The sequence below is a fragment of the Eretmochelys imbricata genome, chromosome 1 (genome assembly GCF_965152235.1).
Source record: "Eretmochelys imbricata isolate rEreImb1 chromosome 1, rEreImb1.hap1, whole genome shotgun sequence".
Taxonomy (NCBI): Eukaryota; Metazoa; Chordata; order Testudines; family Cheloniidae; genus Eretmochelys; species Eretmochelys imbricata.
In genome coordinates, this window is record NC_135572.1 from 111,757,522 (window position 1) to 112,003,153 (window position 245,632).

A 245,632-nucleotide genomic window follows, 5' to 3' on the forward strand; every position below is an offset into this window, starting at 1 on the left:
ACACCTGAGCTCTTTCAAACACAGTGTGCTGGGTAATTGCAGCTGCCATGGTGGCCCTGGAACAAGAGGTTGTCACTGAGATAATGTGGGGATATCAAGGTAAGGGCTTGGCATATCCATATCAGAACTTAGAATTGGATCTGGTAATGCACTGGCTCTCCATACAAGTTGTGACTGCCAATGAAATATACTCTCTTCAGCTCGCTCCGTTTAGAGGATGGACTGCTGTGTTGTGTACCAGCTGCAGTGTCCTTGTCTAGGCTGAGGAAGAGTGAGTTACAGACAGTCCAGCCTGGAGGAGATTAAAGCGTGAATTACTATGGCTAGGCTATGATACAAGTGGAAGAGGTGGAATTGTCTTGCTAACCATAGATGAAATCAGAGCTTTATGATGCAGGATCACTGAGTCCAGCAAAACCTGTGGAGAGCAGATGCCGCCCAGTTGAGGATAAGGTGTTGGCTCTTGTTGATTCCTCAAGTCAGTGTGAAGAGAGAAGCAAAACCTTGTATAAAAACACAGAACTTATCCATCCCATTGCTTAGCTGCTAGTGCTGTAGGGCATGCAACTGTTCCTATTCTTTATTCTATTATCTTTTTGTCAGTGAGAAATCTTGGTGTTCTGAATGCATAGCAAAAAAAAATTGGTATTTCCTACGTTTCCTCTGACAATCTAAATATAAGGATGGGAACATGGGATTGTAGCTAAATATCTTAATTATGATTTAGGAAATCTGGTTTCTGTTCCCTGCTCTGCCATATTCTTCCTGCGTGACCTGGGGCAAGCCACCTACACTCTGTACCTCTATTCACCATCTGCAAAATGAGGATGATAGTACTTCTCTACCTCACAGAGATTTTGCTGCTTGTATAAATGAATGCTTGTGAAGAATCAAGATACTGTTGTGATAGGGGTCATATAAGTACCTAGATACGGTCAGATGTGAGAGAGCTTACCTACAGAGCAGATGGAGGGTGAAATTCTGTCCTTATTAGAGTTAGGGCAAAACTCCTATTGACTTCATGGGCACCAGGATTTTACCTAAGTCTTTAGATATATTGTGGTTTATGATTTTATTCCTATTCAAAGCTCTTTATTCATGAACAGCTGGGTTCACAGTCATAGTACCTTGTGTGACCCGAGGTGCCTAGGGTAGCCCACGCTAAAAATGTCAAGGTCAGGGAAGGCTGCAAAAAGGAGAGCCGGTTTCCCCCAAATACTGGTGGTTAACACTGTAGTTAGATTCACCAACCAGACACAAACTGTACTCCTGATCCCTCATGTTTGTTATCTAGAAGCTAAATTTAAAAAAGAAGAGAAAAGAAATCACACAGCCCCCTTATTTCATTCCATTCTCAGGCTCCCAATCAGCAAATAGGTCCAATAAAATGAGAAGTTACTTAAAGCTCTATTCATTGTACAAAATGTTCTTCTGAACCCCAAAAGGCCAGCACCATTACCAGATCAATACTAGTTTGGATTTTACCCGAAATACCACCCTGTCAGCGAATCCTTTAGTATCTAAATCCAAAGGTTTATAAGAAAAGAATGAGAATTGTTACATGGTCAAAACAATCCTGATATGTAACTTCAGAATACATATATCAGGTTATTAACAGCATTGGTGAGTTTGCTGGCTTGTAAAAATCCCTCTGGAATACATCCGTAGCTTTAATGGGTCATTAGGCCCTTTGTTTAAAGCTTCAGTTTGTAGAGAAGTTGCTCCAGAGGTGAGAAGCAGGACTGAAGACAAAATGGAGGTGATGCCGCTGCCTTTCTATATTCAGTCATGTGGCTTGTACATCCTTTGTGCCAAACACAAGCTCACAGCACATGCACATGGAAAATTATTTGGAGTCCCCTGTCCATAGGCATGTCACTACATTGTCCTGCTGACTCGGGGGTAGCCCCTGGCTTCTCTCAAAGGGTTAATTATACAACTGATGGTCTTTGATGGGCCATCAAGCAGGCTGGATAGTGCTAATGCCAATATGCCTGGGGGTGTTATCGAGATGCACAGCACAAGTTTGAGATCAATATAACATATACATGTATAACTCATGATACAAAGATAATAGATACATATACACAAGCTTATCATATTTAGCCAATCATAACTTTTCCACTGATACCTTACATGACGTATCTTGTATAAGATTCATTGTAATTTTGTAATATTGGTATTGATAATATAAATGGTCGCTCATACTCTATACAGTGTCACTCCTTTCCTCCCACCAAGGAAGCATGGCTGTACAGTCTTTCTGAAACTGTTGATGCCATGCTGTGAATTATTTGGTAGGGGCCACTAAAAGATCAGTGTGTCTAGCACTATCAACATGGATGCCAAGGACATCTGCTACAGTGTATTCCAAGTTCATCAGCCCAAAGTGCTGGAATAGATTGTTTATTCTTCAGTGGTCTCCCAAAAAAACCAGTGGTCTCCCAAAAAAACCAGTATCTGTTAAGTGACCAAGCTGATGTGCTTTTAAAGATAAAGATTGAAGTGTAAAACCTTTGAGGGATCCATATAATACAGCTATAGATGTTCTGATGTACATAATGGTGGCCAAACATTTTACAGGTTTTCCATGTTCTACCTGAATTCAGGTGAAGGCTTCTTATTAGTAGAAAACTTCAGGTATTCCTGATTGTGCAAGAGTCTTTGAAACAGATGTCACTCATTGCCTGGAACCATGTGAAAATTAGGAAAAGGTAACTGTCATAAAAATAAAGGGAAGGGTAACCACCTTTCTGTATACAGTGCTATAAAATCCCTCCTGGCCAGAGACAAAACCCTTTCACCTGTGAAGGGTTAAGAAGCTAAGATAACCTCGCTGGTACCTGACCAAAATGACCAATCAGGAGACAAGATACTTTCAAAGCTGGAAGGGGGGAAACAGAGGGTCTGTCTGTCTGTGTGACGCTTTTGCTGGGAACAAATCAGGAATGCAGTCTCAGAAACTCTGTTAAGTTAGTAAGTAATCTAGCTAGAAAATGTGTTCGATTTCCTTTTGTTTAATGGCTGGTAAAATACACTGTGCTGAAGGGAATGTATATTCATTTTTTTGTCTTTTTGTAACATAAGGTTTTGCCTAGAGGGATTCTCTGTTTTGAATCTGATTACCCTGTAAGGTATTTACCATCCTGATTTTACAGAGGTGGTTCTTTTACCTTTTCTTTAATTAAAATTCTTCTTTTAAGAGCCAGATTGATTTTTCATTGTTCTTAAGATCCAAGGGTTTGGGTCTGTGTTCACCTGTACCAATTGGTGAGGATTTTTATCAAGCCTTCCCCAGGAAAGGGGGTGTATAGGGCTTGGGGGGATATTTTGGGGGGAAGACATCTCCAAGTGGGCTCTTTCCCTGTTCTTTGTTTAACACGCTTGGTGGTGGCAGCATAGGGTTCCAGGACAAGGCAAAGTTTGTACTTTGGGGAAGTTTTTAACCTAAGCTGGTAAGAATAAGCTTAGGGGGTCTTTCATGTAGGTCCCCACATCTGTACCCTAGAGTTCAGAGTGGGGAAGGAACCTTGATAGTAACACGCCTGCATTTGCACATGATCTACAGACACGTAAGCAAAGCTATAATTACAAATTGAATTAAATAGTGTATGGGTGTAACAGGAAAGAACAGTAGTAAAGAAAAGTTTATAAGACTAATCTATCGCTGACGGGGCTCTTGAAAATGTACCAATACTACTAAATTTCTATAAATTATGCGAGCTACTGTGCTGCTTCTTGAGTAAGCCGTGCAAAGCCAGATGAAAAACTAGTTAACCAAACTGAATTGTTTGTTCCCCTCAGCCCATTTTCAGCTCTAAGGAGTAAAACTGCATTATAATGGATGCCGAATCGTGTTTTTATGAACAAAATGTGAACCAAAATACGAAGTAGGTGGTGGTAGGAAAAACGAATTCTCTTGCTGCTTTGAAGCTCAACATAGCTTTAAGAAAAGTCAGTGCAGACCTGCAGAAATTGGGTCAGGTGTTGCATTCATGTAGCCCTCTAAGATGACTGATCTCATTAAGATCAGCAATATTTTTTTTATTCCTTGCTTATTTTGTTGTTTTCCCTGAGCGTGTAGGAAATGGGAATGTAGACTAGATAACAATGTTTTCTATCCACGCTTACCAGCTAACAGCAAATGAAGGGCATATACTGCAGTGCACTTCATGTAACTGGCATTTTCTTGTGTAGCACGGCAGTTTGAGCTCAATCTCCCTGCTGTAATATAGTCTTGCATAGGAATTGTTGAACCTTTCTTACTAGTGATGATGTATAGGCTGGAAAGGATCCCGCTAAGCTCTCATAGTCTGGGCCGAGTTTGCAAAGCTGTCTGTTTTTTAAAATAATAATTTTAAACTTGAAAACAGTACATTTGATCTGAAATCATTGAGAAAGTGGAATCCCCCAGTGCCACTTTTCAAAGTAGAACTGCTCATTAAGCTTTCCTACACAGACCCCCAAATTTTGATTTAAAATGAGACCCGCTGAAGAATGCGAGTAAAAAATGCTAATGAATCAATATTCTCTACTACTCATTTTGCACAAGTGGAAACAATTTCACAGGATGCATGGCAGCAGTGGAGCATCAGGCCCATTATGTTTACTGACTCCGTAGAGAGTTAAAAAATAACTTGTAAGCTGAGGGCAGACAACATAAGCGAGAGCCACTGCTGAAACAGCACACTCCGCGCCTCTAAATGGTTGTGAAATCGTGTGGGTATCTTGCATTTCTTGCTGCCCAGGAAATGGTGTAATCTCTGGGTGGCCTTCACTGTTCAGTACAAACTATGATTTCTTATTCCTTTTTGTATTTTACTAGCAGGAGTCAACAAGTCCATCTGATCTCCTGAAATCTGGAAATCCTCACAGAGGATTTCTTGGACATCGTGTTCCATGACACATTCTGTTTCAAAACAAACTTCAGATGTTAACAGACAAGCTGCGGGTGTGTTGTGCTCTAACTCATAACCCAATAAACTCAGAAATAGAACTGTTACAGAATCATCCTATTACTATGGATCTTCTTTCCCTTGCCAGGTTACGTTCTTAAATGGATGTCAGATATATGAAATATATATCATACGACAAGCTTTATACACAGTATTTATCATATAAAATCTTGCTACAAAAACTCGATAAAGGGAATAAAGTTAATCTGTTTGAATAAATAAACCCAAAGAATACAAAACAAATTGAGATGTTGTAGGCCTATTTAAACTTGGAATTACTATATGCTGTTAAACTTTGCAGAAATTAATATCTAAATAAGGAAAAATCCATATGACTGCAGAGAAAGACCTGATACATTGAGGAGTATCTCTTTTCAATTCATTTTATTACTCCGTGCCCTACTCACCTTTGTACTGATTAGTCACCACAGGGATCCATGTCTTTTTCTAGAAAGGACCATTTTCTTTTAGCCAGCTGCATGGTGGTGTTGAAATTAAGTTTATTTAGCACTTTGCTTGTGCTAAATAAAACAGTCCTTTACAAAAATGAATGTTTGTTCTTTACTTATTATTTTAGAAGCAGAAATTTGAGAGAAAACAAATCATTAAAAAAAGTAGTTAAAATTACATGAAGGTTTTGAGATACAGAAAAAAGCTGGACATTTGCACTCTTGTGAGAATAAGGTCACTGTTTGTTCTACTTCTTACGGTTTATAGAGGATCACATGAATGGCAATATCCAGGCAGTCGGTTGAGTTCAAGGAGGATGCATTAACAGCTTTAATTCTGGATGTCCTTGCTGTATGTATAGTTAAGCCAGATCTTTACCACTTTAATTATTGAAAGCCTTATATTTAATATTTCATGTTTTTACATACGCAAATATTAGAATCTAATAATATTTTGCTCTTGCATAGCACTTTTGAGCCATACATCTCACACTTTATAAAAAGAAGGTATTATTGTTTCCTTTTCCTAGGTGGGTAAACTAAGGCACAGGGCGGTGAAGTAACTCCCCCTAAGGTGTCCCGTGTCAAAGTATGCCAAGGAACTAGACTAGTACAATGGGGCTGATCCTGGCCCCATGAAAAGCAAAGCTCCCTTTGACGTCAATAAAAGCAGGATTGGTTTCAGTGGAAAAAAAATAATATGGAAATGATATTCTATTTTTTTTCTTTATATAAATCCATCCTAAAAAATGGATATCCAGCTGAGAGTGCATTAAGCATGATGTATTAGTTCAAAAATCTGGTATGACAGTCACCTGCTTTTTCTTCAAGAACCAATACAATTATACAGACTTTCTTTAAACTGCAGGCATGTGTGAATGTGAAAGAAGCAACATAGCTCTGGTAAAGCACGTCCTATTATTACAAAGCAAACTTCCATTGAAATGTATCAGAAAAATTGGGAGAAGTGCTAGTAGGTAATCTAGCATTTCTCATTGTCAATGCAGAATTGCTCACTTCAGGATATTCTCCAGCACTTTTGCCCCAGTTTTAAAAAGTTCAGGTGATCAGGCATCTCTCGCTTCCCTTGGGAGACCATTTCAGTTTAGTAGATTTCACCATAAGGACACCTAAAATAGGTGTTTGTAGACTGAAAAACTTGCTGTGCAATATAAATTGTAATGTTGACTTGATGCACGCTAAGGGCCTTATTTTGCATTCCTTGTGCAACCCAGACTCCTATTAGCTTAAGAGGAAAGCTGCCAGAAGCTGAGAGCAGACAACTGGGGATGGATCCCTCACCTGTTCTGTTCATTCCTTCTGAAGCACCTGGCATTGGCCACTGTCAAAAGACAGGATACTGGGCTGGATGGACCATTGGTCTGACCCAGTATGGCCATTCTTATGTTCTTAGGAGTCGGTGCTCTAAGAATGTGCTGTCTCATCCTTACATTTTATAAAGTAAAGTAGTGGCTGCATATGTTCAATTGGTTTTTTTTGTTTTCTCAATAGTAGATTGAATCCCATTATACACAACCTAGTCTTTTTACAGTTAAGGTTGAAATCCTGTTATATTATAAGCATTAGTTTTAGCTATTCCGTACCCAGCCAAATTACCTCGGTTAGCAATATTGTTTTCGACTGAAAAATGCCAGATTTGCTCCAACTGCTAAAGAGAAATCTCTGCACAATTTAAAAAAAAAAAATCAAATTTTGGGTGTCTTCTGGGTAAGTAGATCTGACCTTCCCATACTATAAAGCTGTCCTCGCACCTTTGAATAGCATCAGGGTATGCTCTGGGCAAAATTTCAGAGGAGAAAGATGCCCCTTGGTGGCATATTGGGGTTTAGAAGAAACAGGCTAATTTCATGATCAGAATTGGGGACGGTTTCTTACAGATCTACCTATCATTTCTAGAATAGATCAAAGATAAGAAAGACCAGGGTAATACAGAAGTTTTATTGTAAAACCAGTACAGTATATTGTAACTTGAAATGAAATGGAATATCTTTTCTCTGTCAGGAAAATATAAGTCTATAAACACAATTTTGAGATATGTCATGATTGTAGTCTTATTGTCTGTAGCTCAAAAGTTGCTTATTACTATTTCTTCAAATTTTCCACACAGCTACATCTCCTTTTATAATTATTGTAGCTGCTTGTAGTTAATCTTTTTAAAAAGCTTATTTTCCAAGTATCTAAAGTTTTAGGTCCCCCTACCCTTTAAAGAAATAAGCTTGATTGTAAAACTTCAAACTTTACATATTTTAAATAACATTAAAATCTAGGACATAAGTTTATTGTTTTTAAAATACTTATTTACAAAATTTGGTTATAATTTGGCACACTGACATATCTTAAGTATCCTTAGGGCTTTATATGCAGGGCAAGAAGAAGTGGAGGAGAAATGTTTCTATTGCAACCTTTATGCAAGTCGATCTTTATCCGGCTAGCTGGAAGAAAAGGGGCATTGCCCCTTTAAGGGCTCCCTGACAGCTGGTAGGAGAAAATGCAAAGTTTATGGGGATGGACAGGAAGGGAGGAAGAACTTGGAGCCAGGTCAGGACAGGGTCACTGCATTGCCCTTCCTGTTGACCAGAAGAGTGGAGAGGTATTTATACCCTATGCAGCCACAAAGAGGCTCTCTTGAGCAGGATCAGGATTTGGCACACTGACAGGTATCTTACAACACCCGAGGGCTTTATAATGCTTATGCAGGGCAAGGAGAAATGGGAGCCTTGCAAACAATTCCGATGTGTCACAGAGCAGTGACAAGGCAATAGGAACTGGAGGTCCCAGGACTAGAGAGAAAGATCAAGCCAGGAACTCCCTGGAGATCTTAAGTTCTACATTGGGCCAGTAGTTTTAATAATAATTTATAAAAGGCAATAGACTGAAAAATATGAGTAAAAGTTAAGGTTGCTACAGTGTGTGTGCATATGCTGAGGAATGTACAATTTGGGAGTGGAAACAGCAGTTGGTTGGAAATGAACAGTTAAGAAAAGGCTGATAAATATTCAAATGCACCATTAGATCAGCAATCTCTTTAAGAAATGTACATATGTGAAACACTGTGCTGCACATTCCGAAAGCAACCTTGCTCTAGCACTTTATAGCTACCCATTATCCATTTATTAAGTTCAGTTACATCATAACTGAACACATGTTGACTCCTTTCATCTTCCTGTGGTAAATAAGTAACTTGATTAGACAAGCACCAAAGAAAAGCATCAAATACTTGGGGTGGCACAAGGCAGTATAACTGCAATTAATAGGATGAAAGTAAGGAGCCAGTTTAGCTGAATATCAGCAAAAGCAAGCATCCTGACAGTGAGATTTATTAGACTGTGGAATAGTCTCCCAAGGGAAGTAGTGGAAGTCCTTGCTTATGACTTTAAAAAGAAGATTGAATACAAGCACTGAAAATTAACTTCAGGGAACAACCATATGGAGATAGTGTAATGGACTAGGTGACTTAGATCTTGTCCATATCTAATGTCTATGAATCCAGTGCCATAAAGTCAGACATTTTGGATTCTTGAAAACAGAGATGTAGAGGATAAATGGGCTGTTATTGGACAGGATTTTAACAGCTAAGCTCCTCCAAACTATCTTGAAAATGGTTCTGATATCATTGGGGATTTTTTTTAAAGCAAACACTGAGGATATCGGGCACAAACGCAAAAAGTAATGTGTTAAATACAACTAGAAGAATGTAAATCTGTTGTGGAGGATAGTAAAATTGTATTGCCCCTCTGTCTGCAATGAGTGAATTTTCCTATGTAGCAGTTGAATTGGCAAGAGGGTAAAATAAAGACTAATGCTCTCCTAAGAAAGAGGATACTGCTTTGTTCAGGTTTGCTGAATTGCTTAAGCTCGTACAGCTTGCTGTTACCAAAATATGCTGTTGCTTCAATGCAGCTCTCCCCAGTGCTTGCTTCAGTCTGATATAGAGATTTGTGCTACTGTCTCATCAGTGCTTCATATTAATTTTCACATGTAATAGTGATGCTGCAGACAAACCAGTGCACAGAGGAGAGAAGTTTGTGATCCTGAGGTAATTAACATTCATGACTCTGGCTTGGAGCAGCATCCGCCAAGCCTATGCATTGCAGGGGGGGAATGTGCACTCACACCTCCTTTTGTGCTGATAGGGGATCTGTGTGGAGTAATTGAAATGCAGGGCTGTGAAGCACTGCTGTAGTTTTTTTATTTCTGGAGCAGAGGGAAACATGTTTGCTGTGGATCTCTTTTGTTTTACCAGAGAATATGTTTGCTGAGAATTGAAGAAATGGCCCTAGAAGAATTGGTGCAGAGATTAAATGCGGTTTTCCAGTGCACTGGTAGGAGGAGCTGCTGGTCTGAAATAATGTTTTGTTGATGCTGTCAATGAATTTATAGGTGTGGGGGTTTTTTGTGTGTGGGTTTTTTAGTAAATCCCTGTGACTTGAATAGCTTTCTTTATGTTCAGCTGTGTTAGAGAGAGAAAATCTTTTGTTATTCACATAAGAGTATCTCGCGTTTACATTGACACTCACTATTTTTAGTAACATTTCATTATGTTTAGAAAGGTTTTAGTTATTGGAAATTAATGAAGCCAGGTTTAGAAAGATCCTGTTGAATTGATTCTTAAATAACTTATTTAAGTTATTCTTAAATAACTGCTAGCACAGTCAATTAGTATAAACCAGTCTGGAGTCTTTTGCGGTTCAGACCCAGCTGCAGCTACAGAGTTGGGGGGAGCTGTGAAGCAGGCTTTAAAAAAGCAGATATGTGAATTAATGAAAATCTAAGGCACAGCAACCTCTATTTTAGGTAGTTCTAAGTTGCACTTCCAGGAGGATGAAGTCATGACTCCACTAGTCATAGGAAATTCAGTGGTGCATCTAAATAGGAATAAAACCTGCAGCAAATATCTGTAAATGGTTTTAGGATTATAAAAAGATTAGTATGATTTCTGACAATTGCTTAGTTTTTAAAGGTTTCTGAAAATTTAAATATTTTAGAACTGAGTAGCAGCATATAATGTTTTTATCTGTGGTTGGATTGAGGTCCAGGAGAACTTTCATGGGCAATTGTTTATGCAGAAATGTGAACACATTATAGAATCTACAGCATACACCTTTGCATAACGGATCTAATGCTTATCTTGACAGTGCAGGGAAATATTTTTTACATCCTTTGAAAATATTTTCTTTTGCTAGTTATTCTTAGGCAGATTTTGCAAGTTTTGCATCTCCTTGTTGTCCAAAGTGTACTGGTGGGTTCTTAGTACAGAAATTTCAAAGTATCATTCCTTGCAGATATTGAAATTTGAAGGATTTATTTTCTTGGGATGAACAACACTCTCATTCCCAAAGCATGAATATAGTATTTTTCATTCTTGCATACTGTCCTTTTCATTTTTAATCTGATAGTAGGAGATAATTTTCAAGATGGCTGATGCCATTTTCCAATGAAGAGATTAAATACCAAATTTGAAACATACAGATGAGCTGCATCAATGTTGTTGACTAGAGGGAGTGCTCGTTTAATAAAAGGTATTTTAAGGGAAAAAGAGTTTAAGATGAGCACAAAACATTACATTATAAGAAAAGGTCACTGTACTCATTGTTTTCTACTTACATTGCTTCTCACATGCCTGTTTCCACCAGATATCTTTATCATTTCTCTGTTCAGAAACATTGGGGTCTCTCTCAAATTCACAGGTATTTCTTTTTTTAATGCCTCTCTTAATTTAGTGTGGTTTTTTATAAAACACAAAGCCGGTGACCTTATTTTTGTGTACTAGTCATCTAATCGCATAAGATGCTATGCAGTAACCAAACTGTTAGCTTAAATAATTCCTATATTAAAAATGTTTCTTTCCCTCTCAGTTGTGGCTGTACTTTGTCTCGGGTATGACCAGCTATAAAGCACACCTTAGATCAGTGATGCCCAATGTGTATCAATATAGGTAATAGACTTGTGACTTGTGTGGGAGGTTTTTCTTCCTGAACTTTATTATGAGTCTGCAGGCTGGGTGCTGGGCAGCCTGGGCACATTGTCCGGCACATCTCCCAACCATCCAGCTGTGTGCATCCTAACCCACAAGAGTGCAAACAGCTCCCAGCCCTAATTTCTCCCACTGGGGCAGGCAGTGACTTGTATTGCTAATAATTTATGCAAATGTATATCTATCTCAAAATGGGGTGATACTTTAAATAGAGTGACATCTGCATGGTTATATGATTTAGCTGTACTTGTGTGCGCTGTCTGTGTCTGTCTTCTCTCTCTCTCTTTCCATTTCTAAAGTGCCAATCACTAGTATCTAGGAACAACAGTCTTAGCAAAAAATACCCCTGCGTCCTCTTTTCTGCCTTCCATGAGATTGCATTTATAGGTAACCTTACTTCAGTTGTAGTACTATTTAAACTGAGCTTTAATTTTTTTTTCCCATCCCCTTTTTATTTTTTTCCTTAAGACTGATTTATTGTAGTCTTCTCAAAGGGCTCTGTTGGCCACCTCCTATTTTCGCATCGTGCTCCTTGAGTAAAGCCGTCTACTCACATGACTTCCACTACCACCTCTCTTCACTGACCAAAAAAAACTTCATTACTGCAGAGTTAAGGTTGCACAGTGGTGTCTCACACCCTTTCAGGAAGTCAAGTTCAGCAAAACTCAAACTTCTGTAAACCAGGAAATCTAAAGTTATGGTGCACACCCACGTAACTGTAACTCTGCCCCCTGGAGCTGGAAGTAGTCACTGGGAATTTGTGTGTCCACTCCAGCTGCATTCACCATGATAAGTGCAAGTGTATTGAATAGTGGAGGGATTAGCTGGAGCAGCTTGGAAGAGCTGTAACTGTGATATGAAGCAATCGGCGGGGGGAATGTAAGGCCCTCTGTCTGACCCCCTATGTGTGATCAAAAGAAAGAGATAGAAGTGTATCTTGAGAGATCCAGTATGCCTTATTTCAGCACTGTGTGGTGTAGGTTGTGTCAGTAGCAGGGCACAGGGGTCTTCTTTCCCTGGGGATTGTCAGCAGTGAGGTGGGAGATGAATGTAATCTGTGGGTTTAATGAAGGGCAAGTGAAAGTATCGTGTTAGATGGCATCATGTCCCAAAGGGTGAGGGAGTTGTGAAATTTTGCAGATATGGGGTGGTCTTTTTGTGGTGTAAGGTAAGGGAACGTCTACACTTCAAGCTGGAGGTGTAATTTCGAGCATGGGGAGACATACGATGCTAGCTTTGGTTGAGGTAAAATGCTAAAATTACTAGTGTTGCTGCAGTAGTGCAGGTGGTAGGATTGGCTAGCCACCCCGAGTACAGTCCTGCCCAGGACCCTAGGTACTCACTCAGGTGGCTACCCCAGCCAGCCGCCTGTACCCGCAACAGCTACACTTCTGTTTTTAGCAAGTTAGCTCTACCCACCCAGTGCGCATACATTTATCCAAGCTGAAATTTATACCTCCAGCTCACAGTGTTAAACATACCTTAAGAATTGCTTGCACTTGTGGGGGTGCCCTGCCAGGCATCCTGACCCTGGAGACTTCCACAGAGGCCAGGTCTGACTTGCTGGGAATGCGGCCTGCATATCCCTGTCAATGAAAGCTAGGCAGGGGAAACCACCAGGTGTGAGAAGTGCCTGGTTGGTGGAAGCAGGCAAGAGAGCTGCAGGAAGAGGTGGCTCATCTATGTGGCATCTGGGAGCCCGAGGACTTCATAAACAGGACACACATGGAGACATGTGGGATGGAGAGTACTAGCTGACTATGGATAACTACAGCAGCACCAGAGGAGGAAGGAGAACTGTCTGCTTTGCGAGGAGGAAATCAGCTGCGGTTCACCTCAAGCAATAGACAGTTCTCCACCCCCACTCGGGTCCCCTCTCCATCAAGGTGAAGAATCGTATGCCATACTGGCAACAGGAGGTGAGGAGCAGACCCAGTAGCTGAGGAGGAGGAGCCATTTGCCCCCATAACTGAGAGGCTGATGGCAGCTGCACCCAAGGGGAGGAGACAGAGTGCTGGTGATTGGTGACTCCTTCTGAGGAGAATGGAGGCATCCATCTGCCAGCCTGATGTGATGTCCCAGGAAGTGCGCTGCATGCCTGGAGCCTGCATCCAAGACATTACAGAAAGGTTGCCATGGCTCATCCATCCTTATGATCACTACCCCATGCTGCTCACTCATGTGGGCACTAATGCCAGGTCTGACCCTGAGCAGATCAGCAGTAACTACTGGCTTCTGAGTGCAAGGGTGAAGGGGTCGGAGTGCAATTTGTGTTCTCATCCAGGCCCCCGGCAGAGAGTCAGGGCCCAGGCAGGGATGTGCTCATCCTGGAGATGAATGCATGGCTGCACAGATGGTGTCTATGGGAGGGTTTCAGCTTCCTCAACCATGGGATGCTATTCCAGGAAGAAGGTCTGCTGAGAAGAAATGGGGTCACAAGACCAAGAGGGAAAAGAGCATCTTCATGCACAGACTTGCCAACCTAGTGAAGAGGGCTTTGAACCCTCTTTTAGCCCTTCAGATTGGGCAGGTGACAAAAGTCCACTGGTAGATATATAAAAAAGGCTACCTTAAGAGCGGAATCTGATGATAAAGAGAATATGCATATCAGATAACAGAGAATATCCATAGGAAAGCGTAATCTTCAAGCCCTGGGCAAAAAGTGTAAGTTACACTAGCAACATTCTCTTAAAGGCGTCATTAGCTTAAACTGACAAGCCAAAGAGAGCTAAAGGTAGGAAGAGTTCAGAATGGGACATGTGACATAGTGCGATGGAATAGACACATACAATTTTGTTGTTGCTGAATCAGACTGAAGACTTTTCTATACAAGATTTTCAGGTATCTGAAACCAGACATTTTAATGGGAGATTTGAGCCTGCTTCATAGAATCTGTCTGGCAAGTGTGTTTTTTTATTTGTTTTTAGTTCATGATTTCTTTTGTCTCATCCTATTGTGCCAATAAAATCTGTTTTTAAGACAACTTGGATGCTGTTAAGTGGATCCGTCATTGGTGGGTCTTGTGGAAAGTGACTGAATTTAGACTTTGGGAAAGACAGAATCAGGAATGAGTTTTGGCCTGAGTACAAAGTCAGGAACAAGGGTTTTGTGATATCCAACATCAACTGTGTTATTGTATATGGAGGCTGGCACTAGCCAGTGTGAGTATGGAGAGATCCGAATAATCCAAATAACCTAGGCCAGACTGTAATATTTCTAAGGTGCAGGGAGAGAGTGATAGACCGCTTCCTAGCAGAATGTCTTCCTCAAATAATTACATGATAACATTTAATGTAAGAGTACACACTTTTGAGGATCACTGTCTAACTCTTTTTTCTGTCAGTAGCCTGATTTCTTATTTAAATGTTGTACCTGGAGTAAAATAAGATTTGAAGAGTACAAAAGTAAAACATGCTAAGATGATTGGTGTCACTGAACAGCGTTGTTACCATAGAGCACCTAAACACAATCACCTTTTAGTTTTGGGGCTTTCACTGTGCTCCATTCTTGTTGCAGTCACTGTATTACAGCACTTCTTGTAGTGAGCCTTGCGTCCACACCTATGACTGACAGTGCAAGTTGGTGCCTTTTTATTCCTCACCCACCTCTCATCAGCAATTTTTCTCTCCCTCCACCCAACAACTGTTCATATCCCGATTAATTTAAAGGGAGGATTATTTACAGTAGAAATTAGAGAGAGAATCAAACTAAACTGAAATGAAGCAGAGTAATAAACTTGTCTGATTCTAGAAATAACACTCACCAAGCTAAATTCTTTACATTTAAAAGCATTAAATTACTGTAAACAGCCCTGTCTGACTTCCGGAGTGGGCGAAGTCCCTTATTTTGATTAGTATCTTATCCCAGCCAGTGTCATGTCTTCTCCATGTAGTACAATCCTTTAACCCATGCCACACACTCTCTCGCTGGCTGCTTTTCAAATCCAATTTCAAACTATATTCTGGGCAGTGTAACACTCTTGCAAAACCTGTTTGGTAGGTAACTCCTCTCTCTCTCTTTTCTTGGTACTTCTACTGTACTCAGCACTATAGTGCCTGAGCGCCCTGCTGCTATGGCGGGAAAGCTGTGCCAAACATAAGGCTCTTGTGTCTTGTCAGGAAGACAACAAGTTTTAGTGACCCTTCTTAGCGTTTACATGAGGGAGTTCCATAGCCAAGCAGAGACTGCTTCCATTAATCTTGTTGGTGTCATAGTCATTTCTCTACTTAACTCTCAACGCTTGTGCACCAGCAACCTGGCCAACCATTTTCTGTTAATGTCAGTGTTGAGATTAGCAAGATAGAAAGGTATTTATGCTACTTAAAATCCATTGACAATGTTTTTCCATTTTCCTTTGGAAGAATTATGGGTTTCCATTATTTCAGTCTGCTCAATCACAGGTTTTAAATAAAAAAAAAAAAAAAAAGTAAACCAACACATAATGATTCCTAAGAGCTTAATATCTGGGCCCATTGAATTAAATGTTCAGTGTTAAGCTTCAACTCTAGAATCTCCCTGTCCTTCCCCCCCCTTCCCCCAAATTATACTGTGCTTGATTTCCACTTTGATCTAAAAGATAATCCTATCTATTTCTCTGCTTCAGTAACATCGTTTTCTCTTAAATCAGTTTATTTGAAAACACTAGACTTTGAGCTGCTCTGACAACAGACAAGACAGGAAGCAAGATGGTTATTTTTAAGAATAGTTCCTATCGTGTGCTGCTGGGAGGGTGGGGGGGAGAAAGGAAGAGTTGTCTCAATGTGATGGGTGAAGGTCTTTAAATAGACTGATTTTTTTTTTTTTAATTTTATTGAGCGGTATGACAGGAAAGTAAGAAGGTTGTGTAAGGAATGCAGCTCAAAGGAGAGCACCATTATTTTCACATTAGGGAAGTGGAAACGTTTACCAATTTCTATGTTGTTAATTTTGCACAGTGTGCTTTGCAGAGTTCCAATTTATTATATCAGTGAGAGATCCCTTCCTGTTCTTAAGAACTGACTGGACAGGGAACAAACATTTCCACATCCTCCTCCTCTGATCTAGTATTTGGACACAAGAATGATTACTTTAGGTTTAGATTGACATATTTAACTTCCTCCTTTATTTTTCTTTTAGTTAGCCATTATAAGGTGCTGATCTAGTGCTGAATTAAATACACACTCCAGCTGTCATGTGTGGATTTCTTTTATTTTTTAATTTTTTTAAATTTTTTTTAGGCCCTGAAAAATTGTTGCTGGGGGCTTATGTAAGCTCTGTGTTGTAGAACAGAATTCATTTAATCATAACTGCTAAGTTTTATGCAACTTCATGTGTCGCGTATTATGCAAGTTACTTAATTAGCTAATTTGCACACTTAGTCAAATTTAACCACAAACATCAGTGTTGAAAACACAGTGGATTTAGTGGTGGTGAGAGGGTGTTCAAGACTACGGTTCCCTTACAGGGTTTCTCCCAAGTGATAGAAGCCGGTGTGGGGAGGCAGGACCTTTATTCGTTGCCCCCCTATGTTCGGGCCAGGATTTATGGAGACCCAGAAGCACTTTGCATAATGAATCCAAAGCTCGCTGTGCTACTGATATATATTGGAGTATGCGTTAGTAAGGAAAAAGTTATTAAAAGGGTCAAGGTTTGTTCTCTGACACCATTACTGCCAAAACAGAAGGCTGTGAACACTATCATTAAATCTATGGCTTCCTAATTGAAACACCTTAGTTTTAACCCTAGGCATTAGTTAAAAAAAAAAAAAAGATAGTGATTAAAGGATGTTCTCAGGATAACATCCTATTTGAAAAAATATGAACATGTCACAAATAACATTAAGTGAATTTTTAAAAAAATCTTAATTTGCTTTTCACTCTTTGCTTGCTGTTAGTTTGCATTTTGTATTTTGTACAGACTGTAAACGGGGCTGACCTGTTTCTAATTATTTTTGCTTTGATTCTGTCAGTGCTAGAGAATATGGGCATTGCCAGCATCGTTGCAACTGCCTAGGTTGCTGTTAACGTACTGTCTGTCCACATGCTGGTGTGTGCATTTGACTGAAGTGGAAGGAAGTGGTAGGGAGCAAATGATTGAATTCACGGAAGTAGTAATAATAAAAGATAATTGTTCTAAAATTAAATGTGCATATGATACGTAAGAGTGCTGGGACTAGAGCTTCCTGAGGCACAAGCTCTTTTTCTATCCCTCTCCCCTCAAAGAGGGTACATGGGAGGTGTGGGGCCATAGCTCTCCATCTCTCACACCAGCCAGTGGAGTTAATTACCATGGAGAGGACTGCTCACTGCATCCTTCTTTAAAGGTTGCACAGCAGGCATGAATTACGTGCTGGGGAGATTTGCAAGACATTTTGACTAGAGCTGGTCAAAAAGTGGAAAAACTTCACACAAAAATGTTTTCCTTTTCATTTTTATTGTCAAAAAAATTCCAAATTAACTTATTTTATTTTGGACCAGCTGTAATTGTGATCTGAATGCAGATCAGAGTATACGTGGCACAATCCAGCTTGTAAATAAATCTTTAGTATAGGAAATGCTTGACTAACTTACTGAACATATGATATACTACCTGTCCTCCGCAATTTGTTAACTTTTCCCTACCATGACTGTCCATTATGACCTGGGCGCCTCAAGATAGATGTCCCTGTTAGGTTAACAATTTAAATAACCAGGATTTTCAGGCAAATTGAGAGACAAATAAAAAATAATGGTGTTATCATTCCATGTTGGGCAGGACTTCCATAATCACTCACTTGTGACATAACTCTGGTCCCACAGAAGTTACTGGGAGTTTCATCATTGAGCTCATTGAGAACAGAGTTACACAAAACTGGAGCACTTTGAAAATCTCATGCATTGTGTAATAGTATGTTGTACATCATTTGTGTAATATTTACTCAGAAAACTTATCACTGCTGAGTGCAATCATCCACAGCACTACGATTGAGTATGGGGACTGTGTTTTTATATATAATATATAAAATAAACACACACACACACACACACACACACCCAGAAATGTGCGTGGTACTTTGTAGATGAGCCATACTTGACAGGAAGGAAATTGAAATCTAAATTAGACTCAACAAAAGATGAAAATGTCAGACAAGGATGTACAGTCTGGAAACGTACGATAGTCATCACATAAAATAAGGTCACAGGCATTTGATTTTACATAATATGCACTGTGATTTTGGTTTTAGTGTTTTATTTTTGTGAGGGTTGGAGATAGAAGGCTTCCTGAGTGAAGTGGGTTTCAAATAGGTATTTGAAAGACAAAAGAGAAACCAAGTGACACACGGGATTAGGGAGGTCTACAAATTGCAGTGGGCCACAGGGGATTAAATATAGCAGTACCTGAGGAAGGAGGACCCAAACGGACCATGAAAGAAAGGAGGCATGGTGAATGTGTGTGTCAAAAGATGGGAGGGGAAGGAGTTAAGGTAGCCCCACTTGACATGTTGGAAGTGGGAAATATAAGGGACATCTGTCTAGAAGCACAGGATGGAGGGTTGGGAGAAGGATGGGGGGGAAAAAGAATTTGTCAGATAGTTTGTTCCCCATACCACCATAAAGGCCAGGTCTAGACTACTGTGGTAAATCGATCTGAGCTATGCTACTTCATTCTGTGAATAACATAACTAAAGTTGATGTAGATAGATCCATTTACCGCGGTGTCTACAGCACGCTATGTTGACGGGAGACGCTCTCACGCCAACTTCCCTTACGCTTCTCAGGGAAGTGGAGTACAGAAATAGATGGGAGAGCGCTCTGCCATCAACTTAGTGGGTCTTCACCAGATCCGCTAAATCGATGCCACTGCATCGATTGCATTAGAGCCGATTTAGCTCCATAGTGAAGACCTGCCAAAAGAAGCTGACACGCTTTTAGCCCAAGGAGGGGAGGGTACAAGTGAATGAATAGTTTCAGCATTTCATGCTTTTTGCAGTAGTTCCTTTTTGGCTCTGTATAAAGCTGAGTAAAATAAAATTAAAGAGTTTGTCAATATTGTCACTGTTGTGTCATGCCCCTTTAGGTTCCTCTTTGTACCCTCATTAGTCTTTCCATGACACCATTTTGATGAAGATCACCTGTCACATGGATACCCAGGCAGTGGCCTAAACTATTCTCTGCCTCACTCAGGGTTAGCTTGGTCTTACTCTGACAGCTTTAATAAGTCATGAAATAGAACTTTTGTTCCAATATTGCTACACTATTCACCTTTGTGACACCTTTTTTATTAAACTGAATGGAAAATGGCATAAAATAACACCTTTGAAATTGCTCATTGTGATTTTAGTACAATGTAGAACTGCAGGGTACAACATGCTTCTGAAAATCTGGCCACTTCATTTAGGTTTGTAAATATGAACTGTGCTTTTTTTGAAAGTCTGGGCCTTGTAATCTACTTGCGATAGTGTGCTTATGTGATGTACTGAATTTTCTTTATCTAGCAATTAGTAAACCTAGAGAACTTTGAGGGTGGTGGGGAAGAAACTTGTATTGCATTCAGTCTCCATGGTCTATAATGTTGCCTCTATAATCATAGAATCATAAAAATGTAGTCAGCCTCCTGCTCTGAGACCAGGCCAAGTGAACCTAGACTGTCCCTGACAAGTGTTTGTCTGTGTTCTTAATAACCTCCAATCATGGGGATTTCCCAGCCTCCCTTGGAAGCCTGTTCTTGTACTTAACTATCCTTATAGTTAGAAAGTTTTTTCTAATATCTAATCTAAATATCTTTTGCTGTAGATTAAGCCTATTACTACTTGTTCTACCTTTAGAGGACATGGAGAACAATTGATCACCATTCTCTTTAGAACAGCATTTAAGATACTTGTATACTATTATCAGGTCCATCCTCAGACATCTTTTCTCAAGACTAATCATGTCCGCTTTTTTTAAACTTTTCCTCATAGGCCAGGTTTCCTAAACATTATCACTTTTGTTGCTCTCTCCAATTTGTCCATGTCTTTCCTAAAGTGTGGAGCCCAAAACTGGACACACAATCCAACAGAGCCTCACTAGTATCAGAGTGGGACAGTTATCTCCTGTATCTTACCTTCAACACTCCTGTTAATACACCCTAGAATTATATTACCCTTGTTTAGCAAGTGCATCACATTGTTGACTCATAATCAATTTGTGATGCACTATAATCCCTTCCCACCCCCATCCTTTTCTGGAGTATTACTGGTTGTCCAGTTGTTCCCCATTTTGTAGCTGGGCATTTGATTTTTATTTTCTTCTAAAGTGTAGTACTTTGAACTTGTCTTTATTGAATTTAATCTTGGTCTACCTGGGACTGAGATTGCATGAAAGACTATTATGTCAAAAGATGTACAATTAAAAGAAAAGACAATGTAGATGGTTCATTTTCTTAAGCACTTGGAGAGGAAGGTGATCAGGAACAGTAAACATGGATTCACCAAGGGAAAGTCATGCCTGACCAACCTGATAGCCTTCTATGATGAGATAACTGGCTCTGTGGACACAGGCACCAACTTCTTCTGGCGCCAGTGAGTGCTTGACCCCTCTCTGCCCCTGGCCCCACCCCGATTCCACCCCTGCCCCGTCCCTTCCCGCCCCCATTCGACTTCTACAAATCCTTGCCCCATCCCTGCCTCTTCCCCGCCTCCTCCCCTGAGCACGCCACATTCCTGCTCCTCCCCCCGCCCTCCTAGCACTTGCTACAGCTGTTTGGCGGCATCAAGATCTGGGAGGGAGGGAGGAGCAGAGATGTGGTGTGCTGGGAGGAGGTGGAGGAGGGGGCGGGGCGGGGAGCTTGGCTGCCAGTAGGTGCAGAGCACCCACGAACTTTTCTCCGTGGGTGCTCCAGCCCCGAAGCACCCACGGAGTTGGCACTTATGTCTGTGGACATGGGGAAAGTGGTGGACATGATATATCTTAACTTTAGCAAAGCTTTTGATACAGTCTCCAACAGTATTCTTGCCAGCAAGTTTAAAGTATGGATTGGATGAATGGACTATAAGGTGGATAGAGAGCTGGCTAGATTGTCAGGCTCAACAGGTAGTGATCAACGGCTCTATGTCTAGTTGGCAGCTGGTATCAAACGGAGTACCCCAGGGGTCAGTCCTGGGGCTGTTTTTGTTCAGCATCTTTATTAATGATCTGGATGATGGGATGAATTGCACCGTCAGCAAGTTTGCAGATGACACTAAACTAGGGGGAGAGGTAGATATGCTGGAGGGTAGCGATAGGGTCCAGAGTGACATAGACAAATTGGAGGATTGGACCAGAAGACATGTGATGAGGTTCAACAAGGACAAGTGCAGAGTTCTGCACTTAGGAAAGAAGAATCCCATGCACTGCTACAGGCTGGGGACCAACTGGCTAAGCAGCAGTTCTGCAGAAAAGGGCCTGGGGATTACAGTGGATGAGAAGCTGGATAAGAGTCAGCAGTGTGCCCTAGTTGCCAAGAAGGTTAATGGCATATTGGGCTGCATTAGTAGGAGCATTGCCAGTGGATGGAGGAAAGTGATGATTATTCCCCTCTACTTGGCACTGGTGAGGGCACACCTGGAGTACTGCATCTAGTTTTGGGCCCTGCACTGCAGAAAGAATGTGGACAAATTGGAAAAAGTCCAGCGGAGGGCAACGAAAATGATCCGGGGAGTGGGGCACGAGACTTACGAGGAGAGGCTGAGGGAACTGGGATTATTTAGAAGAGAAGAGTGAGGGGCGATTTGATAGCAGCCTTCAGCTACCTGAAGGGGGGTTCCAAAGAGGATGGAGCTCGGTGTAAGATGACAGAACAAGGAGCAATGGTCACAAGTTGCAGTGGGGGTGGTTTAGGTTGGATATTAGGAAAATTATTTCACTAGGAGGGTGGTGAAGCACTAGAATGGGTTACCTAGGGAGGTGGTGGAATCTCCGTTCTTAAGAGGTTTTAAGGCCTGGCTTGACAAAGCCCTGGATGGGATGATTTAGTTGGGGTTCGTCCTGACTTGAGGAGGGGGTTGGACTAGATGACCTCCTGAGGTCTCTTCCAACCCTAATCTTCTATGATTCTATGAACCCTTCCCGTATTTAATTGGCAGGCTGAGTTGTTTGTATGGTTAACTGGATTTTTGTATGGCTTGTAATATAGTTTTTATTTTCTATGGAAGCTGTTCAACTCTGGCTGTTTCAGAAGAGGCTTTTTTTCCCTTGGTTTACATTAAAACCTACACCTTGTTGTGTGATGGTGTTTTTGGTTTTTTTAGAGCCTATCTCATTTTCTTATTGCATTTAATATAGTGATTTTAGACCCCAATACTGCAACAGGCTCCGTGCAAATGGACTCCTGTGCCCACATGAAGCCAGTTATGAGATCAGGGCCTTAGGCTTCTTTACAGTGCCAATCACTGGAAGGGTCCAATTCAACTCTCATTGAGTGTCTGATCAACTTTGTGGGGAGTTGGATCAGGTCCTAAGTGTTTCCCTGGAAAATAGTTCTGCAATATGTGGATTTTGTGTTGTCTTGTTCTCTGCCTAACCTTTACAATTGAAGGAGAATTTAATTTTATAAGAAAAAAGATGTCATTTATAAAATATAAAATCACAGTGCAAATCATTTTAAATCAGATTTAACTTTAGTGTTACTGTATAAATTAATAATAGCTTGTATTTTGTATAGTACCATTTATCCAGCATCTTCCCACAGTTCTTTACGTACCTTATACAAATATACAAGGTCAGTGCACCATTTAACATCTCTGGCAACACTCTAAAGCTGGCAGTGAAGGTGAGTAACTTAATTCAGTGAAATTACAGGGAGAATTTAAATAGAATGTGGTTATCCAATTTGGAATTTGTTTATTTCCAGTTTTGTACTCTGTGTGAGTAAATAGTGTGTGGGTGTAACGAGCAAGCTGCCTAGTCTGGGTATTGTTCTTTAGCATCAGTATTCTGACAATCACAGAGAATCTTAAATGACCTTCGATAAGGCACATATAAAATCTTGTCTGAAGGAATAAGTCTGTGACAAGATGGTGATCCATGAAGACATGGCTGAAAGCTTATGTACAGTAAATGCTTTATTTTAGTAAGCATTTATTTATTTATTTTTGTTCCGAGCCAGTAAGTTTTGCTCTCATTCTCATGCAGGAGTGATATGGTATACGTCAACGATGGTTGTACAGATAGTTACATTAATCCAAAACACAGATATTAAATGGGAGAGAGAAAGCATTAATGCCTAAAGAAACAGAGGTATAATTTAGAGTGGACATTAAAGTGTTTAAATATTAATTAGATATAACTTGGAAATTTGTTTGTGGAGCGGGGCAATTACCCCGCTTCTGGGATAAAAGGAGTGAGAGCAGCTGAGAGAGGCTGAGTGGGGAGCTGGCCCTGATAAGAGGGCTGCGAGTAAGAAGCCGGGAGAGTTTCACTTCAGCCCTGGAATGAGAAGGACCTAGCCACCTGGGAGAGTCAGGGTACCTTCGACAGAGCAGTGCTGGGGAAGGCCTGGCAGGAAGGCCTAAAGAGGTAATGGGGCTGCAGGAAGACAGCTGGGGCTAGAAAGGCAGCAGGTCCAACCCCCTTGCCAATGATGAGTGACCATTACAGACTGCAGTTTGCCCCAGAGAAAGGGGGCTAGATGACGACTGGCAGTAGCCACAGAGGCAAGGTGGGCATAACGGGAGGGGGTTCCCCTGGGAGGGGAGACCCAGAGTGTGGGGGCGCTGATGTGGGGCAGCACCCCAAGATAAGGGGCACCAGGATCCAGGAGGGACACAGAGCCTGAAGTACAGTGGTGGAGATGAGGAAGCAGGTACTGGTAAGGAGATACCAGCCAGCAGGAGGTGCTCCGAGGCAGGACTGAGCTAATTCCCAGAGTGACCAGCAGGAGGTGCTGCAGTGGTGAGTGTGCGCAATGCTACAGTTTCAGCAAAAATGAACATTGTGGTTTGAGGTAAAATGAAGAGATATGTTATGGAGCAAGGTGGTGGTAGTTATTGTTTCTATATGACTCTGGTGCAGTCACACCTGCCATCGCAATTCCAAAATGCACTGCTGTTCTGTCTGTCTCCGACATGGGTGCAGAGAAAAGGCTTTCTGCGCCTTCTCTTGATTCTAACACCCTTGCACATCGGTGTCCAAGCAGCCACAATATAGCTCTAGTTATCTTCTGTTTTACTTTGATAATTTGCTAACTATTTATATAGTTCCTTATAAAGGTAGTTCCAATAACTGTCCTTTACGTGCAATATATGCAGTTTTCTGAGGCGTGCAAAATATTTTATTGCATTTTACTGGTGAGGGACCCTATTTTAGGTTTGAGCCATACATTGGCACCTATAGATATCCTAGTTATAGGTTTACCATCTGTCCTGGTAGGACCAAGACCATCCTGATTATGTCGTGGTTGCATTGGAGTCCATCAGACACATGCTGTGCTTTTTTTTATTACCCTGCATAAAAAGCCATGGAGTTGGGGACAATTTTTTAAACTGTGAAATATTCTACACACACTGATTTGATTACTAATTGTCTTTTGGAACTGTAGTACACCTCTACGCTGATATAACGCAGTCCACGGGAGACAAAAAATCTCACTGGGTATAGGTGATACCGCATTATATCGAACTTGCTTTGGCCCCTGTGTTCCTTGTTCCCTGACCGCCCCCTCCAGAGACCCCTGTCCCTAATCACCCCCAGGACCCCACCCTCTTCCCAATCCCCTTGCTTCCTGTCCTCTGACTGCTCCGACCCTTATCTGCACCCCCTCCCCCTGACAGGCACTCACTGGCAGTGGAGGGAAGCAGAGCAACATGGCCCCAACCCGCTCCACTCCACCACCTCCCAGCCATGGTGCTCTGCTTCCTGTTGCTGGTGAGTGCGGGGAGGTTGGGAAAAGGACGCCCCCTGTACTCACCGGCGGCAGGAAGCGTAGCACTGCGCCTGGGAGTAGAGGGCGGAGTAGAGGGCGGAGTAGAGCGGGCTGGGGCCGGGCTGCTCCGCTTCCACTGCTGCTGGTGAGTGCAGGGGGGATCGCTTCCCCCAAGCCCCCTCCCCCAAGCGACACAGCTGGGGCTAGGGAAGTGGAGCGAGTTGGTCCTGGCCCCGCGCTAATCCCCCGAGCCACTCTGGGACTGCGGGGCCCCCAAAAGTGCCCACCCCCCAGCTTCTGCTTCCCAGACCCTGGAGGTGGGGGAGCCCCTGACCGCTCCCGAGACCCTCTGCCCTTATCCAACGCCCCGGCCTGACCCAGCACCCTTAACACGCTGCTCAGAGCAGCGTGTTGGAGCTTTACTGCGTTGTATGCGAACCCACGTTATACTGGGTCACGTTATATCGGGGTAGAGGTAACATGCACGGTTATTTCAATTTGAAAATTCTAAATCACATTATACTATGATTGGTCTACTGTTGATACCAAAATCCGTATAAGATCCAAGAATATATTGTTTTGTATTTACTTCACAAATAACTTCTTGCTGTACAGTCATTGATATGCAGAATCTGTGTTTGGTCTGAAATACTAAACTCTTAGGATAGAATGTAGCTTCAGCAAGAAGTATTTTAAAGGAATGCAGTCATGCATGTTAAACATAACATGTGACTTGTGTTAAGTTTACAGTTTGTTAGAAACCATTTTGGATTATCATCCTGATTCTACCCCCTCTCTGCCCCCTTTGTTTACAAAAATAAATCAATACATCTCCAACAGATTGAGGAGAAAACGCTCAGACCTTGCTCTTGCTGCAAGGTTTTGAATCTGGATTCCAAAAGACATTTTTCAACATTTTGGGATGTTCAGGTCCAGAGTTCTACTTTGGGTCAGCCTTTTTAATTTTTTTTTTTTTTAAATCTTCAAAAAGAACATAAAAAAATTCTTCAATTTTGCAGAGCATCTTCCATCTGATTACTTTATAGCACTTCTAACCATTAATGAATTAATGCTACAGTAATTCACACCTTATGTGTGCTTGGTTGGACATTAGCATGGTTGTGCAATATTTTGGAGCTGTGCTGTTGAGTAATATATCAATTACCTTTATTAAAATATTTAATAATCTGACAAACAGTTTTGTGGCGTTTCTGACAGTACCGTTGTTTGCATTTCACTCAGATAGAAACTGCACAGATATTTTTACTAAATTGTATCCTTAAATATTTTTTTTAAAGGTAAGACAGCACTGTTGCAGGTAAAACTCTGTCAAAGCTGTACTAAAATATATGCTTTAGTTCAACCAGAAGTTATGGCCTCAATATAGGAATTACTGGGTGAAATTATTTGACCTGTGTTATGCAGGAGGTCAGACTAGATGATCATAATGGCCCCTTCTGGTCTTAGCATTTATGAAAAGCCTTGATTGTTTATGATGGCCAGGGAATAGCTAAGAGCTAACATCATGTACATCAGACATGTGGATGTTTGACAGCAAGACATGGAAATTAAAGGGGTTTTGTATCTTTACAGGTTTAATAGATTTTGCCACTGAGTTTCTAAGAATGAACGCTACTCTGATGCACTCTGCTACAGAGGGGTTCACTTTAGAAGAGAAAGGGGAGCTTGTTCAGATGATCCTTTAATGGAAATGGGGGTGGAGGTACTAGATAGCCAATGGATTGTTCACAGAAAGGCCTTTGTGTGGAGATTACAACAGTATATATTCTGAAGATGAACAGACACTGAGGAAGAAACCTTTCTTTAAAGAAATTTTTAAGAAAATTTCAACTTATAAACCAGCAAATTTATGTTAAGGTTTATCTTGTTCTACACCAGAGTTATTTTATGTTTTCGAATAAGAATTCTTTACTGTTTCAGATCTGTTCCTGGTTCTTAAACTTATTTTTGGTTTAATTATATATGAGAATAAGCTTGTTGAACTGCATGAATAAAAAAAGATTAGCTTCCTCAATATCCAGCCCCTTATAATGCTTTATGAAGTCTGTTCCCAGCACTTGTCTGCATCATTTGTAGAGGTTCTTTGACTTTGTATAGAAGTTCAACAATTGCCTATTTCCTAAACTTTTGTTTCCAGAAAACTGAAAGAAGAATACATAATCTGATGTTCAAGCAAGCTGAATGGAGTTGGTAAATTTGAGAGTGAGAGAGCGGACTTCACATCTGTTCAGTATTTTATAGCATTATCCATCCATTACAAATGAACTTAGTATTTACTCCATTTGTCTTTGACCTAATCAGCTGCTTGTGCTTGATAGTACTGAGCACCAGTGACTTGTTCAATTATGTTCCATGAAGATACTGGATAGAATCTTAATTGACTATAGTAGAAAATTCTTTCAATAGAATTGCAAAATCCCATTACTTTACTTCCAGCCAGAAGTGTATTTATAGACTAGTACTGTTGAAGTTGGCTGTATAGGTGCACTATCCTAAATGTATTTTTCCAGCTCTTGCTAGTACAAATAATAAGCTAATACAAATCTGAAGACCGATTTTGTGTCTTTTGAAGAAGGAGTTTGGCTGCCATGCTTAGAAATTGCTTGTGACCAGCGGGTAAATATTTCATGATATTTCTACAGTGTATGTAAATAATTTAAATATTTTTTCTCTATTCTTTCCCATCACATCACTCTCAAGTAAACAAGATATAATTTTATAAAATTGTTCAGGGAGAAACTGAAACAGCCAAATAGCTAAGGGCCAAAAGTTGCTCTCATCCTTCTCTGTGGATGCACAAAGCCCTGAATTCCGCTGGGCCATAGTGGTACTTCTACATATGTGAGGCAGACTGCACACATGGACTCTACATCTTCTATCAGCTTAAAGTGTAGCGATCCACAGCAACTTTTTCCAAGGCAGTCTGATGGGGAAGTGGGTGTGACCAGTGGGCTGACCGTTACACAGATCCACTGCCTGAAACCCCCATGCTGGGAAATTACAATAGCTTTTCATAGGTGTATGCTCTTCTAAAGTCAGCAGACAGTGGCAGAGCTAGTGCTCTGAATTCCAGGGTGGATTGATTGAAATCACCAAACCTCAATTTAAATAATAAGTTTTAATCAACTTTTCCATTTTTACTTTATTTTCTAAAGAAAGATGCATTCTCATCGGCTGATCTAACCATTAGAACATGTTGATTTACAAATAAATAGAACTTTGCATTAGATTTAGTACATCTTACTGATACCTTGAAGGGTAAAACACTATATATACATTTATTAAATAAAGAATCTGAAAATATTAAGCAATATAATTGCTTAATGGTACATTTTTGAATATGTTAGAAAATGGTGAATTACATATTGCTTATTTACTAGATAATTTAACTTTTTGCTCATGATTTGTATCAAGCTGCATTAGGATGGTAACTGGAATTTAAAAACAAAACAATATATCAAATTTATTTTTCTTAAACAAAACAAGCCCTTAATACAGTACATAACTATTGTGCCATATTTATAACTAGGGCCCTACCAAATTTATGGTCATGAAAAAAGCTTCATGGACCGTGAAATCTGGTCTTCTGTGTACTTTTACCCTACTATACAGATTTCTTGGGGGAGCCAGCATTTCTCAAACTGATAGTCTTGACCCAAAAGAGGGTCTCAGTGGGGGAGGTCACAAGGCTATTGTAGGTGGGTTGCAGTATTGCCACCCTTACTTCTGCACTGCCTTCAGAGCTAGGTGCCCAGAGACCAATGGCTGCTGGCCAGGTGCCCAGCTCTGAAGGCAGCGCCCTGCCAGCAGCAGCACAGACATAAGGGTGGCAATGCCATACCGTGCCACCCTTACTTCTGCGATGCTGCTGGTGGCGGCGCAGAAGTAAGGGTGTTAATACTGCAATCCCTCTACCATAACCTTGTGACCCACCCCCCCCCCACCCCCTTTTGGGTCAGGACCCCTACGGTTACAACACTGTGAAATTTCAGATTTAAATGTCTGAAATCATGAAATATATTATTATTTTTTTTAAATCCTAAAACTGTTAAATTGACCAAAATGAACCATGAATTTGGTAGGGCCCTATTTATAAAACATGACCTCAGAAGTTAGATATTCCCCCCATCCCCCAATTCTTTCTTTATATAGAAAGCAGCCTTTAACTCAGTGTGTGATAGATTCTGTGTGTGTAGGATATATACTTATAATCTCTTAAAACATTTAAATTTTATATATATAATATATAATTATTTTTAAGAGATTATAATCTTAGTATTTGGTATTCAGATTTCATTTTAAACAAATTTTATTTTATTTTTTTAAACTTGTTATTTAAATAAAATCTGATTTAAATAAAAAATCAATTTTTATTCACTCTGCTGAATTCTGGAGAAGGATTCTGTTCCTCTCCCTAGTGATGACTTTACCGATCTTCTAATCAAAGCACCTTTACACTGCCTTTATTCAATGTTCCAGGACTTTGACTGTTTACAAAATAAGTTGGTCTTTTCTTTTTGTTGCAGTCAGTTGTTTCTTTTCTTTTTTTGTTTTGTTTTATGTGGGTTTTTTAAAGCAGCGATTGTTTCTGCAGTGTCCAAGTATTATGGATTTTAGCAATTTTCATCATCCTAGTTCAAGTGTTTGAAGAAGGGAAAAGACATAATTTGATTGTGGTAGAAGTTGCTACTATAAATCTTTAGAAATGTCCAGTACAGCAGCAGTGTCTGTGTAAACTGATAGTTAGAGCTAAAATGGGCCTGAACTGAACCCCCATTTCTTTGTTCCTGGATTTTGGAAAAGTTTTTATCTAGATCTGCATTCTGCAGGCAAATTATCAATAAATCAGCATTCTGTGATTTTTCTCTGATTGTGTATTAGCCACAAAACTTTTCCCAGAATTATTTTTGTTTGATTGGGTTCACTATACTGTATGTTCAAAACATACTTTGTGTCTGTGTGTATGTGCATGTGCGCTTATGATTATTGGGTATCTGTCATGGGAATTGCAGTTTCTATGACTTTCCCATTTCCCTTCCCTGCTTGGATGCATCCCTCAGGATGCATCAGGAAATCCAATCTAATTTTGTAATAGGGGCAGGTCAATAGGTGTAGTGCTCGCCACTTCTATTTTCCCTCTCTCTCAGGTATAGAGCAGAGTTATTCAATGCAGTAATGCTCAGAGCTAACGGAGGATCCCCATGGTCCCTGTCTCCATTTGTTACAAATAGGAGCAGAGACAGCTGATATGGCCAAGTCTGACTTGGGCTTTCTGATTGCACAATGCAGAGGAGCACTATATTGGCCATCTCTACTTCTCACATGATGTTTACAGCACAGCAGGGATGGCTGACACGGATGTAACTTTGACTTGCAAATGGGAAGCACCAGTTATAATATTGGAAAAACAGTCTGGACACAGCAAATGTGGCAACTCCTTTATAAGGCCTGATTTTTGCGGTCAGGGAGATACTCATTGGGATGGACCCTTAGTTTATGGAGATCTTGGGCATGGAGGTTCCCAATTTCCATACCATTTGTTTGAAGGCATTACTCTAATGTAAGATCTTTCATGTGAGTGTAGAATATCTTAGATGTAGGATAAGTGGGTTGTTTTTTTTTTTTTGGTAGGGATTCATTTGTTGTGCCCTTTCTTTATTGTTGCTCCCATCTTGTCTGCAAGGCTTCTTCCATAGTGAGGTCATGTCATTTCATATCTGTGCGTTGAATGTGTGTAGTTTATTGGTGGTTTTTCAACATCCTTTGACTGACTGAGTAGTACAGCAAATCACTTAAGTGCTCTGTACATTTGGGTTCTGGAAATGCCCTGGCACAGTCGTAGACAGTGCTTAAACCTGATTCAGTAAATCTCTGAAGAAGTCTCTCTCTAAAAAGAGTCAAAAATCCAAAAGCAAGAAGAATTACTGAATACAAGAAAAAATTATATATTCAGCTGTGGGAAATCAGTAGGTCTCCTTTTGTATCAAAAAGCTTGGCATGTAACACATTTCAGTCAGCTTCAGTGTCATGTTTGCTTACTGAATTAAAAACAGCACATTCAGGCAAATCCACTAAGGATAGAATGAGCTGCTCACTTTCTCCAAGAATTGTAACCATGGTAACTGCATCATCATATCACATTTGTGCCAGGCTTTGAGAGATAGAAAGATGGCTATTGATTCCCAACTGTCAGAGAGGTTTTCCTTTTTACACCTTGACTCTTCTTAGTGACAATTCCAGATGACCTAAAAAGGCCTAGTCTCTTACTCTGTTCATTACCTGTGGTTTTTAAGAAGTGACTGGGATAGTTCTCTAACTGATAAGCAGGCTGGAAAAAGAATTCCGATCAGGCAGTTTAGAATTAAAGTTTGCGTTTCTGTTTTGGAAACTGGCAGACCTCACACTGACAACTCCCTCCTTTCCAGTTTAATGTTTCTCACAATTTTGTTTAAATATATATTAATTTGCGTAAAGACCCTGTTGGAGGCTCACTTGGGTGATGTTTAAAATAAGCAGTTCAAAATGAGTTCTGTGTGTTCATTATATTATGAAAATCTCAGCCTTTATTCAATGTTTTACATAGCCCTTTAGCTGATTTGTCAATCTTGCATCCCTATGGGCTTTGTCCAATGGAAGGAAAACACACTGCTGCATTATAGCAATGATCTAAGAAAAATTCTTTTGCCTTCTGTCAGTTCAGGGATTTTCTTAGTATTTCTTAAAGATCGCTAAAAGATATTATTTATAACATGCCATCTTTATAAGATATTAGAAGTAATACTATTTCTGTGAAAATGAAATATAGCTAATATTACACATTTACAATCAATGTAATACTACAAAAATATGAAGAATTTCTAAACATATACTTTAATCTAAAACAGTCGTACCTAACAATATGCCAGATAAAACAAGAAAAAAAGAGGATTATTAAAAGCAGGAAAAGGATTAGGACAAATAGTGGAAGAGGTATGAATGGAATTCAGGCTCACTTGACTCCTAGGTCAGTGTATATTGTCCTACCCATAACCAGGGGGAACATTTTTTTTTCCGAGGAAAGCAGTGGTAGCAGCAGAAGCATCCTTTTTAATACTCCCTGCATTTAGCTGTGAGTCCTGGCCTGATTGGAGTAATACAGCTGACTGAGAGGGAGAAACTAAATCGTCTATGTACATAGCCACAAAGCAGCCATCCTCCATGGCACGCTTTATTTGTGTAGATTTATATAAACAAAACCTATCCCCAGTAGGGTTGCCAGGCACCTGGTTTTCGACTGGAATGCCTGGTCGAAAAGGGACCCTGGTGGCTCCAGTCAGCACTGCTGACCGGGCAGTTAAACGTCCAATTGGCCGTGCGGTGGGGCTGAGTCAGGCTCCCTGCAATTGCCGTAAGCAGCAGCATGTCCCACTCTGCCTCCTAGGTCTAGGGGCAGCCAGGTGGCTCTGTGCGCTGCCACTGTCCCAAGCTCCCACTCCGCAGCTTCCATTGGCTAGGAACCGCGGCCAGTGGGAGCTGCAGGGGCAGCGCCTGTGGATGGGGTAGTGTGCAGATCCACTTGGCCGCACCTCCGCCTAAGAGCCAGAGTGGGGGACATGCTGCTGCTTCTGGGAGCCGCCTGAGGTAAGCACCACCTGGAGCCTGCTCCCCTCCTGCGCCCCAGCCCTGTTCCCCCTCCCGCCCTCGAACCCCTCGGTCCCAGCCCAGAGTGCCCTCCTACACCCCAAACCCATCATCCCCAGCTCCACCCCAGAGTTTGCACCCCCAGCTGGACCCCCCCCCACTCCCCAGCCTCCTGCCTCAGCCCAGAGTCCTCTCCAGTACTCAAACCCCTCATTTCTGGCCCCACCCCAGAGCCCATACCCCCTCCCGCACCCCAACCCCCTGCCTCAGCCTGGAGTCCCTTCCCATACTCCAAACCCCTCAGCTCTACCCCCCAGCTCAGAGTCCTCGCCTGCACCCCCAGCCAGAGCCCTCACCCACTGCCTCAGCCCCTTCCTGCCCCCTGAACTCCTTATTTCTGGCCCCACCCCAGAGCCTGCACCCCATCCTGGACCCCAACGTGCTGAGTCAGCCCAATAAAAATGAGCGAATGAATGAGGGTGGGGAAGAGCAAGCGAGCGGGGGGGGGGGGGGGGATGGAGTAAGTGGGGGCAGGGCAAGGGTGTTCGGTTTTGTGTGAGTAGAAAGTTGGTAACCCTAATCCCAGGCTCTAGGAGCCCCTGCCAACTATTTAAAAGTACTGATCCAACAGCAATCTGCAGCATATACAGCAATAACTTGCTAAACCTTACAGCAAAATAATTCTCTCCCTTCATAGTTTTTACTCTCAAGCAGCATCCCTCTCCTGAAACCCCTCATATAATGATGGGCTTTGCAGTGTCCTTGAAGCCCATGAAGTTTAGGCCTTTTAGAATAACTGGGAAATGAATTCTAAACTTGCCCTCATGGAGAATGCTTCGCCTCTTTTTAAATGAAAGAAGTGCCAGCTTGACTTCCCTCACTAATCTCAGTTGTGACAGAACAGCATGAGGAGAGAGGCTTATCAGGTTTTAGGAGCTTAGCAACAAAACTCGCTAAAGGTGTACTGTGCACCTGTTAAAAGCTTATAACTGGAACCTGTTTACTTCAGAACACTCAAAGCCCCTTCTCTCCTGCTGTTTGTGTCAAAATTTGGCTTTTTGCACCCATCTTGTCCTGCATAGTGCTGTTTTGGGTGGGAATGGGGAGGGTCAGAGAGAGTTGTTAAACAACCTTCTCTAGAGTGGCTTGTGACCAGTGCCCCCATTATAGTTTGTGTAATAAATAATCCCCCTTCAGCCCATCTCATTACCTGTGTGACCAGTACAAACGGCTGCCCATATGCCATCTCCAATCATAGCATCAGCACACAGGTCATAACTTTCTTTTTTTAATCCAATACAATGCTAGAACTGGGAAGTTCAGACCTACAATATGGGACAACGTCCAAAAAAGGCAAATTTTAGGCTTGACAGCCTTTGCCTTTTAGGTATTATTTCAAGAAATATAAATATTGCCAAGTTTCTCTAGGATACTGGAATCCTTTTATGGATAGAAGGGAAGATACATGATGGAATTTCTTAAGTTGTGAAATGTTTTGCTTCGGTTTTAAACTGAAGTCATTAAACTAATCTTTACTGTTTAGCCATGCCTTAAAAATCACTATTGTGGTTAAAAAAGTTAGGTTTTTTGAGAGAGGTTACTATTTAAATGCCTGAGAGTGAGGGATTGGCAGCTGTGCTATAGTGACACAATATGCATATGTAAATAGACAAGTGTAGAAGTTGTGAAGTTACCTCAGTCCTGAACAGCTTATATTCACCTGCTATTACGGTCGTAGTCCACTTTTGGGGATAGGCTATCAGGACTAAGATTGGACAACTAACCTAATTTTCACATGTAAGCTAATTCAGGGTTTGTGTCTGGATTTCTAATGAAGTCAGGTAGTGCTTTAATAATATATTTGCTAACCTCCAATATTTACTGGCAGTGTATTGGGGATTTGTGATACATGAAGGGATGGGGGGTAGCTCCCTTTTATGCAGCCAGCCAGCCAGTTAGCTATAAAATTCCTCTTAGTAGTTTTCTCTACTTGCTCCGCCTGTAAAGGGTTAAAATGTCTCCCTGCATAGGTAAAAGGAAGGGAGTGGGCACCTGACCAAAAGAGCCAATGGGAAGGCTAGAGCTTCTTGAAATTGGGGAAAAACTTCCCCCTTTGTCTGTGTTGTTCTCCAGGAAAGAAGGGCCAGAGCAGCTATGCTGTAAGTTTGGGCCAGGATTGAAAAATCGTATCTAGAAACTACTCATTTTAAAACCCCACATATGTAAGTAGATCAGGAAACGTCTAGGAAAACGCGATTAGGTTTATCTCTGTTTATTTCTTTATGGCTTGTGGACTTCTCTGTGCTAACCCCAAATGCTTTCGTTTTGCTTGTAACCTTTAAGCTAGACCTCAAGGTTATTCTTGATACTTAATTCTTGTAAGTGGGTTTTTTAAATCTAGCAATAGCCTAAGTTTTCAAATGTATTTTGTTTCTTTTTGTTAATAAAATTTACATTTTTTAAGAACAAGATTGGATTTTGTGTCCTAAGAGGTTTGTGTGTGTGTTGTTTAATTAGCTGGTGGCAACAGCTGATTTCCTTTGTTTTCTTTCTCAGCTCTTCCTTGTGGGGGGGGAGGTGAAAGGGCTTGAGGGTACCCCACAGGAAGGAATTGCCAAGTGTGCCTTTCTGGGTTCTCAAAGGGGTTTTTGCACTTGAGTGATGGCAGCATCTACCCATCCAAGTTCAGAGAAAAGCTGCAACCTTGGAAGGCCTCACTCTCTCAGCTAATGCAAAGCCAATCTCTTTTGCCTAGGGTATGTGTTCATCTTGTGAGTTTATTTAAAATATATATATGTATGTACAATCACATCATCCTTTGAAAGAGCTATCACGCGTGTTTATAAAACAAATACAGTACAGTGCAAGATAATATACAGGTTCTATAGTTAGCATACCTCTGTTCAGATACCTGAAACAAGTAAAATTACAAAATAGGAATCACTTTATGCTAAACTTCTTATCTGCATGTAATGGAACCAGTTTATTGGACAATATAATATAATTCCAGTTGAGATGATTTTGTTTGTATGTCGGTTTTTCAGCAAGATCAATCATCATTCGTGTGCTGTGAGCTAATTAACAGCTTGAGCTTTTTTTAATAAACATCTCTGTTGTGCTTTCTCCTCCAGTTCACTGGATTCTTGATCTCATTGAGCATGTGCTGCTGTTGAAGGACACACACAGCACCTTAACATTTTTTCCCCCCCAAATATACAAAATGTAAACTGGCGTACACCCTTTGATTTAGAGTGATTGCAAAGCTGTGCTTGCAGCTCTGTCTGCAGAAGCAGCTGTAGGTTTACGGTATCCCTCCTGCAGGATGAGTGGGCGAGAAGATGGACTCCTCCACAGAGCAGCGGATCCTTCAGCCCACCCCACCACCTGTGTGCTGGGAGCTGGAGGGCATATAGGGTATGTTTGCCTCCTGCATGCCTTGCATCCTCTTGTGCACCAGAACTGCACTGGTGCTGATACCAGAACCTTTTGCACTCATGGAAGAGGGTCATTTTGTGCTACATCTGAACTTTTCAGAGCTGTATGGTTAATACAAGGTTGTAGGAAATAACTTACTCATCAGTGTTGGGAAAATGACATCAGGGATTTCAAGATGTTCAGCAAAGATAAGACACCTGTATACACACAGGTGAAAGAAATAACAAGAGTGTCAAACAGCAAATTAATTTCATGAGCTCAAAGAAAAACCAAAATTATTTTACTGTGTGTGTGGGGGGGGGGGGAGAATGTTTGGACAGTCATAAATTCTCAAAAGAAGAGTCAATGATAACTTATAAAATGCAAGTTAATGGAATGATATTCTTGTGTGCAGCTGAAATTAGAAATTATTCAAATAAGTAAGTGGAAAAATTAAACCTGCTCCATTCCATGATTTTTCTGATTCCACCACTCTGTTCATAGTCATTAACTGTAGTCACAGCGGTGTTCCCCTGTGCGTATTACTGTTTACAAAGCAGAAAGAGGGGATCAGGTGCAGTTTAGTTAGTAGTTCCAATTAATGTTCAAAGAATATAGCTATCTTTTCAAAACTGCTAATTAGCCTGTTGATGCAGTATAGAGCACAGAAGAAATCCTGTCCATGTACTTTTTTGTTATAGTAACCAAACAGCAAGGAAAATACTCAGATTATTTTTCTGGTGATATGAGAACGGCTGCTGTTTGGGAAATGCTGCATCACACCATCTGTTTCCTTCTGATTGTGCATTGCCCTGGCCATTGTTGTGATTAATTTCTTTGCTGCGAAGAACAAATTTTGAATGCATGAACGAAAATTTAAAAGCTACTTGTAGCAACGTGATTGTGGCTTAATGCCCTGATTTGATTGGGATTTTGCGTCCTTGGTACTTTTGCAGTGTGAGTCATAAACCTTTAATCTTCAACAAGAAGGGGTACAATCCATCCTTTGTGGCACAGGGTACATAGGAGGTAGGTGGAGAGAGCATAGAGAAATTTTGCTCCTGCTTAAGCGTAATGATTCCCCACATGGGTCCTCAGCAGAATTTGAACCAAGAGCCTTCAGTCCCACAGCACAATCCAGCACCCTTTGAACTAAGAGTAATTTATTAGTTGGTAGCAGTAGACAGCTGTTGGTCTCCAGGGAGTCGGATGCTATGGGGGAACATTGACACACATGATTTGGCAGTATTCCGCATAAGCATCCGGCAGCTCAGGAGAATGCTCAGCTAGCACGCACCAGCAAGCACACAGCCCAAAAACGAGCAGTGGACTGCCAGCTATGGGGAATGTCAAGTTGGCTGGCATATACTGTCTGCAGCAAGTGCTAGCTGATCATGCATAGTGATTCTACTCAGAAGCTGAGTAGCAAGCTGTGAGGTGCACTTGCTCTCCCTAAGCCACCCTGCTGTGTAACTGCATGTGACCAGCAACATCTTACTGCCCCTTCTAAGTCATTTACACAAGAAAAGGTGGAACTTTGATCAAAGTGTTTTGTTTTTTATCTGTCACAAAAGTTAAATTCCATTCTCACGCTTTCTGATATTGCTTAGGCATTGAACAGCTAATACAATGAACATGTACAAAACAATTGTTTTGTACATGTTTAAACTGATTTTCCCCTCGCCCCATTTTCTGTTTGTGTGTAATGAGTCTTTGGTTGAGGGTGATCAACCTAGCCCCACCAGTTTTGTACTGGTCCAAGTATTGTAGCAAATTAATAATCAACATGGAAAGGAATGAAATTTGCATAAAGTAATTCAGTGTGTTAGTTTTTCTGTGTCTCTTCTTAATTACCAGATTTTGCAATTGTCATATTTGTCAGTGGTTTTTTTTAGTGAAAGTTTAGCATTCGACAGGCCACAACTGTAACAATTCATCTTTCTCAACGAGGCAGGTTCAGCCTGTCCTTTCTTTTGTGCAGCAAAGATGCAATAAAAAGTTTATGCACAGCACTTCATCTGTGGGGTTCCTGATTTCCCTGTGCAAGTGTGGGTTTGTCAGCACAAGTAATTTGATATGAATCCTTCTTGCTCTATTTCTTGCCACCCAGCCTTCAGCAGCTCTCAGGGCTCAAACTGCGACTACAGGTGAAAAGGATGTAACCATTAAGAATGCCCTTTTCAGCCACCCCTAAGAGTTCCATTGTGCCATAAATTGCATTTAAAGTAAGGATTGCAGAGGGGTTTTTATCACTAGTGAACAAGATTTTACTGTTTGTGACAGGTTTGGGCCAGATGGCTACAGGAGAGTGATGGAAGGCAGATATATTAGCCCCAGGTTAAGTAGGTCCCTTTTCCCTGGGTAAGGTAACAGGGAAGGTTCCAGAACAATCAGGAACTTTCTGGAAACAATTAAGTTAGACAGGCTGATTAGAACACCTGCAGCCAATCAAGAAGCTGCTAAAATCAATTAAGACAGGCAGGCTAATCAGGGCACCTGGGTTTAAAAAGGAGCTCACTTCAGTTTGTGTTGTGCATGTGAGGAGCTGGGAGCAAGAGGAGCAAGAAGCTGAGAGTGAGAAGCGTACTACTGGAAGACTGAAGTACAAGCATTATCAGACATCAGGAGGAAGGCCCTGTGGTGAGAATAAAGGTGGTGCTGGGAGGAGGCCATGGGGAAGTAGCCCAGGGAGTTCTAGCTGTTGCAGGAGCCCCTGTAGACAGTTGTAATCCACAGGGCCCTGGGCTGGAACCCAGAGTAGAGGATGGGCCCGGGTTCCCTCCATCCCCCCCAACTCCCTACTTTATATCGGAGGAGTTGACCTGCACTGTGGGTTCCACCAGAGGGGAAGGTCTCTGTCCTGTTCCCCGATCCACTAGGTGGATCAGCAGAGACTGTGGGGATTGTTCTTCTTCCTTTTCCCCATGCTGGCCAGTGATGAGGCTAACTGAGTGAACGGCAGATTTGAGCCACGAAAGTGGCCAAACTGAGGGCTGCCGTGAACCTCGGAGGTGAGCAAATCCGCCAATAAGCGCAGGACCCACCAAGGCAGAGGAGGAACTTTGTCACATGGTCTATTAGTATATATGATAGAATTAAAATAATCCCCACCAAGAGCAGAAACAGGTTTGCTGAGAGGCTGCCGTTGGAGTGGAATACACTTTCCAACAGAAATTGGATTTAAAATAAAAATGCCTCACCTGCCTTGTATCTCTACAAATATTCTAGGAAGTTAGTGATATTCAGTATAATGGGACTTGAAACAAGGATTCAACCTTCAGTTCGCTTACAAAATTTCATAGAGGGATTCCTTTTAAAAAGAGAGAGCTAGTTGATATGCTGTATCTCAGAATATTTTTTCTGATATATATAAAATGGGATTGTGTTAAATCTGTTACCACACAAGGTATAGTTAAACATAAGTCAGTGGAAAGAACTGACTGCCAAGTAAAGCAGTGTTATCAATTTCCTCTTTCTCCCACACTGAAAGAGACACAGGAGTGGACAGTGCAGAATTTCCTGGTATGTTTTAAGAAAGCAGGGATCCATTTCCCCCTTCCTTCCTTCCCATTGTTAACTGTTCATTAAAGTCGCAGGAAGATTCAAGTTTCTTTTTTAAGACCTTTCAGCTTGCTTAGTATGAAAACTCACTTTGACTTTGAAAGGCTCAGGTGCGTTCTATGCAGATTTTCTGTGTTTTAGGGGGGATGGAAATCCCAGTCAGACTAAATTGGTGAAAAAATACACCATTTCCAGCATACAGCATTGTATTGTCATCAATATTTTCTTCTGATTTGCTGATATCAGCACAGTGCTGGCCTCAGGGGCATACAGGTTGGTGCAGACGCAGGCACAGAAAGTGTAGTGCGTGTCAGCATTCGATTTCTGCCTGGCTGAATGCTGATTTGTGAATGCATGAAAAGGACCTCCAAGTGCCCTTCTTCACTGAAAACCTAAGATGTCACTTTGCAACAGTGGAACATTCCTGCACTTCAGCGAAAAGGATGCGAACATAGAGGCGGTGTTACTTGGAAATGGAAGAACAACTCTTTGATACTGTGGGACAGTGCATGCTGCGGTAAAGAATTATCTAACTGGATGTGTCTCTTGATTTAATCAAAAACAGCATGAAATTATTTTAAAAAGTTGCAGCTCAATATCTCATTGAAAAATAGGTATTGTTGAACACTTTTTTTTCTGTTTGTTTTTCTGCTAGTCTCACCTGCCTAAGTGAGAAACTTTTTTTATCTGCTCCCACTGAAGATGAGAAAGCTGTGAATGTATTATGTATTTATTCTCTATCAAGATATCATATGTTCAGTATTAAGGTGTTAAACACACTTGAAATTGAAAGAATCTTGTAGCTTCATCTAGAAATTATCTTGGCATTTTCTGTTAGTGAGAAACAACTGCAGTAGTTTATTATACTCTATTTGGTAAGGAACATGCTTTGTTTTCTGAGGAACAGCATGAACAGTACAAATTAACCTGCACCTATTTCTAGTTCTTAACCTCTGTCACTTTTTCACACACACCCCTTTCTATAGCATTTGAATGCCTCCCCCCTTCCCCCCCCCCACACACACTGGGATTACTGGAGGAGAAATTTTTGGTGGTGCCACTGGCATAAACTTCTTTTGGATGTGTCATCAGAACACAGGTCTGAAGAGTTAACTTCTTCCCCTTGTTGAATAACTTCGTGAAAATAGAAGAATACATCCATGTCTCTACACGGGTTTTTAAGGGAAGGACGAGAAGGTCATTACAGATTACTAACAAGAGTCAGCCAAACCCTTCGCAATGTCTCATCCACAGTACTTCGTTCCCTTCCAAAGAGACACTCGCGAAATAACACACGTCGAGCATGGTCTGGTGAGATGTTTTCATGTTTGGGGGGTTTTTTTAGTTACAATATTGTATCTCTTATGTCATTGAATATTGAATTCTAAACTCCTAGTCCTAAATTATGGTGACAAGTTACTAGGTTTTGCATTTTTCTTTTTCTTAAATATTTTTTAAAAATGCATTAAAAGTTGGAAGTCAGAATGAAGAAAAACCATGTTTCTCTTCAGTCTGGAAGGACTGTCAAAATAAAGTTGCATTGAGACATCGCAAGTCATACACTTGTTTAATTGTATTGATAATACAAGAACCACCTTGTGAAAGAAAAGAGGGAAATTATTTTATTTTTATATTATGCCTATGCCAGTTAAAAAGTATGAAGTGACAAATGCAGCTGGATTTCATGTGGGTTATTTTGCTTTTTGTTTTGTTTTTAAGATCAGTAAGTGGTATGATACAGTATTTTGGTTACGGTTTTCATAGCTACCGTGATTCCTCCATTACTGATGTTTTTTCTTAAATATCAGAATATTGAGGAACAGGTATTTTCTAAATTCAGAATATATACATCTGTTAGAATCCAACAGCTGTTCAGAAATTTGGGATTTCTTGTGTATTATTATTATACTATTTATTGAACAGTGTTTTGCCTCCTCTCTCCCCACTTCCCTTTTTTTTTCTTTCACTTTTTAGTATTTACTGGGATTAGTCCATCTCTTCGGAGACGTACAGGAACAAACACACTGGAACATATCTCTGATTTTGTTTTTCCTTATAGTCCTGGGTGTATTATACAATTGATATCCAGATAACACGGCTTCTTAATAGGGCTGCTGATTAATCGCAGTTAATTCACGCGATTAACTCAAAAAAACTAATCGCAATTAAAAAAATTAATCATGATTAATTGAATTTTAATTGCATTGTTAAATAATAGAATACCGATTGAAATTTATTAAATATTTTAGATGTTTTTCTACGTTTTGAAATATATTTATTTCAATTACAACACAGAATACAAAGTGTACACTACTCACTTTATCATTTTTACAGTGCAAATATTTGTAATAAAAATAATATAAACAAAAGAAACAATGTTTTTCAATTCACCTCCTACAAGTACTGTAGTGCAATCTCTTTATGGTGAAAGTACAGCTTACAAATGTAGAGTTTTGTTTTGTTACAGAACTGCACTCAAAAACAAAACACAAAATTTTAGAGCCTACAAATCCACTCAGTACTACTTCTCATTCAGCCAATCCTAAAACAAACAAGTTTGTTTACATTTACAGGAGATAATGCTGCCCACTTCTTATTTACAATGTCATCAGAAAGTGAAAACCGGTGTTAGCATGGGACTCTTGTAGCCAGCATTACAAGGTATTTACGTGCCAGATATGCTAAACATGCATATGCCCCTTCATGCTTCGGCCACCATTCTAGAGGACATGCTTCTATGCTGATGACATTGTTTAAAAAAAAATGTGTTGATTAAATTTGTGACTGAACTCCTTGGGAGAGAATTATATGTCCCTAGCTCTATTTTATGCACATTCTGCCGTATATTTCATGTTATAGTAGTCTCAGATGATGACTCAGCACGTTGTTCATTTTAAGAACACTTTTTCACAACAGATTTAACAAAATGCAAAGACGTTACAATGTGAGATTTCTAAAGCTAGCTACAGCACTTGATCCAAGGTTTAAGAATCTGAAGTGCCTTCCAAAATCTGAGAGGGATGAGGTGTGGAGCATGCTTTCAGAAGTCTTAAAAGAGCAACACTCCAATGTGGAAACTACAGAACCCGCACCACCAAAAAAGAAAATACCTGCTGCTGGTGGCATCAGACTCAGATGGTGAAAATGAACATGCATCAGTCTGCCCTGCTTTGGATTGTCATCAGCATGGACGCATGTTCTCTGGAATGTTGGTTGCAGCATGAAGGGACATATGAATCTTTAGCGCACCTGGCATATAAATATCTTGCAACACCGGCTACAACAGTACCATGAGAATACCTGTTCTCACTTTCAGGTGACACTGTGTACAAGAAGCAGGCAGCATTATCTCCTGCAAATGTAAACAAATTTGTTAGAGCAATGGGCTGAACAAGAAGTAGGACTGAATGGACTTATAGGCTCTAAAGTTTTACATTGTTTTGTTTTTTAATTCAGTTATATTTTTGGTACATAATTCTACATTTGTAAGTTCAACTTCCATGATAAAGAGATTGCACTACAGTATTAGGTGAATTGAAAAATACTATTTCTTTTGTTTTTTACAGTGTTAACATTTGTTTTATAAATAAATATGAAGTGAGCACTGTACATTTTGTATTCTGTTATAATTGTAATCCTGAGCCCTGAGGTAAGTGGGGAAGCGGGATACCGGGAGGAAGCACGAGCAGGAGCATATGAGAGGGGAGGGCTCCTGCCTCATACTGAGAATGAGGGCGATCAGTGGGTTATCTCAAGTACCTATATACAAATGCACAAAGCCTGGGAAACAAGCAGGGAGAACTGGAGGTCCTGGCAAAGTCAGGGAATTATGATGTGATTGGAATAACAGAGACTTGGTGGGATAACTCACATGACTGGAGTACTGTCATGGATGGGTATAAACTGTTCAGGAAGGACAGGGAGGCCAGAAAAGGTGGGGGAGTAGCACTGTATGTAAGGGAGCAGTATGACTGCTCAGAGCTCAAGTATGAAACTGCAGAAAAACCTGAGAGTCTCTGGATTAAGTTTAGAAGTGTGAGCAACAAGGATGATGTCGTCGTGGGAGTCTGCTATAGACCACTGGACCAGGGGATGAGGTGGACGAGGCTTTCTTCCGGCAAGTTGCAGAAGCTACTAGATCGCACGCCCTGGTTCTCATGGGCGACTTGAATCATCCTGATATCTGCTAGGAGAGCAATACAGCGGTGCACAGACAATCCAGGGAGTTTTTGGAAAGCGTAGGGGACAATTTCCTGGTGCAAGTGCTGGAGGAACCAACTAGGTGCGGAGCTCTTCTTGACCTGCTACTCACAAACCGGGAAGAATTAGTAGGGGAAGCAAAAGTGGATGGGAACCTGGGAGGCAGTGACCATGAGATGGTCGAGTTCAGGATCCTGACACATGGAAGAAAGAAAAGCAGCAGAATACGGACCCTGGACTTCAGAAAAGCAGACTTTGACTCCCTCCGGGAACTGATGGGCAGGATCCCCTGGGAGAATAATATGAGGGGGGAAGGAGTCCAGGAGAGCTGGCTGTATTTTAAAGAATCCTTATTGTGGTTACAGGGACAAACCATCCCGATGTGTAGAAAGAATAGTAAATATGGTAGGCGACCAGCTTGGCTTAACAGTGAAATCCTTGCTGATCTTAAACACAAAAAAGAGGCTTACAAGAAGTGGAAGATGGGACAAATGACCAGGGACGAGTATATAAATATTGCTGGGCATCTAGGAATGAAATCAGGAAGGCTAAATCACACCTAGAGTTGCAGCTAGCAAGGGATGTTAAGAGTAACAAGAAGAGTTTCTTCAGGTATGTTATAGATTCATAGATATTTAGGTCAGAAGGGACCCTTATGATCATCTAGTCTGACCTCCTGCACAACACAGGCCACAGAATTACACCCACCACTCCTACAAAAAATCCTCCCACGTATATCTGTGCTATTGAAGTCCTCAAATCGTAGTTTAAAGACTTCAAGGAGCAGAGAATCCTCCAGCAAGTGACCCGTGCCCCATGCTACAGAGGAAGGCGAAAAACCTCCAGGGCCTCTTCCAATCTGCCCTGGAGGAAAATTCCTTCCCGACCCCAAATATGGCGATCAGCTAAACCCTAAGCATATGGGCAAGATTCACCAGCCAGGTACTACAGAAAATTCTTTCTTGGGTAAACAAGAAGAAAGCCAAGTAAAGTGTGGGCCGCTTACTGAATGAGGGAGGCAACCTTGTGACAGAGGATGTGGAAAAAGCTAATGTACTCATGCTTTTTTTGCCTCTGTCTTCATGAACAAGGTCAGCTCCCAGACTACTGCACTGGGCAGCACAGCATGGGGAGGAGGTGGCCAGCCCTCTGTGAAGGAAGAAGTGGTTCGGGACTATTTAGAAAAACTGGATGTGCACAAGTCCCTGGGGCCGGATGCGTTGCATCTGAGAGTGCTAAAGAAATTGGCGAATGTGATTGCAGAGCCATTGTCCATTATCTTTGAAAACTCATGGCGATCGGGGGAAGTCCCAGAAGACTGGAAAAAGGTTAATGTAGTGCCAATCTTTAAAAAAGGGAAGAAGGAGGATCCTGGGAACTACAGGCTGGTCAGCCTCACCTCAGTCCCCAGAAAAATCATGGAGTATGTCCTCAAGGAATCAATTCTGAAGCACTTAGAAGAGAGGAAAGTGATCAGGAATAGTCTGCATGGATTCACCAAGGGAAAGTCATGCCTGACTAATCTAATTGCTTTCTATGATGAGATAACTGGTTCTGTGGATGAAGGGAAAGCAGTGGACGTGTTATTCCTCGACTTTAGCAAAGCTTTTGACACGGTCTCCCACAGTATTCTTGTCAGCAAGTTAAAGTAGTATGGGCTGGATGGATGCGCTACAAGGTGGGTAGAAAGTTGGCTAGGTTGTCGGGCTCAACGGGTAGTGATCAATGGCTCCATGTCTAGTTGGCAGCTGGTATCTAGCGGAGTGCCCCAGGGGTCGGTCCTGGGGCCGGTCTTGTTCAATATCTTCATTAATGATCTGGAGGATGGTGTGGATTGCACCCTCAGCAAGTTTGCGGATGACACTAAACTGGGAGGAGTGGTAGATAGGCTAGAGGGTAGGGATAGGATACAGAGGGACCTAAACAAATTGGAGGATTGGGCCAAAAGAAATCTGATGAGGTTCAATAAGGACAAGTGCAGGTTCCTGCACTTAGTATGGAAGAATCCCATGCACTGCTACAGACTAGGGACTGAATGGCTAGGCAGCAGTTCTGCAGAGAAGGACCTAGGGGTGACAGTGGACGAGAAGCTGGATATGAGTCAACAGTGTGCCCTTGTTGCCAAGAAGGCCAATGGCATTTTGGGATGTATAAGTAGGGGCATTGCCAGCCGATCGAGGGACGTGATTGTTCCCCTCTATTCGACATTGGTGAGGCCTCACCTGGGGTACTGTGTCCAGTTTTGGGCCCCACTCCACAAGAAGGATGTGGACAAATTGGAGCGAGTCCAGCAAAGGGCAACAAAAATGATTAGGGGTCTGGACCACATGACTTGAGAGAGGCTGAGGGAACTGGGTTTGTTTAGTCTACGGAAGAGAAGAATGAGGAGGGATTTGATAGCTGCTTTTAACTACCTGAAAGGTGGATCCAAAGAGAATGGATTTAGACTATTCTCAGTGGTAACAGATGACAGGACAAGGAGTAATGGTCTCAAGTTTCAGTGGGGGAGATTTAGGTTGGATATTAGGAAAAACTTTTTCACTAGGAGGGTGGTGAAACACTGGAATGCGTTGCCTAGGGAGGTGGTGGAATCTCCTTCCTTAGAAGTTTTTAAGGTCAGGCTTGACAAAGCCCTGTCTGGGATGATTTAGTTGGGATTGGTCCTGCTCTGGGCAGGAGGTTGGACTAGATGACCTCCTGAGGTCCCTTCCAACTCTGATATTCTATGATTCTAATCAATATATTTGAAAATGTAGAAAACATCCAAAAATATTTAAATAAATGGTATTCTATTGTTGTTTGTTTAATAGCACAATTAATCATGATTACTTTTTTAATCGCTTGACGAAGCCTAAGAAGTAGGGCTGTGCCTGGTTTGCCTATAGTGCTCATTTTCTTAAAGACCTTCATTGATTGCTTCAGTCATAAAAATGCAACTAAAGCCACTAAGAAGAGTTTGTATAGAACAATAATCTGAATAAGAGAACATATGTGTGTGTGTGTGTGTTCACACAAAATGAAGGTTTTGTAGTATATGGAACATGCCGAATTTACGTGCTAGCCAGTAAATGACCTAGATTTAACTGTCAAACGACTCAGTTTAGCTCAGATTAAACAAGAGTTATGTTTATTGGCAATTTACAGCAATATAAGGAAAAGTCTAAAATCTCATTTAGCTACATTTTAAACATGTAAGATTGGACAGTTTGGATTAAAAAACAACCACCTTTCCTCAAATTTAGATCTTGTCTGTACTTGGAATTCAGCCATCAGTGGCCAGCAACTAGCATAGCTGTACTGAGGCAACCTGAAACATAGACAGAAAAGCAGCCATTTGCATCAGTCAGCCTTCTTCCAGTTTCAAGTAGTTGTAAGCTCTGCTAGTATAGAAAGCTACACGTTCTAGGATAGTAAAATTGTCTCTTGATTTTTGGCTTGTCTGAATCTCAAAGATATTCATACTATCCCTGAGAGAAATTTTGTAATGTTGTATAATCCTCTTTTAGTTACAGAATCCTTTTGTTATATGACGTGCAGGAGTTGTCATCCTGAAACGTGTCAGTTTCCTTAACAGAGTGTCCCTCTTCTGTCCTACCCAAACGTTGTTGTTGTTGTTCCAAAATACTTTAGATTTTTGTTAGAGCAGTCTTTCTGTTTAAAGTCTTCCCTTATACAAAAGTTCAGTTTCCTTTTCTTTTCCCCAATTTATGCTGACTGTGGAGCAACAATAATTCCTTTTTTATGTTATCTGGATGTATTTGAAAGCTTTTATACCATTGCTCTTTTGTCAAACAAGCCACGTGTCTTGTTAAAGATTCCCATACTTTTCTCGTAACAGACGTGAATTAGCATGTTAGCCGCAATTCCAGAGGAAGACATCAGCTATGTATTGTAAAAGGAAAGTCTTGGATTATGGATTGAGAGAATATCAATCAAATCATATATATCTTGTAACTACATCAGGTAAAATTCATATTGAACAAATGGGCGCTTGTCAGAGTAACAGACTTAACATGGTTTCAATGAAAACACCATGCCACTGTTTGTGAAATGCAGATGTCTGACAAAAAAGCCTCAGTTGCATCTTAACAATAATTTATATCAACTTTTACTTTTTTATCTTGTGGGCTCTTGTTGGTTAGCTGCTTTCAACCTTTTCTTTGTCACAAAATTAAACCACTCTTTCCCATCCCAGAATCCTTTGTGCTGCAGTACTTCAAAGAATTTGAAATGAAGGTAGGTATCCACTCACTTTCACTCCCATGTTGGCTACTGGGAATGGGGGAACTCCACTCTTACTCCATACCCATTGAGGCAAACGGTCCAGAAATCTGGAGATTTTATGCTAGCGAGTTATGCCGTGGTTTGTATATTTGATCTGAATGTCTCAAATTATCTTCAATTCCTTTTCTATTCACATTAATGAAGAAGAGCAAGACCAGCTACCCCATCTCTTCTGTCCTCCCTGGAAGGTGGGTCTCTCCCCTTAGCCCAGGTCCTAGCTACTCCCTTCCCTCTGTCAATGGTGGATTGGAAGAGTCATTCCCTGGGCCTTGACCATTTTTCCTTCTCCCCCTTGCCTTGGCGGGGGTCACACTGCTACTGGGTCGGTCCCCTGGAACGCAGAGACCCAGCCTTGAGTGCCATTCTGCCCTACACACAGCTCTTTTCCAACTGTAGAGCTAGGGCCTAGATCACTATCCCCAGCCATTGTCTCAGATATACAGAAGTCACAAGTGTTGCCTTAGATAGTACTCCTCTCTGTAATTCTGATTATGGGTGGGTGATGGCAGCTGTCAAAGTGAGGGTTCTGGAGGACTCCAGCCATGGAGATGTGTGGCCTAAAGCAACTCTCCACAGGTCTGTGGCTCTCCCATCTCTATGGCAAGCGTCCCCTGCACACTGACCTGCCTCTACCCTGATATGGGTGACTTCCTCAAGTGGTGCCAGGGGTAGATCAGTCTCCATGGCCCATGCAGTGTTCTCTGAGCCTGGCAATAATGGAAAGCATGGTAGCAAGTTTGTGATGGGGGAGCTGAATGGAGAACCTCAAAACCTCTCTCATATAGGGGCCCACAAACATCCATTGGATGGGAACAACCATCAGTTCCTAAGGAATTTTACGTATATTCAAGCTGAAAGACCATAGCTAATTAGCAATATTAACACGGCCTCCAAGCCACTTATTTATTAGTTTATTGATGATGATTGATACAGTGGTGGTGCTTAGAGGCACCTATTGTGCAATGCAGTGTATAAACACATAATGAAGGCAGTCCGTGCCCTGACAAGCTTACAGTGAAAGTAAATAAGTGCTAACTTAAGTTATAAATAAGCACTATTGTAATACAGATATTTATTAACAATAGTAATATACCTATATTAAAATAACACTAAATTTGCAAATACAACCACTTAAAAATTAGGAAAGGCCAGAATTAAGGTTGCCCTTTCTGTCTATGTGCACATGCATTATACTAGTATTTAATTACATGATTCCTTTTTCTTTCCATCCCTCTGTGGATTGTAAACAGGATTTGAACTCAAGACCTTCAGGCCCACAATACAGACCTCTGCCACTTGAGCTGAAGGAGTATAACTGACAGCAACAGAAAGCTGTTATAGCCGCTATTTAAACTGGCCACTAGATGGCGGTGTGACACATGCTTTGCCAGCAGGTTACACAGCTATTTGCTAGACAGCAGTAGAATGTTGGGAATGGACTGTGGCCTATTGTTTGGAAACAGAATAGCCAAATACTTAGATTTGGCAGCGTGCTTGAGATTTGGGTCTGCCAGATTAGAGATTTGGGTTCTATTACCAGCTCTGCTAGAAGTGCCATAACTGTTAACTTACATGTAAAATAGTGGGAAAGTATAGAAAACCTTGCTCAGTAACGGTTATGAAGTGTACAAGAAACATTAACAGCTGTCAATGGACAAAAAGAGACCTGAAGAAGAGCTTGGTGTTGCTTGCAATCTTGTCTCTTTCACAAACAGGTTGGTCTAATAAAAGATATTACCTCGTCCACCTTGTCACTTGAACTCATGGTCCTCTGACTTCAATGCATCTTCTGCAAGAGTACAAAGTGTTTTGTGGGTCTCACTTGCAGACTACCAGCATCTGCTCAGTCCTGTCAATGCTTAAAATAGTAAACAAAACCCAAACCCAAAATATTTTCCTGAAACAAGTACTAAGACTTCAAGGCTTAAGTCTATTGCCAACATGTCAGATGTTGTGTATATCTACAGTATATCTGAATATCCGGGGTGGAGGTAGAGAATATTGTGATTTAAAGAGATAATTACAAGAAGCAGTGGAATTACTGCAGGAAAATGTATGAGTAAAGTCGTCTTGTCCCTCCTCTTGCATTTAAGGAACAAAGTTCAGTCGATAAGGAAACTGTATGCACAGCAGGATAGTGTGATAGGAGCCCAAGCAGGGTAAAGTGGAGGTTTATTCCCTTTATGATTTTGCATCATCCTAGAGATGAACGATCTAAGAATTTCTGTCTCTGAAATGAAGAGCTATTATTTTTTCTCCGAGTGGTGTTCTTTGTTGGGTGCTCTGGTTCAGGGTAAGTCATAATAACTTTAAAATAAGTCCCTGATCTTGTAACAGTAAAAGTACAATCTGTTTAGTAGGGCTGTGGGACGTATGTGTCGTGTGTGTGCAGGAAGAATTTTGAGGTAAACAGCCTGGTTTATATAAGCCATAAAAATACATGTTTAAATAATCCTTCCTATAGATTTTTCTAGTTCATTCTTTGAATCTTGAAAACACATCTCTTCATAGAATGCGTTGTTTGAGGAATCTAGACAGCTTATGGTATTGATCAGAGCTTTAAAAATCCACTCCTCTAGGAAGAGTAGCGACTCTTCCTGGGCAAGTACCATCAAATTCTGCAGGATCTAAACTTTCGTTTAAAAAAACCAAACCAAAAAAAAAAAAACCCACAAGTTTCTAACACTTGTATTTGGAAAAGACTGGCTAGGTTTCGCTGTTGCTATTTAGATTCTTGTGGGCAGCAGTAAACCTAACAAGAATCACAGCTTGAGAAAGCTATGAACAACTGCAGAGGTAGGAGGAATTGGAACTAATCACTGACGAGGGGGACCAAAAATAAAGGCTGCAGGAGAGGTGGAGTATCAGAGACCCCTGGCCCCACCCACCCATCTCTGTGGTAGGAGTGTGGGGCACACCCAGAGCTCCTTCTCCCGGTGATTGTAAAAGTCTTCACGTTTATCAGACCTGTTAGCCAGAGGCTTCTGCAAAATATGAACCCCCAGAGCAAGGTCCAGGGACAGCACCCTGATAGAATCCCTCCCTTTCTGAATAGCTGTGAGAGGAGCTCGTGCATTCTTACCTGAGCATTGCTCTTGGACAGTGGAAGATACCTGGACTGGAGGATGTCTTCCCTGTCAATGTGAGTTTATTAGTGTTTGGTAAAATGTCCAGGCTCTGAATGGATGTGTGGATTAGTGTGAGGGTAAGCATGTGATGGGAAGGGAGATACTGATGGGGTCAATTATTAAAGAGAAGCATAGCGAGAGATGTGAGGACACCAAAATGCTGTCATTTCCTGACTTCTGAGTGCTGGACTTCGTAACTCTTAACATTCTTTTAACGTAGATTTGTATATATAACTAAATTGAGAATTGATCAATAATATGCTTCAGTTAAACACAGTGTATAGTTAACTATTTTACTCATTTTTAATAGATGAGGCATGACTTTGGGGAGGCATGGGCTGCTGATGGAGGTACAGAACTTTCCTTATCTCTAGGTCACTAGAAGTGAGAAAAAAGTTGTTAGCGTTTTGGTAACTGAGTGTTTATGTGAAATGATACATCGGTCTCAGTCAAGTTCTTCGTCAGAAAGCGGATACATAAAACCAGCACCACAACTGGCATCCTTCTGGCAGTCAGCAAAGAGGCTAAGGGCCATGGATACTGATCTGTTCTCTCACCCAAAGTCAGCATTTAAGCATATTGACAGAATTTTCTCCGGCAGATTAGCTTGCTGCAATCTGTTTAGTCCTTGTTACGTGATGAACTGGCACCTTCGTTCTCCAGAGCTGCCAATCCAGCAACTAACATGGGCAGCACCAACTCTGCATTAGATCTTTCCTTGTAAGTCTATACTGACTGACTTTGCAGTATTGGAGGGATCAGACTTTAAAAAAAAAATTAATTTTTTCCAGGCTTTGTTGTAGATTTCACTTTTTTAAACATAAAAAGGATATAAAGATTTTGAATGAGAAAAACACGTGATTTGGAGTTTTATGATACTTGAAAGACAATCTTAGGCTCATACTGTGATAGAAAATAGAAATATCTGGAATGGGTGAAGTAAACCATAGGTGGGTTTTGGGGTGGTTTTTTTTTTTTCCCCTGACTGGCCTTGCATATAATGAACAAACCTCTGACATTGCCTTTAATAAAATATAGGGGGCACCTAAAATGCATAAAATAGAAATTGTAATCTATGAAAGCATTTTGCATTGCTTTAGTAAATGTCTACCTTGAAAAGGTGGTGATGTAATTTTGTTTGCGCTTGCAGACTAATTCTAGATATGCACATTTTCAGTTGTGGGTCAAAAGATACGTGGTAAAATCCTGGCCCCTTGGAGGTCAGTGGCAGTTTTGCCATTTACTTATTGGGGCCAGAATTTTACCCTAGATCTTTGAAAACTAATTTTTATATGATGAGAAATTGGAAGTATGATGGCTTTAGTGGTTGGCAGCTTGGAGGGCTACCCAGAGTACTGAAAATTTAGGGGCTGGAATCTGAGTGATTGAGTATTTATGTCCAATTGCTCACATTTTGTCTTGCCAAGCCACTTCTTGACAAATAACCAGCCTTGATTGGACATTTTTTCCACTGCTGACAATTCTGTTAAAATTATATGATTCATATAGTCCTGTAATCTCCTTTTCTTAAACAACTAGTAAATTCCAGTTTGAATGGAGAGTTTATAAACTATTTCAGAAAAGTTAAAAGATCTCTAGATAAACTATGCAAAAGAGATGTCATACAATATCTGGTAAGTGACTGGGATTGATTTAACACATTATCAGTAGAAACAAGAACCGAACCCTACTTATTCGGGACTGAAGAACTTTAAGAGGTTTGGTGCGTATATATGAACAGTTATCATGTGAAACTTAATTTCAGTTCACAATTAAAATGTTCTTTTACCATAACAGTTATGATGTTTCATTAATTATTCAGTGTGCTTTAAATATTCCAAGAGTTTGTAAAATGGTTTGATATTGTCTTTTAAATGATAGAAATGTAGCTTTTAGTGCTATAGCATTGTGTGTGATGTCTAAGTAATTGTAACTGTGTTTTGCAAAGCATGTATGGTATTTGTTTTGTAATTAAGTGTAACCATTGAGATACTAACCTATGAGGCTACCATTTTTATCCAGTCTGATGATGATCCATCCAAGAAAACTGATGGATTCAGTGGAGTGCTAGACCTGATACTGCTTGTTCACTGAAATTTCTTTATAGTGATGGCTTAATGGGCTATTCTAAGAAGCTGTCATCTAAATGTTTTACTGTAGAAAACTGAAATCAGTTGCCATTTCCTTAGTTTTCTCTACAGTGTAATGTTGAAATCTGAGGAAGCGGAAATCCATTGACTGTATCTGCATTCTGTGTATCAGGGCTTTCTTTATAGTTAAAAAAACCCCTAAACAACAACAAAAAAAACACCACCACAACAAAACACTTTTTAAAACACCTTATTTAAAATTAACATTTAACTTAAAATATTTATTTGCTTTTACTACAAACATTTTGAAAAATGTTTTGTTGTACACTTTTCAAATGCATCCTTGGTAAACAAAATCACACTGTACTTATATCTGGGTTTGTCCTGAAACTCTTGAAATTGAAGATAGAGACATCCTGTTTGATGAATCTGGATTACTGCACTTTTAAACTCTCATCCTAATGAATGGCAATAATGTACAGTGTCTAGCTAATTTAAGTAATAGGAAATTCGTTCTTGTACATTTAGTTACTGAAAAAATTGAGCTTGTATGAAGAAGGGAAATGGAATTGCAGAAAATGACACTTTTATTCAATTACAAGAGAGATGTTTCATTTCTTTAGAATGTAGAGCAAAAGTGACTTTCCGATAAGCTTTGGAAAGATTTTTTTTTTCTGTTCGCCAACAAGCAAAATCACTATTTACATTGTGGGCAGGGCTATTCCCAGACCTGGAGTATAATTTTACTGGTACTCTTTATCTCTTGTTATTTTTACATGTTTCCAATCTTTTATGCTTGTTGCAAGCTGTTTAAGTTACTCTCCCTATCCTAAAGCAATGGTTTGCGTGGTGGCTGTACCTACTTCCTCCTACTATATATATACTTGTTATGCGTAACAAAACCCCATGTGTTCATGAAATACGTTGCACAGATCTCAAAAGGTTCTCAGGTTCAGTACACCCACACCACCTTGTTTGAGGGAAAGTGGGCTGGAAACTGTAATCTTTTCGGTGAGATTCCTAACATTTTGACTGGCCAAATTACCACAAGAACAGCCTGTCTTCTATTTTAGTATTTCTACCTCTGTTCCAAGCCAAAATCAGGAAGTACAAAGCCACACAACTTTCATCAGTTTGTTTGGTGTTTATTAAGTGGCATTTGTAAAATCCCTAAAAATATTATGCTTCGGATAGTTTTGTGTATATATTATACACGACTTAACTTTCTTGCAGTCTGGTTTTTGAATTGGCTATGGCATGGAGGCTCCATTAGTCTTCTAGGCTGGCTAATATTTTTTCTGAAAGCAATAGACAAAGGTCTATTGTCCATGGGGGATGTGGGGGGGAGGGGTGGTTTTGTGTAGTTCTTTTTTTAACATCTGTTACCAATCGGGTTGCCAACTTTCTAATGGCACAAAACTGAACACCCTTGCCCCACCCCTTCTCTGAGGCCCTGCCCCCACTCCATTCTCCCTTCCTCTGTTGCTCGCTCTCCACCAACCTACTCTCACGCTTATTTTCACGCAGCTGGGGCAGGGGTTGGGGGTAGGAGGGGGTGAGGGCTCCAGAGTGGGGCCAGAAATTAGAGGTTCAGGGTACAGGAGGGGCTCCCAGCTGGGGCAGGATGTTGGAGCATCCCTGGCCAGTCCTACATCAACAAGACGAGGGATGTATCGCCGCTTCTGGGGAGCCACGCAGAGCCAGGTAGCGATCCTGCCAGCCATGCGCCAGCCAGACTTTAAACAGCCTGGTCAGCGGTGCTGACCAGAACTGCTAGGGTCCCTTTTCAACTGAGTGTTCCGGCTGAAAACCAGATGTGATGGGTTGGACCCCCTGTCGGGTATTCCATCTGATATTCTGGGGTCAAACTGAGACCACCCGTTCCACTAGCCTGTGCCAGACCCTCAAGCCTTCTCTAGCACACACACAGATAAAGCCATACCCAGCTCCAGACACAGACTGAAATCAGTTCTGTGTGGGAGGATTCAGATCAGGGATTTACCCAGCACTCACGTGCACACCTCCTTTGGGGTGTAAACTCAAAATTATATTGTCTTGCACTGTTTAGAGAGATCTGTACAGCAAAGCTCATAAAAATTGCCCCTTCCCTCAATATGGAGGGAGATATGCACAGTTTTTTGCCCCCCTCCCCCAGATATGAATTGTACAGACTGGTTTATAGAAAACAAATTGAAGTTTATTAAGTACAAAAGACAGATTCTAAGTGATTATAAGGGATAGCAAACCGATCAAAGCAGATTACCAAATAAATAAAACAAAACACGCAAACTAGGTTTAATACATTAAAGAAATTGGTTACAAATAGTAAGTTCTCACCCTAAATGTTGTTTTATGCAGGTTGCAGAGTTTCTTGAAAGTAAACACTGCTTGCAGCTTAAATCTTCAGGTATACCCTTCACAGGCTGACCTTTCTCAACCTGGGTCCCAGTCCTTCTCCCCAGATCAGTCTTAGGTATTTCCAGCAGTCATTCTGAGCAGGGGTTCAGTGAAGTACCAGTGACCGTGATTAACACACTCTCCAGCCTTAAATAGAATTTACATATGGCGGGAATCTTTTGTTTCGCAGTCTGACTCCCCACCCCCTCTTAATTGAAAAACACTGAAAGCCCAAGATGGGGGTCTAGTTCCAGGTGACATGATCATCTGAGCCTGTAGTGTTAAAGCAGCAACCCAGGAAGCTTCTCAGGTAGGCGGGAGATTAGTATCTTCGAAGTCTAATTGTTCTTCCTAACCCATTCAGGCTGATTGCCTACTGTCTGGTGGGCATTTCCCAGATGCAAACACTTTTGCAATTGATACAGAGCTTATCTTCCTAACTTCAGATACAGCAATGATACATGCATATAAATAGGATTATCATATTCTGTAAATCATAACCTTTCCAATGATATGTCACGGGACTCATCTTGCATCAAATACAACTTAATTATGACCTATTTATATCATAAAAATATTTCCATGAAGAATATGGGCATGATGTGATACTGGACACCTCGCAACACTCATTATCAACCTTTTATCTCATTGACCACAAGGTTTTATTAACTTGCCTGCAGCCCTTAACTGGGTGAATGCTGTTGCTTTTGTGTGTTTCAGCTCTTCCTTCTAAAGGGTGATTTTAGGCCGGTGATTACCTGCCTCTAGGAATCTATTATATGGAGTTCTACAAAGTTTTTATTCTCCTCCTTCTTCTTTACATGTGAGTGTGAGATTTTGTTTGTTTTGATCTGAGGTGTCATCAGCATGAAGTGACACTCATCTGTCTAACTTTTAAAATCAGATGCGGATTTGTCTGTGGTTTCCTAGTGTTTGGCTGAGATTAGGATTTGAAGGAAGGTAAAATGACTGAGCCTGAGTCCAGAGAGGATGGAAGTGATGCTAGGAAGGCAATGTCTACATGGGACACCTTACAATGGCGCAGCTGTGCTGCTGCAGCCATACCATTGTAAGTTGTGTTGTGTGGCCTCTCTTTATCACTGGGAGAGAGCTCTCCTGGCGACAAAATAAAACCATCTGCAATGAGGCGCGGTAGCTTCGTCACCGGGAAAGCATCTTCCACTGACAAAGCGCTGTCCGCACCGGTTCTTTTGGGCGCTAAAACTTTTGTCTCTCAGCAGGATGTTATTTCACACCTCTGAGCAACAAAAGTGACAGTGTCAACAGCCTAAGTTAGGAAAGGAGTCTGGAGGATATAGTGTGAGTAATTATAATTTTCTGTTAAATAATCTTGTACACCCTTTCTCTGAGATGTTCAGAATTTGCCATTGCTTTTTAGATTCCCGAATGTCCTTGCTAGAGGCCAAAATCACATTTAAAAAAATAAAAACAAAAAACTGTGACTGGTAAGAGGATTGTGAGGATTTCTCTCCGAATTGGCCCTTGTCACAATAAGTGTTCCCAGTGGTACTTGTAGATCACATTGCAATATTTTAAGCTACACTTGAAGGGTATTCAGAAGCTTCAGCTGGTATGTAAAATTGGTGTCATCCAGCTTACTGGTGTTAGTCCCAAAGAATTCTCTAACAATTGCTCTAGCTTCAGATTTAATTCTGGCTATGTACAGTTAGGATTAGGAATTTCCCTACACCATCCCTGAACTCCCCCATCCTTCCGTAGTAGTCAATTAGTTACATGAAGTGTTGCCAATTTAGTCATTTTTCAACCATCCCTATAAATTTGACCACCCCCTCTAATTTCAGTTTCCGGGAAAGACTCTGATTATGGCTGCCTGAGAAATCACCCCCTGAAGTCTCCAACAGTTGAGAGACACACCATGGAAATAAATATTAGAGGACTGGTTGAAGGGCTTGTGCTCTGAAATGTGCATCAGATGTTGGTCCATTACAGTCTGACTGTTGCCCCTTTTTGACCCAAGCAGCTAGCAAACTTTGGGACCCAGGAGATATTCCAGATGGAAGCAGAAATTAATGGATTATGATATTTAATTTGAGGCAGTCTTGTTTGTTTACAAGAAATGTACATAATTTTGCTTCTCCGAACACAGGAGGAACCAAGAACAAAAGAAGCAGTTTCTCAGCATACAGCCCCTTGTCTCTTTAGCCAAAACCAGACTCAAAAGCGCTCTCTTTCTAGCTTTTTCTGTGGTCACACCATATTCGCAAGCTGCTGCTTGGCTGTTTTGCTCCCACCTCCTTTTGTTCTTCTCTGTTCTTGGTTTCTGTGTGTTCCCCCCCCCCCCCCCACCCCCTCCCAGACACACACAGTGGAGTAACAAGAACATTACTCTGGTAATAAAAATGTTATATATTAACATTTCCATTATCACAAATTTTATTTATACCACATTTGTTATATCTAATAATTCTTCTTTGCCCTTTTTGGTCCCCTACCTTTTTTTATTCTTTGAAGTACATTGCTTATTTTGGAAACAATGACATTTGTATTTTAGCCTCCCCTCAGAAGAGGATTCACATCCAGTAATATGGGGTTTAAAGAGAAGTTTTAGCTTTTTTGCAATTCCAGCAATTCATAAGCACATTTGGTACAGGGATTGGTACTTTTGAGCAAGCATCTGACATTAAAATAAAATTGTAACAATAGTATGTTTTGGAGACTCTTCTATATGAATTTAAATATTCTTTTAAATATACTTTGAAAATCTCTTTTTCACATGATGAAAAAACACACTGCAAAGCTTTTTAATGCTTTGTGTATGTTTAGAATAGATCGTTATTTCAAGATTGGAGAGTAAAATCCTATAACATTATGTAAGCAAAATCTTAAACTGTGTTTTCCCTTCAGAAATATAAAGTGATTTCTTTCCTGAATCAGACTGGACAAAAGAAGCACTTCAGATGCATGGACTGAATAATGATAAAGGACATTGTTCTATTATTTCATGCAAATGTAGTCAGTTCAACTAGATGAAATGTGTGTCTTTTTAATGAAATCTTGTCATGCTTCAGATTAGACGATTTGTAGGTACAACAGAATGCCTTGTGGCAGAAAAACAGTCAGTTGGAAGAGAACTTAGATCTAGTCATCTTCGTTTAACTCAACCAGTGAGACAGCACATTTTATCTTACAAATAGCCTAAGGGGTTGTGCCCCCCCGCCCCCCACGATTTCAATCATAAGGGTGACATTGTCATGCTGAAAACAGTGTCTTATTGCCATCAGAAAGGAGCCAGACTGGTTTGGTCAACATACCCAATGCCTCAGTCGTACAGTACTGTAAGTCACTAATTTACTACCTGAACTACTGGAATTTGTCTAGGGTATTGGGATTAAAACTCCGTCTCTTGTGAATAGAGCCATGGAATCTTTAATACTCACAAGAGGTCAGGATCTTGGTTTTATATCTTCTCCATCAGAAGCACCTCTGATAACCCAGCACCTATTCATGGCATTCTGGACAATTGTGATGTAGGACTGACTCAGATAAAACAAGGACATTATCTGAATCACCAGTACTACTTCCACAGCATCCAGTGATATGTTTGGGGGTTTAGGATTTATTTTATTTATTTTTTTGGAAAGCAGTGGAGTCATGGAGGAGGCATTCTTTGTTAAAATTCTGCTACCAAATGGAAGGCAGGGTTGGAGTGATTTCCTTGCCTAAAGTTCATCTGGTCTTTCTGTATAACACTAAAACATCCCTGCTGAAAATTACTTATCTTGGGGACATAAAAATGATTCTGAAAAGCAATAGTGTTGCCTTCTGGAATTCCAGAATGCATTAACTGGCAGATAACTTTTTGAAAATATTTCCCTGGGGAGGATACTCCTGAAATCCCCAACATGATTTTCAATTATCTGCCCCCAGTTTCCAATTTCACAGGTTGAACCCTGTGTTTTACTATTAATATATTCAGCATATTTTTCAGGAGGCAAGAGCTATAAACATTTCCACTACAGTGAATGCAATATAAACTTTGTTGTTTTTCCTTGCCTCCCTCCTCGGTTATATATATATATATATATGTGTGTGTGTGTGTATTCATTTTTTCGCTATTTAAACAATCAGATTCCCCAGTCCACCCCTCCCCATGTGAGCATACTCGGACTTTATGAACAGTATTTATCACAAGCTAATGCAGTGAAGTTAATAGTACCTTACTGCTTTGAAGTGTCCCATACAAAAAGTGGCCATGCCCAATCCTGGTTAGTTTGAGGGGTTTTTTGGCACAGTTCCCCTCCACGCTCCCCAAAATTGTATAGTTGTTACATGTTCTAAAAATAGTAGTAGTATTTGCTAGATTCAAATGGTTACTTATACCTAGGCTCCGTAGAACAAGAACTTTAAATACAGGCAGATGCACTTTATAATATTTTGTTATTGCCACCAGCTAAACAATTGGAGTAAAGACTTGTGATGGCAAATGAAGTAAAATGACTAAAACAAGAACAAAGCATACCTGAATTACAGTTTGCCAGGTTTTGGAGTACACCAGGAGTATATTGACTAGGTTCTGTTTTTGGTTACTGGTGCAAATTTAGGATAATTCCTTTTGAAGGCCAGGACTTCAGTGGAATTGTCCTGGATTTGACCTTGTTTAACTTAGATCAGAATCTCTGTTCCTTGGTGTTTTTAAGGTTCCAGTAGAAATCTCAGCAGTTGGTTTTACATTCTTTGGGGAATCTGCCTGAAGATCAGGGTTCTGCTGTAGAAGAGAATGCTGATATCCCTCATTACCTGCTAAATGATTATTCCTGCACCTTTGCCTCTTTTAAATTAGTCACAGCTGGGCTGTCTGAAGCCTAAAGATAGTCAGTTGTCAGGAAGTAGATGACCGATTCAGACTTCTCTCTGGACAAGCTGAAGAGGGAACTACTACTGGGTTTTTTTTCCTCACTGCCTCCCCCTCAGGGATGGTAAGAGCTTCTACCTTCATGAGCGGAGGAAGCACAAGAGACACAAGCTAAATTAACAAAGGCTTTCTCTACAGGAAAGGAGGTGTGCGTAGACACAGGGCTGCAGGAGAACATCTTCAGAATCTTAAGAGGGGAAAGAGTGGAATCCTCTTGGGCCCCTCCTGCATCCTTTTCCCCCAATGCATGTTAGGAGCTCTGTTCTCGGGATTTCTTCATGAGAAACCCTGCAACTTGCCATGGAGTTCCTTGAGAAATCACCTTCCCTGGGCTCCAAATTAGTCAAAAGCAGAAAAAACGCTCTTGAGGAGACTGCTTTGCCACCTTTTTCCTTTCCCAATGTTTCTCTGCTCTACTCTCTGTGTCACACATTTTGGATCCTGGTTATGCTTTACAAATTAGATACATGCAGCAGCAAGGACATACAGTGAACTCAAGAGTGATGGTGGTAGTCAGGTGAACCAGACACTACTGAACACTTTGGAAGATGGATTTTAGTCAATGATACTATACACCGTCTCTTGGATTTTCACTGTCTGTGAAGAAGAGACAGGACTTTAGTTATCAAGGTCATGTCTGAGTGATCCAGGCACAGAACTGGAAGGAGTTCAGTTTTACTTATCTTTGTTGAATTAAAAGCTTCCATATTGGAAGGAGGTATGCTAGTACGAACGCTGCCATATTTTGAACCCGTAGTTTCAAGGATTCTTTCATAGATGGCAAATCCATCCCTTTTTGTCTTCAATATAAATGTATTCAACCAAAGTGAACAAGCCTCAGCACCCTGATGACCATCACCACTGATGAATAGATGACTTATTTTCTATCTAACTAGGTTCTTTCTTTGGATCCATCACCAAAGTAAAGGAGAACCTTAACGTTTTTTTTCAGTTCTAAAGCAAGACTATAACTATGCCACTATTCCCGTACCCCATCCCCGATTGGCTTACCCAGTCTGTCTTACTGCAGATGCAGGAGTAGAAAGTGATTTAAATGCACTGTAACTGATCAGTGATGCACCCTATAAGTAAGTTTACATCTCTGTGAGGAGAGTTGTAGAAAAGATTTTGCTGGTGGTGGGTGGAGTCTGTGGGACTGAGAAACTTCTGTAAATGGCTGGTGGTTCAAATGCAAATTCTGGTATAGGAAAGAAGTTGCAGTATCAGAGGATTGTTTCTTTTACTTTTCTGCTAGCACACACTCTAAAGAAATAAAAATTCACCATAACTAGCAAAATAACTCTTCATAGAATTTAATTTTCCATTTTAATTTTCATTTGAACTTGAAAAAAAATTTAGGCACATGTGTCTGTTATCTTTCTGAGAGTCTGAAGCCCTGTGATAATGATCATGACACAAATAAAATGGAAGAAAAATGTGGTAGTGGTGGGAAACAGAGGATAGAAATAAAATATCCCCCCTTTACTAGCACCAATAAAGCATGTTAGGTTTTTCAGTTTGTTTTAAAAAAAAAAAAAAGTGGGAGGGGAGCCAGAAACAGGAAAAGATGGGTGCAAATGCTTAGAATCTTTGCAGAGTAAACAACAAGAAGAAGAAGAAAGTGTGGGGGAGAGAGATTTGAGGGCTGTCATATTAGTCACGTGTATTGGCTCAACTGATGAGCATGTGTCAGAGCTCCTAGAATTCATTTTGGAATCTTCAACTCATCCTGATTGTGGCAGTCAAATATTTTTTGCTTTCCATTCTAGAGAAACACAGCAGCACAAAACCAATTCAGTGGACTTTTTGGTGGTGGGGAAGGAGTATTCAAAGTCTGAAAGGGGCAAACTGCCAGTTTTGCTTTATGTACAAAAAGTTTATTACAAATCTATGATTGAGGTTAGGGGATTTTATGGTAGTTTGCAAAATCTTATTTCCTTCCTCTACCATCCCAACAGATTTGCACTTTGATTTTTTTTTTCCCTATTGGTAGTATGTTATACTAATTACTGCTTAGCTGGACAAGCTGAACTATAAGGATTTTGATGCATATGCTGGAATGTAGGGTTGTGAAATTAAAGCTTTTGACTAACTAGACTGCTCCTCAGCTGAGGTGGTTCTGCTGCCTGAATCAGAGCAAGAGTCCCACCCATTCTGTCACACCTAGTGTAAAAGTAAACAGTGTAACCGTGCAAATAGCAGTTCTTAAAGTGGTAAGTGATAGCTTGTGCTTCTGTGGAGAAAGCTTTTAGTCTCCATGCTTTTACCTTGGACTGGCCAGGAAACACCACAGGAAAAGAAAGAAAATGACCATTGTTTTAGGGTAATTACATTTTGTGGACTGGCTGCTTTTTCAATCAGGTAAAGGTATATGCTTCCTGTTTGCTTCACGGAGAATAGGCATGGGACACAGTGACAGCTGCTGTGTGTCTTTGTTATAATGTCCATAAACAATCCAAACTCTCTGCAGGTTTTTTAGTTTTTTAAATTGTATGCAGCAACCTATACTTGTAGGATTTTATAGCTTATTAAAGAGGTTCTTTACAAAGACGGTGTCTATAAAGAAGAAGAGGGGTAAGTATTGTAGCTGATTTTTTAGCTGCCATAAGCAGCATCAGTTTGGTTTCTCCTTATACTAAATACATGTAATAACTGAGATGCGAATTGTGTTTCAAAAGCAGAAAAAAACATTTGGGACTAGGATTTTAATTAATTTGTTATACTGGGATTTTTCTTCAAGGAAGAAACCTAAGCTTTGGCCTCAGAATCTGAAGAGAGTCGTCCTAAAATCTTCTGGAGGACAGAATTATCTGTGCTCATTTGCCACTCCCTCCTCTACTTCCTGCTCCCTGGCAATACTGCTCCAAATGAGCCCTCCACTGGCCTTTCGCTGATTCTGGACTCCCTCTCCCTCGTTTGGGGACTGTGGAACCTACTGAAGCCCTGGAGAGGGAGGGCAGGTCAATGAGAGGAATTCAGACCTGGCTTTTGAAAATGTTAGCTGGTGCATGGTGAGTTTTGGGGGCTACGTGGGGCTTGTGATGCCCTTTTCAGCCTTGTCTACTGCTGGACTGGTTAGGTGTGTGGTTCTGCCAGCCTCTAAGGTTCCAAAGCGTGAGTCAGGCCCTAACGTTATGGCGATTGGCTTAGGAGAAAGAAATGTGGGGTTCTTTTTATTTGCCTGCTGGTTTTTGAGCCTTTATTGCTCATGTTTTTTTTCAAGCTTTTCTAAGCAACTGAGAGCTAGAAACATAATCTTTTTTTTAATTTCTGAGATTCAGCAGGAGATGGAGCATTTAAGAAAAACTCCAGATATCATGAGTTTTGTGATTAATGTTGACAACATAGCAGTGACTGTGGTGGGGAATCTTGGACTCTGGGTGCAGGGGTGAGTGGCCTCAGAGCAGCTCCACAGCTGAAAGGAAGTTCCCTGTTCTGGATGTGACTAGCATATCATGGACAGGAAGCCTAGTAAGGCTGGAGAGCTCTGGCGGCACCCACTACCCACTAACAGACTCAGAATTTGGCCCATGATCCCCATCTTACAGATGGCCAGGTAACTGAGGCAGAGAAGTTAATGGGCTGATTTTTCAGGTCCTTTTACCCCCTGACTACATAGTTATTCTGTAAACACTGTGAAGGGTGTAATCTTGCATCCCAAGGAAGGCTCCATTAGTCAAAGGTTTGTTTCTGATTGATTTGATTCATTGAAGTGTGGGGGAGGGTGGGTAGAGAGAGAGGACCTGCACTTCCTCTATTTTAACAGGTCTGTGTTTTTTACTGTTGTACATGTCAAATACGTACATAAATATTTTTGAAAACAACACGGCTTTATTAACCTCTTACAAAAACAAAACATGTCAACTGTTCTTTCGGTCTTAGGTTCCCTCCTGTTACCGTTCTGACCTGAGACCTTTCTCTCTCCCATTTCAGTTTCCATTCAACTTTCTTTCTACTGCAGATCCATATCAAAGCCAAATCTTTTTCTGGTCCCTCTCAGTGGCTCCCAGCCTTTTGCCACTGTAATAAAGGATCCCATCTGTCTCCACTTTATTTGAACTTCTGGCTCCCACCTAAGACATTTGGTGACCCTGCTGCCATCCAGACTGCCTCCCTCTCATGAAAGTATCCAGTTCCTGCTATCACTTCTTCTCCTGCTCCTTCGTGTTAAATGACCCATATAACCCTGCAAGACTGGCATCCTTTATCCTTGGGCGAGAGATGCATGCCAGAAGGATGTTGAGTGTACAAGTGGAGGAAGAATATTCGCTTAATGATGATCTCAAAGGAGTTTGGGCTTGAATCAAAATATTCAAAGATAAGTGAAGATTCAGATAACCAACTCAGCTTTTGTATGCTTAATCATACTGAACCTGTGAACCTATTAAGCTTCACACATCACTACTGATAATTTCAGCATAGCCCTAGGAGTCTTCTCATGTGATTTCTTCCAGTGGAGTTTCAATGGCCAACTTTGGTAGTAAACATTTCCTTATGCTGTTATTCGTAGCCATGAAACATAATTCCGAGTAGTACAATATATGGACCAAATTAAGTTAGAAGTGATAAAGGCAGGTTATCAATTTGGCTGCTGGGATGAAATAACTGTGACCAAATGTCACCTGATAACATGTCATATGATCAAATGTTGCATGATAAATTTGGAATGAAGAAATATCCCATTCTGAGAGCTCTTTGTGGAAAAACCCACAGTGAAAATCCTGCAGCAAACAGAGGTAGATCTAGGCCTAATTATATATAGTTCTAGGCTTAAATACTTAACCTGTTCAGTGGGGGACATAAACAGGATCCTTTGACTCTCTCTTGCTTTTAATTTTAAGCATTTCTTATCTAAAAACTAGAACTGGATTTGGAAATGTACTTAATGAATCTTGAACCAACTATACCTTTTATATCATAAAAGCTAGAGACTGCTTGTGCTTTATTTTGTGGGGGAGAGGAAGTGGTGCAGTGTAATCCCTGAGGGTGGCTTTCTTCTTCTGTGAACCTGGAACAGGGAAGTCCAGTCCCTAAAATAGTGTCTTGCCTCATTCTTTAGTTATCTGCTAGCAATGATAGAGTTTGTGCCTTTTCTTGAGAAACACCTTTTTTGCTGCTATAATTATTTGCAAGGACTTCTTGTTTTTATCCAGCAAACTATCAATTAACAGTCAAAATGTGATTGCTTAGTAGCTTCCTCTGCAATGGTAGCCTGTCTCATTAGTGGGGTCTAGATTATTTCAGGATTCACCGTACTATTTTAACAGTGATCTTCATATTTTGAAGTGGTGAAATAAGTATTGATAATATCAGCACCATCGTTCAATCTTCACGTGATAACACTACTCTTTTGAGGTTTTTCCCCCTCATAGTTTTATCAAAATTTCTGACTGAATTAAAACTAGGTACAACAATCAACACTTTCAAACGTCAGTGCAGTGAAGGACTTTATTTAGATGTTTAGCTTTAAACAACCCAGTTTGAAAATTGCTATTGCTGTGTCAAGGTCTGGCAAACAGCTGATACAGGTTGGCAAATAATTATTTGGACAGTGGACTTGTATTAAAAGGAACATGAAAGTAAAAACTGATTTTCTTAAAGTGCTTTGGGATCCCTTGTAAACCATATAAAATAAATGCAAATTATTGTTTGGTGGTATGAAAAAGAATAAATACCTTTTTCTAGTTTTCATTCTTTTAAATACCATCACAGAAGGTTTCAGATGTTTTAAAACCCCTATTAATTTTGTCTTTTTAAATCAACCATTGCATTCAATTACAGTTTGCAAGAGGTGGCACACTAAATCTTTTCGTCACTTTAAGAATCAACCCTATTATATCTCCTCCTGAGACATTCATTGTCAGGGAGGTGTGCCGGAATGTATTTTGCTGATTTTTATACAGTCTGCCAAGAATACAGTATACTTCCTCCAATGTGTTCTATAAATGACTCTGTGGAGAGATGTGTCATGTCAAATCAGGAAATTAAACTGGTGGTTATTATTATTTTATTTTTTAGGTTAATTGCTCTTTTAACAGACGCTTTCTTCTGTGTACCCATTGTGGGAGGAAACACATCTTTAATTGTAACATTTTAATGTTAAAGTTTCATTAATATTAAGGCCCTCATTTTGCAAACAAACATGCTTAACTTTACTCACATGAATAGTCTCGTTGTCTTCAATGAGACCACTCACCTGAATGCTGTTAAGCAAGTCATTTTTTGTAGGATCGGGCCATAAATTAGTATTTTCATGGCTGACCTTGACCCCTGGGGTTGGTTACCTCTGTCAAGTGCTCCTTCAGTGTGTCAAGAGCATGAGTACCGATCTCAGCACACATGGTTATAGAGCAGGGCAGAAACCCGAAATTGGCTGATAGTTCTATACTTAAATTTCACCAACCTAGTATCAAGAGTAAATTCTTCAGGCACTGTAGCAGCCTAACCATAGAGTCACAGACTGTCCCCTTGGGCACTCTGATCTGTCTTGTCACCTAGGCAAGCTTACATTTGTGATTGATGGTCCTTTACACCAAAAAACAGGATATTCAGGTTACTCCCAGTCCCCAAAAAACAGTTACTTACCCCAGGTCAATTGCATCTCAGATCCCACACCAAAGACAATGCTTGCAGCCAATCCTGTAATAATCTAAAGATTTATTAACTAACACAAGGAACTAAGAGTTATTTACAAGGTAAAATCAGGTAAACGTACACATACCGGTATGAGTTAGTATTAAGTTTCAAAAGGTAATAGAAGCTTTTATACTAAGCAAGCTTTATGCATCCTTTAGGGCTCACCCAGGGCAAGCAGTGGGGATCTTTTGCTTATGCTTAGTAATCCTTGTCTCTCAGAGCCCAAGAAGCAAAAAAGATACAGTTCCTCCTTGTTAGGGCTTTTTATTCCTTTCTCCCTCCTGCTTCCAGTTACGAATTCAGTTGCAAGTCTCCTCTTCATGGTGGGAGGAAGGGGAGAGGGAAGAAATCCATGAAGTTTTTTTTGTCTTCTGATGTTCCACAATGGTTCATCTGTATTGATGTAGCTGTAGATGTCTGTCTTTTGTTAGGCAAGAGATGATATCTCCTGTTGGAAAACGCTTCTCTCCTGTCTGGTGATTTACAGTTACAGAGCAAACATTCACATATTTCCTTATAACATGGAGGTAATATAAGTGAGGTTAATGCATGCAGCAACTTACAAGCATTTCATCAAGTCTAAACATGAAACTGATTTTTGTATTTAATACCTATTTTAACAACATTAATATTACAAGTGAGTCTGACTAGTTCCAGCTATGTGTTTGTCAGTGTTCAGTTGAGACCTCGGGGCCTTGGCATAAACTAGCACCTGGTCTGCCAGCATCACAACTTGTTTGGGCTTCTTGTTGGACTACTTTAAAAATAACAAAACCGCAAAACCTTCTCCCGCCCTTGACAGTCGACACATCTTTATTAAACCCCTTTTCCCTTTCTTCAGTAGAGTGACTGTGATGAACTTTGAACCCTTCACTTTCAGGACATGCCGAGGTGTAAGGGTGAGCTTTATCTGGGTTTTGCATCAATCTGCATTAGGTTTTGTTTCAGAGTAGCAGCCGTGTTAGCCTGTATCTGCAAAAAGAAAGAGTACTTGTGGCACCTTAGGGACTAACAAATTTATTTGAGCATAAAATTTGTTAGTCTCTAAGGTGCCACAAGTCCTCCTTTTCTTACTAGGTTTTGCATCAATCTGATCTTTTTTTTTCCCTGAAGCACACAATAGGAAGCCAAGTCAAAAATAACATTTTTAAAGGTAACTGCTTCTCTTAGTGCCCCCTTATCTCTTGCTCTTGGCTGTCTCCCTCCCACAACAATTTTACATGTAACTGAAGACTTCTACAGAACTAAAGATTCTGAAATTTACAAGGAACCTAATTACCATCATACTGATATTCTGCTTTCACCCGAGATATTGGTTAGCTCTACAACCTCCTCTGCATGGGAATCCCTGTGCTCTGAAATCCTTGTCCATGATGAGGTTTGTGTCTGCCTTTCTCACAATCTGAAAGATTAATAAAAAAGCAGTTTTAATCTACACAAACGTTGACACTTCATCTTTGCTTTTAGTTTTACGGTCAAGGTAATCAACACCATGCAAGTTTGTTTTAAAAAAAAAAAAAAAGAGACCCAGAGAGAGAGACAGATGCAGATTCAACTATGCCAAAGTGTCAGGTTATTGTGTATTTATAAATGTTTGTTTGTTGACAAGATACATATTTCTGTTTTTGTGACAGTGGTTTAGCCCCCTCTTTCACTTTACTTCTGCCGTTTTTCCACAGATGCCATTAAAGGTAGTCCGTGTCTTTCCTCCACGTAATCTAAAAGGAATGTCATCACTTCTGTGTAGTTAAGTATATTTTATGAGGACTCAATTTTCAGCGTGCTGTGCAGCAGGTTAGACCAGTGGTCCCCAAACTTTTCACATTGCGCCCCCCCTTACCTCCGTCTGTCTGTGCCCACCCATGGGAGATGGGGCCAGGAGTAGGACCATGGCTCTGCGTGGGGAGTGTGTGGACAGGGTAAAGAGACAAAGGCTGGGGCTGCAGCTGGGTGGGGTAGGCCTGGGACCAGGAGTGGAGCAGCTGCCGGGGGCCAAATCTGGGAGCAGGGCTGGGAACAGAGCTGAGGCAGGGGGCAGAGCTGGAGTAGGGCCCCCGGCTGGGAGCCAGAAATTTTCTGTTGTGGATGGATCCACTGACTTCCTTGTTGAAAGATCCAGTGTGGATAGCTTTGAGAAGGTCTTGGATGAAGTGAAAGCTGTTAAGAAAGTTAAACAGTCCTATAACCAAGTGGCTGTGTTTGGCCAGCTTGTTGAGGAGACAAGGTTATTGAGAAAGGAATGTCTCCATGCTAGTTCTGTAAGTGAACATTATGTGGCCCAGGTCAAGATGGGGGCTCTTAGCCAAGAGAGCCCCAATTGAGCGCTGGGAGAAGACCCGATCCCAGTTTGACCCCCGGGGCTTTTGGGGTGGCAAAAGGGCACGGGCTGCATAAACATACCCATATGCAGCAGGTAAGTGCCATCGACCACCCCCGACCTAAGGGAGGGCATGAAACTGGAAGGGCCTGGTGTAACTCCCACCAAGGAATGGGAGAGATGCTGGGGCATCCATGGGACGTTGGTGGCTTCGAACTTCCCCAGGTCACCGGCTAAAGTGACCCGACTCAGTTCGATCTCGAAGGGGGGAGAGATGTGACGAAGCAGGACTGTTCTTAATGTTTCCTCTGAATATTGTGGGGGTGCCTCAGTTTCCCCTATGCAGTTCTTAAGTATCTAGGTGGTGGGATAAGGGTATATGATTGTTGCAGAGCCATAGAGGGCAAGTGTGTGCAGGGGTCTGGACACAGAGAATGGCCAACACCCTGTTTCCTGGCAACTGATGGCCTGGGCCCTTTTTCCCTCCCCGCAAGGTGAGAGCTAAAGGGTTGGAGAACAAAGGAATCGGGTGACCTCCTGGCCTGGGAAAGGGACAAAGCCCAGAGGAGGAGGGGCGGAAGAGAGTTTCATTTTGGGACTGGCTGGGGACGAGGAGTGAAGTGCAGACGTGGTTGTCTGGCTCACTGCCCCCCCCAGAATGGACTCTGCTGAGGGGTCCTGTTCTCTGCATCAGCAAACTCTGTTTTAGACCATGTTCCTGTCGTCTAATAAACCTCTGTTTTACTGGTTGGCTGAGAGTCACATCTGACTGCGGAGTTGGGGTGCAGGACCTTCTGGCTTCCCCAGGACCCCGCCTGGGCAGACTCACTGTGGGAAGCGCACACAGGGGCAGAGGATGCTGAATGCTCCGAGGTCAGACCCAGGAAGGTGGAAGTTGTGTGAGCTGTGTGTCCTGAAGACAGTCTGCTCACAGAAAGGAGACTTCCCCAGAGTCCTGACTGGTTTCGTAGGGAGCAGTTCCAGAGCATCACCCAGGGACTCAGTGACAACTGGTGGCAGAGGTGGGATGTACTGCACCCCGTGGATGGCACTTCCTGCAGTAAGTGACGGGGGAGCAGTAAAACGAAGGGGGATTGACGAGGACCAGGCGTGCTGAAGGCTCAGAGGAGTGGTTTCGGGGGGTGGTTAACCCCTGGGAGTGTGTGACCAGTGAGAAGGACTGTGCAGTAGTGGGGTCCCCCTAGGGACTGCGGTGAGCAGTCTCGGGGCGGAGGAGCCTGCGACTTGGCCCTTGGAGAGAGAAGGACTTTTGCAGTAACAGGGTTCTCCTGGGGATTGCAGCGAGCGGTCCTGGGGTGGAGAAGTCTGCAGCTCGACCCTGGCAAAGAGGTGGTGACCTCGGGAAGGCTGGCACACTAGGGGTTCTCCCTGGAGACCGTGGGGAGCTGAGAGCACACAGGCCTGAGAGTCCACAACAACTTGGGAACAGCAGAGTGATGGCCTATCACCATCTCCTTAAGAAGGACATTGTAACATTGTGCAAAAAGAGAGGGTTGAGCATTGGAAAGTTCACCAAAGCACAGTTAATCGTGCAGCTGGAGGAGGATGACCGCTCTAAGGAGCAGATTCCTGACCCCAATGGGGCTATAGCACCACCCTTTGTGAGGGCTGGCCCAGGCCCTGCCATGCCCTCCTGAACATTCCCCTGTGCCTCCTTAGGGGGTGTGTATCCCACAGTTTGGGGATCACTAGGTTAGACTGTTGACTCTCATAGCTGTTAGTAATTGTCTAATCAGCCAAATATAGTGCTGAGTTCACACTAGCTGTTGCATCTGAGTGACTTTGTGCTGCTAAATAAGAAAGAAACAGCAGCATGCGCCCATGCATATATTTTAAGAGTAATAGAATTTCTGATTTACAAAATACTGTGTTGATAATGCTCTAATAGGGAAGAGGAGTAGCTCTGCCTGGGACCATTTTGTACTGCAAAAACTATAAATAAGGTAATTTTAATTACAATTGCTGTCTGAGGATTGGAATTCAAGGTCTTGATCCAATGTACAGACTCCTCTCTACATGCCTTCCAGGTGGTATCAGGTGATAATCTGTGTGCCAATCTGTTAAACTTCAAGAGGGAATGGGTATGGGCGGTGCATAAACGGTTGGCTGGGGGAGGCTAGCCCCCCAGCCCCACCCCTTCTGTGCCCCCTGCTGGAGCTCAGAGCCCCCCCCCACCATGGCCACCAGCCCCCACCCCAGGCTAGAAGCTGGAGCGCTGGGAGGGAGGGCGGCACGGCCACAGTCCCCTCAGCACCAGAGTGCCTTGGGGGGAGGGGCACGGCATGGCTTGAGCCTGAGCCGGGGCCCCTGTACAGGAGGAGACACAGGGCAGGAAGCTGGGAGGGTCTGGGGGAGGAGAGTGGCTAGGACCATGCCTGGCTGTTAGGGGAGACTGTCACGCCCCAAGCCTCTGATACTCACCGCCCATGGGAGTAGGGTCTTATGGTTGAGGCAGAGGACTGAGAGTCAAGAGATCTGGGTTCTGTTCCTGACTTTGTCATAGATGTATTGTGTGACATAGAACAACTCACTTCAATCTCATTGGTTCAGCTTCCACATTTGTAAAATTGAGGTAGTATTTAACGATTTCACAGGTGTGATGTGAAAATTAATTCACTAATGTTTGTAAGTCGCTGTCCTGGGGATTGTAGTGAGCGGTCGAGTCTGCAGCTCGACCCTGGCAAAGAGGGGGTGACCTCGAGAAGGCTGGCACCGTAGGGGTTCTCCCTGGAAACTGTGGGGAGCTGAGAGCACACAGGCCTGTGAGTCCACAACTTGGGAACAGTGGAGTGATGGCCTATCACCATCTCCTTAAGAAGGACATGGTAACCCTGTGCAAAAAAGAGAGGGTTGCGCATTGGAACGTTCACCAAGGCACAGGTAATCATGCAGCTGGAGGAGGATGATCTCTCTAAGGAGCAGATTCCTGACACAAATGAGGTTACAAGAGGATCTGGGAGCAGCTGGAGTGGTAGCCAGGCATCCCCAAGATTCCTGTCCCCAACCAGACAGGGGTCTTCACGATCAGGTTCCCCATCAGGGGATCAGAGATGGACGGGATTGGAGCTGAGTCCAAGTGAGCAAGAGGGCTGTGAAAACAGCGAGAGTCCAAGAAAGAGAGAGAGACAGCGAGAGTCCAAGAAAGAGCTGCAGAAGCAGCAGCAGCATGAACTGGCAATGGTGGAGCGGAGAGGCATAGGGGACCTCCCAGAGGTGAGTGGAGATAGACCCCGGGGTGCCAGTTCCGCAGGGAACCTCGATACTAAATTGCTGCCCCTGGTTAAGGGGATGTGGATACCCACCTCACTGCCTTTGAGCAGGCTGGAGATTTGAACGAGAGGGATCCTGCGGAAAAGCCCCAGTGTCTACCTCCCTTGCTGGGTCCCAAGGCCATAGACTCAGTCAGCCAGATGGGTGGGATGGTGGACAGGCTCCCACTCCTGACCCCAACCTATATGTCTGTGTGGAGTTTCCTGGGGTCAGGCCCCTCGGACCCCCAGTGGGAGTGGAAGGTGGTGGTCAATGGGGAGACATTCCTGGGGTGGCGAGATCCTGGGACAGAGAAAACTGTTGTCAGGACCTGGATGGTGCAGCCCCACCAGATGCTGAAGGGCTGTGTGACCTGCGTGAAGGTCCCAGGGATGAAGCCCATCGCCCTGCCTATGGCCCAGATCCCTGTGCAGACACAGGAGGCGTCGGGCTGGCTGGTTGTTGGGGTTCTCCAGAATATCAGCTGTGAAGTCCTGTTGGGGGGTGATGGTGTCTCTTTGTGACAGGATCCAGGCCCTGCTCCTCTAATGGCTGAGGATTTGAACTTGAAGCCAGGGAACCAATCGGCAGAGAGGGAAATGGTCAGTGAAAATGCAGATGACCTGGCTGGCAGGGGGGAGGAGCTGCTAGGCTTAGGCTACCTGCCTGTCTGTAACCAGACCCCTGGGGCTGGGTGGGACAAAGAGACGTTCCCTGCCCCCCTGCACACCGGAAAGGGGGCTCACGCTGGCTCTGATGCTATAAGGAGAGCAAAGAGCTCATTGCCTGCCCCCACTGGAACAGCAAGGGCAGCGCTGAGCAAGGAGGGAGATAAGACCCCCAGCTGAATGGGAGGGACCCACAGGCAGGGCAGGATGGCTGCCAACCAGGTTTGCCTTGTCCAGAGGTGCTGCTGGGAAGTGAGTCCATGGCAACGATGGAGCTACCAGGGACAGGGCTCAGTGGGGCTGTGACCCAGGCCCAGCCAGCGAGAGGGAAGACTGGGTAGCTGAGCAGAACAGCTGGGTAGTTAATCTCTTGAGAACGCAGGGGATGGCAGGTCTACTCTCATCTCTAGACGCTTTGGGTAGGACTTGTAGTCTCTCAGGAATTTAACATCTCATTCCTTGTGGAAGTAGAGGTTGGTAAGGGAAAGACAACAGAACTTTGAGAGTACAGCTTGTAAAAATGAACCTGAGAAGGGTAGTTAACCTCCTGCAGGGAAATTCACAAGTCTTCACGGACCTGAAGTTGTTTTTTTAGCTAAGAGCAACTAGAGGGGTTTTCTGTCTATTTGCCTGGAGACAAAGGTGTTAGTTTTTTGTTTGTTTTTTTTAAGGATTTTTCTGTAGGCTGACAATCACTATCAGAGAACATAGGTATCCGATTACAGCACAACCTATATATATATTTGACAAGCCAAGTTTTTTTGTTTTGTTTTTATTTTTAACTCTCAGGTGTAAAGTTAGTTAAAAACAGAGGTTAACATGACAGAAACCCAGGCACAACACAAATTGGAGTTAACCAGACTGGAGGCAGTGAAAGAGGTAGAAAAAACCCTAGAGGCTGCCCACAGGAGAGCTATGGAGGCAAAACGTATAAAAGAATCACCTCTGTACACTCAGGATGGTAAATACCTTACAGGGTAATCAGATTCAAAACATAGAGAATCCCTCTAGGCAAAACTTTAAGTTACAAAAAGACACAAAAACAGGAATATACATTCCATTCAGCACAACTTATTTTATCAGCCATTTAAACAAAACAGAATCTAACGCATATCTAACTAGATTGCTTATTAGCCCTTTACAGGAGTTCTGACCTGCATTCCTGCTCTGGTCCTGGCAAAAGCATCACACAGACCGAGAGAACCTTTGTTTCTTCCCCCTTCCCCCCCAGCCTTCAAAGTATCTTGTCTCCTCATTGGTCATTTTGAGTCAGGTGCCAGCAAGGTTATCCTAGCTTCTTAACCCTTTACAGGTGAAAGGGTTTTTCCTCTGGCCAGGAGGGATTTAAAGGTGTTTACCCTTCCCTTTATATTTATGACAGATGCTTTGAGTTTTTCAGATGGAAGGCACTATGGAAGTTCAAAGAGTTATATGTAAGATCTGGAGCAGTTAAAATATTTTCTATAGGGTGGCCGGTTTTTTAGTCCAACTCTAATTTTTCAGAGAATTCTTTAGGATCCAGCCACATTTGTGATTCCTTACAGATCCTGGAAGCATAATAGTGAATGCTAAGAATGAAATAGCTGAATTTCTTTAGTTGTGGTTTAGTTGCACTCTCAAGCTGTATTTTAATGCAGTGTACTGTAGCAGCTTGTTTGATATTTATATTTAAGGCCAATGGCATTTTGGGCTGTATAAGTAGGGGCATTGCCAACAGATCGAGGGAAGTGCACTTAATCTTGTACTTAGGACGGAAGAATCCCATGCACTGCTACAGACTAGGAACCAGGTGGCTAGGCAGCAGTTCTGCAGAAAATGACCTGGGGTTACAGTGGATGAGAAGCTGGATATGAGTCAACAGTGTGCCCTTGTTGCCAAGAAGGCTAATGTCATTTCGGGCTGTATAAGTAGAAGCATTGCTAGCAGATTGAGGGACGTGATCATTCCCCTCTATTCGGCATTGGTGAGGCCTCATCTGGAGGAGTGTGTCCAGTTTTGGGCCCCAGACTACAAGAAGGATGTGGAAAAATTGGAAAGAGTCCAGCAGAGGGCAACAAAAATGATTAGGGGGCTGGAGCACATGATTTATGAGGAGAGGCTGAGGGAATTGGGATTATTTAGTCTGCGGAAGAGAAGAATGAGGGGGGATTTGATAGCTGCTTTCAACTACCTGAAAGGGGTTCCAAAGAGGATGGATCTAGACTGTTCTCAGTGGTAGCAGATGACAGAACAAGGAGTAATGGTCTCAAGTTGCAGTGGGGGAGGTTTAGGTTGGATATTAGGAAAAACTTTTTCACTAGGAGGGTGGTGAAGCACTGGAATGGGTTACCTAGGGAGGTGGTGGAATCTCCTTCCTTTGAGGTTTTTAAAGTCAGGCTTGACAAAATGTTAAGTGGGTTTGAGATTATAGGCATTTCTGCCTCACTGAGGATGGATGTGTGGAAGGCAGACTAGTAAAACTTTTGCAGGTAAGCAGTTAAAATATTCCATGCACTCCATTGGTCACTTGTTTTCCGCTGGTTCTGCGTGTATAAAATTGGTTGATAGCCTGGATTGCTGAATATAGAACTGAACTTTTTCCCCATGTAAATGGATTGTTGTGAACAGATATAAGCATCAATCAAATCTCTTTATTGCTGCTGTTCTATTTTCTTGGCCTCTCTTGTTGGAAAAGAGCTCTTATAACAACTAAGGGGGAGGGAACCCAGGAATTTTCATAGAGGACATCTAATTGCTGCTGCTGCCATTCTCATTTATCTTCATGCTCTTCATATTAGTGAGTCTGGATTGCTGCTAAATAATCTTGAGACCATTAATTAACAGATAATCTATCCTTCAGCAATTACTTTAAAGGATCAAGTAAAGCAAGACTGCTAAATATTAGTGTGTGAAAGGTCGTACAAAAATAGTTGGTCATAATGGATTTTCTAAAGATTGCCTTTTTTTTTGAAAGCCTGATGTAGGTTTTCACCAATGTGACTTTGTAAGTAAAATAGGGTTCTTTTTTAGAGAAGGGAGCTGTCTGTAGCACATTTGGTGGATTTATACATCTTCATAAGGAACAGATGCTTTATGGATTTTCTACGAGGCAAAATATTCTGATCTATTTCAGTCGAAGATGCAAGGGTGAGATTTCCCTACTAAATATGAAATGCCCAGTTAAATTCCAAGGGATTTGCTAATCAGAATGGTCTTTGGGGAAGACAGCTGTCTGTTGGACAATATATTTCATTGTGTTGGGAGGAAAAAAAGATAGTTTTACTTGAGAGGTTACCATTTGTTAAATGTAGGGCTCCTAAAGGAAGGTTTGTGACATGCAACATTGAGAGCTTTAATTAATTTTTTAACACATTCTTGTTCTGACAGTATTTGAACAGTGAATGTGTTCACACTCTAAGTAAATAAACTGAGTGTAATACATGCCAGTTCTTTATACAATAAGACTGAAACTGATAAATATTCAGTAAACAGCTAACCCTTTGCCAGACCTCTGATCATGTTGAAAGGCACACTTGCTTTGCATGTAATTTGAGGAAAGGTATTGTATCCTGCAGAGCTTGGCTTTGACTGAAAGATGGAATTTTCTGCCTGCTTTGTGTTCTGAAGGCAGGCTTACAGATAAATAGGTCACTGTCTATGGAACTGCTTTTCACTAAATTGATTTGTGGCAATATGACCTTAAATCTGATCTCTTTGCTGTACAAGGATATTGCAGAACTGTGGCTCCTTCTGAAGAAAAGCACAGGTGTGTCCAGCTTTATATTTGTTTTCCGCTTTTTCCTAGTGACTTAATTGCACTGAAATTGCGTGTTACCTGGTAACTCTGGCAAATAACACTATCCTATTGAGGAACATGTGAGGTGGGGTAAAGTGTAAGGGCACAAGAAATTGAACTCTTATGTTTTCAGCATTTGCAATATTGTATATACTGTCAGGGGTGGGGAGGGGGTTATGTATATGTAAATCTGCAATGTATCCTTCTATTCTTAGATGTATTACACAGTATATCACACTTATCAACTATATTGCTTTGCAGTTGTTGCAAGAAACCAGTTTTGTTAGAGGTACTGTACATTAGTAAATCATTATAAAAATTAGAACCACTGTTACAGCTAGTGGGAAGAGGGTGCTATCGTGGAGAACTACTCTGCTCTACTTAGCCTACACTGCTTGAGATGTAATTCTCACTCTGACAAATATTTATTTTTGTACTGACCTCCGTGAGAAGCCCTGTGCAAGAAGAGGAGCATGGGGAAGACCGTTGCTTTTTCAGAGCGCATTTGTCATTCTAACACTGTTAGCATTGGAGGCACAAACAAAAGTAAATTTATTTTTTAAATTCCTTAATTAAAGATTTCCACAGAAATCTTGTTTCACTTGGGAGGGAAATGAAACATTGAGATATTACTTCCTATAAATAGTGCAGCTGCAGTCCATTCAAAACTGAAAAGCATGTTTTGTGGCAATAGTGACATCCAAAAATTACTTCCTTATTCTCCTTCCTCAATTCACATTTCCAGTTCTGTTTTCTATTATTTGGTATGCATGATTGTTGGTGAGGAATACCAGAGGAAGGACTGTAACTTGCTGGGATGGCATTTTACATTCCAATGTTGCTGCTTTTCAAACGTCATATTTAAATGAAACTGGTATGCGTAAGGAGTGGCTTTTCTGTTTAGAATAATTAATTAAATTATCTGTGTGTTAGCCTTTACTGCACTCTGTGTTCATCAGTAGCCGTTCCTATTACTGCACTTGGTATGGAGGAGCATGCTACAAGGCATGCTGCATATGAATGAAGAAAGGAATAATTAAAGGTAAGGCTAGAAAGATTAGAAGGCTGGGAGGGTTAATCATTAGATGAAACTTTTAGTGTTTGTGTGTGTTGGGGGGAGGTGTCTATATTTAAGAACATGCTGTATATTTAGAATATATTTTATCTTGTAGGATCAGTGAATATTCTAGGTAGAATAAGATCATTTTATGAACTGTAGCTATCCAGCCTAGCAGTGACAGTGGTGTAGAATTTAAATGTATAGGTCTGAGTTAAGTGCTAAACAATGGTGAGAGTTTCTGCATATCATCACTGAGCTCCCTCTTTCAGTAAGGTTTGATTAAAGTTGGACAACATGTAAACACATTAGGAGGCAGCTTTGACTAGCAACTTCCAGGGCTCAGTTCTGATCTCAGATATGTAGCTGCATATTGTGATCCTGTTCATTGTGGCCCAGATCATCCCTCCCTGGGATGCATGTATGATAGGGGTCATTCCAGAGACAGATGGAAGGGTCAGCTGTCATCATGGCACTGTTACCCCCCTCCTCCAGACCCCATGAGAGGAGCTATAGGGTCCATGAAAGGGAGAGAATGAAGACTAGCAGGCTGGGGCAGGACTGGGGAAAGGAGCGGAGAGAGACACTGTCCTCTTTCACCTTATGAGGATTCTCCGGAAAGTAAAATACAGAGGTGGGGCCATGTTATTTTCCCTGCTGAGCTTCCCTGGTGGGGGCAGCCCTGGTACCAAGGCTCCAGTGGAGCGGGCAGAATGATCGGGGCAAACAGAGAAGGATTGTCTGGAGGATAGGGCACTATTGCTGGGACTCAGGAAAGTGGGGTGTAATTCTCTGCAGCTTTCTTGTGTGGCTTTGGGTAAGTCTCTGTTCCTCAGTCCCCACTCTGTAAAATAGAGCAGTAATAGTTCAGTATTTCAGGGGGGATGTTGTGAGGACAACAGTAAAGATTGTGAAGTGCTCAGATACTACAATAATGGGGGCCATTATCAGCCCCTTCGATAGGATCAAGGGGCAGGCTGCCTGGGATTACAGTTGGTGCCTCCTGCATCTCCCAGGGGAGCCAGGCAGATAACTGGCTATGGAGGAGGGCCCCCTAATGGGACCATGTGAAGGGATCATTCTGCAGGTTTTCTCCCCAATGGTGGGGATCTAGGCCAGGAGAGAGGCTACATTCCTGAGTATTTGAAATCAGTATAAAGCCCTACAAACTGTAGGTAAGGGCAAAGCCAATGGCAAGGGCTAATTTGGAATAAAAATAGATATGTTCCAGTTACTGATACATGCCACAGAACACAGGAAGGTCACATGTTTGGGAGCAGAGTGGAGGCTGAATCATCCACTTCTGCTATAGCTCAGCATTTAGAGTGAACTAAGGCCCTTCTCGTAAAGGAAGAAAACAAAACGGAGCCATTTCTCTGTCTTAGAGGGAGAGATTCAATGGAGTGTGGGGTGGCCTGGCCATGGTCAGAGCCCTCCTCCTGTAGCTATGTGGGATCTGCCATCCCTCCGGGAGGGGCTGCATCCTGCTAAGCCATGAGTTCTTAATGTGAGGACATAACCCCAGAGAGTCATGAACAGGCTTCAGAAAGCAATCTGTTTACAAGCTTTCTTTCAGAAATACTTTCCGAAGTTACCTGATTGTGGCATTTGAATATTTTTCTCTTTCCTTGCTTTTTGGAAATATCAAATCTTCATTTGTTTTGTCTTTTTATCCCAGGCCTATACCAGACCCTTCAGTTTTTGTTGCAGTTGTCATATGGATTTTGTTAATCTTTAAGGTAATTAAGGCAGATGGACCTAGATAACTGAATTTTCTGTATCCTATTTTGAATGGATTTTTACATTATTTTCACAGTTTTGCAGGCCAAACACCTGTAGTTTAGGTTGCACATGTTTCATGTCAGTTGCTTGGTATTTATCATAACACTGCTTTTGCATGTTTTTTCTGAACCCAAGAACATGAGTGGTGGTGTGTTTGTTTTAATGAGTTAAAATGGTTTAGCCATTTTAGTAAGGAAAGAGAATAGAAAACAAATACGTCTGCTGTCGTAAATAAATGTTTGTCCTTTTTTGAATCTCTTGTACCTGAGCTGGGAGGCCATTGGAGCTTGACATCTGGCAGGGAACTAGTCCCTAGGGAGCAAATATGCCTTTTGATGATCCAGTGAGTCTAATAATCATATTTAATTACAAATATAGCTCAGACAAAATCCCAAATCTGAACACCCCTTAACAACTGAGGAAGTTCAAATCTAAAGTTTGCTGTTACACCTCTTTACTGCATTTGATCTATTAAAGGTTCTGCCTCTCGTCATGTAATCTTATCTGGAAAGAAGGGGACTCCTGGATAATGTGTCTCTTTTTAAATGAGTTTTTCAGGGAGCTCTGAGATGGGCCTTTGGGATGTTGAAGTTGTCATCTTTTGCTCTCTGACACTTTTTAAAATTTGAACTGGCTTGAGCAACCTACATGATCTTCTGGGAGCATTTCCTCTTCAAAGCACGGTCCCAGTGCAGTGTCTTGGGTGTTCTGTTCTGTGCAGAGAGCCAGGAGCCTTTGAAACTTAGGGTATGTCTCCACAGCAGCTAGACACCTACAGCTGGAATAATAATAATATAATAATAATCTGCTATTGGTTTGTTTTCAAGCTTTGCTCTTTAGGTTTCTCTCACACACACATGCTTGGAATAATCAAATGTAATTTCAACTTCCTTCCTATTACATGTGGAAGGAAAACTTTGCATCTTTCCGATCCTGGGTGAAGAGAAGAGTCAGAGAGAACTGAGAAAAAATTTTCCCCGTTAATTTGCTTTTCACAGTCAGCCTTCAACAAAAGTAACTTGGAATCCTTGCTCAGAAGTGTGGAGTTTATGGCTGAATTCCATACAATACAGTGTACCTTCCATAGAATTTTTTTTTTAAAGTTTCATAAAAGGCCATATGCCAGATCAGATCAGACACTGAGCAGGTGCTCATCTTGGAACTCAAGGGAAGGGGGAGAAAAGATAAATCCTGCCGTGCCTAATGTGCCAGCCCATCTCCAACATGCCATCTGTGCTGAAGAACAGGAAAAACTTGGAGTATGTGAGATAGAGCCAGCGTGGTTGGTTACTTCAGCCCCTGGGAATTCTCTTACATCGGGAATCCTTAGGTGCTTCATTAGAGAAGCTAGACTAGGGATCCTGTATCTGCCTCTATTTCTTTAACCTATAACTGTTAAACATGGGCAGTACTTTACAAATACATTCAGATGGGTCAGGTAGAGCTCATGTATTTATATTTTACTTGGATTTTCACAGGCTCAGAAATGCCAGAAAAGCTTGCCGTACTAACTATAGCAAGTAAATGCTAAGGAATGACTAAGTTACTTAGTAACTGCTTAGTAAATGTTTATCTCTTCTTTCACGCATCCACGCGGCTCTTTATAAATGAATCGGCTATTCAGCTGGACAGTTTATAGTGGTGTTTTTGTAGATAGGCGCACTCTGAAGCGCAAGTACCACAAAATATATTGATCAGCAGTGTTGTTTTCATCCATTGATTGAAACTGCTAAGCTTGCGAGTGTACAGGAACATATCCTGTGATCAACTTTCAGTGAGGTAAATACCCCACATCTGCTTCCCCAAATGGAATACAGCACAAGTTCATACTGGGGCAGTGTCTGAAAATCAGCTCAAATTGTAGTGAAAAAAATATAGCAATTTTGCACTTTGGCTCAATGTGTTTTTGTAACCACGTAAGATTAAAAGTTTAAGGCAGACTGCCAGGTGGAGAACTAGGTGGCTGTGGTGCTAGGGCTTCCAGGCTGCAGGGGAGCCTGAAAGTACGGGAAACCCCCCAACTCTGAGACAGTCCTCCTGGCGGACTGTCCGGGAACCAGCAAGCCTGTAAGCCTGGGCTCCCCAGCAGCCTGTCAGATGGCCTGCCAAAGAGCAGGGGATCCCCAGAGCTGGGAATGATTTTCCAAATAAACATCACAATTTTCAAGTAAAACTGAAATTTTCTTCCAGAAAGTGCATTTTCTATCAAGAAATCATTCCAACAGAAAATTGGAACTGATCAGGAATTATCTATGCTGTCACTGATGTACAGTGTTTTGTTCAGCTTCTGTGGCCACCTTGATGGTACATGATACATTGCAGCTGAGATCCTCTTAGGCACCCAACCCAGCCGTTTCCTTGAGGAAACTGGAGAAGGAATTTTGGAACTTGCTCCCCCAGCTGGTCCCGCAAAGCCAGATGCTGTCTCTCAGGGTATGCTGCAAGGAATGTGCTTTCCCATTGTTTTTCTTAGGGGGAGGACTGTTGATGGATGGTGGATTTAATGGGGAAATAGTGTTAGGGTATTAGGCTGGAAAAGACCATTTTGAACATATTTTTAATGTAATTGTGCAATTGCCTCAAGTTTTAAAGGAAGATGTATTTTTTTAAAAATCCTGGTAAAAACGACCCCCTATCATTTTGATAGGGCTCTTATCACTTTTTCTTAATACAGTAGGTCTCTCCAAAATCAGTAGCTGAGGTACTAAGAATTTTCTTTCCTCTTAATTCTCATTTTAGACTTTAATATTCAGAAAACTGTATTAACTTTGAGTCTTAAATCTGACTACAGTCAGTCAGTTAGAAAAGTGTAATATTCCATTCAATCCACAGAGGCCTGTTTGATAAAGTACTAAATTAGACACATTTGGGTCGAGTTCCATTTTTGTTCCATTAGCAAGTGCTTAAATGAGAATCTTATGTTCAGTCTATCATGCTTTTTTTGTGAACATGTTTTCTCTTGCTTCTTCAGAAATATATGTCATATGTGATTATAAAGACACTCGTATTTAGAATAAGCTGAAATAGCTAAAATTAAAAAATGAACATTCCAGAAATGATTTTATTATACACTGTGTGCACACATATACACAATAGTAATTGTTTAAAATATTGTCTATTTCAGAAATGTTCCAGCTTTTATTAAATTTAATTTTGTGGTGGAGGTCCTGAGGAATCTGAAGTTGTAGTACTGATGTAGATAACCGACTTTGAGATAGACACAATCAGTGCTCCCTCTTCTCCAACTGCTCAAGGAGAATTAATTATTTCTGAATTATTTCTAATCTCTTGATATGCAGTTTCTTTTTGCTTCAAACCTGGGTCTTCCATGCATCAGCCTCACTATGCTGGGTCATTGTGAAGGTCTTGAGCACAGGTCTGTCTGCTGCTGACGACTTACTGTAGCTACCATACACGATAATGTATATGTGACTTAGTTCATGATAGTCTATGAAGTAATCAAGAATTCCTGCTGTCACCTCACATTGGCAGTAACTACCATTACTTGGAACAGCACAGGGCATCTAAAAGTGCCATCAAGACAGTGTTGGGACACTAGAGAGCAGGATAAAAACCAAAGAGCATTGAAGCACATTATGATCCAAACCAAGATGATTAGACTCTGTATATATGAAAACTGGAAATCTTGAGGTGGTTCTGACACATCTGCAATTCTGTGAAAAGAATTCCCTTTTTTCCCCTCATTTTCTATCTTTTTTTTTTTTCCCCTTTTTATCTTAACACAAAACAAAAAAGTATCTTAAAAGTGTTTGGGATAGTAGAAGCCATGCTGAATTTCCTCAGTACAGGGAAAACAATAAAGGAGTTTTTGTTTCTGATCTCTAAATTGATGTGTACTTATTTCTTCGAGACTTTCCTTAAACTAGAGATGATTAGTGTTTGGACATGTCCGCTTGAATGACCCCATTTTAAGTTTGTTCTGAATTACTCAAGAGCTTCAGCTTGTTCTGCTGGGTGGACATGGGTGAAGTAGTAGAACTGACATGGTTTCTTCTGCCAGGATGTGTGGTGTGCTGTTACACGCGGAGTATCTTGCAAATGCAGTTAAGCTAGACTGTAGATCCTAAGGAAAGGAGCAACCCTGAATCAAAAAGTGCCTCAAAGATGCAAAGCCCACATCTGCCTGGAGATGGAAGTACTTAGACAAGGTGAAGCTAAGGCACCAGTATCTGGGGCTCGGTATTGCAAAGAAAAATAGTAAAACATAGACAAGCATTTCTAAAATGATTTTAATACTGATTTTAGGTGTTTGGATTAGAGGTCCTTAGAGAAGCATTTGGAAGAATCCAAAAACCAAGTTGGCTACTGACACTATCAAAACATGTAAGTGACTATTTCATCACCGGAAATACCGGAACAGTGAGTGTCTCACGTTCTGCGTTGGGTCCTGCTGTGCTAGTGCACCGCTATCAATAGGCGCTTCAGCAAATTGTTTGCAAGAATGATCAGTGAGTAATCTCCGTGTACGAAAGGTGACCGTGATCATGCTGTGAATGATTCCTTGCCGAAGCCTCAATTTATGATTTTAATGAAGAACCAGATGGAGACTTTTTTTAAAAAATGCCTTGTGCTCACGGTAATAGGAAGCCCTAGTTAGTGTGAGCAGAGCAGGTGGTAATCTGCATCTGTGCACTGTCTTTTTTTTTTTTTTTTTTTTTTTTTTATCACATGCATTGCAAGTGCCTGCCCTGGAATGTATTTTTATTACTGGTACAGTTGTCTCTAGGAATTAAGCTATGTGTTTAACATATAGTCTCAACAAGTTCTCCTGCTCTTCTCTCAGTGAGAACAAATTAACAAGAATTTAAAACTCGCATTTGATGGGGATTGTTTAAATGATAGCACTGAAGCTTAGTGTCTCCACATTGGCTGCTGAGTCTGTAATGGAAGGGTAACTGTCTGGTTCATTTTAGTTTCTATTCACTTATAGCATTAACATTTACCTTTTAATCTTCATATCCTCCTTGCTTGAGCGGTGTGCTGAAGTTTACTGCTGGTGCTGTTCAGCATAACTGCTGACAGTGCTTTCAAAATGAGCCTTCAGCAGGTGTTCCATGATCAGAATCCTCAGTTAGCAAAAATATCCCTCTTGGTATAGTTGAGCCCACTACAAGGTTCTTCACCATGCCTGCCATTAATCTCTTTCCACTGTTTAACCACACCAAAAATACTCTGTTTTTAATAGAACACTGGTGTCAAGCAACGCAAAATACATTTTTACTGTGTAATTTTCATGTGTGCTCTTTGAACATTCAAAGTGCTGTGTAAGTGCTAAGTGTGAGTGAGGAAAAAAGTGGTGGGGTTCTACTCATGACGCCACATGCTTTCCCCACTCCCCGGATGACTGCTCCCTTTTTTCCTTCTTGGGTCAGCTGCGCTCTTTCGCAGATGGTTGCTATTTACTTCCCCTTTCACCATTAGCTGCTGACTCTCTTCCGCACTACCCCCCAGGCTCCAGCCTACCACCTTCTCTTCCCTAAGGACTCTCTTCCTGCCCTCAAACACTGGGGACCTCCATAGCTAAAAACATGAACTGCTACATCTTTAGCTAAAGAGCTGAGCTCCATTTAAAAAAAACAAAAATTAGAAGTACATGTAAGGGAAGGGAATCTCATAGGTGCAGCCCCTATGCTGATCTGCAGGGGATATGATCCTGTTGAAGCCTCATTTATAAACTATATCAAAACAAACATGAATAAATTATAACTTTATTAATATTGATCTTATATGGATTCAAAATGATCTTGAATACCATAAATAACATACATGTATCATTATTTAAAAAAATCTCACTAATCCTTTCACCACCCTCATTGAAATGCAGACATCTCTAAAGGGAAGACTGAATGACTGCACATAGCAAGAGCAACAGTATGTCGCAGTTTCAGAAATGAAGATAAGGGGACTTCCATATCCCGTTGACAATGGGAACTCAGAACTTAAGAGGCCAGAAGGTAGTTGCCCAAATTAGAATTCCTCCAAGATGCAAAGACTAGCATCTCTCTTCTTGAGAAGTGTCATGGAACCTTTTAATGACCAAAAGTGGTCCTGTAAAACCTGTTCAAGCAATAAAGTGCCTCATATCAGCATGCTCTGGCTTATGAGGGAAGGAATGCCACTTACTGAATTCCCAGGACCACTTCCTCTAGCAACCTGGGTTTACTTTCTTTCCGAGTATTGACAAGGCAAGACCTTGATTAGCTTGTACAATTTTACATTACTACCCCAGGTAGCATGGCAGCAGGCTGTTTCAGCCCTTCAGAAAGTACATCCATCCCTCCTGTGATGAGGCCCTTAACTGTATACTTCCCAACACTTCAAGTGGCTAAAGCAGGGGTAGGACCTGCTGCTGGGGGTTGGGAGGTCTGTGAGCTCATCCTGTAGTGGTGGCTCCTGTCCCAGAAGGCTGGCTGGGCTTGGCTTCCTGCTCTGGGTGTTGCGACCTGACCTCTGGCACACAGTTGCAGCGCTGCTCAAGTTTGAATGAGTGCTGCTGTGACCCTGTGCATCAGGTTGCACTCACTTGTATTTGGCTCTGCCTCCCTGCATCAGGAGCCAAGTTGTAACGCCCAAAGCAGGGAGCCGAGCCCAGCCAGCTCGGTGGGACATGATCTGCTTCAACCACGATGGGATTTGGGGGGTCAAAGCAGGACAGTCCTGTGAACCCTAGGCTGTTGGGAGGTATGAAATCGTGATGTTTCTTAATGTGAAGTAAATTAGAAACTATGTATCAAATAAACTGATATTGGTAGGATTAATACCATGGAAGTGGAGTTTCTGTAGAACATCATTCTATTTAAAAAACTCGGAATGTGAAGTTCTGTTTTATTCATCGTGGCTCTAAAGAGGAACCTGTCTCTCCTGAATGGGTGGAGAAATATGAGCTGTCTCCTAACTGTAAGCGTCAATCAATTGTCTAGTTTTAAAAATAAGACTTTAAATATTTAAATGATTCAGCTATGCATCAGACACCTAATGCTGAATCTGAACTGACAGTGCTATTTGTTTTCCTTAGTAGCTGGAGTTTAAAGATACTTCTTTTCAGGTATATAACCTTGCTAATTTGTTGGAATGTTGAGGAAGATGAAGCTTTAGTGTTTTTAAGTTTACATGCCCTAGCCTGACTTCAGTGTAGCAGAAACAAGCTATTTCTGATGGAGCTGTTTTATATAACTTACAGCTTTCCTTCTCGTGGCACTTCATAAATTATTTTAAATGGAAAGAGTCCTATTGTGTGTAAAAATCTTGGGGGATTGGTCACTTAGTTTCTGATCCAATAATAGAAATTTAGGTTGCAGTGGAGCTAGAGTTGGGTGAATAATTGATTTGTTGGTTCGGTGGCAGTTCTGAAAAATTGGGTGGGGGAAGTGGTTTGTGTTGAACCCAATCCAAAATATTTAGCAGTTTTTGTTGAATCAGAAAAGTTAATTTTGGGTCTCTTCCAGAGCGGGGGTTTGAACATGGGTCTCCCATATCCTCAATGTGTGCCCTAACCACTGGGCTAAATGTTATAAGGGGTTTGGGAAGTGGCAGTCACCACTCCTCCTCTGGCCATTTGGGAATGACCAAAACTATTTATGTCAAATGCAAAATTATCTTTGGGTCAACCAAAATGGCATTTTTCATCAGATAAAATATTCATCCTAAAAGTTTTGCCCAGCTCTAACTGTAGCTGAACGTTAATTCTAGAAAAGTTCATTTCCATTGAATAAATTGTGGACTGCCGGTCAGGCTAATACTTAACTGTGAAACAACTCAACATGGTTACAAACAGCACACAAATCAACCAGGATAATGCACTACACGGTCAGGGATTGAAGCGAGAAACTCCTGTTGCATACTGGCCTAATGGTTCAAAACAACTTCTTAACTTGCTTTATTTGTGGAGCTAACAAATATCAAGACCGCTACAAGCAGCATTTCTAAAAAGAGCTACAGTCCCTGTTTAAGTAAACAAGAGCTTTTAGGAGAGAGTTCGCTCAGTGTCTTAACTGGTTAATTGGACCCAGTCCCCCACTTTCAGGGCTACACAAAGAAATTGACTGTTGGTGATGGGAGAGGCGGAGATGAAGAAAGAATGGAAAATGAAAGCTTTGCCACTGGGCTTATTTTCCCACCTGAGAGAGTTGAAGGGAATGCTCTGCAAGTCATTCTGTTGAATATATAATCACAAGACTGGATGGTGCTTTAATGAAGATTTTCTGTTGTGGAGTTTCCTAGTACAGTACTGTTTGTGTAACTTGGTCCAGAGGGGACACAACAAAAGTGTCCTTTTCCTGACCACATTGGTCCAATTTTGTGTTCTGAAAAAAAAAATTTTTTTTTTTTGTTTAATTTTCTAGTCAGACCATCAAAAGTATCTTACGGGCTAAGCAGCAAAGTTTTGGAGCTTTTATTAAAGAGACAAAACAATCAACCCACAACTATTTACAGTTTGTTTTCAATCATGTTGGACTTGGTTCAGAAGGACCATAATAGTTTCCAAGAGTTGGACAAAAGAACCTGCCTTGAAAGCCAACCTGTTTCTCCCTTTATTTTTATTTAAAGACTGTGTAAAGTAAAATACCACTGCATATTGCAACTGACTCCAAAGAGCCTGATCCAATTCCCATTGATTAAATGGGAATAGGATTATAAAATAGGATTATCTACAGATCCACCTAAATATTATTTTCAGCCTCTCCTCCTTGTTCAGCTGTGTTGTAAGAAAAGATTTTGCTTTCTCATATTAGAAAGCTGAACTTTCTCTTATCTGCAAAGAATTTGAGCTTGAGGTGAAAAAGCACAGAGGCCTTTGTACCAATAGATATAAATTCTAATGTAAGCACCTTCGATCCTTTCTTCAAATTTTTGTTGTTCTAGCTAAAGGTTTTGGCCTTCACAACATCCCCTGGCAATGAGTTCCACAGGTTGACTGTGCATTGTTGAAGTACTTCCTTTTGTCTGTGTTTTGTCACAACTGCACCACTCGGGTGTGGATTTTTCACACTCTGAGCAATGTAGTTAAGCCAATTAGATTTCCTAGTGTAGACCTGGCTTTAGGCTCCAAGCCCCAGATCCTACAGACTTCTGCATAGGGCCTCCGTTCTGGTGCAGGGATCTGCACTATTATGTCTTCTGGCAGGACTGGTGCTCAAGGCACTCTCTGCATATATGCAGCATGGTTTATTTCACCTGAAATAGAATATTAATGATTTTAAGAAGAGTTCACACTGTTTATGTGAGAGGACTTTTGGCACTGTTAGGTAATTTGATTCACCCTTTAAGATGACATCAGATAAAGATGAAGAGCTTTCCAGATGGCAAGCAGCTGTAAATTGCTAGCCATTAATGGGACCCATGGTCAGGACAAACTGAACAAAAGAACCATGCTGATGGAGTTGGAAAAAAAAAAAGTGTGAAGAGAGATACCTTCCCTTGGCAGAGCTTTATCTCCCCAGTCTTTTTCAGTGTACTCGGCCTCTCCAGAGAGGGTTGAGATTTGCTTCTTTTCTTTTTTCCTCTTTTTCTTATACTGTGGCATGAGAAATAAAAGAAAAAAAAACATAAATTGATTAGTAGGTGGTCCCTTATCTCCTGGCGATATATCTTGACCTTTCCAGGTCTCTAACTGATCTGAGGGAAGAGAATTACTTCTATATCCAGCTACAATCCCAGAAGGCCCTGCCAGAAACCCAGATTATAGTCCTAGCTGCCCTGGAGACAACTCCTGTCCTACCTTGCTGTTCTGGTCCTCTGTGTGAGGGAGGCAGCTGGAAGAGACATTTTGATCCACCCCATTGTGGGGGAGGGAGTCTTCAACTCCCCCCCCCCCCCCTCACACCTTTGGAATGTTGGTCCCCAGCCCTAAACCAGAGTCAGCAGTAGGATCACTCTCCTTACAATGTATATTTTTTCATGGTCTGTGTGTATATATATAAAATCTGCTCCCTGTACTTTCCACTTTATGCATCCGATGAAGTGAGCTGTAGCTCACGAAAACTTATGCTCAAATAAATTGGTTAGTCTCTAAGGTGCCACAAGTACTCCTTTTCTTTTTACACACTGTAAACTGAGACTACAGCATCCTTCCCCTCAGTGACTGCATCTTCTGTCCCAAAGGCATTGTTATTAGAATGGCTTGGGAGGGAGTGGCCTAGAAGTCCCCTCTCAAACCTTCAAAGGCCAACACACCCCAAGACAGGACTTCTGGCAGTTACTGTAGACCCCCTACTTTGTGGTAACCAAATGAGGATTCCCAGACTCTGAGGGAGACACCTGTCTCTAGAATTTCTGGAGTAAAGCCTATAGTAAAAGGGGGCTGGGGGAGGGGGGTTTATAGCATTACATTCCCTCTCCAGCACATATAGTCTAACTTGGCGACCTGTGACAAATAAATGCTTGCTTCTCAGTTGGCTCCAGAATTTTTTCTTTGTGTCGACATACTGTAAGTTTCATTGAAAGATTCCTAAGTCTCTTGCGTACTTTTGAGAAGTTTTGAGAAGTTTTTTAAACATCTTTTAACTTTCTTGCTTTACCTTAAGTCAGAACTTGAACATATTGATCACCGATTGTTTTAATGTCCTCTTTTTAATGACAGGCCTAAACACCTAGGGTCAGATTTCCAAATGTGTGCTTAGCAGCTGAAGTGGGGGCTCTTTTTTTCAAGAGGTCAGATCTTGCTTAGGCATCTACTTGAAGTGGTCAGACTTTCAAATGAGCTCTGCACACAACAGGTCCCATTGTACTCAACGTCTGAGTGCCATGGGATCTGTTGGTTGCTTCGCTTATTTGAAACTCTGGTCTCTACCTCGCTACCCCTACCTACCTTTTTCTCAGTGTGGGAAAGACAGGCTGGCCAGAAATCCCTCCTGTGATGTAATTCCCCACTGCCTGCTCCCGTTGCTAAATTTATGTTTATCTAAAGTTAAGCTTTGTGGGGCATTATGGTTTTGAAAATCAGTGGCCACTATTAGAAAGGGCCGTGCTATGACCGAGGCGAGTGCAGTCAGCACTTTAATTCTGTTCAGTCACTGAGTCCCTTATGTATTTATTACATTTAGTACCTTTTCAAATATAGGGTTAGCAGATAAATATCCAGAACTGGGAATCTGATCTACAGCCCAAGGCTACTCTAAAGCTGATTTGTTTTTGGCAATCTCCATCATCATTTTTGTTTCGAGAATTGTACTTTCTTCTAGCTACAATAACTGCATCCCGGAGAGTCCTCCCTGATTTCTGTAAAAATCTGTTAGCTGAACCACAGGATTTGTTTTTACATCCCATCCCATTTTAATTGATTATAAAAATAAGACAAAAGACCTGGGACTTCCCTTTCAGGGCTAGGGTTGATGCTGTATTTGTGGAGGAAAGTACCTGGCCATCTGGATGAGATCTGCCTCTCCTAAGGTGGAATCCTGAACCCATTGATATCTGTGGGAGTTCCCAATGACTTCTGTACATCCAGGTTTTTACCCCAAGCATTTCGTCATTTTTATTGTGTTTGGTCTCCGGCTGGACTACATTACGGAGCTGAGATTTTGTGCTGCTGGGTGAAAAAAATGGATGTTACCGAACAGTACCATAATCTGATTCCTACTCTAATATAGCACAGACTTGATTGTGTTGCTGTACCGAAAACCTGAGGCAGCTTGTGGAGGTAGGATTCTGGCATGTGATGATATTAGTTATTTTATTTTGCACTGCTGAATGTCCTCACTTCAGTTATCGTGTTAATACAGCCAGAGGAGCGTCTGATTTTTGTGGGAAGAAAGTGCTGCAGCATCGTTTATTTGGTATGCTTCTGTTGTGAACTGAGCCGGTTAAACTGAGATTTTCAGGTTGTTTTGTCCTCTGGTACTTTTTAAAAGTAATTTTACCGCTGTTTGATTCTGACTCTGGACTGAAGAACTGTGCAACAGGACTATACTTTCGGATGGCAAATAGAAACCACAGCTCTTTCTATATTTGTTTTCTTTTCCAATGTCACAAATGACACTTTCTATTTTTTTACTCATAATTTTTGTATAATATCTTCTCTGGTGGTCCTCTGATCTATAAGATACTTTGAACCATTCAGCATAGGTTTCTGTCGAGCTTTGCCTTTGCTTTTTACTGCTTTTTGGCCTTTGTTCTGGTGGTTCATTGCAGCATTTTCATGGGAGGGTATGAACACATCAGGAAGATCTGACATAAAACATTTAAAATAACTTCTGTTTACCCATTCAAACAATTGTCTAAACCAGTGGCTGTCAGCTTTTTCCATATTAGGATACCTGTTCCATCCATCAATATGGAATGGACAGGGTGGTCATAACCCCACGTGTCAAACTTAAAAAAAAAAAACATTCTGGTTTTAGAAATTTTCTGTCTTTTTTTGACAACTAATTAGGCTTATGTTGGTAATTCAGAGAACTGTGCTCTAGCACATTTGTACAACACTTGATCAATTTTTTTTAGCCTTATATTTCATTCCATTTGAAGATCTCAATGTGCTTTACAAACATTAATTCCTCTGCATAACATCCATAAGAAGTACAATAGGCAAGTATTATAATCATTTAACAGATGAGGATACTGCGATACAAAGATGTGTGACCTTGGGAAATTCACAGCACTTACGTAGCAGAGGCAAGAATAGAAACCGAACATGCTCATGCAGTCCTATGATTTAACCACAAGACCATCCTTCCTCATATGTCATGGTGGTTCTTGATTCTAAATTGATGTTTATGATGATCACTGTTCCTCTTTATTCTGTATTTGGGCATCTGTATTTGTCTCTCACGTTTCTTTCTTAAGATGGTCTTCTATTTTAAAGGGACTTTTTTCTTCTTGCTTAATTCGTTTGTCACTGAGAATGGCTTCAATATCCACTGTGAGGCTTCTAAATATTGACTTAGGTGAGTTACTAAAAATTGTCTCGATTTATTAACTTTGTTACTAATGAAATAACTTTTTAACCATTTCATCCTTGCCTTACAAATACTGGTCCCAATCCAGCAACCTCTTTCCTGCCTATAGTCCTATTGATGTCAATAGGGCTACTGGCATGAGGATGAACAGAGATGAAGGATTATGCCTACAGTGGCTATTCTATCTATCCTGTATGCTGTGTAACTTGACAGCATCTTTCTAGTGCAGGAGAACCAGAAAAGGAAACTGGCTAGACACAAAACTGAACTTGATTAAAATAAAAACGGTAGTATTTTATCTTACTGTCTGACTTCAGTGAAATTCAAAGCTTAGCGTATATTAAATTTAAAAAAAAATCTTTCAAATAGTCTTAGGTTCAGATTCTGCAAGCCACTTCATGCAGCTGGGCCACTACACCCTCGCTGACATCCCTGCCAGATTGGGGTCGAAGATGTTGTTAGTTACCCTCTAAACAACGTGTTTTTAAATTAAGTAATCTTGATAGTGTCCCTGTTACTTGATAGTGTCCCATCATTTTAAGCCATATATTCACCACAGTCAATCTTTGATCTGCTTGCTTTCTTTGTCAACTCTTTCATTCTCATTTACTAACTGCAGTTCACATGTCATATTTTGATGTATTGGACCATTCATTCAATCACATCTTAAGCACTCTAGAAGTGAGAACTCCCTCGTGCTTCCCTGGTATACAAGACAAAGATGAGGTGACTTTGGATATGTCTACACTGGAGCTGGAAGTGTAATTTCAAGCTTGAATAGACGTACCTGCACTAGCTCTGATTGAGCAAGCATGTTAAAAATAGAAGGTCGGCTGTGGCGGTGTGAGCAGTGGGACGGTCTAGCCACTCCGAGTACAATCCCATCTGAAATCCAAGGCACATACTCAGTTGAGGCCAGTTAGGCTGCCTGTGCATCATTAGAAGCATAAACCCCACATATTCCAGAGGTGAGTTGAGCAAAGAGGTACTTCTCCTTCCCCCAGCATTTCTCATTTAATTCTTCTACAAACAGAATTCGCCCTCAGATCTGTTCGGAAGTACTGAATAATTTACATTCAATGTCATAAATCTATAATGTGATGTCATGAGTTTCGTTGTTACTGCAGATAAAATTAGTCTGAGGCAATTTTGATGACCAGTGATTTGCCTTTGCAGTTTTGATGTTCCCATCTTTGTTTTCTCCTAGCAACCTTATAAAGAGTGATATTTTATTACATTCTGAAGTATATTCACACGATAAAGTGCATGCAGGAAATCATTTTGTAAACCAGGTAGTTATACAAATTATGCATTACTTAAAATATGCTATTGTGCACTGCGTATGTTACTTTAGACCATACTTTTTGAAATTCAGGAACAATAGTAAGAAAAAGAGACATATAGGAAGAAGAGGAGGAGGAGGGAGAAGGAAGAACTATCAGAGTCCAAACTAACATACCTGAGAGAGTTAATCAGCTAACGTATATACAGGTCAGATTGTTCTAAGCAGAGCTGGCTGAAACTTATGTCCATGCTGTGGAAAATTCCAATATTTCACAGCAGATTTTTGTTCTGATTTGGAAATTTCCCACAGAAAGAACATTCCAAAATTTTGGAATTTGGAAAAATCTAATAGTTTTGGGTTGTATTCTTCCCCCACTCCCCCAAAAAAGGAAATGGAACAGCTGGCTGCCCTAAGTCCAGGGGAATCCTCAAGCTGCCCCTGAATCCATGGGGGTCAGAGGAGTGCCCTGCCATGGAGCAGAAAGTCTAGAAGCCCTGAAAGCCCCATCTTGAGCTTGTGCTTCCAGGGTGGCCAGGCTCCTGGCTGTGAGAGTCCTACTTCGAGCCTCTGCTTTTATGGTAGGGAGCCTGGAAGCCTTGGGGTCCCCAATCCTGGGGCAGTCAGCATGGCGGGTCTACTCCAGAGCCACAGATCCTGCATATGTTTCCATAAAATGTTTTGGGTTGTTTGAATCTGCATTTTCTGACACAAATTCCCAACCAGCTTCAGTTATAAGTCTTGTGGTATGCATGACTTAAATGATTAATATATCAATTTGATGATGAAACTGGCCAATCTCATGGTTATAGGCAGTGGTGTTGTAGTCATGTCAGTTCAATGTAATGGCTTTTATTGGACCACACCTGAGGAAGAGCTCGGTGTAGCTCAAAAGATTCTCTCACCAACAGAAGTTGGTCCAATAAAAATTATTACCTACTGCACCTTGTCTCCAATTTTACAATGTAATCTGTTGATCTGTCTGTCTTTTGTCTCTAGGTATGTGTGTTTGCATGTATACATATACATGCGCACACACAACAGGTGACATGACAAAGCAGAGAACAAGATTTGTCGCTCCTAAATATTTGCCTGGACACCAGGATTTACAGGGCTGATGGTCAGAAGAGCAGGCAATAGGAGAAAGCCATGGAGTGATTTATTTCCGCAATGTTCCTATGGAAAAGCTTTTTTGAAAAGATATGCAAAATAGTTTTAGAAGACCTTCATATATCCTCATCCTCACCCTGTGTGTTTGGGCTTGTGGGGGGAGAAGGAGGAACAAGCAAGGAAAGAAGGGCTTCATCTGCTGGTTAAGTAGGATGCAATGGGAAACTGTTCTGAATTTTTTTGGAGTATGTAATTTGGTGGTATTGGTTTAACCAACTAAGGCTCTAATTCAGTGATGGGATTCAACATAGGCACTGATGTTTTGGTCTTGGCATCAGTGAAATTAGGCTGTCTTCTATTTTTTCTTAGGCTTCAAAGGCTGTTGTTTGGATGAGATTAAGAACGAGCAATCAAACTCCTTTATCTAATGCAAACAAGGGCTCTAACAGGATTGGTCACATGTGGTGATCAATGTGCAATTGGGGGCATGAAAACGTTTCCCTGAATTTTATGAAAAATGATATCTTGGATGCTCAGTTGCATGCCTGACTGCTCAATTTGTCAAAAATTGGGCATGCAGAATCTTATTTTCAGTTTTACTAGGAGCTTAAATTTCTGTTATGAAAATATTTGTTTGTTCCTGCAGATGTTGGATACCTTACTGTGTTTGTGTATATTTTTGGAAAATGTAGGCTTTGAACCTGTAATTAGATCTGTATGGGCAAATTGGTTCACCTGTGCACATCTGTTTGCAGGGCCAGAATCCTAGGTTTTAAAGTACGTGTAACACTGTGGATGGAATCTTCATTATGTTTCTGTTGTCCAACAGTAAACTTGCCCTGCTTTTGTTAGACTGGATTTTTCTTCTCTGTGGGAGAGCTGATCATCCCAGACAGATCTTTCAAAAAAAATTAAAGAACTTAATTCAGTTATCTCCTGTACATATCAGACACTTGCATAACAGGAGGCCCCATAGTTAAATCATAGTTAACTGTTAAACATATTTTCTTGTGGATTTGAAAGTAAAATATGCAGAGGTCTTTTGGCCAACTAGAGGTTCACCAGTTACAGAAAGATTGTTTCAATCGCTGTGTGACCTTGAATGAAGTTATCAGTGCTGCTTCTGCCAAGCTGCCAGAAAGAGAACAGTAAAGTTCTGTTTAATAAAATAAATTGCTACTTATCAGGAAGAAATTAAACTGATAATTCTTTGGCTACTCTTAAAAATAGCACTTCTCAGAATTCTGCTCGAGTGAGGTTCACTGAATTAAAATATATTGCGTGGGTGTGCTCACTTGCGCGCGCGCTCTCTCTCTCTCTCTCTCTCTGTTTTAGTCTTCCACAGATTTCAGTCAGTATGTTGTTGCTGTTTTGCCACTTTACTAGTCTTTAGATCCACTTCTTAAGCATTTTTCTTTGGTGGCTGAGATAATTTTAATTTTCTACTCCACATGTGCATGATCCAATTGTAAGAAGTAAATTCCAAGTATCTATACAGGGTTTACTCTTCTGAAGAGAAATGACAAATACCTCAAACGCTTACAGATTTAACCAAAGGGAAATGCCAAGTTAGAACTGAAACTCCATCCTTACTTTGATTGATTAATCTAAGTATTAGGTATAATTAGAAACATGTGCTTTAATAAGGCACAAAGAAGTGCATTTTTGATTAAGTTCTTTAACTTTTTATTATTTCTGTAGGTTTCAAATCTGCAAAAAGCATAGAAATTAATTGAAGGTTTTATGTTTTTGATCCCTTGGAATGATATTTTTAAATGTTCTCTTATGTTGGCATCAGTGCTATTTGAGCTCCAAAAACATCCAGGTGGTTAGCACTCTGTTAATTATGAACAGACAGATGACAATGAGCCATAGCTTTAAATTTTTAATGCAAAATTCCAAGTGTTTTTGGACTGGGATTTTGGTTTGAACCATTTATGTAATGATAAGGGTTAGCTGTGAATTTTGATGCAGCTCAAGACTTGATAAAGGTTGCAGATTCTTCAGATTTGGGGTGTTGGTACAGACCCATTTCTCAGTTCAGATCATAAATCAAAAGAATGTTTAGAAAATCGGATCACTAATTTACATAAGCGGTTATCTCTAAAGTTACACTTAAATACCATCCAATCCACAACAGATGACAGAATAGATGCATACTCAACATGTCTTTTAATTACCAGACTACTTGCAGTATATATAGCTCTTGTGAAAAATATTTCTCATTGTCCTATAGTTTTACAGTGGTAGACTATGCGCCTTTCTCCATTAATGTTAGCTAAATACACCTCTACCCCGGTATAACGCAACCTGATATAACACGAATTCGGATATAATGCGGTAAAGCAGCGCTCTGGGGGGTGGGGCTTCGCGCTCCAGTGGATCAGCATGTCTGGCTCCGACATACTGCTCTGAGCGGCGTGTTAAGGGTGCCGGGCTAGGGCCCAGGGGATGGATAAGGGGGGTCTTGGTGGGCAGTCAGGGGACAGGGAGCAGGGGGGGTTGGATGGTTCGGAGGTTCTGGGGGGAGGGCAGTCGGGATGGGAAATGGGGGGCATTGGATAGGGCGTGGGAGTCCCGAGGGTCCTGTCAGGGGGCGGGGGTGTGGATAGGGGGCGGGGCAGTCAGGGGACAGGGAGCAGGGGGGTTGGGTAGGAGGTGGGGTCCTGGGGAGGGGGTTGGATGGGTCAGGAGTTCTGAGGGGTCAGTCAGGGGGCGGGAAGTAGGTGGGGGTCAGATGGGGCAGGGCCAGGCTGTTTGGGGAGGCACAGCCTTCCCTACCTAGCAAGTTCGATATAAAGTGGTTTCACCTATAACACGGTAAGATTTTTTTGGCTCCCGAGGACCGTGTTCTATCGGGGTAGAGGTGTATGCCCAAATGTTATTTACGTAGCAAAAGCATACTTCAGGACTGGAAGCAGAAACAACAGGACAGTCTGAGTATAACTGTTTTTATCCCCGTTCAACTCTTCTCTCCTGGCTTAGACATATCAAGAACCAAATATATTTGTGGACCCTGTCACAGTGAGCGTTCAATAACTGCAGGTAGTACTAGACTGGCACTATTCTATTTGATCAGGTCTACATTTTAAAATGGATATTATCTATAATATTATTTAGGGATTTTAATTGACAATTCACTGTCACACATTCTCAGTTCTGTCTGTCAGACTCAATCATGTGCTGGCACTAGTATTTCAATGCATATTAATGTGAGGGCAAAATGAAATATAAAAGACCAAGTGGGTGTCAGACACATTTAAAAACAGGTGGATGAAAATGAGGAACGGTGGCACGATGGTCCACAACAATGTATCAGTGAATGTATCAGTCCTGCTCCACATGGAAAACCAAATGAATTGCTCTTGCCAGAAGACTGAATGACTTTCTTCAAACACGTGACAGGTGTTTCAAAATTTGAATGGCTCTGTGTCACTGCTCTAGAACTGAGAGTTTGTGTGGACCGTGATTCTCTGTAAAATGACATAGCATTGTTTTTTGTTTCAGAAGAAATCATGCATCAGGATATCATTCCCCTCTGTGCTGCAGATATTGAAGACCAGTTAAAGAAGCAATTTGCCTATCTGTCAGGTAAAGACTGGAAAGTTCCTACTGTATCGATTGTTCAAATGTGCGGTTTCAGCTGTTGGTTTCTATCCATACTTTCACATAGTCACTGAACACTATTATCAGGGCATCCATCATTTTGCGAACTGTATTTAGAATTATTCATAAAGAGATGCAGTTCTGGAATTTATCAAAAAAAATTAAATATGATTGACACTTGAATTATTTATATCCTCTCTAGTAGTGCTAGCTGGTTGGCTTAGTGGGCAACACCACAATGCTCTATAGATCTGTAGATAAGGAGACCCAGGTCTGAGGCTAACCTCAGTTAATCACACATGGGTCAGCAGGAGATGATAAAGTTGTAAAAAACTGAAGGAGGACATCAGGATTTAGCCTACTGTATAGAGAACTTTGTGAACTGAGACTTGAAAAACTCTGTATTTGATTAGTCTTAACCCAGTTACTAAAAGAGCTTTTTTTAAAAAAAAGAAACAAAATGCTAAATATATATTAGATTATGTTGCAAACTTACTCACCTATCGTGGGTCAAGAAACAAGAAAAAATTAGATTTCTTACCTTTGACATGCAGAGAATGTAATCGTAAGTATACATGTCCCCAACGGATTACATGGAAAAAAATGCCCCATTAGTTTCTCCTTGCCCCACCCAGCTGCTCCCCCAACAGAACTAGACTTCTTCCGCCTTTCTACCCATCTCTCAAACCACCCACACAATGTTGAAAACTAGTCATTCCTTTCCCTCAAAAAAGGCCAATTCATTCCTAATCCCATCCTGTCCCCAAATCTCCCACCTTGTTATTAGCCAGCCATATGATTCTGCTTTCTCTGTGTCCATGAGGGTTCATTCCTAGACACTGCCTTCCCATCCTCCAACTATAAGAACATAAGAATGGCCATACTGGGTCAAACCAGTGGTTCATCTAGCCCAGTATCCTGTCTTCCGGCAGTGGCCACTGCCAGGTGCTTAAGAGGGAATGAACAGAACATGTTTTGCTGAAGCCACGCGATATCAAGTAAGCCTGACCCCTTACTGAAACCACTGAGCAGGTCTCTACACAGAACTGAAATACAAAAGAGCGTTGACAATAGTCAGGACTCTGTTTCTGAGAAACTACTGACAATGCAGTAAAATCATACCATAAATGTGCCATAATGCTTATTGAAAAACATAATTTCAACTACACATACAAAATGATGGGTCTAAATTAGCTGTTACCACTCAAGAAATAGATCTGTGAGTTGTCATCAGACAGTTCTGTGAAAATATCCACTCTGTGTGCAACGGCAGTCAAAAAAGTTAACACTGTTAGGATACATTAGGAAAGGGATAAGATAACAAGACAGTAAATATAATGCCACTATATAAATCCATGGTATACCCATACCTTTAATACTGCGTGCAGTTCTGGTCACCCTATCTCAAAAAAAGATATGTTAGAAACCAAAAAGGTACAGAGAAGGGCAGCAAAAATGATTATGGGTATGGAACAGCTTCCATATGAAAGATTAAAAAGACTGGGATTTTTCAGCAGAGAAGAGACAACTAGAAGGGGATATGATAGAGGTCTACAAAATCATGAATGGTGTGGAGAAAGTGAATAAGAAAATGTTGTTTACTCCTTCTCATAACACAAGAACCAGGGTGTCACTCAATGAAATTACAAGGCAGCAGGTTTAAAACAAACAAATGGAAGTACTTCTTCACATAACACGCAGTCAATTGAACTTGTTGCCAGGGGATGTTGTGAAGGCTACAACTATAGCAGGATTCAAAAAAGAATTAGATAAGTTCAGGGAGGATAGGTCCGTCAATGGCTATTATCCAGGATGGTCAGGAACACTCCGCCTACCCCATGCTCTGGGTAGCCCTAGCCTCTGATTGCCAGAAGCTGGGAGTGGATGACAGGGGTGGTTCACTATCTGATTGCCTGTTCTGTTCATTCCCTCTGGGGCACCTGGCATTGGCCACTGTTGAAAGACACGGTACTGAGCTAGATGGACCATTGGTCTGACCCAATATGACCATTCTTACATTCTTATGCCTATCCCAGTCTCTGTGGGGGTGATGTTAGATAGACCCTGAGGCCCTTGGAAGGGGAGGTGCAGTCTCAACTGCTCCAGACCCTTCCCCCACTAGCCCAGAGCACATGGAGTTTTTGCCGAGGTGGAAAGGGGGACAGGAGAGGCGAGATTTCTCCATCAGTGCCTGCTTCCCAATGGGCAGATTGTGGGGGAAAGGAAAGCCGATTGGCTCCCCGAGTTTCCCCCATCCCCTTTCTGTACGTAAAGCCTTTGTTGGTGTGCAGCAGCCATCTTGCTGGAGTTGCTGCCCTGCCCAATAATGGAGGTATAGTTTGAACTGCAATTAGCACCTCCTCTCCATTAAAATGAATAAAGTTGTGGCCTTTCTGTGCAGAAACAGAGATGGATATGTTTCATTCTCCTGTGTGTCCTGATCAATGCAGTGCATTGCTCAGTACAGGTGCATTAAATCTCATTGTGTTCATTGTTGTTCATTAGTTATAATGACTGTTTCCTTTCTATTGTATGGGCTGAACTTGAGGTTTATTTCTTCTGTGATGCTGATCATTTTTTTTAGGCTTTGTCTACACTGCGCACCTTTTAGCAACCTGGCTGTGTCGCTACAGCCATGCCACTAAAAAGTTGTGCAGTGTAGCCGCTGTTTGTGGGCAGGAGAGAGCTCTCCCACTGACCAAAAAACTTCCATCCCCAATGAGCAGCGGTAGCTTTGTTGGCAGGAAAGTGATCCTGCCAACAAAGCGCTGTTCACACCAGTGCTTTTCGTCACCAAAACTTTTGTCTTTTGGGGGCGGGGGGGTGTTGTTTTGTTGTTGTTTTTTTTAACACCTCTGAATGACAAAAGTTTTGTCGTTCATTTGCCAGCGTAGAGAAAGCCTTAATGTCTGGGGAAAAATAAGCGGAGGTATTTTGTCTTAAAGTAAAGACGTACTCGATATTGGAAGGGCCGGTTGGAAGTGAAGGACCCTCTGGTATTTAATGTAAAATTCTCTTGTCATGTGTGAGGTCTGTGATGCTCCAAGGGCTTGTCCTACACTTAAAACTAAACTACAGTGTCTCCTGTAGCACTTCAGCATAGACCATACCTACGCTGGTGGGAGAGGGTCTCCCATTGCTGTAGTTAGTCCATCTCCCCGAGAGCTGGAGCTCGGACTATAGACAAATTCTTCCATCAGCTTAGTGCTGTCTGTGCGGGGACTTAGGTCTTCTTAATAACACTACTCCAGGTGTGGATTTTTCATGCCCCTTAGCAGCATAGTTAGGGCCCTACCAAATTCATGGTCCATTTTGGTCAATTTCACGGACATAAGATTTTAAAAATCAATAATTTCATGATTTCAGCTATTTAAATCTGGAATTTCATGGTGGTGTAATTGTAGGGGTTATGACCCATAAAGGAGTTGTGGGGGGGCCACAAGGTTATTGTGGGGGTACGTGTGGTACTGCCACCCTTACCACTTTGCTGCTGCTGGAGGCGGTACTGCCTTCAGAGCTGGGATCTCTGCTCTGAAGGCAGCCCCACCAGCAGCAGCCCCCAAGTAAGGGTGGCACGGGATGGTATTGCCACCTTTATTTCTTCACTGCTGCTGGTGGGGCTCTGCCTTCAGATCCGGGTGCCCGGCCATCAGCCACTGCTCTCCAGCCGCCCAGCTCTGAAGGCAGCACAGAAGTAAGGGTGACAATACCACAACTCCCCTAAAATAACCTTGTGCCCCCCACAACTCCCTTTTGGGTCAGGACCCCCAATTTGAGAAATGCTGGTCTCCCCTGTGAAATCTGTACAGTATTGGGTAAAAGCACACACAAGACCAGATTTCACAGGGGGAGACCAGATTTCACTGTCTGTGACACGTTCTTCATGGCCGTGAATTTGGTAGGGCCCTAAACACATTTATGCTGACCTAATTTTCGAGTGTAGACCCAGCCTAAGTTTCTGTTTCCTAACTAGGGGCAAAAAAAAAAAATGCTCGTGATCATGTTATGTAAGAAACAGTCTTACTAGATAACTGCAAGAAGGATTTACTACTTTTTTCCAACTGCCATGAGTTAAACCTATTATGAATAGAATAGATGCAATCCAATTGAATGCAATTTAAGATTCCTTAGCGCCTTCCCTCCCCCCCCAAGATTACTTTTCACACAGCCACAATCATCTTCAGCACTCATTATGTCCACGGTGCAGTGGAGCTGAATAAGAGCAGCCATTTCTCATTCCAGTTTATTGAATTTGTACTTAACCGCTCGATCTGTTATGAGTAGATGTTTTTGTTTTAAAAGCTAGTGCAGCTGTTTAATAATGGGTTGTGAGCATTATTTACCTTTTTTGTCGCAGTTTATCGTTCTAGTGCAATTTGACTTTTTAATGCATTGTGTCTATTTTTGCACTCCATATTTATCCTAGTGTTCATATTAGTGTGCTAATAGTTAACTTTCAGTGCTTTCCGATACAGTGTTGCTATGGGTTCTGGGAACACAAGAGCAGTGTTTAATATTCTGTCACTGAAGTTATGTAACAGCTTACTCACACTTGCATTGTGACTTTGCTGCTATGCTGTGTAGGATATTTTTTTTTGTCTTGGGAGTGCTGGGATTTTTTTTAATACTTGTTTGATCTTGTAATGTAAAATAAATTACAATTGAGGAAAGTATATAGATTTAAGAATATTTTTATTAAATAATTTCCCTTTAAGAGCTTTTAGGGTTGGTGTATTATTTATTGTATTAGGTAGATACACTTAAAATGTAGCAAAAAAAGCAGTGCTGCATATAGTTGAATATGCAGTATTTTCTCTAATAAAATATATTATTTATTTAGCTCGAATGTAGGACTGTAACAGGAAGTCACTGAACCTCAGCACAAAGCCCTATCACCCCTTATGAGTAGAGACCACAGCCTTTTCCAAACCTCTTTTTGTGATCGTGGATACCTCTGGATCAGTTAACTCTGTTGCCTCTTTTTCCCTTAAGGGTAACAATTCTTTCATTTCCTGGGGTTGGCAGACAGCATTTTTCTCCCTATGTCAATAGCCCCAGCCAAGTTATACTTGAAATTAAACAAAATACTTTGTATTTAAGAAATAGAGAAATGAAATAGTAAAACTAAGAAAAGCTTTTAAACGTAACCCTGTTTAGTGACAAGCTTCGAAAAATCATACTAGTACAGACTGAGTTTAAAGACTGTAGCTGTTGCTCTTAGTATGCAGACATTCGTTCCACCTAATCTATGGGTAGCAGTCCGTCCAAACTCCAGTTTAGCTCCAGACGGGTCCAAGTGATCCATTTATGTAGTAAGTTCATGCCCACACCCTCCTTCCCCACAATTAAAATGTTGTTCCTTGACATGTCCCTTTATTTTTCCGTTTACTCATTGTTCTCTCTGCAGAAGAACTTTTCTTGTTTTGGAAAGCATGTAACATTTTCATTAGAATGTTCAGACATTCGACCAGCTGTTCCTCTCAGACATCAGTTTGAATAACTCACTCCCTATAGCGGTATTTTTCTTTTACTTCACTGTCTCTTCTATTTTACTTGGTATTTTACTCTATTTTTTTATCTTTGTTACTCTTTGATACACAATCTTCTAATTTCCTTCTGTGCTTCAAAGAGTTCTCTCAAGCCTTTGTTACCTTTTCCAAGGACATTCTCTCCCTCTGTGGGTGATAAACACCTTGCTAGGGCTTTGTTCATTAGCACTTCATGTTATTTTCTCACTCAGATACTTGCTCAGATTTTTTTTTCTCCCCTGAGTGAGAAGTTGCCATATTTCCTTTATATTCACACTTAAACTTCCTGCAGTTGTTTACGCACAGGTACGTTATAATAGAATATAGATGAGTAAGAATAGACAGACAAGTGTATCTTATCAAAATATTATCTGCACAAATTAATTGTCACAAGCACCTTGAATATCATAAAACATGATAAAATACAAATGACTTCTGGCCACCACAAATAGTGAACCACTCATTCCAGCTGCCTTTTCTATGTCTCGTTCTCTGGTACAACATATAATGTCAAACAAAATGTAGATTAGATAATAATGGTAAGAGATTCACTATCTTCTTTAACATAACTGTTCTATAATACACATTTACACCTGTTTGTAATTCCTGATTACTTGCCTTTTCTGATAATTATGAATACTTTTTGCAATTACAACTTGAAAATTCACCAGCAGAAATTGTAATAAAATATTACTTCCCCACCTTGTCCCGCTAATATCCTGGGACCAACACAGCTACAACAACACTAAACAGATCTCCCCAGTTGAGGATTCCCTTACCATGGTGGAGTTCTGAGCAGATGTACAGCTATGCCACCCCCATTGCAGCCCCAGGATAAGGAGGGGGTGTAAAGCTCTGCTGTGCTCTGGCAGTTCTTGGCTGGTGGACAGTCCCTCGTGGGGCCCTATCCAGCCAGCATAAATTAGTACTCATAGAACTGGCCACCAGATCAGCAGCTGGCTCCTTTGCCCCAACTAGCGGCAGACAGAAGGTGCACTGTAGAGAACCTGTGCCCTTATTTTCATGTTCTTTGTAGTCTCTTATGACTCCCCTGAACAGAAGGAAAAGGTGCTTTACAAATTAAAGGAAATGACCGCAAACTACTTATTAAGCCTCTATCTGGTGGGAGGCATAACTGATTTATAGCTGTAGGGTTCTCTACATTTGATTCTCTTTGATTTTGTTTTTCTTTTGTCTGTTAAAGTAGACAAAACCCCCATTGAACGTGTAACCATGTTGAACCTGTTTTATAGTATATGCTTTCAAGAAAATAAAAAATATAGTATGTTAAACCCTCAGCAAAAGAGAGACTGGAAACTACATGTGTGCAGACTAGCCAGAGCAACCTTAAATTTTGGAATTTTGTGCTTTGATTTAACAGTTTTAATATTGTATTAATGCTAGTGCTTTGTATTAAATTAATCTTGTTTTCAAGGGGGGAATAGAATGAATCTAAAATTTAGAGGTCATCTTGGATATCTTACAGCTTCTGGTGGTTTTCAAAAACCAGACAGATGGTATAAGTTAAGATGAAATTTTGATGAGCAAAGTCAGGAATTAAATCATCTATCTATAGATAGATATAGTATACCAGGTTCTCAGGTGGCGTAAATTGGTATAATTCCTTTGACCAAAATGGAGCTGAAATGCCCAAACTGAGGATCTTAATCAATACGTTGTGGGGCGGGAGGAGGGGGAGGTTAAATCCACATTGTCAGTGGGACAGCTGTTACCACTTTCCTTGAATTGTTCCAGAGTTTTAAAATTTTAAAATAAAAAGTTAAAGTACTAAACTTACTTTTGGTGCCATACCCAATTTTTTTAAATGGATTATTTGGCCAAAAAGCATTAGATTTCAAATACATTTGCAAATTTGGCTAAATTGTAATCCAGTGTAGTTTGTAACTACAGATACTTTTGAATCCCTCTGGATTAAATGCAACCTAAGAAGAAACACAATATGTGTAAAAACTTCTTTCTTGTTCCAAAACAAATGTTTCAACACATTTTTCTTCTCTGATCTTTTTGCTGTCTAAGGAAAGCAATATAATGAATAAGAATAATGAAGATTTTAATCAACTCATACAGTTAAAATTGTTCACGAGTATGTTGAGTACTTCTGTTAATAAGTCAATTTTTTCATTATAGAAAATGGAAATTCCAAATCAGGAGGAAGCTTATTTCCAAACACTGGGTCTTCAGGCTTGCATTGACTTAGGAGTTAATTATATGAGTCCCAAGTGCTTGATTCTTCCATTCCTCTGTATGGAGTGATGCCAATACAGCCAAATTAGGGCTTTTAAACTACTGGTCTAGATTTGGGCCACTTAAGCATGCTAATATTTCTGGGTTTTGTCTACTTATATCAATCAATGGAGGGACACCATCCATTTTTTGAAAATCTGAATCAGTTACAACTTCCCACCATGGATTTAGGTCTGTGGATCCCTGTCCTTACTCTTTTTAACTAATATCATTTGCTTTCTAATTACCCCCTTGCCATATCATGTCCATTACCCTTCCTGACCAAAAGGACTGGAAAAAGTGCTTTTGAGAATCCATTAGTACCATCCCTTACTCAAGTGGAATGGTCACTACTGAACGTTGCACAGCTGCCCTCTATCTTTCTCCTATCATTTCACCAAAAAATCTGAGAAACCTTCTTCACTATTCCCAAACCCTTCTAGCCCTAAGAAGAAGAATCTGTGTGCAGCTTATCTGTTTGGGGGCTTTTTTTCTTTCTGTAAAATGATTTTTGATGCTAGCCTATGCTGCTCTTCTGCTATGACTGAATCGACAAGTGTATTAATCAACGATTTAAGCAGAGAATTCTTCTTTACTTGAAGTCTTTTATTCATTTTACTGGAGTGCAAGTAATTCCGTCACTTTGTGATTTCACGTTAGCACCATACTGAGATGAAAACATTATTAATCATTTCTTGTTTGAGATTGTACATCAGATAATTGATGGCAACATGCTTGGATACCATTGTATAAGAACCTGAATAGAGCAGAGCATCATGAAGTCTTAGTTTGCTATGTCTATATCCACCCTACAAGTCCTTCTGTAATCACGCTTCTTCCATGACATTTGCAAACCCTCATCCTCCTTTCATGAAGTGTTACATTACAGAAAATAAAATAAAAGTAGAACTTCAGTATGTGTAGAAAACACCACCACTTTGTCACCCATATGTTGTCTGTTTGGATTTTAAGTTTTTCAAGGAAAGGACCTTGTCTTTACACTTATCTGAAAGGTGCTCTGCATGGTTTTCGGTAGTATATCAACAATGAGAGAGACTGGGATTTTCAAATGAGTCCAAAGGAATTAGGCACCAAACTCCCATTGGATTTGGGTGTCTAGGTCTTATGGTCTCTGTTAAAATTCCCAGCCCTGGTGTACCGGAGTTCTCTAGTGAAACAGTTATCTATTTATTTTTATTTAAATAATTAAAACATGCCTATACAAAGCTCATGGTGCTTTTGTGCATAATTAATATTAAAACTTAACCCCCCAGTATTATTAAAATGGTCAAACAGGAACTCTGCCTGCCAGCCACCTACAAAAAAAAATCCTTTCTACCCCTTTGTTGTTGCAGGAAATATAAGCTCAATTTTCTCTAAAAAACCTATCAGATAGATGTTGTATGCAGCCGGCCTAGAAGATTATCAAATTCAAGCCACTTCAGACTGAGGAGGAAGAGCAGAGTCCCGAGTCCCAGAGCCCTCGCAGAGAACGCTCTACCGGCAGACCCCTCTCTTTTAAAACAAGAGGGATCCGACTCAAGCACCGCAGCTGGCTGCAGCTGGGTCAGTGTGTCACAAAGAGAGAGGCTGTCCCTCAGATAGGCAGGTCCAGGCAGGCTTGATTAGTAATTGAGGAATTGGTTCCCATTAAAAATTGTTAATAGTTGAAAGAATAGGAGTACTTGTAAAAAAAAAAAAAAGGAGTACTTGTGGCACCTTAGAGACTAACCAATTTATTTGAGCATGAGCTTTCGTGAGCTACAGCTCACTTCATCGGATGCATACCGTGGAAACTGCAGCAGACTTTATATATACACAGAGAATATGAAACAATACCTCCTCCCACCCCACTGTCCTGCTGGTAATAGCTTATCTAAAGTGATCATCAGGTTAGGCCATTTCCAGCACAAATCCAGGTTTTCTCACCCTCCACCCCCCCACACAAATTCTTCTCAGAGAAAACCTGGATTTGTGCTGGAAATGGCCTAACCTGATGATCACTTTAGATAAGCTATTACCAGCAGGACAGTGGGGTGGGAGGAGGTATTGTTTCATATTCTCTGTGTATATATAAAGTCTGCTGCAGTTTCCACGGTATGCATCCGATGAAGTGAGCTGTAGCTCACGAAAGCTCATGCTCAAATAAATTGGTTAGTCTCTAAGGTGCCACAAGTACTCCTTTTCTTTTTGCGAATACAGACTAACACGGCTGTTACTCTGAAAGGAGTACTTGTGGCACCTTAGAGACTAACAAATTTATTTGAGCATAAGCTTTCGTGAGCTACAGCTCACTTCATCGGATGCATAGCTCATGAAAGCTTATGCTCAAATAAATTTGTTAATCTCTAAGGTGCCACAAGTCCTCCTTTTTCTTTTTGCGGATACAGACTAACACGGCTGCTACTCTGAAACCTGTTGAGAAATCTAGGACTTTCAGGCTTATAAATGGAAGGGGGACAAATGTATTCTTATCTTTTTGACATTTTGCTTTTATCCTTCATATACATCAGAAATGAAAAAAATCTCACAAGTCAGCTGCTTGAAAATGTGAGGCTACTTCTACAGAATATTCCTCCGTTGTTTTTTCCCAGTCTGTTAATCCCTTGGGAAACTGTTGTAACATCTCATAGATTTTAGGGAGTTACACTGGCATAAAACTGGAGTTATGCAGCAGTGAATCAGGCCCCAAAGATCTAAATTGTAACTAGCTTCAATAGAATGGGCTGTTTTTATGAATCAAGATTGTTCATGAGAGTAATAACTCCTGCAGATTCAAATCCCAGGGTTGGGAGTTACCTGTAGGTAAATTGAAAAGGTCCGGGAAATGTTATCTGCCTTTCCTTCATATACATAGGATCATGATGTTCTGTACTCACCTAACCTAAATAGGAGATGGTTCATGAGGATGCTTTCAGGCACGTGCAATTAACAAAATATTCATAAACACAAGTTAAGACTTATTAAAAGGTAGATGAATTTATGCCTCATTCATAAGCAGCTTCACTCAAAGAATCAAGATCTATGGAACATCAACATTTTAAAAAAAAAAAACAGATTACCCCAGAAAAATATATGGCATACAAATAATAATTAGAAAAGGAGGACTTGTGGCACCTTAGAGACTAACCAATTTATTTGAGCATAAGCTTTCGTGAGCTACAGCTCGCTTCATCGGATGCATACTGTGGAAAGTGTAGAAGATCTTTTTATACACACAAAGCATGAAAAGATCTTCTACACTTTCCATAGTATGCATCCGATGAAGCGAGCTGTAGCTCACGAAAGCTTATGCTCAAATAAATTGGTTAGTCTCTAAGGTGCCACAAGTACTCCTTTTCTTTTTGCGAACACAGACTAACACAGCTGTTGCTCTGAAACCTGTCAAATAATAATTAGTACTTCAAGTCAAATGACTCCAAAATTGTTTCCTGCAGGAGGGCCCTGAAGCAGAATATCATTTAATCACATGCCTAGCTTTAAGCATGTGGTGATGTGTTGCTAGATTAATATTAGTGTTACAGTAAACTGATAGTTTTAAACTTTAAAACATATATTGCAACCACATTACTCTTTTTTTGTTTGCTTTGCCTCAATTAATTTCTACAAATCAGAAAGCCAGAAACAAGCAAACAGCCAAGAGGAATACCACAGTCTATTTATAGTGGGTATCTGTTTAAAACTGCTACATTTCAGACTTTGGAAAGAAGACCCTCCTATAGTGAAAAAATATATTCTAGAGAAACCCAAACACTTACAGAGTTTAGGATTCTTTGAGATGTAGAAATAAAAATTATTTTGAATAGGAAGAATATTTTTACTAAAACTAATAGAGGAAAATATTTGCTCACTGGGAAGGGAAAAAGGAAAAGAGATTAAGATCATCAAAACTGACCTTGACTTATGTTTGTTTTTGAATATTTATATGGTTAAAATTAACTTTCATATGCTAATGCTTGGCTCAGTCATAAAGGGTATGCTGCGAAGCCATGCTATTTGCACAGTAGTTATCATTTTTCCTCTTGGAATGCATCCTGGATGATTCATTTTTAATACAGTTTACATTCAGGAGTTTTACAGAGATATCACGGTGTTGCATGAAAGTAAGCTGACCATAGTAACACAAAGTAATCAGAGTAACTCAGAGTAGCAATATATACGCTTTTCTGATTACGGATGTTTTGGAGCGAAAAGCTTATTTTTATCAAAATAACTCTATGAATGTAGATATTTCTTTCTGAGTTAATGTCAGGTGCACATAAATTGTTTCTTATATAATCCTAAATTTACAGCGTTATAATTGTTGTTATTATTGTTTATATTAATAATGTTTAGAAATAATATTATAGCTAATTTATTCACAGTTGTCAGCTGTGAGGTTGAGACAGAATTTCCCCAGGATATTGGCAGGGACCTTATTGATTGTTTTGTTCTCTACTCCTTTTGTAGCATTGAGCAGGGATAATCTTTTAGGATTAGGTGGGTCTGTCCCACACTATTAACTTTGTGCAGTTGCAGGGGGTTAGAGAACCTTGGCCATTCTTTTATATATTAATTAATCATATTTGTAACTGCATATAGTGACATATATAAAAATACTTAGCTATAAAACCTGTGGGAAATACATTTTAAACTATTTCACTTCCCCTTTTCTTAATTTAGATTCTTTGTAGTGGTGGACAAATCACAAAAGGTTCAAATAAACACTCAGAAGCTCAGATGTTTAATTATGCTTTTTCTCTTCCACTTCGGTCTGCAGAATTGGACAGGAAATCTCACCAGAAACAGACTCTTGTTGTTCTGCCACTTCTTCCAGACAAGAGTGGAAACTGGAAGTGTAGAAGCCTTGCAAAAATAAAATGCGGCAGGGGGAATTACATGAGCATTTTCAACCCTGTGAAAGGTTTGGCTCAGCTCTGAGTGAAGGTTCCAACTGACTTTAGTTTGGGTGGTTTTGTTTTGAATTGATAGGTTTTATTTTAAATAATTTGTCCATTTCTCATTTTATGTGGAGTATCTTTGCAGTCAGGTAAAGTAAATTGTATGCAAGGCGCAGAGCCATCTGGTGTTAAAACCAGTTCACAAAGGGAACAAAGACACTTTACCCTTTTATTTAAAAAAAAAAAAAAAAAAAAATGTTGGAAGTACTGGATATGGTGGATTATATTTCCTAAATTGTACTTGAAAACTAGATTACTCAGAGTAAATATTCCCATTTCTGAGGACTACATAACAATTATTTTAAAAAAATTAATCAATAATTGGTTTGCCAGGAAATATTAACTACATAAGGTGATTAATCACATATCAATACTTTTGCTTATGCTTTTTAGGTGGTAGAGGGGAAGATGGTTGCCCTGTTATCACATTCCCAGACTACCCAGCTTTCAGCGAGATCCCAGAGAAAGAGTTTCAGAATGTCCTGACATATCTAACTAGCATTCCAAGGTAGGTGCTGCTTGTGCCAGAGAAAACAGCAATGGTTATCAAATATGTTTACGTTCAATCACCTGTGTCATACAGGTTGCAAAGTTCAGACTCTGTGACCAATTATATGGAGAAAAGAAAAAATACAATTTGTCTTATGATGAATTATAGTCATTAAGAGTTTTTATTGGTAATATAGCTCGATACAAGAGTTAAGAGGTAGTGTTTATGCTTCACCGGCACGTCAGAGAAAATAATTCTCTGCTGCAAGCAAATGCAGTTTTTGAGCTATGCCCCTCTATTCTGTGAAAAGAATTGGCTGGGTCCTGTTGTTTCACTGCATTCTCAATTTCATTAAAAATGTACACATGCTTGGGGCAACATCTCATTCTTGTTAACAAAACCAAACCTGGAAAAGCCCGCATTATTCTGTGGGATCATCTGTCTCCCTTCTGGACTTTTGAGGATTCCCTGTTGCACCAGTCACTATTTTACACCCTGTTACCTTGTTGAGGCCCCACAATGGAACAGCAGCCTTCCAGGCAAGGAAACTCTGGGCAGGACACCCCTCAGAGCATGAGAATACTACTTAGTTATTCCCAACTTCTTCTACTGATCAATGTGCATATTCTCTTTTTTCCCCCAGCAGCTGAGCACACTATCTTTGCAGAACTTTCATCTCCTTCTGGTTGTGGTGCACAAAAACTGGCCAAGCAATTTACCATGGTTCTTTTACATAGCAGTGTGGTGCCTTTTATTAAGCCAGTGGGCCAGCCCACAGAAACCACGTTTTACTGTAAGCTTATTGTGGAATCAAGATTATTCCAATTTTTCTGACCTCCAGAATGAGAGAAACGCATTTTATTTTATATTATTCTTTTAAGTTCTAAAATCATCTTTGTTGCCAAATATATCCCCCTATTCTCAACCATTGGTTTTGCAAGGGTCAGATGTAGGAATTGACTCTTTACTTGATCAACCTGAGGTCTCTTAATAATGGATAGGTTCCTTGTGTGCAGAGACTACTGCCTATCATGTTGACCAACATTGTCTTATTGTTGACTTGTACTCCTCCATCTGTCTATGTCCATCTTTCATCTTTTTTCCTATACTTAGATGGCCCTTGCCTGAAGGGGCTTACGATCTTTTTGCTCTGTTTGCAAAGCACAAAACACAATGGGGTCATGGTCTATGACCACGTCCCTAGGCACTACAATAATACAAATTATAAATAACAATAAATCAATAATAGGGTAGAATGCATTTGTCATAAATATAAAGGGAAGGGTAAACACCTTTAAAATCCCTCCTGGCCAGAGGAAAAACTCTTCATCTGTAAAGGGTTAAGAAGCTAGGATAACCTCGCTGGCACCTGACCAAAATGACCAATGGGGAGACAAGATACTTTCAAAACCTGGGGGGAGGGAGAAACAAAGCCTCTCTCTCTCCGTCTGTGTGATGCTTTTGCCGGGAACAGAACAGGAATGGAGTCTTTGAACTTAATAAGTAATCTAGCTAGATATGCGTTAGATTCTGTTTTCTTTAAATGGCTGAGAAAATAAGCTGTGCTGAATGGAATGTAGATTCCTGTTTTTGTGTCTTTTTGTAACTTAAGGTTTTGCCTAGGGGGATTCTCTATGTTTTGAATCTAATTACCTTGTAAGGTATTTACCATCCTGATTTTACAGAGGTGTTTCTTTTACTTTTTCTTCAATTAGAATTCTTCTTTTAAGAATCTGATTGCTTTTTCATTGTTCTTAAGATCCAAGGGTTTGGGTCTGTGTTCACCTGTACCAATTGGTGAGGATTCTTGTCAAGCCTTCCCCAGGAAAGGGCGTGGAGGGCTTGGGAAGATTTTGGGGGGGAAAGACATTTCCAAATGGGCTCTTTCCCAGTTATATAGCTGTTAGACGTTTGGTGGTGGCAGCGATAAAGTCCAAGGGCAAAAGGTAAAATAGTTTGTACCTTGGGGAAGTTTTAACCTAAGCTGGTAAAAAATAAGCTTAGGGGGTTTTCATGCAGGTCCCCACATCTGTACCCTAGAGTTCAGAGTGGGGAAGGAACCTTGACGGCATTACATATATTTGGTCAACATACTGTACTACCCCATGGTGTGTTGTTTTGTTGCATTATTTCAACAATGTAAGAGAAATGTAATTATACTATACATAGCTTTCTGAGTTAGAAACAGCTCACTTATAAAAACATGATTATCTAGCACTGTCCCTTGAGCAGTGTTCTTTCCTCTGTGCATCACAATAATAGCAGTATTTGAGCAGGGGAGACCAAAGTAAATTGTGTATCTGCAGCTACTAGACTATTTTTGAAATAACTGTTGGCGGTAAGTGGCCTCTGTATAAACTGTTTTATTTACCCTGTACTCTTTTTAAGAGAAACATTTGTTTTTGCATATTGTTTAACTTTAGTCTCACCTTTTTTCATACCTTGCTTGCTACTCTGTAAAGAGACACCATAACTGTTATACACACCACAGAGTTACTGGCAGTGGTCTGAGCTGTACTTGGTGACTCTGCAGTGTACCAAACCGTGGGTAGGCCAAGTAAGTTGCCGGAATTGAGAAATCAGTCTGACCAAGTGTGTCTGTAGGGCGCTGGTGCTGTGGAGAGAGAAGAAAATACTAAACAGGATGGAGATGTAAGGAACAGAGCAGGGAGTTGAGGAGGACTCACAGGGAAACACAGGAAGAAGGCTTTTTGGAGGAATGGGAAGCTTTGGGGAAGAGACAAGCATGAGAGGGGAATAGTTGGGCATACTTTCATAGTGGGAAGGGACCTGACTGAGCTGTGGGATCAACCAAGGTTAAAGCAAGCTGACCTGGAGAGAGAGAGAGGGGCACTTCCTGGTTCAAAAGACAAACCAAGTGCTGCAGGATAATAATCCTGGATGTCCTTGTAGGACCCTGGCCTCATCCCAAAGAGTGCTCCGTAGTGGTGAGGAAATGGAGGCAGGGAAATGCACGTGTAGGGTTTACTATTCTGTGCCTATCTTGTGTTAGTAAGTAAAGAGCAATGGCGTGTTAGTGTCCTATGCAAAGTGCATGTGTGCGTGCGCATGGGAGACCAACCGCATACCCCCCAGGAGGTAAACTCTAAAGCCAGAGTGCCCACACAACTGGAGTTCTGACAGAGGGTGTAATTAAGCTACTGGAAGTCTAATGAGTGGGAGGGCAGCACTACTCCTAGGGGCCAGACTGTTGGACCATGGGTCCCAGCTCTTAGGCGGGGGGTGCTAGACAGAGGGTCTGCACCCTGAGCATGTACCGAGAGACTCCAAGCTTTGGGCAGTGCCTGAACTCTGTTCAGACTCTGAAGGCTTAAGGCCCGCTGGATCTGGAGAGAGCCCAGCTAGAAGGAGCTTTACCAGGGCTGTGTGCATGACAGTCCTCTTCATCACAACCCACAAGTCCTGCCTGCCCAAATAGTGGATACAAACCTGGGCCTCCAAGGGAATGGTGAAGATGAGTGAGCTGGCATGATGCTGTGTGTGTAGGTTTATATGTATAGATATTGCAAGCTAACAAAGGAAATGGGTTGGGGGGAGGTCCTCAATCCCTTAGCAGTTTGAAATATTATCTTAATTTTCTACATTGAGTATTTTATTTAATGCAGTGCAACTCCCTCAAGCGGATATGGCTGGAATTACATATTTTATAGATACAAGGATGTAATACAGTGAACAAAATCCTCTTGAGAGCATCATCTAATGTGCTTTGTAATCTTTGTAAATGTTAAATACAAAGCGCTTTTGTGACCAAATTTATCAACCGTATACGTTTAAGTCGTCCTGCTATAGCAGTGCAACTCATGGATTAAGGATGAGTGCTGTAGATCAGTGGTTTTCAACCAGGGGTACGTTACCCCTGGGGGGTACACAGAGCTTTTCCAGGAGGTACATCAGTTCATCTAGATATTTGCCTAGTTTTGCAACAGGCTACATAAAAAGCACTAGCAAAGTCAGTACAAACGAAAATTTCATACGCACAAAATGAGAATGTAAGCAATTTGTCAGTAATAGTGTGGCTGTGACGCTTTTGTATTTTTATGTCTGATTTTGTAAGCAAGTAGTTTTTAAGTGAGGTGAAACTTGGGAGTATGCAAGACAAATCAGATTTCTGAAATGGGTACAGCAGTTTGGAAAGGCTGAGAACCACTGCTGTAGAGTGTAGACTATGAAGGATTGGTAGCTAATCCCTTTACTGCTCCTGTTTTGATAATGAGATGTGGTGTGGGTGCGTATCTGTGTTTTAAGTTTGTCTGTTTAAAGAAGACCTTTAAAACCATTGTCTTCATCGTAGCTACTGATATTTTTGATAGATGATACTGAATAAAGTAGGGTTTTATCTTATGTAAAGGGTGGAGTTTCATGTTTCTGTTTTGCTTTGCTTTTCTTGTAAAGAAAACTAAATTTAATCAAGCCACATCAAGTTTTTTTTTTAAAAGTTTTTACAGTAGTGTAATCCCTCAGCAACAACAATTCAAGCAACAATGCATGGCAGTACCTAACTTACTAGGGAGATGCGTCCTAACAAAAATATTTAAAAACTAAGGGCTTGACACTGCAAACATTTATACAGATGAATAACTTTAGTCACAGGAGTTAGTGCCATTTGAAATTAATGGCACTGTCATTTTAATAAAGTTATGCACATGCTTATGTTTTTGCAGGAATTCGGTTTGATGTTAATAAAGTTACCTTACTGAGATATTAATAAAGTACTAGGAACCAGTACAGAGCAATGACCCTACAGGCTTGTCTTCACAAACAGCACTACAGCAGTGCTGTTACACTGATACAGTTGCGTCACTGTAGCACTTCAGTGAAGATGCTCCTCTACCGACGGAAGAGCTTCTGCCATCAGCATAGTAAATCCACCTCCCCGAGAGGCGGTAGCTATGTTGACGGGAGACTCCCTCCCATCAGCATAGCGCTGTCAACAAAGGGGGTTAGGTCAGTATAACTACATAGCTCAGGAGTGTGGATTTTTTTTCACACCCCTGAGTGACATTGTTATACAGACATAAGACTGTAGTGTAAACCTGACCTTAATCTTATAGCCGTTAGAAATATTCTTGGGTCTTAAAAAGAACTCCCTCCAGGGCTAATCTCCTCGTCTGGTGGAGAAAGCAGAGGAGACTGTGTTTCTTGCTGTCTCACCTCTTTACAGGGTGGGTACTGTGATCATAGCTGCTGCTGAGCTGTAGAGAGGAAGATGAGGTAGTACAGCACAGTGATAGTTCATAATTAATAAGTGGGTGAATGCCAGAGGACCCCAATTTACATTGTCCAATGTCAAGTATCAGTACCCTGAAGTGGTACAGGCACCCTTGGGATGTACTCTTAGGATATGTCTACACTGCAAGTAAAAACCCACAGCTGGCCTGTGCCAGCTGGCTCGGGCTCATGGGGCTGGGCTAAGGAGCTGTTCCATTGCTGTGTAGACCTTTGGGTTTGAGCTGCAGTCTGAGCTCTGGGACCGTCCTACCTTGCAGGGTCCTACAGCACGAGCCCAAACATCTACACCGCAATTAACTGCCCCTTAGCCCAACTCCCAGGAGCACAAGTCAGCTGGCACAGGCCAGCCCTAGGTTTTTAATTGCAGTGTAGACAAACCCTTCATAAGTTTCATCAAGGTGGGGCAGAGTACAAAGAAAGAGGCTTCAAAACACTCAAGGAAGTAATTTCAGAAGGACATACATTGTTCTCTCCTCTTTCACTCTCACTCTCTTTTCAAAACATTTTTTTTCTTTACTGTAAAATGTGCTCTTTTATCTCAGTAAGTTGACTTTTAAGGTGTGGGATACACCCAGAGGCAAATGCTATGTGTATTTATTCTGATCCAACACAGCTGTCATTTAAACATATGTTTTGTTAAATTATTAATGTGGACACATTCTCGGAATATACATTTTAAAAAGATACGGTGTAGCACAAGTCCTTAGTCCAAAGATTATGAATAAATTACCCGTTGTATAGAAATGACAGGAGGTCTCAAGCATATGGTTTTGCTTCTGGGTCCTTAGCAGTTTCTACTGCAGCCAGACTATTAACAATGGTCAGTATATTCTGTGAGAGAAAAAGTGTGCTTTTTTGTTGCTATTTTATGTTCACCTCTTTTTTAACAAATAAATAAAGCTAAAATTTCTATTGATCCAAGAAACTTTGAGATTAAAACCCTAAATACCTAAGGTGGATCCTCCTGGAAACAGGCAATTTCAAAGTTTGTATCATTCAAGAGAAATGGAAAAACTACAGTACAAAAAAATCTACCAAATATGGGAGCCCACCCTGACCTCTACACTAACTATAAATACAATACACAAGATTTTTTTATCTGCACGCAGAAGAAATGATCTTGCACAGCATCTTACTTTTCATAATTAACTTGCTTAGCCATGCACAGGGGTTAGTCCCATTTTTCTTTTCCTTTTCTGTCCTTTTAATTTTTATTTCATTGAGATAGATAAAATAATAAGCAATGAATAAGTTTCAGTTGACTCTACTTTTTCATATGCAGTAGCTACAGCACAGAGAGAGTCGCTGACTTTTCTGGGGGACCCTATGGCCTAGGAGCTTAGGCATTGGCTTCTAGTGTTAAGTCTGATGCTTAACTAGATATAATTTCTTCTTTGAGGGCTTGCTCATGTCCATTCTTCTTAGGTAAGTGCATGCTGTGTGCAGCATTATCAGAGATTATTCCCCCAGTGGTATCCAGAGGGCTGGCTCTAGCAACCTCTGAAGCCACTCACTTATGCACTGGCCTTGCATAAGTTCCTTCTTACAGTCCGTGATGGCTGCTGGAAGGACCCTTCTTGCGGTGGCAAGACTTCTTCCCAGAGGTTTTTGGACTCCCTCCTTCATTCGTAGTTATCCTAGTTTAGTGTATATAGTTATTACAAGTAGTTTTAGTGTATATAGTTAGTGTAAATACATAGTTCCTATTGTTGAGGGACTTCTTTGCCCCACGGGCCAGGCATGCCCTGGTCCCTGGGCTTCAAGCCTTACACCTCCTGTGGCAAACCTGTGTGTGACCCAAACTCCAGTTGCTTAAAGTGCCTGGGGGAAACCCAGGTGAGGCACAAGTGCCAGATCTGTTGGGACTTCAGACCCCACACTGAAAAGGTCAGGGACATGAGGCTGAAGGCTATTCTCATGGAAGCTGCACTCAGACCAATTTCAGAACCGAGCTGCTCGATTTCGGCGCCAAGTACTTCAGCATCGGTGCTAAGTGCTCTCCTGGCACCAAGCTCTTCCTGGCACTGTTCACCCCATCTCCGGTGCTGAGGAAGAAGCAGCGAACCAACAGAGGGCACTTGCCAACACAGAAGAGAGACAAGAGCGGGGAAGGCAGCATAGTGAGATCTATGTGGGCCACTCTTCTGCTGCTGGACCTGTCGGCACCGTTGATGCCTAGGGCATTGAGTCTGGTGTGGGACCCTCTGCATTGGTGGTGGGTGAACCCCCTCTTTGGGAATGCTAGCCCACCAGCCCTGCCCCTTCTGCTCAAGATCCCCCTGTTCCCCGGCCAAAGGAGTCCCGGCCCTCGGGTGCCAGGCTGGTCCAGCCCCAGTGCCGCGCTTGGCTGCCAGTGGGCCCGAGCTCCAGGCTACCAGCTGGAGCTGAGCTCCTATCGGCTTCAGGGTAGAGGGGGAGTGAGAGTGAGAGCGAGGCCTCTGAGCAGAACATGGGGCGGCGGGGAGCCAGTGTCCAGAAGCAAGAGGGAACACAGAGCGTTGGGTGCCTTCCCAGCACCGGGCCCCTCGGCACCTTCTAGAGGTAAACCTTCCCTGCTCCCAGTGTCCCGCTCTCTGATGTGTTGCTGGTCTCCAGAAACCCACTGAATGGAGGCAGAAGCGGGTACCACTCCACCATGCTCGCTGACAATACTTTTCTTTTGAGTCTGAAGGGGAACCTTATGTGCTACTGAAAGCCCACCACCCGTACCCAGTGTATGCACCACTGGACTTCAGTGCCAGTCCCCCGACTGGCACCTGGTCAACAAGTCGCTGGTGGATGCAATGGCCTTTATCGGAACTCCTGGGGTTTTCTCCCAGTACAGGGTCCTCCCTCGCAGTGCTCCAACTCACTGGTTACAGAGAGATGGGCTACTGCTCCTGCCTGCTTGGGACCTGACACTGACTCTGGTACTGACCTCAGTACCAATGTCCACTGGAGCCATCTCCAGGATGTAGTTGAGGAAGACGAAGGAGCCCCTCCTCTGGTGGAAGCCGCCTCCTCCTCCTCCCTAGATGAGGCCATCATGGGTCTCAGTAGCTTGCTTCTACAGGATGATTTCAGGGCCTGTCAGGACCTTTTGAAGCAGGTTGCTGCAAACCTGGGCCTGGAAATTCAGGAGCTCAAAGTGACATTGCACAGCCTTGTTGATATCCTGGCTGCAGCAGCTCCATCCAAGATGGCCCTGCCCATCGATGAGAAGGTGATGGGACCAGTCAAGGCCCTGTGGCAAACTCCTTCTCTGCCCTATTTGAGATGGGAGGTAGAGAAGAAGTATTATGCGCTGGCAAGCGGTTTTGAATACCTGTACTTGCATCCCCTCAGGTCTCTGGTGGTATCTGCAGCTAACGAAAGGGGCAGGCAGGGCCAGTCGAGCACTACCCCAAAACAGAAAGATGTGGAGAGATTAGACCTTTTCAGAAGAAAGGTTTATTTGATGGGTAGCCTCCAACTACATACCTCCAATCAGCAAGCTTTGCTGGTAACATAGGATTTTAATTTATGGGACTCCTTGACTAAATTCAGAGACTCCCTGCCCCAGGAGTCAAGGAGATGGATCACTTGATGATTATCTGTTCTGTTCATTCCCTCTGAGGCATCTGGCATTGGCCACTGTCAGAAGACAGGATATTGGGCTAGATGGACATTTGGTCTGACCCAGTATGGCCGTTTTTATGTTCTTAGGAGTTTGTGACCCTTTTGGAAGAGCCTAAGAACATAGCCGGGACCTCTCTCCAGGTGGTTCTGGATACTGCCAACTTGGCAGCCAGGATTATGTCCTCTGCGGTCACCATGAGGGGCAGTTCTTGGATCCAGTCCCCTCCAGATGTGGCTAGTGTCAGTTTAGTCACTGAGCAGACACCACTTGGACACAGTGCTCACATTTCCTTCTCTGGTCCTCGCCCCACTGGGCTGGTCGAAAGGCCCGAGATTGGTGATGAGGGCATGCCCATTGATAACCTTAATCTCAGACATGTCTGACCTAGGGTAGAATGCTCACCTCAACAGTCTCAGTACTTGGGACCTCTGGTCCAAGAACTCTCCGTGAACATAAAGGTCAGGGAACTCAGGGCGGTACACTTAGCATGCCAAGTGTTCCTCCCCCAGATCTCAGGCAAGGTGGTGCAAGTCCTGACAGACAAAACTATGGCTGTGTTTTACATCAACAAGTAGGGAGGGCTCAATCTTCAGCCTTGTGTCAGGAGGCCATCCGTCTGTGGGACTTCTGCATGAAGTACTCCATTCATCTTGAGGTGTCACTTCTCCTGGGAGCCTGGAATGGAGGATCACCTCAGCAGATCCTTCTCCTCTTACCACGAGTGGTCGCTTCTTCGAGAGTCACCAGATTAATCTTCCAAAGATGGGGGGCCTCCACAGGTGGACCTGTTCACCACCAGGCAGAACAGAAAATGCCATCAGTTTTGTTCTCTGCCCAGACACAGCCTGGGCTCCCTTTCTGACATCATCTTGCTCTCATGGAGAGACCACCTACTTTATGCCTTTACCCCAATCCCCTTGGTTCACAAGATCCTCCTAAAAATCAAATGGGACAAGGCAAGAGTTATTCTGACAGCACCAGTGTGGCCACACCAGCATTGGTTTGGCACACTACTGGATTTCTCGGTGTCAGCTCCCACTCTGGCTCCTGCTCCCGCTCTGCCTCCCTCTTCGTTCAGACCTGATTTCACAAGACCATGGCCAATTACTTCACCCGAACCTTGCCTCCCTGAACCTAACCACATGGATGCTGCATGGGTGAACCCTGAAGAACAAGCCTGCTCAGAACAAGTTCGGCAGATCTTGCTAGGCAGTAGAAAGCCTTCCACCAGGGCTATCTACTTGGCCAAGTGGAAGTGTCTCTCTTGTTCCGCTTCTGAATGTGCTCTCTTTCCATCTCAATCTTCCTTTCAGTCTCTCTTCAACTATTTGCTCCACCTAAAACAGCAGTGCCTGGTCCTCTCGTCCATTAAAGTATGTTTGGCAGCAATCTCAGCCTTCCGCCTTCCAGTTAACAGCAAGTCAGTGTTCTCCCACAAGATGATGGTTTGGTTTCTCAAGGAGTTGGAAAGACTCTACCCTCAGGTCCACAAGCCGACTCCTCCCATGGGACTTGAACCTGGTTCTGTCGAAGCTTACAGGCTCCCCCTTAGAGCTGTTAACATCATGCTCCCTGACACGTCTGTCCTGGAAGGTCGCCTTCCTGGTGGCGATCACCTTGTCCAGAAGGGTCCCTGAGATCAAGGCTCTTATATCAGAGACATCCCACATGCTGTTCTTCCAGGATTTGGTCCAACTGCCAAAGGTGGTGTCACAATTCCATAACAACCAGGTCATTTTATTATCAGTCGTCTTCCCAAAACCTCACAAAAACGTCAAAGAACAATGGCTTCACTCGTTAGACAGGCTCTTGCCTCTTATATTGAGAGGATTAAATGCTGCCACAAATCCACACAATTCTTCGTAGCAATAGCAGAAAGGATGAGAGGGCTACCTGTGTCAACCCAAAATATCTTGTCCTGGATAACTGCCTGTATTTGAGCTTGCTGCGAGCAGGTGAATGTCCTGTTTCCACCCATCTTAACCTCTGCATTCCACAAGAGCCCAGGCTTCGTAAGCAGCGTTCCTTGTGCAGGTCCCAATGCAGGACCCCTGCAGAGCTGCGACCTGGTTATTAGTGCATACCTTTGCATCCCACTACGCCATCACCCAACAGGCCTGAGATGACTCCAGTTTCTTTGGCAGTCAGCATGTCCATGAACTTAAGCCCACCTACTGAGGTACTGCTTTTGAGTCACCTAATGGGGAATGAACATAAGCAAGCACTTGAAGAAAAAATGGTTAAAATCTAGCTATGTATCTACTTACGTGGACCTTATCCCCATAGTTTCTGAGCACCTAATGTGTAAATAAATAATCTTAATTTACCTATGCATGGAAATGATAGCTGTTTTAAAAAAAAAAATCCAACTACCAAACTTAGTTTCAAAAGCTAGTTAAGGTTGTTAAGTAACAACTTGTTCTTCATTTCTACCTCACTTGTATAAACTTTTATGTTAACTTGGTATGTTCTGCTCTTGCCCCTCTTGTAGACCATCCCTTTTGGTCTCCAATTTGGGAGAATGTCATTGTCCCTGGGTCCCAATTGCTTTAACTCTAGAACGCCACTCTTTATTTCAAGAAGCTCTCTTGAGTTCCAGGAACCTCCATTGTCTGTGACATTTTTAAACCAGATATTAGGGAACAATCCTGCACTGGATCTTTTGCATTTCATAGGTTCTGAGGTTCTGTTACTTCAGTTCTCCCAAACTTCAGGGAAACCCTGCTTTATTATTTATTATCTTTTTATATAGCACCACAGATGTACATTACTGTGTGGTGAGTCAATGGCACCAAAAAGCGCACAGACTAACAGCTCAAGTTGATGCAATATGCAACAATTTTGCAGCTTCAGTGTCCACTTCCTTCTGCTATATTTTGGCTGCACTCACTCCTCTCCGTCAGTTTACAACCCAAGGTAAAGATGCAGAACCAGCATCGTTCTGTTACACTCACAATCCCTTTCCCAGAGTCATTGGCTAGTGTCCCAGGTCTTCCAGTTAAATCTATTGTGCTTTGTATCCTATTCCTTTCACATGGCACAGCTGCTGAGCTGTTGGAAATATCATATGTTCCATATGAAAGAGAAAATAATCAAATTTGAAATTTATGTTTCAAATGATTGCATTCAATCATAAAGCTGAATAGAATTCAAAAGTTTTTTGTACCATTCATGTGCCAGTTGTTCAGATGTGATGACATTTTGACAAACATTATTTAGAGCAGTGGCTCTCAACTTTTCCAGACGACTATACCCCTTTCAGGAGTCTGATTTGTCTTGCGTACCCCCAAGTTTCACCTCACTTAAAACTACTTGCTTACAAAATAAGACACAAAAAAATACAGAAGGTGTTGCAGCCACACTATTACTGAAAAAATTGCTGACTTTCTCATTTTTACCATATAATTATAAAATAAATCAATTGCAATGTTAACATTGTACTTACATTTCAGTGTATAGAGCAGTATAAATAAGTCGTCATACATATGAAATTTTAGTTTGTACTGACTTCACTAGTACTTTTTATGTAGCCTGTTATAAAACTAGGCAAATATCTAGATGAGTTGATGTCCCCCTGGAAGACCTCTGTTTACCCCCAAGGTTGAGAACCACTGACTTAGAGAATGTCTCAGTTTAACTAGGTTTGGAATTGTTTTGAGCTTGGTTTGAGTGGGTGAAATTCACTTCTGTGCAGACAAAACCTATGTATCGATTAAATCCCACTTTTATATCTTCAGGGTTCAAGAGGGATTTAAGCGGTAAATGGCTTTTATAAAGGCCCATTGCCCACAGGTAAATTTTTTTCTCTCATTGAAAACAAAGGGCAAAGTGAGCATTGTAAAATGATGAAAGTTAATTATTAAAAATATCAGACATGGTACAGGAACTCTGTCAACCACCATTGTTTCTCTTGTTTGAATCACTCAAGAATTTAACAAATGTTTATTTCCCTTCTTCTTCTTGTCCTTTTCCATTTGACACATGGTGACTGGCTATTTTTCCTCCTCTGTTTCTAATGAAACTTTAACGTAACTTTGTCTTTTGGACCGGCAACACTTATTATTGGATAGATGTAAATATTTCTCGGGTTTTTTGTTTCATTTGTTTGATGTGGGTGCCACACAAGTCACATTCCAAGATTTGTGGATTTTTTTGAATTCCAAAACCAGGAATTTAAAATCTGAACGCAAAATAGGGATTTAGAATCTGGTTGCTATTACTTGCTTATGACTTTTTTTAAAAATTGTCACATTTTGAACCTAAAGTATTAGTTAGTGTCTCCATAAACAGAAACTTTTTTGTTTGTGTAAAACATTCACAATAAGACGTTTGTTTTTAATTCCCTTTGGTTTCTAGGCTTTTTAAGCAAAGATAAGTATAGAAATTCTCCCTAAAACTCCTGGCTATACATTTCAGTAGGAAGAGTACTTGATCCCTGAGTAGTTGCTGTTATGATTGTTTATTTTGCCACACCTAGGAGTAATCTCAAGGAATTCCCTAACATATCCTGTATGTTCAGCTGGAAGATCCTGTGCTTACAGCTTTGTTTTGATACACTCTTTACTATGTAAAGACAGCTGGATGTCAAGGCCAACTCCTTGCCTTTAGTAAACATTCTGTATTGTAAATCAGACTTTGTAAGGGGTGTGGTGCACCAATGAAGCAGACCCATGCTGAGCCTAACCCCATAAATGCAGGCATTCCTTAAAATCCAGAAACATAAGAGAAACAAGCAAAGGGAGTTCCTCACAGCTTTGGAACTATAATAAATGCTACAACCTGAGCAGATCCAGCAGAAGATGAAGAGAAGCGGAATAGGACTACTCATTACTAGTGTAAGGGGATGTTGGCCTGTTACTAAAACTCAATGGGGGTGTTTTGGTTGGCTAACTCCCAGTAGCAAGAGGAAGGGGAAGGGTCAATGGGAAATCAGGACCCTGACAGTACCCAGGAGCAATGGGGAGAGACCAATGCTCCAGGTCAGCGTGATTGTCAGGGCGGGCAGGCTAATGAGGGAGTCAGGAGGCCCGGAGGGTCTACTCCTCCGTGTGAGCTGGAATTGCCTGGAACAGAGTGGGGCCAAGCTAAGGAGAGAGCAGAAGCCCAAGCTGAGCTGGGGAGCCGAGCCACGGTCGCCAGAGAAAACACAAGAAGCAGCCCAGGAAGCAACTCCACGCTGGGAGCAGGGCCGCAGCAACAAAAGCCAGAGAAGCCCAGGGAGCGGGTCAGTTCTGGGAGCAGAGTCACAGAAGCAACTCACAGAGCAGACCTGTGCTGGGAGGAGAGCTGTAGCAACCAGAGCCAGAGAGGCCAGAAAAGCAGCCCAAGAAGTTGTACTGGAGGCAGAGCAGCAGCAGTGCTGAGGCAGAGTGGAGCTGGGGCTGGAGGAGTCCAGAGCCAGGTGCAGTGAGCAGCTGGGAAGAGCAAGGGGGGACCGTGGGCAGCGGACCCAGCGCAGGGAGACGCCCCTGTCCAAGAGGCATTGCAGGCCAGACTTGAAGGGGGATCATAACCCCAGTGGGTGGAGGGGTGGGGGCAGCTGATGCTGGGAAGAAGGGTCCTGTCACCAAGAGCCTGAGAGCATGTGGCCACCACTAGAACAAGTGTCTGACCCGCAGCATCCCTGCAGCACAGCCAGGGCCTGAGAAGGAGGTCTGGGACATGTGAGGAACAGACTGTGAACTGCCCTGACGTTCCAGACGCTGGTCGTGATGTCCCTGTGCCACAGAGCGGGGTTACGTGTTTTCCTTTAACCTTTCCCATTTTTCCTTATTTTTTTTTAATTGGTTGGTGTTAGTGTATTTACCTGAAGTACATGCAACGATCAGTGGGTTACAGCAGTGTCCAGTGCAGAGAGAGCACCCTGGAGTGGGACACCCTAGCCCAGGGGTGGCCAACCTCTGGCTCCGGAGCCACATGCAGCTCTTCAGAAGTTAATATGCAGCTCCTTGTATAGGCACCAACTCCGGGGCTGGAGCTACAGGAGCTAACTTTCCAGTGTACCGGGGGGTGCTCACTGCTCAACCCCTGGTTCTGCCACAGGCCCTGCCCCGACTCCACCCCTTCCCACCCCCTCCCCTGAGCCTGCTGTGCCTTCGCTCCTCCTGCTTCCCCCTCTCCCCCCCCCCCAGAGCTTCCTGCATGCCAGGAAATAGCTGATTGGGAGGTGCAGAGAAGGAGGGGGAGGTGCTGATTGGCAGGGCTGCCGGTGGGCAGGAGGCGCTGGGAGCGGGGGGGGCAGGGAGAGCTGATTCAGGGGCTGCTGGTGTATTACTGTGGCTCTTTGGCAATGTACATTGGTAAATTCTGGCTCCTTCTCAGGCTCAGGTCAGCCACCCCTGCCCTAGCCCCTGTCCTAAGTGACCACAACAGGGTTGGGGGTCAAGCCCCCCAGGAATCCTGGGCCCAGCCTTGTTGGGGTTACCAGGACTCTGCCACACAGGAGAGTGGAAGGGGAGCCCTTGAGGTCAGGCAGGCCTCTGGGTAAAGGAAGTGGGAGAGAGGACTCGGATCCTTTTACTAGCCCATTTCACCAGGGTCATATATAAGCCAGAAAAGTTCCCTAAAATAGCAGGACCATTCCCCCGCTCACACTAAGAAGCTTCACTGCTCCCTCTGACAGGGTTAACGATGGTTTTTTTCCCCCTCTGCACATTTCTTTTCATGGTATGCCAATCTTAATCCTAAACAGGTTAGTCCCAGACAATCACATAACTTTCCAGCTGAATTAGAGCCCTTTAATATCCAAGGTGTACTCCAATTGGGGGCAGGAAAAATATTGCTAAAGAAGTTTAAAGTATCATTGTTTTTATGGATATACTTCTGAAGACTATCAGTCATATTTACAGTAGTGTTTAAGAGGTGCGACAGCTTTGAAGCTGCTCTCAAATTCATGAATTCTGTGTGCTGGCCTACTTATTGGGATGTTTGATTGTTCTCTCCTCTCCACAGAAGAGTTGATAATTCGGTACAGGAGAATAATACCAGTTGGTGTAGGGTAAGAAAATTAACACGGGTCAAATATCATGAAGTCTGGGGGAGGGGGCACAAAACCCACAACAATCACCGCGACCACCTTGGTCAAAGTGTTACCTGAGAAAGTGCTGCAAAGCACTACAACCCATACGGCATAGAAGTTCTTTCCTTTTTTTTTTTTTTTCCGCAAATACTGTGGCAAAACAAGGCAAGGTCTGGAAAACCCTAAATGTGTACTGCTGTTTCTACTTGGGGAACACACTTACATGTGCAGGTGTAACATCTTACAGGCAGAGTTGCCAGCATGTGGGTTCACTGTGGGGGGAACAGTCTCTAAATTGCACAGTTCTATTGCGATGCTGGGACACTGGTAAAATACAAACAGTCTCTGGTGGTGACAAGTATGAGGTGGTAGCTGAAGAGGACCACTCCTGGCATGGACCTAGGGAGTGTTATTTTGATTAGCCTATGTTCTGTTAACCTAAATTTCCTGTGGCAATAAATACTTTACATTTTGTACAAGTTTTTTTTTAATGATGTAATTGAAATAAAAGCAAAGTTAAAATTAGAGAAGGATGCTTTAAAGGCAGAGCCATCTTATACTGTAGAATTATACCCTGGTAGATTGTACCATAGAGGGTGAGCTTGTACCCCCAGTTCATACTTTAAGCCTAGTATTAATGGTGGTTCAAATAATTACAACTACTACGGTCTTGGAAATGTGTTGCTGTGTAATGAACTTAAAAAAATACACAAAAAGACAGAAATATAATGCAAATAAACACATGCGAATGTAGAAAAGAAAAACAAAAGCAGTGGCATGCAGGCCTGGCTTGGCATGAGTAATTGGACATGGGTGAGGCCTCATTTCTTGGGAGACAGAATTAAGAAGGAAAATGGGTCTGCAGGCTGGAGACAGAATGTCTGTAATAGCTAAGATAAGCGGGAACACCTGGGGAATCATTTGCAATGGACAAGATAAGTTGGGAACATAAAGATGAGGTAAAGAGTAAGTCGTACATGGGCAGTGTGTGGGCAGAGCATGCTGTACAGGGATTGGTTCATACAGAATAACCAAGCCAATCCCAAAATGAGTAATGCAATGTATAGTAAGTGCAATATAACTAATAAATGTATATAAAGGAAGAGGTTTGGTTTGTAACTTTTGGTACATCCTATACCCACTCCCTACGCTTGAGTCTGATCAACTCAATGTAGCTTTGCTGTATGCCAAATAAAGGAACCTAAGTGATGAGACGAGTTGAACTGAGTTCTTTGGGAACTGAGCGGAAGAGGTCTCGGGGGAATCCCAACACTGTATTGATTTGACATAAGAGTTTGTCTGGGTAGACAAGCAGGAAGGAAAAGAATGACTCTAGATAGCCCCATCTTGCAAATACTGATTGTTAAGGGACAATGCCAGAACCATTGGCACTAAGGACTCGGCTCAGACTCCTGTTTTGATCAGAAGGGTCAAAGCCTGGGAACACTGAAGAACAAAACTGTAGCAGTGTTGGAAAGGGGCAGCAGCTGTTTGTGGGAACCAGACTGAGACAGGACCCTCTGGGGTGGATTGAAGAAGTTAGGTCTGCCTAAGTTACCATTCAGGGATGGTAAAACTTTCGGTAGGATAGACGTGTGTAGACTGTTTTTAAAAATCCTTTTTCTAATGTTTATTACAACTGATAAAATAAACTTTGGTGGTAAGAAGGCTGTCTGTCTGATCACTGTATACTGCTGGTCACGGTCTTCTGAAGAACAGAAGTGTTGGTGCTGGAACTCAAGCTGAATCTGCAGCTTAGGAGTGGTTGATGTGCGGAGTAGCCCGAGGCCCAGTCTAACAGTGGGAGAATTTCTACATTCCACCCCAGGATCGGTGAAGGCACCAGACTTGACATCTTGGGACAGAAGTGCAGCTAGCTCTGGAACCATGACATGGTGTGTCAACTTAAAGGATCACCCTTACACCTGACAATTGTGTGCCTATTATTGTTAAACTAACACCTAAGATCATTATAATTGAAAGATGAGAAAAGAAACATCCATAGATATATTTTCGGTTGGCTTGCTCTTTACATTTTGACAGTAGTTTATGCACAATCAATTTCACTGTTTCCATGTATTAGTCAGTAATCTCTTTCTTTGTGTACTTTTTACATATCTACAAGGGACATATCTCTCCTATCGGTCGGGATATCTTTCCTATCTGTCGCTAGAAAAATCTTTGCTCATGTCCTCCTGAACCAACTGATTTCATCTGTCTCAGAAGCTAATCTGCCTGAGACTCAGTGCGGACTAAGACCTGGAAGTAGCACCATAGACATGATTTTCAGTTTTGACCAAAATATGAATCTTCAGTTTTCATTGATCTGACAAAAGCATTTGATATCGTCATTAGAGAAGGATTAAGGATGATCCTCAGCAAACTTGGTTGCCCAAAACTGGTAAAGATCATTCATTTATTTCCTGAGGGGATGCAAGGGCAGGCACTTTTTAATGGAGATCTCACTGACTCCTTTCCCATTTCAAATGGAGTCAAGCAAGGCTGTGTCCCTGCCCCGTACTGTTCAACCTCTTCTTCGCCCAAGTTCTCAACCGTGCTACAGATGGGCTTAACAGAGGCGCATACGTCAGACGCAGACATGACAGCTCAGTCTTCAATCTTACAAGGCTTAAAGCAAAAACAAAAGTAACAGAACTACTAATAAAAGCAGCACTCTTTGCGGATGATTGTGCCCACCTAGCGCACACGCAGGGAGATCTCCTGCGCATCGTGGATCACTTCGCTCAAGCATCAAAATTGTTTGGCCTCACAATCAGCCTGGAAAAAACTCTGGTATTGCATCAATCATCTTCATCGCTCTGTGCGATATCCCCTAGCATATCCATTAGTGAAAGCCAAGTAAAGCAAGTTGACAGTTTTACCTATCTCAGCAGCAACATCTCCTCCAGTGATGGATCTCTTGACAGAGATCCCGAACACGATACCGAAAATTTCTCCGTCATTTGGAAAGCTGAAATTCCACAACATAACCCTCTCAACAAAAATAAAACTTTACAATGCTTTTGTACTCACATCTCTCCTCTACAGCTGTGCAACATGGACACAATACAAATGGCATATCAAACAGAGGCCTTCCATATGCAGTCTCTGAGCTCCATTATGGGGATCCGCTGGCAGGACAAAATTACCAACCTGGAGGTTCTCCAAAAGTCAAATGCCACAAGCATCGAGGCCACGGTGATAAAAGGCCAACTACACTGGGTTGGACACATCATTAGGATGCCTGAATATCGACTCCCCAGAAAAATTTTCCATGGAGAATTGGCACAAGGACATTGGAATCAAGGCCACCCCAGAAAGCACTATAATGACAGCATCAAGAACAGCATACACTTTGGTGCAATAGAACCAGATTATGTCAAGACGGCTGTATTAAATAGATCAGCATGGCAACACACAACACTCAGAGCTTTCCAAGCCTTTGAAGAGGACAGATATAATGTTAGTTGCAAGGGAAAAGCATCATACTACTGCTATAGCTACCAAGATGCTCACCAATGACTTTGTCTGCCTGATCTGTTTGCAAGTCATGCTTTGGACTTCAGAGTCACTCCAGAATCCACAAAAAGAGCACGAAAACGTCGTCATTGAGCCGATGGACTAAACACAGAAGGAAAGAATTTTTTTTAAAAAAAAGATAATGTAATTCTAAAAGCACAAAAATGGCAGGGAGACTATAGGACATTTGTAGTACTTGAAACAACTTGTAATTTTTTTTTAAATGGATTAAATTTCAGACTGATCTTGACTAACAAAAATGTGGTAAACTTTTCAAGTTTGACGTATTTGAATAATTATAAAAATGAAGTCTGTGAGTTAACCGCTCTAAACGAAGTGTTGCTTCAGCTCTCTGCAGCTCCTGTTTACATTAGCCAAAAGTGCTCCGTGTTGGTTAAGCTTTAGTGACCTATATATTTGTAGTTCTCCAGAAAAAAGCCCCTCAGGGATAGTATGTCCTGCTTCAACCATCTGTACGTGAGACAAGTCTGTTTCTACTCTTCAAAAACACTGCAGTTCTTGGAATAGTTCTAATAAAGACAAGTTAATTTATGATCTGAAGAATTTATCAATTTTTCATGTACAATATGGAAACATTTTTAATTCCTTTCTTTTAAAGGATTCAGTCCACCAAAAAAACAGCCACAGTTTAAGTAGTAATCTTTTTAAAAGATGCAAGGTCTGTTAAGCATGAGCTCTTTTAATAGCTATTATTTGTTTGTGCAAACACCTGCTTAAATTTAGGCATGTAAGAAATCCTATTGAAAACAATTAAACTATTCACTCGTGTACATGTTTGCAAGCTTGCAAGTTTGCAAGCTGTCTAAAAGGACAGAACTAGATAGTGTGGGAAGAAAATCAATATGCACAATACAAGCAGAATGGTGAGGGGAATGCCTGGTTATGTTTTTTTATTTATAATGTTAGCTTTATATGCTCCACTTTATGGCACCACTGTAAGCTTTTGAGAATGGAAACCATCCCTACATATATGATGGGAAAGCATCTAGTGCTACTGTATAACTAATCAATAATAACAAAGTGAATATTTAGGAGGGATTTGAAAGTGGTTTGGCGAACAACTTGATAAAGGGTGTTCCAAGAATAAAGAGCAACGTGGAAGATGTCAGAGACCAGTGAAAGAAAGACGTACAGGATGCTGATACTATTGGTGTAGCAGAGGGAGCAAGGGGAACAAGCAAAAGAGAAGGTCAGGTCAGAGGTATAGGCAGAGGCTGTGCACTGTTGTGTGTTGCTGATGAATGATATAAGGGATTTATCAGTTAGATTTGAGATAAGGGAAGGAAGTATGTGGTGTGGAATAAGGTTCAGGTATGAGGGCACGGGGAGAGGATGACATGGATTAAGGTTCTTGTTCAAACTCATCCCTAACACAAAAATCTTTTAATGCCAGGTACTTAAATCATTTAAAAAAAATGTAAAACTACTCATCAAACCTAAAATAAATGCCATGTTAAGTAGTTACAGGCATTTAGGAATAAAGTTTCAAAGCAGCTTGCAAAAATATTAACCATGTGACACCTAGTACAGTCCATGGAAACCATATGCCTAAAATGCTGCCTAGCTATTTTGAAAATGTATCCCTTAAATGTTGTTGCCATCAATATGAGTACATTGCTTTATTCAGTTGGATAATATTTAATCAATGAGAAACTTTTTCTCGATCTAGAGCAATGTTACTCCTTTGGCTAATTAAGCCAGGTGGTTGGGTGGAAGTGCATCACACAGTGATGTTGTCAAAATCAATCAATACCAATTTGTGTTGTGGAGCAGTCCGGAGGAGCCTATTTCCCAGCTTAATAAAGAATTTGATCTCTACAGGGATTAAGAATAGCCATCCTCCTTCTCAGGTGTCCTTGCCTTCTGATCTGCAAAATATTGATGATAACCTGTCCTTAGTTGTATGTTGTTGCTGGGGTGGCAAATACAATAAGCTGTTGCTGCTATTGTGGCTGGTACAATAATTAGATGGGGTTCAAAAGGCAAAAAAGGTGGAGACAAATGAACGAACCTTAGGTATGTCCAGGGATGGAATACTGATGGACAAATTTCAAGAGAGTCTGAAAGATCTGGATACATCCCTACAAAGTTTTGCTTTAATTTTTCTTCGCCTCTGCCATATCTGACCTCTAAATTGTCCTGCCACAACACAATCCCAGACTTAGCTAGCCTATCTATAGCCGTCCCATGATCACCTTCCCAAGAACAGTTCTGCCACATTGTTCTTCTTTTCTTCCCATGTCATCACAGCTGTGTGACCTCCCTATTCCTACTTCCCACTGAGGCAAATTACAGCCTCATCCTTTTCTATGCTACACACAATGCAATATTGATGAAAATTCCTCTGTTCTTGTATGCTACTCACACCTATGCTTTGAATGCCTGAACTATAACCGTACACATCCTAATTCAAAGAGATCCTGGAATACTTTATGTGACTCTGAAAAGTACTCATGCAGCATGAGATCACAATGCAGGAGACCAATAGCAAGCACAACAGCAAATGGAGCAGATGACAGTTTTCATCAATGGTGCAATCAGGATAGAATCTAGGAATGGGAGAAGGGGCAGGGAGAAGGAGGAAGGAAATAGTGTTTTAAAGTGTATATGTAACTTCTTATCTGAATCAATGAGAACCTTAAAACAGGTTCATTTTCCTTTAGATAAACAGGAAGGCCAAGGTTAGGGCTGGTTCAGATTTTTTCTGTGCTGTTACATCCATGACTAGTAAGGGAAGGGAGTAGCTACCAAAAACAAAGCAAAGATAAGGCCCCGCAAGGCATATTTTTAATGCACATTTCTAAAAAATACTGATACTTACATGTACAGGATTCTAGTGTAGCATGAAAACAAGAAATTATAGCATGCACACTGCTGTCATAATACTATTCACTCAGACTGATTTTTCTCCAATAGACTACTTTTATAACTTTGATTTTTAATATGACTGGTTCTGAGTTATGTGGATATTATGCTTTCTTTGTTGGCTGCTAGTTCATTAGTTGTTATGGACGAAGTTTAGCATTTATTGCCGGGAGTAGTCACAGAATTTTTTTTCAGAGTAACAGCCGTGTTAGTCTGTATTCGCAAAAAGAAAAGGAGTCCTTGTGGCACCTTAGAGACGAACCAATTTATTTGAGCATGAGCTTTCGTGAGCTACAGCTCACTTCATCAGATGCATGATTTTTTTACTCTGTATTCAGTTTTTAGCACAAACCACTAGAGGCCGCTATTGGACATACAATGCCCTGAATGATATGGTTTTAAATTTCTTTAACAAACTGGAATCTCTTCTCCCCTTTTTCTCTCTCTCCTGTATATTCATTCTAATGGGAGTTTCTCCTTTATTAAGGAGCGCAGATCTCCAGAACTGTTATGTGACCATCATAAATATGCTTTTAGCACAAGTTCATTGTAAATCATTTTTCAGATGGAACATTGCATGCACATGAATTGGCAACTTTAGGCTCGAATAATACTCTAGCTGTGGTTGTAGGTACGTCTACACCTCAAGCTGGGCGTATAATTCCCAGCTCGAGGAGACATAATTGCTCTAGCTCTGATTGAGCTTGCGTGCTAGAAAGAGTATAGCAGAGGCAACAGCAGGGGTTAGCTGCCCTGAGTATGGTCCCGTCTCAGATGCTATGCATGTAGGAGGGGCAGCTGGACGCTCGCACCATTTTGTTGCTGTGGCTACACTCTCTATCTCTTCAAGCTGGAAATCATACACCCAGCTCATTGTAGACATACTCTGTGCAATGTGAGCTAATTTTTTCTTCCTCCCCCTTCCTTTGATGTTCTAGAAGTGCTGCAGAAAGTTCTGAGATGACAATGAGAGAGAATTCAAATGATCTAAGATCCAATAAGTGATTAATTATCATTAACTCACATTTGTATAGTGGTCTACTTGTTCAAAACACTCTATAGGCACTAACTAGTTAAACCTTACAACATACCTATGAGAAAGGTGGATAAGTATTTGTCACAGATTGTCGCAGTTCAGGGGTGCAAATCCAGACCATTAAGGGGTTGTCATCTCAATTCCTGCAACCCTGGGTGCCTCACAATGCTTTGCTGCTGTAGCTCCCAACCTTGGCTGCTCACAGACAGCCTACCAGCATGCGGGCCACATCCTGAGTGTCTGTGTGCTGCTCTGGGCTAACTGCTGTGACCCCAGCAGCCTGGCTGCAGCCCCAGTGCCCCACTCTGGCTTCTGCAAGCCTTGGTTACAACCAGCAGGGTAACCCGAACACACACCGCAGTTCCAAATTTCCCCAGAACTATGTGCCCTGAAGTGTCCAGCCCTCTCCTGGACAGCTCAGAGATATAAGGTTTGTTTGTTGTTCTAAAGGTGCAAAAGTACATCACAGGTAAACCTAACTGGGGTGAATACATCCTTCCCTTTAAACGCAGCACTGAGTTGGTTTATAGTAAAATAAAACAAATGTATTAACAGTAGGACCTAGGTTAAGTGATGCCAGGTAAAAGGAATAAAGTTAAAAGGGTTTACAAACAAATAAAAGTGAAAACTTGCATCTAAAAGTCAAAACCTTAATTTAGCAAGGTACTGGCTTTGTCAGGATGGTTTCTCTCACCAGTTGTTGTTCCCAGCCATGGCTGACTTTCCCTCAGTCAGGACCTTCCACAAAAGTACAAGACACTGGCTTCCCTTGTCATCTTAGGTGAAGATCTTTACCTAAGCAGGTTTTTCACCTATATTCAGTTCCAGGGACTTCAACCCCCCTGTCCTGGGTTGTGTCTGCCTAGTAATGGATGTCAAAGGGGGCTTTTGTCCTTGCTTATATCTCCCAGAGTTCAATGACTTTATTTCAAGAGGTAGGATGAGCTTATTCTGTTCTTCCGTTCCTGTGGGCTTTGCATCCCCTACATGATTTCTTTGTAAATGGGGCTTGCATTGTTTCTGATTCCACCATGCTTAATTTACATAGGAGACAGGTAGATAGCTGTGGCATTCTCTCTTGCTTGGGCAGACTGTAAAGCCTAATATCAATGAGTATGCATCATTCCTCATGTGTTTAATACATACATACATTTCACAATGATATTAATCACCAGCATGTCATTAGCTTTCAGGAAAGACCTCACTCCATACACTTTTATAATCTAGTAATGTAGTATACAGTCGATGCAGCTGCTTAACACTGGAGGTTCATTTCCCCGCCCCCCTTCTCCCCCGCCCCCCTTTTTATAGACCAATAAACCTTTGAAATGGATTCTTCTGAACAGTAAAACCCAGACCAAGCTTCTCGTGCTGGGTGTAGACTCCATGCTGTCTTCTCCCCCACTCGTTACTGTGATGGGCCTTTGTTTACGATAGACCCACCCCTTTAACATTTCCCCCTGACACACCTGGGTTGAACACATTTTAGTTATCATTCCAGCATATCTCTATAACTCTTAATACCCATCATGACACGTAAATACATGATGCAAGAATATTAATGATCAGTAAGTTATTCGTTTTCAAATGATATCTCATAAGCATGGCCCTACCAAATTCACAGCTCATTTTAGTAAATTTCACAGTCATGACATTTTTAAAAACTTGAATTACACGGTTTCAGATATTTAAATCTTAAATTGCATGGTATTGTAACAATTCATGAATATGTATTTTAAGATGGCAAAATATAAACAAGTAAAGCCATCAGGTTAACAAAAGCAGGTGAGGAAAAAAAGTGCTCGTTTCAAGTGTCATTATTTGAATGTGAGCATGGAACATCCTGAAACTATTTTTCTTCATTCCCTGTCTCTGCACTGAAAACACTTATCCGTGTTTAGGCATAGCTCTCTCTGCATCCATGAGTTTGTTGGAATTGTCAGACAGCGCTGAGCTATCCTTGCAAGATGGGAGATACTGCTTCCACTGAGTTCCAAAACTGCAGCACAGACGAAGTACAGTCCACTTCCTTCATGATATTTTTGTAAGCAGGAATCTCCAGCCTACAATTCTCCCCAAAGCCAGGAATTGCATGAAGCGAAGTTAAACTGCAAGCCTCAGGCAGGCAGCCTTGATGTGCAAGAGAGGAGACAGGAGACTGCTCCCAGCTTGTGCCCCTGAGGCAGGGAGTCAGAATTTTGTTTATTAACAGGTGATTAAGATAGGAAAGGTCTGTTAGAATGTTTCCTAAAGCTTATGCTCAAATAAATTGGCTAGTCTCTAAGGTGCCACAAGTACTCCTTTTCTTTTTCCTAAAGTTAAATCATCTGTTCCAAGCTTGGTGAACTGCAAAAAGTAAGTAGCCTAAATGATCTAAAGTAATTGTAGATTTTTCTACAGTTGTTTCAATTGTTGTATTCAAGAGGTAGAAACAAAAAGTTACTCAGGGATCCTCAGGGATCAGTCTTGGGACCAATCTTATTTAACATTTTTATTACTGATCTTGGCACCAAAAGTGGACATCTGCTAATAAAATTTGCAGATGACACAAAGTTGGAAGATATTCCCAACACGGAGCAAAACTGGAATACCATACAAGAAGATCTAGATTATCTTGTAAACTGGAGTAATAGAAATGGGATGACATTTAATAGTGCAAAGTGCAAGGTCCATGCATTTAGGGACTAACAACCAAGAATTTTTCCTGTAAACTGGGGACTTATCAATTGGAAGTGACAGAGGAGGAGAAAGACCTGGGTGTATCGGTTGATCACAGGATGATTGAGCCCTCAATGTGATGCATACATGAAAAAGGCTAAAATGGTCCTGGAATGCATCAGGTGAAGTATTTGCATTAGAGACAGGGAAGCGTTAGTACCATTATACAAGGCACTGGCGAAACCTCATCTACAGTACTGTGTGCAATTTTGGTCTCCCATGTTTAAGAAAGATGAATTCAAACTGGAACAGGTGCAGAGAAGGGCTACTAGGATGATCTGAGGAATGGAAAACCTACCTTATGAGAGGAGACTCAAAGAGCTTGGCTTGTTCAGCCTAACCAAAAGAAGGCTGAGGGGAGATATGGTTGCTCTCTATAAATACATCAGAGGGATAAATAGGAGAGGGAGAGGAGATATTAAAGTTAAGCACCAATGTGAACCCCAGAACAAATGGCTATAAACTGGCCATCAACAAGTTTAGATTTGAAATTAGGCGAAGGTGTCTAACCATCAGAGGAGTGAAGTTCTGGAGCAGCCTCTCAAGAGAAGCAGTGGGGGCAAAACACCTAACTGGCTTCAGAACACCACTTGATAAGTTCATCAAGGAGATGGTATGATAGGACTGCCTACAGTGGTGTATGGCCCATCGCTGTTTGCCTGTAGCAAAAAATCCCCAACAGCAGGAGACAGGACACTAGATGGGGCGATCTCTGAGTTACTACAGAGAATCCTTTCCCAGGTATCTTCCTGGTGGGTCTTGTTCACTTGCTCAGGGTCTAACTGATGACCACATTTGGGGTCAGGAAGAAATTTTCCCTCAGGTCAGATTGGCAGGGACCCTAGGGGTTTTGCCTTCCTCTGCAGCATGGGGCACAGGTCACTTGCAGGTTTAAACTAATGTAAATGATGAATTCGCTGTAACTTGCAGACTTTAAACCATGATTTGAGGACTTCAGTAACTCAGACAGAGCATAGGGGTCTTTACAGGAGTGAATGGGTGAGATTCTGTGGCCTGCAAGGTGCCGAAGATCAGACTAAATTATCATGATGGTCACTTATGACTTCAGTAAGCATATCTGAGTAAGAATATATATTACAATTTTAAACCTAACCAGTGTCCCTTAAATAACTTGCCACAAGATGTCAAAACATGTTAGTATTACAGCTGAGTTGTTTAATATTGAATTTTCTTTCTTGATATAGGAATTAGATACAGTGCTCCTGTCAGATAATTTCTAAGTTATTATCTGCAAAACAAACCATAAAGTTTTCAGTTGCCTAAATATCCCCTGGAATCATGGTTAAAGTCTCCCCTTCCCTCCCCTGCCCACAAAAATCTGAAATGGCGCCCTGGGCAGGCATGGAATTTTGCGTGCGCACACGTGGCTCTGTTGGCCTGACTGAAACCTCCCTCTTCCACCCCCCTCCCCCCTGAATATAGAAGTCAAACTACACTTTGGTTAAATCCACCATCAACAGGTGCATTTGTGCAGGGTCAAAAATATGCACAGCTTTTAGGATCCCTGCTGCAGGTTGTTGAAACTTTTGAGACATTTTTTCTACATCACTTGACTCTTCCCCATAGCAGTAATATTGTCTGAGCTTCTTTGCCATGAAAGAAAACATCTGCTGAGCACTACATTTAACTCAGCAATGTCAGTGATTTTTTGCTTAACTGCACTTCAGCCCAGAATAGTATGTCCATTTCTTTGTTGTAAGCTTGGTGGATTGTGACATGTTGAGATTTGAACCATAGAATCATAGAATCATAGAATCATAGAATATCAGGGTTGGAAGGGACCCCTGAAGGTCATCTAGTCCAACCCCCTGCTTGAAGCAGGACCAATTCCCAGTTAAATCATCCCAGCCAGGGCTTTGTCAAGCCTGACCTTAAAAATTTCCAAGGAAGGAGATTCCACCACCTCCCTAAGCAACGCATTCCAGTGTTTCACCACCCTCTTAGTGAAAAAGTTTTTCCTAATATCCAATCTAAACCTCCCCCACTGCAACTTGAGACCATTACTCCTCGTTCTGTCATCTGCTACCATTGAGAACAGTCTAGAGCCATCCTCTTTGGAACCCCCTTTCAGGTAGTTGAAAGCAGCTATCAAATCCCCCCTCATTCTTCTCTTCTGCAGGCTAAACAATCCCAGCTCCCTCAGCCTCTCCTCATAAGTCATGTGTTCTAGACCCCTAATCATTTTTGTTGCCCTTCGCTGGACTCTCTCCAATTTATCCACATCCTTCTTGTAGTGTGGGGCCCAAAACTGGACACAGTACTCCAGATGAGGCCTCACCAATGTCGAATAGAGGGGGACGATCACGTCCCTCGATCTGCTCGCTATGCCCCTACGTATACATCCCAAAATGCCATTGGCCTTCTTGGCAACAAGGGCACACTGCTGACTCATATCCAGCTTCTCGTCCACTGTCACCCCTAGGTCCTTTTCCGCAGAACTGCTGCCTAGCCATTCGGTCCCTAGTCTGTAGCGGTGCATTGGATTCTTCCGTCCTACGTGCAGGACCCTGCACTTATCCTTATTGAACCTCATCAGATTTCTTTTGGCCCAATCCTCCAATTTGTCTAGGTCCTTCTGTATCCTATCCCTCCCCTCCAGCGTATCTACCACTCCTCCCAGTTTAGTATCGTCCGCAAATTTGCTGAGAGTGCAATCCACACCATCCTCCAGATCATTTATGAAGATATTGAACAAAACCGGCCCCAGGACCGACCCCTGGGGCACTCCACTTGACACCGGCTGCCAACTAGACATGGAGCCATTGATCACTACCCGTTGAGCCCGACAATCTAGCCAACTTTCTACCCACCCTATAGTGCATTCATCCAGCCCATACTTCCTTAACTTGCTGACAAGAATACTGTGGGAGACCGTGTCAAAAGCTTTGCTAAAGTCAAGAAACAATACATCCACTGCTTTCCCTTCATCCACAGAACCAGTAATCTCATCATAAAAGGTGATTAGATTAGTCAGGCATGACCTTCCCTTGGTGAATCCATGCTGGCTGTTCCTAATCACTTTCCTCTCATGCAAGTACTTCAAGATTGATTCTTTGAGGACCTGCTCCATGATTTTTCCAGGGACTGAGGTGAGGCTGACTGGCCTGTAGTTCCCAGGATCCTCCTTCTTCCCTTTTTTAAAGATTGGCACTACATTAGCCTTTTTCCAGTCATCCGGGACTTCCCCGGTTCGCCACGAGTTTTCAAAGATAATGGCCAATGGCTCTGCAATCACAGCCGCCAATTCCTTCAGCACTCTCGGATGCAACTCGTCCGGCCCCATGGACTTGTGCACGTCCAGCTTTTCTAAATAGTCCCTAACCACCTCTATCTCCACAGAGGGCTGGCCATCTCTTCCCCATTTTGTGATGCCCAGCGTAGCAGTCTGGGAGCTGACCTTGTTAGTGAAAACAGAGGCAAAAAAAGCATTGAGTACATTAGCTTTTTCCACATCCTCTGTCACTAGGTTGCCTCCCTCATTCAGTAAGGGGCCCACACTTTCCTTGGCTTTCTTCTTGTTGCCAACATACCTGAAGAAACCCTTCTTGTTACTCTTGACATCTCTCGCTAGCTGCAGCTCCAGGTGCGATTTGGCCCTCCTGATTTCATTCCTACATGCCCGAGCAATATTTTTATACTCTTCCCTGGTCATATGTCCAACCTTCCACTTCTTGTAAGCTTCTTTTTTATGTTTAAGATCCGCTAGGATTTCACCGTTAAGCCAAGCCGGTCGCCTGCCATATTTACTATTCTTTCGACTCATCGGGATGGTTTGTCCCTGTAACCTCAACAGGGATTCCTTGAAATACAGCCAGCTCTCCTGGACTCCTTTCCCCTTCAAGTTAGTCCCCCAGGGGATCCTGGCCATCCGTTCCCTTAACCAAGTGATTAAGTCCACTAGTCCTGTGGCATTCTTGGCAACAAACTGAACTTCCTCATTCAGCTGAGCATCGTTTAGAAGGATTGAAAGTTCTTTTAAAACCTGCATCTTCAGTGTCAGTTCTTCTGAGATGAACTCTGAGTAGTTCTTCAGATGAGTTGCATGATATTGTACAGCCTGAAACCAGGAATTCCAATAAGTAATTACTAGCTTTGGGGGAAGTGCAATGTTTTGTTCCCCGATTTCAGTTATGTTTGCAATGTACTGCCTGGATTGAAGATTGTGGCTAGGGCGGTATTTAAAGATCTTTTTTTAATGTAGCTGACCAGTTTATCAGCTTTACCAAAGAGACCTACAAAAAGTAGAAACTATGTCAAATTACAAAGGATGAATATAAACAACTAACTCAAGTATGTGGGGACAAAATTAGAAAGGCCAAGGCACAAAACGAGATCAAACTAGCTCAAGACATAAAGGGTAAAAAGAAAACATTCTACAAATACATTAGAAACAAGAGGAAGACCAAGGACAGGGTAGACCTGTTACTCAATGAGGGGGGGAAATAATAGAAAATGTGGAAATGGCAGAGGTGCGTAATTACTTTTGTTTCGGTTTTCACCAAGGAGGTTGGTGGTGATTGGATGTCTAATGTAGTGAATGCCTGTGAAAATGAGGTAGGATCAGAAGAGGCTAAAATAGGGAAAGAACAAGTTAAAAATTACTTGGACAAATTTGATGTCTTCAAGTCACCAGGGCCTCATGAAATGCATCCCAGAATACTCAAGGAGCTGACTGAGGAGATATCTGAGTCATTAGCGATTATCTTTGAGAAGTCATGGAACACGGGAGAGATTCCGGAAGACTGGAAAAGGGCAAATATAGTGCCAATATATAAAAAGAGAAATAAGGACAATCCAGGGAATTACAGACCAGTCATTTTAACTTCGGTATAATGGAGCAAATAATTAAGCAATCAGTTTGCAAACATCTATAAGATAATAAGGTGATAAGTAACAATCAGCATGGATTTGTCAAAAACAAACTATGTCAAACCTTGTGGATAGGTAGACATGGTATACCTTGACTTTAGTAAAGCTTTTGATACTGTCTCGCATGACCTTCTCAGAAACAAAATAGGGAAATGCAATCTAGTCTGACCTCCTGCACAAGGCAGGCCACAGAATCTCACCCACCCACTCCTGCGAAAAACCTCTCACCTATGTCTGAGCTATTGAAGTCCTCAAATCGTGGTTTAAAGACTTCAAGGAGCAGAGAATCCTCCAGCAAGTGACCCGTGCCCCATGCTACAGAGAAAGGCGAGAAACCTCCAGGGCCTCTTCCAATCTGCCCTGGAGGAAAATTCCTTCTTGACCCCAAATACGGTGATCAGCTAAACCCTGAGCATATGGGCAAGAGTCACTGTATTAGACAACTAAGTCTAATACATTGAGCGATTTACTGAAAACCTGATTCACCATATATAAGGTTCACCAATCCCAAAGGACCAGACGCTTGTGCCCAAGTCCATATGAATCTCAGATCTTACCCAAATATCACACTGTCAGCCAATCCTTAACTACAGTAGAACCTCAGAGTTACAAACACCTTGGGAGTGGAGGTTATTCATAACTCTAAAATGTTTGTAAATCTGAACAAAATGTTATGGTTCTTTCAAAAGTTTACAACTGAACATTGACTTAATACAGCTTTGAAACTTTACTGTACAGAAGAAAAATGCTGCTTTCCCTTTATTTTTTTAGGAGTTTCTTTAGCACAGTACTGTACTGTATTTGCTTTTTTTATATTTTGGTCTCTGCTGCTCCTTAATTGCGTAATTCCAGTTCCAGATGAGGTGTGTGGTTGACTGGTCGTTTCATAACTCTGAGGTTCTACTGTAAATCTAAGATTTATTAATAAAAGGAAAAAGAAAGAAGAGAGTTATAAATAGTTAAGAGATCAACGGACATACAAGCGTATGTAAAGTTCTTAGGTCAGTTTACTAGAAAAGATAGTGAGGCTGCTGATTTGTAAAAGTTTTTCTGGAATCAATTCAAAGGGTTATAGTCCAATAGATAGTTCATGTGTAGAGTCTGTTAGTTTTCCCATGAGAATTCCAGGGTAATCCAGGTATCTACCTGGAACCCTCGGTCGTATAGTTTAGACCTTTCCTGTTAAAGTTTAAGCAGGCCTGATATGAAAGGATCAGGCCTGAGGTTTGTCTTTTATAGCTCTTCTAGCAAGCTGACAAGCCTCCTCACAGAAATAACTCACAGCAGGGCTTTCCCCAGAGGAAGAATAGGCCATGTAGATAGTTTATGGACCATTTCTTTGAAGTTAATCTTCTATTTCCTATGCATATACAGGTAAACTAGTTATATTTATTTACATAAGGTAATTAACCGGTCCTCCATGATAACAGAGATAGTTAAGCTGAAGGCCATGTAGTTATTATTAGTTTCCTGCAGTATCTCACATCTTTGATTTTAAGGTTAACTGGACATAGATATATATATAATATAAGGCAATTAAGACACAAAAGGGAATTAGCATCTAAAAGCTAATTGGGTTAGATTGGTAAAATTCTAACAAGATACAGGTAAACACAGACCAATACATGTAGCAACTATTCTTTGCCCTGGTCTACACTACGTGGGGGGAGTCAATGTAAGGTACGCAACTACAGCTACGAGAATAGCGTAGCTGAAGTCGATGTACCTAGATCGACTTACCGCGGTGTCTTCATGGTGATGAGTTGACTCCCACCGCTCCCCCGTTGACTCTGCTTGCGCTTCTCGTGGAGCTGGAGTTCCAGAGTTGATGGGAGCATGCTTGGGGGTCAATTTATCGCATCTAGACTAGATGTGATAAATCGACCCCGATATATCGATCGCTACCCGCCAATCCAGCCGGTAGTGTAGACCTACCCTTTGATTCTCATCAATACAAAGTGAATGAGTTGGGGATTCCTAGCCTAATTAATGTTTCTTTGATACCCATACATAAGTGGATTGTCTTGATTACAGGTGCAAAGCCTCTTGTTAAGTTGTTGTGGGTCACATTCTGGTTGGCTGGTCTGCCAATGTCACAAATGCGCTATCTGCAGCCCTTCCTGCTTCGATGACTTTCCAAGTCTAAGTGGCGCTGAGCTGTTGGCTGCCCTGTGTGATCCTACAAAACAATTTGTCACCATTGACATACAGAAAATTTGGCTTCCAAATTCTTTCACGTGATTTGCTGTAGTAATGATAGTAGGGTTTTTTTATTTACTTTGGACACTCATTTTACAATAATTTCACTTGTCTCATGGTAGGCTACCAATTGAGACCACTATGCTGCAAAACCGCCCCAGATGCCCATATCTACCAATCAGTGAGTTGAATCCTAAGTGGTGTTTGCTGCCTTAAAGTATCAGTCAATAAATCCTGACAAGTTTATGACTTTTCTTTTTTTTTATATTGAAACAAGATAGTAATTGTACCTGTAATGGTACGTATAACTGCACTGGATTTTACTATAGGGTAAAAGTACACAAAAGATCAGATCTCATAGTTTGCGATGCGTTTTTCACGACCATGAATTTGGTAGGGCCCTATTCATAAGGCATAGTTTGTACAAAGGTTATTAAAATAGTGTGTGAGGTGTGAATACAGGGGTGCTTAGTGTCAAAGTATTCCCATTTTATAGATGGGGAAGCTGGCAGAAAGGTGAGATGACCTCCCTGTTCCTAGAAACAGCAAGCCAGTGGCAGATAAAGATTAGACTTTAGCAAGACATGAATCCTATATTGCACTTGCCCCTCCACATCACATTCTCTTCTTTTGATGGCTTTCTAGCCTCCAACCAGAGCAGGTACAACTGAGCAAGACCTGGATATGCCAATTCCCATAATTTTGTGCAACATCATCCTTGAATGTATCAAGAAACAAACAGTCCTTCTACTTAGAGAAGAACAAGTAGGTTTTAGACCAATGAGCTCATGTGCAGACCATACTATTGTTCGCAGACATATTATAGAACAAAGTGAGGAGTGGTAAGCACCTCTTGTGATAGATTGACTCTTCTGTCTACATGAACATATTGCTGAATGGATGCAAGGTACAGTTATTAAATAAAAATCTATTTTATTTTCACCTAAAACAGATTATTATTTATCAGTCATTTTTCAGGCAAAATTTGACTTGTATGTGCAACATGTGCCAGAACCTAAAATTAAAATGGAGTTGGCTGTCCTTGTACCTTGTTTCAAGATAACAAACACCCAGAATAGAGATCTGAGAATACTGAAAGTCTCGTGAAATTGTAATTTAGGAATCCTTCATTTGCCGGCTGGTAGTGAGAGCAGGCCTCCAAAAGTTAATGTTCAAGGTTATTTAAATCACATAATGTGAAATTAGATCTGAAACTAGACATTGCTATCAAAAGGATTTTCCATGTTTCTCTGTAGTGGCATCCTTCAATCTTCCCTGTGAAAGAGTTTTTCTCAAATTCGGGATCATAATCTTTTAAAAATACCCTATTGTTCTTCATTCAGGTTTTTGCTTTGCAGTGAGGGGCAGGGTGGAGGGACTTAAACATCTTGCAAGCTGAAAGAATTAACACAAAACTTTTAAAGAAATATTTCTGTTTTTGGGCTTCTCACGTTCTCCATACATTTGCCATATTCAGTATGAAATTATGATGGATTATATACAGTTAAATTTGGGATGATTCACCAAAAGATTAAATTTCTGTTCAAAGATCAGGATGCTGCTATACATTTTTTGGAGTGTAGAGTTTGAGGTGATGGGTCACCAACACGAATCAGATTTGAAATGTGAGGATATAGTTTGCTTAAGGAGACAGCTATACAGATAGCTCTTTGGACCTGCCAGATATTTAAAGAATTTATCTGGATCTTTTAATTTTATGCTGCAGTGACTTCTTCTTCTTCTTATTATTATTTATTATTAGAAACAGTTTTGCCCTCAGATGTGTGACCTCGCTGAGAGTCTCATACATGCATCCATGGAAAGAATTTGGCCCTAAGTTATTTTCTGTCTAACCAGTTAAGTGTCATGATGATATTATACAGTTGTATTTATAGCTATCATTGGGGAAATGGTTTCATTAATTTGCTTTCTACCTATATTATTTCTTTGCTACAAATATTCTGAGATGTATACCAACCTAAAATTCTTGTGTGCCATAAAAACAGTAATACTGGGGTGGGGGGAGGAATTAAAAAGAGATAAATGTTTAAAATGGGTTCAGTAGTATGTCAACATTACAGAGTTTTGGAGGCCAGCAGCAAAATTACCTGTCCAAAAGGATGGATAACTTTCTGCTTTTGTTCTGAGGGTTAAGATAGTGTACCACCCTTAATATATAATCTCCCCCCCCCAAAAAAAAAGGAGTGCTAGAAAATATAAGAGTCTATATTGATGGAAAATGTCCAGAGGCTGAAGATGCTAGCCAAAGAAGTGATCTTATAACCTTGTACAAGACAATCAAACAGCTCACGGGAAACTTTAGCTGTACTAGAGGCCCTGTTAAGGACGCAAATGGAAAGACACTTAGTACAGAAGAATAGCAAAGGAAAAGATGGGCAGAACATTTTCTGGCTATTTTAAATAGACTAAGCCCAAGCAAACTATTAGAAATATGTGATGAAGACCTACCACTCTAGACCTTGATACGTATTGGGAGGTATTACAATGGAAGAAGTTAGAAAAGCCATCAGTAAGCTCAAAAATGGGAAAGCAGCTAAAGAGGATAACATTACTGCAGAGATGCTCAAAGCAAGTGATGAAACAGCCCCCCTGTCTCTTTGGGTAGAATGTGGAATGAAGAAAAGAACCTAACCTAGTGGAAGAGAGGCCTTATAGTAAAATTGCCAAAGAAGGGTGACCTTACCACCTGCAGTCACTGGAAATGAATCACATTACTGTTAGTCCTTCTTAGAGAAGAACAATTAGGTTTTAGACCAGTGAGCTCATGTTCAGACCATATTATTGTTCTCAGATATATTATAGAACAAAGTGAGGAGTGGTAAGCACCTCTTGTGATAAATTTTATAGATTTCCATAAGGCTTGTGACAGTGTACACAGAGACAGTCTTTGGAAAATTAAGGCATACTATGGAATACCAGCAACAATAATTAGAATAATCAAGCATCTATATGATAATGCCAAATGTGCAGTCAGAGATGGTGGCCATATCAACCAATGGTTTTCAGTGACATCTGCTGTATGGCAAGGGTGCATTATGTCCCCATTATTGTTTGCACTGGTCATTGACTATTCTTGAGGAAAGTAACCATAGAAATCAACCAAGAAATTGTATGGACAGATGATAAAGCAGAATTGGATGACCTCCTTTTTGCTGATGGCATTGTCCTGCTTAGTTCAGCACATCACTTAATGGGAGAAAAGACCCACCTTCTGGCTGATACAGCAGAACAAGTTGGTGTGTTCATCAACAACAGAAAGACAAGATATATGGCTATCAAAGATTTGGAAAAGTAGTATGATTGGCACCTCTGTATGACACAAAATTACGGATTTTTAACATCAGCATTGTCTGCCCTCCTTTATAGAGCAGAGTCATGGAAATCTATTAACAAATTCATTTCAAAGTAAATGCCTGTGGAAGAACTTCACAGTCCATTAGAACTTTTAGAACATTAGAACAAAGTTTCTTCTAACATCAGACATTCTGAGTAGACCAAACTAATCTAAAGCATCAAATATGGTAAGACAACAGACATATTTAGGACATGGTTTAAGGATCTCACCAATTTGACTTCCATGGCAAGTGAAAAGGTGAACACTACCTAGAAAGAGAAGCTACAGTTTCCAGAGAGATATTATGCAGAACAATAGGCAAAGAAGCCAAATCCATCAGTATGGTACTTGGAAGCCTGAGAAAACCAGCACAAGACTGAAATATACGGAAGTAACTATTGGATGTCCTATGCACCTGAGTGTGTGCGAGGATAAAGAAAAAAGAATACCGTGTTTTGCTTTTAAATAATTTCATCATTTAGGTATTATTAAAAATTGAGGTGGGATTTCTTTTGTATACTTCTGACATAAAGAAATGTTAATGTAGTTATCAAAACTATTCTAATATTTTGTCTCACAGCCTATTCCTTAAGAAAACTGCTTAAAAACGTTTACCTTGTAAAAACTGTATTAATTTAAGTGTCTAAAATATGTGTACAGCATTACAAAGTTCAGTGCTCAATTTAGACTTCATGTTTTAAAACATGCATAACATATCATCTTAGTAACTGTTGACTCTAGAAAGTTTATGCCTTACCCAGGTGAAAGACCAAACAACATACATCTTCACCGAATAACATTACTTCTTAGTGCTTATTATTTCTAAATTGAACCTAACTAGATGGTTTCCACAGTGAAGCCAGAACTAGTATTATGAGTTATAGAACTACTTTAAAAGTCTAAGTCCTGAAGCATTCAAAGTAGAGCTTTATGGAGAATGGAGAATTATTCCATCATTTACAGAAGGTGCAAGACAATTTCACTCTTTTGAAGCAATAATTTCCCAAGTTAACTGCCCTTGACCTTTGCCTGTTTTAGATGGTTAGCAATCCTCCTTCATTGGTTCAAAACATAAACTCCCAACAGAATGGGGAGGTAAAGAGCTAGATATGAGACATCTTATGGAGTTCAAGTCAGGAAATTTTTTAGGCACTCAAATACCACAGTGGTGGATGCAGTATAAGAACCTAAAAACAGATTTTTAAAAAGCCAATTCTGAAGTGGTGGTAATCTTTGATGGAGAACAAATTAATAGTGAGACCTCTTCAGATACAGTTGTTCAGTGTCTAGCTAGTGGTCTTGATCTTGCAATTTGGGTTGTATAGTGTATTACCTTAAGCTATGAATTTCTTCTAATATTTTTAGTATGCTACATAGCACCCTAATATTTCAAGTAAGTTACATAATACCCTAATGTTTTGCATCTGAAGTTGCTGTAGAGGAGAGTTCTATTTTACCTAATTTACACCATAGTCATCTCCATGTTTTCGAGTGCTTTACAAAGCTTACATAGAGTGGATGAGTAGATTCTTGCTTCTCTTCTAGTTATTACTAGGACATATTAAAGGATTTATTTTAGTGTTGTGGAGCAGCTGTGACAAAAATATGGGGTTTACGTTTTGTGCTGGAAGTAGCCGTTCTCGTCAGCAGTAAAAGGAGAGTTCTAGAGTCGCAAGCTGACTGGTGAGAGGAGGTTTTTCCACTGCTCCCAGGAGTCTCACACTTGTAGCCAATGCTTCCATTGTCTGAGGAATGCAGACATTTTAGCAGATCTTTGAGGTAGCTCAGGCCCTGCCCATTGAACTTTTAAAGATCAGGACTCTTCATTCCCCCTGGAAACAAATCTTGCCAGTTGTTATCTGGTTTCTAAACGCCCATTCCTAAACAAGGTAACTGAGAGTGATGATGTTGGTTACCATTCCCAGTCTTCTAATAAGGAAATGAAGAATCATCTCTGACTTCAGGTGGCCACATCTGCTGGAAATGCCTTTTACCATCAAAGGTGCCAGGAGACACTCTCGTGTCTCTTGACACATGAAGATCTGCCTTGGCAATCTGTTTATCCGTTACCTCCAGGCTTGACCTCTGCAGGGCATTCTGTCTGGGAATGAAACCAGGGGTCCTGAGAGAGCTCCAGCTGGCTCAGAATACAAATACTCACCTGCTTAGGAACACAGATTGCTGTAAACATGTCACCCTGGTGCTCTGGTCACGGTGCTGGTTTCTCACTGAATACCGCTATTATTTATTATTTGTATAACTGTTGCTCCTAGGCACCTATTCAATGACTAGGACCCCATTGTGCTAGGTGCTGGTGAAGCAGAACAAAAGGATGGTCCTCGCTCATTTAAGTCTTACTGCCAAAATATTTGTTCATCTGTTGAAAGTTTTAAATACCTAGCCCATTAGTATAACTAGGCAGAGACTGTAAGGGCAGGGAACAACTGACATGGATTGTCAATTAACTTCCATTTGTTTTTAATTAAAAAAAAATAAGCAACTTGTTAATACTGAAATACACTTTATTAAATCCACATCATTTAGTTAGTTATTTAGGTCAAAAATGATGTAATCCTGTCCTCTGTTTGAAATGTCTGATCTCTGCTTTAGTAAGTTACTGTAGCAAGGCAACCTCTGTGTTGTTGTCAGTGTGGAGAGTAATATATATATAAGCAGTATTCATACAACAGTATAAAAGCAGCGGAAACTTTTGACATCTTATATATGTACCAGTTATTACCACCCATACCTTGGAGAAATGTAAGGATTTTTCAAATGATGAATACAGAATTGCTTCCACACGCCATCTGGGAAAGTTGCTTTCTGAAAGAGCATGTGCTATAAGCTCTCCCACCCTTTCCCCTGGTACATGAGATCATAAATCTTACAACAGAAGACAAAGGCGGGAGATGTCCCCATAGCATAAAGCAGAAGGTTCACTGAATGAAAACTTCATCCATTGCTCTACACTGTCTGAGATATGTGCTTGCAGGGAAGGGAGTAAGGGGTTGTTTCAGTACCCCTCAGCCATCTGGCACTGCATTATGGGATACTGGCCTTGGAAAGGTGAGACCCAGCCTACGGTATATTTTTTTTTTTTGTCCCATTTACTTTCTTCTCCCTCTCTTCACTCTTCCTTCCGCCCTTTCCTGCCTGTAGTCTGGGAGCACTACTAATGTAGCTGATTCAGTGCCTTTTTAGCTACTCTTTTTTTTTTTCTTGGTCCTGTTCTGTTTTGTCTGCTTACAGTTGTGCAGAGGATAGAGAATGACGCTCACCCGTGGTGTGGTATTCTTTATTTTGGGAAGGGTGGGAGATGGAGGCAGCACATTGTCTGCTTGGTGGTTTTTGTTGAGTTTTACACATTTATAAATTGCCTTTCAGAGTACAAATAAAGTACATAAAAGAAACATGTATAAACAAATATCAGGGTATATGTGTATTCACTGAAAACAGGGTCTGACCCGCTCTGCTGCTATTAAGGTTGCCCATAACTTCCTATTCTAATACCAGTTTCCAGTAGCTTATAATTTTCACACATGTTAGTTATTTTGGCTGAAATTTCCCATACTTGCTGTCCAGTCTGTTTGGAAAATTTCAACCCAAATGGATCTGCAGTTTGAGACCTAGATGAGGGGAAAATCAGTTGTTCGATCAACCTTTTATTTGAAAACTCTAGCACCCCCAAGGTTCGGAGCAGTGACTTGGAATCTGGCAGATGGGTGGCCTTTGCCATCCCTGTGAAAGTCCATTCAAATCTGGCCACGTTATTAGCTTTTAAAAAATTGCAGTTCATATCTGCTCAGCGTAGATTTGCTACAGCTTCTCAGCCAATAACTCTGAATATTCTCTGCACTGAGCATTCTCCAGGCTAGGGCTGATTAATTTGTAGGTCTGGTCTGCTACGGGCTGGGGCCAGGCACCAGAAATAAGAGCAAGACTTGTCTCTCCTGTGCTATCAGTGCCTCTCCAGCTTCCTCCTCCAGCCAGTGAGGAGGAAGCGGCCCGATTCAAATGCATAAGGGACAAGATCCAAATGGGGGGACAGGAGTAGAAGACTGGGACACAGAGTTGTGTGGGGAGACTGGGACTGGAGACTGACAGGTGGGGGGAAGAGAGGAATTGGGATGAGGGGAGCCTGGGGTTAGCTGGCCAACGAGACTGGGAGCCAAAAGGGGTGGGGACTGGCTGGGGAAGAAGATGGGACTGCATAGGTGAAGAGAATGGGACTGGGATGATGGGGGAAGAGACAGGACTGGTACGAGGACAAGATGGTGGGGACAGGATAGAAGGGATCAAGCCTGTGCCCACTGGAACACTCTCCTCGCCTGAGCCTGGAATGGAACCCAACATTCCAGTGTCTCACCATTCCTCTGAGGTTAGCAAATACAGGCAAGCTCATGAAGAAATTAATAATTCTGTATTCAGAGCAGGGATTGAATAGAATGCAGCAAATAAATCCTGGTCCACACATTGAGCAATGGGAAGGAAACAACATATTGAATAGCTGCTCCTTAATTGATCACCATCCACCATGTGCACTGCATGAGGCAGGGATGTTGTGGAAAAAATAGCATATGATCATGTAATTAGACTGTAGCATAATGCATATGTATAGGGAGGTGAACAGGAAAAGGTGTGTAGGAAAAGACAGTGCTGCAGAGATTGCTAGCCCCCTCTCCACAATTTGCTGAGTCTCTCTCTCTCTCCAGATGGGTATTTGAGGGAACAATTAAAATCTTAAGAGCAGATCTGCACACAATAGGGCCTTAACAGTATGTTCCCAGTATTACTTGGTAATGAGACTTGAACTTTGACAGCAATTCTCCCTTAACTTTCACTTTTTTTTTTGCACTCTAGCTAACCACACAGCACTAACTTTGTTATCCAGATAGGCATTGTGTGTATTAGCTCAAGTATTTTTCCTGAGGTTTGCCATTTACTTCATTATTATTTTTTATTAATTATATGTATTACTGTAGTGCGTAGGACCCCTGGGTCACAGACCAGGACTCCTTTTTACTAGGTGCTGTGCAAACCCAGAACAAAACAGTGGTCCCTGTCCCAAGAATTAAATCACTGGAGTAGCATACAAAACCATATAGAGAGGCAAGGATAGCAGCAAAAAGAAAAGGAGTACTTGTGTTAGTAAAATAAATTGGTTAGTCTCTAAGGTGCCACAAGTACTCCTTTTCTTTTTGCGGATACAGACTAACACGGCTACTACTCTGAAAAGGATAGTGGCAGAGTACTTTAGATTTGTTGTTAATAAGTACTTTATAGATAAGTTGCAGCAAAAAACTATGTTAAGAGAATGTTAAAGTTGCAAAGCTAAGTGCTCAAAATTAAGAAACCCCTGAATTAAAGTTCCCCTTGCAGCAACTACTAGTCCAGTGCATATTTTGCCAGGAACTTACGTAAATATTTTCTGGACAGCCAAGGAATGTTGGAAATAGAGCATCCTGTATTCCGATTTTGACAGTGCAAAGGTGTAGACAACAGAGCCAAGCACATAGATTTGTCCATTCATTCTGAAAGGCGAATTGGCTAAGTATACTTGGGTGTTCTATGTTAACAGACCTGCTTTCTATTTTCAGCTCTGCAAGATGTGGCTGTGTGAAACTTTTCCACTACCCTATCTGAGAAATGGGGGAAAGATATTTGCCTCCTTCCTGAGATAGGGTTATGAGGTCTTGCTCAGTCATAAGAGCTGTGAAATGCACAGAAGTATTAACACATGTCTGTGAAAGAGCTGGAACTAGAACTCCTCCTGGCTCCCAGCCTACCTCCCCTTCCCCTCAAGATGGGGCTATGCTGGCATCATGTCAGATGCTCTAGTTCTGTGTCTGTGTTGCAGGAAGCTATGCAGAGCCTGGGAGCATGTTAAGTGAAGATGGCACGTGGGGAGCTCTGTGTGGGACTTGGCACCATGCTTAATGCAAATGGAATGTTCAGAAATTTTAGAAGCAAGTTTCTGATAAACTCTACTGAACCTGTGGAAATGGCAATTTTCAGAGGTTTAAAACTTTGTCAAATCTGAATGATTTTTCCTGGGGACAGCAAAGGGGACACCTCACTCCAGGAACATCCCCATTCCAAATTACAAGTCTCTGGAGGCACCCAAGCTCTTCAAAGAATCAATAAAAAGGCATTTCAACATGGTCAAAAACTACTTATTTTCCTATATACCCCCCCCCCCTTTTCTTTTTTCTGAAACATTCAAATAAATTTCAACATGAGGAAGGGAGCAAGCATGGAAAATTTCAGCCCGAATGCTTTGTGTGGCAAAATTACAATCAACTGAAACAGGGAATTCTGAGTGGAAGGTGTTATACAACCTTAACCATAAGGTTCACTACCAGTTTCACCTATAATAAAATCCATGTGGTGGTAGTATTTATTTATTTATTTTATTTGTACTGCTGTCATGCCTAGCAGCCTTAGTCCTGGATCAGGACTCCACTGCACAAACACAGAACAAAAAAAACTGTCCCTGGCCCAAAGTGTTTATAATCGAAGTACAAGACAAATGACAACAGATGGAGTACTACAACGAAACAGTATTGGTCAGTATGAGGGGTTGTGGTCTTAGCACACCAGTGAAACTTGACAGCGGTTGGACCACTAGTGTGCTAAGACCACAGTGAAGGAGAGTTTGAAGGCAGATTTTGAAGGAGGATAATCAGGTGGCTTTGGAGTTGTTTACGGGGAGCTCCTCCCAAGCATGAGAGGAAGCACACAGGCTGCTGCTTGTTTTGAAAACTTAACAAGTAGGTGATGGAGGCTGGCATGATTGGCTGGTAGGAGGCAGAAACTGACTTCCTGATAGTGAATGAGAGATGCTAGGCTGGATAGGAACGGGTCCTGTAGTCATGTGGTAATGCATAGAGCTAGATGAAAACTTGTGTTATCATATACTTTTGACCATCTTACCTGCCCTCTGCCTATTGATCCATCTTTCCCTGGACTTAGTCTAACTTCCAAACCTCTGAGCCATTTCAAACAGCTGCCATTTTTAAAATAAAATTGCTTAAGAAATGTATGTATTTTTCCAGACTATGTGGAATTTCCTCTTCAAAATCACACTGGTAGTATTGAGTCTTGGACCAGTGACGTGTAAGGTCTGATATCTTGAAAATCTTCAGAGCCATTAGGAGGAACATGGTTATGATTATTAGTAGTATTTCCAATTATTGTTTGTTTTTGTTTTAGTGCCCACATATGCTTTCCAAGAAAAAATGGTAAATTTTACACAGCCCTAGCTACTATAGTAATAGACAGTTAATGAAAATTCTCTTATAGTTCAAGTATTAAACCCCGCTACAGTGTTTTGTATCTGAAAGTCTACAGCTGAATGTTCAGCAAAAATAGATGCCCGGCATGGTGTATTGTGGGTAGAATTTTAAGACAAGAAGTTTGATTTCAATAGAAATGTTATTGCTTTGAAAAGCAGGGAAAGTGGGTTTCCTCCAAAACAGAAAAAGAAACAAACTCCAACTGTTACAATACAAAATTGTAAACTGATAGTGGTTTGGAGCCATACTGTTGAGATGGCCAATCTGAAAGCTATGTGTGAATGGTCCCTGTGGCTCCATGCAGGCACATGGATTTGCCTGTGCAGAACAGCTTGCAGGATCAGGGCCTTAGAATGGATGCAGGAGCAACCCTGAGGTTCCTTAACTCTGAGCTATTGGCACACGTTGTGGAGATGACTCCCTTGATCTGCAGCAGTGGAGTGCATCCTGTCATTAGAACACAATCAGGGATCAGTGTGCGAGTTAGGCATGTGTGGGGTCTAGTGAACCACATGGCCTCAGGCATTAACGTTTCCTTATCCATTTAATAATTAAATGATTTAACAATTCGAATCTGACCTAATCGGATATCAGCATTCCCTAGGTGGAGCATATAGGTTAAAAAAGTAAGAAAACTGATCAAAAATATAAAGATGTAAAGCATCATGAATACCAAAATAAGCTATAGCTCACTATTTGAATATTTGCATATTTTGCATAGGTTCATGTACTGGTAAATTTACAGGGCTAGAATCCACCCCAGATGGAGTGGATTGGTCAAGCTTATGAGTTAAATGCTCAAAAGCTGTATGTATCAATGATACAGACGCTCCCCGGGTTACGCGAGACCCGACTCTTATGCAAATTCGCACTTACGGAAAAAGTTCCATAAGCCAGAAATAGGATTTTTGAGTTTTGGAAATCTTTGCGTAACGTATGGGGGTATACGTTTCCAACTTGCACAAAATTTGAGTTACGCAGGACTTTCTAAAATGGAACGATTGCCTAAGTCAGGGGGCGTCTGTACAGTTATCCTAAACCAGAGGTATGAGTTAAAGGCTGCATGTCTTGGTTCTGAGAAGCTCAGGGGAAGCTGAAGCCTTTCTGTGGTAAAAGAAAATAAATGTTCTGTTGATACATATGTTGTGTAGATTTTTTTTTTTATTGTTAGTATTGTTTCTTTCCTTTCTCATTACTTTTGGAAGCCTAGTTTCACTTTTTTGTTCCAGTAAATATTTAGCCAATGCTTTTGGCCAGTTTGCAGTGAGGGGGAAAAAAGGAGGCGGGTACTAAGACCTATAATAGTAAATATTAATTCAGGAGACCACACCTGCCTGGAATTTTCATCCACCATAACACACAATAGTTATCTCTACTGAATGTAGCTAACAATATGTAACTCATTTATGATAAACCATCAGTGCTAAATAAGCAAGAAATATTTCCATACCATTTTACAAACCTGGAATAAAAAAGCACCATCATTACAATGACAATAAACAAACCACGATCATATGTAATATTTACAAGAACAGCATACAGAGCTCCCTACAAACTATATAGTTCTGCATCAATTTGTTTGATTTTTTTAAATTTAATGATTGCTGTGTTCAGCTACAGTGTATATTCTAGCATATACAAGTTGCCAAATATACCAAAAAATTAGCAATTCAAGTCAGTCTGTCTTGTACTTGCCTGTCATTTTTCATTTCTGTTGTGATTGGCTGGCAGTCAAGTGCTGGCTTTACACAATTGGTTTTGATAGGAAATTACAAAAAACGGAGCCGATCTCTTTATTTGTACTCCGTGACTGTAGCACATGAAGCTGAACAGAGCAGAGAAACAAAGCTTATCTTTACACAAGGATTCAAGTGTGATCTTTCTCACAGATGTTTCCATTTCAAAGAAGTGCATCTTATCTTACCTTTCTAGTGTGTGACTTTGAACTCTTAGGTGCCTTTGGGATTTTTTGTCTTGGTGAATATAACAATTGCCCTAAGAGAAGATTTCTAACATGGACGACTATGAGAATTTCAGATGGAAGGACTAATGTAATGCATGGATCACAAAAGCTTGAGTTTTTGAAGGGATTAAGAAACGAGTAAAATAAGAAGCCAGTCCAAAAAAGGAATAAGAAAACAGATGGAAAAAGAAAATGATTTTGTTTTTATCCAGGAATAGTGATACAGAAAACTATATGAAAGATGGATTATACTGGCAACAAAAATCCTGAATAATCAAAGGGGTTTATATTCCACTGAAATAATAATTGTTCAGGGTATGTGAAACCTTGCCTCCTGTGGATAAGCGCAGTTTACGGCTTAACTGACTGACAAGCTGCACAGAATTCTTTTGGGAGTGCTGCATACTCCTAATGGCATATCAGAGATATTCATGTGTATATTTTAAATAAATAACTTGAGGCTCAGCACAAGAAAGGTTAACCTACTATTTTTTAACTGTGAAATATTACTAGAGAATATCAGACCGTTTCATCTGTATGTTTAACTACAGGTTTTTTTGCTCCCCCAAACTTAGTTTACAAGATGCTGGAATTGGATTTATCCTTGTCATAGATCGAAGGCAAGACAAATGGACCTCTGTGAAAGCCTCCATACTGCGAATAGCGGTGAGTTCTTTTTTCAGTTAAGGCCTTTATGGCAGGTCCTTCCAGGTTGAACCTATCTCATATATAAAATGCAGTAAACATTTTTTCTTTTACCAAAGTGTTACAATATAATTTTTTTTAGAGATACATTCGAACTGTTCTTACTTCTGTTCTGATTTAACCCATCAACACCCAGTGGTATGGCGTACAGTATGCTTGTAATGTGGTCTGCAAAGTAGCTTCACCCCTACCTAGGTTCAAATGGAAAATAGCTTTTGCATTGGTAACCCAAAGCTAATAGAGCTGAGCCATGATCATTTCACTGATCAAACAAGCTTTGCTGATTTTATGAGGAGGAGGATTTTTTTTAAAATGCCAGTTTTGGTTTCAATTTAAACCGCCTCAGTATTTGTTTAAATATATGAAACTCTATTTACAAAAGTACATTTATAGGAGGAGTTCTGTGATTTAATATTTCAAAAGGTAGATGCTACGTACATTTAAAATCTGCTAATTCTGGTAACAGTTTTTAAACAGGTTTCAAAGAAAACTCAATAGCAGGTGTTTTAGGTTGTTTCAGCATGCATTTCATACCTTTAAAAAAAAGTTACTGGAGTTTAACTAACATACCGTTCAGTTATTAATTTTTTAAAATTAAATATAAACAGAATTGTTAAACAATGCAAGTTTGTATTACATAAGCTGTAAAAGAGAGTCATATCTAATAATAAAAAATGAATATTCACTTGTATACTGATCGGGTACTAATCATAACCCTTTCTTATATTTTTTGCCTCTTTCAATCTTGTCATGCTGGCATTAATTACCAGTATTTCAGAATGTTTACCAGTACGTGCAAAAGCATAGAGCTGTAACCAGTTTCTGTGTAAGGGGTTCTCCTCGTGGGAGGTAAAAGCAAGTCAGAATCAAAGCTGCAAATTATTTGTCATCTTAGTATTGCTTCCTTGTTCTTGTGGCACTGCCAGAAGGCTTCTTGTCTACTGCAGCTTTGCAATTTGTTTAAATAGGCTTGACAATATGATATTCCCATAATAGGGCTTGGAATTTTCTGGATGTTAAAATATGTTTAATAAATCATCAAAAAATGCTGCAAAAATGAATCCTGATAGTACTTCATGAAAGTTTGAGATCCAGCATTGAGAAGATTCCAGTACTGAGACCTGAAAAGAGTTGAGATCGGAGTGGTTGGGGTGATTAAAGAAATGGGATTCACTCTCACAAAAATCCAGCTTTTCTGCTTGATGTTATAAAATCACAGTTGGTTGCAAAATTGCCTTTGATGTTGGTTTTTTTTAGCAGCCATGATAAAGTTTAGAGCTTTCACTAAGCTCTAATGTTGTGGTTTTAAGCACCAAGTACATATACAGTGCTCCATGTGTTGAAGAAATGGGAGATTTTTGTCTTTCACAGAACATAGAACCTGAATACCTACTCACTACGATACATATGAGACCTGTGATTGCAATGGTCGCTGGAGTCTTTGCTTGAAGAAGGAAGTTAAGTTTTAAAGGCAGAACCTGGCAAATATGTGTAGGCTGTTGCAATGGAATCATAAATGTTTCCTTCTCTCGTTCTGTACTGTTCTGTATGCTACTTTAAAAAATAATTTTAAAAAAATCAGTGATTCCTTAGCTGAAGTTGCACACGTGCTCAGCTTTGGCCTAATGCTGCTTCCATTGATGTCCGTGACAAAACTCTCATTGTCTTCAATGCTGAGCCCTTTTGAAAATTCCATTCTACAATCCCAAATAAAAATGTCATGGCTGGATAGCGATGACATTGTGACTAGACTGGATGTGTATCATGGGAGACATTTATGAATGTTTTAGCAACTGCTAACTAGAAATTCACTTTGCTAACAAGAAATGCACTCACTTATATTTGTTTGTTGGGACTGCTCCTGTATACAAGTTTTGTCTGCGGCCCATAGATTCATTTAATCATGAAACAAAAGTAACTCAATGACACATTGAAATTTTGTTTCAGGTGCAGAGATTCTGCATTAGCAGTGGCAAACAAAGAGCTAATGCCCTTATAACAGGGCACACTCCCCGCTAGGGTGTCCTTTCACGGCTGCGTATGGGGATTAGTTCTGCCCAGTGTGATGCCCCCTTCCTTCTCTCAGCTCATGATGTAGCCCCTCATGCTCTCTAGAAGTTGCAGTGTTTCCTCTTCATGGCTGGACCCTCTGACCAGGCCACTTTACAGTTTTCCCCTTCCAGGGTAACAAAGTCTCACCAGACCAGCTGTCCCGTGCCATTCCAGATAGTGTTCTGATTCAAGACTGTGCCACTTTCCTAATAGCTGGTAGGAGAATTTGAGTCCACTTGCTACTCTGGGTTCCAACCCAGGGACCCTACTATAAGTAGCCAAGGTCTGTACCATCTCAACTTTTGCTGCCATTTCCCTGGGCCTCTTCCTACTCTGCCCTCCACAGGCTTTCTTCTACACCACCCCTCTAGGTAAACCCTTCCCTCAAGGTCAGGATGCCAAGGCTTCTGGTGCACCTCTGGGTTCCTCCTTTTCTCCTCACTAGGCCCAGAGAGTGACTGCAGACCTCCCCACTACAGCCCCCTTCTGCTCTCACTTCCTGGCTTTATACAAGCCCTCTCCTACTTCTGTCCAAATGGCCTCCATCTCCAGTTAGGGCTTGTCAGTCAAGCCTAAATCTCTCCCCAGGTGAAATTAGCAACTCTGGTTAATTAGCAACTCTGAGCCACCTTAACTCCTTCAGGGTAGTGTGGGGTGAACACCCCCATCACAGCCCTGTTTAACTGTACTGCTTTCACAACCTGAGAAGGTGGATAGGATTGTGAAAACGAGGCAAGACTTCTGTCTGAGGATTCAATTAGGAGCAAAATATTTCAGCTGTGGAGTTTTATGTAACACCCCTTGATGGTCAGTGTTGAGAGACGAGATTATCAATGAATCTCAGAAAAGAGAGGCCCTCACACCAGAGTTGAAAAGTGGACCTTTCTTTTCCTATCATATTTTAGAGTTTTATACTGCCATCCATAAGCAGCATATCAGAGGTGTCTTCCTCCAAAAGTCTGTTAGCAGTGGTGAAGTCCCTGATGGACTTTTCAGTGCCTCTGGCTCTCTTTCAGTTTATAAGGATATAACTTGGGGTAGATTTTTTTTAATTTTTGTTGTTTAATGGGTTGGAGGGAGTGACTGATGATGTGTGTGCCCTCTGTTTATGATAGAAAAGCTTTATCAAATAGTAAAGCTTTGCAGCATTTCCTAAAGGTGACCAGACTCTTGATTCATCTAATCTGCTCTGGAAGTTTGCTCCATGGCTGGTTCCCCTTGACTAAGAATGCTTTGTCCCTACTTCTTATGCCCTTCATATCAGGGTTTGTGAGCTGCATTGTCCTGTAGGAGTGCAGCTCCGTTAGTGGTTCATGGCTCAGTCTCTCGTGTAACTGGGGCTTGATCTATTAATTGCTTTGAGGACTAGGACCCAGGCCTTGAACTGGCAGCAGAAGTGGACTGGTGACCAGTGGAGGGATTAGAGCATGGATCCAATGTGCTGACCACAGCCTAAAAAACCCATTGACGAGCCAGGCAGTCACATTTTGTACTATCTAGAACCTTTGCGGTTTTTTTTACAGTCGGCTTCAGATACAGTGAATTAGGTAATCTAGACACTGATCTCTGTGGCCAAGGCCTGGGAGTGAAATTTCCTAGTGAGCTGGAGATAAAAGAATATGTTATTAGTAACCGATGTTACAGTCATACAGGTTTAGTGATGAGTCAAACAAGACTCGTCCTGTTGAATCATTTTGATGAGTGGGGGTTGTATGACTTCATGGGACTGGGAGTTGGGGGGAAGTGTTCCAGCTAGTTCTTCACAGTATGCCCCCAATCAACCACCATCACTTTGGGCTTGCATGGATTGAGTTTATACAAGCTGCTCTTCATTCAGAAGCTGATATTTTATAGGCATTGTGGTATCTTAGGAGTGGTAGTGATTGCGTCAGCAAAGAAGAATACGATTTGTTAATTTTCTATCTGTATATTTTGTTTCTGATTGTATAAAACTTAGGTTTTTTAAAAGATAAAGCTGTTTTATTACACTTGTTTCAATTTAACTATTATTTCCTTGTTTTGTTTGTTTACATTGTGTATTTAACAGCACTTTGTGTATAGACCTTTTCACTATTTCCCTGATATAGTCAGTCAGTTTTCCCTTTTATTACATGGGTTTTTAACACACAAAAAGAGGAGAGAAAAATACATTTTTAAATGGGGTTGTAAAGCCACAAGCATTTACCAGGGAAACTTGAGAACAGACCTAGTGCATAGAACTGCTTTTAATTATGTTTTTTAAGCTGACTAGAATTTCAAATTAAAGATATCCCTCTAAGCTCATCTAATTCAAGCTTCCGGACAATAAGCCCATATGAGAGAGCTCATCTTGTGCAGGATTCTGCCATTAAACCATGTTGGGTGATTCTGGCAATTTACACTGTTAATGTAGTTTCAACAGATATACCTGCTTGCTGCTTTATATACAGGAATTCTGACATACAGTGTCTTCTGACTTGCTGTATACAAGTGAGTGTAGAAGGAATAAAATTGCATAACATTTTCTATTATTACAGGGAAATGTAGATATATTGAGTACTGTACATAAAATGAGATTTCACGACTACTCGTTGTAGTCCAAGTACTGTAAATAACTAAAATATGGATCTGACCTTGTCACGTGAAATGCTTGATACTAGTCCGTTTCTAGCCTTCTCTGTCATTTGGTTCACATATTTGTCATGTATCATCTCTGAATGCAGTTATTTATTCAGCTGAAAAGTAGGAAGTCTTAAAAACTGTCTTTTTGGATTAGCCAATTGTCAGTCAGAATAGAACAAAGTCTCACGGTGCCACTGCTTTTCTTTCTGACCTTGGGCAGAAGATCGAGTTGTACTGTAGTTCCTTGGGGAAAACATGGATTAATGAACTGTGAACTGTCATCTATAGAAAGTGGAAATTCTGCTCTTCCCAGGTGATGTTTACTCTGTTTTTACCCATGTGTTTACCCATTCTACAGTTGCTTATCATCTTAGTATCCAGCATAGTAATGAAGCATGGAATGCTTCTTTATCAATCCTCCGCAGGAGCTTCTTAATCCTAGGGTGAGTTTTGGTGCCATAGGAAGCTTGCATTTCAATAACCTTCCAAGCTATCATTAAGATAATATATAAATTTATCCACTTTAAACTCTGCTTTAAACATAGCTGGATTTTGTTTTTGTAGGTACTTTCGCTTTCCACAAATTGGAGCATAGTGGGAAGCTTCCCGTCACTTCAGAGGAAGGGAGCAGCTCAAAGGCTGTTTCCTCAAGTCTGGCCAGCTGGAGAGGAGCAGCCTACTTCCCAGCACTTAACAGAAGCCTTGGGGAAGCCAGTATGTGGGCTGCTCCTCTTTCATTCAGCCAGCTGGCAGCTCTGTAGTGCTCCAGGTTTGGGACACCCAGAGGACAATAGAAAGCACAGTACAATTCCTGGGGATGTAACTGATCTTCATTTACTGGAAAGCTCCGACTTAGTGAATGCACTGTATGTAAAGAAATTTCCACAAATCTGAAAGGCCATGCTGTTCTCCACTGGACTGACATGGATGGTGTCAAAGCCAGGAATCTGTATGTGTTTAAATGAACAAATGGAATAGATTACCCACTGGGACTAAGAACAGTGTCAAGGGCTGTGCTGACCCCTGAATCCCTCGGCCAGTTTGTGTGGTTTTGCAATATTTTTTTCCCTCTCCCATGTGGTATGAAAAGCTCATACAAACACAAGCTGAAAATGACTAAAGCTCCAATGCTCCATGTGGATGACCCCACCATTGAAGCCAATGGGCTCCATAAGGGCCCACCGCAGTCACCTGCATGGAATCTGCTTGCAAGATTGGGACCCACCTAACTGGCTCTGTACAAAGTGCAGTCAAACAGCAGTAGAGAAAGTATTTTTTTCTCTGCTCTCTTTCCATTTTAATCATCTTAGGGGTTATTTCTGACAATAATAGATGAACATTTCAGCTGGAAGTATGATTTTTTTTAAAGGATTTTACGTAATCTGAAAAACTTATGACCATTGAGGTTATCCAAAGGTGACGTGTGGGCCTTATGAGACCTCTCTATAAATGAGCTTTAACTTGCGTGCACTTATGTTTACATTCTGCGAGTGTCTCTAACTTGTTTATATGGATTCAGTGATCAAATTGCCACTTTTTTAACAGCTTCATAACTGTGGCAGGATCTACGAACATTGACTCAGGCATACAAGAGGAGATTCCCTTCATTTTTTACTTATCAAGAAAATTGGCATCCTTTTCAGTATGAATTCCTTTCAAAACCTTCTTTTTGGCTTCACTGTCCATTTTGACAAAGTTCCTGCTCTACCTTGGTGGGTCTCACGCTAATTGGCGGATTTGCTCGTCTTGGAGCTTCACGGCAGCCCTCAGCTTGGCCATTTCTCTGAATTCACAGTCCAGGTCGACTCCTCCTGTGTCTGACCAGGAGTTGGGAGGATTTGGGGGGAACCCGGGCCCACCCTCTACTCCGGGTTCCAGCCCAGGGCCCTGTGGAATGCAGCTGTCTAGAGTGCCTCCTGGAACAGCTGTGCGACAGCTACAACTCCCTGGGCTACTTCCCCATGGCCTCCTCCTAACACCTTCTTTATCCTCACCATAGGACCTTTCCCCTGGTGTCTGATAATGCTTGTACACCTCAGCCCTCCAACAGTCTGCATTCTCACTCTCAGCTCCTAGTACTTCTTGCCCCTAGCTCCTCACACGCACACTACAAACTGAAGTGAGCTCCTTTTTAAAACCCAGGTGCCCTGATTAGCCTTCCTTAATTGATTCTAGCAGCTTCTTGATTGGGTCCAGGTGTTCTAATCAGCCTGTCTTAATTGTCTCTAGAAGGTTCCTGATTGTTCTGGAACTTTCCCTGTTACTTTGCCCAAGGAAAAGGGACCTACTTAGCCTGGGGCTAATATATCTGCCTTCTGTTACTCTCCTATAGCCATCTTGCCCGACCCTGTCACAGCATATAAATACTACAGGGAGTGGGCTGGTCCAGCGGTGTAGCAGCTATTTACTGTGGTAATAGAGAATATAAGTCATGGAATGGATTCAGGATTCTCCTAGGCCACTATAAGCTGCTTTATTGTAGCCTGTAGGGGTATATCTATACTACAGCTGGGAGTGAGCCTTCCTGCTCTGTTAGACAGACCCACGCTAGCGGGGCTCGAGCTAGCATGCTAAGAATAATAGTATGGATGTTGCAGCTTGGACTGGAGCCCACCTGACCCCCTAAGCTTGAAAGCACAAGCCCCAACATCTACACTGCTATTTTTAGCATGCTAGCTCAAGCCCTGCTAGCACAAATGTGTCTGCCTTGGCTGGGAGGCTTGGTTCTAGCTGCCGTGTAGGCAGACATACCCAAGATAAGATCCACTCAGAATCTTCATTGTTAGCCTACACAATGTAAAGCACAAACATGGATTTTGGAGAAGGAGTCTTAAACAGCATTGCCTTCCTAGACAGAAGTGAGGCACCACTGTGTAAAGATGGTGAATGTTAAACATGAGAGATTAAAGAGATTCTGTCATGATTTAGTCATAGAGCAAGGTAATATCTTTTATTGGACCAGCTTCTGTTGGCGAGAGAGACAAGCCTTCAAGCTACACAGAGCTCTTCCTCATAGGTATTTTATAATGTTAACTTTATACAGAAAAGATTATTAAAGAGAAATAATTTAAAATAGGTATCTTTCTTTTCATGTTCGGTTATTTGTTTAAGTATTTCACTCTGCTTGGACAATAAAATTAGTCTGGTCATTACCACTCATGTTTGTAGGTACTTTCAACTTTTGGTTCGCCTATTCGAGCATAATGGTTCACAACAGTGCAGGGAATGTTTTTAAATTTTAAAAACAAAAACTGTTTTTACTCTGAATTATTTTTAATTTAATGAAATAAAATCAATTATTTGGTTCTGTAATGCACTTCAGAAATTACAAATGCTGAATTTTGATTCTAAACTGCATTGTGTCCCTCTAAAAGGGCTGTGGAGTATACTTCCTGAAATAACATTTTAGGGGAAAATGTTAAACAGGTTAATTCAAGATTTTAGACTTGGAAGATACTGTTTGTGGAAATTATTCCTGGTTATTTAGGGTTTCTTTTTATTTTTCTTATTGATATCTGTGGTAATAGGTGTGAGAATACCTTACAAGAAATTGCAAATTCCCATGGACACTGAAACTGTACTACCTTCAAGAAACAGAACTCAGATCAATAAAACCATCTAATAAAAAAGCCCTGTTCCTATGAAAAGGCCATTGTAGTGTGGGTTAAGCAAAGAGACTATTAGTAATAGTATACATTAGTTACAGAACATTAAGCATCTAATTCAACTGTTTGAAATACTATTCAGTGCATCCTCATTCTGTGGTTTGTAGCATCCTGCTTGAGCGCCACAGAAATGGATATCATAGAGTCAGAATACCATATTGCCTTCTGTGATGTTGAGAAGCTCATACAGTAAATTCTTGGACATTCTGTATATTAACTTGTTTTTACTGCTGCAGAGGTTTGCTTAGTGGTTAGGCATCAGGAGTCAATCCTGCTTCCACTGAAGTCAGTAGTAAAACTCCAGTTGACTTTCAGTCTGATTCTGCTCCCACTGACCTCCAAGGGAGCTTTGCCATTGACCTGAATGGAAACACAATGGGATGGGGTCAGGACCTAGGTTTGGGATACCTATGCTCGCTGGAATTGCTAGTTAAATTCTTAGCAGGTCGAGTCAGCTTTTCAGACATACAAGACAGATAAACTGGGTACCATGCATTTTACTGTGTTTCAAATGAGACCTTGAAAGCAGCGTTCCTGTCCATTTTGTGCAGGCACTAAATATCCCATGGCACTGTTTGTAAGAGTAGAGGTTTGCTCTATTGTCACGTGCCAAATGTCCTCTCCTATTATTGATGTGCAAAGTTGTATGCCCTGAACAAATCTGTAAGGTCACTACGCTCTCTTCATTCAAATCCCTCCATCAGACCCGCTTCTGTTGTAATATCCACAACATATCAGTGATGACTAGGTTGTTCAGCAGGTAATAGCTGATTTTATTTTTATTTATAACTATGGGTAGAAGATGCGTTAGGTGTTGCTCTGTTTGAACTCTGTGTAGCCACATAATCTTATGTTCATTCCCTTTGTCATCCTTCCTTCCGTATTTTATAAGACTTCTTGGTTTCATATTATTTCATATTAGATTGTACATTTTCAGGGCAGGACCTACATCTTCCTATGTATTTGTACAGCACCCCACATAATGGGCCTCCAATTCTTATTGGGGCCTTTGAGATGTACCATAATTTAAATAATAAGAATAGCTGGCTGCTATCTTCCACTCCACAGGTGGCTACATTTCAGATGATGTATATGGTTTGGGAAGCATGGTAGTAGATGCACTGTATAAATTATTATTACTATTACACAAATATTTCTTAACACCATTGTAAATAGTGTGTATGCATAAAAGATGGTTTCAATCACCTGCTCATCGAAGGGGTTCTGGTCATGGAATATACTGTGTGTGGAGGAAGTATTACATCAGTTGTACATGTATGTGAATATTTAGGTCCTCTGGTGAGGTCAAAAGTTTATATATTGTGAATGCTGACTTTTTTGGCAATGTTTACCTTCCATTAGTGCTCTGATATTGACAGCACATCTTGGCTGCAGTAATTTCACTGCATCAATCGCCAAAAAGAGACGTGGTGCCGGGAAATAATGTATCTTCCTAAATGACAGAACTGATGGAAATGTTGAACTGGTGAAATTTCAGGAACCTTCTTTTGACACTTAGTGATGGACAGCAGAGGAAGATACGAGATCTTTCTTTCACACGCCTGGCTATCCTACAAATATCCAACCTATCTATGGGAGGGTAATACTATTCCTGGAATGACTCACTTCATGGATCAGTACTGCCTGTAAGGATGTTAATACGTGATGCTGCTGTTTACTGGTATTGCAGCGAATTGATTGATATGTCTGTGTACCATTGCCATCTACTGGGTGGCATTTGAAATGTTCCACTGTGTCAGTTCCTTTACTGCTAACAACTAATGGCGATTCAGTAGATAGTGAGGTGTGCTTTTAGAGTCAGGTGCTCCAAAGTCTGTCCATGGTGCTGATGTGACGTTCCAAATGGCCACAGCGTGCACCATAGTGATAACAGTGAAGTCCTAGACTGTAAGCTGTTTGGGACACAGACTCTGTCTTAATGTGTGTGGAGAGGACGTACCATGTTGCGGGTACTATCACAACACGAATAATAATAGCTTGGGTGACCAAGGATTTGTTAGTGTTGTATGAAAAAGAACGTACAGTAATTTTTTTCCTGCATATTGTAGGAATCTTTCTACCAATTTTCTCATTTCCTGACCTGGAAATCCATAGCAGTGTCCTCTGAGTATAAAATGTTAACATTTTAAGTAAAATTGTTCTATATTTTTGCTTCCCTCTCTTACATTGTGAAGAATTTGACACTTATACAATAAATGAACATTAACCCATAAAAGTATGACATTAGTAACCACACATTAAATTAATCCATGGTTTATCTTTGTTCTTAATAAGTTGGCATGGAGCACTATTAAGAAAGCACTGCGTGGTTTATGTCTGCTTACTACACATTGGGCTTCATAACATATATGTTGCTGGATTAGAGTGACATGGGTTTTTTTCTGTCTTTTCGTCTTTGCTCGTTCTAAAGTTGGCTAGTTCACAAAGTTAAAATGTGTTCTAGGAATGTCTCTTATGTCATGTCCTTGTCTCTGCAATTCTCCAGGACTTTCTGAAAAAGGCATAAAAAGAATGCAGTTATCTAGATAGTGATGATATGAGCTCAGATAAAGAGGAACAGCAGGCACCTGCCCAACATGGTTTACAGTAGCAGTTCTCCAATGTTACCACTTCACATAGAAAGCTTTACATATTCCTTCAACTACTACCTCTTGACTGATGCCCTCCCTGCTACGCAGAGTGTCCGTTACAGGTGGGAAAGGGAGTGTGCAGATAGGAGAAATGGAGGCAAGTGGAGATGAGAGCAAATATGTAGGCAAAAGTAGAGTTGTATAGAGCTTGCACTTAATGCAGAAGGAGAGGGGAAACTACTGGACAGTTTTGAGTGTGGAGTGACTTAGTCTAAGCAGCAGGAGACAAAAATGATCTTGGTAGCATTGTTTCAGATAGACCGGCTGGGGTGTAGAATAAGTTTATACATCTTTCCTGTATTTCCCTTGGATCAATAATGATAAAAAAAATTAAAAAACCCCTCACTTGATTCAGATTAATGACTACTTAGTTTGACATTTTAAGCTAATGCCTGAGAGAGAGTCAATTATGGTGGTAATAGTTCACATGGCTAGTGATAGGCAAGGTGTGCAAACGGACCAGAAAAGATAATCACAATGCGTTCAAATGGCAATGGGAAAAGATAACTGTAAAAGAACTACAGCTGTAAGTTTTAATGAGCCTCCTTTTTAATCAATCTACTGTCCTTGAACTAGAACATTTATTTCAACTACACAGCAGTAATAATTGCTCTGGACGGTATAATTCATCATTCAAACGCTTCACAGTCCAGGGTGGAAAATAGTTAAATCCTAATTCCCATAGATGAGTGGCTTTTAAAATGTTCTGATTACAGGCCTTGTTGAGTTTTTATTCAGTGAAGCATTTACATAGGCCTTCGGTACACTCAGGATGTGGTTTAGCATGGGTTTCATATAGTCTAAAGATACATTTATAGACCCCAGTGATACAGAAATTAATGGCACAAACCTGTTTAATGATACTTACAGGCATCTTTCCCAGGAAACCTGCAGCTGGTCCTTGTTCTGCGTCCAACAGGATTTATCCACCGAACTCTCTCAGACCTCGCTTTCAAATTCAACAGAGATGAATTTAAAATGAAGGTACCTGTAAGTATTTCTTTGCCTCAACTATACTAGCAGTGAACTGTTAAAGTACTTAATCTGGACAATGTGCACTTCAGCAAATGGAAAAAAATGCTTACATGTTACTTTAACAATTTGTCTATGTTGTTCCATGTTACATTTGTAACATCTTCCAGCATAAACTACTATTGAGTTGATGTGATGTTGTATACACGAAGGGAATAAATCCACCCTATGCTTCTTCCCTTGATTTCAATCTCCTGAGTAAAGACTGCAGGATTTGCCCCAAAATTCCTAATATGAGTCTTGTCATTTATTTGGTCATATTAATTCTACTCCTTTATGGTTGCAGATCATAATGCTGGGCTCGGTAACAGAATTGCATGCTTATATTGACAAAACACAGCTAACAGAAGACCTTGGTGGCACTCTGGATTATTGCCATAACAGATGGCTCTCTCACCGCACTGTAAGTCTTAGTTGTTTTTGTTTTTCGCCGTTTAATGGGCCCTTCTGTGTTATACTCTGTCATTTATAAAACACATTCTAATTAATGGAAGCTGACATCAACTGAGTGAGGAGATGATCTCAGTGGAACTTAGTCATTTTAGAGAAATAACATAAGTAGTAACTTTGGGAGTGGTTTTCTTAGGGTTTTGGAGCAAAGGAATATTGTTGTTTGGGAACTGGGAGGCAGGGCCTGGGTGGGTGGTGGTGTTACAAGAGCAGGGGAAAAGCTCAAGTTAAAAAATGATTCCAGATTATAAAAATGTTCGGAGAATGCATCCGATGTAAGCATAGAGAAAATATGCAGTTAAGAAGCTAATGGTGAAGGTGTTTTATTTACAACTTTTGCTAGCAAAATAGTCTTTAAAACAAACTTTTAAGCCAAACTTTTTAGTTGTAATCTAAAGTTTGCATTTTACTGTGGGGGGGCGGGGTGTGTGTGTGTATTCAGAGCATCAAATGTCTTTAATGGTTTTATATTCCAAAGGCCATAGAAAGTTTTGCCCTAATGGTTAAGCAAACAGCTCAAATGCTTCAGTCCTTTGGGACCGAATTGGCTGAAACAGAACTACCAAATGATGTGCAATCAACCAGCTCCCTTCTTGCAGCACATAGTGAAAAGAAGGACAAAATGAAGGTAGGTATGTCATAGGAAAATACCCTGCTTTTAGTTAGCACATTATTTTAATTATAACTAGCAATAAAAATACAATTGAAAAATTGGAGAGCTTTTGAAAATATTTGGATAATATTAAGAATGTGAGACCTTTGAAATCTTCTTAAAGCTGTCTGGCTATATTTGAAGTTTAATAAGGATCTTTATTCCTTGCAAAAATAATCCTGGAGGCTAAGATACAGCACGTACAAATTATGATGTTATGTTTCTGTAATGGAAATTGTTGTACAACCAAAGATGTAGTAATGGGGATGTTCATTTTTTTTTATTTGTAGTAATGTGTGTGCATATATATGAAATTCTGATTAGGAATGGACAAACCAGTTCAGATAACATTTTTTTTAAACATTAATAATTTGAACCAAAACTAGTTTGCCAGCAGTTTCAGAATACAGCAGCAAAAATTCTCTAGGTAGTTGTGACACAACCAGAAGCACTGGAAATCTTGAGAAAGAGTCTGTCTGTTATCATGAAACTTCCAAAACAGATTTGAGAGGTTGGAACAAGCTTGAAAAATGTTGAGGTTTAACCTTCGGTACCTTTAATTCATTACTTTTAATCATAGAAGATTAGGGTTGGAAGAGACCTCAGGAGGTCATCTAGTCCAACCCCCTGCTCAAAGCAGGACCAACCCCAACTAAATCATCCCAGCCAGGGCTTTGTCAAGCTGGGCCTTAAAAACCCCTAAAGATGGAGATTCCACCACCTCCCTAGGTAACCCATTCCAGTGCTTCACCACCCTCCTAGTGAAATAGTGTTTCCTAATATCCAACCTAGACCTCCCCCACTGCAACTTGAGAGCATTGCTCCTTGTTCTGTCATCTGCCACCACTGAGAACAGCCTAGCTCCATCCTCTTTGGAACCCCCCTTCAGGTAGTTGAAGGTTGCTGTCAAGTCCCCCCTCACTCTTCTCTTCTGCAGACCAAACAATCCCAGTTCCCTCATCCTCTCCTCGTAAGTCATGAGCCCCAGCCCCCTAATCATTTTCGTTGCCCTCCGCTGGACTCTCTCCAGTTTGTCCACATCCTTTCTGTAGTGGGGGTCCCAAAACTGGACACAATACTCCAGATGTGGCCTCACCAGTGCCAAATAGAGGGGAATAATCACTTCCCTCGATCTGCTGGCAATGCTCATACTAATGCAGCCCAATAATCTGTTGGCCTTCTTAGCAACAAGTGCACACTGCTGACTCATATCCAGCTTCTCATCCACTGTAATCCCCAGACCCTTTTCTGCAGAACTGCTGCTTAGCCAAATTACTTTATTAAATTGTTCTTGCTATTCTTCCTATAAAGAACACTTTATCCATGGTACTTTGCAAGATTTCTTTAGAAAGACCACTAAAATGTGTTATTTTTTGTTTTCTGCAGGAGGATTTGAGGTTAGCATTAAAACAGGGACGTGATATCCTTGAAAGTAATAGAAAGCCAGTTACTGAGAACCCAGACTACAAACTCAACCAAGATCAGCTTGACAATCAAACCACTGTGGAAAGGTGAGTTGAATGAAATATGGAGCGTACATTAGTTTTTATTTTACACATTTTTAATTTTATTATCTAGTATTTAATTTTTATACATGTAATTAGCTAATCGGCAAAGTGATTTAAGGTGGTAAATATTTAGAAGGTGTTACTGGGCAGTACCTCGTCTGCTCCAAATCCTCTGTTGAGCAAAGTGCTGCAGGGTTCTATTTTGTCTTCTTTGCGGCTCAGTCTGCATGTGAGGGAGATAAGGCTTCAGTTTGGGTTTCAGTACCGTCAGTATACTGATGACACTTTGCTCTCCATTCCATCTGGCTCAGATGATGCAGTTGATCAGCTGTCCCACTGTCTGGAGAAGATTGCTACTTGTATGAGAGATGGCTGGCTCAAACTCAATCCAGATAAGATGGGTGATATTGTTTTGGGGGAAGCAGTAAGAGGGAGATAGCAGAAGTGATATCTTCTTTTGGGTGTGTTTGTCCACCTTTTATGACTAAGAACCTAGGTCACCAGCTGTTTCTGCATGTCCATATAGCAACTGTAGCAGTGTGTGCTTTTCTTCCATCATCATCTGGTAGAAGGTTGTAGTCTTTCAGATACAGACTTCATCAGACAGATTCATGTCCTTGGTACCTCTAAATCAGTGGTTCTCAACCAAGGGTACGTGTGCCCCTGGGGGTACGCAGAGGTCTTCCAGGGCACATCAACTCATCCAGACATTTCCCTAGTTATGCAACAGGCTACATAAAAAGCAGTAGAGAAGTCAGTACAAACTAAAATTTCATCCTGATAATGACTTGTTTATACTGCTCTATATACTATACACTGAAATGTAAGTACAATATTTATATTCCAATTGACTGATTTATTTTATAATTATATAGTAAAAATGAGAGAGTCAGAAATTTGTCAGTAATAGTGTGGCTGTGACACTCTCTTGTATTTTTATGTCTGATTTTGTAAGGAAGTACTTTTTAAGTGAGGTGAAACCTGGGGGTACGCAAGACAAATCAGACTCCTGAAAGGGGTACAGTAGACTGGAAAGTTTGAGAGCCATTGCTCCAGACTGAGTAGTGCAATGTGGTCTGCTTGGGATAAGTTAAAAGGCCACCCAGAAACTTCAGCTAAAGCAGAACAGAATGTGGTTGTTCCCTGCTTAATAATGTGTGATGCAGGGCACATAACATTGTTCTATAGTCTACTGTGACTGGCAATGCAGTGTGTAGGTTTTGACCATTAAGCCCTTTATTATTTGGTTCCTGGCTAGTTTAGAGACTTCCTCAGACTCATACCAGACAGTTGAGATTGGCTGAGACTATCCAGCTGACAACTGGCAGAGGCAAGAGGGTCTCAGTGAAGGGCTCTTGACTCTGGAACTCTCACCCTTTGGGCTTAAGAGACCCACTTAGCTGACCTTGGGGACATAGAGAGAGTGCTATATATTTACTCAGACCTTGCCTGAGAAGGTGATTGAAATGGAGAGAGTTCTTTTCCCTTAATTACTCCTGGGGGAATTCTGCGCCACTGCGCAATGCAGAATTTTGCAGAATTTAATGTTGTGTGTGCAGAATTTCCTTTCTCCCACAAAAATTGACTGCAGTGCTTCTGGCCGCCAGTGGGGGCCACTGGATCCGGCAGAGCCCAGCTTGCACACAGAAGACACTACTGGGGGGAGAGCGAGCTAGAGGGTTCCTATCAGCTGTGGTTCCCCACACACCGTGAGGGAAGGAGACAGCAGTGTGCAGGAAACTCCACAAAGTCTGGGTCCCCGCATCAGGCTGTTTTTCCCTGAGCTCTGAGGTGTAGAGGGTGTCTAGCTGGGGCGGGAGGCACCGCTGGGCTCTGGGGGTAGGAGGGTGGGTATGTGGGCTGGGCTTTGGTGGGGAGGGGGTGTGGGTATCTGGGAAAGGGGGGGCGGTGGCTGGGCTCTAGGGGGAGGGTGGGTATCTGTGCTAGGCGTTCCCTGCAGCTGGGGTCTGGGGAAGAGGGGGTGCGGATATCTGGGCTGGGGAGGCCCCATGGCTGGGCTCTTGGTGCTGGGGGCGTATCTGTACTCTGGGGGGAGGGGGAGGAGTCCTGGTGTCTGACATCCTGGCTGGGCTCTGGAGAGGGAGGGGTAGAGAAACAGAAACTGGGTTGTCATAGGGGGTTCTTTAGCTCTCTACATCTGGGGGAAATTTTTTTGTGCATATATATATTGTTACAGACATACTTGCTGACAGGTATTTTGAAATAAATTACCAAAATAATTAGGGCTCTCGATTAATCACAGTTAACTCTCGTGATTAACTCAAAAACATTAATCGTGATTTAAAAAATTAATCTCGATCAATGGCAGTTTTAATTGCACTGTTAAACAATAGAATACCAATTGAAATGTATTAAATATTTTGGATGTTTTTCTACATTTTCATATATATTATATTCTGTGTTGTAACTGAAATCAAAGTGTGTATTTTTATTACAAATATTTGCACTGTAAAAATGATAAAGAAATAGCATTTTTCAATTCACCTCATACAAGTATTGTAGTGCAATCTCTTTGTCGTGAGAGTGCAACTTTCAAATGCAGATTTGTTTTGGTTACGTAATTGCACTCAGAAACAAAACAATGTAAAACTACAGCGCCTGCAAGTCCACTCAGGCCTACTTCTTGTTCAGCCAATTGCTAAGACAAACAAGTTTGTTTACATTTACAAGAGATAATGCTGCCCTCTTCTTACTTAGTGTCACCAGAAAGTGAGAACAAGCATTTGCATGGCACTTTTGTAGCTAGCATTGCAAGGTATTTACATGCCAGATATGCTAAACATTCGTATGCCCCTCCATGGTTCGACCATCATTCCAGAGGACATGCTTCCATGCTGATGATGCTTGTTAAAAAAATGTGTTAATTAAATTTCTGACTGAACTACTTGGGCGAGAAATGCATGTGCCCTGCTCTGTTTTACCCACATTCTGCCATATATTTCATGTTATAATAGTCTCGGATGATGACCCAGAACATGTTGTTCATTTTAAGAACAGTTTCACTGCAGATTTGACAAAACGCAAACAAGGTACCAATGTGAGATTTCTAAAAATAGCTACAGCATTTGACCCAAGGTTTAAGAATCTGAAGTGCCTTCCAAAATCTGGAGGTGTGAAGCATGCTTTCAGATGTCTTAAAAAAGCAGCAGTCCGATGCAGAAACTACAGAATCCAAACTACCAAAAAAGAAAATCAACCTTCTGCTGGTGGTATCTGACTCAGAAAATGAAAATGAACATGCATTGGTCTGCGCTGCTTCGGATGGTTATCGAGCAGAACCTGTCATCAGCATGGACACATGTCCCCTGGAATGGTGGTTGAAGCATGAAGGGACATATGAATCTTTAGTGCATCTGGCCTGTAAATATCTTGCGATTCCAGCTACAGCAGTGCCATGAGAATGCTTGTTCTCACTTTCAGGTGGCATTGTAAACAAGAAGCATTATTTCCTGCAAATGTAAACAATTTGTTTGTCTGAGCAATTGGCTGAACAAGAAGTAGGATTGAGTGGACTTCCAGGCTCTAAAAATTTACATTGTTTTATTTTTCAATGCCTTTTTTTTGTACATAATTCTACATTTGTAAGTTCAACTTTCATGATAAAGAGATTGCACTAAAAAAAGAAAAGGAGTACTTGTGGCACCTTAGAGACTAACAAATTTATTTGAGCTGTAGCTCACGAAAGCTTATGCTCAAATAAATTTTAGTCTCTAAGGTGCCACAGATACTCCTTTTCTTTTTGCAGATACAGACTAACACGGCTGCTACTCTGAAAGATTGCACTACGGTACTTGTATTAGGTGAATTGAAAAATACTATTTCTTTTGGGGGTTTTTTACAGTGCAAATACTTGTAACCAAAAATAAATATAAAGTGAGCCCTGGAAATTTCGTATTCTGTGTTGTAATTGAAATCCATATATTTGAAAGTTGTAGTAAACATCCAAAAATATTTAAATAAATGGTATTCTATTTTTGTTTAACAATGCAATTAATTGCGATTAATTTTTTTAATCGCTTGACAACCCTAAAAATTATTGAAACTGGTGTGATCATGTAGTGTTATTTTGACAAATAAAATTTGCAGAATTTTAAAATATAGTGCACAGAATTTTTAATTTTTTGGCAGAGAATGTTTGATTTTTTGATGCAGCATTCCACCAGGAGTACCTTATGCATGGGTGAGGGCAGATCTTTTGGTGTATCGCTGGCCTTTTTACATAGGCTTAAGCTTTTTTTTAAAACAATTGCTAGGTGCGTGATTTAAAAAAAAAATAGAATCAAACCTATAGAATTAAGTGTTAGATATTAAGGCTTTTCCTCTGTGTTTTGTCTTAATTTACTGCCAAATTTTAAGCCCTTATATGACCATAACACAGAGATACAAATTTGAACAGTATTATCAAAACATAGAAAATTTCCACAAGATGGTATTTTAAGTTGTTTCTGTGTGTCATTTTGTGTTTCTATATATTTGCTTTGGTTCCAACATTTTCCATGCAGTTTCATTTTGAAGAGCTTGGCATTCCAACTAACAGTTTGGCAGAAGCAACTTCATCTCTCCCATCACTGCAATTAGTTATCTACAAGCCATCTGTTCATTGTTTTGAGTAGTTTGTCCAAAATGTCCCGTGTAGCTGTGATATCAGAGGAAAGCTGGAGTGAACTACAGAATCCATATAAACGCCTCTTCTGAATTAATTTTAATTCAACTCCTAAATGCATTAAAATCTTTTTCAGAATTCTGGTGAATTTTTGTGATGCTGTAAGTGAGGCAAAATACACCTCAGACCTGATCTGCAGCCATCCTGTTATACCCTAATTACAGTAATGTACATTGTGAGGATAAGCACTCAGATACCATAGTGCTAAGTGCAATATTCATGTCTGTATACATAGATAGACTGAACAGTAAAACAGGCATAAAACACTTGGGTTCAAACCTATCTTAAATTACAAGTGAAACAAGTTCTTATTTATGACAGCCACTACTACACACCTTGTATATGGCATAAAACTGCAGATTGATCATCTCTGCTCAGGAGAGAGAAGTATAAAGGGTATGACAAACCAGAACTTAGACGTGGGTATGTGCTGCATCTAGATCTAGACATTGTTATCGGTTTTCCATAAATGCTAACATTCATGGTGGATTTCTGTTTTACGTCAATATTATTCAAGAAACCACTTACATGCAATATCAAAAATGAGGAAAAGCTACCTAGTAGTATAGGAACACCTGGCTGCTGTACTGCTAACATTAGTCCATCTGATTGCTTAGAAAAAGATTACTTAAAGGGAGGCTTTGAGTTTTCCACTAAAAGATGCTATTGTCTCTTGTCTGTAACCATCACTTTGATCCTGAACTTTCTTTTAGGCTTTTGGCTCAATTAGATGAAACAGAGATTGCCTTTGATGAATTTTGGGCTAAACATCAACAAAAGCTTGAGCAGTGTATACAGCTTCGGAATTTTGAACAAACTTTTAGAGAGGTAAGGGTTTCTTGATGGTGTGTTTAATATTTTACATTTATGTCACCTCCTTCATTCCCAAAGGATCCAAAAACCCAGATTATTTACATTCAACACTCTCTCTAATCCTTAAGGCAATGTATTTTTTCCTTACCTATTTATGCATCTCTCACATGCAATTGAAAGTTTTCTTCCAAACTTTTCTCTTATACTTGCCTTGGTCTTACATTCCACTATCACAGTATGTACCCTCTGGGCAGTCAATTACTGTCAGTGATACTTCAGGGATTACCATTAGGGTATGATGTTTGCAGTGTTGTTGCAGCCATGTTGGTCCCAGGGTTTGAGAGAGGCAAGGTGGGTGCGGTAGTACCTTTTATTGGACCAATGTCTGTTGGTGAAAGAAACAAGCTTTTGAGATGCACAGAGCTCTTCTTCAGGTCACTAGGGAATGATATAAGTAGGAGCCTTCTTGGCTTGAATGCTTCTGTCTAAAGATAAAATGTATTCTCCTTGCAGTGTTCTGATCTCCACTGACCAATGGGCACAGGTGTTCAGTGGTTCCTTCCAAACCAGTTCTCATGTAGCAGCATATTATGCTGGCTGTCTAGCACTGGTCTTATTACTGAGGCAGGTGAAATCACCTTCTTGGATATATGGTTGTCTCTCATTTCAGGTCAAAGCAGCTTTAAGTCTTGTGTCCGAGAGGTTATCTGCTTTCACTGATGTGGGAAACAGCTGTTCACATGTGGAGCACATTCTGAAGGATCTTGCCAACTTTGAAGAAAAATCATGTGTAAGTTCTTGTAATTTCTCCATATTTCTTAGTCTACAATATATTTTCGCTTTTTGGAGAGAAAAAAGAAAAAGCAGGAATTAGTTACTGAATATGTTTTATGACCCAGAGCCAAAACTCAGAATTGGGTAGAATGAGTGTCTTTTCCTCCCAATGATTAAAACAACCAATGTCATTAAAATTTGGAACTGATAATACTATCAGAAAAATTAAAAATGTGACTGGCAAACATTTCTTGTGTGGACACACAAACGGAGAACATTTTTTTTTCAGTTTTCCTATGTATATTTTGTGGTGGAATAGTTATAGAGTTATGTCCATATAGATAACCACAAGACCTTACAATGGTTAAGGCACAGGTCTGGGATTCAGGAGATGTGGGTTTAATTCCTGGCTGTTCCACAGCTTTCATGTGTGACTTTGAACAAGTCATTTCATCTATCTGTGCCTCAGCTCCCCATCTGTAAAATAATAATGATGGTACTTCCTACTGCACAGGTGTTGTGAGATTAAATCCATTAGTGTTTGTGAATCGCACAGTTACTACATTGAAGAGGAGCACGGAAGTATTTGGATATCTGGAAACACAGGAAAACACCTTTTATTTATTGGACAATGCAACAGTTAGCAATTTAATAAATGAAATTATTTGCATAGCAAATAAATGCACTTTTCCATAACAAAATACATGTTTGAGCTTTATTTTGGGAGCTTTTTAAAGAATGTTAACCCAACATTCTAACTAAATCTAGTATTTTTAAAATGTTTTTCTTTCTTAGGAATCCTTAGAAAAAGCTAGGGTGCTAGCTTCTCAAGGTGACCAGCTTGTTCAAAACAACCACTATGCTGTGGACTCCATTCTTCCAAAGTGCGATGAGCTCCATCATCTCTGTGATGCATTTGCTACAGAGACAGAAAAGAGGAGACGTCTTCTTAACAAATCTCTGGAACTGCACAGTCTATTGGAGAAGGTAAATTTTATATGAAATAGTTCTGCTTCCCATCTCACTTGCTAATAATATTGCAAACATGTGATGACCCCATGTGTTTGAGAAGTAAATAATGACCAGTAGAGGAAGAATGTTTCCAGTGTAAAATGGGCATTTGCTAATAGGGAGAAAAAAAATCAGAAATCTGACTTTCCCCCTCACCTAGCTGAACATTTTGTAAATTATATTCTGCAAACCATTCAGTTAAGTGTTTCCACTGATGTGTGTTCTTTCCTGTTTTTGTTGTGTTTCCAGTCCATGAGGTGGTGTGATGAAGGCATTTACCTGCTAGCATCACAGCCTGTAGACAAATGCCAGTCCCAGGATGGAGCAGAATCAGCTTTACAGGAGATTGAGAAATTCCTGGACATGGGGGGAAACAATAAAATCAAGGAACCGAATAAAGTTTACCAACTATATGAACCCATTCTCAACCAGGACCTAATGGTACCCTTAGGATTCATGCATGTGCACATACATTTACAGTCGCTGTTAATTTGAGATTTGGTTTCTTGCAGGGCTGATGTTAATGGTAAGCCACATAGCTGGCCTCCGAGGGCACTGAATTTTTATTGGCACTTTGAGCCTGGTTGCTCATTCTACTCACCAACTCCACCTGCAGTAGCCAGCAGCAGCACTGGGGGCCCGCTGGGAACTGCAGCACCAGTCTTGCTCTAGCCCAGCCCTACTTTTGTGTGGACCCAGGACTGCTTTTATTTTTTGGGATATGGAGGAGGAAGGGATGTTCTTCCCCTTTACAGACTTCCCCTGCAGCAGCCAAGACCACCCACTAGGACAGCTTTAATGTAGGATAGTTAGCAGTCCTACCTCTTCCAAGGCACCCTGCACCAGTGGATGTGACTGAGAGTCACAAAACAAACATGCCTCCAGCTTGATTGTGTGTCTCCCCCAACTCCTGCCTCTGGTCTGCTGCCAAAGATATCAGGATATGTAGCATTGCCCTAGTTTCTTGGATAGTAGTGTTCAAAAGATATTCTATCAAATGAGTTCTTGTAGTGTGTTACATGTTAGCAAATACTGATTCTAAGAAATGTGTACTCTCTTTAGAAAAATGAATGGTTCTAAATGCCATGTCACTTTCATGTGTGACTCTTACCATGCTTAGCTATTCTATTATGTAATGTAATTAAGTTGTCCTAAATCCTTAAGTGACATAGGAGTTTAGGTCCCATTTTCAAAAGTGGCTCTGGCACTTAAGTCAGTGGAACTTAGACTTTTTCAATGATGATTAGGCTCCTAAGTGCTGAAGTCAGTTTTAAAAATAAGAACTTAGACTCATATGTCACTTACGTACTTTTGAAACATTTACCCTTAACGTGGAAGTTTGAATCAATCATTATTTATTTCATTTCCCTAAATTTACAATGTGGTCAGCAGTGAAATGTTTTGATGGTGATATACACTAATGTAATTGGAACTGGTCTACACTACGATTTTATGTCGGATTTAGCAGCATTACATTGAATTAACCCTGCTCCCATCACCACAAAGAAGCCATTTTTTCGACATAAAGGGCTCTTAAAACCCTTTTAAGTACCCTCTGTACTCCTCCCCAATGAGGGGATTAGCGCTGAAATTGACATCGCCGTTTAGGCTTAGGGTGCTATCCCACAGTGCACCATTGTGACTGCTCTGGACAGCACTCTGAACTCGGATGCACTGGCCAGGTGTACAGGAAAAGCCCCGGGGAACTTTTGAATCTCATTTCCTGTTTGGCCAGGCAAGCTCATCAGCACAGGTGACCATGCAGAGCTCAGCAGCACAGGTGACCATGCAGTCTCAGAATCAAAAAAGAGCTCCAGCATGGACCGAACGGGAGGTACTGGATCTGATCGCTGTATGGGGAGAGGAATCCGTGCTATCGGAACTACGTTCCAAAAGACGAAATGCCAAAACATTTCAAAAAAATCTCTGAGGCCATGAAGGACAGAGGCTACAGTAGGGACGCAACACAGTGCCGCGTGAAACTTAAGGAGCTCAGATAAGCGTACCAGAAAACCAAAGAATCAAACGGACGTTCTGGGACAGAGACCCAACATTCTGCTTCTACGCTGAGCAGCATGCAATTCTAGGGGGGGCTGCCACTACTACCCCACCCCTGTCCGTGGACTCCGATGATGGGGTACTCTCCACCATGCCTGAGGATTTTGCGGATGGGGAAGATGAAGAGGAGGACAAGCTTGAGGAGAGCACACAGCACACCATTCTTCCCAACAGCCAGGATCTTTTTCTCACCCTGACTGAAATACCCTCCCAACCGAATGAAGCCGGAAAAGGGACCTCTGGTGAGTGTACCTTTGTAAATATAATACACATTATAAAAGCAAGTGTTTTTTAATGATTAAGTAGCCCTGAGGACTTGGGATGCATTCGTGGCCAGTACAGCTACTGGAAAAGTCTGTTAACTTTTCTGGGGATGGAGCAGAAATCCTCCAGGGACATCTCAGTGAAGCTCTCCTGGAGGTACTCTAAAAGCCTTTGCAGAAGGTTTCTGGGAGAGCAGCCTTATTCCGTCCTGCATGGTAGGACACTTTACCACACCATGCTAGTAGTAAGTAATCTGGTATCATTGCATGACAAAGCCTGGCAGCGTATGGTCCCGGTGTTTGCTGGCATTCAAGCAACATCCCTTCTTTATCTCTCTGGGTTATCCTCTGGAGAGTGATATCGTTCATGGTAACCTGGTTGAAATAGGGGAATTTAATTAAGGGGACATTCAAAGATGGCTGTTCCTACTGGGCTGTTTGCCTGTGCCTGAAAAGAAATCCTCCCTGCAGTTAGCCACGTGGTGGTGGTGGGGATTGGCGCTGAGCTGTTAGTGTTTGGCTAGCAGGGATCTTCCCTGATACCAGCCAGCGGTGGGGGGAGGGATAAAGCGATCATCCCAGAGAATTGGATGCAGGGCAGGGTTAGTTTGATTTCTGCTGCTGCAGTTTAACAGGAAAACCACAGCACTAAATGGCCAACTCAACATGCTTTGCTTGGTATGGGAAAGGAGGGGGCTGCTGTTATGAAGTTTGCAGAAGCCGAAAGACCTATGGCTTACCATGGCCACCTGCAAGCCGAATTCTGTTGCTCGGCCCTGCGTGTGTGATCTCTAGCACCAAAGCCACAGGCACTCAATAGAAGATGCAAAATGCGACCTTGTACCAAAATCCCATGGGCTATGTAATGTGAATAGTGTTGTTCACCGTGAAAGAGTATAGCCATTGTTCTGTAAAATGTATCCTTTAAAATACTTCACTCCCTTTTTTCCATCCAGCAGCTGCAAATGTTTCAAGTCTCCCTCCTCCGTCCCAAAGGCTATCTCAGATAAGGCGGCGAAAAAAACGCACGCGCGATGAAATCTTATCTGAGCTCATGCAGTCATCCGGCACTGACAAAGCTCAGCAGAATGTGTGGAGGGACACAATAATGGAGTATAGGAAAGTGGCCGATGAACGTGAGGAGAGGTGGCGGCAGGAAGATCAGAGGAGGCATGAGGCAACGCTGGGGCTACTGCGGGCTCAAATGAACATCCTCCGGCGTCTGGTGGAGGTTCATGAAGGGCAGCAGGATCACAGACTGCCGCTGCAGCCCCTGTTTAACCGCCCTCCCTCCTCCCCAAGTTCCATAGCCTCGTCACCCAGACGCCCAAGAACGCAGGGCGGGAGGCTCCGAGCACCCAACCACTCCACCCCAGTGGACAGCCCAAGCAACAGAAAGCTGTCATTCAAGAAGTTCTAAAGTGGCCTTTTCCTTCCCTCCTACCCTTCTCCCGCACCCCACCCGGGTTACCTTGTGAGTTTTCTCCGTATTTTTATAATTAATTAATAAAGAATACTTGTTTTTAAAATGATAGTGACTTTATTTCCTTTGCAAGCAAGCTGTGATCAAAACGGGGAGGGCGGGTGGCTTACAGGGAATTTAGAGGCAACCAAGGGGGCGGGTTTTTATCAAGGAGAAACAAACAGAAGTATCACACAGTACCCTGGCCAGTCATGAAACTGGTTTTCAAAGCTTCTCTGATGTGCAGCGCTTCCTGCTGTGCTCTTCTAACTGCCCTGGTGTCTGGCTGCGTGTATTCAGTGGTCAGGTGATTTGCCTCCCACCCCACCGTAAACATCTCCCCCTTACTCTCACAGAGATTGTGGAGCACAGAACAAGCAGCAGTAACAATGGGAATATTGGTTACGCTGATGTCTGACCGAGTCAGTAAACTGCGCCAGCGACCCTTTAAACGTCCAAATGGACACTCTACCACCATTCTGCACTTGCTCAGCTGATAGTTGAACAGCTCCTGACTACTGCCTGGGGTGCCTGTGTACAGCTTCATGAGCCAGGGCATTAAGGGGTAGGCTGGGTCCCCAAGGATAACTATAGGCATTTCAGCATCCCCAGTGGTTATTTTCTGGTCTGGGAAATAAATCCCTTCCTGCAGCCATTTAAACAGACCAGAGTTCCTGAAGACGTGAGCGTCATGAACCTTTCCTGGCCATCCCATGTTGATGAAACGTCCCTTGTGATCCACCAGTGCTTGCAGCACCATTGAAAAGTACCCCTTGCGGTTTATGTACTGGCTGCCCGGGTGGTCCGGTCCCAAGATAGGGATATGCATTCCATCTGTAGTCCCACCACAGTTAGGGAACCCCATTGCAGAAAAGCCGTCTAGTATGACCTGCACATTTCCCAGAGTCGCTACCTTTGATAGCAGCAGCTCAATGATTGTTTTGGCTCCTTGCATCACAGCAAACCCCACAGTAGATTTGCCCACTCCAAATTGATTCCTGACTTACCAGTAGCTGTCTGGCATTGCAAGCTTCCACAGGGCTATTGCTACTCGCTTGTGAACTGTGGGGTCTGCTCTCATCTTGGTATTCTTGCACTTCAGAGCAGGGGAAAGCAAGTCACAAAGTTCCATAAAAGTGCCTTTATGCATGCGAAAGTTTCAGAGCCACTGGGAATCCTCCCAAACCCGCAACACTATGTGGTCCCAGCACTCTGTGCTTGTTTCCCGGGCCCAAAGTCGGCATTCCATGGCATGAGCCTGCCCCATTAACACCATGATCTCCAAATTGCTGGGGACCATGGTTTTAGAGAAATCTGCGTTCATATCCTCATCACCGCACTGCCATCGTCTCCTCGCCTGGTTTCTCAGGTGCTGGTTCTGCATAAACTGCACTATAATGCACGAGGTGTTTACAATGGTCATAACTGCTGCGGTGAGTTGAACGGGCTCCATGCTTGCTGTGCTATGGCATCTGCTCAGGCAATCCAGGGGAAAGGGCGCAAAACGATTGTCTTCTGTTGCTCTGACGGAGGGAGGGGCAACTGACCACATGGCTTACAGGGAATTAAAATCAACAAAGGGGGTGGTTTTGCATCAAGGAGAAACAGAATGGCCCCCTCAAGGATAGAACTCAAAATGCTTGGTTTATCAGGCCGTTGATTTCACAGAGGGAGGGAAGAGAAAATGAATACAAAATAAATCTGGTCTATTTCTTGTTTTGATCCACTTCATCTATCTTTATACATCTTGCTGGGAGCAGACTGTGCAGTACGACTACTGGCCATCGTCATCTCCTGGCTGCTCATTAAAAGATGGTGCAGTAGGACTATCGGCAGGACTGAATCGCCATGAGACAAAACTTAAAAGGGTAATGACCTGGCTGAGTCACTCCCATGTTTGCCCAGGCGCCCCTGACCTCACCGAGGTCAGTTAAAAGAGCACCCTGGAGTACGTTGACGATAGCTACCAGTCACACTGCACTGTCTGCTGCCAAAAGACAATGAGGCGCTGCTGTGCAGCAATGCAGTACCGCATCTGCCAACACCCAGGAGACATATGACGGTGAGCTGAGCGGCTTCATGCTTGCCATGGTATGGCGTCTGCTCGGGTAACTCGGGGAAAAAAGGCACAAAACAATTGTCAGCTGTTGCTTTCACGGAGGGAGGGAGGGAAGGAAGGGGGGCCTGATTATATGTACCCAGAACCACCTGCAACAATGTTTTAGCCCCATCAGGCATTGGGATTTCTACCCAGAATTCAAATGGGCAGCAGAGACTGCGGGAACTGTGGGATAGCTACCCACAGTGCAAAGCTCCGGAAATCGACGGTTGCCTCGGTACTGTGGATGCACTCCGCTGACTAAATGCACTTAGAGCATTTGTGTGGGGACACACACAATTGACTGTATAAAAACGCTTTCTACAAAACTGAATTCTATAAATTCGACCTAATTTCGTAGTGTAGACATGGCCTAAATGTCTCAGTCTGGCATTATAAATTATATTTTAGTTAGAATGAAGGAAGAATTTTTCTTTTTAAAGTTTAGAACATTATTTCTACATGCTCCTTTTTATATGCTGTATAAAAGCTTCACATATTGGAGGTTATTGTACCGTAAATGACAGCATGACTTGTAGGTTTATTCAGAATTGTGATAATTTTATGCTATTTCTACAGGAACACGTGCAAAAAGTTTTTCAAAAGCAGGAAAGCATGGAAGAAATGTTTCAAAAGAGACAAGTGAGCCTTAAAAAACTGGCAGCTAAGCAGACGCGTCCAGTTCAGCCAGTGGCACCAAGACCTGAAGTCTTTGTAAAATCTCCTTCTGTGTCTCCAGGTAAATTGCTGCAAAAAGCTATTAAATCAGGTTCCTGCACTATGCCAATGAACTTGAAGAGAATTTAAGCTGTTGTCTGTGGTTATACAAATGACCTGTGTCAAACCTGTTCTAGATTAACAGCTGCTGTTTGATTCTAAACCAGGTCTTCGAAGAGGCTCGAACTATGTGTCCAACACAGAAGATAACATGCTCCGGAGAATGAACTACAGAAGACTAAAAGTAATTCTGAATTTGTTGTTTCATCTTGATCATTCTCTCCAGCATGCATGCATGCACGCGCACAGAGAGCTAGAGAAAGTCATAATGCTTTGTGAAGTCACAGAACTCAAAGAAATACAGAGAGCCCCAGACAAGAGCTCTGGTAACAAGGTTTTGTTAAAACAGAGTTCCATTTTGTCCTCTAGGGTTGTACAATTGCCCTGAGATCCTTTTTGCTGGAAAGAAAAGCAAAAGCAGAACCTTTCTAAGCTGGTGGGCTGGCTTCCTCTTTTGTGGGACACCCCATTTATCCAAATGTTCTGATGTTCCCCAAGATCATCTGATGAACTTTCATTCTTTTGCCCTTGAATTTGCCTCATAGGTTACTTCATTGTTAATAGTTGCAGCCTTTCTTGTAGATAAAGGGACAGTCTGTATGTCAATGGTATAGCAAATAGACTGGGAAGTACATTTTCCTATTTTCCTTCTGACATACTTTTTCATATTGTGTTCCAGAGTGAAATGAGTGAAATCCGTCAAAGCAGAGGTGGATCTGTGATGGATGATGAAGAAAACCTAGCTGTGTTACGAAGGTGGGTACAGCTTCGTATACAACAGCCAGCATGTTATTCTGATGGACTGATCAAGGTCTACCATTACCATTTGGTTCAGCAGATTCATGTGGCTATGATGTAGCCATGATGGTGCGTAAAATGGACTTCCATCTTGCATCGTCCCTTACAAATCATCTTCCTTCAGCAAGAGTGATATGGGGGGATTTAGGTTTCTTAAACTCCTCAAAATTGCATCTTCCAGCCTCATTCGTGGTTGGTTTTGTCCTCTGCTTCCTTCAACCAGCTGTATAAACCTTCTGTAAAAGCATACCTTCTACTGCACATGGAGCATGATCCCACCATTGTAGTCGTCGTCTTCTCCACTGGCACAAGACTGCAACTTGCTGGGATTTTCTAAGTATCCCCTTGTTTGTGACCAGATTAGATCCGCAGATATTAAGACGAAGCTGTAACTTTTGAAAAGTGAATCTTAAGAAAACTGTTTAGTTTTACATTTGGTTACAGTTCAGAGAAGGGTCTGAGCTTTCATATGTTTCTCTGAATCAAGCCTCCAAACTTTGAGGTGTACTTATCATGGAAGCTACTCTAAACTAGTGGAAGTGAATCACTTGTGCTCTGTGGTATACATTGAACAATATTTTCCCATTTTTAGTCTACAGATTGTATTCTGTTTGGACCATGTACCTAATTTCACATCCTCCAGGCCAACTTTCCATGATAAATGCATTAGTGAAAGGGGATTTTAAGGATTCAGTTCAGATAACTATTCAAACCTCTAATACCTATCTGGCCTTAAATAAACTACCAAAGGTTTTGGTCACCATACTTCAAAATTGTTTAGATCATTTTACCTGAAATTTGTGTGGTTGGTTGATCTGTGTTTAAGCTGAAGGACAATGTTGGCAAAAGGGAAAATGCGTATAAACTGGCCATCAATACATTTAGGCTGGAAATTAGAAGAAGGTTTCTAAGCATGAGGAGTGTTTCTGAACAGCCTCCTGATAGGAGTTGTGGGCAGCAAACAACTTAATCAGTTTTAGGAGTGAGATTGACAAATTTATGAGTGGGACTGTGTGATGGGGTTGCTAGTGGCACTAGAGGTCAGGGTTCAGCAGACCTGGGGGTCACTTCCAATTCATGTTGTTTGTTGCTAAAATCTAATTCTTCAAGATTTCAGCTAGTCTCCTGCAGGGGTCAGGAAAGGTTCCCCTTGCCCCAGTGTATCCTGGTTGGGGTTTTTTCTCCTTCCTCTGAAGCATTAGAGGTGGCCACTGCTGGAGATGGGACACTGGATTGGGTGGGCCGGTGCTTTGAGGTGGTACTGAGAATTCTCTCAGGGGCTTACTAGCTAGTCCTTGCTCACATGCTGAGCATATGTGGGATCACGAAATAATTTCTTCACATTTTCTGCCTGTAGGACCTAATGGTTTGGTCTCCTACGGGCTGTGGTGCTTTGTTCTAGTTTTGGTTGTTGGGTGTGATGTTAGTGGCCCGTGATATACAGAAGGTCGGACTATACGATCTGTTAGTCCCTTCTGGCCTTAAACTCTGTTAGGGAAATCTCAAGGAAGTCCCTAGTATTCCTTTGTCCACATCACAGAACCACCATATGAATTCCAAAATTAGTAATTTTGGTCCAGGACAGATCTGGGATTGGCATAGCAGGGTTTGCAGACTGAAGTATATTGGCTCACCTATCTGAAAAACCCTTCACTATTGCTGACTGTAACCATCACTGTTACTTTCATGTGTTCATGAGCATGTGAAATTTCCCCCACCCAAAAGCGTAGTGAGGAAAAAAAATCCATGTTAACTGTGGAAAACAAGTGTGACAGACATATGGCAGGACATTTCTTCATTATATGCTGTCATAAATATAAAGAGAACGGTAACCACCTTTCTGTATACAGTGCTATAAAATTCCTCCCGGCCAGAGGTAAAACCCTTTCACCTGTAAAGGCTTAAGAAGCTTAGGTAACCTCGCTGGCACCTGACCCAAAATGACCAATGAGGGGACAGGATACTTTCAAATCTGGAGGGGGAGAACAAAGGGTCTGTCTGTCTGTGTGATGCTTTTGCTGGGAACAGATCAGAAATGCAAGCCTTCCAACTCCTGTTAAGTTAGTAAGTAATCTAGCTAGAAAATGCGTTAGATTTTCTTTTGTTTAATGACTGGTAAAATAAGCTGTGCTGGAGGGAATGTATATTCCCGTTTTTGTGTCTTTTTGTAACTTAAGGTTTTGCCTAGAGGGATTCTCTATGTTTTGAATCTGATTACCCTGTAAGGTATTTACCATCCTGATTTTACAGAGGTGATTCTTTTACCTTTTCTTTAATTAAAATTCTTCTTTTAAGAACCTGATTGATTTTTCATTGTTCTTAAAATCCAAGGGTTTGGGTCTGTGTTGACCTGTACCAATTGGTGAGGATTCTTATCAAGCCTTCCCCAGGAAAGGGGGTGTAGGGCTTGCAGGGATATTCTGGGGGAAGACATCTCCAAGTGATCTCTTTCCCTGTTCTTTATTTAAACACTTGGTGGTGGCAGCATACTTTTCAAGGACAAGGCAAAGTTTGTACCTTGGGGAAGTTTTTAACCTAAGCTGATAAGAATAAGCTTAGGGGGTCTTTCATGCGGGTCCCCACATCTGTACCCTAGAGTTCAGAGTGGGGAAGGAACCTTGACATATGCCATAAATACTGATGCATAAAATGGCTCGAATATCAAATGACCAACTGAATTTAAAATGTAAAAATCTATCTTCAGTAACATATTGCAGCTCTAACCTCCAGCTCCTGCAGCACTTGCAAATGAAGTAGAACCCAGGCTTAGAGCATTTGATGTCACAATCTGCTGCATCAGTATATAATCTTCTGATTTAAACGGCATCCACCACCCCTCTATTTTTAGGAAAGACAGTTTGACATAAAATATGGGTATGCAAATATACGTATTATATTTATATTCAGCATTAATTATTTTTGTGTATGTAAAATAGGCTAATAAATTTTAAATGGAGATTCATTAGTCTGGGAAATTAACAGGCCTTTCTTAATTATCTCTCTGTTAACAGCCATGTAATTAATGAACTTATTGAAACTGAACGAGCATATGTGGAAGAACTTCTGTGTGTTCTTGAGGTAAGTCTATTTATCCATATATCTGCTGGTGGAGCTACTCATCTGAGGAGCTGACACCTGCAGTAGTTTATCCTTAAATTAATAAATTCTAGCAAATGTACAATACAAAAAAAAATTGTTTGCCCTATGTATTATCTATCTGGAAATCACTTTTGGGCAGACTGCCCCAGTATCCCCAGGGCTTAAGGAATAGCAGTGATGGTCTAAAGCCATGTTTGCATTCTCCCCTCCTGACCTATGCTAGGTGATCAGACCAGAGAATCTGGCTCATCAGGCCCAGTGGATAATGTCTACATTTGAAAGTCAGACTTAAAACAACTTTGCATGCATTTCTTGATGTGTTAAAATGCTAACAGACAGGATCTGCAATGATTTTTGTTACCTGCGGTAGCATTATAAATGTGGATGAGTAAGAACAGTAATCTGAAATATCGGTGTTTAAGATTGCATAGACACTATCGCTAGCTTTGAAACTATCAGTTGAAATGTATAAAGACTTACCAAAAACTCTTGCAAATTACATAGGAATAAATGATGTGGAAATATGCTAGCTTTGCCTTGAATGCGGTGATTGTGTAAACTTCACTGCATTCTTATTTAACAAGAACATTCAGTAATTCTTCAAATTAACTCTTTAGAGATTTATGAATGTATGTGTACAATCCCTCTGAGCATTCATTTTGATGGCAGCAAGAGAAGAGCAATGTTGCAAGTGTTAACATTGCATACTTGAAGCAGAAATCTTCTGTGCTGTTTATCAGCTGCTAGTAGACTTATTTGTGGAAGGGAGACAGGTGTTGGAACTAATTAATCTGCCTCTCTCCATGTCACAGGGTTATGCGGCAGAGATGGAGAACCCTTTAATGATGCATCTCGTTTCACCAGGGCTCCTAAATAAGAAGGATATTTTGTTTGGGAATATGGAAGAAATTTATCATTTTCATAACAGGTTAGTGTTTGTGTTCAATCAAAAAAGCCTTGAGTGGATGGGTAAAGGGTAAGAGAATGAATGTTTTCAGTTGTATGTTATACCATTTTACATAGTACTGCTTGGGGGAGGGAGGGGTCTCGTAGTTTTTTTTAATCATATTAAAGGACCCTGATGGTCCTTCCTCAGTATCTGATGGATTTAAATCCATATTGCATAGGAGAAAGAAGGCAAAGTACCTAAGGGAGACAAGGAAACTTGCATAGAGTTGTGTGAAGCTATCTAATATCTGCAAAAAGCATAAAACAACCAATGTTTTTCTGTGTGCAGTCTGTCCTTTCACTCACCCAATTAATGGAGGAAGTTAAACAGTTTCAAATACAAAAAGAAAAGGAGTACTTGTGGCACCTTAAAGACTAACCAGTTTATTTGATCATAAGCTTTCGTGAGCTACAGCCGATGAAGTGGGCTGTAGCTCACGAAAGCTTATGCTCAAATAAATTGGTTAGTCTCTAAGGTGCCACAAGTACTCCTTTTCTTTTTGCGAATACAGACTAACACGGCTGCTACTCCTGAAAAGTTTCAAATACAGTATTATAGAAACTGTCTTACAACCATTACAAAGTTACTGTCGTCACTCCATAATAACATGACCGATCCCTGAATATGGGGCGGGGAGTTTCCTGCCACTAAGTATTAACTTCTTGCGTCAGCCACTAACCATTTTGTCCCACCCTTGGTACTCTTCTGTATGGTGATGGCTGCTGAATTTACACACTGTTATGTAAGTTGACCTTTCACAGGAATTTGAATTAATGGTTACTGTTTAGCAGATCTTCCTCCCCTTGGGCAGAATTGGAACGGATAGGAAAGATAAAAGTATAATTTCAAAAAGTTAAGTATAAAAGACAATTGTTACATTCCTTATACCATCATGTAGGATTTGGGGAACGATTTTTAAGGGAAAATTGCCAACGTGTGATGCAGTTAGATTTTTTTTAAGTTAAAAGTAGTTTCACATACTGTACTTGCCCGTGGGCCAGTGTATGTGGTTTTACAGTCACATTTTTCTATTTCTTTAAATGTTTTTCTCACTCTTTTTGGGTGAAAAGCCCACACAAACAAAATGTGAAACTATCTAGAGGAAATAACACAAAATGCTTCCAGATGCACGAAGTAAACAAACAGGAAAACATTTTTCTCCAATCCTGTTCAGTTATAGTAATCTTCTGCACCATTTCTAACAAGAAGAGGTTAAACAAAAGATTCAGAAATGTAATTTTTTAATTGGTGTCCCTTTCAAATAATGATTTGGGTGGGTGTGTTTAGTTTTTTAGTACAGGTTGAACCTCTCTAGTTTGGCACCCTGGCACCTGACTGGTACTGAACCAGAGAATTTGCTGAACCACGGGAGGTCAAGGCAGAGTGCCAGCAGGTCTCTATAGGTGGGAGAAGTAGGGCTGTGGGGGTGCTGCAGCACCCCCAGGCTTTGTGCCCAGCATGGCCCCCCGCCTGATGGCCCCGCTGCCACCTAGGGTCCTGGATGCCAGCCCCCTGCCTGGGGGCTCAAATGGCTGTCCCAGCCACTGGCCCCAGGTTCTCCCCCTCCCTCCTGGAGCTTGAACGCTGTGAATCAGCTGTTCGCAGTGCTCCGGAAGTGCTGGGAGGGAGGAAGAGGAGATGGAAAGCGCGACACGGGGGGAGGGAAACAGAGGGGGTGCTTTTCGCCAGTGGATGCTCCACACACACTAATTTTTCCCTGGGGGGTGCTCCAGCCCCAGATCTCCCACGGAGTTGGCACCTATGCTGGACCTGGATGTTGCCAGACCAGGGAGTGCTGGAATAGAGAGGTTAAACCTGTACAATGTTACAGCTCTCATGTTTCCTAAAGTTTAGAAAATGAATTCTATGGAAAAAATCTAAGGAAGTCTAAGTTATTACAACTGTTTTTTATTTAGGATATTTTGTCATATGACCTAACAAAGTTATCTTCTTTGTAGAATATTCTTGAAAGAACTAGAAAATTACATAGAATACCCAGAGCTGGTGGGAAGGTGTTTTCTGGAAAGGGTATGTATCTTATATACAGTGTATTTTACTGCATGTTCTTGTGTCTCACCCAGTGCTGATGACTGCTTGAATTAGAAGCCCAACATACTAGTTATAGACCAATGTATTACTACAAAAGATGTGGGAGATTTTCACATGGCTATTGTTATTAAATCCTTTTCATTTTAATTTGAGTGAGTAGCAGAGGAACCAAAAGGGTAGACATTAATTTGATTTATTTTATTTTCAGCTGGGGGTGGGGGGGGGTGGGTAGGAGGAATTGTTTACTCTTGAATCAGTTCCCTTTTTTTTCCATCAGCTCCCAATGAACCACAGGTATGGTGAAAAGTAAAGTAGAGTTTTATTAAGCTCATGGTTAAAAAAAACACATTGAAGATGAGTTCAGGATCAAGTCAGTAAAAATGACTGACTTGTTAGATCAGGTCTTTTCTGTGTAGAAAAATTAACTTTTTTCAGTTTCTTAAGGAACACATCTCAACATAATACATTGTAACCTTCAGTCATTGCACTAAATTAATACTTTGTACTTAAACTAATTAGTTTGAGATTAAATACAAATGAACCCCATATTATTGTACTTGAAGCATTCCTTTATGGCATCTAGATACAACAGGGAAGCGTTCTTTAAAAGTACTGAAATAGATATAAATCTCTTGATACTCATCTCCACTAAAGTTTTGGAAATTCCTAGGAAGAAACCTCACTCCTTTAAGGGTCACGTCACACAAGCATGGTGTACCTAGATGGTCACAGGAACAATGTATCTGCTACCCTTACTGATTTTTCCCTCTGATAAATCAACACAGTCATGCCAGTAGTTGCACCCTAACCTAAACTTCCCTCTACTTACTACAGATTACCGCACAGGTGGAGGTGATGTTTAGTTACCTAGCGCATTATCTAAAGGAATAGGAAAATGTAAAGGTGACTAATTTAGCTTTCACTGTTGGAATCAATAACAGAAGTTTGGATGAAATGAAAAGGAATTCCTTGTGGTCTTTTAATGCCATTTATCATTCTGGAACTGAGACTGTGATGATACTCCCTCGGAGGGAAGTCATAGGGCCAAATTCAGGCCTTGTAAATGTAACCCTCTGAGGTCTGGCTGCAGCCTTCTCCATTTCTGTTCTTGGTTCACCTATAAGGCCGCCACTCAAGGAAACCCCTCATAGTAAAGAGAACATAAATGGGCTTTAGATGCAGTAGTCAATGAGCCAGTCCGCTAGAGGCCCATTGCGGTATTTCATGAGCATTCCCCTCTAAAGGGGGACATAAAAATACGTGCAATGCCATTGTAATTTACTGAGTGTACCTATTCATGCCAAGACTAAAATTGGGCCATTGTTTGCTGCAGCCATTAATACTTTATAATGCATTTGTGAGGGTTTTTTACAATACTGTTTTTCTTTGTAAATAAGGACAAATATCCATTTTTAAAATCGATGCAAATTCTTCAACTCAGAGGTTAGAATTGAATGACCCATTAACTGTTCCGCTGAATGAGCCAACATACCCTTTAAAGCATTCAAATGTTAGCTAACCGAGTGAACCATGTGGATGAATATTTTCAACGCTATTATAGTTATAAATGTGACTTGAAGCAGTTGTTTAACACCAGCGTTGGCTCCTAAAATCGTGGGCTAGACTCCATAAGTGTTGCTTTAAAAAAAAAATGAATAGGTTTGCTTGATTTAAAAACTAGCTTCTTCCCAAAGTTAAACTCAAACATGATATTCAAGATGCTTGCCACAAAGAAACTGGGCTTGGGATGAACTCAGCAAGGAAATTGAGCTATCTTCACAGAGGAAATAGAAAAGAAACAGAAAATAGAGTAGAGCTGGGTAAATACTACTACTATAAAAAAAAACCCTAATCGCAAATATTCATTAAAATAAAAACTTGCATTTGCTTTCCTAATATTCACAATCTGTAGCACTTTTGGTCAGAAAATGAAACTCACTACTCTGCAGAGGGCCAGCATAAAGCCTATGTAACATGTAAGCCCCATTTAAACTCTATGTAGAGGGCTGAAGAAGAACTTATGTATTGCATAAGCTTTGTCTTGGCCCTCTGTACAGGGGCAAATTTGATCTAGAAGATGATAGGTTTATAAATACCTATGTGAATATAGCACAAACGTTTCTCTACTTTAAAAAGTTTGAGTCATACAGTCAGGGAGCAGAAATAATACCACATGGATTACATGATAACAAAAAGTAAAACCCTTGAAGACATTGAATAATGCACAACCAGATGGGTGATATGTTAGTGCAAAGTGTTTGAACACTTTGCAATAATGAACAAATTCATCAAATTCAAATCTGTACACAGATAGCTCACAAACAGAAAAACTGCAAAAGTATTTGAATAAATTATGTGCTACAGAGACTTTGCCCCACTCCACAAGAGTATACCACATGATTCTATTGATGGTAATAGCACTTATCATTTCTGAATAGATAGCAAAGATTTGTTATGGATTAGCCATCAGCAACATTTACCACCTGGATGCAGCTGGTGACATAGCAACCTACCACTAAAGAGCACCTCTCTTTATTTTATTACTGTTCGCTTAGAGTTACAGTTACTATTATAATGCTATATAGACTTATGTCTTTTTCAGATATTAGTTTAAATAAAAGAAAAGGAGTCCTTGTGGCACCTTAGAGACTAACCAATTTATTTGAGCATGAGCTTTCGTGAGCTACAGCTCACTTCATCAGATGCATACCGTGGAAACTGCAGCAGACTTTATATATACACAGAGAATATGAAACAATACCTCCTCCCACCCCACTGTCCTGCTGGTAATAGCTTATCTAAAGTGAGCATCAGGTTAGACCATTTCCAGCACAAATCCAGGTTTTCTCACCCTCCACCCCCCCACACAAATTCACTCTCCTGCTGGTGATAGCCCATCCAAAGTGACAACTCTTTACACAATGTGCACTTGCGCTATATTGATGACATCTTCATCATCTGGACCCATGGAAAAGAAGCCCTTGAAGAATTCCACCATGATTTCAACAATTTCCATCCCACCACCAACCTCAGCCTGGTCCAGTCCACACAAGAGATCCACTTCCTGGACACTACAGTGCTAATAAACAATGGTCACATAAACACCACCCTATACCGGAAACCTACTGACCGCTATTCCTACCTGCATGCCTCCAGCTTTCACCCTGACCACACCACACGATCCATCGTCTACAGCCAAGCTCTGCGATACAACCGCATTTGCTCCAACCCCTCAGACAGAGACAAACACCTACAAGATCTCTGTCAAGCTTTCTTACAACTACAATACCCACCTGCGGAAGTAAAGAAACAGATTGATAGAGCCAGAAGAGTTCCCAGAAGTTACCTACTACAGGACAGGCCTAACAAAGAAAATAACAGAACTCCACTAGCCGTCACCTTCAGCCCCCAACTAAAACCCCTCCAACGCATTATTAAGGATCTACAACCTATCCTAAAGGATGACCCAACACTCTCACAAATCTTGGGAGACAGGCCAGTCCTTGCCTACAGACAGCCCCGCAACCTGAAGCAAATACTCACCAACAACCACATAACACACAACAGAACCACTAACCCAGGAACTTATCCTTGCAACAAAGCCCGTTGCCAATTGTGCCCACATATCTATTCAGGGGACACCATCACAGGGCCTAATAACATCAGCCACACTATCAGAGGCTCGTTCACCTGCACATCCACCAATGTGATACATGCCATCATGTGCCAGCAATGCCCCTCTGCCATGTACATTGGTCAAACTGGACAGTCTCTACGTAAAAGAATAAATGGACACAAATCAGATGTCAAGAATTATAAGATTCATAAACCAGTCGGAGAACACTTCAATCTCTCTGGTCACGCAATCACAGACATGAAGGTCGCTATCTTAAAACAAAGAAACTTCAAATCCAGACTCCAGCGAGAAACTGATGAATTGGAATTCATTTGCAAATTGGATACTATTAATTTAGGCTTAAATAGAGACTGGGAGTGGCTAAGTCATTATGCAAGGTAGCCTATTTCCTCTTGTTTTTTCCTACCCCCCCACCCCGATGTTCTGGTTTAACTTGGTTTTAAACTTGGAGAGTGGTCAGTTTGGATGAGCTATTACCAGCAGGAGAGTGAGTCTGTGTGTGTATGGGGGTGGGTTTTTGGAGGGGGGTGAGGGAGTGAGAGAACCTGGATTTGTGCAGGAAATGGCCTAACTTCATTATCATGCACATTGTGTAAAGAGTTGTCACTTTGGATGGGCTATCACCAGCAGGAGAGTGAATTTGTGTGGGGGGGTGGAGGGTGAGAAAACCTGGATTTGTGCTGGAAATGGCCTAACCTGATGCTCACTTTAGATAAGCTATTACCAGCAGGACAGTGGGGTGGGAGGAGGTATTGTTTCATATTCTCTGTGTATATATAAAGTCTGCTGCAGTTTCCACGGTATGCATCTGATGAAGTGAGCTGTAGCTCACGAAAGCTCATGCTCAAATAAATTGGTTAGTCTCTAAGGTGCCACAAGGACTCCTTTTCTTTTTGCGAATACAGACTAACACGGCTGTTACTCTGAAACTAGTTTAAATAAGGGATTTATATATATGGCTTGTACATATTTAACAGACATTTAATGTTAAACTGAAGCAAGAATTAACAAGAAAATGCTCTCTTGAAATTCTGCAATACAATGTGCAAATTAATATCCTTTAAAATGATAGTGAATATTTTAACAATATTTTTTGCCAATAAGGTTCCAGGGAATTATACTGTTGTTTGTCCTGGTTTTTCTTAGTCTCATAAGCAGGCATTCCTAAGAATTTTAAGTAAAAGTTCAGTACTCGAATTCACAACAACCTTTTCCCCCAAATTCAGATGGAAGATTTCCAGATTTATGAAAAATACTGTCAAAATAAGCCCCGATCTGAAAGCTTATGGAGGCAGTTTTCAGACTCTGCATTTTTTCAGGTATACTTATTTGTCTCTTCAAAATATTTGTATTTGTAAATTGATATATTTTCTCAATGTTTCTAAGGCTGAAAGAAGAAAGACTTTATTAATGAAGTGCTAAATTCATTTTAGGAATGTCAGAGGAAACTTGATCACAAGCTGAGTTTGGATTCCTACTTACTGAAACCTGTTCAGAGAATAACCAAATATCAGTTACTGCTGAAGGTAGGGGATACAGAGTGGTATTCATGCTTATGCTTTTGAAAGTTTCACATTTTTTAAAATTACATTATTTTGTAATTGTGTGTCACTACTTGTCTCATCCTACCCAGAGAAAAGCCTAAAAGACATTAGAAATAAGAACATACTTGTACTTTCAAGTCATGAAGGCTGATGGACAGATCCCAGTCTGCCATCTTCTTGTTCCCTTCTCTTGTTTTTCTGATTCTAAAAGCAGGAAGTGGGCAAACTAGTGTTTCTGTCTATAGGCTTTGCTTAACAGTTGTTTTTGCCTTTATTCTCCCTCTGGGTAGACAGGAGGAGGACTAGGACAAATAAACTTGTAAGGAATACTTCCCATTTGCTCAAAACTTGTGACCATTGGAGGAATTTGCACCATGGCCTCCAAAATGTGCTCAGAAAAATGCCTCTGTAGTTAAATGGAAACTCTGCAAGATAATGCAGAGGGATACATTTCAGGTATCAAATACTTTTTAATTGACACCCACTGTATGTTTTCAGAAAATACATGATAATGTTGAATTTTATGGTTTTATATTAGAAGCCTGAAATTTTTGAAAATGCTACACCAAATTTCCAAACATTTAAGACATGTCTGATTTTTTCATCATAAATTATTTAATGGACATTCAAAACATAACCTTTTCCATGCATGTAGATTACTTGTTTTAACAAATACTTCGCACACAAGCAAGTTAAGATTCCAAAATTAGCTTTTAAAATTATAGTACACTAATTTATTTTAAAATAACATTGGATCAAATTTGCCCTGGTCACAAATCCATTGAAGTTTATCGAGCTATAACAGGGATGAATTTTGCTGACTATGTTTAAATATGAAGAGTGGAATAATCGAATGATTTCAGAAGTCCCTCTTAAAATATTCTTAGTTCCTGCAATTTGACCTGCCTGAGTGAACCCTAATTCCTTTGTGATCTCCACCTGAAGTTAGTGGAGCTCCACATTGGCTACGTGGATCAAACTGCAGGACTGGTGCCATAGAACTGAAAAGAGCATCTTCACTTCGATTGAGAAGTCTTTGGTGAAGGACTGCCTCTTTGTTATGTTTTTGGGCAGTGCCTAGCACAATGGGGCTTCAATCCGTGACCAGGATTTTAGGCCGCAATATAAATAATAACAGCAGCTTAAAATGAGCATGACCTATACCTCAGTTTTAGAGCTAGGTAACAACAGATAGATTTTCCACAAAAATTTATATCAATTTTTCCACCATTTTAATAGTAACTGTTTGCAAGATTGGGCTGCATAAGCCTTATTTACAGATATTTACCCAATTTATAATTTACTAATGTTTGTAAAGTGCTCTATGTGTGAATTGTTAAGTCCTGTTAGTGGTAGAGGTGAGAAGTAGAATTTAGAACCTTCTGACTCCAAGACTTATATTTAATCCACTGGTTTTTAGAGATTCCCACCTTCTTCTCCTCGGGCTTTTTTCAAATGTGGCAAGTGGGAATTTTTGGTTGAAAATGTCACAAAGGACCAGATTTTTGGTTTTTGTTTTTTTACACAAAATTTAATCAGATAATTTTGAAAATTTGTCTGAAATTCAGTGTTGAAAGTACACTCATCTTGAGTATTAATAGTTATCTATTTACAAAACTGAATGAGCATCACGTCATTGTTTTTTCCACAGGAAATGCTGAAATACAGTAAAAACTGTGAAGGAGCTGAAGATCTGCAGGAGGCATTAACTTCTATACTCGGTATTCTCAAAGCAGTCAATGATTCCATGCACCAGATTGCCATTACCGGCTATGATGTAAGTGACAGCATTTTTTAATTATTTTTATACAGATACAAAAAGAAATGAGGTGTGTGTATAATAATGCAAATAGGATTGTGCAACTGTTTCCTTTTAACTAATATCTGAACTGTGTTGTCAAAAATAATGGGAAAATGAATTTCTTACATATTTCTCACCAATCTTATTATTAATACATACTTTTAACATGTTTTATTACAAGTCCAAATCCCACTTTGCAGATCCCAATTTTCCTCTTTAAATTTTCCTCTTCAAATACATACAAAGTGAGGTATAAAGTCTGTTTTATTCAGCAGTGTACCTCAGAAAGAAGCGAATAAGAATTGTCATGTCAGTTGTCCATTTCTAGTGTTGCACACTGCCTGACACTAGACAGTGCCACATGTTTCAGAAGAAGACATTGTTAACCCATGTGTAATACTTCATCCTTGGAGGGAAATTTCCTCTAGAGATGAACTGATGGGGAAGTTGTGTTGTAAAACCAACCCCAGTAATGATAGCATCCTGTATCTTGGAAAGCAGTGACTCGGGAAAAGATTTGGGGGTCATGGTGGATAATCATGAACATGAGCTCCCCAGGTGACTCTGTGGCCAAAACAGCTAATGCGATCCTAGGCTGCATAAACAGGGGAATCTTGAGTAGGAGTAGAGAGATTATTTCACCTCTGTACTTGGCACTGGTGTGACCACTCTGAAATACTGTGTCCAGTTCTGGTGTCCACTATTCAAGGAGGAAGTTGATAAATTGGAGATGGTTCAGAGAAGAGCCATGAGAATGATTAAAGGATTAGAAGACATGCCTTATAGTAATAGACTCAAAGAGCTCAATCTATTTGTTTTAATAAAGAGAAGGTTAAAGAGTGAACTGGTTACAGTCCATAAGTACCTATTTGGGGAACATATATTTAATAATTGGCTCTTCAGTCTAGCAGAGAGAGGTATAATACAATCCAACAGCTGGTATTTGAAGCTAGGCAAATTAAGACTGGAAAATAGGTGTAAATTTTTAACAGTGAGGATACTGAAACATTGGAACAATTTACCAAGTGTCATGGTGGGTTCTCCATCATGGACAAGTTTTAAATCAAGATTGGATGTTTTTCTAAAAGATTTCCTCTAGGAATTGTTTGGGGGAAGTTCTGTGGCCTGCATTATACAAGAGGTCAGACTAGATGATCACAATGGTTCCTTCTTGCCTTAGAATCTATGATTCTGGAGGGTTCCCATTGATTTCAATAGGGTCAGGATTTCACCCCCAAGTTCCATTTTGTCTGAACCATCAAAATAAAAAGGTTCAGATAAGACTTTTTTTGTCTTTGGCTAATCTCACATCATTCTCTATCATATTTCTCTTCAGTATTTGATGTGCTGTTGGATATGTATAATGATGTTATGTGTGATTTGTTGATATGAATGCACACGTAATGGTGGATTCCTCATCCTTTCTTTGCTGAGAATGGTTAAACTCTAAATAAGAAACAGCATTGCTGCTCTGGTATGCTGCTTTTGTTCTCTTTAGGCTAATTTGGACCACCTTGCATCACATAACTTTGTGTAAATTCTTCCACTTTCAAGATTAATAAACCAAACAAATTATGTATAAAGGATCAATGTCAACCATTTTTATTATTTAAAAAAAAACATTTAGATAACCTTTTTTCAAATATATATATTTTATTTTACACACACACACACACATTACAAGGGATTTTCTGCTCTCCTATCTAACGCTATCAGACATTCTTGGGTCCACCCTCCCTTACTGATCGTGGGAGTTTCTGGCAACAACAACAGTATTGCCAGAACAACGTTTTAAGATGGAAATGTGTTTTCAAGTTGATAGTGTCTCTTCAAAATGTAAACAATTTCACTGTTCTTGTTTCAGGGAAACCTGAATGAACTAGGCAAGCTTTTAATGCAAGGATCCTTCAGTGTATGGACTGATCATAAAAAGGGCCACTCAAAAGTGAAGGATTTGGCACGTTTCAAGCCAATGCAAAGGCACCTGTTCCTCCATGAGAAGGCAGTGTTGTTCTGTAAAAAGAGAGAAGAAAATGGAGAGGGATATGAAAAAGCACCTTCCTACAGTTATAAGCATTCCTTAAACGTAAGATATTTAGCAATCATATTAAGAATAAGACAAAAGTAGTACCTTAGTCTTTGAGCTGCTTTAATACAGTATATTACATTCACCCACTGAAGACATTTTATACCTATAACTTTATTTGTAAACACATTATGTGCCCAATATAGTTTGTTATCTTAAACTCCTTAACAATTTTTTGCAGTATGGAATTTGCACTTTGAAGCAAGTCTGGCCAATATTGTTATCATTTCTGCCTTTTATGCTATTTACCGTGTCTTTCCTGTCATCCCCATCTCTCCATAGCTTCCCTTTTTTAACTCCAATATCTTCTGTTTTGAGATTACAAAACCATATTAGCCTAATGTAGTCCAGATTGTGATCCCCTTACCCATATTAAATTGGTAATTGGGACTGCTGGGGGAATAAGGTCATCCAAAATGTAAGGGTGTCCAAATCTGGCCCTTAAATATGAGATAAATTATGGGTCTGCCGTGATTAATTTATAGAAACCCCCCTTTCATCCTGGCACATCGGTGACAGCTGAGAGTAAAGCCCTAAATCTCTCCTGCTTCAGCTGCATAATGCCCGGGTTGTACATGATCAATATATTCTTTTGTCTTGAGTGCAAAACCTCAGATCAGTGCTGAAAAGATTACTCTGCTGAATAGGTTTAAACGGTTCAGTGTATTGGGATAAAAGGAGATGACTAATGGGCTTCTGTTACCATTATTTTAATTGATATTAAGCATGTCAACTTCAGTTTGTTGTGTTTGCCAGATGACAGCTGTTGGAATAACAGAGAACGCTAAAGGTGACTCAAAGAAATTTGAAATCTGGTATAATGCGAGGGAAGAAGTTTACATCATTCAGGTAATGGTGCTTCTCTTCAGTTTAAATGAACTCATTGGCTTTTATTTCTGTTTTACGTACGAATCATTTTTAATTTCTGAGCCATGCACTTACACAGAATAAATGGTGAGGTGCTTTCTATACCTACTGTATGTTTGGAAGTATTGCTCCTATTCACAGAAATTATTATTTCAGTCTTAGAAATGTCACTTGGACAAGGAGCCTAAGTAGAGACTTGCAGCAAGTCTTGTGTAGCCTGAAGAGGATTAAAACCTGTGAGACTCTTTTCTGGTTTGGGTATGAACCAGTAATGCTTTCCAACGTCCAATAAGAGAAGTAAATGGAGCCTATATACATCACTATACAATCCAGATTCACAAAAAAAGTGCCTGGTGAAGCATTTTTCATGTTCATGCATAAAGGTCTGTGAATGTGTGTAAGGTTCATGAAACCAGATCCTCAATATGTGCAAATCACTACTTAGTTGAAGTCAATGGAACTACAATAGTTTACACCAGCTGAGGGTTTGGCCCACTGACCGTAATAGGAGCCATTCAACAGAAAGACAGGAAAGAGGAAAAATATAATTCTTAGTTTCTCTCTTCTTCTGATAAATTATGAAGGTAAAAAGTATTCAACACTATAAAGCTTTTTGGGACACAATATGTAAGATGTTACAAGGTGTAATGGGTTTTTACTGTATTACTGTGTACTGGTATAATGAGAGGAGACTAGAACCCACACACAGAGGTGAATGCAGAATGTACTTTAAACAGAAGAGGCACTCCTTCTTTTAAAAAAAAAAAAAGAGAGAGAGAAAATAAGCGTTGTCTCATTTGATAACCTACTAATCTACAGCTTGCAACCCAATCGTTTTGTGACACAGTTCTGATGTCATTGACCGAAAAGTGGAGTAAAACTGTGTGAATTTATTCCCTGATCCTGCAAGAACTTACAAATGTGCTTAACTTTACACACCTGAGCTACCCATTGACTTCAGTGACACTGCTCAGGCATGTAAAAGTCAGCGTGTGTGTGTGTGCAGAATCCAGGCCTTTATGATGAAAAATATAAGATTCCCAACATTTCACAAAAACAATTAGCATTAAAAAAAAAAGTCTTGTTAATTTTCTCATTAGAGAAATGAAGTTTCTATGACCGTGACAAAAGCTCCAGTCCCCGCCCCCCAGCTGAAAACTTAAAATAACTCCCCTTCCCCTAAGGCCCTGAGAGAAAGTTCTGTTTATCTTTTCTTTAGGGCTCTTCCTAGGTGTGTTTTTGCATGCACTGTTTAGTGAAACTAACTTTCAATATTTGATCACTGGTTTCTTTTTTGTGATAGGCACCAACCCCTGAAATTAAAGCTACCTGGGTAAATGAAATTAGAAAAGTGTTAACTAGCCAACTGCAGGCATGCAGAGGTAAAACATTCTCTTTATCTTTTTCCTTCTCCATTCTACACAGTGCAGTTTTGTACTGGAAACCCCATTCTATACATCTGGTTTGTAAGAAAATTCTGAATACAAAGGCTCCAAGTTCAAATAAGTTATTTTGATAGGTATTTTTCTTCCTTGCAGAAGCTAGTCAGCACAGAACACTAGAACAGACACACAGTTTACCTGTACCTGCCTCAACTTGTACAAGGTAAGTAAATACGTCGTCGAATCAATTTGGTGGCCTAAGACCTAGCAGATAGTTACAAAATACATTAGGCTTACCGGTGAGGTTCATCTGTAGTTCTTTTGTCCACTTGGCCTCCTACTATACATTTTACTTCTTAATTTTTCTTTGGTGCTGCTGCTTTTCTACCACTGTAGAAGTACAGACATGGGGTTTAAATAGCTTTTGAACTTTTACATATTGTTTTAAATGAAGAGCTAATAGCAGTGGCATGAACTAGAAAATAGCTCAGTCTAGTACACCTATACGTGCCAAAGCAGACCAGGTTGCGTGCGCCCAGAATATAGCATTATTTATTATATTTTATTGTAAAAATTTGTATATTAAACTCCAAGAAACAAAGAAAAAAGTGCTATTCATCTTTGATTTGGACACAGCAGTGAAATGACAACTAACGTGGATTTTAAACAGCAGGCCACAACTTTTATTACACTGACACAGAGGAGGGGCACTACCCACCCATCACCCACGCTATCATTCACGAGGCATTTAATTGGTTTTAGTGCAGGGTTTACGGGCTCTACCATATAACCCATAACTCAGTCTTGGGATGCATCAGGAGAGGTATTCCCAGTATGGATAAGGAGGTTTTAGTACCGTTATACAAGGCACTGGTGAGACCTCGCCTGGAATACTGTGTGCAGTTCTGGTCTCCCATGTTTAAGAAGGATGAATTCAAACTGGAACAGGTACAGAGAAGGGCTACTAGTATGTTCCGAGGAATGGAAAACTTGTCTTATGAAAGGAGACTCAAGGAGCTTGGCTTGTTTAGCCTAACTAAAAGAAGGCTGAGGGGAGATATGATTGCTCTCTATAAATATATCAGAGGGATAAATACTGGAGAGGGAGAGGAATTATTTAAGCTCAGTACCAACGTGGACACAAGAACAAATGGATATAAACTGGCCACCAGGAAGTTCAGACTTGAAATTAGACTAAGGTTTCTAACCATCAGAGGAGTGAAGTTTTGGAATAGCCTTCCAAGGGAAGCAGTGGGGGCAACAGATCTATCTGGCTTTAAGATTAAACTCGATAAGTTTATGGAGGAGATGGTATGATGGAATAACATGGTTTTGGTAGTTAAATTTTCATGGTAAATACGCCCAATGGCCTGTGATGCGATATTAGATGGGGTGGGATCCGAGTTACCCAGGAAAGAATTTTCTGTAGTATCTGGCTGGTGAATCTTGCCCATATGCTCAGGGTTTAGCTGATTGCCATATTTGGGGTCGGGGAAGGAATTTTCCTCCAGGGCAGATTGGAAGAGGCCCTGGAGGTTTTTCGCCTTCCTCTGTAGCATGGGGCACGGGTCACTTGCTGGAGGATTCTCTGCTCCTTAAAATCTTTAAACCACAATTTGAGGACTTCAATAGCTCAGACATAAGTGAGAGGTTTTTCGCAGGAGTGGTGGGTGAAATTCTGTGGCCTGCGTTGTGCAGGAGGTCAGACTAGATGATCATAATGGTCCCTTCTGACCAAAATATCTATGAATTAGTGACAGGCTCTCTTCAGCCTACTCCCCAGGACTCAGCTCGCTCTGAGTCCTACCCCTTTCCCCTCTGCAAGTGGAACAGAGGGGGCAGAAAGATGGGGACCTTGGCCCACAAGGAAAATGTGCCAGCTGTACAGGGTTCTAGAGACAGCCCTCTCCTCCCCACTCTGGAATCTAACATTGAGATGGGAACCCCTTCTGGCTCCACAACTCCATTTGTGTTTCCTCCTTCATCACTTGCCTGTCTGCCCAGTGGAGTCAGCTAGCAAGCTGACTCCTCTCCATCATTCTTAGCAGACGGGATGTTCAGGGCTCTGCTAAGGCAGAGATCACCAGATTAGGGGCATGTGGGGGAGGAGTCCTGAATCCTTTCTCAGCCACAGCAGCAACCGTAACACACATGGCTGCAATCATTGGGTGACAGTCCCCATCCTAGCTTTCCAGGGAGCGGAAGCTGTGGTCCATGCACAGTCTTCAGCATGCATGTCTGCAGGAAGGAGTAAAAGCAGCCTTGTGGCCTGCAGAAGGGACAGATATCTGCCATCCCTGTTCAGACTTAGAACTACAGGAGGTTTATTGTCTTAATTTTCTTCTGATAAACAGTCCTTCAAGGAATCAGGGAAGAACTGTCAAACTAGAAGAGAGAAAAACTGATCCCACAAGTCCAGAAGGTTGTGTCACCTCAGTAGCACCAAAGTACCCTGAGAAAGGCAAAGGTGAGTCTCAGTTACAGTTAAATTATCCATGGACGTATAGTACCTTACCAAGGGGGAATGGAGAGTGTCCAATGTAAAGCGAGAGCTAGGAGTATGCTTTTGGGAGTTTTTTGTTGCAGGGCCAGCATTGTAGATAGACCCTGCAGATTTGATTTGTTTCCCAGATTTCTCTTTTACAGGACAGATGTCTTGATACTACCTCAAAACTCTCTTAAAACCCTGCCGAGAGTGTTCTGATGAAGAGCCCTTTATTCCTCTGTGATTTGGTTCCCATCACTGAGTTCAGCTGCTAGACCACTTTTAAATGTAAAGGTCTGCACAGTGGTGATAAACTGTTGCTTGGATTCTTTTGCAATGCATGAACTTCCTGTCTTTTATTTCTCCCTCAAAATGCTAGTTCCCTGGCGTAGTGTTGGATGATTTTGCCTTGACCTTTTCATGTGTCTCTCCCCTTTCTTTCTTTCCATCTCTTTCTTCATTTGTAGATGATACAGTAATTAGTTCTACCTCAGAATGCTCTGCACTATCAAAAAAGCGCTTTACACTTCAGGGCTTTACTAACCTGAAAAGTCAGAAAGGTAATTTTTTAACAAGCTAGATCCTGTTTTCCAAGCAAGGCTGTAGTTGGTCTATCGTGGGTGTGTTTCTGTGTGAATATATACACACAGATAGGGATATATAGCTTAGTTCCTCTCCTAAGTTTAAGTTGTTTTTTGCTATCATAGACCCTGGCCAAAGGGCCCTGAGGTAGAAAGTCCACTGTGGGAGGTAGACCGTACCAAGAGCCTATAATCTACATTGCACTTGGTGATGGGGTGTTTTAGGGCATGGTGCTAGCCAGGACGGTGGAGTGGTCAGAGTGACATGGGGGGAGTGCTGAATCCAGTTTATGTACACATCAGTTCCCTCCATGGAGTCCCCAGAAAGAGTTTAAGCTGCTCATCTCCAGTGGGAACACTGAAGGAGGGTAGCAGTAGAAACCTCCTTTGCCTACCCTCAGAGTGAATGAGCAGCACCATGCTCCACCTTCAGTGAATCTGATCTGGTTATTATAACCAGTAGGGAACCAATGTTTTGTTAGAAGCGTTTTCTTCTTAACTTCTTATTAATCAAATTTGCTGTACTTAATGCTAGGCTGTGCAAAGGGTGTTGCTATTTTCAAGGATATAAGGAAATAAGAATTCAGTTCTTTTCAAAAGAGGTCTTCAGTTTTTGCTTCCTGCTGCCAAATAAATGCATTTGTAGAATTGTAAAGTCCTTCTTGCTTTGATTGACTCCCTTTAAATAGTCTGCATTGCACTAATATGACAACACGTAGTAGAACACATGATTTTCAAGCACCCTCTTAACATGTCTTTTTAAACCCTGATTACCTTTGAGTTCTTTCTGGAGACTGCATCAGCATAGTATGTCTAAAGCACATATAAGGTAAGCACTAATATTCCATGCTTGCCTTGACAGAAACTCCATCTCCTACTGCTAAAAACCAGACATTGCCAATGATCCTTCTGACAGGACCAGGTACTGATGTAGAATTAGTTTTGCCAAAATAAAATGATCATGTTCATATAATGTTTGCACCTAAAATGCAGATTAACTGTATTCTGTTGATTTACAGTTTTTAGAAAAAAAATCATATATTTGTATCCTTAATTGTAAAAATGTCTTGCCAATTTAGCACATAATGGATGTAAAAAATTAATTCCTTTTGTTATAATCAATAATCAATCAATGGCAACTAAAATAAATTAGATTAATCAGGAACCATTTACTATATTCCAGTGTAAACTCAAAGGTACTTAGCATGCAATCTACCTATTCTGTTTTTTCCGGTTCTTCAATATCTCTCTTCTGTGTTTTTTGCCTATTCATCCTACTGCAGCTTCTCCTACCAGCCCTGACAAAAAAGCTAAACGACATGAAGTAAAGAGTGATCCAACTCCTTTTGGTTTAAGAGGTAGAGTGATATTATCACCTTTTGTACTCCACAATAAGCCATAGATGTCTAATGTAATATTAATATCAAATAAGTGGGGTGTGCATACAATAGTGTGTGCACAACAGTATTGTCATGATACTGGTTCCACACCCTTCTTGTACTCTCAGGCAATATTTCCCCTACAGCCACACTCTTTTTCCAAACCCCACTTTCCAAGGTTTCTTCAACCTTTGTCTTTAACCATACCGCCTGTGAAAGCCCAGCTGGTGTTGCAGGCTTTTGGGTGTGGCATTATCCAACAGCATTCACTTTGCCTATACTGTGGGGTGTTCAATGCACTCTGAGTGTGTACGCCACCTCTATGCATGTGGAATCTGAAGGTCTGTGACATCTGAGCTCTGTAGGAAACCAGCCAAACCTGCTAGACTTCCCAGCTAATATGAAAGGTCTGGACTTCGAGGATATTACAAAGAAGAAAAGTTTTGCTCAGGAGTCTTTGCAAGGAAATGGGAACTCTAAGAGGGGGGTTCCCTGAGAAGATGCAGGGAGAGGTGCAGACAATCCTGTGGGAGTCTGTTGCAGAGTCAAAAGGGAAAATGGATGTCCAGTCCAGTACCTTATGCTCTGTAGAACTCTATCTGGGTTTGGAGAGAAAATGATTTTGTCCTGGTGGCTCAGATAATCCAAATCCAGTTCACGTGACAGCTTCTGCTTTTTGATGAAAAAGAAACGTTTAATTCATATATTTGGGTGTGAGTTAGATCCTACAGCCGTGTTTTTAGAAAGCATGTACCTTAGAAAACACTCAGACAATGATACTGTTATATCATTGAGATTCTCTGTCCTATGAAGAAATTAAGTTTGTTCATTTCCATTTGTACCATTATAATACAAGCTGCATACCCTGAGCTCCCAACAAAGATTTCATATACAATCCTTGAATAGACTGTTGATTTGAGAAAGAAAATAACCAAGAAACTAAATTAAATTTAAAACGTCCTGCCATCCCCCCTGTCACGCACCTCTGTCCCCATTTTTTCCTTTCCACCACTTCGCCTTCCCTCTTCCCACCAAAGCCTTGGGAGGATAGATGGGCTGTGCCACTCAGTTGAAATGACTGGTGTAAAACTGGTGCAAGTTCAATCAAAATCAGGCCCTGTAACTGAATTATATCCTCCTCCTGATTTCCTTGCTAGCAATCTCTTTTCTCATAGGTTCTCTGCCTTTTTCTTTTGCTTCCTTTCTAAGGTTCCTCAGGTAGAAAGTTCTTCGGGGGGAAAAGGGCATTTTTTTTCTCATTTGGTGTTTTGTCAGCATTGGGCTAGTGCTGCCTGAAAGTAATAGGAAATCACTCTTGGAAATTCTGTGAGCTTTTGTGTTTTTCCCCAACATGGATGCAGAATCACTTTCGACTGTTTCTTATTTTTTAAATTGAATGCTACCCTTCATGAATGGTAACGCTACGGTTATCTGAATTCCCGCAGTGTCTAGCACCCCAGCCAAGATTTGGGGCCCAGTAGCGCTGGGCACTGTATGAACACATGATGAGAAGTAGTCCATGCCCCGCAAAGAATTTAGCATCTAAAACAGACAGGATAAAGAGTGGGAGAAACAGGATGCAACATATGAGCAGTGATAATTGGCAAACACCAAGTTCAGTCCCCTGTTTTTTTGTGTGTATTTTTTTTGTTCTGTTTTTATAAATGATAGCCTGGCAGAATTGAGGACCAGGGACAGACAGCAAAATTACTTTCCTCTATTATATTGTGGGGTTTTTTTATTTAAAAAGAATGAAAAGGGTTCTAGTTGCATCTCCACAAGCCCAGCAATAAAGGTAACTTTTAAGCTAAAAATGAAATTTGAGTGGAATGAAGCAGGAACTTATTACTCAGTTCTTTCACAGATGCAAGTTCAGCATTAGCATTGGACAGGGCCAAATGGGTCAGTGCTTCTAATCTTCTACCAGCAGCCCAGCGCAGGCAAGGTAAAGTATCAGTTCTGGGCCACATGAACCTATGTTTCTGGTGTGCTGTGGATTAGAGATTGGTCTGGCTTTACTCTGCTAGTACTAGAACACGTTTTGTAACATGTATCGTCCAGTGGTGCAGGAAATAGAAACTGCCTCACAGATTCCATGGAAAGCAAAAATTCTGGGTTCCCCGCCTCCCCAAGTATAAGTGATTATTATCGTGCTTTTATATTTAGAGTTGGCTTGGGGAGTGTTCCTCCTGTCATTCTTTTCACTGGGTATTAATGATGTAACTGTTTGTCCTGAACAGAAATTTATCATAAAAGACGAATTCTGAAACTTTCCTAATCTGTTTTATCATGATTTGCTTTTATGATTAAGAACCACATGCATATGTTTGTGGTTACTTTGGGTTTTTTTAAGGACCTGCTGACCTCAGTGAAAAGCAACCTTAGTTTGATTTTTATTTGGAACGGCGAGTTGTGCACCCTGGATGTGATTCAGCATTGTAAATAAGTGAAATGGGTTAGCCTGCATTACTCGTCATGGGAAAAATAGTAACACTTTACAATGTGATAAATACGTCTTTGTTCCTGGGGTGGTCACTGCAACAGTTTTAATCATGATGAATTCTCTTAGTATTACTGTGCAGTTTGTCACCCCAGTTTGGCTTTGAACAATAGCAACCTGACCTGATGACAGGTTTCAGAGTAGCAGCCGCGTTAGTCTGTATCCACAAAAAGAAAAGGAGTACTTGTGGCACCTTAGAGACTAACACAGATGCGATGCGAGCTGTAGCTCACGAGAGCTTATGCTCAAATAAATTTGTTAGTCTCTAAGGTGCCACAAGTACTCCTTTTCTTTCTGCTGATCTGATGAGGTACTGAAGTCAGTGACTTCAATGGGAATGGCAGGTGCTCAGCAATTTGGAAAATCAGACCACTATTGCCATCTTCTGATTATCCAGTTAAGCTTCTTTGATGATGTCACACCTACCCACCAGCCCTCAGCAACACATGAATTGGAAGTAATTTCTGTTTCTACTGCCTCCCAAGAAAAACAGCCATACACCTATTGTGTGTGTGTGTATATATGTGTGTGTGTATATGTAAAAAACAGAGGGACTTTTTCTTTCCTGCTTATTTTCTTTTTAAAAACATTAAGGCCCAAATTCACCACTGCCATAAAATAGCACAACTTCACAGGAATTGTGCCAGCTTATGCCAGCAATGAATTTGGCCCCAAGGGTATAAATATTTCCCCACCTAACATTTTCCTCCTATTTCTACTTGATATGTAAGTAACTGTTACAGACTTTGGGTGCTATCCTGGTCTCATTGAAGTCAGTGGGAGTTTTTCTTGTTTCTGGGATATTTTCACAAAGTTAATAACTATAGGCTATTTGTTTCCCCAGGTTGGGCTAAAACATCTCATTCACTTGATGCCTCTGAAGAAAATGATGGTTGGTCTAGTGCTGAGGACCCACTTAATTCATCAGATGCAGAGGAAGAAGAAGGAGAAGGGGGAGGAGAGATGAAGCTGGTAACCAGAAATATTTTCTGACCAATTTAGTGAAATTTGTATCTCTAATTAATATAGTAAAAGTATCTAGTACATGGGAATTTTGCTGGAACTTGCAGCAAAATAAATAAATAAATAAATAACCCCAGGCTTGAAGTCCTTAATCAGGCAAAATTTCAATTTAAGGTTGCACTTGCATAAGTACCTTGTGAAAGTTTTTTGTCATTTGGACTCATAGCATCTGCAGTTGTTTATATTACATACCAAAGAACTGTGAAAAGTAACACAGGTGTCTATTGTTTACTGCCTTAATGAATAATAGTGAGTTAGAAAGCAATATTATCCAGTGAAATCGCATATATAAATCTCTGGTTCACTGACTGGTTCACCTAAGCTTTTTCTGGACTTTAAATTTAATCTCCTGTTTAGAACCTGAATGAGGGTTGGGGGTGTTTTTTTGTTTTTTTTTAATTCATTGACATAATGAGAGAGGTACAGATGTTTCTCAGGAAGCCATTCAGGCTGTTTGTGAGAATACATATACTGACTTCACATTTTGGGTGAATAGCAAGGTTTATTGTCCCTCAAAGTAAATATTCACCTCGGCTTCACTGTGGTTTTAAAAAAAAACAAATTACCCCAGCAGTACAAAAGTCAATATCTGCTTAATATCTATTATTTTTACTGTACAGTTTAATTTGTTTTTCCTTCTGTGCATTTAGACTCCTGGTAAATACACTGTTGTGACTGATTATGACAAAGGAGGTTCTGAAGATCTTGCAGTGAAAAGTGGAGACCTTGTTCAGCTGATCCGTGAAGGGGAGGACAGACTTTGGTATGGAAAATTGCATGTAGCTGCTTGAAAATGCACACAAGTACCTCATCAATTTTGATGTCATATACTCTGAAGAATTTCTGTGTGTGTATAAAGAGCATATTTTAAAAAATGTAAACAGTTTGACAGTAAAATTCTTTTCTTAGGTATGTGAAGAATCTGAGCACCGGGAAAGAAGGTTTGGTGCCAGCCAACAATTTATTGATGCTCATTGGCAACTCAAAATCAGCTCAGTCTTTAAGCAGCTCTGGTAAGAGAGTAACTGTAAATGTGGCAATGGTCAGTTTAGCTAAACATTTATATAGTAAGCATTTTGAAAGAACAAATGACATAGCATGTTTCTTGTGATTTGTTTTCCCTCCTACTCCAGAATCAGGCACTGGGTGCAGTACTTTGAGTTCATCATCAAGTTACAATGAAAGTTGCAATGCTGGCAGCACCAGCTTCTGAGACATCAAGGGCTAATGCTAATGTTTCCCCAAGTCACCTGTGAACTTCCAGCATCTTGTGCAGACTTTTGAACGTTGGACTGAAATGGAGATCCAGCATGTGTGTGTTGCCTGTCTCATGTTTTAAATGGTGATTTACAGAGCCAACCCTCGGAAGAGGTCAGTGAAAAGTATGTGGAGTCTGAGATTATAAAGAAAAGTAAATTATCTGAAATGGGATCTTCTAGAAGCTTCTGATCTGAAGTCTGAATCTCAACATAAGTTTTCCCAGGGGTATTGCCATCAAATTTCTACAGACACACCATTTAATCACAACCAGAAGAAGAACAGGACGAGACAGGAATGTGTTCCTCTGTGGTAAATCCTATTGTAAAATAATGAAATAAAAAATAATTGTATAATATAGAAATAAGGATAAGAAATCTGAGTTTACAGTTCACTCTTCCAAAAACCTTCCTGTAAGGATACTTCTGGGTTAATGCAGTATATGGAGTCTCTTTTACAATAACCGGGAATTAATTGTAGGTCCAGCCATTATCTTGTCTTGAATTTTTAGCACGGTGCTTTCTGCAGTAAAATGCGTCTTCACAGGCTGTGGTGCAAAAGAAATGGACAATTCACTGACCACAATAGCATCAAAAGAAAAGACTGTTTTATCTTTTCCAGCATTTTTTACTGTGTGCCCAATGGCCATTTTTGAGGTATTTTGGCCTCTGAACCAAGTCCTTTACCAAGAATCACTGTGTTTACATAACACTGGCAATTTAATAGCATCTTTGATACAAAATTATTTTTCATTACTAAGGTACACATTGAAACACAAAATGTTTGTATTACTTAAGTGATTTCTTAATGATTTGTAATACAATGTGGTTATCTTCAGCTCTAACAGTTAGAAGATGGTTACAGGCAAATGAAACTATGCCAGCTACACTATATAGCTCAAGAGCTTTCCTAATGCTGAAGATTTATTGTGAGGATTAGAAACCTGAACCTTTTCGCTAAGGATGTATGTTTGTAGATTTACTCAAAAGGATGGAAAAATCTAAACAATTGTATATTTTTTCTATAAAATGGGAGGGTGAGGGCAATTACTTTATTTTAAAAAGATCTGGACTACGTTGCGGACAAATATTTTAAATCCTTTTTTTAAAGGGAGGGAAATCATAAACATACAGTTTTTCAGGGTATAATGTAAATGCTGTAAATTATCACCTCCTCAGATATTCTTTGCAGTTCAGCCTTACCAATGCAAACAGTGCATCAATTTTGATTTTTTTTTTTTTTTTTGCTTATACTGGAATATCATTTTTTCCTGGTCTGTGTACTGTATTACTTAAAATAATCTGGAGTGTTGAGGGCTTAATTTTCAGAAGCACTGAGCGCAGTGAGCTGCTATTGCAGTCAATGGGAGCTGCTGGTGCTCCGTACCTAGAAGTCTAACTGATTATAAGAAATCTTGATTTTACTCTCTATCATGCGAACAGCTAAAAGAGAAATGCCTCAAAAGAATTATCTTACTTTTCTAGTTTCCAGAAGTGATTTCTGTCCCAGTTACAATCAAAATGCAGCTGGCTGTGGCCAGTGCATAAATGTATATATAAATATGTATGTGTCTGTGTGTGTCTGTGTGTGTGTGTGTGTATATATATATATATATATATATATATATAATATCAGTGTAAAAGATGTATTTATAGTCTTCATGCTGCTGAAAATGTGTCACTTTACAATTCATAAATACTTCGGTTTCTTGCAATACTGCAGTATGAAGGCTGGTCAGGGTTTTTACTTTATGCATCCTTTCCAAAAAAGGATTAATCTGTTCCTTCTTAAATATCCTATACTAAACTGTGCTGGCCAGGACCGTTTAGCCTGATATGTGATAATGAAATAGCAATGTGCAGAGATATTCGTTTGCCTTCTTATTTGTAAGTTATTTTGTAAATGATCTGTAACATAATTTACTTAAATATATTGCTCTCAAACAGTCCTATAATGAGACTGTGTTCTTTCAGCTGTCTCATTGCAGCATCCTTTCCATTATTTTTGTGATCTTATATACACCATTGCACTTTAATACAGCACATTTCACAGTTTCCTTTTCTACAGCTGTTGTAAATTATACGTACAAAATCAGAGGTCTTTATTGGATGTATGAAAGTTTGATGAATAAATTTCAGCATTTCTTGCTGGATGTCCTCAATATGGAGGTGCCGTTTGCTTTATTGTCTCAAGGTGCTCAGACACTATTGTGCTGTGCGTCATATAAGAGCATAAATACCTCAGTAGGACCCAACAGGGCTGTAATGGCTGGCTCCAAAAGACAAGTTAACACCTTCTTGAGTAGCCCTCACAATTCCACCAGAATGAGGCTTTTGAAAGATCACCTTTGTTTGTCCAAACCTTTTGCTCCCTTCTTTTAATCCACCTTTCAGAATTCCATTCCTACTTCCCTGGTTTGCTCTTCCAACTCTCCGTCGCTTCCACAGGGCTGGGGAGATGGGACCAGCCTGATGATTGGATAATAAATTTAAGATGCTGCCAGATTGGCTTGCCAGCAGCCAGATTTCTTGGCTGCTTGTTGCAAATGTTTGGTTTGGTTTAATTTTGGGGAGTGGAAGGGGTGTCTTTCACAGATCTGTTTGAGTTCCCCCTGCTGGACACTCACCAGACTGGTATGACTGGCAGGGGGGACAGTGAAGCCCAGTTGCCTAGTTCCTGGAAGCAGTGTCATCTTCCCCTAGCTTCCCCCGCATCCAGTGCGTATTCCCCAGGATCCCACCAAAGGTGTGAGCTTTCGGGTTTACGGTTTACCTCTTCAGGGATACACAGTAGTGAAAACCTACAGACAGACTTTGCACAGTCTCTATTACTCTTTACTTAGTAGCATGAGAAATACACAGAGCTGTACAAAATAACAAATATACCTCAGTGCATTTCCCTGGCTCAGATTCTTCACCACTCTGCAGAGTTCTTTGGACTTGGGCAGAGTCCTCTTCTTCACATGGACAGAGCCAGATTCCCTCTCCTGCATATGGCTTCTCTTCATAATCTTGCCACCCCTCTGTCTCCTGTAGCTAGCTCTTTCTGATCTTGGCTCATCCTGTGGTTAATCCAGACCGCCCCGTTGCTATGAAAGCCTGCTTATATCTTGTCCGAATGCTTCCTGTGTCTCCAAAAGTCTTTTCCCTTTCTTCTTCCCATGGGTCCTTTTTAAAGCCCTGCTTTGTCATCTTTGTACTGTTTGGGAATTTTCCACTCTGTCCACTTCCCCTCCCTGCAGACTAGTTGCAAAAACTAGCTTCAGCCAATCTCCTTAGCACACCCATTGTTCGGTCAGCACACAATTGTTAATGATTCTACATTGTCCCTGTTCTGGGAGGTACTGTACTGCAACCCGTGTCAGCAAATGTTTAATTCCACATCCACACAGAGACATTCCCAGATACAATAAATTCATAACAACCAGAATTCATAAATTGTACATAGACAAATTCCCGAAATCGTCATGGAGGGGCACCATTGAGAAGTGTATCTTGAGGAAGGTGGAGGTCCCATGCCGCCACCTCCTTATACCTGTCATGATAGCAGCCAAGGTAGGAGAGATTGGGTGCTAAACTCTAATTTACAGCATCTGAAGAGTATACTTTACTGCTCTAAGAGTTAATGATATCTTCAGGGCACCCCACTGTGTCTAGGTATTGGAAGGCAGGATGTGATTTTACACTAAAATGAGGTATTCTGGGCTAGACCTGTGGCCAACCGCTGCCATGTGACAAAGCCAGGTTTAATTTCATGCCCTCTCTCTCCCGCATCCACACTGGATGTGCTGCCAAGGCAACACTTCGATCCATTGGATCAAAGAGCGTATCTTGTGTACTCAATAGTGGCCTCTGTGTAACCAATTAGAGAGCCCCAGTAATGGGCTCCAAGAGAGTCCAATGCTCCTGAGCTACAGAATGGCAGCCACAACATGGATTCTACGGCATTAAAGAAACATGTTCCTAGGCCAGTTTTAGTCCAGTGGAATGTGGAAAAAATCATGTTTTTATACAGAACTTTAAATACTGACAGAGACAACTATTTAACTCGTTTCCCACTGTAAACACTGTCATTTCTTTTCATGTTTCCTGTATTCTAGATAACTGGCTCAAAGTAGAAGCATTCTCCTCTAGTGGGTACAATGCTGGGATTCCAGGGAAGTCTTCAGGATGAGTTTATTGTACTGTGTAGAACTATATTCACTGAATTAAACTAACCTTTCAGATAATCAATCTCCAATTCTTCAAAGACTACACTGGCTTTCAACCTTCTCCTAGGTGCTATCTAAGGGGTTTATTTTGAAGTATGGTGTAAAGTCCTATCTGATATGCATCAGGGCTACCTGAGAACACTACCTCCCTCCATAAATGTAGACACACAAATTAAGATTAGATTTGTGTAGATGAGGCCAAGTGCTTTCAGATCTGGAATTTGCTTCTCCCATTCACTGTAACAAAGCGGAGTTTGTTGACCTTCAAGACTTTGGTGTCAGTCCCATCTAGAGACTGTACTACCTAAATGCAATCGATGGGTGCACTAGAAATACCTAAGATGTTGAAATAGCTCCATTTGTTCAGGCTTTCATCTGTGGGAGACAGGTGGGGTGGAAGGTTGGATACAGCTCAAACTAAGGTGGGAATCCATTTATGTTGACAATAGTCAATATGTTTATTATTTAGCATGTGATGATTGTGTCAATATTGTGCATAGAGAAAAAGGCCTTTTCTTTCAGGATAAGGAGACCAAGATGCTCTCTTGGGGATCCATAAACAAGGAATAGAAAGGCCATGTTATGGCTTCCAATGGAGAAGCAATTTTCAGAGCTGTTATAGTAGAGTGCTTGGTAAGTGATCTCTGCCCTTCACAAACAGCTTGAAAGGATAAGGGACAGCTGCTGCATGAGACTAACCTAAGGCCTTTTGCCAGAGATATTAACTTCGCTCTATTTGTTTTGTTCTAGGGAACTTTCAGAAACCTGCTTTTAATTCAATTTTTATCTAATTATTTTTAGAATTTATCACTGACCAGTCAATTTCAGAAAAAAAGTTAGGACCTTTCAGACCTTTTAAAAGCATCTTATTGCAATATTATGTGTAAAATTACATTCAGTTAGAAACAGGGCCCGAGATATGCTGTTCACTTTATTCGGAAGCGTTGTGTTTGACTTTTTTTAAATGGCATCAAAATCTCTCAATCATTTCTCACATGACTTTGATTGGCAGTAGTTGGAAATCTGGTCAAATTGTTCTCTCAAGATTTCCACCATCCTAAGAATTTGGCCTGATCCAAGCCAGAAGCAAATGCATACATATGCCTAGAAGTTTAGGGTCTTTTCCAGAAAAAAAACTAACAAGGTGGATTCAGAACAGAGCTTTGAATATGTAAAATTGAAACTCAAGGATTGGCCAAAATTTTTATTAATGTGTAGATCACATCTGAGATGGGCTCAAACCAAATCCCAGATTTGAACACTCCCTTCCCCCTCTTCGGCCCCCAATTTTGGAGTGTTCATAGTCCAGATCTGTATTGAGCCCACTTCTTATACAAATACTAGACCAGTTAAGTACTAACAGTAAAAGGGCGGGGGGTAAAAGGGAGAGAACCAGTACATGTAAGAAATTCTGGTACCTCTCACTAATACCCCTTTCATCAGGAGAGTCCTAACGTTATCTGTAAAATGTCTCTGAAAGGGCTGCCATTGAGTTAATTTAGCAACAAAAGCATTACAGTGAGAGAAGCTCAAGGATTAACAGGACATGACAGCTGCGAGGGGAAGTAGATTGTGTTTCAAAACAGTTTAACAGCAAATGTTTTTTGGCAACAAAAAGCTTTATTAAGATCAAGTTTTGTGGAGTTGTGACATTATCCAGGACTGTGATGTATCTCAGAAGGCGGCAGTGCTCCGGTAATACAGCTCAACCCACTGTTTGTATATGTTTGAATATGTCTGCCCTAAAATCTCTAAACATACAGTGTCTATTTGCAAAATTAATGTAACATATATTGGCTCTCTGCTCTATATGGTTGTCATAAATATAAAGGGAAGGCTAACCACATTTAAATCCCTCCTGGCCGGAGGAAAAACCCTTTCACCTGTAAAGGGTTAAGAAGCTAAGATAACCTCGCTGGCACCTGACCAAAATGACCAATGAGGAGACAAGATACTTTCAAAGCTGGAGGGATGGTGGGGAACAAAGGGTCCTCTCTGTGTAATGCTTTTGCCGGGACCAGAGCAGGAATGCAGGTCAGAACTCCTGTAAAGAGTTAGTAGGCAATCTAGTTAGGTATGTGTTAGATTCTGTTTTGTTTAAATGGCTGATAAAATAAGTTGTGCTGAAAGGAATGTATATTCCTGTTTTTGAGTCTTTTTTGTAACTTAAGGTTTTGCCTAGAGGGATTCTCTATGTTTTGAATCTAATTACCCTGTAAGGTATTTACCATCCTGATTTTACAGAGGTGATTCTTTTACTTTTTCTTTAATTAAAATTCTTCTTTTAAGAACCTGATTGCTTTTTCATTGTTCTTAAGGTCCAAGGATTTGGGTCTGTATTCACCTATGCAAATTGGTGAGGATTTTTATAAAGCCTTCCCCGGGAAAGGGCGTGTAGTGCTTGGGGGGATATTTTCGAGGGGAGACGTTTCCAAGTGGGCACTTCTCCTGTTATTTTTGTTAGACACTTTGGTGTTGGCAGCATAAGGTCCAGGGACAAAAGGTAAAATAGTTTGTACTTGGGGAAGTTTTAACCTAAGCTGGTAACAATAAGCTTAGAGGGTCTTCCATGTAGGTCCCCACATCTGTACCCTAGAGTTCAGAGTGGGGAAGGAACCTTGACAGTGATTCTTTAAAAACAAGTTGCTAGCAGCTCCTTTGCCTTCTTAACAAGATGGGGAGCATACCCATGAGGGGGAAAAACTGAACACAAAATAACAGATTTCAGTTCCAAGAAGCCAGAGTGAGTGTTTTTTTTTTTTTAAGTGTTTAGTAAAACAATGTCATTTTAATGGAACTGGAGCTAGATGCCAGTCTCTTTAGGTCACACTTCAGACTAACAAAAATCCACTGGGGGAATCCAGTAGCACTGTGAGCCAAGACCTGTTTAACTTCTGGCCAGTCCCTACAGTCCAGGGTGGGCGAGGCTGATACAGAGGAAGGAACCTCTGGCAAGTATGCAGTTTGCTTTGATATTGCAGGGACACATCTGTTCATTTACTCTTTTATAGTCATGCCAGAAGCAGTAGTGAAATAACCAAGAGAGGAAGAGTTACTATCTGCTTCTCATTCCCCTGGCTGTACAGTTAGGCAGAGGGGGCCCTGCAGAACAGTTAATGTGCACTCGGATGTCCTGTGAATCCTCCGAAGAGATCTCGAGGAAACTTTCCTGGAGGTAAGTCTGCAATCTTCTGCCAAAGATTTCCGGGGAGGGCTGCCTTATTTCTTCTGCCATGGTAGGACACTTTTCCCATGCCAGTCAGCAATTACTTCAGCAGGCCCCAATGCAGCACACAGGCTAGCAGCATACTGACCCAGTCTGCAGCCGGATGCATGCACAAGCTGTTACCCTCAGGAGTGAGATATCAGCTAACATCACCACTGCAAGTGGAAAACTGTTTTCCAGTATTCAGTTCAATTGTCCTATCCACATGTACTCTTGCCCGTGAGGTATCACCCCACCTTATTGTCCCCACTCACCCACTTCCCCTAGGCCGTACTCACCATAGCTGGGACTGCCACCATGCTCTATGAACCCCAAGGAGAAATGCGAATGTAGTGCTTTGAACTTGCGTGCTGAACTCAAGGAGAGTGAGTTCAGGATAGCAAGTTTCCATTTATCTTGTGAATGCACTCACAAGAGGATGTCTGTGCATCTTTGCAGCTGGAAATGTGGCCTTGAGGGTCTCTCCATCTACACCAGTGGAGCAGCTCAGCCAGATGAGGAGGAGGAGAAGGAGAGGAGGCAGGATGACTTGTTCCACGAGATCCTGCAAGCCTCTGGTGCTTCAGATGCCAAACACGGGGCTTGTAGGATCACCCAGTGGTGAGCTGGAGCTGGTATGCAGTGGTTCCTGGGAACCGGTTGCTAAATTTTGAAGCAGTTTTAGCCCTGGTCTACACTAGGACTTTAGGTCGAATTTAGCAGCGTTAAATCGATGTAAACCTGCACCCGTCCACACAATGAAGCTCTTTATTTCGACTTAAAGGGCTCTTAAAATCGATTTCCTTACTCCACCCCTGACAAGTGGATTAGCACTTAAATCAACCTTGCCGGCTCTAATTTGGGGTATTGTGGACACAATTCGATGGTATTGGCCTCCGGGAGCTATCCCAGAGTGCTCCATTGTGACCGCCCTGGACAGCACTCGCAACTCAGATGCACTGGCCAGGTAGACAGGAAAAGAACCGCGAACTTTTAAATCTCATTTCTTGTTTGGCCAGCGTGGCAAGCTGCAGGTGACCATGCAGAGCTCATCAGCACAGGTGACCATGGTGGAGTCCCAGAATCGCAAAAGAGCTCCAGCATGGACCGAACGGGAGGTACGGGATCTGATCGCTGTTTGGGGAGAGGAATCCGTGCTATCAGAACTCCCGTTCCAGTTTTCGAAATGCCAAAACCTTTGTCAAAATCTCCCAGGGCATGAAGGACAGAGGCCGTAACAGGGACCCGAAGCAGTGCCGCGTGAAACTGAAGGAGCTGAGGCAAGCCTACCAGAAAACCAGAGAGGCGAACGGCCGCTCCGGGTCAGAGCCCCAAACATGCCGCTTCTATGATGAGCTGCATGCCATTTTAGGGGGTTCAGCCACCACTACCCCAGCCGTGTTGTTTGACTCCTTCAATGGAGATGGAGGCAATAAAGAAGCAGGTTTTGGGGACGAAGATGATGATGATCATGATGATGATGAGGTTGTAGATCGCTCACAGCAAGCAAGCGGAGAAACCGGTTTTCCCGACAGCCAGGAACTGTTTCTCACCCTGGACCTGGAGCCAGTACCCCCCGAACCCACCCAAGGCTGCCTCCTGGACCCAGCAGGCGGAGAAGGGACCTCTGGTGAGTGTACCTTTTAAAATACTATACATGGTTTAAAAGCAAGCATGTGAAAGGATTACTTTGCCCTGGCATTCGCGGTTCTCCTAGATGTACTCCTAAAGCCTTTGCAAAAGGTTTCTGGGGAGGGCAGCCTTATTGCGTCCTTCATGGTAGGACACTTTACCACTCCAGGCCAGTAACACGTACTCGGGAATCATTGTAGAACAAAGCATTGCAGTGTATGTTTGCTGGCATTCAAACAACATCCGTTCTTTATCTCTCTGTGTTATCCTCAGGAGAGTGAGATATAATTCATGGTCACCTGGTTGAAATAGAGTGCTTTTCTTCAGGGGACACTCAGAGGAGCCCATTCCTGCTGGGCTGTTTGCCTGTGGCTAAACAGAAATGTTCCCCGCTGTTAGCCACAGGGAGGGGGGAACGTTGAGGGGGTAGCCACACGGTGGGGGGAGGCAAAATGCGACCTTGTAACGAAAGCACATGTGCTATGTATGTAATGTTAACAGCAAGGTTTACCCTGAAAGAGTGTAGCCACTGTTTTATAAAATGTCTTTTTAAATACCGCTGTCCCTTTTTTGTTCTCCAACAGCTAGTGAAGCTTAGAAAGAAAAAAAAACGCACTCGCGATGAGATGTTCTCCGAGCTCATGCTGTCCTCCCACACTGACAGAGCACAGATGAATGCGTGGAGGCAAATAATGTCAGAGTGCAGGAAAGCACAAAATGACCGGGAGGAGAGGTGGCGGGCTGAAGAGAGTAAGTGGCGGGCTGAAGAGAGGGCTGAAGCTCAAATGTGTCGGCAGCGTGATGAGAGGAGGCAGGATTCAATGCTGAGGCTGCTGGAGGACCAAACCAGTATGCCCCAGTGTATGGTTGAGCTGCAGCAAAGGCAGCTGGAGCACAGACTGCCACTGCAGCCCCTCTGTAACCAACCGCCCTCCTCCCCAAGTTCCATAGCCTCCACACCCAGATGCCCAAGAACGCGGTGGGGGGACCTCCAGCCAACCAGCCACTCCACCACAGAGGATTGCCCAAAAAAAAAGAAGGCTGTCATTCAATAAATTTTAAAGTTGTAAACTTTTAAAGTGCTGTGCTTAAAGTGCTGTGTGGCATTTTCCTTCCCTCCTCCACCACCCCTCCTGGGCTACCTTGGTAGTCATCCCCCTATTTGTGTGATGAATGAATAAAGAATGCATGAATGTGAAGCAACAATGACTTTATTGCCTCTGCAAGCGGTGATTGAAGGGAGGAGGGGCGGGTGGTTAGCTTACAGGGAAGTAGAGTGAACCAAGGGGCGGGGGGTTTCATCAAGGAGAAACAAACAGAACTTTCACACCGTAGCCTGGCCAGTCATGAAACTGGTTTTCAAAGCTTCTCTGATGCGTACCGTGCCCTCCTGTGCTCTTCTAACCGCCGTGGTGTCTGGCTGCGCGTAACCAGCAGCCAGGCGATTTGCCTCAACCTCCCACCCCGCCATAAACGTCTCCCTCTTACTCTCACAGATATTGTGGAGCACACAGCAAGCAGTAATAACAGTGGGAATATTGGTTTCGCTGAGGTCTAAGCGAGTCAGTAAACTGCGCCAGCGCGCCTTTAAACGTCCAAATGCACATTCTACCACCATTCTGCACTTGCTCAGCCTGTAGTTGAACAGCTCCTGACTACTGTCCAGGCTGCCTGTGTACGGCTTCATGAGCCATGGCATTAAGGGGTAGGCTGGGTCCCCAAGGATACATATAGGCATTTCAACATCCCCAACAGTTATTTTCTGGTCTGGGAATAAAGTCCCTTCCTGCAGCTTTTGAAACAGACCAGAGTTCCTGAAGATGCGAGCGTCATGTACCTTTCCCAGCCATCCCACGTTGATGTTGGTGAAACGTCCCTTGTGATCCACCAGAGCTTGCAGCACTATCGAAAAGTACCCCTTGCGGTTTATGTACTCGGCGGCTTGGTGCTCCGGTGCCAAGATAGGGATATGGGTTCCATCTATGGCCCCACCACAGTTAGGGAATCCCATTGCAGCAAAGCCATCCACTATGACCTGCACATTTCCCAGGGTCACTACCTTTGATATCAGCAGATCTTTGATTGCGTGGGCTACTTGCATCACAGCAGCCCCCACAGTAGATTTGCCCACTCCAAATTGATTCCCAACTGACTGGTAGCTGTCTGGCATTGCAAGCTTCCACAGGGCTATCGCCACTCGCTTCTCAACTGTGAGGGCTGCTCTCATCTTGGTATTCATGCGCCTCAGGGCAGGGAAAAGCAAGTCACAAAGTTCCATGAAAGTGACCTTACGCATGCGAAAGTTTCACAGCCACTGGGAATCGTCCCAGACCTGCAACACTATGCGGTCCCACCAGTCTGTGCTTGTTTCCCGAGCCCAGAATCGGCGTTCCATGAACCTGCCCCATTAGCACCATGATGCATGCATTGGCAGGGCCCATGCTTTCAGAGAAATCTGTGTCCGTGTCCATGTCCTGATCACTCACGTGACCGCGCTGACGTCGCCTCCTCGCCCGATATCGCTTTGCCAGGTTCTGGTGCTGCAAATACTGCTGGATAATGCGTGTGGTGTTTAATGTGCTCCTAATTGCCAAAGTGAGCTGAGCGGCCTCTATGCTTGCCTTGGTATGGCGTCCGCACAGAAAAAAGGCGCGGAACGATTGTCTGCCGTTGCTCTGATGGAGGGAGGGGCGACTGACGACACGGCTTACAGGGTTGGCTTCAGGGAGCTAAAATCAACAAAGGGGGTGTCTTTACATCAAGGAGTATTTCAGGCAGGACTTCACAGAGGGTTCCAATAAGAAATGGTGCACCTAAGTTTTGTTCTTATTGGAACAAGGAGGTTAGCCTGGCCTCTGATTGTTACATGGCTAGATTTACCTCGCTGCACCTTCTCTGTGAGTGACTGCAGTGTGACCTAGAGGAATGAGTCCCCTAGACAGGGGAGAAGGTAAATGAATACAAAACAAATCTGGTCTATTTCTTGTTTTGATCCACTCCATCTATCTTTTACATCTTTGGCTGGCAGTAGACGGTGCAGAAGGACTGCATGCCATCCACATCTCATGGCTGCTCGGCAGAAGATGGTACAGTACGACTGCTAGCCATCCTCATCTCTTGCCTGCCTGGCAGAAGATGGTACAATACGACTGCTAGCAATCCTCATCTCTTGCCTGCCCGGCAGAAGATGGTACAGTATGACTGCTAGTAATCCGTATCACCTGCCTGCTCACCATAAGACGGTTCAATAGGACTGACGGCAGGACTAAAGAGAATGACCTGGTCAAGTCACTCTAAATTAAGTCCCTGCGCCCATGTCTGTCCAGGCGCTCCCAGCCGACGTGGCCAGGAGCACCTCGGACATGACGATGACGGCTACCAGTCGTACTGTACCGTCTGCTGCCACAAGGCAAGGGGTTGCTGCTACTGTGTAGCAAAGCCGTACCGCGTCTGCCAGCACCCAGGAGACATAGGGTGACGGTTACCTGAGCGGGCTCCATGCTTGCCGTGGTATGGCATCTGCACAGGTAACTCAAGAAAAAAGGCGCGAAACGATTGTCTGCCCTTGCTTTCACGGAGGGAGGGAGGGAGGGAACGGGGGCCTGACGATATGTACCCAGAACCACCCGTGACAATGTTTTAGCCCCATCAGGCATTGGGATCTCAACCCAGAATTCCAATGGGCAGCGGAGACTGCGGGAACTGTGGGATAGTTATCCATAGTGCAACGCTCCGGAAGTCGACTCTAGCCTCGGTACTGTGGAAGCACTCCGCCGAGTTAATGCACTTAATGCACTTAGAGCATTTTCTGTGGGGACACACACACTTGAATATATAAAACCGATTTCTAAAAAACCGACTTCTATAAATTCGACCTTATTCCATAGTGTAGACATACCCTTAGAACCGGATGCTAAAAATTGTTAGGAAAACAAATGTTATAAAACGAATAATCTTAATCTTATAAAATGGTGTAGAAAATAATAGGGGAGGGGTTGGCAACCAGTGGCACACCTGCCAAAGGCGACAGGCGAGCCGATTTTTACCAGCAAGCTGCTGCCAGCCGGGGTCCGCTGGCCCCACTCAGCCCGCTGCCTTCTTGGATGAACGGAACTGAGCGGGGCCGGTGGCTGGGACCCTGGCTGGCAGGAGCCAGCGGCCGGAACCCCATACCGGCGGTGGGTGAGCTGGTGCCGGTCTGGGGTTCTGTCCACCACCCCACTCAGCCCACTGCTGGACTGAAGTTCCGGCCACCGGGCCCTTGCCAGCTGGGGTCCCAGCCATCGGTCCTGCTTAGCCCGCTGTCATTCTGGGGTTCCGTGGGGGGCTCATGTAAATATAAAATTTATAACTGGCATGGGAAACCTTAAATTAATGAAGACTTGTAATATGGTGTACAAAATAAACTTCAAATGCAGAGGGACGTGGAATTCTAGCAGTTAAAGAGCCGTTTCTACAACAGATAGGTCAAGATTTATGTTGCTACGCGCGTGTGCATGTAACATCATTGCAGGCTGCGACTCGGTCGCATCCAAGTTCGTCCTGATGAGAGACAAACGTCTCGTTTATTATGTTATTAACAGGGGTTGCACTTGCCTCGTTCGTGCACTTGCTTGACTGTTTTCTATACAATTCAACATGACGAGTGAGTCATAGTCGGTCTGTTTCATAGAATCATAGAATATAGGGTTGGAAGGGACCTCAGTAGGTCATCTAGTCCAACCCCCTGCTCAAAAGCAGGACCCATCCCCAATTAAATCATCCCAGCCAGGGCTTTGTCAAGCCTGACCTTAAAAACTTCTAAGGAAGGAGATTCCACCACCTCCCTAGGCAACGCATTCCAGTGTTTCACTACCCTCCTAGTTTGTTTCTAGTAAATTGCGTGTGATATTTCAGTGTGTAATACTAACTGGACTGTTATTCGAAGACTAAAGTTTTCTATTCAATATTATTTACCCTTCATAATAAAACACCAGAAAAGCATTAGTGACTGGTTTTCCACTAAAATGACAGAATCATCGGTCAGTAGTTCTAGTAGTGAAAATAATAATTTAAATACTGAAAACGCCAATGACAATAATTTTGGTGATGAAAATATTTTAAATGTTGAATCATCTGAAAATGTGTCCGCAATGGAAGAGGATTTACATGACTGTGCAAATGTAGTACCCGATTGTTGGACTTCCGAGCAGGCACAATATTTTTTAAAGAAATATAATGGCTTGATCATTGAAGGCAAAAACCTTGGCTGTTTCCACTGTGCAAATATGTCATGTTTGGGGGTCCTTGGAGGAAAATCTTGACACATTTCTTCGGAATGGCAAAAGTGTACTATTAAAGCCTCTGGAACTGATAAAAAAGTTCAGCAAGCTTCATGAAGAAAAAAAATGAAGGAACATTTCGAATCAAGCTCTCATTTGAGAGTTATAAATATTTTAAATGAATCTAAAGATTCACTACAGTGATTGATAAAGTTACTGAAAAAAAATAGCAATAACCAGCAAAATTTTCAACATAGTTTACAACTTAGTAAAAAGAAACCAACCAATGGCAAATATGGAGGATGAAGTAGAGCTACAAATTAAGAATGAAACCGATTTAGGGAACTGCCTACATTCTCGATTTTCGGCCATCAGAATCATAGAGCATATTGCTGAATCAATAAGAAAACAAATTTTTAGCAAAATCATTTAAAACAATTCAAAGATTTGTATTATTATTGATAAAGCTTCTACAATTTCAAGTAAAACTGTGCTTGTAATTCTCATAAAATGTGAATTACAAGATTCTTCACCAACAATTTTTCTCTATTTAGTGGACTTAGAATCAACAAAAGCAGAAAATATTTATAATGCTTTGAGAAATACATTAACCCATACAGGATTTGACACAGAATATTTAAAGAAAAATTTAATCGGATTTTGTTCTGATGTCTCGAGCACCATGCTTGGACATAAATCCGGAGTTGCTACAAGACTCATTCAAGGTTTTCCAGACATTATAATTTGGCATTGTTTGAATCATCAGCTACAACTGGCTTTAGATGATGCTATAAATGATATCAGTGAAATAAGCCATTTCAAGATTTTTTTGGACAAGATTTATGCAATTTTTCATCAGTCAAATAAAAGTCAGTTTTAACTTAAACAAGTTTCTGAATAACTATATATTGAAATCATCAAAATAGGCTGTGTCTTTGGTCCACGATGGGCTTCTTGTAGCCTTAGAGCTGTCAAAACGGTCTGGAGAGCTTATCCAGCTCTTTATATTTATTTTTCCAAAAATAAGAAATTTTCTGGCATGGAAAAAAGATTGAAAAACAAAGAATTTTTAAAAGACTTGGCTTTAATGATTGACATTTTGGATGAACTTGCATTATTATCAAATTCACTACAAGTGAGACAATTGAGTTTAACAAAGGCAGATAAGCTAATCAAATGAATGATTGATTTTTTTCATACAATTAAAAGATAGTTTTGGTACACATGAAGATAAAATTAATGAAATGATAGAAAGTGATGCTTTCAAATGCATAGAGTTTGAAGATAATGTAAGGTTTAAATCACAGCCACGAGACAAAGTAATAGAATGTATTATTGAAAAAATGAAGGCAAGATTATTAAACAAAAATCACATTATATATAAAGAAGATAATTTAGGTCATTCTAGTAATACAGCTAAAATAGTTGAATTATTCAATGTTATGGATCCCACTTCCTGGAATATTGAAGAAGTCAGGTTATCTTGGAAATCAGGAGAAGAAAAAGTGCATGAATTAAACAAATTCATAAAATTTGTAGTTGATTTAAATGATTTTCGTGACTATGTAGAGAATAACATTCAATCAAAACATCTTCCTGATCCGGAAACAATAAGGAAAACAAAGCAAATTACGAACATAATTGCAATTAGTTCTGCAGAAGCAGAAAGAGCTTTTTCGTTGACGAATATTATTTGTAGTGATAAAAGGGCGAATATAACAATTACACATATCTCAAGCTTTATGACCATCAATTTGTTGGGAAAACCACTAAGTTCCTGGAACCCAATACCATATGTTAAAGCATGGATGAGAAGTCATCGATCCGCATTAGATACCAGAGTTCGTATATCCAACACCAAAGATTATGGAGAAGATGATGAAGCCATTTGGAAATTACTACCTATTTAGTAATAAATAATGTACTTAAATATTCTTTAAAATATTGCTTGTTGCATTGTATACTTCAACATGAATATATTACACTTTTTATTTTTAATAACTTAAGTAGTTCACATGTAATATTTTAAAATACAAGAATAATAGGCATTTCATTCTTAAATATTATCCTATGCTTACTCATACATCTTCTTTATATTTTCTTTTCAAACGTATTTTAAATTCATTTAAAAAAGCAATACAATACTTTGTTTCTATTGTAATAAACATGTAAAAATGTTTGTTTTTTATTGTTAAGTATGACTCCCAGTGACGCAATGCAGTGCCACTTCTTATGGAAAAAGGTACAAAAAATACATACTGTGGCACATCCCTTAAATCAGAACTTTTGCTAGTGAACCGGTTGTTAAGATTTTGGCAGCTTATCACTGGGATCACCCTCACAGACGGCATGGACGGGGATTGAGCAGAGAGGAGAAAGGCACAGGAAAAGGAGAGAGATGTGCAGTAGGAGATGCTAGCGCTTCTCAAGTGTCAGACAGAAATGCTGGAGACTCTTGTTGACCTTCAGATTCAACAGTCCCATGCTCGCCTCCCTCTGCAACCCATCAAGAACTGCATGCTGGGACCTCCCTACACACCCCTGCCACACATTCTACCTGCTGTCCAGGGCTGCTGCACAATCCCTATCACTCCATCCCAGGGGAGAGGACAGGCAATCACAGCCACACATACACTGACCTGTGAGAGACAAGGCTGATGTATGTGTTTGTGAAATGGATATGACTGTTCTTTCCCTTTCAAATGTTCTTTTCCCTGTATTTATGAAGTTTCATTCAGTTATAAATGTCTGTTTGTCTGGGTTTGGAATAAAACTTATGGAAGCTTAAGTAATCTATATTAGTTCACAATATATGCTGGCTTGGGTTGAAATAATTCAGATAGTAGCAATAGGGGCATTTGCAATGTTATATTACGACACACAGAGCACTTATTACAACAGGAATGGGCGAACTTTTTGGCCCCAGGGCCACGTCTGGGAATAGAAATTGTACGGCGGGCCATGAATGCTCACAAAATTGGGTTTGAGGGGGGGAGTGAGGGCTCTTGGGTGGGGCCAGAAATGAGGAGGTCAGGGTGCAGGAGGGGGCTCTGGGCTGGGGCAGGGGAGTGGGGTGGGGAGAAAGGCTCTGACTAGGGGTGCAGGCTCTGGGGTGGGGCTGGGAATGAGCAGTTTGGGGTGTAGGAAGATGCTCTGGGCTGGGACCAAGGGGTTCGGAGGGCAGGAGGAGGATCAGGGTTGGGGCAGGGGGTTGGGAAGGGGTGCAGGCTCTGGGGTGGGGTTGGGGATGAGGGGCTTGGAGTGTAGGAGGGTGCTCTGGGCTGGGATCAAGGGGTTCAGAGGACAGGAGGGGGTTCAGGGCTGGGGCAGGGGGTGGGGACGTGGCTCAGGGGTGCAGGGTCCGGGCGGCGCTTATCTCAAGCGGCTCCTGGAAGCAGTGGCCATGTCCCCTCTCTGGCTCTGACACAAAGACATGCCCAGGCGGCTCTGTGCACTGCCCCATCTGCAGCTCCCACCCCTGCAGCTCCCATTGGCCACAGTTTCTGGCCAATGGGAGCTGCGGGGGCATCGTGCAGAGTAGAGCCCCCGGCTGCCCCTACGCATAGGAGCTGGAGCGGGGCCATGCTGCTGCTTCCGGGAGCCGCAAGGAGCAGCCCCGACCCTGCTCTCCAGCTAGAGCACTGGAGTCGGGCAATCCCCAGACCCCACTCCCCAGCAGGAGCTCAAGGGCTGGATTAAAATGGCTGGTGGGCTGGATCTGGCCCGTGGGCCATAGTTTGCCCGCCCCTGCATTACAAAGTACATACTGGGGTGCAAAAAAAAAAATTCCAGGTAGAATACACTACAGCAAAATAAATACTGTGGCTCACTATTAAAATGGTCTTTCAAAGCCTCCCTGAGCTGTATAGCAATAAAAATATTGCTCAAGCATGCAGGGGTGTAATCAGGAAGGCCAAAGCACAATTGGACTTGCAGCTAGCAAGGGATGTGAAGGGTACCAAGAAGGGGTTCTTCTGGTATGCTAGCAACAAGAAGGAGGTCAGGAAAGTGTGGGACCCTTACTGATTAGGGGAAGCAACCCAGTGACAGATGATGTGGAAAAAGTTGAAGTACTCAATGCTTTTTTCCTCGGTCTTCACAGACAAGGTCAGCTCCCAGACTGCTGCACTGGGCAGCACAGTATGGGGAGGAGGTGAGCAGCCCTCAGTGGTGAGAGAACAGGTTAAGGACTATTTAGAAAAGCTGGACATGCACAAGACCCTGGGACTGGATGCACTGCATTTGAGGGTGCTGAGGGAGTTGGCTGTTGTGATTGGAGAGTCATTGGCCATTATCTTTGAAAACTCGTGACGATTGGGGGAGGTCCCAGACAATTGGAAAAAGGCAAATATAGTGCCCATCTTTAAAAAAGGGAAGAAGGAGAATCTGGGGAACTTCAGACCGGTCAGCCTCACCTCAGTCCCAAAAAAAATCATGAAGCAGGTCCTCAAGGAATCCATTTTGAAGCACTTGGAGGAGAGGAAGGTGATCAGGAACAGTCAAATGGATTCACCAAGGGAAAGTCATGCCTGACCAACCTGATTACCTTCTATGATGAGATAACTGGCTCTGTGGATATGGGGAAAGTGGTGGACATAGTATACCTTGACTTTAGCAAAGCTTTTGATACGGTCTCCCACAGTATTCTTGCCAGCAAGTTAAAGTAGTATGGATTGGACTCCTGGACTATAAGGTGGATAGAAAGCTGGCTAGATTGTCAGGCTCAATGGATAGTGAAAAATGGTGCAATGTCTAGTTGGCAGCTGGTATCAAGCAGAGTGCCCCAGGGATTGGTCCTGGGGCCAGTTTTGTTCAACATCTTCATTAATTATCTGGATGATGGGATAGATTGCACCCTCAGCAAGTTTGCAGGTGACGCTAGACTGGGGGGAGAGGTAGATATGCTGGAGGGAGGGATAGGGTCCAGAGTGACCTAGACAAACTGGAGGATTGGGCCAAAAGAAATCTGATGAGGTTCAACAAGGACAAGTGCAGAGTCCTGCACTTAGGATGGAAGAATCCCATGCACCACTACAGGCTGGGGATCAACTGGCTAAGCAGCAGTTCTACAGCAAAGGACCTGGGGTTTACAGTGGATGAGAAGCTGGATCTGAGTCAACAGTTTGCCCTTGTTACCAAGAAGTTGGTGCTGGTCCTGCTTTGAGCAGGGGGTTGGTCTAGATGATCTGCTGAGGTCTCTTCCAACCCTAATCTTCTATGATTCTATGTCCTGCCCACTGCCCAGAGTCACAGTCCTTCATAGCAAGACATGATTAATGGCCCTTCACACTTGCATCACAGCAACCCCCATTGTGGATTTCCCAGCTCCAAACTGATTTGTGACTGATCAGTAGCAATCTGGCATTGCATGTTTCCATACAGCAATTGCTACTCACTCCTCCACTGTCAGTGTAGATCTCACTTTGGTGTTGCTACACTGGAGGGCTGGGACGAGCTCCATACGCACATCCAGGAATGTGGCCTTACGCATCTGAAAGTTCTGCAGCCACTGCTCCTCATCCCATACCTGCATAATGATGTGATCCCACCATCAGTGCTTGTTTCTTGGGCCCAGAACTGGTGCTCCAGCATCTGCAGCTGCTCTCTGAATGACGCCAACAACAACTCAAACCCTAACTCTGGTGAACGACCCTCCTCTATAGTAGCCTGAGTTTCCCCCAGAACATCAGTGTGTGAAATTGGTCCAACTTCTCCAGATTGTGGCATTGTCCCCTCCAGCCATTGAAGTTGCCAATCCAAGCTGTTTGCTCTGTGAGAAACTTGAAAAATTCAGCATGGTGAGAAATATTTTACTCTGCCTCTGGGCAATGGCAGCCTGGCTTCACCAAGCCGTTCCACGATAGTTCAGCTAGAGCAGCCTTGGCAGGTGCTGTCAGAAAGGCAAAAAACCCTTTTTTTGCTTCTGCGAGAACATAGGATTTTAAATGCTGTCTTGTAGTCTGACTTAGAAGGTGGCAACTGCTGTCGGTGCTCTAACCTCTGTCTTGTCTAGTTAAATGGTCACAGGTCAACTGCATACCACAGTGACCTATAAGAATGGCTGGGAGATCTCAGTGGTCATGGGAAAGAAATGCTCATGATAATCCACTGGGCAGTCACTGGAATGGTCCATTGAGCTGTGCAGTGGGACTAGTGTAATAAGTGTTTATGTGAAAAGCTATGTGATACCTTGCTTTGACTGTTCTGAGCCATAGAATAGCCCTGCCTGTCTCAGTCTCCATGGCATTCTCAGACTTTGGTCCATAGATATGTCCCTAGGCTGGGCACTGGCTAGCCATGACATTAGCTCACTCTACCTAATTCTGTCTTCTGAACTGCAATATCCCCCTATATCTCCCCAGTCTGAAGTAAATCAAAAGCTATTCACTCTCCTCAGGTCCACTCTGGCTCAAGCGCTGACTTATCTTGCAGCACTAATTCCTCCCCATCTGTCAGACTTCCATCTGGATCATTCATCTGCTGTTTCCAAACGTGATGATGGGCTCTGCCAACAGTTGCCCTTCCTCAAGGGCTTTGAAAAAATCAGGGGGAGGGCTTTCTGTTTCAAAGTTGGCACAGCTCAGAAATGGGTTTCAGAAATACCATTTTGCTGAGCTGTCTTAAAGCAGAATTGAAGGTAAAACCATTTATTTAATAGGAATGCTGACCGGTGCTCCTATCGTTTGTCAGATGGATACAAATACGATCATCAGGAATGTTCTAAAATATTAGTTTCCTTACATGTATTTTAAGTTATCTGACATGTTTACAAGGAACAATTTTTGACTAGCCTTCAGTTGAAGGTATGGGCTACGTTTAAGTGGACTGCTCTAACGGGTGCTAATACCTAGCTAAATTCTGCCCTTAAATAGGTGGATGTTTTTAAAGAATTCATTTTACAGCTCTAGTATGAAGAGGTGCCCTGCATCTCTCTCCGTTTTCCTTGGTTGTCCTGTGCTGCTCTTAGAGTACTGCTCCAGTAGTAGCCTGCTGGGAGTCATTAGCCTGGTCTGGTATGCCCCTCTACTGTTGTCACTGATTCCATGCTTGTTGATAATTTCCTCTGCAGTCTCGTTGGTGGTTTCTCTCAGAGTGTAGTTCTACTGTTAAAAGCATGGCTCTCTAAAACGGCAGGTAGGGTTCCATGCTGTTTCTGTCTCAATGATTCAAGATCAAATGTTTTAGCTGCCTGGCCTGACAGTGCACCCAGGGCTCTGAAAGTCAAGCTGGGTTTTCTGGTGTGTGCATCACCACCAATAATGGCTTGTACTCTGCTGAGCTGGTGGGGGCTGGCGCGTGGCGGGGGGAGGAATAGGCAATGGAAGAGAGTCTCAGATTTTATTTAAAATAAATAAAGCAAAGTTGCCATTTTCAAACCTGGGTGCCCAAAGTGAGGTGTCTAAATCCATATTTAGGCAGCTAAATAGAACTGGCCTTATTTTCAAACCTGATCAGTTCTCAGTCAATTTCTCATTGATTTCAATGGGAGCTGGGTTTGCTCTGTGCCTTTGAATACCAGGCCCACTTACATTTAGGCATCAAATACTGATTTAGGCACCTAGCCAAAGGAGACTTACTCACTTCAAGAAGCTGGGGAGACTCCTTCACAAACTAGCCATCTAGCCCATGACCAGAGAAGAGCTGCTTCCACCAATACCCTCCTGCCCCCAGCCAGCCACCCTTGAGCCAACTCACCCTGTCACCACTTCTTTATTGTGAGGAGCAGATGCCAGATAGAGGAGCCACCTCGTGGTACACCCATGAGTTACTGGGGTAAGGAAACATGGTGGGTCTAAAGGTGTGGGGCCCAAGATTGGGAGGTGGAAGAATTGATGTAGTTGAGAAGGACATTATGGAATTAAGGGATATTTCTCGAGGGGAGAATGTTAAATTGATGAATTGGGGTGGGGTGAGGGGACGCACCAAAGTTTTTTACCCGGAAAATATCTTGTACCGTTGATTGAGATGGGAAGATTTTAGAGGGAGCCCATTGTTTACATTTTTGTAGCACATTACTGTCCTTTTAGTAATAAAAAGAACATCTGCAAGCCAAATCCTAGCCTCAATCACACCTGTGCAAACCCAGTGGGGAGGGAACCAAGGGCAGAATCTGGTCCTGCAGTTGGAACAACAGGCAGGTTGACCCATGAGCCAGAACAGAATCCAGCTCACTCTTCTACAACTGAAATATCACTAAAGTCAGTGGATCATACTCAGATTGTGCACAGTGAGACTAATAACTCGTTTATAATTAAGTAATAAGACATGCTTTTACAGACATGCTTCGCTTGGTCTTTCAGTAAGGTTTGTACTATTGTTTACCTGTACATTTATTCACCTGCCCATTCACGCCTGCCAGCGCACAATTAGCTGAAAATGCTTGGTCACGTCATGGCTACCTTTACGTGAAACAAAAAACTCTGCATGAACTAGCGATGGACTCAGACTGACATGACAGCAGAAACAAACCTTTGTCCTTAACTGCTGGAATTATTTTCTTCCAAAGGCTACACATATTTAAATGAATGTTGATATACATAAATGTACTAAAAGCTTTGTGTGTAAAAGACCCACCCTCAGCAAAAAAGAAGAGTGATTTCTGCAAAGAGCAGGGTAAAAAATGGAGAGTGAAAAACAGCTTCTTGTTCTTATACCTCTGTACAAACAAAATTAAATCAACAGAAATCAATGGCATTATTATGGATTTAATTCAGTGTAACTGGAACCAAAATCTGATCTTGATTGTCTGCTCTTTAAGAATGATTTATATAACGGAGTTAGAACCTTGAATCCATTTCAGAAGCAGGAACTTCTTTATCCACAATGTAGTGCAGCTGAATGATCAGACCTCTGGAGTCTTAAAGTGATGGGATGGAGTCACATATAGAAAACAGACTACACTTTGCTGGATAGAAACATAGGTGTCAAGGTTCCTCCCCTACTCTGAACTCTAGGGTACAGATGTGGGGACCTGCATGAAAACCTCCTAAGCTTATCTTTACCAGCTTAGGTCAAAACTTCCCCAAGGTACAAAATATTCCACCCTTTGTCCTTGGATTGGCCGCTACCACCACCAAACTAATACTGGTTACTGGGGAAGAGCTGTTTGGACGCGTCCTTCCCCCAAAAATACTTCCCAAAACCTTGCACCCCACTTCCTGGACAAGGTTTGGTAAAAAGCCTCACCAATTTGCCTAGGTGACTACAGACCCAGACCCTTGGATCTTAAGAACAATGAACAATCCTTCCAACACTTGCACCCCCCCTTTCCTGGGAAATGTTGGATAAAAAGCCTCACCAATTTGCATAGGTGACCACAGACCCAAACCCTTGGATCTGAGAACAATGAAAAAGCATTCAGTTTTCTTACAAGAAGACTTTTAATAAAAATAGAAGTAAATAGAAATAAAGAAATCCCCCCTGTAAAATCAGGATGGTAGATACCTTACAGGGTAATTAGATTCAAAACATAGAGAACCCCTCTAGACAAAACCTTAAGTTACAAAAAGGATACACAGACAGAAATAGTTATTCTATTCAGCACAGTTCTTTTCTCAGCCATTTAAAGAAATCATAATCTAACACGTACCTAGCTAGATTACTTACTAAAAGTTCTAAGACTCCATTCCTGGTCTATCCCTGGCAGAAACAGCATATAGACAGACAGAGACCCTTTGTTTCTCTCCCCCCTCCCAGCTTTTGAAAGTATCTTGTCTCCTCATTGGTCATTTTGGTCAGGTGCCAGCGAGGTTACCTTTAGCTTCTTAACCCTTTACAGGTGAGAGGAGTTTTCCCCTGGCCAGGAGGGATTTCAAAGGGGTTTACCCTTCCCTTTATATTTATGACAATAGGACTGGAAAGGACCTACTGGATCATCAAGGCCACTTCTCAGGCAACCCTGTCAAGTAATCCCCATGTGTGGATGTGGGACCAAAAAGAGGACATGAGGAGAATGCCAAACTCTTCAGTTTCCTTAGCTTGTAGTCTGCAGGAAGACAGACCATTGTCCACACCCTACATGAAGTCCCTAGTATAACAAGAGGCATGTGTAGCTCTTCTGTCAGGTGCTGCAGGCAGCAACAAGGGGCAGGTTCCATATCCAGGGGTTCCACTTAACATTACCAAACAGAACCATCTTGAGCCCCCCCACCCACACACCCACCCACCCAGAAATCTGGAAAAATGAAACCTCACCCTGGCTGCATCTGTGAGGCAGTGCTCAACCCCCCCGTGCAAGCGCCATGTCTGTGTATAACCAAAGAAAACGTTTATTAAAAGGAGAAGGAACACAGCATTAATTTGGAAAAACTCTGCAACAGTGATTCAAAAGTAGGTAAACACCTTCCCCACAGTATCTTGGGGCAGCAGTCCTATGCCTCAGTTTCGCACCTTGCTCTGTGAAAGTCTCTGATGGACGAATGGCCCTTTAACATGCCACGCTCCTTTGCCCTCCGCTGCACCCCACTCAGAGTTGGTTGTCTGAGGTCAGTGAAGTCCCAGAATCCAGGGGAATGTTCGAGTGGGATCATCATCTGCCTTGGGGCAGCAATCAAGTGATGTCTCCACAGCTGCTTGCTGCTGCTACCTCCTGCCACTGCCCACCCGTGTCACTTCCACCACTTCTTAGTGAGTTCAGCTCTTTGTGATGTCACTGGCTAGTAGGGAACCTCACAGCTGCTGCATCCTCTTTATTGCTTTTTTCTGTAATGCCATCCCCTGCAGTCAATTCCACCAGCCTCCAGGTGTTGCTAGAGCATCGGGAACATTCATGATAATTTTGAAGGGTTTAACTAGTCGAGGCAGTAGCTAGTTTGACATTGATTATAGATTTGAACCAATTGACTGCTTGTCAGCTGTCCCTGTTTGTCCCTCATGTTCATCTTATCTTTCCTTTTTATGCAGAATTTGATTGGATAGTGGGGACCCCAGTAGACTTTAAAAGAACACTTCTTTACTTTTTTTCACGTCTGTTTTTGCTGTTTTTCCCGTGCTGCTTGTTTCCTACATGAACTGTGTACCTTAAAAAGCAAAACAAAACATCTACACTCAGGTTTAAAAAAAAATCAATAACTCAGATTTAGAGCTGGTCAAAAAATTTTGCACAGAACATTTCTTTGTGTAAAAACAATAACTTGAATGGGAATACAGACTGTGAGGTTTTTTTAAGAAATATATTTTAAGTAAGTTTCATCTTGGTAGGCTTTAAAGTAACTTTTTCTCTTTCAGGCTGAAGATTCCAGAAGACAGGCTGTTTGAGCTATACCTCGCTCCAGAAAGCTCATTTGTCTGTTTTTAGATTAGCGGAGAAGAAACTAGAAATGATTAAATTGATCATAAAAGTATGAACTTAGTTTTAATTTTGTTGATGAAAGAATGTTCAGTGACTGCTAGGGTTCTTTTTAAGCAACCAATCAGCTTTTATAGTCAGTGTGACAAAGTTCCTCCTCTACCTTCGTGGGTCTTGCGCTTATTGGCAGATTTCCTCACCTTGGAGCTTCATGGCAGCCCTCAGTTTGGCCGTTTTCGTGAACCCACAGCCCAGGTCAACTCCTCCTGTGTTTGACCAGGAGTTGGGAGGTTTGGGGGGAACCCGGGCCCGCCCTCTACCCCGGGTTCCAGCCCAGGGCCCTGTGGAATGCAGCTGTCTAGAGTGCCTCCTAGAACAGCTGTGCAACAGCAACTCCTCCCTGGGCTACTTCCCCATGGCCTCCTCCCAACACCTCCTTTATCCTCACCATAGGACCTTCCTCCTGGTGCCTGATCACGCTTGTACTCCTCAGTCCTCCAGCAGCACGTCCTCTCACTCCCAGCTCCTTACACGCCTCTCCCTAACTGAAGTGAGGTCCTTTTTTAACCCAGGTGCCCTGATTAGCCTGCCTTAATTGATTCTAGCAGCTTCTTGATTAGAATACCTGCAGCAAATCAGCCTGTCTGTCTTAATTGTCTCCAGAAGGTTCCTGATTGTTCTGGAACCTTCCCTGTTACTTTAACCAGGAAAAAGGGACCTACTTATCCTGGGGCTAATATATCTGCCTTCTATTACTCTCCTATAGCCATCTGGCCCGACCCTGTCACAGTAGACAGACAGAGTTCTGTAAACTGATGATATAATGTCACCTCAAGACCTTTTCAGCCAGATATGACCATCGATGAACAATGTTACAAGGAGGCTAGCACTAATTTGAAAGTGAGAAAGGATGGTGACGTTGCATTGGCTCTTAGTAATATTTCTAAAGCACAAGAAAGACAACAAATACATTATGCTAGAAGAAAGGCTAGTAAATATGGGAAAACAACATTCAAGGCTGGGGACTGTGTCACATAAAGGGTGGAGTCTCTGTAACTTGAAGTCTTTAAACCATGATTTGAGAAGTTCAATAACTCAGCCAAGGGTTAGGGGTCTATTACAGGAGTGGGTGGGTGAGGCTCTGTGGCCTGCAATGTGCAGGAGGTCAGCCTAGATGATCATGATGGTCCTTGGAAGTCTGAGTCTATGCCAGCTTCCTCAGAAGTGGTCTTGTGTCTGGATTTTTAATTTGCAGGATGGGCGTCTGTGATCACAGACGTAAAGTCTGTGGTATGTAAAACACTGAATATTTTTCAAGTATTGATTTAAGCTGGACTTTTCCAGCTAATGCTTGCAAGTGAGGACTTAAGTCAGACTTGATTGGATTGAGCTGTGTGGCTCCAAGGCAGGCCTTACACCTGATTTGTCTGAAGACCTTGGAGGGAAGTGCTGCAGGGCTGAACAAGTGAAGGTCTCAAACTATAAGAGTCAAGGGTAAGGCTGCAAAGTCTTGATTTTCATGGTAACGAGCCTCCGGAGGGAAGACTGCAATTCCAGAAGCCCCAGAAATGATCGCCTTGATCAGAGGAAGTCACATCATCCACAAACACGCCACCCCAGCCTTTGACCAGTCTCTCCCAGTGCCCAAAATAGGCCCACGAGTGAGAAGCACTGTGCCTGCAGAATTTCATTGTCTGGCTCCTTGACTGCAGGTCCAACTCCTATTCCTCAATAGACTAGAAAACTGGGAGAGCTGAAGTGTTTTCAAACCTTGTTATCTTAAGTATCTTTTCCCCCTTTTTCTATTTTTGTCATTTATTTTTATTAGCTGGGCAACATCCCAGCTGTAGTTTCAGGCCATGAAACTGAGACTGTGTGAGAGAGAACCCAGGTAGCCCACATGAGGAAGGCACCACAAAGAAAATTCCTCCGCTTTAAACAACCCTAAGTATTGTCTCATAAAGCTATTCCTTGACGTGTGTTTCTTTGGTTTGTATTCAAAAGTCCTAAGAGAACTGCCGTGGTCATCCATAATTTCTGAGACAAGGTGGGTGAGGTAATATCTTTTATTGGACCGACTTCTGCTGGTGAGAAAGACAAGCTTTCGAGCCATACAGAGCTCTTCTTCAGGTCACACCTATAATTTCTGGTAGATAAGAGTTGTCAAACTTTTGATTATCAAAAGTGTTTTGTTCTATCATCTCAAAACGGGAGTGGGATGGGCAGCCACCACACAAGAAATGAAATCCAAGGAGGAAGCTCTGTAAGTGGGTCATGGTTCAGACATTAAGTAATTTGGTTTTAATATTTATTAAAAGCGGCACTTTTACAGATCCAGACTAACATGGCTACCCCTCTAATATTTATTAAGACATCTAACCAGCTCCAAGTTATAGATTTGATTGACTTTAGTAAAATTCCTTTGTTGGAATTCATAATCACATGAACAGCTGCTTCTTTAGAATGCTCTTTAAAATTTGTAAGGATTGGTTATTTTTTGCATTCTTTTGGTGGTTTTACTCCAATCCAATATTGAGGTGAGCTTGTTGATTTGATTTAGTTTTGATATTGATTTATTATTTGTATTGTTTCATTCTTAGTGTGACTTTGGTGATACATTTTCTTGATCTTATTTTTGTTTGTCTTTTAATGAAACTTATTAAAAGATATACTGAGTCACATTTCTTTCAATAAGCAAAGAGGGTCCAGAACAGTTGAGGTTCTGAGTGGATGCCAGTTAGTCAACCTAAAAGCCTGACTAGCTCCCCATAATTAGTTTTTGGTTCTCTGACTTGGGAAAATGTGGCGGTGAAATGTCAATGTCGGCTAAAGTTTTTTATTTTTCTGACTGGGAGAATTGAAACAAAAACATTTTTTGTTTTAAAATGTTGATTGGAAAGGAAAATACAATTTCAACAGGTTGAATCATTTTGTTTCAATAAAAAATGTCAAAATTTTCCAATTCAGCATTTCCAATTTGAATCTTTTGGAATTTCTTTTTTATGAATGGTTTCAGAGTGGTCGCCGTGTTAGTCTGTATCAGCAAAAAGAACAAGGAGTACTTGTAGCACCTTAAAGACTAACCAATTTATTTGGGCATAAGCTTTTGTGGGCTAAAACCCACTTCATCAGATGCATGCAGTGGAAAATACAGTAGGAAGATAGATATATACACACACACACACAGAGAACATGAAAAAATGAGGGTTGCCGTACCAACTCTAACAAGACTAATCAATTTAGGTGGGTTAGAGTTGGTACGGCAACCCCCATTTTTTCATGTTCTCTGTGTGTGTGTGTGTGTGTGTGTGTATATATATATATATCTTCCTACTGTATTTTCCACTGCATGCATCTGATGAAGTGGGTTTTAGCCCACAAAAGCTTATGCCCAAATAAATTGGTTAGTCTCTAAGGTGCTACAAGTACTCCTTGTTCTTTTTGCTGATACAGACTAACACAGCGACCACTCTGAAACCATTCATCAAAAAGAAATTCCAAAAATATTCAAATTGGAAATGCTCAATTGGAAAATTTTGATCTTTTTGGAATTTCTGTTTTGTGAATCTATAAATCTAATTTAGAAGCAAGTCAAATAAAGTAGATGAGAATCCATATAGTCTTAGTACACAGAAGTACATAGAAATGCTGGTTTGTGAAGCCAGCTTCTTTTTTTAAGTAAAAGTGTTGAGGGAGCTATGTACCCAAACGTCTATCTTTTCTTCCAACTGGCCCATTATGGAGGGTTAGCAACAAGACTAAAGGTGGCACCAAGCAAGTGCTCCAGCTAATACCTAGTAATAAATTCCTACCCTATGGCTTTTTTGTGTAAGTGCCACCATTTTTACAGGGTTAGTCAAAGCAGTCAAAAACAAATGCCATTGCACATGGTGCTAGATCTAGAAATGTCAGATACGTAGCCCTACACTCTCACTTGCATGACAGGAAGAGAATTGCTCAGACAGGACAAATGGCTTTTCTGCTCTAAGAAGATAAGATAAAGGAAATTGCAAAGTGGCTCTGGCAAACTTATTCTTATCTTAATTCTTGGAAAACTGGGGCTAAGAATATGGTCTTGCTGCTCCACACGGAGAGCTGCAAGCAAGTAAACACAGCTTCAGTCTCTCCTCCTATCCCCTGCCCCACTCTCAGTGGAGACAGATTTCCTTCCCAGTTTGTCCTCCTTTTTCTGTCCCCTCCTCTCTTTCCCTGAACACAAGGTCCCTCCCACCTTGTCTACCCACCTCAAGAGCCCCCAGTAAGTAGCAGACCCTCCCCCCCTCCAGCTCACCTTATCTCTTACTCTCACCTGCCTTGCTTCTGCCAGCAGCCCCAATTCCCTGCTGATCAGCACTTCTCCAGGTGGTTTTACCTCTGAATGCCTATCATGATTTTCTCCCCCTCTCCAGCTAGTGCCAGTCCAAAGGAGAGATTGGGAACTGAAAGGACAGGGAGGGGATTATATTCAGGGCAGGGAGGCTGGGGAATGACGGGGACTTCCAATAGTGGAGAGGTGGAGTATTTTGGGACTCATTCTATGTTATAACTTCTCATGTCTTCCAGCAGTCAAACTCCCTCCCCCTTCCCTGGAACAGCACCCACCATTAGCCTCCCCGAAAATCCCAGGAAATGAGCTTTCCGGGAATTAGCCAGATTCCAATAAACAAAAGATGCCCTAAAAGGCCAGTTTTTTCTATGTTGTAAACCAGATGTCCAAAAGGGATGTACCTCACTGTACATAAAGGCTAAGTTACAGGCACAGTATAAATAATATGCAAATAGATGGGCTGGGATCTTAGACTTCTCAGTTGAGCGAGATTTCTTCTTTGCTAATCAGGGAGATGATGATGAGAGCTGGCAATAGTGTAAAAACTGCCCTTCCCTTCATTGCTCTGCCGGCACAGAGGAGCTGCTTTCCTTTATCTTAATAAAGTGAAGGATCGACTGGAAAATACACCAGGCCCTATGAAATGCTCCAATCCCCACTGACAAACATGCTCCTAACCTTGCTGATATCTTAGTCAAATCTTTACTTAAGAATTTTGTAAACTCTGTGTTCTGATACCATTAGTCCTTGATATACATGAATTCATAGGAATGCTTATTTTTCCAGATACAACTTTATCTGTTGATTCAGTCAAACTGCTACAATTA

The 245,632-nt window shown here is 41.5% G+C and overlaps 1 protein-coding gene and 1 pseudogene across 3 annotated transcripts; both read left to right on the forward strand.

Annotated features, from left to right (window-relative positions):
• The first annotated feature begins 99,162 nt into the window (after positions 1–99,162).
• Positions 99,163–214,888, forward strand: MCF2L (MCF.2 cell line derived transforming sequence like). 3 transcript variants are annotated; one of them, XM_077807074.1, is made up of 32 exons: positions 99,163–99,246; positions 112,367–112,481; positions 158,766–158,856; positions 170,735–170,854; positions 171,183–171,299; positions 171,825–171,974; positions 173,385–173,509; positions 178,904–179,018; positions 179,674–179,793; positions 180,573–180,764; positions 181,038–181,229; positions 187,249–187,408; positions 187,554–187,630; positions 188,126–188,202; positions 191,256–191,322; positions 192,156–192,271; positions 194,251–194,320; positions 199,205–199,297; positions 199,412–199,504; positions 201,174–201,299; positions 203,188–203,409; positions 204,166–204,258; positions 205,580–205,658; positions 205,815–205,881; positions 208,013–208,125; positions 208,611–208,703; positions 209,587–209,646; positions 210,008–210,082; positions 213,448–213,575; positions 214,277–214,389; positions 214,536–214,639; positions 214,760–214,888. In XM_077807074.1, exons 1-32 carry the CDS (start codon positions 99,171–99,173, stop codon positions 214,837–214,839), a joined length of 3,519 nt encoding a protein of 1,172 aa, XP_077663200.1. In that variant the 5' UTR covers positions 99,163–99,170; the 3' UTR covers positions 214,840–214,888. The 3 variants fall into 3 exon arrangements, with proteins under 3 accessions (XP_077663200.1, XP_077663202.1, XP_077663201.1); XM_077807076.1 differs by lacking the exons at positions 208,611–208,703; positions 209,587–209,646; XM_077807075.1 differs by lacking the exons at positions 208,611–208,703; positions 209,587–209,646; positions 210,008–210,082.
• Positions 214,889–222,221: 7,333 nt separating this feature from the next.
• LOC144259854 (E3 SUMO-protein ligase KIAA1586 pseudogene) lies at positions 222,222–231,101 on the forward strand (annotated as a pseudogene).
• Positions 231,102–245,632: the final 14,531 nt, after the last annotated feature.

Excerpts from the sequence above, each read along its gene's own strand:
- MCF2L (XM_077807074.1), top strand. The coding sequence starts at position 99,171 with ATGCATCAGGATATCATTCCCCTCTGTGCTGCAGATATTGAAGACCAG. Across the intron at positions 173,510-178,903 it reads AATCAAACCACTGTGGAAAG|GCTTTTGGCTCAATTAGATG; the intron begins GTGAGTTGAATG and ends ACTTTCTTTTAG. Across the intron at positions 188,203-191,255 it reads AACCTAGCTGTGTTACGAAG|CCATGTAATTAATGAACTTA; the intron begins GTGGGTACAGCT and ends CTCTGTTAACAG.